Source organism: Gopherus flavomarginatus, chromosome 24 (assembly GCF_025201925.1).
Source record: "Gopherus flavomarginatus isolate rGopFla2 chromosome 24, rGopFla2.mat.asm, whole genome shotgun sequence".
NCBI lineage: Eukaryota > Metazoa > Chordata > Testudines > Testudinidae > Gopherus > Gopherus flavomarginatus.
The window spans coordinates 3064157-3323905 of NC_066640.1; the positions used below are offsets into that span (position 1 = coordinate 3064157).

General features: G+C 46.3%; 3 protein-coding genes across 13 annotated transcripts; 2 read left to right on the forward strand and 1 right to left on the reverse strand.

The window, feature by feature from the left end:
• Positions 1-12981: 12981 nt before the first annotated feature.
• On the reverse strand, positions 12982-92539 carry ELAVL1 (ELAV like RNA binding protein 1). Of its 4 annotated transcripts, none has more exons than XM_050933806.1 (7): positions 92455-92538; positions 80816-81022; positions 57204-57387; positions 37165-37268; positions 30712-30865; positions 25385-25610; positions 12982-14501 (listed from the first exon to the last, which is right to left on the reverse strand). In XM_050933806.1, exons 3-7 carry the CDS (start codon positions 57373-57375, stop codon positions 14177-14179), a joined length of 981 nt encoding a protein of 326 aa, XP_050789763.1. In that variant the 5' UTR covers positions 57376-57387; positions 80816-81022; positions 92455-92538; the 3' UTR covers positions 12982-14176. The 4 variants fall into 4 exon arrangements, with proteins under 4 accessions (XP_050789763.1, XP_050789765.1, XP_050789764.1 ...); XM_050933808.1 differs by lacking the exon at positions 80816-81022 and adding an exon at positions 90917-91048; XM_050933807.1 differs by lacking the exon at positions 80816-81022 and having other exon boundaries at positions 92455-92539.
• A 4120-nt stretch (positions 92540-96659) lies between these two features.
• ZFR2 (zinc finger RNA binding protein 2) lies at positions 96660-179361 on the forward strand. Of its 5 annotated transcripts, XM_050933704.1 has the most exons (21): positions 96710-96794; positions 103784-103904; positions 105654-106604; positions 121292-121526; positions 122271-122385; positions 134254-134472; positions 134569-134861; positions 137212-137394; positions 139761-139992; positions 140977-141137; positions 143732-143851; positions 147752-147897; positions 151701-151839; positions 160986-161176; positions 162036-162207; positions 164060-164201; positions 164770-164867; positions 172995-173090; positions 175078-175189; positions 175806-175903; positions 177611-179361. In XM_050933704.1, exons 3-21 carry the CDS (start codon positions 106471-106473, stop codon positions 177785-177787), a joined length of 3063 nt encoding a protein of 1020 aa, XP_050789661.1. In that variant the 5' UTR covers positions 96710-96794; positions 103784-103904; positions 105654-106470; the 3' UTR covers positions 177788-179361. The 5 variants fall into 5 exon arrangements, with proteins under 5 accessions (XP_050789662.1, XP_050789661.1, XP_050789664.1 ...); XM_050933705.1 differs by lacking the exons at positions 103784-103904; positions 105654-106604 and having other exon boundaries at positions 96660-96794; XM_050933707.1 differs by lacking the exons at positions 175806-175903; positions 177611-179361 and having other exon boundaries at positions 172995-173141; positions 175078-175158.
• Positions 179362-181921: 2560 nt separating this feature from the next.
• MATK (megakaryocyte-associated tyrosine kinase) lies at positions 181922-218104 on the forward strand. 4 transcript variants are annotated; one of them, XM_050933776.1, is made up of 13 exons: positions 181922-182205; positions 190083-190169; positions 203561-203639; positions 204551-204664; positions 207247-207466; positions 209652-209745; positions 210041-210106; positions 210586-210685; positions 214730-214814; positions 215295-215368; positions 215870-216065; positions 216799-216885; positions 217266-218104. In XM_050933776.1, exons 1-13 carry the CDS (start codon positions 182163-182165, stop codon positions 217446-217448), a joined length of 1428 nt encoding a protein of 475 aa, XP_050789733.1. In that variant the 5' UTR covers positions 181922-182162; the 3' UTR covers positions 217449-218104. The 4 variants fall into 4 exon arrangements, with proteins under 4 accessions (XP_050789733.1, XP_050789736.1, XP_050789734.1 ...); XM_050933779.1 differs by lacking the exon at positions 181922-182205 and adding an exon at positions 182293-182298; XM_050933777.1 differs by lacking the exon at positions 181922-182205 and adding an exon at positions 205264-205379 and having other exon boundaries at positions 189998-190169.
• Positions 218105-259749: the final 41645 nt, after the last annotated feature.

Here is a 259749-nt window from a genome sequence, read left to right on the forward strand (position 1 = left end):
CAGGATCAAAAGGCACTTGCTATGAGAAGCTTTGTGTCTGGCTGGCTCCAACAAGGAATTAGGTGCAAAGTTATGGTAGGGCTATGGTAGTGACAGTTGCTGGGGCACAACTGACCAGTAAGGTGAGGGTGTCTCACGCTAGCCTTTATTACCTCAGAGAGCCAAAAATAATCTGGGGTAGGGTATTTCTGCCTTGCCCATAAGGGGAGCACAAGACCCAAGGGTGAGAATCCCTGGTATCTTGAACCGAAGCTACTTAATTGCTTTCCAACGATAGAAATTGCAATAGAATCACATGAATCTTCACCTTCCCCATTAAGTGAGGGATACATGGTGGCACAGGTCCTTCACTCAAAAAAGAACTAACAGCTGGAGCTCTACCGCCTGCCACTCCCACTGAGCAGAGAGGACATGCATCAAACTGCTGCTCTTAATACTTTATAGCAAGGGTCTCAAAATCTTGGCCCACGGGTCATCTGCAGCCCAAGAACCTCCCCACTGTGGCCAAGAGAGGAGAGACGCATGCAGCCACGCTGCCAGCCATTTCTGCTGCTGGCACTGCTCCCCTGCAGCTTCCATTGGCTGAGGGAGATGGACAGAGATACCATCACTAGCCACCCGACAGAGTCAGCCATGGCGGCAGCAGCATCAGTTGCCAGGCAGAGTCAGTCAGTCAGTCAGAGGCAGCGTCACTTTTTACCACAATGAATATAAACAAGTCAAAATACCGGAAACAACTCTGATGCAAACCTTGCTGCAATCCTGAAGGTTTCAACTGCTCAGTCACAAAGCCAAACGTCAACAAACTGACAGAACTGAAGGGTTGCCATGTGTCTGGCAAACACTCTGGCAGGCGAAGAATTGTTTAAACTTGTATGACAGCTTTATTACTTCTAACAAATTCAAAAATAAACAAATACAACAAACGTTTTCTTTTCTGAACACCATCTTCAGTTACATTATTGGCCCGCTGGGAGGATTTGAGGACTGGCACTGGCCCTACGGTAAACTGAGTTTGAGACCCCTGCTCTATAGCTATGGGAATTGTTGATGAGTCATGCATTGTGGAAGAACTGCTCCATTAATCTATTACATCATATACTTTAAAAGAACAAGAACTACAGACAAGCAGTTTTCTTCTCCCAAACATCCTGGCAGCTGCCAGAATGAGGATGCTGCTGAACCCATTTCACCAAATGGCCCATAATGGGTTGCAAGACTGTTGCAGCCCTTTTAGAAGGTGGAATTCTGATGCAAATATCTATTAATTCCAAACTACACCAGCTTTAGTAACAATCCGATGAACTGGAGAAAAACTGGCTTTTCCCTGGCATCCCCTCTTTGTCCTTCTCAGTTTGGGGCCTAAGAAGAATCACCACCATTCTCTTCCTTGCCTAACACCCCCAACCCGATAACTTCTGATCCAAAGCAGGAGTTGGGAGATCAGATGCTCAAGCAGGCATTAGAGCTAGTTACATCAAATCCACCATCACAGATGACGACACTGGTAACTGTCAGGACTGGTGCAACAGATAGTGAGGGTGCTGAAGTCCAAATCAAAGGCTCCTACATCAAAGAAGACAGCAGCCCAATAGCACTCAAGGCTACAACCTGCCCAGATGACAAATTGGTGCTCTGAGGCATTGAGGGGGTGCAAAGAGCGATGACAAAATTGAAGACATGCTGACGAGATCAGATCAGACAATATCTCCTGCTGTTGCCTTTGAGAAGCCCCATATTGAGGTAACATCAAATGTCATTCAAAGCAGGGTAATTGGAGGACTCAATAGGGGCATACAGAAGTGCTGAAGACAGCATTAGCCATGAATAAAGAGATGACTGATGCCATAATTGAAGTCCATTTTCTTAAGCCACCTGCGTGGCAGGTGGAGGCACTGAGGGTCAACATGACTCAGGGACACCAATGCATGGGGTCACAAAAGGTACCATGACAGCAGTTGTCATGAATACAAACCCTCAGTGTCTTGGCTAAAATCTTAACTCTACCTGGTGGGGACTTGAAACTCCTGAGGCTCATTTGGGCCAGCCATAAATCAACCTTAGTTAAGCTAATGCAGGCAGTCAGGATGCTCATTCTAGGATTCTTCGAGCACATGGTACACCCCAGTCAGTTATGTTCTGTGCCATGGCAGAGGAGGTCAGTCAGGGTCACCATTTCATTACCTTCATGGTACTTCTGGAAGTTGTTGGGTTGTCTTCCTTGATCCATTCCTGCGGTAAGAAAGGATTAAAAAATTAAGACCATCTATGCAGCACTGGTAAAAATAGAAAGGGTGAAAGATAGGGAGAAGATGCCCAAAAGAGGCAAAAATAATTACGTTGAAGGTTTCCTCGGGGACTTGGCAGCAACAGCATTTTCCTTTATGGAGCAAGGACATGGATGGGAAAGAGAAGCCCCAAGAAAGTAATGATACTTTCCAGTGAGTCCCTTTAATACAAACTCACAGAAAGGGTATTTTTCTGAACCAATTAGTAGCTATTTTAGAGAAAATGGGAGGAGAGGAGGGAATTTAAATATTTTTTTTTTATCCCACTGCCAATTCTCATTTGACATGCTTACCTTGCTCATAAACCAATGTGCTATGGTGTGAGAAAGACTGACTATAATAGCTGAAGCTACAGAAATAAAATAGTATTTAAGGATATACAAAATATCTTCAGTGGCCTAGTCTGAGCCTCCTGAGAGATACAGAACAGAACAAAAAGTCTGAGAGAAAAAGAGTGCTGGGGCGAGAAGGGAACACAAGCTTTCCAATTCAGGGTGGCTGCAGACCAAAACTCTCTCTGACATTAGCTAGCGTAGCCCAAACAGGCTCTTCTAATTTATAGCAGCTTTACCCAGGCTGACCTGCAGCTCACAATCTCTGCAGTAGTGAGTGTTACAAACACACACTTTCTTTCTGTGGCTCCTGGCATGGCCCTTACGCCAGGGCCTGGGAAGGGGGGCAGCCTTGGGCTTCTCTTATTTGCCCTATACTGTTCCTCTGCCAAGAGAATTCTCTCCCGGATTCCTGCAGCCCCTTCATGGTCTTTATATGATGCTCAAAGAGGATTCAGATGCTGTAACAGGGTCCACAACCGATTCCAATATGTTTTAAGGAGGATCAATTGCAATCAACGAAGCTAAAAAAAATTAAACATTAACAGATAGCTACATAAATAGCTACAGATCGAGGAATGCCCCAAATCCTATTTTTTATTAGTCAAGAACATTTTCTATAAATTCTAGTTTAGGGCAAAGAAGCACATTATCTTTAATAAAGTGCTCCAGCTAGAGCTCCTGTAGAAATCCAAAATCTCTCAGATTTTTTATTTTTGCCTGCATAGTATATTGTTCTGACTTTACCATTTTAATTGAAACAATCTAATTTTAACTCAAACGTGTCAAGTTTAGTTTGAAGAATTTTTATTGTAAAGAAAATCTTCTTTAATGAGCTGTTAGCAGAGGTGTGTGGTGAAGAAAGGGAATCAGATTTCTGTTATTCTAATTTAACAGCTTCTAAACCAGGCACAGGAAAAGGGTAATTGTAGTGGTAAGTGAAGAGAAAGAAAATATCTACTCCTCACATTATTAACTCACTTGTATTTATGGTAAGAAAATGTGAAAAAGTTATCCTACAACATAACACTTGTTCCCTTTCTGCCTGATTTTGGAAGCAAAATAATAAAAATAGATGTGTTTACAAGGAAAAAGAGGTACTTCCTTGAAGTCAAGAAATTGAAGAGGGGAGAAAAATCTCTCTTAAAATAGAAGAAATTTCTTCTAAGACAGACCTTACTGCATGGGATTCCAAGTGAATACTCGGGGGGGGGGGGGGGGAAGATACCAGAACACTTGAGAAAACAAAAACATTTACCGCCCTTAAAACAAAGAAAATACTTATATATCTATACACACACACACACACAGGGTGACAAGAGCAACCAGGTAGGCAGCACTAGATGGAAACAGTCCTCAGCTGGTTTCTGAAGTAGCACTGGGTAGGAAATTAGTGGAGCTTCTATTGCTGTTCTTAGGGTCCTCTGGGCTAGAATCTAATGGAATGTGACCCCAGCTGATTCTCTGCAGCAGCTAGGATGGCACAGCCTTTGAAGAACTTAGAAAGGAGAAGCATGGCAAGTCTCTCCCTCTTCTGGAGAAACTTCGTTTTGGAGTTAGCCTCTTCATCTAGCCTAGAAGTTGTCTCTTCTTTGAGTCCAGCAGTAAGCAGGCATTTGTGTGAGGAGGGGTATGTTGGGTTTAACTGTTTTGTGTTCGCAACTAAAGAGCAAGTAAGGTAAGTCATCAGCTCTCTGTCCTCCATGAGATTTTCCATAAAAAAGGGCAGAAAACTCATCAGTTAGAATCAACCTGAGGAAGTGGAGTTTACTGCAACACACTGAACTAAGCTTTTAAAATGAAGTGAGGAGGTAAAGAGAAGCAGCTTACTTTGGGTTCTGAACAGATAAGAGCTCAGGGAAGATCTAAACTCCATTTAAATATACTAAGCCCAATAAATGGGATTTAGATGTGTTTTCAGTGTTGTCTTTTTGTACAACTCAAGTTGTACTCAGTATTGTGTTACTCTTTGGTTGTCAGTAATAAAAGCTTTCGCAAGCATAGTGTGAAAAAGCTAATTTCAGCATGATCTACAGTTTGCCACACTAATCTAATCACCAAGATAGGTAGGAACAACTCTGAAATCCATCTTCCAAATAGGTCCAAATTATCAAAAGCAACATGCCTGATTCTTTGTGTCCCAACACACTGCATATTCATTAGTACAAAGTAAGTATAAAACAGTAAGATTCTGATGCAGCAACGTTTTACACCCACTTTGCACTGAGATAAATGACTACACAAGATGCAGGCCAATGGAGATTCAGAGCCTAGGTCAAATGCACAGGTCTCAGAAGAAAACATTATGTCTCAGAAAATCAAAGAGAATGATTTCTCTGGCTGAAAAGCAATGCAAACATAAGATGTATGCCAAACCTCATCAGATGCTGATTTCAAAGGGCAAGGCTTTTCTGGCAGGGAAGTTAAAAAAAAAAAAAAAAAAAAAAAAGACAGTTCCAGATGAACACATAGTATGTTCAGAGAAAAAATGAAAGCAGGGTGATGTGACTCAACTGGACAGAACATACACACTGTTCTACTCAGTGAACCAAAACTTTCATGGCCTCTCTTTCCAAAGGGGTCACTTTATACAGTCTTCCTTGAGTGTGTAAAACCTAGATGTTACCACTGCCTCAAAGAAAAGGCAACATTTAGAAGTGAGGCAGGGAAAGGGATTAACCGAAGTTCACTTCACCTTCCAATCTGATTTGAAGATTGGGTGGAAGGTTCTCATTTTCAGGTAGAAAGCTCCTTTTCAAATTGTCAAACTCAGATTTGCAATTCAGACTATGATCTGGTTAAAAAAAAATTTCAGCCAAGGTAACTGCCATCATTTGGTGGGGAAAAAACAACATTTTACCTGAAGAGAAAAAATAACCAGGTGTCTTATTTTAATTCCCTCTCTGTTGATAACATCACAAGTACGCAAAATCTATATTGTAGTAACCCTGATTATCTCATTTCATGAATGAACATAATTCAGATGCTTCTGAAAAATGTCACTATTCCAATAAGTTAATGTACCGTGTACAGCAACAATCCAATTCCTGTGGAGAAAACAGATAAGTATTTGAACAATTCAGCAAAAATTACATAAAAGCCTTAATTGTGATTTTATATTTGAAAATACATTAGATTTTCATTCCAGTTCACTTACTAACATTATGAAGAAGTTATGAACAAGGGTTTAATAAAATTAGTAATGAACATGTAGTAAGAAAAATCCCAAAAAACCTTGGTACAGATTATGATTTACTTTGTATTTTTAAAAATTCTGAAAATGGAGTAAAACATTTTTGTGTTTTTGTTTTTATTAATTTTGAGAATACCATTTAGAAAACAGAATGCTGGTAACTTCACCCACAGGGTTCTATAAAATTGATTCTTCTCTCTTAGGTCCTTTAAAGATTTAATGTTCTTGAATATCAAAACTCAGTTGTTTAAAAAACATTGCTAAGAACTTCCAAAAATATGAATGAAAATGCAAACAGAAGTTGGACTTTGTACATTTCTGCAACTACTACTAAAATAAATTAATTACATAAACGCTCTCAAAATAACAAAATGGGATTCAACTTCATTTTAGACATTTGGAAAGCAGTGTCATACTTTATTTTAAATAAACCCATGTAAAAACAAAGTTAAAATGAAAAATGGTACCTGAAAAATAAATTATTTGATATAAAACAAATCAATAACTTAAAAACATACTAATATACAAAATGATTAACGATATACTGTACAGTATGGGAAACAATTGATAAAGCCTTCTGTCCCACAAAACAGATTACTTTATAAACAAAAGGTTACATAAGTTAAGGGAAATGAAATCAGTAAATAGACTAGAAGTACAATATTATTCAAACTTACTCGTCAAATAAAGGTTTATCCCAACTTATGATGCTTCAAATGTCTCAAGTCATTTTCTTCTTAATGACCAAGTGAAAAAGTTTAGCTATATCACTGAAAGGTTGTTTAAAAATGTTTAAAAATAGAGAACAACAACTAATATGAAAATGAAGTTTCTAAAATGTGAACACAGTAGCAATATTTCAAGATTTCAGGTGGCTGTTCCACTATTACTGAATTTCCATCATCATGAACAAAAGAATTTAGTGTTGAAAATTCCACTCAACAGAAAAATATTTCTAGTTAAAATTGTCCTTGTAAATTGTTTACCAAGTGTGATATACATCAAAGAATTGCAGCAAGATTAAACAAAGCAACAACAAGGTTTAAAGGCAAAGCCACTCACTGGATGCTTTGTGTTCTGTTTTAGAGATCATAAAAGCTTTAACATCAATTGTGTTTTTATCATGCACAGGGAAAAATATACACCTAACTTTTTATTAAATATATTTTACTACATATGAATGATACAAAAAAGCATACAGAAAAAATAATGCTGTACCTGATTAGAACTAAGGTAAGAAATTTAGACAGAAGTTGAACTTCAATTTTTAATTCTACCGGTTATACCTTGGACACACTAAGCTGTGCATTACACATGTATCTCAACTTAAAAATGGAAGTGGGGTGATTGTGTTTTCTTTGAAATCCATGTATTTTCATAATGTAGCGGAAACCTAGTAGCATATACTACAGATCACAATGCTTAGCCTTTTGATCAATATATTCCTCTACCGATCCTACGGTGCTGGGATCTCCCAGTATTAACAGGAAGTGCAGACATAATGTTAAGGAACCTGCCTTCAGCACAGCAGAAGACTCTTCTGCCAACAAACAGAGACTAAAGAAAATGTGGTACACACTAAGTGACAAATTTGGTCCTTGACTAAATTAATGCAACTCCACTGACTTAAAAAGATGTGTGCCTGTTCATAGTAGGCATGAATTTGGTCCCTTCTCCCTAAAACTAATTGTTTGGAGCCCCCTCAAAAAACTGAAATGGTGTAATAAGGTGCTTGCTCCACAATGATACAAACTTCCCATTTTGGAAGTCAAAATTCGGTAACCTTATATCAGAGGTAGTATTATGACAGAAAGCCCTATGTGGAGGGTGTTCTGTGTTTTACTTTTGAGGATTATGAAAAACCATGACATCACCAATATTTCATTAAAAAGTTGTGCATTTTTTTAAAAAAAGTTTCCACAAACTATATAACATTTTACAGGTAATTATTAGAAGTCCTGATTCCAATAAGTAAATTTTTGTTAGAACTAATCGAGTACATTTGGGGACATCCTTATAAAATTAATTAGAAGTACATATTATGTAATTATAAACTGTACATATTTAACTTTAATCACTCCAGTTTAGCATATACTGAAGCTGAGACCCTTTTCTGAAATTTTTGAAGAACCGCCATTTTATTGCCTAACCAGAACAACATAAAATTATGTAACTGCTTATAAGGAGGCTGGGAAATATCCATGTTTGAAATTTAGCATTCACAAAGATTGAGTTTCATTTTTAGGAAAAAGTGACTGATATTTTAGTTGAGGCTTAATTCAATTGCTGAAAGCTGTCTCGATAGTAATAGCTACAGTATCTTTTCCCCAAACTTTGAATTGCTTTGTAAAAGTAACATTGCTACAACTTTGCATGCTCCTATAAAAACAATGTTAAAAACACCTGACTTACAAACCGTTAGGAGTAAAGGTATTCAAACCCATTTGGTCACTTGCAATGAAGTAAATGACCATATACTGACCATCTACAAGTAACTGCAGTGAGAAATTCATAATCTATTCCAAGGACTTGAATACCTCAATACTATCAGTGTGTTTTCTGATACTATCATGATGCAGATGCACTGGAAAAAAACAAAAACAACCCAGGGGAAAGAAAAAAGTTTAGACACACATCACTGAGGGGATATTGCCCTGGAGAGTGATGCCTCCTCTTCTTTCCCTTCCATTCCCAGCATGATCTTGAAATCATTCACAGTTCCAAACCAAAGAACTGAAGAGGAGTGGTTGCCAAAGGCTCAGGGCAGGAGGCAGCAGGACTGTTTTGGCTCAGTTCCACCCCTCATTCCACCTCATAGCAGAGTGGGGGCACAGGATCCTAAATGAACCAAATATCTTATGATGTAACAGCTTCAAGGATAAAGATACCCCCCCTGCTCACTTTAGCGCATGGGAACAGTTTACAAATAGGAGAATGGAGGGGATCAATGTATTTGGAACAGACTAAAAACACTAAGAAAAGTTGCTTTACTTCATCTCAGTTCATAGCTTTCATGATTCTCGGTATTATTTTGTTGCTGCCAACTCATGTGAAAGTTGTATTTATCTTTGCATCTTGTACAAAAGCACATAGCAGCACTATAATTTTATGTGGGTTTTTTTTTTTTTTTTTTTTTTTTTGCTTTTAAAAGTGAAATTCCCCCTGTGCTAATGACCAACACAAGCCTATACTGAAGGCTAAAGTGGCACTCAAGCCTTGTTGTTAACCCTTCTTCTACACAAGGGTGAATTCCATCCACAATGGGATCTTGTGAAGCAAACATAAAATGGATTGTTGGAGGGTTTAAGAAATATTACTTATATTATATTAATATAAGTAAGATGGACTGGAAAAAGCCAGTTTCTGAATACTTTTTCAATTCATTTGAATTCTTTTGAAAACATTGAATTTTACCAGATTAAAATATTTAATCTAATACTTTAAAAAAAATATGTCTTAACAACAGCTAAAGCCCAGAACATTTTAATGGAGTTTTAGAAGTCATTCCATGGTAATAACTAGGATAGTTTTGCCTTACCTATAAAACTGTCTCATCTTAAGAGTGAAACTCCACCAGTCATGCAAGAACTGCCAGTTAGCCATGCCTATATCAAATTCTGTCTGCACAGGACTGCTTCTAATGTGGTTAGTATCCAAACTCTGGTCCTATAAGAGCCTGCTTGGAGCAACAGCCCCAGGAAATGCTTGGAAAGATGAACAAAAACAAAGAACAGGTAAACAGAAGGAATGATGCCAGATTGGCAAAGGTTCCCATCCAACCGAAATTCCAGGATGAATGACAGAGTGGCATGAAGAGAAGTGTACACATCTATGGGAAAGCATTAATGTAAACAGTAAGACCAGTCATCCAATTCTGAGGGTAGTTTTTCCATGCCCTCTGTACAATTTCTATCAGCTGAGTACCCAAAGTTCTCAAGGATCATCCGTGTCACAGCATCCAAACAGTCAAAAGGGTGTTACTGGAGCAAAGACAAACAACTATATGCTTGATCAATAGGAAAATGAATCCAACTTCCAAAACCCGGGAACCTCTGTGTTTGGGGACGGGTGGAGGTAGCTGAATATTGTTAAATGAAGCAGGCAGACGGACATAAAAAACGTCTGTCATAGCACTGATTTCTTCTACTGATGTTCTCACTTGCCAGTCCCTTTGAGTATGCAGGTTGCCCTGAACATAGGTGGATATGAATTAAAAATGGGCTCATTTTTGGAGATAATATAAACTGCAAAGATTCTGTTTTCGCATTCAATCAGAATGGCTGGTGAGTAGACATAATGAAGAAAACCCTGTGCCCTCCAGACCCATTGTCCTTCATTGCATGATGTTTAGATTCTTCGGACCAGAACCCTTGATACAGTCTGTGACCCAAGTGCACATTCCATCCTTCGAAACCTTGTAATTCTGGTGATAGAATTATCCTGGAAACAGATAACTCTAATAGCAAATTGTCCTTCAATAGGGATTTCTTATGCAACATTGCCGGAGTGATGTCTGGACCTGGAGAGAACGTAAATTAAGGAGCCCAGGGAGTCTTTCCAACTATCTCAGACAGAACAAAGGCCAGAAGAATTCTTATATGTAGTGCTGCTCATTGCAGTGTGCCTGCTATAGGGATTGATCAGGATAAATTGGTTCACCAGGTATGACTGACAGTTTCCTTTATCTTACTTGCCTTCTGTGTCTGATGAGAAATGTACCATGCTGCTGGTGTGAAAATAGGCCCCTACATTAACAAGGTTTTGAGAAGCAATAGGGAAGTTCTTGAAGCCAGAATCATGGAAAACAGACAAAAGCAAATGGAAGCACAGATGTGCCATCTGAAAGGTATCTGCATTAGTTGGACATCCAAATAATAAAATCTGTGGATGCCCTCTGTCTTGGGGATGGGTATGATGATGGTTATGATTTCTGTACACTCCCTGAGGTCTAAGAGACCAAAAAGTACAACTACAATGCTGGAAGTGGTGATGGTCCAAGTAGAAATGGAAATGTGTGGTATGCTGGATGACTAGGCACACCAAGACAGGCACAATTCTAAACCACCAGGCAGAAGAAATCATTGGATTTCTCTTATTAGAATTGAGAGTGTAAAGACTGCAGGATTCAGGATGGAAACAGAGGGATTGAAAGAAAGCAGGTCTGGTATGGGTCAGAACTACCCATCTAGTTAGTTATCAATAAGTAATGTGAACACATTCCCAAATTTCTCTCCACCTGGGGAGTCAGATTGAAGTTGTTAGGGACAGTGACAAAAAAGGACTTTGAGCACACACTCTGGCCAGATATAAAGTGGCCCCTAGACCTGAAAGGGAGATTTGTAGCTTTCTGTCTAGCATTATCCCCTGAGGAATTAAATGAATGTACCTTCTCCTGATTTTCTCCTGCCTAGCTGAATGGTAGTTTGCTCAGGTGACTGGCCTCATTGACAGATTAAGGTTTCCCCCAAAATTGCTAAAGGAAACTTGGATCAGATGGGTTCTAGAAACAGAATCTGCATCCCCAAGTGTGAAACCAGGATGTTGTGTCTCACTCTTACAGAGCAGAGGTGTATCGGGAAGAAAAAAATCAGTAATGTTGCACGAAGCAGCCAACAAAGGAGAGCAATATCAAAGTCTTCGAGGATATCGCAAAGTTGTCATTACTCTGCTTGAAGAGCAAGGTTTGGCAAGCTCACAACAGTGAAGTTTTTGATGTGGCTGCATGGGCCAGAGCAACTTTAAGGGTTTAATACCACAAAGGCATTGCCTCATTTTAAAGATTGGTCTGTGCAATTATCTACCATGCCCTTTACAGCAGTAGCCCTACTCCCACTAAAATGTTTCTTAATGAGCCATGAGATGGAGGGAACTACAAGGAAGGTTCTTGGATCTCTAAAGATGCACTCTCGTGGGCTGGTAAAAGAGTTGATGGGACACTGTAAGAGGACTTTATTTAAATAATAATAACCCTAGATCTAACATGGAGATATGGGTAAAGCAACCCTGATATAGCTGCTGAACCCCCCAAAACTAGTATCTAGCCACAGAATACAGGAAAAGAACGACTCATTGGAAGGAAACATGAGAGATGGAGAGGAAGCACTGGAAATGACAGCCTGTCCAACTAGGAGCTCATAAAAGGGCCCACTGTCTACCTTTTACCTGGTGGCAGCTGCTGGTTTTGGAGGACATTATGCTACAACTGCCTGATGCTGACTGCGCTTCTCAAAGGCTTGGGGCATGGAGTAAACGGGAATGGCAAAAAAGGGAAAGGCAGCATACATTAGGCAGCAGAAAGCACTTTAATATACTGCACTGGAGCTAAGGCAGCTCACTCAACATTGCTGGAGATCTTGGAAAAGAGCTCTGCTCTCGCTGGGCTCTTCTGGAGCCAGCAGAGAGAAGCTGTGTACAACCACAAATGATCCAATCATCAGAGCGGTAAATGACTGGCTGCTGACAGCAAAAAGTGCATACTGAAGATTAAAGGAGAGGCCAACATCTGACTGAAGAATGAGTACAGAACCAAACAATGAAGCACAGGAAAGGAGAGCACAAAATTCCAGCGGCAGCACAGGACTGGAGGTCCTGATCCTGAAAAAAGAGAAATCATAGTTGTGATGCAAGATAGGATCTTAAAGAGCCAATGTTTGGGCACCATACAAACAAAAACAATTCTGCATGGGACTGTCTCCAGAATCTGAAGTGACTACTCATTAGTTCTTGGGGATTGGCACAGGTTCACTCAAAAGATAATTGCTGACAAGTTGTCCCAATTTCTGCATTTCCTCTGAACTCTGGTGATAGAACACAGATAAAATTCTTGCAATAGTTTGTCAGGTGAAGTCCCTGCTCATTCACACTAGCTATGTACCTACATACCTTACACAGCACATTTTTGATAAAAGAAATATTGTTCAGTCTGTCTACAAAGCAACAAATGTGTGTTTAACTCAGTGTCTGGCACATACTTCCTATGCGACAGATTTATTATAATGCTTTTGTTTTCACACAAATATTTTCCCCTACTGATCTGTCAAAAGGACAGATTAATGGATTTTAATTTTAATGAAGACCTATAGTACTTTAAAGCAATATTCTTTTAATATTGGACACTTTGTGCAATACTTGGCAAAAAAAATAATATAAAATAAAAAACAAAACAAAATTCGAGCAAAACAAAATCAAATTTAATGGTCTTAAATGCAAAAGTAAAAACAAACAAACAAAAAACACAAAAAAGCAAAAGAAAATTAACAGAAACAGAACAACTCAAAGTTTCAAGGCAGTCTGCAGAAAACTTGGGGGATTAATCTTTCAATCTACAATCAGTTTTTTTCTTAATATCTAACTTGCAAGTACTTTTCTGCTGAGTGTTCAATAAGTAAAGCTAGTTGTCAAAACAAAATCCTATTAAAATAGAAAAATCTAGCACTCGTTAGAAGGGATGCGAGAAATACAATGCTCAAATGTTTATAACTGTTTTTACAAAATGGAACTATCCTTAGGAATTCAAACTATAATGATCTTTGAAACTGAATAATTATCTTGCTGCATTACAATGTACCTGTAAGTAGTGCATCATGCATTAAATATTTGGACAGAAGAGATTCAGTTAGATGAAGTAGAAACATACATTCACACTGTTTTTGGAGTTTAGTTTTGACTCTGAAATCTTCTGAGTTTCTCTGAAACTCTTTGGTCCATTCCTATGAAAAACTGGGCTTAAAATTTTTTGTAAAACCTTTTAATTTGACAACTTGGCCATTGTTCAGTGTGCAACTTACCTCATCAATGGTGTTAAAAGTTACACTGGCATGCTACTACTTACAAGACCTTCATGTTATGAAGTCTAATCCTCAACTAGATGTAGCAATGAAAATTACTTTAAAAAGCAATGTACTGCCAACATAAGTATTTCAAATTTTGTACCAGGCTATTGGGGACTGAGGGGAGGACCATACTAACAGCATCCGCTTGATAGTTTAAAATAAAAAAGAGTTCCAGTTTTTGCAGACAACATTCAATAGAACAAATGTTAGTCTCATAAGTGAAAGCATGCTTCAATTTTACCACCATCCAGAGGGTCTAGTTAATGCAATCTACTTAAGATTTTACTTTTTTTTTTTTTAATATATATTTTTAAATGAAATAACTTAAGGAACTTAAAATTGGTCTAACATTGTGGGATTTCAAACATTTGAACATGTCAGTTGCATCCCAGAGTATAAAAACCTTTTTCACTTCTCATTTAGACTAAGACAAACACTTGTGAAAATTGGCGCAAAATGAGTTTTACACTAACAAAAATGTTTTAACTTCTGTCACTCAATTATCTATTCCATACAAAAAGCACGAGCAAGTTATTTGTGGGACTTGTTGGTTTTGAAGGAAACCTGTAAGATTTTGTCCCCCAGGCGGTAGCCATTAAGACTTGCTATGGCCATTGCAGCTTCTTCATAGTTTGTCATGGTCACAAAACCAAAACCTTTGCACTTGTTGGTGTTGAAATCTCGAATAACTTTCACATTGGTAACCGCACCAAAGGGGCCAAACATCTGCCAGAGGATTCCCTCATCAGCATCTTGACCAAGGTTGTAGATGAAGATACACCAGCCAGAAGATGCGTTTCCTGGAACATTTACACCAGAAAGCCCACTCATGTGATCTACACCCATAGGAGAGAACCTAGCAAATAAAAAGCATAATATTTCATGTAAAAGTTCAATACAATCAAGCAAATTAACTTGAAAGGGAAGCAACTGAATATTTTCTATATAAGCATCAAAACTTATAATCAGAGTAAAATGTTTCACCTCCCCCATTTATCATAGGACAATCAAACTGGCAGCTGATAGAGAGAATGTGTCTACATTAATGGGTAACTATGCAAGAACAGACAGACAATGAAAGAGTTGCCTGGTGATGGGACAACCCTCAAACAGGATATACAAGGTTATACACTATTAGGGATGACTTAGGGCAGCAATATGACACTACTCAGTGCTTAAAGCTAGGCCAAGAATCCCTCCCACACGCCCCAACCAGCCTTAAATCAACTGATCTGTGTCTACAAAGGGCTTGTGCCCAATCCCCTCCTGGAGTTAATCCTGCCCTTACTGCAGTGTCTCGGGGTCTCACCGGTCACAGGGTTTTCTGTGGCAGCAGATACAGCTTGATCCCTTCTCCACTATAAAGCAACAGCGAAACACTCCTGCTCACAACTGGCTGCTACACTGAACACAGGCAGATACCTCATAGTCCCTATCACAGTAGGAAGGGAACTACTAGACTTTCCCTAGCAAGTGCATATTAGTTGGAATAACCCACGATTCCTAGTACACTGTTAATATGTCACTTCCAGTGCATTCTGATTTAATTTTGATAATGCATATGCATAACTGATGTTTAATTCCAGTAACTATCATTTATAATTTATTAAATAGCCACTTCTGTTTTTAAATATGATTCTAAAGTTTCTTCTGCCAAATATAGATTATCCATGAATGTAATGGAAAAATAGTACTACTTTTTAATGTAAATCCAATGGGGTTGAGTCTACTTTCATTTACACCCATTTTACACTAGTAAAACCCCAGTGACTTCACTAGGGTGGACTCCTGATTTACAAACATATGAGAAGAGAACCAGACTCAATATGCCTATCTTTCTCATCCCCAATACACATTTCTCCCCTTCCTCCTTTCCTCCAGAATCCTGTCTTGACTCCTCCTGCACAATGACCCAGAGGCATCTCACGATTTCTGAACCTTTGCTCTTTTCTGTTTTGCTTTTTTCTTATTTTTTTCTTCTTTCCTTCCCCAACCAACATCCCACACCCTTAGCTATTTCATCCCCCACTTCTATTCTGCTGACCTAGGAAATTAAATCAATAAAATTATTTTAATGAAGCATTAGGGTTGCACAGTTAAGCACTCAAAGATCAACGAGTGTCAAAGTTAAGGCCAAAGGTACAATTTTAACTGTGATCCCATGCACTTATATGTTTAACAATCTAAATCTGTGGCTCCATGTGACTCCAGAAATACTGCGTAGTATTAGCCTATAGCTGAGAAAGTTGTTAGCCGACTAAAAGCAGGCTGAAGTATATGCAAGGCTGCTGTACGTAGCCCACACATTAAGTGCCCAAAACAAAATTTTCTGATATACAAAAATTGCACTTCTTGTACAATTCTTTACTGAGCAGACCCAAGTGATCTGATGACTAACATCTTATGCCCTATCAAGCAGTTCTCACTTTAAAACATAAAATAGTATTTTTGTTTTCTTGTGTTTTTGTGTGTGTTACGCTTTTGGTTCTTCTAACGAAAACCTTGAGCTTTCATTTGTTTATCCAAATCTTGCTGGGAAGGAGAGTCCTATTTTCCTGTATATCATTCTTTGAAGATATACAATCTTGGGTTCCTGCAGTCAATGCTTTATTGCACCCCTTGCTGTCAAATCTAGGTCCCTCCAACCCTCACCAAGCCTTCTAACCGTTGGCTATGGTCATGGCAACAAGTGAAAATACTCTAAAGAGAAGAAAAACCAACTTCCTGTGGTGAACAGGGTGGATAGGCTAATGGGTATATATGTAATAATACCCATCAACAGATTCCTCACTCTTGAAACTAAAAAGCTACAGGAATGTTACTAAAGAAAGCTACAAAGAGAACTGCAACAAGCATTTTCTGTACACAAACACTGACAACAGGTTTAAAATTAAGAAAAAGGAGAAGGAGATAAGATACACCCCAAGCCACAAGAGATTATAAACAGACACATTGCGCGCAAAAAAAAAAAAAAAAAAAAAAAGTCTATGCAGCGTTGTTGTAGCCATGTTGGTCCCACAATATTAGAGAAACAGCGTAGGTGAGGTAATATCTTTTACTGGACCAACTTCTGCTGGTGAGAGAGACGCTTTCGAGCTTACAGAGTGACCTGCTAAGTTCACAGCTTTAATATCTTGTGGCCATGACTTCCACCACTGTACAAACAAGTATTTCTTTTTATCAACATTACATTTGCTGGCTTTTAAATTTTCCTAGTTACTCTCTTGTTCTAGTATTATGAGGCAGAATAAAGTCTAATTTCTAAACTAGAGTCCTTATCTTCTCAACACCAACATCCTTTCATACTTGTAAACATTTTACTTGTCCTTCCCTAGATCCTTTTATTCTAGTTGCATCTTTTTGGGGATGAGCTGACCAGAACTGGATATAGCATTCAAATAACTATGATAAAGGAAGAGAGAGTGATTTTGAAACCATTGCATCATCATTTAACAACTAGTTTGTTTTGACCACATCTGCACACTGAGCAGAGGTTATTATTGAGCTATCTCCAATGATGTCCAGATCTTTTCTCCTGAGTGGTCACAATTAGATTCTAGCTATGGGCAGGAACAGTCCATCCTTTACCATATGGGTGTTGACAACACCTTCATGTTGCAGGCTTTCAAGCCTGAAACAGGGAACGATGGGTCAGAGAGCAGTACCAAGCATTCAGTAACAATGTGCTATGGCTTTGCCTAGACCAGCAGTTCTCAAACTATGGGGTGGGCCTCCCAAGGGAGGCACGAGCAGTGTGCTTTTTCTGATTTTTGTAGAGCTCTCGCGGTCGGCCCCAAGGTGGCTGGGGTTTGTGCAGAAGAGCTGTACACTCCTGGGAGGTGGGGATAAATGGGATAACAAGGGGCTAAATGGGCTCTCCTTTCCCCCACTCCCCCTCAATCTCTCACCAGGAGGTAGCCCAGGCTATGGCTCTCTCTTCCTTCCTCCAATCCCTCACCTGGAGGTGGTGGGGTTACGACTGTCGGCCTGGGGTGGCAGCAGCAGCAGCGCAGAAATAAGAGTGGCAACGGGGCACTAAGTCTGCTGTGAAAAGTAATATTGACGAATACCACTTTTCACGTTGCTGCCCTTACTTCTGTGCTGACGCTGGCATGGCGCTGCCTTCAGATCTGGGCGTCCGGCCAGCAGCCATTGCTCTCCGCTCCACCTTCAGAGCTGGGTGGCGGTATTTGTACTTGTGGGGGAGGGGAGGTGCGTAAACAACTACAAAGAAAGGGGGGGAGGGGAGCTGATCAAATAAGTTTGAGAACCATTGGCCTAGACAGACCAAGTTCTGTCGAAGTGAAGCTCTTCTCTGTGGGCTCTCCATTCCATGCAAGATGCATCCACAGTAAAACAAACAGTTACTAACCTTGCATAACTGTTCTTCTTCGAGATGTATTGCTCATGCCCATTCCAGTGTAGGTATGCGCTCACCCTAAGCACTGCTGCCAGAAAGTTTTTCCCTCAGTGGTATCCATCAGGTCAGCTCTAGTGCCCCCTCATGGCACCAGTATATAGGGCCCCTCCCTTCTTCTTGCTGGCCAACTCCAACAGAGGGGAAGGCAGGGTGATTTTGGAATGGACATGAGAAACATCTCGAAGAACAACAGTTACAGGATGTTAGTAACTTTTTTCTTCGAGTGCTTGCTCACGTCCATTCCAGTGTAGGTGACTCCCAAGCGGTTGTGCAGGTGGAGGGATCAGAGTTTGTTGGCATGCTGATTGTAACACCGCTCGGCTGAAGCCCACATCATCTCCAGCTTGCTGGGTGATGGCGTAGCGTGACACAAACGCATGGACTGACCACCACGTTGCTGTTCTACAGATAATTGGAACCTGCATCACAAACACCATAGATGATGCCCGAGTTCTTTTAGAATGCACTGTCAACTGAGGAGTTGGGACCTTCACCAGGTCGTAGCATGTGCAGATACAGAATGTGATCCATGATGACATTCTCTGGGCCGAGACTAGACGGCCTTTCATTCTGTCCATGATGACTACAAACAGCTGTGTGGACTTCCTAAAGGGTTAGTTCTTTCTATGAAAAACGCCTGCGCACATCTCCCGTCCAGTGAATGGAGTCTCTAGTCATCCCTGTTTGCATGTGGCTGAAGATCAAAAAAACAGGCTGAAAGATATCCTGGTTACTATGAAATTATGAGATAACCTTTGGCAGAAAAGATGAGTATGGCCACAATTGTACCTTGTCCTTGAAGAAGACTGTGTAGGGTGGCTCAGAGGTAACAACTCGGCTCTCTGAAACCCTACTGGAAGTAGTAATAGAGAGCAGGAAGGCCACTTTCCAAGACAGAGCAGAGAACACGTTGCCAGCGGTTCGAATGGGGGTCCTGTTAACCTTGCCAGCACCAAACTGAGGTCCCAAGGAGGTAGTGGCTGGCATACCTGTGGGTACAGCCATTCCAGTCACTTAAGGCAATGGCCACAGACTGAGTCTGAGAAGACTGACTGCTGTTCACCTGTGGGTGAAAGGCTGAGATTGCAGCTAGATGGACCTATATGGATGACACCATTAGGCCATGCTGCTTTAGGTGGAGCAGATGTTCCAGAATGAAGGGCAGTGATGAGTTGGTAGGCGAAAGACCTTTTTGTGCTAACCAGATAGAGAAATCTCTTCCACCTTGCCAGGTAAATGGCTCTATTAGATAGCTTTCTGTTCCCTAAAAGCACCTAGCAAACAGGCCCGGAGAAAGTCAGTTCCGCTGAGTTCAGACATGGAGCTTCCATGTCATGAGGAAGAGATTTGAGGTTCAGATAACATAGATGGTCATGATCTTGACAGATCAAGTCTGGAAACAGTGGCAGGCTGATTGGTGTATCCGCCAAGAGATCTAGGAGAGCGTTGAGCAAGTGTTGGTACAGCTAGGCTATCAGGATCAGACATGTCTTGTCACGTCTGACCTTTAACAGGACCCAGTGTATGAGAGGGAATGCACAGAAGAGCTGATCCAAAGGATGAGAAAGGAGCCTGCAAGCGAGCCTGGGCTGTGGCCTAGGAAGGAGCAGAACCAAAGACACTTCCTGTTGTACTTCGTCATGAACAGGTCTAACTGGGGAGTTCCCCACATCTGGAAAACAGTGCTCATGACATCTAGGAGAATTGACCACTCGTGATGGTTGGAAAAAGGATCTGCTGAGCTGATTTGCTAACTCATTCAGTGACCCTGGGACGTATGAGGCTTCGAGGTGAATCGAATAGGATGTACAGAATTCCCATAGGCGAACAGCCTCCTGGTATAAGGGAGAAGAGTGCGCTCCGTCTTGCTTGTTTATATAAAAGTGTGTGTGTGTGTGTGTGTGTGTGTGTGTGTGCGCGCTCAAAGATAATACAAAATTGCTCTATAGGTGGGGCTGGCTGCCAGGCTGAAGATGAGTACTGTAAATTGGTGGTGTTTGCAGTTACAACAAACCATAGGTACCTTCTGTATCCCCAAATAATAGCAATATGGAAAGAAGTGTTACCAAAATTCATACCCCTTGTCTCCATCCTTTTAACAGTAGGTTGGGTGAGATGCAGGAGTCTGCCATAGAGCTTTTATACGCTCCATGATGGCCCCGAGGCTGCTAAAATATTCACTAGGGTGTGGGAGGACTCAGATCTCCTCTGCCTGGATACCCAGGTTCTGGGCACCCATCCTCAGGAGCCTACTGGTGCACCCTGTAATCATCTTGGGTGAACGCCATAGCTCCACCTCATCTAGAAAGAAGGAAGCAGCAACCTGCCCTGGCCCCTGTACTTCTCCCTCTGCCCTAGATGGATCCCGAAGGGGACATCCTGTAGTTCAGCACAGGATCGGCGTCGGGGACTGATCCCCGTTCTAATGGAAACGGCAGGGAAGATCTTGACTCTCATGTATCAGAGCTACCTTCTGGACTGGGGGCCCTGGATTGGCTGGAAAGCCCAGGATTCGAGAATGGGCACTGCAGTGGCATTTGCTATTGTGCCAGCCGCCAGGCTATTGGCAGCATGCTCTGATTCATGTCAGCAGTAGGATGCCACCATTCGGAGTGGCGTCTGCTCGTGGACAAGGCATAGGACTCTGCTTCTGAATTAGAGTCCGAGGAGTCACTTCTCAGTGACCAGAAAGGAGCAGTACCAACTGGTGCTGAAGAACGGTGCCAGGAGGGAGGGAGAGAGATCAGCGCTGCGCTATTTTGACTTCAACAGCTCCTGTTTTGGTGCTGCGGTGGTTCTGGTTTCTTGTGCTACTACTGTTAATTCATGAATGGCCAAGGATGGTGGTACCAGGAGGGATAGTAAGTCACTTGCTGCCTCAAATGCCTCCGGCCTTGACAGCAGTGTCAGGGCTGTCGAACCGCCGTGGCCTCCCTTGGTGGGGAATCCAACAGAACTGGATTCAACAGTTCCCTTCCCATGGCCAGAGTCAATGGTACCACTTACCCTGCGAGCGTCTCTGAGGGGCCCAGCACAGGTCGCACTCCATCGGCATCACTACGGCCCATAGACCTTGGAGTTCAAGAACACCCCAGCCAGTCTCTCTCTGCTTTTTCCTCAGAATTAGCGATGGGAAGCGGTGCCAAGAATCCCAGGCTGGAGCTGACTTCCTTGGCACTGGTGATGTATGTTTGTGCTGGGAGTCCTGGGCCATCAGTGCGGAGTCCTTCCTTGGTGCCGGGGAGGTGGAACAGCCCTGTGCTTCCCTCAGAGACGCCAGGATAAGTCTCACTGAAGTTTAAGTGCTTGGTGCCAAGTCCCCATGACTTGGCTCCAAAGGGGAACTGAGCGCTGCCTCCATGAGGAGGAACTTAAGCCCTGTCCTTTTCTGTTCTGGGTGTGAAACTCCTGCAGATCCTGCATGTGAGTCCCTCCCAGACACTTAAGGCAGCTAGCATACAGATCACTAACTGGCATTGGTTTGTGGTATGATGCACACGGTTTGAACCCCTGGGACCAAGGCATATCCTGGTGCTCAGGGAAGGGCTAGCCCTGCCAAGTGGGGTTCGCTGACTATACCACTACTACTACTGCTAAGCAAACTAAACTTAACTCTAAAGGGTAACTATTTACAATTTTACAGAATCAATCCACTTAGCACAGGTATTAGCAGAAGTGCAGCGAGCAGAAGTTCCAGTGACCATCGTGGGCAGTAAGAAGGAACTCAAGGGGCGGTGAGGCCCTATATACTGGCACTATGAGGGTGCAACTCCAGGGGGCAACAGAGCTGACTCAACAGAGACCACTGAGGGAAAATACTTTCTGGCGGCAGCATTTGGGGCGAGCACATACCTACATTGGAATGGACACGAGCAAGCACTCAAACGACACACTTGTTTAGATGAATTTGGAAGCCCTGACCAGATTTATATTGTCCCTAGATTGGCATCAAGACAGATGCCCTCCAGGCCTATGTGGTTCCCACTGAGGTTGCAAAAACCAGTGTGTATGAATATAAATGCTGGGACTGAGGGCTGTATTAGTAACAGTTCCAGCAGATACTTGCTGGCTAAGGAAAACTCTTACACCAGGGGGAGGGATAGCTCAGTGGTTTGAGCATTAGCCAGCTAAACCCAGGGTTGTGAGTTCAATCCTTGAAGGGGCCATTTAGGGATCTGGTGCAAAAATCTGTCTCGGGATTGGTCCTGCTTTGAGCAGGGGGTTGGACTAGATGGACCTCCTGAGGTCCCTTCCAACCCTGATATTCTATGATTCACGCAGCCCGTGTTGGGACAGCAAAGATACAGTTCCAGAACTCAAGTGACAGAGAAACAGATTCTTGGATCCCTGTCATAATGTTCTTGATCAGATAATTGTCAATGAGGAAAACAAACGTGCACTCTCGTCCTTATACATTTTGGCCCCAACCAATCTCCTACTGAAGTCAATGGAAGTTCTTGTATTGAATTTAACAACACTGCATCAAGTACCATGAATGTACTGAGCACCAAAGCCAGCAAATACACCTCAGAACTAGCACAGTTATTCTCCTAGAATAACTTTTGATACAAATCCAGTAGTTGAGATGTAGTCTCTTTGTGCAAGTACATATCTGTAAGACTTTGCAACATACTCTACAGCCATGAATTTAACATGTCTACACTTAATCTGAATGAACTAAAGCTAATACTTTCTCAACTTACAACTACCGAACTTTACTCGCAGTGTTGCTGAAGAAAATACTGTAAGCAGTTGATCTTAAAAGTTTAACAGAAATGCCAGTACCAACCCCTGTGAGAGCTGCTGCTTATGAGACTGCCAGGATTAAAAATGAAGCAACAGGATGGCCAGCTAGTCAGTAATTCTGTTAGTTTCTGTTCTCTTTTGCTTTGGGTCCTTTTCCATTTTTGCTCATCTGTCTCTTTATCCTAGAATTCTGGTAATGCTGGAAAGCGCTTTGAATGAAAGAATTTGCTCTAATTAAATTGAGAATGCATGCAATACAATTGTAATCCTGTCTCTTACCAATTTTTTTTTTAAAACAGCTTATTTTGTTATTACTCTTATGATCCAAATTTTTACCTACTAAATGCAGACAATTAACACAAAAGTGGCTTGTGTCTCAGACGTCACGTGATTAGAATTTATCTCCAAGACGTTTCCTCTATAATACTACTGAATCTCCATCTAATGACATAATGAAAAACAAACATTCATGAACCCCTTTAAGCATCACTTACGAAGGCAGATGCTCTTTCTGTCATACTAGTGACATCAAAGGATGCTTATATGCGAGGTCCAGCTACTCTTTGCTATAGTCCCTTCCTGCAACCAAGCTCTTGAGGTGAGGGTGGAAAGAACAGTTACTGGCATCTACAGGCAGAGATATGTTCTATACACCTGCCTTTGACAAAGATGGAGCAGTGAAAGGAAGCGAAAATACCTCCTTTACGTCCGTTCCTAGAAGGAGATATCTTCCATTGTTGTTCAGTGTTGGCCCCAGGATATTAAAGGGACAAGGTGAGTGAGGGAATAATTTTTTAGTGGACCAACTTCTGCTTGGGAAAGAAACAAGCTTTCAAAACTCTTGTTCAGGTCCTGTGTAAGCTCAAAATTTTGTCTTTCACCAAGAGAAGTTAGTCCACTAAAGGATATTACCTCACCCCCCCCCCGGTCTCTACAGTAAGATAGAATTGTCCAGATACCATATTTGTAATGTGACCCATCTTTAGATATCTCAATTTGAGTCTTAAAAAGCCTCCAACAATAAAGAGGGTGGATTCAGCTTTGGGCTTTGTTACCTCTCTACTTCACAGCGAAGATACACTGGTCTCAAAAGATTCCTTTACATCCCTTAGCCGAAGTTAGTCCTAATTGTTTTCATCCAATCCTTCAAATAGGAGCCCCATGTTGTGATGTCAATTCAAGAGGCGGAAGCACTGAAGCTTCTGGAGCATGCGTCCACATTAGCAGCACTAAAACCACGACATGCCACAAATTATTAAGACCAGTTCCAAGTGCAGAACAGAGGAGTGCAGGAGCTTTGAGAACATGGATGACTCCAACTATTATTTGTGTCAAGACATTGCTTCATTATACCAGACTGACACAAAAACCTTAGTCTTGGACATAAGAGAAGAGGACTAAACTGAACAGCCTAAACAACACACAAATGTCGTTCAAGAAATACCTATAGTTCAACCTCTAAGTAATAGTGACCACAATTATAATTCATTCAGATTAGAAACGCTTTAGGGCAGGGACCATTTTTTTATTAATTTGTGCAGTGCCTACCACAGTGCAGTTCTGGTCCATGACTGGGGCTCAGAGTTATTTGTATTGTGGTAGCACCTAATAAAGAATATCGTTTAGTAGTTCTGAGTTCCATGTCCTTGGCGGAAGGATCACACCAAAAATCAGTACAGTAACACTACGTTTGAAATGTACCAAAAAAGAAGATCCTTAAAAAAATCTGGGAAAAAATTAAGTATCCTTCATATTGAGTTTAAGAACCTTAATCACCTCTCTCAAGCAAAGGTAATAAAATAAAATGATAAAATAGTTGCTTTTCCAGCAGTAACTAAAGAAGAGACCATTTAACATCTTCTACAATTAAGCATTTTTTAATCAGCAGGTGCAGATAACTTGCATTTAAGAGTTTTAAAGAACTTGACAACCAATGTTAATTTTTAACAAAAATGTTGTAAAACTGGAGAAACTCCAGGACTGGCAATATTTTTAAAACAGTAAACAGGATGACTCTGATAATTATAGGCCAATTAACCTGACAATGATTCCCAGCAAAATAATGGAACGACTTATTAAGGATTCTAACATTAAAGAATTAGAAGATCTAAAGTATAACTCCAATCAATATGGTTTCATGAGAAAATATGTTGTCAGACAAACATGATACAGTTCTTTGACAAGATTACAAGTCTTGTTAAAATATTGGCCTGCCAAGGTGTGACACAAGGACAACAGAAGTTGGTCCAATACCCTGGGACCGACACGGCTACAACAACACTTCATATACTTTCTCACTACGTACTACTTTGTGGAACTAGAAACTTTACTTGATTAGTTTCAACACAGTTTTCCGTATAGGTTATTACTTTAATTATACTCTACTTGAGCAATTTTTAAATACATATATACACATACACACACACCACAGAAATACACAATGCATTATTATTCATTCATACATGCTAGGACAAAGATATTTATTACTTTATGGATGAAACAGTGCAACACTTTCCCCAGTGGAACTGTGGGTGACAGAATAGGCCTTTAATGGATTATTTTTCCTAACACACCTGAATCTTTGAGCCTGGTGATGAACTGGCCCTCCAAATCGTCTAGCTGGTGAATGATACAGCTGTGATAACAGTGCCACATTTTTGTTCTGGTTAGGATTGGCTGCAAACTTCACAGTAATAGGTTCAGAGGAACCTGGGGGTTTGTGACCATTGAAACTTGTAATTGCCTCTTCTGCTTCAGACCTTTTGTCAAACCGGATAAAAGCAACTCCTCTGGACAAACCTTTTAACCAAACACAAATAAAAATACATTAAGGATAAGCTCAAAACAATTCCAAGTGAATAAATAAAAATTAAGTATTTCTAAAGTCATAGCTTTAAGTTCTATAATTTTACTAGTAGTTCTTCAAAAGGATGAAATCAAAATATTTAAAAAAAATTAGGAAATTAAACACAAATGAGCACATTTACTTCAAATATATAATGATGCTGGTGAAGCAAAACACATTTATAACACGTTAGTTCAAAGTCTAAAAAATAAAAAAACTGTATAATGTACAAGTGTTCTAGGAAACTCACTGTCAACTGACATTAAAGGAAAAATATTTCAGATCAACTAAAACTTTTTCAAAGGAGAAATGTAAAAAGTGACTATTGGGCTAAAAATTTTTTTTTGTTTTTGCTCAGCTTTGTTACTCAAAACATCTAGAGACCTAAAACTGAAACATAATTTCCAAATAGAAAATGAATGCTTGCTGATGACATACACTATTTCACAGATTCAAAGGCCAGAAGAGACCATTATGATTGTCTAGTCTGATCTGCTGAACACATGCCATAGAACCCAGTGATTCCCACATTATCTGTGGTTATGCTAGAGAATCTCTTAAAAAGACATCCTATTGTGATTTAAAGACTTCAGCTGATGCCAAATCCACCACATCCCCTCAGAAGTTTTTCCAATGGTTAATTACTCTCTCTCTCAAAAATTTGCACTTAATTTCTAATTCGATTTTGTCTAGGTTCAACTGTCAGCCACTGGATTTTGTTAGACCTTTGGTAGATAAGAGCCCTGTGTGATCAGAAATCTTCTCCTAACATATATAGTCATAAACTGTGATCAAGTCATCTCTTAACCCTCACTTTGATAGCTAAATTGAATGAGCTTCTTAAGTCTCTCACTCTAAGGCAGGTTTGCCAGACTTAGAATCATTCTACTGGCTCTTCTCTGAACCTTCCCCCTCCCCCACCCCCACTCCCCCCCTTTTTTTTTTTTTTTTTGATGTGCATAGGTATAGTAACAAGAGTCTGAAACACTTATATAGCATTTATTATATACAAACTGGAAAGTGTTTTTAAAAAGATGGGTACACACTGTCTCCATTTTACAGATGAAGGAAACAGAAGCGTAGAGTGTTTAAGTGATATAATCAAGCTCATGAAGCAAGTGAGTGGGAGAGCTGAGTGGAACCCACATGTCCTGCTTCCTAGTATAGTTATGGTTACATTATTCTACTTGATGCATTCTGAGTCTTTCTATTCAGGAGCTTTTGTCGCATTCATTGCATGATTTTAAAGTACATGGGACTGAAACTGAGCATGGCCCTTACCTTCGTCCCTGCACTAAGGAAACATTGTGTAGCTCTGGAGGTGCCTGAGTTAGGAATATGTTCTTGGGTAGCGCCAACAATGACACTAGCCTCTCCCAAGCTAGCTGGGAAGGAGCAGTGCCATGAACATGTTATGTTACTCTACGAACTTCCATTTGGGCGTTTCTCGCACCTTGATGTATCTGGTACCAGTTATTGTCAAAAACAGGAGACTTAACCAAATTAGATCTCACTAGTGGTCCATCTGGTCATGTTCTCACATGCCATCTGCACCACCCAGAAGAGATGTTCTTATGGTAGAGGAACACACACTATATTCTTGCAAAGGGTGTTACAGCAGCTGCAACTCCTAGCTTCCAGCAGGCACTATACCCCAGTCTAATGCACAGTCTCACTTTTCAATTACTCTGTGCTGTGCTCTTTAGTCCTCTCTCCTGCCCTACCTTAGTTACCATTTGAAATAGATCACCTATAATTTGCTTGCTATATAACAGCACTTGCATTTTTATTATTTTTACTACATTGTTCAATTTCCCTATTCCTTTCTCTTGTTTATCTTTATGTTGTTTGTTCGTCTAATTTATTTTGTAAATGCTTCAGTTCATGGCCCTATCTTTTAATCTCTAAAGACCATGTAAAGTTATGGCACTATATACAAGTTTGCTAAAATTAACATAGTCTATACTGTTCTATGGGACACAGGAGAAGAAACTACACAGGAAAATTAAAGAATTACATCCTAAGGGACAAGATCTTCTCATGAGACAGATTAAAAATTGGTTATGTGACAACCACAGCTGTTGCTTAAAGTGCAGAAAAAAGTTATTAATAGGACACCAAGAGCCTGTATTTAAGATCAGTGCTAAACTCCAACATTTATAACTGCTATAATTGAAAAGGCTGATCATTTCTATGAGACGCCCCTATTTTCAAATACTCAACTTTGAGAAACTTTCACATACTGGAATGAAGTTTTCTAGGACTGGTCTCTCTTTCAAAGGATGTCAGATGAAATAGTTTCACTGTCTTTGTGTACAAGGAGAACGAGTGCATGGGGGAACCTCTTCCATTATCAAAATGTGACTACTTTTGGACATATCTTCCATGGGAAGAAACTGGGAGCAGAAAGCTAGAATTTGGCAAGAGAATGGCCCTCACTGAGGAGCATCTGAGTGCTCCAATGAAAAACTACTTTGACTACTCCAAGTTATGAGGATCAGAAAATTATATTTTTGTACAATTGTTTAGCAAAGTTCTACACATGCAATTTTTACCAGTGTTTTAAAGGGAAGGAAGGCTGTGCTGCACATGGCATGGCTAATTTAGCTGTACAATGTGTACAAGATACTTCCTGCAACAGCTACACAGTTAGTGTCATTTGGGGTTCAAACAGTGCACTTGTGTAATCTTTCACGAGTTGCTATCTCCAAAATTCAACCTAGATGGAGCTACTGTAAGGTGGGTGCAAAACTGGTTGGAAAACCGTTCAGAGAGAGTAGTTATCAGTGGTTCACAGTCATGCTGGAAGGGCATAACAAGTGGGGTCCTGCAAGCACCCGTTCTGGGTCCAGTTCTCTTCAGTATTTTCATCAATGATTTAGATAACAGCATAAAGAGTACACTTATAAAGTTTGCAGACAATACCACGCTGGCAGGGGTTGCAAGTGCTTTGGGGGATAGGATTAAAAACCAAAATGATCTGGGAAAACTGGAGAAATGATATGAAGTAAATGGGATGAAATTCAATAAGGACAAATATAAAGTATTCCACTTAGGAAGGAACAATCAGTTGCATACATACAAAATGAGAAACAACTGCCTAGGAAGGAGTACTACAGAAATGGATCTGATGGTCATAGTAGATTACAAGATAAATAGGAGTCAACAGTATAACTCTGTTGCAACAACAACAAAAAAAAAGCAAACAACATTCTGGGATGTATTAGCAGAAGTGTCGTAAGCAAGACATGAGAAGTAATTCTTCTGCTCTACTTCGTGCTGATTAGGCCTCAGCTGGACTAGTGTGTTGTTAGGGAGTTCCTGGGTGCTACATTGGAACTGCTCCCCACAAAGCCAGTTAGGACTTTGGGGAGCCTCCTTTCCCTTGGAGCAGACTGTTTTTAGGGCAAGAAGCTCCCACATCTTCACCTCCTGGGTCTCTCCTTGGAGTATTCAGCATCCTCTGCCCCTCCGTGCGCTTCCCACAGCGAGCCCGCCCCAGCGGTCCTGCACCCCCACTTCGCAGTCAGACGTGACTCTCAGCCAGCCAGTAAAACAGAGGTTTATTAGATGACAGGAACACGGTCCAAAACAGAGCTTGTAGGTACAGAGAACCAGACTCCATGGCCGGGTCCATTCTGGGAGGCATGGAGCCAGACCCCCACGTCTGCACTTCACTCCTCGTTCCCAGCCAGCTCCAGACTCCAACCCCCCTCCAGCCCCTCCTCCTTTGCTCAGCTCCTTTCCCGGGCCAGGAAGTCACCTGACCTCTTTGTCTCCAACACCCTTAGTTGGCACCTTTGCAGAGGAGGGGTCCAGGCCATCAGTTGCTAGGAGACAGAGTGTCAGGCATTTATGTACACTGGACTTTTGCTCTGCAGCAATCACACACCCTTATTCCACCACCTAGATACTTAAGAACTGCATAGGGAACACTGAGGCACCAACACAGTATGCAGAGAAAACATTAAGAACATTCCCAGTTCGTTATATGTGTCTAGTTCTGGGCGCCACATTTCAGGAAAGATGTGGACAAACTGGAGAGAGTCCAGAGAAGAGCAACAAAAATGATTAAAGGTCTAGAAAACATGACCTATGAGGGAAGATTGAAAAAATTTGGTTTGTTTAGCCTGGAAAAGAGAAGGCTGAGAGGGGACATGAAACTCCAGATATACTTAAGTGCAATGAGAAATTATTATGAAGCACAATCACAGATCAATTTCAAGTTGATTAAATGTAAGGTAACGAGTTATCCTTTCACATAAAAGGATAGGCTGGCTTTTACTGCTAAATAATACTGTCTGTGAAAAGTGCTTTCTTGCTTCACCTTGTCCAGTGGCTGAGGTCGGCAGTGCAGACTCACAGAGCATGCGTGATTGGCACAACTTTTGCAAATCAGATGGCCACATCAGATGTTCTTGAGTTAAAACTGGAGTTTTCATTCTCTGCCTGCCACACCTGACAAGCCCCCTCTGCCCAACAGAGGTACAGAGGTGAAGCAACATTCCTAAGGTCAGCTACAGAACTGGGAATGAAACTCAGGGCTCTCAAATCTCAGGCCTATACCCTCTCCACTGTACCATGCTGCCTCCCCTGGAAAAAAGTAAAGAAAAGGTAACAAAATTTCCTGCTTTAGGCTGCAAGCTGATCTACAGTGATGAAGTACTGCACAATCAGATAGTTGTATTGTTCTGTGTCAAGCATCAGGCATGGACAATTGGTGGGGGCAAGATACTAAATTTGGCAGACCAATGATCTGATCTAGTATAGAAAATCTTGTGTTCTTAATTCCATTCTCAAATTACAGAGCAGGATCTACAAAATGGACTAAGTCACGTGTTTCAGAAAAGCCCCCAAAACAGGGATGTTTGCCATTCTAGTTCTATATTTCTGCGGACACAGCGATCAATACCAAACTCAACAATTTTTATATATGTTCAGAAACTATCTGGAAAATTAAAAGTTAATTTTAAGCACCAATAATCTTTGGAAGAATGAACATTTCTCTGTGTCCTCTATAGTCAAGTTTTTAATATCCAATATTATTGTGCATACCTGTAGTTTGATCCACGAGTACACGTGAGTTGATGATGCGGCCAAAACGTGAAAACATGTCTTCTACATCTTTTTGTGTCATTGTCCTTGGTAGTCCACTAATGTACAAGTTAGCATCTTTGATAACTTCAGAACTTGGCCGAGCGTACGACACCTTTAAGAGAAATGTTTTTATTGTATGTGAAATTACATGAATGATTTGCTGTGTAATTAAGACACCCACCTAAAATCTTTCCTTTGTAATACAGGCAATTTTCCTATGGTAGTTTCATAAAAGGAAAAATGATTGCCAGGATATGGAAAGTAAGCAACAAAAGTGTTTTTTGTCCTTGATTAAAAAAAGAAGATATACAATCCTCTTCACTATTTGACGCTACCGACAAGGCCCTGTCTACACTGGCAAATTTCTGTGCAGTAAAGCAGCTTTCTGCACTGTAACTCCAGAAGTGTACACAGTTAAGCCACTTAGTGCGCAGAAATTGTGTAGTTGTAGTGCTTTAAAAATAAAAATTAAAAAAAAAAAACCCACCTCAACAAAAGGTGTACAACTTTCTGTCCTGGGGCTACAGCACTGCCGTGCCAGTGTAGACACCATGGTTGATTACAGTGCTGCGAGGTGTCCCACAATGGCTGTTCTCACCTCTCTGGTCATTGGTTTGAACTCTACTGCCCTGCCCTCAGCTGACCAACCATAATCCCCACCCCATAAATTCCTTTGGAAATTTAAAAATCTTCCTCCTGTTTGCTCGGCGATGTGTGCAGTGGTCTCAGCGTATCTTTCCAAGTGGCCACGCCTGCTCCATGCACCAGGCAATCCCCCAACTAGAGCAATGCTGAGCTGTTGAACCTCATCGGCATTTGGGGAGAGGAAGCTGTTCAGTCCCAGGTGCTCCAGTCGTAGGAATCCTGATATCTATGGACAGATTTCACAATGCATGACAGAAAGGGGCCATGACCAGGACACATTGCAGTGCAGGGTCAAATTGAAGGAGCAACAGAATGCCTACCACAAGGCGCAGGAGACAAACCACAGCTCCAGTGCTGCGCTCACAAGCTGCCAGTTCTACAAAGAGCTGGACGCGATACTGAGCGGTGACCCCACTTCCACTGCAAAGACCACTGCAGATACTTCAGTGGCTCACGTGCCAGTCAAGAGTGGACTGAGCCAGGAGGAGGAAATCTTGGACAAGGAGGACCCAGAGGCAGAGGATGGCTCGGAGGTCAGAGATGCATGCAGCCAGGAACTCTTTTCTACCCTGGAGGAGGCTAGCCAGTCACAACTGTTGGAGACCGGAGAAGTGCAAACAGAAGAGGAGGCCCCTGGTAAGTGGACTTGATTTTGGGAATCGTTGAAGTGAGTTGCTGGGGGCAGGAGGGTTGCAGAAAACAGGCTTGTCTCCCACCTCATGCCTAGTTTGATCAGCGGAACAAGCTATTGATTGACTCTCTCACTTCACAGGAATCTCCCTCAGATCTTCAGGAAACTCTCATGGAGACACTGGGCAATCCGCTGCCGCAGGTTCATAGGCAGAGCTGCATTGTTTCCTGACCCATTATCGGTAACTTTTCTGCGCCACTGTGCCGTCACAGCGGGGGGGACCATTGCTGCACACAAGCGAGCCGCATAGGGGCCAGGGCCGAAGCCGCAAGCCTGGAGAAGACCCTCCCTTGATCCCCTGCTCACCCTCAGCAGCGAGATATCTTCCATAATGATAATCTCCTGTTGAAAGTGTGGGGACAAGGAATGATTATCAGGCTCTCCTACAGTGCTGGCTCCTCCCTCGCTCCCCCTCAAGAGCCACGTGTCCAGTATACTGCAGGGTCCAGGAAGAGTGATTTACCCTGAGGCTACTCATCATTTTGGGGGTCTTGTGGCTCATATGTGCTTGCCTGGGATCAGCCAGTTAGTGACAGGTGTATGAGTACTGGCTGTGTTTTAAATCACTGAATCAGTGTTCTGTGTTGCAAAACAATACTGCTTCTGTAAAATACGAAGTTTAAATGCAACAGAGATGACCTGGGGAGCACAGCCTCCCCCTCTGTTATCGGCAGCTGAACGGCTGTGCAGAATTAGAAAGCGGCCACGAAGAACTAAGGAGGACTTTGAGTGATGTTATGAGGCACTCAGCCGCTGAGAAACAGGAATTGAAGGAGTGGTGGGACAGTGAGAAGAGGGACCGAAAGGAGAACATGGCACATCAGAATGAAGCCATGGAGCAGCTCTTAAACATTATGGAGAGCCAAGTGGACACGCTCCAGGCGATACTAGCTCTGCAAACCAAGCAGCTGCATGCCTGCCCTCCCCTCCAGCTGCTTTCACAAAACTCTTTCCCATGCACTCCCCAGACACCGCCAACACACTCTTATCTATACCCGCCGCATTCCACTCCTCCTACCTCACAGGCCAGCATGGTGGACTCCCACTACCCACTTGACTCAACAATTTGGCCCTGCTGAAGTACAGTGCCTGCTGCATTGTACTCCAAAGGAGATGGCTGGATATGATCCCTGGACATACACAAATCTTTAGTCATCCCAGGACCCACCTCCTCCTGGGACCTTCCCTTCTCCCATCACTCTCCCTGCTGATGTGGTTTTTTTGTTTGAGACTCTCCCTCAGTTGTTGTCTTTTATTAAAAGAATTGTGATGGTTTGAAAGCAATCTTTATTCTATTAACTGAAGGCAAACAGAACCCTGCAAAGAAACATACAATTATGTTAAACCCTCTTATTGCATCGTGTGCACCAATCACCTCCTAGCATTACAAGCACTGCAATCCTGAGCATAGCAACAAACATTAGTGGCTTTCAGCTTCAAATTGCTGCCTCAAGCCATCCCTGATCCTCATGGCCCTGCGCTGTGCCCCTCTAATAACCCTGGTCTCTGGCTGTTCAAACTCAGCCTCCAGGAGCTGAGCCTCTGTGGCCCAGCCCTGAGTGAAGCTTTCACCCTTCCTTTCACAAATATTATGGAGCTGTGATAAACGAAAGGGGGAGAGGAGCAGTACCTCCCTTTTACGGACACCCAGCCAGTCCGTTAGCTATATAGTCTCTCTTGGTGGCTGTTCTCTGCTTGCTTTACCTGTAAAGGGCTAACAAAGTCACTCAGGTAAAAGGAAAAGGAGTGGGCACCTGACCAAAAGAGCCAATGGGAAGGTTAGAACTTTTTAAAAATGGGGAAAAAAGCTTTCCCTTTGTCTCTCGGTTGTTCTCTCTTGGTTGAAGAGACAGGGCAGCAGAAGTGCTGTGTAAAGTTTGAACCAGGTATGAAAAATTATATTCCATATCTAGGAGGATTCATTGGGACAGGGAATGTTTAGATAGACACGATCAGGTTTATTTCTTTATTTTGGCTTGTGGATTTCCTCTGTGATAAGGTCAGGTATTTTTGTTTTCTTTTGTAACATTAAGCTGGACCCTAGGGAGCCATTCCTAGTGTTTAACCCCTTTTCAGTTGCTTTATAAAGTCTAGCAATAGCCTGATTTTCCAGATGTGTTTCCTTTCTTCTTTTTTTAATAAAATGAACCTTTCTTAAAAACCTGATTGGTTTTGTGTCTTAAGTGAGTTTTTCCAGGATTTGCAAGAGGCAGATTTTCACTTGGGTGGTGGCAGCATTTACCAAGCCAAGGTCAGAGAAAAGTTGTAACCTTGGGAGTTTAATACAAGCCTGGAGTGGCAAGTATTAATTTTTAGAATCCTTGTGGGCCCACACCTTCTGTACTCCAAGTGTCGGAGTGGGGAATCAGCCATGATAGGAGCATACAGCACATGGCTATAAGCATAGGAATATTGTTATCAGCCAGGTCCAGCTTCCCACAGAGGCAGCACCAGTGGGCTTTCAAATGGCCTAAAGCACACTCAATAGACATTCTGCACTTGCTCAGCCTGTTGTTGAAGCACTCCTTGTTGCTGTCAAAATGCCCCATGTATGGCTTCATAAGCCATGGCATTCAGGGGTAAGTGGGGTCTCCCAGGATCACAAGGGGCATCTCAACTTCCCCTATGGTGATTTTCTGGTCCAGGAAGAAAGTCCATGCTTGCAGCTTCCTGAACAGGCCAGTGTTCCGAAAGATGTATGCGTGATCCACATAAGGGCCTGGAGAACCACTGAGAAATGCCCCTTGCAATTAATGTACTTGGTGGCTAGGTGGTCTGGTGCCAGAATTGGAATATGCGTGCCATCTAATCGCCCCTCCACAGTCAGGGAAGCCCATTTGTGTAAAGCCATCTACAATGTCACACACGTTGCCCACAGTCATGGTCTTTCAGAGCAGGATGCAATTAATGATCCTGCACTCTTCCATCAACACGACTCCAATGGTAGACTCTCTCACTCCAAACTCAATAGCGACCAATCAGTAGCAGTCTGGACTAGTCTGCTTCCACAGAGTCATCACCAAACACTTCTCCAGCAGGAGGGAAGCTCTCATTCTCATGTCCTTGCGCCACCAGGCTGGGGCGAGCTAAATCACAGTCCCACGAATGTGGCTTTCCTCATCCGAAATTTGTGCAACCACTGCTCTTCATCCCAGACGCACATGATGATGCGATCCCACCACTCAGTGCTTGTTTCCTAAGCCCAAAAGTGGCATTCAACTGTGGTCAGCACCTCCATGAATGCCACAGGCAGTCTCGTGTTGTAGCTGCTACATGTGGCAAGATCAATGTCGCGCTCCTCTTGCCTTTGTAGTTTAAGAAAGAACTCCACTGCTACTTGTGACTTGTTAGTCAAAGCGAGCACCATACTGGTCAACAGTTCGGGATCCATTCCTGCAGCCCGAAGAGGCAGGAAACATAGAACACAAACCGTTGAAAGATGGTGCCAAACACAGATGGAACCATAGGGATTGCTGGGATGCGAAACAATGCATCATGGGTCACTGGGACAGGACTCAGGATGCCCCGCGACCCCCTCAGCCTTCCCACAAGTCTTAGCGGCAGAAGAGAAAGAAGTGCTCTGTGGACAGCTGCCCAGAGTGCACGGCTCCCAATACTGATGCAAATGTGAACATGCTGTTGTGCGGGCAGCTGACAGTGTGAACACACAGTAGTAGTTTCCCTCCAGCGCTCTCTGAGCAACGCTATAACTGTCAGCACTGTAAATCTGCCAGCGTAGACGTGCCCCTAAGTGGCATCATTACTCTGATGACCCAATTATAGGCCCAGCATTGATGCTGCCAACTGACATACGATACACTGAGCAGACCCGACAGGAGTTTTGCTTCACGTTCCATATCTGTTATTTTGTAATAATTTCAGTGCCTACTAAGAACCAATAATAAAGCACAGAGCATACCAGTTGAAGAACATGACATCAATACAGGCTTTTAGCACCCGAGTTTGAGACAGTTAACTAGCAAAAGTACATCTTTTATGCTCTTTTCAAGCCTTCTACTACAGAAAAATATTTCAGCAGATCTGAGAGTCTACCCTTTTCAGGACAATGGTATATCTACACATTGTGCACGTCTTTCCTTTGTTTTAAGGCAGCACTTATTGAGTACCTGAGATTCACATGAGTTCAATCCAAAAGCCAGGCAGCAATCTGGAATAATCTTACCTACTGCGCACAGACACCACAGTCGTCACATATGGTGTTGGGATAGAACCCATGACCTGCCAGTAATTACGTGCACCAGGAGTATGTAAATTGGCACCTAGATACTATAGTGATGGGTGCTCTAAAAATGGAGGGAAGGAGAAAGAGAGTCTTTGAGAATAAAGCTATTACAAAAACTGAGGTGTTTGACAGCTCATTCCACTGCACGGTTCCCCTATAAACACCCTGTTCCCAGTTTCTGGTGCTCTCTTTCTTGAGTGCACAGCATTCACTCAAGAACAGCAAATGACAAAACTAAATATTTATCTGAGCACAGAATCTAAAAAGTCTCAGACTTGTAAGAACTTCTTCCAATGTAAGTTACCAATATGATTGACAAAGATATATTTGCAAAACAAATGGGAGTTATTTGAGCTGCCTACTTGGGGTGGCGATTGTGCTTTACAGTGGTATCACCAAGGAGACAGATACTTTGGGAACTCAAGAGAAAAAAAATGCTGAATACTCAGCAATCCACACTTAATTCAGTAGCAGCTGCTGGGTGACCAGCATTTATGAAAATCAGTCCAAAAGCTCTCAAAGCAGTTTTAAGACAGTAATGAAACAACAAAATACTAATTAGAAGTTTTCAGAACAATTTATCTCACCAACTAAGCTTTTCAAACATTTTCTTACATCAACAGAAGCACCGCTTTAAGTTATGCAAGATATTAAACCAATATTCATTCTTGAGCTTTTAATCTTGCAAGGCATATAGAAGTCTAAAAGGAATTGGGGAAACAACTTACTAGGAGAATGCATTAAAGTTTTAGAAGACAGAGTTCCAGTTAACTGTTCTTTATGTATAAATTACACTTTTACAATATTAAGCTTTAAAATCCATGCTTGTTACCTTGATTGTTTTTGACTGAAGTCTCAGGCCATTCAGTGTGTTTATTGCTCTTTCAGCATCTTTAGCACTCACATAGTTCACAAAGCCATAGCCTAAGCTGTGTCCTGCATGAAACAACATTTTTTTTACATTAATCCTGATGAATAAAAAGGTGTCACTGTTGCAATGAAGTGAAATACATGTAATAAGTAAAAAAGTATTCAGTCTTTAGATGACAAAACTTCACCTAAAATATACAAAAAACTTAAGAGCTATTCCAACAATCCTGGGTTAAGTTACTCAGGCCTGTCACATTATGTGGGGTGTCTGATGTAATGCTCACCCATTTGCCACTTCAGACACTTGTGTCCCCTTGAGGCTAGTGCATCTCAGATGGCAAATAGGGAGCCTCAACCAGGGCTTTGGAGCTGTGCTCCGGCTCCACTCCAGCTCCAGGCAAAAACCTGCAGCTCCACTACTCTGGAGCTGCTCCAGGCTCCAGCTCCGGGCTCTGCTCCAAAGCCCTGGCCTCAACAATACATTCAAGTCTGAAACAATGACTCAGGTACTCTGTGTCATCTGCAATCACAATCAGCAACTATTTTGTCACCTGGGACAGATCCTGACATGTAACATTTTCTATTTCACTTGTTATCTTCTTCTCCCTACCTTCAATGGGGTGTTTCAAAATCTGTGAGAACAGTTAAACTTCATGCAAAAACAAATGAACCAAGTGCTAAACTAAGTTTATAAATACACAAAGCTTGAAAAAAAAAAAAAGAGTGGCAAGTGAGGTTTGGCAAATGACCATGCACCAGAAAAGGCACAAGATTATCAGTTTCCCTGCTGCTGCAGCAACTGAATCCTCCATTCCTGGAGGCAAGAGTAGAGAAAGAGGGCTATCTTTCACACCACTCTTATTATTTCGTTAATTTTTTCATGCTCTATATACAAGGATGGAGAAAACCTTAGGTCCAAGTTGGTTCATGCCTTGTCTTTTAAAACAAAAAAAGCCCTACTCCTCTGCAGGTATATTACTGGATGTTCATGTCCATTCTTTTCTTAAATTATTCTTTACTCGCTCTTAAGTGTCTGAGAATAAAAACTCAATCTTTAAATCATCTCAGACAGGAGCAAGCTCCCTACCTCTTAGGCCTGTAGGTAAATAAGGCAGTATGCCAAGAACAGTACAGTTACTTACTCTGAAGAAATGAATTCTCAGATAAACATTCTTCAATTTCCCTACATGTCAGCCCCTGCTGAAGTACCAAGTACTAAGCTCACGTTAGGGTGCAACTACTTCCACCAGATATATAACACATTTTAATCTTTTTAAATAATTTGACCTCAATACAGTGACACTCCCCCACTCCCTTCTCAGACTCCCTCTCCTTGCTTCCCAGTCAGAGCCATGGGCTGTGATTAAAGAAAGCTAGGGAAAGATTGTATTATTTTATCTGACAGTCTAGTAGCTCTGCTTTGGTGGAAATGGTTTGGTTTGAGGTCACTAGGGGAGAAGACATGGCTGAGAAAATTGCCCCAGAGGACCTTCTTCTGAATCAGTCATTTCTGGCATGTGGGCTGGTTCCAAAGCAGCCATCACCAGATAAAGAGGGAGCTCTGTAGTGTCCCAGGGCGAGATTCCCTGCAGGACCCATGTATTATAGCAAAATTAAATCCTCTAGTATTTCAAAGTTGAATACACCAAAATGCCAGCTTTCCAGTACCTTCTCTGGACCATTTACAGATAATAGCAGTGGACTCAAACATCGATCCTCTCAAAAGTACCAGTACATCCACACAAGGATGCATGAGATGAACTAACAGCAATATCAAAGAACAGAAGGAATCTCGAGGGGTATAATGATTCAGTGATTATGAAGACTCTTGGGAATAACTATGTATGATACAGGGTTAAATTTAATAAGTAACTACAGCACCCTTTGACATTCTTAATGAAGTTGTACACAATCGACCAGCAAAATGACAATACACACTAGATAAAAGATGCAACAGCCCAACAGTCTCTAAAGCCAAAGAGTACTACTGTAAATTTCACACCTCAATCACAAAGGATCAAATGCTTCTGACTTCTACCAATCTGCTATAGCTCCCAAATGAAATGGGCCTCTCATCAACTCTCCCCACATAGGACTAAACACAGTGTGCTATTCTCTCCATTAATATAGCGGGCATATCCTATTTTTTGTTGAGGATGAGCCCTCAGTGAACTTGAATGCTTCCAGATGGTTTTGAAGGAGAATATGTTATTTATGACAGACAACTCTCTTGATGGCTTGGTACCACTCTATAACAATCTTTTCCTCTTAACTATGGATAATGGTGGCCCCCCAGGTGCCTGCTTCATCCTTGGAGGATACAAAGAATTACAGCTGACCTGTGACAGATGAAGCAGAGATGACAGATGTTTTTAAATCCATATGGTGTGACTATACAGATGGCAAAAAAAAAATCTTGACTTCTACTATAGCATGTGTAAAGTCCTGATCAATGGATTTGGTCTGACTGCAGATAGACTGGCTAATGTAGACTGCCTTCATCTGATTGCTGACGAGACTCTCTCCAATTTGGAGGAAATGTCTCGTTACTTTACAGAAAAAAGTCAGAGGTAGACTGAATTCTCTGTATCTGAGATGATGGGGAAGGGCCTGGAAAGAGATAAATACTAGATTCTCTCTATGGTTGAGTTTTGGTCTGCATCATGCATTGGTAGAACTTCATGCCACAACCTGTTATTTGGGTCCCCGTCCTTCCTGACTGGTACAGACCACTGGAGAGATGGGAGAGGCACTGGATCCTTCACAACTGGAGCATGGTAACACCTCCTTTGAAGAGCAGAGTGTTTAATGCTCTATAGGAAGCATATTTTCAGCTTCTGTTCAGAAACCCACCTCGAAGCAGACTAATCAACTAGTACCTAATCTCTTACCCTTAGCAGAGATTATGGAAAAGGTTACAGTAAAACTAATTTCTCAGTATCTGGAATTTCCTCTGCCTTTTTCATCAGGGTTCCACCCTAGGTACAGAGATTGCCAATCAACACCACAAGTGCAATCTTCTCCTGGAAAAGGATAAAATTCCATAATCCTTGTTATCAACTCTCCCTTCAGCACCACAGATCACGAAGTGTTATGGAAAGCCAACAGGGCTGCTCTTTAGCGGCTGTGTTACTTTTTCTGGCAAGATCCTGAGGGTTCTTTCATGTGAAGTACCACAAAGTTCTATGATGTCACTCAATGAGCATGCTAAATGAGTGGCAAAGTAATATGGCCCTAAATATTTCAATATATTGATGATAGATTTACTGCCATTCCCTACAGCTCAGAGAGTGAAGTTGAGCATCTTCCCTAGCTCTGGACAAGATTGGCTATGGATGAGAGTGAGCTGGATGAAACATATTACAGATAAAAATTGAATGATGTAGTGGGTTAAGGGAAGAAACTGGAGAGGGTGGCTTATGTCGGATCCTCTGAAGGTGTCTGGCCAAAATCAACAGTAAAATTTAAAAATTACAGGTCTGGTTAAATTTCCAGCTGCTGCTAGATGCTCAAACAAGAGCAGTGACAAAGACAGCCTTTTCCTGCCTCTGGCAATGGGGTTGCATCCTTTCCTCTCAGATGAAGACTTTTCCACTATAATCCATGCCTTTGTCACCTTTAGATTGAACTCAATGTGCTCTATACATAGGTTAGATCTTAAATCCATTCACAAGCTGAAGCTAGTGCAGAATGTTGCAACTCGTTTGTTAAAATGGAGTATCTTGCTGTAAGTACATGATGGCAGTGCTCCAGGACCTATCCCTTGGCTCCCAGTTGTTGATTTTGAGTTTTAATGCTATAAACAGGTTGAGATCACCCAACATAAAACACACTTCTTTCCTTGTGCAATCCTGCAGTAGTTGTCATCAGAAGAGGCATATGAACTACAGCGCCCTGGGTACAGAAGAGGGAGCTGGTCACAGATCACCTGCTCTGAAGGTTTCTGACATTGTAATTCACTCCCATCTCCTAGTTCTAGATAGTCCAACTTAACTAACTTTCAGGGCATGCTGGAAAGTATATTTTGAGCAGGCATTTGGAGAGCGCTGAAGTGATTAGCGAAAGTGTTTATTTAGGGGCCAGGAGACGGATAGGGGACAAATTATTTAATTTATCCTACGTTTGCAGGTTGGTGACAGTATGTATGATATTGGGGGGAGAGAATGACTAGAGGAGAACATACTGCTGTATTGATTTTGTAATAGTTTTCATAGTCTATATTTAGTTGATGGAAAGGATAGCAAGACTCTGGATAGACCAGCTTGTGTGTATATTTAAATCCAAACACATTAAATTAAATAAAAAGCAAAAGCAAACACACCCTTTCTTCAGCTGAATCTTAGCCAAGCACAGCACACACAAAAGTTATTTTAGATAAAGTATTACGCTCACAATCAACAAAGAATCTCTTTGTTGTTGTTGTTGTATTCTAACTGCTTCTCTTGAGGCATATGGTATTCCTATGTTTCTGAACATCAATTTTAATTTTAATGAACAAACTCCCCAAAAATGACCTTGTTTGGACAGGCGTGAAAAGCCTGAACACTTGGCCTTTTCAGTCTTTATTGCATTTACAAACAGCAGCACTGAAGTGCTTTATTCAGAGACTTTTTCAGAAATCAAGATCTTCAACTGGCCCAGTCTCCCAGTACCTTCAGGTCAGGCATTAGGGTTCTCAGCTTTTCTAGAAAGCTGTTTCATACAATTAACTTAATAGAAACAATAGCTTCTGGACAAACAGGAACTAAAATAAGTAATTTACATCAGTTCTGCAGTGAACTTGGTAAAGAAGTGTTCAAATATATGGAGTGGGAAAAGGATGTGGCTAGTTAGCCCAGGGGAACGGAATTTGACTTAGGAATAGAATCAGCAATCTTGATTTGCAGCACAATAAAATTAAATTTTAAGTTTTTAAATGTACTTTAAGACTAGCGTGGTTAAAAAAAACTATAAAAGTTGGGTGGGTACAGGTTTTGAAGAAATTGCAGTCGAAGAGGTGAGAAATGTGTTACACTTAGAAAACATGTCCAATTTTTAGACTACAGGCAATTCATAACCACCAAATAGTTCCATACGTTTACATATTTGGTTGAGCAAAGCAAGGCCTTACACTCAATTCAATGGCATTTCTCTGTCTGTAATGTGATAACTTTTGAAAACTGCACTGGCTCAATTCCAAAATGTGAGGGAATGTTCCAGGTATCAATTTGCCAAAATTGGTAAGATTCTGCACAAGTCAGAGAAGCCTGATATCCACTGATCTAATTCTTATGATTACACAGGCTCTGGATACAAGGGTGAGGTCAATGCCCTGAGGGGTTAAGGTGAGATATTGGGACTCGAGAACTTCTCTCTGCAGCACCAAATGGGCATTCTGTGGACCTAATTTAAGTGAAAATTAGGCTTGCTGGAAGCCTCTCACACATTCACCCACTGGGCCCCTCACATCCACTCCAGCCAGGTCTGCTCCCAGCTGGGAAACTCACCCTGGGGCAAGAACTGGCCCGCAAGAGGTCAAGGGATCCAGCTTCACCTACATAAACACTGAAGTATGTAACCCTCTAGATATTACCAAATGATTCTTTAGGGCTTCCTAGTATGAAATGAAAAAGTGAACAATGAATCTTAAATTAGTAGCCACTGGACTACTGGCAACTTCTCAATGGAGAAGGAAATTTTTTTGAAAATTAGACAAATGTTAATAAGTATGGGTGTTAAATTATTAAAAAACAGTCACAATTAAAAGCAATTTTAGTCACAATGTTAAATAACAGAATACCAATTTAAATTTGTTATAAATATTTTGGATGTTTTTCTACATTTTAAATATATTGATTTCAATTACAACAGAATACAAAGTGTACAGTGCTCACTTAATATTTCTGATCTTTTTAGTTTACAGATATTGGTAAACAAAAGAAATATTTTAAATTCACCTCATTCAAGTGCTGTAGTGCAATCTGTATTGTGAAATTGTAACCTACAAATGTAGAATTATTTTGTACATAACTGCACTCAAAAATATATTATATATATATATACAAAAAAATAACTTTAGAGGCTACAAGTCCACGCAGTCCTACTTCTTGTTCAGCTTAATCATTAACACAAACAAGTTTGTTTACATTTATGGGAGATAACACTGCCCACTTCTTATTTACGATGTCACCTGAAAGTGAGAACATGCATTCACATGGCACTGTTGTATCAGCACTGCAAGGAATTTAACTGCCAAATATACTAAATATTCGTATGCTTCCATGTTGATGATGGGTTCTGCTTGATAATGATTCAAAACAGTGATTAAATAGCAACTATTTTTTAAAATTTAGATACTGTAATTTGTTTTGCATTAATCCCTTGCATGAACTGTGGTTAATTTGACAGCCCTAAAATTAAGTTTTGCTGTAACTGAAGGGTTAACTCATCAAGTACATACCTATACAAAAATATACACAAAGGAAAAACACACTTAAATATTTAGTTAGAATATGCAGAGAGACTTAATCCTTATGGGAAAGTGGAGAAAGGAGGATCCAGCCTCATGGTCCCAAATTCACCTACCCTTCTTGCCAAAGTGATAGCCACAAGGAAGGCAATTTTCATGGAAAGGAGGGACAGAGTAGGAAGTTAGAGGCTCAAAAAGCTGTTTCATCAGTGCCGATAAACCTAGGTTAAGGTCCCACTGGGAGGGGGCGATAGGTTGCATGGTGAGAAGGTTCTAATGAGGCCTTCCAAAACCTAGCAATCAACAGGTGTGTAAATACGGCGTGTCCTTCCACAGGGCGGTGAAAAGTGCTAAACTGCTGCTAGGTGGGCCCTGAGAGAGTGGAGGGAGAGACCTGGTGACTCCAAGCACAGGAGGTAATCCAAAAAACCTTCACCTCTTCTAGGAAAAAAGTCCTTTCTGTTGGGCCCAGGTGGAGAAGCAGTTCCACTTGGCCCAGAAGGAATGCCTTGTGGACTCCTTCCTGCTACTCAAGAGGTTGTCCTGCACTTCTGATGAACACACCCATTCTAGAGAAGATGCCCATCTAAATATCACACTGTGAGGTGAAGTGTCTGCTGATCAGGATGTCTGATCTTCCTATTATGTTGCATTAGCAGTTCAGGGAAAGTGGGGAATGGGAAGTGGAGGGAAGCTGACATGCAGAGAAGGTTGGGAAACCAGAACTGTCTGGGTCACAGTGGGGCAATCAGGATAACCATTGCTCTCTCCTGCCTGATCTCATGGAGTACTCGTGGCAGCAGTGGTGGTGGGGAAGATGTAGTTGATCTGGTCCAACCAGCAGAGAATGAGTGTGTTTCAAGTGGAAACCAACACTGCTCTAGGAGAGGTATGTGCCTTGGGGGAGACAAAGAGGTCCCTTGTCGGAGGCCCCCCATTTGTTGAAGATGTCACTTACTATGGTATCATGGAATTTCCACTTGTGATCAGTCATGAACTGTCAGCTGAGAGAGTCTGCAATCACGTTCTCAGTCCCTGAAGGATAGGTTGCAGATAAAAGGATCTCGTGGACGATGCACCAATATCACCACAAATAGAGCAGTTAACTTCATGCCCCCTTGTTTGTTGATGTAGTAAACAGTGGTGGTGTTGTCCAGAATGATAAGAACATGATGGGAGCAAATGGATAGGAGAAATGCTTGGCATGCCTTCCTTACAACTCTGAGTTCTAGAATGCTGACGTGCATCCTGAATTCCTGAGGGGTCAATATTCCCTATGTTATGTGACCTCCCCACTTATGAAGGATGTGTTGGTGCCAATCATCTTGTCCGGAGAGGATGGGAGAAAGGGGACCCTCACACAGACCTGTTGGGGATCTGTCCACCACTGGAGGGAAGAGTGTACTTCAGTAGGAACTATCAGTATCAGATCCATGGCATGGCACACGGGTGAGTAAACTCTCTAGAGCCACATCTAGAAGCAGCAACAATGGAGGCGAGCCAAGACAGTGATGTATGTGCCCAAGGCCATATGGCCAAAGAGAGATAGGCAAGTCCTGACTGGGACAGAAGGACTGTTGACTACTCGGGCTAGGAGTTCCTGCAGAGAATGGAATATGTTCCTTGGTAGGTATGCTCGTGCAATGATTAAGTTGATGGAGGCCCCTATAAATTCTAGGGACCATGTGGGGTCCAAAGTTGATTTTTCAGCACTGATGCTGACCCCAAGGGATGAAACGAGTCCAAGTAACATGGAGGTGGAAATCTGGACTTCATCTGTGGACCATGCTGCTAAGAGCCAGTCATTGAGATAGGTGTTATGGGGTCCTTGTATTCCGCTGAGATAGGCCCTTATGATGAAGAAAGCTTTGGTGAAAACCCTGGGAGCAGTGCGAGTCCAAATGGCAGGACCCTGTACTGAAAGCGCTGAAGGCTCACCATAAACATCAGGAACCTTTGGTGGGGCGGATGAATGTTTATATGAAAATAAGCATCCTGAATATTGAAAGCCATAAGCACATGCCTTCTTCGAATGATGGGATGACAGCTGCTAAAGGTGACCATATGAAATTGCGTTTTGCAGATAAAGCAATTGAGATGATAGAGATACAGGATTCGGCTCCACCCATCCTTCTTTTGGGGTATCAGGAAGTAAACTGAATAGAAAAGTCCAGAGGAACCCACTCCATTGCCTCTCTTTGTGGTCAGGAGGCCACCTCCAAGGCAAGGATGCTGTCATGAGTGGTCCTTCAGGAGGGATCAGGGAAGGGACTGTGAATGACGCAGCATAAAGAACATGATCATATAGCCCTAGTGGATGACTTTTAGCACCCACCTGTACAGTAACTCCTCACTTAAAGTCGTCCTGGTTAACACTGTTTCATTGTTACCTTGCTGAACAACTAGAGAACATGTTCGTTTAAAGTTGTGCAATGTTCGCTTATAACCTTGATTGGCAGCTGCCTGCTTTGTCCACTGCTTGCAGAAAGAGCAGCTGTTGGTGCTAGCTGGTGGGGGCTTGGAATCAGGGTGGACCAGCAGTTCCCCTAAGTTTCTTGTGCGGCAGCCACCCAGCAGGCTAATCAATTGAAAGCAGTTCAGCTGTATCTCCTCCCACTGCCATGTGCTGCTCCTGCCCTCTGCCTTGGAGCTGCTCCCAGGAGCCTCCTGCTTGCTTGGGGGGGGGAGGGGGAGAGGATGAGGGGGATAATGTCAGGGTGTCCTCCCTCTCCCCTGCTCCTGCCCTTGCTTACCCCATCTCCATAGAGCCAGGGCAGGGGGGAGAAGAGAGACAGGAGGACACACAACAGGGCTCAGGACAGAGGGAGCTTGCTGGGAGCAGCTGCTGTCTCAATTTGCTGATCTACTTAAAAAGGCAATGGACTTAGAGTGCGGTCAGTGTACTTAAAGGGGCAATGAACATCTCTCTCTCAGTGTGTATGTGTGTGCGTGTGTGTCTCTGTCTGCCATGCTATCTCCCCTCCCTCTATCTGTGCTGCCTTGTAGAATGTGAGGCTACATTAACAACGTGTTAATACTTGAGGGCTCAGCCGAGTGCTAGTTCATCATTTAGTAGTAAGGCAGTCCCTGGGAAATATCCCACCCTCTGACTCCACCACCTCAACTAAGCTTCACAGTCATCATTGCTGTGTACAGTATTAAATTGTTTAAAAGTGTGTGTGTGGGGGGGGAATAGATAGTCTTGTCTGGTGAAAAAAAATTCCCTGGAACCTTACCCCCGCCCCTACCCTTACATTAATTCTTATGGGGAAATTGGATTTGCTTAACATTGTTTTCGCTTAAAGTCAGATTTTTCAGAAACATAACTACAATGTTAAGTGAGGAGTTACTGTACGTTGTTATTGCGCTCCAAGTTTGCAAAGAGTGCTAGATGACACCCAGATGGGGTGGTGTGGTTGTATGGCAGCAGGCAAGGTGGCTAACAGTTCTCTAGAGTTCCTCAGAAATACCTTTTCTGTACGAGCTGCATCTGGGAGGAGGAAGACTGTGAAGGTGGATCCTGGAGGATGAGATTTTTGAATCTTCTGATGCTTCCTTGGTGTTTCCTAAGGCTGTTGATGGAAAAACTGGGAGGTTCTGTAATGCTGTGCGAGCTGCAGCAGTAGAAATTAAGTTTCAGCACGTGTAAATACTCAAAATGGAATGTAGTTCTCAAAATCTTGAGGGTGCGGAGGGAATCAGGTCTTTGATGGTATTTTGTACCTGCTTGGGTAAACCAGACAAATGGAGCCACCACTACCTCCTCATGATTATGTGCCCATGGCCATTTAGTTCGATGAGGTATCTGCTGCATGTACCTCTAACTGGATTGAGGTCCTAGCTACCAGCTTCCTCTCCACAATTATTGCCTGGAATCGGGTCTGATCCTGTTGTGGCAGTTTCTCGGCAAAATCCTTCAATTTTCTGTAATTCAGGAAATCATATGTGGCCTGATCATTTGAAATCCTGTATTGAAGGCTGGCTGAAAAGAAAACTTCGCAGACTGAAAGGTCCAGTTGCTTGCCCTTCCTGTTGGATGGGGTGAAGCACGGATGCTGTTACCCAGCCCATTCTGTCACTGCATGTACCACAAGTTAATTGGGAGGTGGATGTGAGAACAGAAACTCAGACCCCTTGACTGGTACATAGTATCTTTTTCTGCCCCCCTTTCGGGTAGGCGTATACCAAACTGTGTGAGCTGGCTCAAGGATGACATCGTTGATTGATATTGAGGCCAAGCAGAGTCGCTCTGAGAGAAGTATATCCAGCAGCTTATGCTGAGTGTCTTGGATCTTCTCCAGGGGAATGTGAAGTTCTCCAGCCACTCCACTTAGGAGATCCTGGAATTGCTAGTAGTCATCAGAAGATGGGCAGGACGTTAAAACCACTGCCACATCAGGAGAGGATGATGGGAATTTCTCCTGTTCCAGCAGTACCGTCTGAAACGCTCATCTTCCATTACAGGTTCCAAACGTTAACTCGAATGCACCTCAGATGGTGAAATATGTGAAGCCTTCCTGACAAAATGGACAGGTTCTGAGAGAAGGTATTGGGGCCAGGATCCCCAATAGGGCCAGAAGGATGGATCCAGAGGGTGCCAAGGAAGGCCCTTTGGTGCGAGGAAGCCAGTGGCTCCATAGCAGCTGGAATGGAGAATACTGTCATAATATAGAAGCCCTCAGTGCATACTCATAGTGGCAGAAAGGGATAGATGGTCCCTAACCCTCATCCAAGTTCTTTGAAGATGAAAACTCGGAGACCAGTTCCATCAGCAGTACCATCAGAGCTGGCAGAAGCATGTGCACTGCTGGAGTGAGGGGAGAGGAGTGCCTCAGATGTGGCATGTCTGATGCCAGATATAATGTCTCCCTGGAAGTAGAGGGCTCCAGAAAGCATGGGGACCTTGGTACTCCCAGAACAAAACACTTACTAGGGTTCTGGTACTTTTCCCAACCTCCCTGGATTCAAGACTGTTTCCTCAGTCCCCCAAACCAAAATGGGAGCGGTGGTCTTCCTTGAAGCTTATGGCTCTCTGGCTCTGAGCGATGCTAATGTTGGCTTGTGTATGCCGGTCCACACTCAGTACTGGTGGATCTGTGGATTTATGCAGCTTCTTTTCATGTTTGTGCACTTTAGGTTGCACTCCGTCCCCATGACTAGAACTCACAGAGGGAGTCTCTCCCTTCTTAGGTTTAGAAGAAGACATACTGCCATGCTTATGTGCACGTCTCCTTGTCTCCTAACTAGGTCCCGGCACGTGGTCCACAATGGTGGTACTGCTGGTGCCGGCCTCTAACTTCATAGTTGAAGGCACACTGCTGGTAGCCTCAGGTTGACATACAGGGGGTTGCCTGGCCAGGGTCAAAGTGAGGTTTCATGGCAACTTCCATGAGGTACTTCTGGAGGTGGAAAGTCTGGGTATGGCTTGGGAAGAACTGGCAGATACTGCAACAGGATGAAATGTGGGCTTCTTCTAAGCAATATATGCAGTGTTGATGTTCATAGCTGACCAAGAAGGAATGCAGGCAGGAGGCGCAGATTTTAAAGCCTGGGGTTCTCTGTATATGCCAGTAGCCGCACATGGGTGGTGGTGGTGGGTGTTCACTGGGAACAAAACATCCCAAAAAGGAACCCCGATCCTCCTAACAAACTACTAAAACTACTATAAAATCTACAGAAATGGTAAAAACTGTAAAACTATGCACATTTTTTTTTAAAACAATAAAGTGCATCACACGCAAGAGGACACTAATAGTTTCAACCTGGACCATGTGGCAATCAGAAGGAACCAGAGATGTGATTGGTCCAGTCCGCCCTTTATCACCTCAGACAAAACCATGAGGCAAGCCATGGGTGCATATGCGGATCAATGAACACTATTACCTGAAAAAAATCTCCAAATCCAAAAACACATGGTGCACATGTATAAGCCCTCACGGGAATACAGTAGGGACCAATCACTTGAAGAAAAACTGTCTTTTCAGTTTAAAGCAGAAAAAAAGTCCTTGGTGACAAGGAGGTTCACCAGTGACTATTTTTGTATAAGATTTCTCTAAACAATAAACAAAATGATTTTTTGTAATTGTTACTATTATACTTGTGGTGCTTGTGTGGTAGAGAGATTTGTAAAATTGCTAAACTACTTTCTAAACAAACAGTTATTTTAAGGGGGAAATCATTTAAATTTGCATAATAAAGGCTGCCCCTTCTTCCTTAATTTTGCCCCAATGACATGACATTATTTTCTTGTCCCACAGAACCTGGGCCTCAAATCAATGCCTAGAATACATACTAAGGCTATATCTACACTACAGCTTATAATCGGTATAACTTATATCACACAGGGGTGTGAATAAACCACCACCAAGCAACATAAGTTACATGGACATAAGTGCTCGTGTGCATAGTGTACATTGGTGGAAGAGCTTGTCCTGCAGTCACAGCTGCTGCCGTTCACTGAGGCAGTTTTATTGAGAGAGCATCTTCACCAGACACGCTGCAGCGGTATCATCCAGCTGTGCCGCTGCAGCGCTGAATGTGCAGCTATGCCCCCAATGAGGCAGTTATCTGAAGCCCTCACCACACCCCTGCCTCACTCAAAGGTATGTAACAAATAAAGCAGAGAACTACAGGAAGAGAAAGGATGGGCTTGTGGTTTAGGAAGCGCATTGGGGCTGCTTCAGAAAGTGGGCAAAAGTAAGATCATCCTGGACAGACATTGCCTTTGTCTTCCTCCTCAGTGGATATTTACATAGCTTTTGAGGAATCAGCAGCCCATCACACTCTAAACAGTCATATTTCTTTTCAGCACTATCCCTTTGCCCCCAATTAAGTGATAGGCTGAAGCATTGTTAAGGGGGGCTGGGATAGCCTATGAACCTTGGGTAACCATTGACATGAATTATATCAAGACAAGGGTGTTACATATCCACAAAACAGCAGCACAAAACAGGCTTGAGGTACAGTTTTCTGCATCAAGCCAGGAGAAATTTCCATGGTTCCCAACCTTCCAACCAAGCCAGCCACCAAGACCTCCAAGTGTGATGTGACAATCAAACAGAACTTGGAAGTTCAATCTCCTTTGAGGAGTTAATCAACCATCTAAGCAATGCAAAGGCTCCCAGGACAAAACCCTCAGCCCTGACACACTGCACAGAAGTCAGATGATTGCTTTGAAGCAAGCACAGAAGCATAACCACTCCAACAGAACACAGAAATTCAAGGGGAGTGCTCCATCTAGTTCAGTATCCTAGCTCTAAAACTGACGCAGCTGGCATTGGCCACAAGATACCCAAAAAACCTGAACAGATATGGGGACAACCTGCTCCCAGGGAAGTTTCCTCCTAAACCCCAGAAGTTAGAGGTTAGATTATGCCCTAAAGTAGTGGCTTTAGATACTAGTTACTAAAACTTTGGAAGGTAACTCTGGATGTAGCCCTCTAGGAAAGCAGTTCCTTCTCTACTTAGGCACAAGTAGCTTAAAAGCCATTAACCTCTGGGAAAACACGGCAATTTTGAATGAGATAATCGCAAATGTAATGGGAAAGATAGAGAAATAGTTAATAACATTGCTTAAACACTAATTTCTTCAACAGTTAGAAAAAAATAATAATTGGAGATATACCTATTTCCTAGAACTGGAGTCCAGCCCCTTGCCTTCACAAGCAGGACCAAGTACTGATTTTTGCCCCAGATCCCTAAGTGGCCCCCTCAAGGACTGAACTCACAACTCTGGGTTTAGCAGGCCAATGCTCAAACCACTGAGCTATCCCTCCCCCCAATATGAGGATAACTGGCAATGATATTTAACTATATGGAAAATGTAACTAAAGACAGCCATTTGTTAGCAAAAAGGGTTCAAAAAAAAGACACTAAACAAAGATTTATAGAATTTTATTTAAGGGACAAAGATGCATTGCTCAGCAAAATAAAGAGAGAGAGTTAGCAGATGCCTCAGTACAAGTGACCATGATCTTATTTGCTGTGTGAAAACAGAATACAGTCCCAGCCAGTAACAGATTCATGGCATTCTAAAAGGGCCATTTCTCAAAGCTAAAAATAATTATATGAAATACTGAGTAGGAGCATAATGCTTCAGTTAGAGGGGCATCTTGGCTGAGAGAATATGAAAGGAACAATAAAATATAAGTCAGCATGTAGCAATCAGCAAACGGAAAAAAGGGAAATGGATTGCAATTAATATAAACTAGAAGTTAAGAATTGCAGTTGACTCGTAAAATAAGTTAAAAGTACCAATGGAGTAATAATGGCTAACAGGTTAAAGGACAATAAGGAAGAATATTCTTAATGAATCATGAAGCAAAAGAAATCCTACCAGTTATACAGATCTTTACTAGACTGAGATGGTAAAATAGTCAACGATGCACAGAAGGTAAAAGCATTTGGTTAATGTTTATTCTGCATGAGGAACAAAGCTAGATAATGTATCCACCTCATAACGGCATCATTCCAGCAGTAACCAAGGAGGGTGTTAAGCAGCTTCTACTAAAGTTAAAAGCTTTCAATCAACAGATCTGGAAATGTTGCACTCAAGAGTCTGCAGGCCACTGGTGTTAGTTAAATAAAGCTTGGAAAATAAATTCCAGAGACCAAGAAGAAAGGCAATGTTCTGACAATATTTAAAGAATAAAACAGGATGAGTAGCTAATTACAAGTTAGTTTGTTTGGCCTCAATGTCAGGCAAAAATAATGGAACAGATGATGTGGGACTATCAATAAAGAGAAGATGGAAATATAATTAAATGACTATCAACATAGCTTAATGGAAAATAGGTGTTGTCAAGCAAACTTGATTTTTTTTAACAACATTTCAAATGTGGTTGATCAAGGTAACTTGATAGAATATACTGTGATATCTGTAAGGCATATGACGTATTACCTCAGATTAATAAGTCTCTATTATATTAAATCAGTGGTTCTCAGACTTTTGTCCTGGTGACCTCTTTCACACAGCAAGCCTCTGAGTGCAACCCCCCCCCCCCTTATCAATTAAAAACCACTTTTTAAATACATTTAACACCATTATAAATGCTGGAGGCAAAGTGGGCTTTGGGCTGGAGGCTGACAGCTCGCAACCCTTCATGTAATAACCTCACAACCCCGAGGGGTCTTGACCCTCAGTTTGAGAATCGCTCCATGATACTTGTTAGATAAATTAAAATAGGCTAACATCTCAAAATGCAATCATTAATAGAGAATGATCAAATAGTGGGGGTACTTCTAGAGCAGTGATTCTCAAAGTTAATTGATCGGGCCACCCCTTCTTTGTATCTGTAGTAGTTTACTACCCTCACCCCAAGTACATATACTGCAACCCTGTTCTGAAAGCAGAGCAGAGAACAGCAGCTGCTGGCCAGGTGCCCAGCTCTGAAGGTAGCGCCACGCCAGCACCAGCACAGACGTAAGGGTGGCAATGTGAAAAGTCACATTCGTCAATATCACTTTTCACAACAGACTTAGCACCTCACTGTCATGCTTATTTCTGCACTGCTCCTGCTAACCTAGGGCTGACAGCCAGGGTCCTGTCACTTCTTAGTGAGAGACTGGTGCAATGGGAGATGGGGGGAGCCCGGGCTGTTGGAGGGAGGAGACCCTGAGCCCAGGTGGCAGGGCTCCAGCTGTCAGCCCGGGATGGCAGGGATCCAGCTGTCCCTTTATCCCCACCTCCCAAATGTGCATGGCACTTCTGCACGAGCCCCAGCGACCGAGATTGACAGCCAGAGCTCTCAAAAAATATAAATAAATCTCACACACACACACCCCTTGCGCCTCCCTTGACACGTTCCTGCTCCTCCCTTGGGAGGCCTGCCCCATAGCTTAAGAACCACTGTTCTAGAGGGTTCCTGCCTCATCTTTCTCAGCCTTATGTCATTTAACATATTTTTTTTTAATATCAATGACCTGGAATATAAAAAGTCTTTGCAGACAAAGTTTGAGGATGACTGAAAAATTGTAGTAGTAAACAACTCACACAGAGTAGTCTACATTGCTTGGTAAATTATGTAGAATAAGTTGAAACCATGAATTTCAATATAGCCAAATGCAAGTTCATAGATTTAGGAACAAAAATATAGGCCAGTATTTACAGGATGAGTAACTATTCTTGAAAACAATGACTGCGAAGTACTTAGGGTCATTGTAGTAGGCCACCTGAAGACAAGAAGGATGTTATGGCAAAAAAGGCTAATGAGATCCTTGGATGTATACACAGGGATCTAGTTAAGCATAGGGAGACAGAATCACTTGCATATACAGCACTAGGAGACCGCTAATGGAACACCGCATCCAGTTCTGATACCCATACTTCAAAAAGAGACGGAAAAAATTGGAGAGAGAGTTCAGAAAAGAGCTATGAAAGTGATTCAAGGAATGGAATATATGTTGTACAATGAGAAACTTAAGAAGTTCAATGTAGCTAAGCAAAAAAAGTTAAAGGTCTTGATCATAGTCTACAGGCACCTACTGAGGTAGAAAGTACCTGATACTAGGGGACTAATCAAGCAGAGACTGCGTAACAAGATCCAATGCCTGTAAATTAAATTTAGAAAAATTCAAACAGGAAATAAGACAAATTCTTAAAAGAAAGAGTAATTACCAATAAGGGATGAGGTAAATTCATTATCACTTGAAGTCTAGATAGAGAGGTTGCATATCTAACTCAATCACAAATTACTGGGCCTGAAAGTGTTCATTTATATAGTAGGGACAAATAATTTCCTTCAATACAGGAATTACCATATGAATTCTTCAGCCTGTGTTATGCAGGCCAGACCATGCTCACAGTTGTCTTTTCTGGCCCTAAAAATATAAATATATTATAATATATATAAACCTAGGTATGTAATAACTCTTTCTAGTTTGCTCGTGTCCAGCGCAGAACATTTATTCTAAGTGTGATCTTATATTACCAGAGACACAATGATGCACTGGAATACAGTTAACAGCAACAACAGTGGTCAGACGGATTAATTCAAGAGGTAAGATTAGAATAACTAAAAGCAGCGAAGAGTCCTGTGGCACCTTATAGACTAACAGACATTTTGGAGCATGAGCTTTCATGGGTGAATACCCACTTCGTCGGATGCTCATGCTTCAAAACGTCTGTCAGTCTATAAGGTGCCACAGGACTCTTTGCTGTTTTTACAAATCCAGACTAACAGCTACCCCTCCGATACTAGAATAACTAAATCTCTCACAATTCAAGTAGCAACTAAGAAGAGAGTCATACTTGAGACAATTTCCAAAAACAATATTTGAAGGATTAAGACATCAAAGATGGACAGGAATTGCCAAGAGATGAAAAATCCACTCATTAACAATAAGTAGTTTTCCCTCGTAAGAAGGTCTAGGTCATCATTTCTGCAGAAAACAAGACTAAATAAAAATCATCATCATAAGGAGCAAAGATCATCTTCCAAATGCTAACCGATGACTAATGTCTTCTCAAATCTGCGTACAGCTCCAACGTCTGTGCTGCTGCTCACAGATTCCACCCTATAGCCGCTTGGGAAAGTGATGAAATAGTCAAGTATTGGAGCTATTCATAGCAAAGGACGATCCAAAAACACAAGCCAGATGAGGCGATAAAACACCAAAAACTCCACACCAGACCCTCCAGAATGGGATGCAGTGGTAGTGGAAAGGGAAGGAGGAGGGGAAAAAGTCTCTTCCCTCCAAAAAGCCAAAAGAGTAAGAGTGGGCAAGAGAAAGGAAAATGGAAAGCTCTTCAGATTTAGCTTGGATGCTCAGGAGACAGAAGCTGATGTGGAAGACCAAGCCCAAGCCCATCAGCTGGATCCACAGGCAAATCTAGAGATGAATTCCTCCTCCCCAGGAGATGAATGAGGTGCGTGGCTGGGCTTGCTATTCAGTTACAGGCCTCACTGTTGGCTCTCCACTCTCCATCTTTCATATCAGCCTTTGGTTAATAAGTGTTTTAGTCTAACACAAAGATTATCTAGCTAGGAGTAATTAAGGAATGGAACAATTATGACGACCAGGAAAAAAACATTCCTGTCAGTTAATGTATAAGGTTGCAAAGTAGATTCCCCAAGAATGTGGTGGAATGTCTCTAGTCCCAGTTATAGTGCTTAAGATATTTTAAACTATTCTGAACAAAATAATGGACAATGTGCTGTAGAATTCAGTTCTGCACTGACTGGGAAATGGACTGGATGGCTTACTATCACAGGTCTTCTCCATCCCTACATTGTCAAGCTTCTGTGTAAACCCCTCATGAACTAGTTCTGCTCATACTACCCACATATCCACATGCCATATAATGTAGTTTCAGCTAAAGAAGGACTCTGAAAAGTTCTGGAAAAAATGAGAACAGGGATCAGAAGTCATACCAGTCAATGTTGTAACTAAAGTTGCAAAGCCATTTCCGCTGAAGTAACCTGTTCTCACATGCATGCTTTCTAAAATATTCACCTTCTGCATAAAATTTTACATGCTTCGTCTCTAGCAAAACTGACATTCTGTACAAATATTAATTTTTATTTATGAAGATAACTTAGCCACTGAATTTTGAAGCTTCAGACTTGGTATACATATAGCCCTTAAAGAACAATATAGGCTTTGCTAATTTTGAAGAAGCAAGTAGGAATCTTTGAAATGCAGGATTCACGAAGTGCTGTACAAAATTCCACTAGGTTGTTAACTGCATGCTTAGACATGAGTGTTGGCAAACACGTATCCACAGTCAGTTAGCTGCACAGCTACTTAGTTATAGGAATTTACAACCTCATCTACGGAAGCAGGAAACTGTAAACTCAAAAGATTCTGAACAAGGATGAGCAGAACTTGTAAATATAGGAAACTGCTTAGCATGTCAAAAATTACAGTGCCTTTATACTCTAACCACCTCATTTCCACACCAAGAAGCTGATAAAAGCTCTGCTAGTGAACCTTGTTAGCTAATAAACTAAACAGGTGCATCAAGAAAGTTATGGCTCTGATTTCATTTGCTGAATTTCAAAGAACCATCAAGTCTAAGCAGCTCTGTGTTTATTACTTTTCCCTGAGTCCCATCCTGCCTTCTTCCTTAAAGAGCTTGGGAAGTTAAAATGGAATTAGCATTAGAGCAATGTTAAGGTCACAAAATAAAGCACTCAAATAAGAAAATTCCTTAAAGTAAGGTTATCCTGCAACAATACATAAGGCACGTTGAACATGTAGTATTTTCCTGTTTTGAAGACTCTGAATGTTTGCACAGTCTATGTCTCACCTTATTCAGTAAGGTCAAGAATTTATGGGTTGAAGAGACCTGTTCACACCAGGGTCTGATTTAAATTAGTGAGTTGCACCTCCTAATCCAAGAGATGAATTTAGCTTCTTCATTTATGAAATACCTTGACTTTATAATACTTTATTTCTTAATCTTAACATTGCATTAAATCTAGTTGCGTTCATTCCTGTTCGCTGCAGACAATATACACAGATATCCAAAATATCTACCTGAATTGCATTTAGTCAAGGGTTTGAGCAAGCAGTCTACCACAAAGCAAAAACTCTTACAGACTAGATTATACCTGCAACTTTGTCCCGAATAAGTTTAGCAGATTCAACTTCGCCAATACTGCTAAACAGACTTCGTAACTCATCCTGTGTCATGTTTTGAGGGAGGTAGTTCACGATTAAATTTGTTCTACCAATATCATCCCTGCAATCTTCAGCCATGTGATCTTCATAACCATTAGACATTCTATAAAATATCTGCAAAGAGAAAAATCACAAATGAGGTCTACAACTTCATTTTAAAATTAATTGAACTTTCTCTGCCTGTATTCAATTGAAAGCTTTTTACTTTAGGAAGATGAAAACAAGTAGCTATTTCAAAACTATATATTATCTTAATTTCCTAAAGGAAAAGTCCAGTGTTTTTCAAAAAAATTCCAGACTTTCATTCTCTCAAGCTAACAAACGTGAACCACTGAAAAGCCCCCCAGATGTTCATTTCAATAAACTGGAAAAAAAGAAAAGAAAAAAAAACCAAGAGTGCAAATAGATTTTAGGTACATTTCAATGTATGACAAACCACACACACAAAACTGTTAAAAGAGTTGCTATTATAATACATATGAGCAAGGAGCTAAACTCAGATTGCAGGGGCAACAGCTTCACCCAACGTAACATCAGAAATCTATGGCAGAGACTGAAATAGAAGCTAGTTCTCTTGGGTTCCAGTCCAGTGCCTTAACTACAAGTTATTTTCTTACAAACTTCTGCCTTTAAACACTGTCCAGCCTTTATACAGAATGAGGCCTGGGTGTTGTAGAACTGACAGCATGTGACCACATCAAGACTTTAATCATTCATAATACATGCAGAAAACGCAAATTAAGATTGCATAAGAATCTTAATTCTGGCATTTCCTAATTTAGGGCTTGACTTTGAAACTCAAGCATGCTTTTAACAGGGGTGGGGGTTTTTTATTACAATTTAAGTTTAGAAAAAAAAAACCAGAAGTTTCATTGGAAGTCATACTGACCTCCCTACTCAACTTAAGTCATCACCAGGACTTGAATCGAGAACTTTTTAATCCACAACAGAGATGTACGACTTGAGCTAAATGAATAACTGGTCACAGTATCACGCTGTTACCCAATATGTGGGCCAGCCACCCGAAGGGCAGTGACTTACACAACTATCTGGGAATGTTGAGAATCAGAATTGCCAGGTTCTATACCTGGCTCAGGAGGGAAATGGGGCCTAGTGTTTATAGAAAGCCCAGACAAAACACACAGGTCTGGCACATGCATTCTCAAAAACAAAGTAGCTAGATGGCTGAGACTTGGTCTGCAACATTAGAGACTAGAGTCCCTGTGGCACCTTAGGCCACGTCCAGACTAGGGTATTAAAATCGATTTTAGATACGCAACTTCAGCTACGTGAATAACGTAGCTGAAGTCGAATTTCTAAAATCGAGGTACTCACCCGTCTGGACGGCGCGGCATCGACGTCCGCGGCTCTCCGTGTCGATTCCGGAACTCCGTTCGGGTTGATGGAGTTCCGGAATCGATGTAAGCGCGCTCGGGGATCGATACATCGCGTCCAGACTAGACGCGATATATCGATCCCCGAGCAATCGATTTTAACCCGCCGATGCCGCGGGTTAGTCTGGACGTGGGCTTAGAGACTAACAAGTTTATTTGGGCATAAGCTTTCATGGGCTAAAACCCACTCTGTTGTTTCTACTGATAGAGACTAACGCAGCCATCCCTCTGAAATTAGGACTAGGTTATTTTCCCAGCTGCTTGACATTATCTTGTGCAACTCTCAGTGTGTGGGGGGAGTTGGGAATTATACTTCCCTGCCTCCTAAACTAGGAGTTACTGAGTTACAAGGCTACATACAAAGGCTGTGAAGTGCACAGAATCGGGACTAAAACTCAGAATCCCAGCTCTCAGCCTGGCACTCCTTCCCCTATGCCAAAAGGGCTGCAACAGCTCCTGCTGAGCAGAAGGATGCCTAAGCGGATGGTTATTTAAAAACAATAGGCATAAAGAATATTCTTAAGTGATGGAGGCCCCTACTGTACACAACTAGGAATTGGTGCACTGGCATGACCTTATGTCTGGCCAATTACAACATTTTCAAAATAAATCTATGTCCATGAGCACACTCATAGTTATTAAATCTTCCCTGTAGAAATTAATTCCAACTTCAACTTACCAAATCACTCCCATCACCAGTTATATAAAGCAGAACCAGTCCCTTTTGGTCACTATATATTAGTATTCTTTTTTACAGCACCCTACGCACAGATTTTGTAATAAGTTACATTAAAAAAAAGTTCCTTATTACACAAGGAACCTTTCAGCATACAAGATTAAAATTTAACCCAGAGTGCAGCACTATGTTAAACTGGAGTTCTAGATGGAAATATGTACCACCACCAATTTTCAGGAGATTTGCAAGTGTTAAAAACATTGAAATACCAAAAAATTCTGAGTTAAAAGTAAAATGTAAAAAAACCTTACACTTTGGACAGTATACAGATGCAAAATTTTCTACTCCGTAGTCTTGCCATGCACCATACAAACTTACGAAACTACTAGACCTATACACTTTTAACATTAAAAATGTTTAAATTCATGTTACGCTTGTCACCATGGAATCCGAGTACCTTGATTCAATATACTTATATATAAATAAAGGTATGCAAACATCCACCCCTCAACTGATATGCACTTCACACTAGATTTTTCTACTACCATCCTTCCTTCCCAGTGTAACACCCTCATGACAGCCACTGAAAGTGCTGAAGCTATTTTAACCTTTTAGCCACAGTGCTCTTATTCCTTTTAACTTCAGAAATACTAAACTCCATACACTCTCCTGGTCTGACTACCAGTAGGCTTTGCATTCTTCAGGATGAAGAGAAAGGTATACCATGATCCAATGGCTAGAAGTTGAAGCTGGACAAATTCAGACTGCAAAATAAAGTGCACATTTAACAGTGAGAGCAATTAAACACTGGAATAATTTATGAAAGATCATGGTGGATTCTCAATAGTGATCATTTTTATATCAAACTTAGATGTTCATCTACAAGATCTCTTCTAGGAATTATTTTGAGGACGTTCTATAGCCTCTGTTATACAGGTCAGACTAGATACAATGGTGCCTTCTGGCCTTGGAACCCACTGAAAAGTTCCACAACAAGCCTATGTTTCACTTACCCTTGTAGTTCAGATTCAAATCTGTGTTACCAAAACACTGAAGGTCAATTCTCAGGGTGAATGAAAATTTTCACTAACTTTGAAAAAAGTTCATGTGTTATGGTTTAAAAACCACACAACAGTGAGATCACATTTTGTCTAAAATTTCTACAAGACACAAGGTGGGCGGAAGCAGTATCCTTCACTGGACCAACTTCTGTTGGAGAGAGAGACAAGCTTTCGAGCTTACACAGAGTTCTTCCTTAGTCTGAGAAACGTACATAATGTCACAGCTAAATATGAGACGCAACAGATTGTTTAGCATAAGAAGTTACATGTATTTCAAAGGAATAAAATGCAACAAAAATGATTAGGGGTATGTAACAGCTGCCCTACGAAGAGAGATTAATAAGGCTGGCACTTTTCAGCTTGGAAAAGAGATGACTAAGGAGAAATATGATTGAGGTCTATAAAATCATGAGTGGTGTGGAGAAAGTATATAAGCAAGTGTTATTTATTCCTTCTCATAACACAAGAACTAGAGATCACCAAACAAAATTAATAGGCAACAGGTTTAAAACATAAAAAAAGGAAGTATTTTTTCACATAACGCAGTCAACCTGTGAAAATCCTTGCCATAGGATGTTGTGAAGACCAAGACTATAACAGGGTTCAAAAAAGAACTAGGTAAATTCATGGAGGATAGGTCCAATGGCTATTAGCCAATGGCTGTTTGCCAGAAGCTGGGAATGGGAGACAGGGGGATGAGATGATTACCTGTTCCGTTCATTCCCTCTGGCGCACCTGGCACTGGCCACTGTCGGAAGACAAGATATTGGGCTAGATGGACCTTCGGTCTGACCCAGTATGGTTATTCTTATGTTTGTATGATCATTCAAGGTGAAGTGGCCTGTGAACACCCCTCTAGTCACAGGAGGGAAAGGAAGGGTGGCGAGGGGAAAGAAGGCAGGTAGGGAAGGGTTGTCAGCAGGTTACAGATTGTTGTAATAAGCCATAAAACCAGTGTCTCTATTCAGCCTGTGATTTTTGGTATCTAGAAGAGTTATGAATTCAATTAATTCTTTCATAATGAGGACACCACTCATATTACCACGTCCACATTGACACGCATAAGGAGGAAAAAAAAATTTGACTGGACACCACAGAGCAGATGAAACCATACCTTTGATCATTACATTGATTGCATCATGAGAGAAATTGACTGTGAAATCCTTAAAAAAACATCTCTCCACCTTTGAGAGGGCAGCAATACAGTCCCTGAAGTCTAATCTGGTGATCAGATTATCTAACCACACAGCAATCAAACAATCTGACAAATGAAATGTCATCATAGTCCCCAATGACAGTGACTACATTAATTAAGTCAACGAGCTCTCTGAAACCCCCATACTATAAAGAACCCAAAGCAGAGTCCATGCTGCAATTCACCCAGGAATTTAAGGACATCAAATCTTTCCTGAACAACTTCAAGGAAACTCATCCTCCCAAGAACCCACCCCAGGGACCCTCTACATGCTTCCCAAGATACATAAACAAGGGAATCCAGGCAGACCATCATATCTGGCCACAGCACTCTTACCGAAGGAAAATCAGGACTCAGAAACCATCCTCAAACCACTCATCACAAAAAGGGCCAGCTTTCTCCGGGACACAACTGGCTTCCTCCACAATCTCCACAACATTAACTACTTCCCTTAGAACACCATCCCTGCCATCAGGATGTCACTTTTCTATACACTAACACACCTCACAATGACAGCATACCTGCCTGCCCCAAATATTTCCAAGACAATGGACAACACACAGCTATCCACCCCAAACACAATCGCCAAACTCATCTATTTCATCCTCATCAATAACACTTTTACATTCAACAATAAACACTTTGTCCAAAGCATGGGAACAGTTCTGGGTACTAGGATGACTCCACAATATGCCAACCTCTTCATGGCCAACCTTTAAGAATAATTTCTGGACAAATGCATCACAAAACCAACGATATACCTGATGCACATCAACATTTTCGTCCTCTGGACAGACAGTGAACTCCCTCATAGATTTTTCACCAAAAGTTCAACCACCAATCTCTCCCTGGGACACTCCCAAATGATCATCAACTTTCTGGACACCACAATCAGCTTCAACAATGGAATCCTACAGAAAACTATGTACTAGAAACTCACGGATCACCACACCTACCTTCATAGATCCAGTAACTACCCAAACACACCAAGAAATCTGTTCTCTACAGCAAGGCACTCCGATACCCCAGATTATGCTCAGAGGATGAAGTCCTGGATGTGACAGGTTCGGTCGCAGAGATCCCCTTGCAACTGTCACCTGACGTAATTACCTCTGAGCCCATTTTCCCTGCTAGCTTGCGACTCCAGAACCCTGCCTTGTTAAGCCAGACACGTCAGCCTGCTGCAACACAGACTCAGGTCTGAACCACACCTCAAGCTGCAGACTTTAACTGAAAACCACTCAGCAGGTTACCTCTCTTCAGCACCCAGATCCCAATGGGATCCAAACCCCAAATAAATCCATTTTACTCTGTATAATGCTTACACAGGGTAAACTCATGAACTGTCCACCCTCTGTAGCACTGATATTAATCACTTACTCTGGGTTTGTTAATACATAAAAGTGATTTCATCAAGTATAAAAAGTAGGATTTAAGTGGTTTCAAGTAATAATAGACAGAACAAAGTAAGTTACCAAGCAAAATAAAACAAAAACATGCAAGTCTAAGCCTAATACATTTAAGAAACTGAATACAGGTAAATCTCATCTTCAGAGATGTTCCAATAAGCTTCTTTCACAGACTCGATTCCTCCTTAGTCTGGGCCCAATCCTTTCCTTGTTAGCTCCAGCTCAGCTGGTAACTAGGGGATTTTTCATGACTGGCAGCCACCTTTGTTCTGTTTCACCCCCTTTTATATCTTTGGCACAAAGCGGGAATCCTTTGTCTCTCTCTGGGTTCCCATTCTTCCTTCTAAATGGAAAAGCACCCGGTTTAAGATAGATTCCAGTATAATGTGACATGTGAACATGTCCTGTGAGACTTCATTACCCACTGGCTGACACATAGTATACAGGAAGGCTTACAAGTAAATAGAGCCATTTACAACCAATCGTCCTAGCTAACGGGAGCCATCAAGATTCCAAACCACCATTAATGGCCCACACTTTGCACAGTTACAGTAGGACTTCAGAGTAACATTTCATATTTCTTGCTTCAGATAAAAGAATGATACATTCATACAAATAGGATGAACACACTCAGTAGATTATAAGTTTTGTAATACCTTACAAGAAACCTCTTGTATAAAGCATATCCCAGTTACATTATATTTACACTCATAAGGATATTTCCATAAACATATGGAGTGCAACGTCACACTGGATACATATCTTAACAGACAAAGGACACTCCACCAGGGAGTAGATTGAATCATGGAACAGGCCACCCAAATAACCCAAGAGAATCTGCTTCAATATGGAAATAAAACCCACTCCAACTGCATACCCCTAGTTGTCACCTACCACCCCATACTGAAACCCATATGGGGTAACAAACAACTACAACCTATACTTAATGGGGACCCCAACCTAAACAAAACAAAAATAAAAACCTGTCCTGAACTCCCTCTTCTCACCTTCAAACAAACCTCAAACCTCTCGAAGCTCCTCATCATCAGAAGGAAGCTCCCCATAGACAAGGATACACCAACTCAAAGGAGCACCAGACTCTGCCAGAACACTACATGCAACCTGCAGACATATCTTCAGTGCTACAATCAACATTGATATATATCAACATTGTTACAATGATTAACAAATCTGTAAGGTGCTCAGGCATCGGAATAACAGGTACAGTATATCTATGTTGATTTAGTAAGTTATAGGGACACAACAAAATTTTAGAGAGGAATTCAAATGATTAAATTTAAATAGGAAAAATTAGCACTGTTTGATATTAATGATCAAGTGTCCATCACCAAAGCACCGAGAGAACTTTCATCCATCAGTAGCAAAAGCCAATAAGGAAAAACCTTCTCAACCCTTTTGACAGGAAAACGCTTTGTAGTAAGTGGCAAAACTCTTTGTTAAAAACAGAGTTACAGTTGTCTGGTGATGCCTCATGCCCTTGCAGAATGTTGAGTTTAGAAAAACTCAAACTTCTGAAAACCAAGAAGTACAGAAAAAAGCCCACACTCATTTTAGTTTTCCCCCTGAAGCTGACAATAATAGCTACTGGGAATTATCTAGATGCACTCCAAATGCATTCACTGTGCCAGGTGTAGCTGCACTGAATAGGGCGGGGGGACAGTAAGTTGGAGCAGCTTGAAAGAGCTGTGATTGTGATATGAGATCTGAGGAAGTGCATGAGTACCTTGAGGTGCCAGTCTGCATAATGTCAATATAGGATTGTGTATGTTGTGTCAATAGCAGGTCACCCTTACCATGAGTACTGTCAGTAGTGAGGTGGGATATGAGAACCAGCTGTGAATTTATTGATGGACTGGGGAAAGTATAGGTTTAGGCTCTCTCTTATGTACAAATGCAAAGAGACGATGAAAGGATATGATGTGGTTGTTAAATTTTACAAGTGTCGTATTCCGTTGGGAAAGTAGGCTCGGTGTTTGAGCATACAGCAAGCACAGGTAGCTACTATCATTACAGTGAAAAGGCAGCATAGGAGTGTGCATGTTGTAGGTGTATTGGGGCATCACCCAAAGAGGACAGAATTCAGGTTGTGTGGGCATTTACCTTAACTCTGTTTCCTGGCTTTCAGAGCTTTGAGTTTTACAATCTTAACTCTGCATTAATAAAGGCTTTTCCCATTTAATTTCCTAGTATTATTAAACAGAAAAAAAGTTTGTTGGTAGGAACTAGTGTTCATTTTTAGACAGCTGAAGTTCTCACCTAGGTTTGCAGTCAATATGCTACTGTGAGTAATAATCAAAAGACCTAGCTTTTATATAGTACTTTTCATTACTACATCTCAAACATCTTTACATCATTATTCCCATTTTACAGATGGGGAAACTGAGGCACAGAGATAAAGTGACTTGCCCAAGGTCACCAAGCAGGCCAGTGGCAGAGCTAGAAATAGTCCCAGTCCAGGACCCTTTCCTCTATGCCACATGGTTACTATGTGATTCCTTGGTTCTCCTCCCCGTTTTTGTACATATTGTTGCAGTGGAATGAAGACAATGGTCCATGCTTTGAAACATTTGCAATGTGTAGCTGCTAACAGGGCTGGGGAGAGAAATGTCATCCATGGTCTATGTCCCAAAACCTTAGATGACTGTTACAGTAACTTTCAGCATGTGCGAGAAGGCTGGTGTGTCTGTCCTTCAGCCCCTGCCTCACCACTCCCCACAGTATGTACCCCCCCCCAATATGTAGCCCCCCTCATGCCAACACTTTCAGCTCCCCATCCCCATCACATTAAGTCAGTAGTTGACACTAAAATCCATGAATATGTAAGAAGTTGCTTCTTACTGTCTCCTGCCCGAAGCGGCTGCATACACATATAGGCAGCAGCATAGTGGAAGGCTTCATGTTACCTTGGTTATGTAGTCTAAGCTGCATTCCTCACTTCCACTTCTTACCTTCAGCTGAGACTCCTGCTCCTGCTGCAGCAAGGCTTCCTCAGCAATACTGCAGATCCACCCAGTCTGCCCCTCCTCCAAAAAGGGCCTCTCTCGCACACTCTAGCCAGCTTCTCTGCCCCCCACATTACCTCCAGCCTGGGTAGCATCATCACACCTCCCACCCCAGATCCTAGTAACATGGAAGGGCACAGAAAGAAGCTCAGACACCCCAAGAGGAGCAAGGTCCTCCAGATCCTAGAATACACAGCAGGCAGGAAGAGGGACTCAGTCCCCTAAAGAAATGTAGAGCTCCAAATCCCAGCATACATACAAAAGGGCTCTCAGCCCTGTGACCCTAAGCACCCTGTATTCACCCCCTACATGATACTGCAATGATATCTGTACAAACTATGCCTTGTGAGGTATCATTTGAAAACTAATAACATTGGTAATTAATAGAATTAAAAATGTATGTATTGACACTATGAGTAACTATGAATAGTCAATTACATGATGCTTTGAAGTCTGTATTTGGACAAAGTAGAACAGGTCCACCATCAAAGCTCATAAACTAAAATTTCATACAACGACTTGTTTATACTGCTCTATATTCTATCCACAGAAATTTATGTACAATATTTATATTCCAATTGATTTATTTTATAATTGTATGGTAAAAATGAGAAAGTAAGCAATTTTTCAGTAATAGTGTGCTGTGACACTTCTGTATTTTTTTAGAACTGATTTTGTAAGCAAGTAGTTTTTAAGTTAGCTGAAATGGGGTACGCAAGATAAATCAGACTCCTGAAAAGGTACAGTAGTCTGAAAAAGGTTGAGAGCCAGCAGTTCCCAAACTGGGGGTCGGTCACATTTTGCTCCGAACAGAGCAATCTTGTGGTCACAACTTGGCCTCACACACACACGGTCATACACTGCAGATGACGAGGTTTTGTAGTGGAAAATGGCATCATCCATGCTGTCTGGGATCCTGGGAGAAAATAATTAAAATGGGGTTGTGCTGGCAAAGAGTTTGGGAACCCCTAAAATTTGGGAAATTTTAAAAACTTACAATCCTGTTAACGTCTTTGTGCATGTTCAACGCAATCTATGAGGAGCGAGACCGAGGCAGGCAACAAACCTCACAGGGGAAGAAAAATCTTTTCCAAACAACATTTTAATTCGATTTTCCCTAGAGGCCTGGTGGGTGCCGTGCACTCTGTTGTGGCAACCTTTGAGCAGTAGCAGCTCTGGTATGATAATCTGAGCCTTGGTTTTATCTCTATCCATGAGCAAAAAAGTTGCCAGAATCTCTCAACGTTTTTTCAAGTGTGGGGGGATGGAGAAGGAGTTGGAGGAGGAAAGACGGATATCTCTCAGGTCAAATAGCCCCAAACTGGCTCACTAACAGAATCCCCACTGCCATGAGGCACATCAACTTCAAGGCAATCTGAGTAACCATGTAGATTTTAAAGCATTCAGAAGAGCTAAGCCTTAAACAGAAAGTTGGTCTTAACCTTAACAGTTTGGCCCTAGAAAATGTTGAATGCCAGAAGACTGGAAAAGGGAAACCTTCAGAGCATAAGTTGTTATACACTGAATTCTACATAATGTGTATTGTTATACATATCTGTTTGTACTGGAGTAATTGCCTGTAAGGAACACCACATAGAAATTGGAGAACTGGTGCCCTCATTGCGCTATAACCATAAAGGAAGACTTGATCCCTTCCTTTAAGAGTTTACAGCTAGATTAAGACAAGAAACGAGTAAAAGTAACAAACAATAGGAGGAAAAGGGAGAAACAATAAGATTATGGAGTCATAAGGGTTAATATACACAATTGGATTCTACAAGCTTTTTGCTAAGTTGCTATTTTCTTTCACAATATTTTTTTTGAAGAATTTAATTGCATATGAATATCAGATACTAATATTTTCACTTTTAAGTTATTACACAAAATTGTTTTGTATTCCACAGTTAAACACACCTAAGATATTTACATAAATTGATGCTGGGGAGTTAAGTTTGTATGGAAACAAACAAGTTGTTTCAAATTATTGAACTTTTTATAACTTGAAAAGAAACGTATTTGTTGAAAGCTATGTTTTGGGGGCTATAGTTAAACTTTTAATTGGCTGTTTAACATTACGTTTCATGTGACTGTATTTTTTAGACAATAAATGAATTTTTTCAACATTACCCTGATGGACTGTTTCCATATTTCACTGCTGAGTGGAGTGGAGAGGCAGGAAGCAGAATGGCTGGAAGATGCTGCAGCTCACTTCTCCTGAGGAGCGGTGTACATGTGCAGGTGAGGGGATAAATGGACAGACTGAAGACATTTAAGAGATAAATTAGAAAGCAGGGAACTGAATAAAATGAGAGAGAAAAATAGATGAAGAGGTAAAGAATAATAAGGAAAGATAGATAGAAGTACTAGTGGGCAGAGGTAAAGTACCTCTGGTGGTAAATAAAACCGTGCAGGAAGAAATACACCATGTAATGAAATGTGGAATGAAGCCAAGAAGTTATAAAGCAGAAGAAATACAGTATGCTACACTTGATAAAATGTATTATTAGAAAGCTAATCAACAAGCTATGACTAAAAACCATGCACAAATAGTACACCATCAACTACATTTCTTAAAACACTGAACACAAATAAATATTTTTCACTTTTGTAGTAGGCTTGTGTGTATGCATGTCACAGTCTTTAGATCAATGATATTCAGACTGAGGCTTGCAAGTGGCTCTTTAATGTGTCTCCTGTGGCTCTTTGAAGCATGTGATATCAAAACACTGATTTAATTATTAACCGTTCCAAGTTATTAACCAATCAGGATGCTTTTACTATGTTATTAACTAATTGTAGTTGATAAAAATTATAATATTTGGGTAGTCATTTTGTTGTATTTTATATATATATATATATATATATATATATATATATATATATATATATATATATATATACACACATACATACACATACACACATATATATATATATATATACACATACACATACACATACACATATATATATATACATATACACATACATACACACACACACACCAAAAAAAACTGAACATTTCCCCTCTCATACTGTTTAAATATATAGTACTATAGTCAACAAAACAATGAATTCATACTGCTGTGGCTCTTTGCATAATGTTGATCACTAATTTGGCTCTTAAATCACAGGATCTAAAGCAGTAATACTCAGATCTCTATTCCCCACATCCCAGAAACCCAGTCTCATTCAGTGCACAGAATGGACAAAACTCAAAAGCTCAAAATTCAAAATTTCTTTATCATCTTTTCAGTTGGTCTCACAGATTCTTTACTACAGACAAACCAAACTCTGCTCTGAATACAGAGCTTACTTTCTTCACAGGCTTCTCAGTGACATTCATCAGTGTAGACATGAATTTGTCTTTACAAAAAGTAAAGTTTTATTAGGATTTATGAATTTTAACATTTAAAAATAAATTTCCAAGCTATGTGATAAGTGCAAGAGATAAGAGTTTAACAGATTTAGATAATCCTTATGATAAAACTGGGCTTAACTTCTCATTTAAACAATGGTACAAAGAGCTGGAGTAGGAGGAATCTTTCATTTACAAGCTCATTTTCTTAAAGCAGGACACTGAGTAATAACTCAATGAGAGAGTGACTTTTAAAAAAAAACAAAAACACCATTTTGTTTCAGAGTCCAGCTAGGCATAACAAGTTATGAATGTCCATCACCTGCAAGATCTACAAATTCAGAGCCATCTGCTGATACCACCAGTAGCGCTGCAACTAAAACACACATCCAAAAGTAAATTACTTGTATCAAAAAGAGAGACTACTTCATCCAGTAAAACCACAGATGAGTTCATAATCAGAACCAGTAAATTCCAGCCAGACTCCATAAAGAAAAAGATTGCTCGGTTCATTTATGCAACAAGTTCTCCCTTTTATCTCGTTGAGAACAAACACTTCACAGGCATGGTTCAATCATTACAACCAGGCTATAAACTACCCAGCAAAGCAAACGTGAGAAGGAAATTGAAGAGTGTGCAAAAAACATTAACAGAAAGTTCATTAATATGAGTCTTGATGGGTGGAGCAACGTACACAATGATCCAGAAATGTGACTGTGACAACAGAATATGGGGTTGTCTATCTTATAGAAACTATTTATATATCAAGAATGCCTAAACAACATAATACTTAAAAGTAGCAGCAGTAAAAGCTATAATAGACTGAACAAAAACTCAAAGTGTCAAGTGAGTAGCTTTATCACAGACAATGCTCCAAATGTAGCAAAGATGAGAAGAAACCTAGAAGACAATTAAATGAACCTGAAACTTCTAACATATGGGTGCAATTATCATTTGATACATCTTTTAGCCAAAGACTTAAGTACAACCCCAGGAATAAAAGAAAATGTTGAAATTGCAAAATACTTCTGTAATAACCACTTCACTTCAGCTTCACTGAAGGGAGAAAAAGGATCCAACTAATTTGTCCCCAAAGGTGTATAATGGATTTTAGTGGTTGACTGTTTTGAGCTATATTAAGAACTGGTCTATTCTGATGACAATTTATGAAGAAAATTGTGACAAAATAGATGGAACTACCACAGCCAAAGTAGTCAGTATCAGGCTAAAGAGACATGCAGAAGATAGCTGAATATACTGAAACCTATTTCCATAGTCTGGAACAAACTGCAGACAGATTGCTGCTCTATTGCTGATGCTATCAAAATTTGGAAAGAACATCCAGAGACACTGAAGAAGCAAATACTCAACAACAAAGTTCAATTACATGCAGTAAAGAAGCAAGCAGATCAAGCACTTATTCCCCCTCATTTTCTTGCCAATATTCTCAACCCAAACAGTAGATAACTAAGTGATGGATAAGAAGATGCTGCTGCTATGGACATCTAATCACCACCCATCAACCATAATAAATTTCAGCGCTAGAGGTGAACCATTCAAGCAGTACATGTTTGCTGATAATGTCTGAAAGAACACACCACTGAACTGGTGGAAGTTGTTAGCTAAGTGTAATGGGGAATACTCTCCACACCAGCCTGAAAGAGTTGAATTAGGCCAGGTGGGCCCAATCAGCCAACTAAGCTGCAAACTGATACAGGCTGAGTGGGGGGCACTAATTAGAAGGATGCTCACCTGTGAGGGAACAGGTGGGGCTTCTATAAGGCCAGGAGGCTGGCAACAGAGGGGAGCAAGGAAGAAGCTTGCAGCATCTCTCCCTGAGGTAAGAGCGATGAAAGGGGAGATAGGAACCCGTGAGGAAGGGTTTGTCTAGTAGGCCTTTACAGAGGAATCTGGCTAGGAAGATCTGATGAAGGAGAAGCTTAAAGAAGCATGATAGGAGGTAGTCCAGAGAAGAGAACAGTATGGTTGGTGAAGTCACAGACCTGAACAGCTCACTATACGGCCTTGGACTGGAACCCAGGGTAGAGGGTGAGCCTGCAGAGTAGTATTGCTTGGAGCAGTGAACAAAATGAATGCTTGAGTAACTGCTTGACTGACAGGGCAGTGGGCATAAGGACTGCCTGACACTAGCTGTGCAAAGGAACTTGGAAGGACCCCCATTCCCATCTACCCTCCAAGGGGGAAAAAATCAGAAAGGCCAAGTCACAAAGCAACCATACTGCAACTCTGAGTGGGAGAAGGAGCACCTGCAACAGTGGAAGAAAGAGGGTGCTGAACTGGGCAGAACTAGCCTCCTTCTGGCTATTTCAGAGACACCACCTAGCATTGTGCAGAGCACCTCATGACACTAAGGACCTGGAGCCAGAGTTCATTGAAATGCTAAACCAACTTTTCACAGGAGCATCTTCTGCAGGGACAGAGAGAATAATTTTCTTCAGTTGAGCTAATACATTCAAAGTTGAGAAATCAATTTGGAGTTGAAAAAGCCAGAAAACTTCTCTTCTAGTCTCTGAATAAAAATTAGGAGGGAAGAGAGGAGATAATCATTTTAAAAATGTGAAGGACAGCCTAAGTAATCTAGAAGTCTGTCTCACTTTCAAGAGAGACTTATGTTCCAGTCACTTTCACTTTGGCATACTTGAAAATTTTTCTAAACTGACCTGAAATATCAGGTTAATTCACTGACTACAGTTAATCAATCTGATCCTTGAGTAAGTCATTCAGTTGCAAATGTGAACAGATTAAATGTTTTAACAATTATATGCTGCTGTTTTTAATTACTATCCTAATGCAGCTTGATATAAACTATGACCAAAAAGTGGTGACTGATAGCTTTAGATTCAATTTCTAAATAAATTAAAAATGTACAAGAATCTGAAAATATTAAGCTATAAAATTTGTTAAATATAGAGGTACAGTAACGCCTCACTTAGTCATCCTGGTTAACGTTATTTCATTGTTACACTGCTGATCAATTAGAGAATGCTCATTTAAAGTTGCATAATGCTCCCTTAAAACTTTGTTTGGCAGCTGCCTGCTTTGTTCACTGCTTGCAGGAAGAGCAGCCCATTGCAGCTAGCTGGTGGGGGCTTGGAACCAGGGTGGACCTCCCCCCAACAGCTCCCTTAAGTTCCCTGTGCAGCAACCACCAAGCAGGCTATCAATTGCCAGCAGTTCAGCTGTCCCTCCCCTCACAGCCATGTGCTTCTCCTACCCTTTGCCTTGGAGCTGCTTCCAGGAGCCTCCTGCTTGGTGTGTGGGGGGTCACTTGCAGATTTAAACTAGTGTAAATGGTGGATTCCCTGTAACTTGAAGTCTTTAAATCATGATTTGAGGACTTCAGTAACTCAACCAGAGGTTAGGGGTCTATTACAGTAATGGGTGGGTGAGGTTCTGGGGCCTGCAATGTGCAGGAAGTCCGACTAGATGATCATGATGGTTCTTTCTGACCTTAAAGTCTATGAACATAGATTCCATCACTTACCCCACTCAAGATTATTCACCCATTTGACCTGGAATACAGGTACAGGAGAGAGAACTGGCCACCTCTCCAACCTGGGAGGGTGGAAAGAAGAACATTTTTGCCTCAGTACTTCAAGTAATGGGATGAAAAAAAATATAGATGAAGGAAACCCTTCACCTTGATTTGGTAAGAGGAGAAAAATCTACAACCCTTCTCACCAGTTAAAATGAGGGAGAGAAGAAAGAATGTTGCAGGAGGCCATTGTTCCAAAAGAGAAGAGGGGTTTGTGTGCGCGTGCATAGGCATAGCAAGTATTTCTAAGAGAAGACAGTGAAACTGAGTGGAAGTGACATCAGGGTAGAAAAACTAGAGAAGTGGGTGGCGGAATGCATGGAGTAGTGCAGAAGGGAGAAGAGGAGACACTGAATGGTCAAAGGGAACATAGTGCAAGCCTAGCTGTTAAACTTTTTTATTTTGATTCTCAGAAGTAGTAGGAAAGTAGACAGCTGGTCCTCTACAAGCTGTTCCACACAACCTCCTGCAGAAAATAAAAGCTGTTCCTCAAAACGTTTCAGCCAGTTCCTTTGCGCAGGATGCAAAACTTTATAAAGAAATGCCAATACAAGATCATCAAAAGTATGACAGGGATGGAAGAAAATAAGAATAAGACACCTTAAAAAAGGTGCTTCCAAAATCTACATAGAAGGCAAGTAAAAATCCTGGAGGGAATCTTGTAAGAGGTGCTCTTTAGAGAAGCAGAATTAAAGGCTTGTAGTTCTCCCATCTCTAAAAATATTATCCATGAGTAACAAACTGCAATTTGTAGGATGTCCCAAAAGGAGCACAAGGGGAAAAAAGTGTACCAAAAGAGAGAGCTGAAGTTCTTTTTTAACAATGAAAGCATTGTTTGAGACTCCATAGCTAGGGATGAGTCAAGTTTTACACTTCAATAGGATTAAATTCCCGGTTCACAGTTTAAAGAATTGTTTCCGAATATGACATCATTAATCTTCAGAGGACAAGTGAACTTTGTCATCTTCTGCCTAAAGTTTCTCCAGAACAAACAGGTTTTTTTCTTTGTTGTTTTAAATTCAACACTTGTTCCCTTTCATTATTTCTGGCCTGGAAGTATGTATACATAAATATTGAAAAAATTAAATTAAAGCATTTAATTATTACTGTTCCTATTATGTGCTGAGGCAAAGAAACGGGGCATCTCCACTTGACCTCATTCATTCTGGTAAGAGCTTGGAGTAGCTCATTGAAGACGATGGATTTAGACCAGTAAGACCAGAATCCGGCTTGATACTCAAACTTCCACTCATAACAGTTTCAACTCAGTTATCATAAACATGAGCAAAGCTTCACTGAATTGCAGAGATACAAAAAATTGCCATGTTTTCATTAATAGAAAGGCAGTTGTCAAAATTCCTACTTAGACAAATATTCTAAAGGTCATTATTCTTTTGAGGATTTTACTCCTTAAGTTTGCTTCCATGAAGGAAGCACATTTTTGGCATCCAGTTTTGATATTATATTTTAAATGGGTACATAAAGCATTCATACCAGTCAGTTATGTCAAAAGAATGTTTAATCAATCTTTTAAAATTGAGCAGTACACCTACATACGTAGTTCCCCATCTTTTAGGCACGAACTGGCAGATTCTAGGGCTATACTTGAATAAGAGCCACTGAATTTTGCTCTTCCATTAGATCACTGGCTTGCTCTTCTACTATGACACCTGAAAGGCATGAATTTGTATTTGTTAAATATGCTGTTTAAAAAGGAACTACTTTGAGTAAGTCTGCTTACCAGAATTTACATAATGGCTAAGCAGGTGGCAAGCTAGGAACAGTGTGCAAGTAAAATCTATTTCTTATGGGTACTGGGGGGGCACCAGCTAAAAGAGGTCATGTGACCCTCCACATGATTCCTCCCAGCCCATGGCCCCCATGCTCCCATGTTACTGGGGAGAAGAAGGGGGGAAAGGGGTGGCTCTGTCCTCCTCCTGCTGCGCCAAAGACTTTGGAACGGCAGCAGGAAAAGGAGCAGAACATGGGGCCGCTGGGCAGCCCCACGCCAGCAGCAACTCTGGCACAGCCCTACTGTCCCCAGCCCCTCCCTCTGCCCTTCCACATCAGAGTGCAGGGCTGGGAGCAGTATAGCCACTTGTGTCAGCCAAGAGTGTGGAAAAAAAACAACCATGCCTGACAGACAAAAGTTTTACTGAGGAAAAAAAGGGAAAGTATGGACAGTGCTTTGTGAGCAGGAGATGCTCTCCTGCCAACAAAGGTACCACCCATCATTGTTGGTGATTGTATTTTGTCAGCAGGAGAACTCTCCTGCCGCAAACAGCAGCTATACTGAGTGCCTTACAGTGGCTAAGCTTCAACAGCACAGCTGTGTCGCTGCAAGCTGTGGAGTGTAGACACCGCCTTACATTGGTTAATAACTGAAGTGTTTTAATATCACGTGCTGCAAAGAGCTGCAGGAGACACATTAAAGAGCCACATGTGGCTCATGAGCCTCAGCCTGAGTATCACTGTTCTAGAGCATAGAGAATGAAACAGGAATCCCTCCTGGAGGCAAAAAATCCAAGAAATAATGTTTTTAATGTGTGGCCAGAGCATCTTTTTAGTCGCTTTGCAAGATCAGTGACGTAAACATCTGAGACAGACCATGACTGCAGCCTTGCCTTGAATTGTGGACGTCACGCCACAACCATTTCATTTCCAAAGAGACAGGAATACAAAAAACATTCCAACATCCACTCAGTCAAGATCTTCTTGGGAACAGCACTGGATAACAGACTAAAACCCTTCGAGAATTTAAAAGGAGAACCAAAGTACAAGAGGACACCACCAGGATGGCCACGGGAACTCTGACAGAGAGAAACTCAGCTAAGTTTTTAAGACCACTTTAGCCTTGAAAAAAAAATCTGGTATATGGTGGATCAGTTGTTGGGCCTAAGGTTCACTATCACCAAGAAAATGACCTCTATAAGAAACTTAACCTCTTGGGAACGGAGAGGTTCAAAAAGTTTCATCAGTTTTCTCATGTACACATTAAAATCTCAAAGGGTCACGCTCCGTGTTAACCCAATGGCTGCAGACACATTGATGTAAAATTTTGACATTCATAATTCATGACAGGCAAATAGCCACAAAAAGCTATCTAGATGAAATTGGTCATCAGGCTCAAACAGAAGGTAACCAAGTAGAGGTACCAACTTGGATCTGACTGCATCATACAATCCCTTACCATCAAAAAGTACATTCTTCTGGTAGATTTCTTCCAAGGTGACAGGACACAAGCCACATGATTAGAGATACCATGTCTGTCTCTCTACCCTGTCAACAGCTAAGCTGTCAGTGAGAAGGATCCCATAACGAGATAAAGCAAGGGTATCAGAGATCAGTGGTTCTCCATAGGGGGTCCAGGGCCACCTGGGGGACTGTAAACAACTTTCAGGGCATCCACCAAGCAGGGTTAGTATTACACTCACTGGGGCCCAGGGCAGAAAGCTGAAGGCCCACTGCCTGGAGCTGAAGCCCAGGGTCCTGAGCCCCTCCACCTCGGGCTGAAGCTAAAGCATGAGCAATGTAGCTTTGCAGGGACTCTTGTGGCATGGGGTCCCAGGTAACTGCCCTGCTTGCTACCCCTTAATGCCAGCCCTGGCTTTTACATGCAGAAAACCAGTTATTGTGGCACAGGTGGGCCACGGAGTTTTTAATAGCATGTTGGAGGAGGCGTGAGTTTCCAGATCCACCCTCCCTCCCTGCCCCGCCAAAAAAAAAAAGGTTGAGAATCCCTTGTCCTAGATATGAGACCAGACTCTGGCAAAGCCAAATCTCATCAGGCTATCTACAAAAAATATGACAAAAGGAGTTAGGTAGAGTCCTCCAGCTTTGCATATTCACACACTTGTGAAATACATGTCTCCAACCTCATTTCCTTTCAACTACACTTGTTTATGGACACAGGAACCGCAGTGTCTGGTTCTGATTCAAACACCTACATTCTGCTTCTTCCAGTAAGATGGAGCATATTTACTGTTCGCCAGGGAGGATTAAATTTCCTCCAGAATTTTTCCTGTTAATGAGCTCAACAGCACTCATGTTTGGGGGAGTTAACTGCAGTCTGTCCCTGTTTCCTAAAAATCTAATTTTGTAGTCTTATCAAACAGTGCTCAGGATTCTTGAACAGAGGTGACCAGTTCTCTTGAAAGGGGAAGCCTGCCTCAGGCAACAGTGTTCAGCCAGGCTACTAGTGATAGTAGGCAGACTAAGGCTTGGTCTACACTACGCATTTAAACCGAGTTTAGCAGTGTTAAACCGAATTAACCTTGCACCCACAGATATAAAGGGCTTCGTTGTATCGATATAAAGGGCTCTTTAAACCGATTTCTGTACTACTCCCCAATGAGGGGAATGGCGCTGAAATTGGTATTGCCATGTCGGATTAGAGTTAGTGTGGCTGCAATTTGACAGTATTGGCCTCCGGGCGGTATCCCACAGTGCACCATTGTGACCGCTCTGGAAAGCGATCTGAACTCGGATGCACTGGCCAGGTAGACAGGAAAAGCCTTGCGCAACTTTTGAATTTCATTTCCCGTTTGCCCAGCGTAAGGCTCTGATCAGCATGGGTTGTGATGCAGTCCCAAATCCAAAAAGAGCTCCAGCATGGACCGTACAGGAGATACTGGATCTGATCGCTGTATGGGGAGACAAATCTGTTCTATCAGAGCTCCGTTACAGAAGACGAAATGACAAAGCATTTGAAAAAATCTCCAAGCTATGACAGAGGCCACAGCAGGGACTCTCAGTGCTGCATGACAAGCATAACGGAAAGCCAAAGAATCAAATGGACACTCATGGAGGGACGGAGGGGGTACTGCGGACTCCAGCTATCCCACAGTCCCCGCAGTCTCCGAAAAGCATTTGCATTCTTGGCTGAGCTCCCAATGCCTGAAGGGTCAAAAACATCTTCCCGGGTGTTTCAGGGTGTATGTCAACAATTTACACCCTTCTCCCGCCCCCCCGAAAGGGGAAAAAATCGTTTCTTGCCTTTTTTCAATGTCACCGTATACCTACTGCATGCTGCTGGTAGATGGGATGCTGCAGCGTTGAACACCACCATCCCCTTCCCGGTGGCAGATGGTGCAAAATTACTGGTAGCCATCATCATCATCATCAGCCCGTGAGTGCTCCTGGCTGGCCTCGGTGAGGTCAGCCAGGGGCGCCTGGGTAAAAATGGGAATGACTCCCCGTCATTCCTGACAGACTGTACAAAAGGCTTAGTAACTGTCCCCATCGCAGCAGCTGGAGGCTGAGGTCCATCAGCCCCCCCTCCCCTTTCATGTCTAAAGAAGATTCTGTACTCCCTGGACTATCATAGCAGCGGGAGGCTGCCTCTCCCTCATTTTCATCTCACTAAAAAGTCAGTGTTTCTTATTCCTGCATTCTTTATTACTTCATCACACAAATGGGGGGACATTGCCACGGTAGCCCAGGACGGTTGGGGGAGGAGGGAAGCAACGGGTGAGGCTGTTGCAGGGGCACCCTCTAGAATGGCATGCAGCTCATCATTTCTGGGGGATCTCTGGGGCTCTGACCCGGAGCAGCTGAGAGCTCTGGTTCTCTAGTACACTTGCCCCATATTGTAGGCAGGACTGACTATTTTAGACAAAACATAAAGAAGGGAATGACCCGGGGAGTCATTCCCATTTTTGTCCATGTGCCCCCGGCCGACCTCAGCGAGGCCAGCCGGGAGCACCCATGACAGCAGCAGACGATACAAAAGGATTGATAACCGTCATCGCCAATTTCCAATTGCAAATGGTGCAAAATGACTGATAACCATCATCTCATCGCCAATTTACAATGGCAGACGGTGCAATAGGGATGGTAACCATCTCTACTACCTTGCAAAGGCAAATGAATGCTGCTGTGTAGCACTGCAGTACCGTGTCTGTCAGCAGCATCCAGTACACATACTGTGACAGTGACAAAAGGCAAAACAGGCTCCATGGTTGCCATGCTATGGCGTCTGCCAGGGCAATCCAGGAGAAAAAGGGCACGAAATGATTGTCTGCCATTGCTTTCACGGAGGAAGGACTGAGTGACATTTACCCAGAATCACCTGCGACACTTTTTTTGCCCCATCATACATTGGGATCTCAACTCAGAATTCCAATAGGCTGGGGAGACTGCAGGAACTATGGGATAGCTACAGGATAGCTACCCACAGTGCAACACTCCGGAAATGGACGCTAGCCTCGGTACATGGGCACACCGCCAAATTAATGTGTTTAGTGTGGCCGCGTGTACTCGACTTTATACAATCTGTTTTTAAAAACCGGTTTCTGTTAAATTGGAATAATCCCATAGTGTAGAAATACCCTAAGTACTTTAGAAAAATCCTTTTTCTTCTCTGCCTGCAGAAAAGGGTATTAGGATCCTTTGGCTTCTGCTGTTGAGTCAGAGTACCCAGTGCAGGGGATACTGGGCTTCTTCCTTTTGAAACCAGCCATCAACATGAACAATTTCCAAGGGAAGCCTTTTCTTTTCCTTCCTTATATGAATGTTCGCCAAATCCTTGGTGCTAGGATGGTGAGTGCAAACCCAATAACTGCAACTTCTAGGATGTTTGAGTCATGCAGCACTTCTTTGCCTGCAGGCAAGCAGACATTCATTCATGAGGCAGCAACTCTTGCCACTATATCAACTGCATCAAAAGTAGACTGGGTCTGCATCCTCATGAACTAGCTTCATAAACTCCTGGTATTCTCCCCTTGGAGAAAAGAGGCTCAGTGAGGGTTGAGGTCCTCTTACCAAGCTCTACCTGGTCTCTGGTCATGAAGACTTATTAGACAATGGCACACAGGTTTACTGGTCTGACAAATCACTTTGGAATACATCTAAGAGCCACCATTTAGGATTCTGAGGCACAATACAGTGAACAAAAAAGTTATTTTAATGGCCACCTCCATTACCAAGAGCTTGGGGCAAGGGAGGAGGGGAAATCAAGAGACTTAGCCAGTGGCACTCTCATGGAGGATGGACTTTGTACAGCTACCTCATCTTGAAGGTAGTTGAAGGATTCACCACATTCTCTCCAGCTAGTCTAAAATAAGGTACCTCACATTTGCAGGGCTGAGAGACTGCAGAATCTTGGAGAGATTACAAATCACAATTTGGCTGATTTAGACAGCTACTGTAAGAACTGGAAGTAGGTAGGGTTCTTGCCTGAAGAGTCACAGTCTTGTACAGGCAGAGTCCTCTGGCTCATCACTATCCAAAATACAGTTCCCATCACTCTGATAGTCAGTTTACCTTCACTCGAACACCTGGATTTGTTTAGACAACAGAGGGCAGAAGGACCCTGTAGTACTCCAAGTGCTCTGCTGAGCACCTACACTAGTTGTCCAGAGCACTCAATGCAACTGTGCCAACATCAAGGCCAGAGTTTCCTTTCCTTAGCTTTGGTGCAAAAAGCACTCTGACTGCACTCAGATCTGACATCAGGTAACAGAGGGCAATGCTTAAAACTGGTACTGGCTTCATCGCAGCTTCACAGAACACCCAGAAGTGTTTGGCCAAGATTGAGGAGCACAGAATGGTCCCCCAAATGCAGAAGGGGCCATCCAAAAAGCTTAAAACAGGAGCTGCCTAGAATACAGGCTTTCAACTGAAACATGTTGAGAAGCTGTTGACTCTTTGCACCTTCACCTCTTATGCAAAGCTTCATCTTAACCAGCAAAGTGAAGCTCAGTATCATATATGACATATAACAAAGCCATCTGAGCAATGAATATTGGTGGGGGAAAGGGACTCCTACATTGATACAGGTGGCGCTGGCACCAAGTTCTGATGGGTGAGCTATTATGGCCAACTCGAGTTTCAGCTCCAAGGGTCTACCCTTTCAAGTACACTGGCTGACCTCAGGAGTCTTCCTGGGCTGCCGAAAGGAAAGCTTCAGTCCTCTGCAAAGAGCTCCTCCTGTTTCTTCAGTGTCATGGTGATACTTGCTGACATGTCACCCATTCAAATCACAGAGGTGAACACAACCAACTTGGCCATCTGTACTGGACACTGTTCTACCACACAAGTTTTGAACCTACTGAGCAGTCTTCCTTGGAAGCCACACCTGAAATAAAACAAAAGAGACACTACTGCAAGAAGGGAAGTGCCAGACCAATGAACAACCACCAGAGAGAGACCAATACTGAGGTGCCTAGACTCCAACAATAGTGTGCCAAGAACAACGTTACAACTAAGCATGGCTAAAGAAATAAAAACCTCACTCTGGAGTAACTGTGAAGGTCTAAACACTAAGGCACTGGAGTGCTGACAAATTAGGAAAAGCACTCACAGCAAACCCCACGCATATAAAAACAGGTCGAAGTGACACAGAGGTGGTCCCGTGGAAAAAATAATGTAATCATAATTAAATATTTTATCAAAACATACTCACATGGAGACAGAATTAAAGTTACAACCATAATTCTGGCATTTACTAACAATTCAGTGCTTGACTTTGTAAGTTTAGTGTTCCTTGAACAGTTTACTTTTAATATGAATTCCCATTTAATTAATTAACACTGCAGCTGTAACAGCTGTTCTACCAAGCTGCAGTTATGTCCACTAGGCAGTCTCCAACATACATGAGATTTTGTTTTTCTGCATTTTATTCTTCATCTTATTCCAAATGAAAAACCCTGTCTACCACCTTTGCATGTTGGAAGTATCTGGATATGCCAGACTGATTGACTTCAGCTAAAAGCTCATTTTTCCTTTCACAAATTATTCAAAGCCTACAGAAGTTCTCCCTGCTATTTTTAAAAACTACTGTAAGAAGTTTGTAGTACAGTTTAAACAGGGATACCACCTTAGCTAAGTAAAACAACCACAGTTGCTTCTGTAGCCTATCTCATCACCCGAAAAGAGACAGAACTCACACCAGGCCCAAATTAAAGACATTTAATGGTCACTATAATCCCATCTCCACTGCTCCCAACCCTGATAGTACTTTCCAGGGAGGCGATGTGCACAGTTTCCACCAGTTTGATTTTTCCTTCATCCCATCTCTTCCCCCGGTGCCCTGGCCTGAATTCCCCCTCATGCACATCCTCTGGCATGGATTCCTCTCCTTCTCTCTTCCCCTACCCTCCAGAACCTAGATACACTCAACTCTTCCCACTCCTTTTCCCAAATGTCCACTCAAACTACAGATCAATGGACAAAGAGAAAGCAGAAGACATATACACCTCTACCCTGATAATGTCACACGATGTAACACAAATTTGGATATAACGCGGTAAAGCAGCGCTCGGGGGGGAGGGGAGGCTGCATGCTCCAGCGGATCACAGCAAGTTCAATATAATGCGGTTCATTTTTTGGCTCCCGCGGACAGCGTTATATCGGGGTAGAGGTGTATATTTTAACTATCATCTTTGATACAATGCATCTCACAATCTTACTCATAATTTATTTAACTGGCCTGAAAATCATCACACACACACAGAAAGCTGACTGAAGAAATGGAAACAAAAAACATCCTACTAAGTGGCAAAACTCTGAATTGGGGAGGTGAGATCACTGATATAGGACAACAGGATTTAACATTAGACTCTATAAATATTAGAAACATAGGAAGAAAATAAACATGGCTTGGAAAAATGCAAATAAATCTAAAATACAATCAATAGGGAGGAGAAACCTGGAAGTCAGCAATGTTGATCAAGACCTACGGGTAAGTGGACAGCAAATCGGACATTAGAACTCACCTAATGTATCATTAATTCTCAAAACCATTTATAATGTAAGATTATAAGCAAAGAATCTTTAGCCTTTGTATCGACTCATCCATTAGAAAGCAAGGAAATATCCAATTAAGGGGTCATTCCTTAACATCCCACCCTCATTCACACTTCACAACTCAGTATCATGCACCTCTAACTCGTACACACAACACTACAAATTCACTGGACCTCAAAACCTGAACTCCAACTTCAGCAACGTGATATATGCTTGTAGACATCTCTTTACTAAATTATTCTATTGTGTTACGTGCACATCAGGGAAACATGAGGTTGGAATCAAGCTGGTGCATTCCATGCAAGTGTTATTAACAGAGATAACTTGGTGTGGATATTGTGTTAGAGATGCATGGTACTTTGTGATTTATAGGAAAACTCAGAGCAGGTAAACATGAATCACGGGTGTTAAGGGTGGATCAGTAGGGGTTACATTTAATAAGTTTAGACTGCTTAAGTTTTTTTGGGTGGTAATCTCCCTGGGTTTTATGAAGTGTGAGTGTTTGAGGGGGAGTATCAAGAAAAGGGAAAAGCAATGGGGGAGGGGAAAATGTGCACATCCCCTATAGACACCATGCAGTAGTTTCCCTCCCTTCTCCCACTGTTTTTCCCCATACTAAGTAGGGGCAGGGTTCTCTCCTGGATTACTGTCCCACATAGGAGCTCTTCTCTTTCATTATTTTTGTACCACATAATGCTCATTCTGCCCCCTGGTTCCTGGCACTATTAGTCTCCTTACCCTGCATTCTAAGGAAAAGAAAATGTGAGAGCATCAGAATAAAGATAGTGGACTTCAACAAAGCAGACTTTACCAAACTGAGAGTACTGGTAACTAACCTCAAGAGAGTTGGCATTTTTTTAACAGACATTATTAAGAGCACAAGAGAAAACCATCCCACTACACTGGAAAGATAGGAAGTATAGTAAGAGACCACCCTGGCTTAATCACAAGCTCTTCAATTATCTAAAACTCAAAAAAGAGTCTTACAAAAAGTCGAAACTAGGTCAAATTACAAAGGATGAATATATATAAAAAAAAAACAAGGAGTACATAGGGACAAAATTAGAAAGGCCAAGGCACAAGATGAGATTAAACTAGCTAGAAACATAGAAGAGTAAGAAGAAAACATTTTACAAATACACTGAAAGCAAGAGAAAGATCAAGGACAGGGTAGGCCCATTAGTCAATGAAAGGGGGAAAAAAACAAATAGAAAATATGGAAGCGGCAGAAGTGCTAAATGACTTTTTTGCTTCAGTTTTCACCAAAAAGACTCAACATCTATCATAGTGAATGCCAGTGAAAATGAGGTGGGATCAGAAGCTAAAATAAGGAAAGAACAAGTTTAAAAAAGTCTTCAAGTCACCAGGGCCTGATGAAATACATCCTAGAATACTCAAGGAGATATCTGAGCTATTAACGATTATCTTCAAAAAGTCACAGAAGATGGGTGAGATTCCAGAGGACTGTAAAAGACAAATATAGTGTCAATCTATAAAAAGGGAAATAAGGACAACCTGGGGAAATACAGACCTGTCATCTTAACTTCAGTACCTAGAAATATAATGGAGCAAATAATTAAGCAATCAATTTGCAGACATCTAGAAAATAAGAAGTTGGTAAGTAACAGTCAACACGGATTTGTCAAGAATAAATTGCGTTAAACCAACCTAATAGCTTTCTTGGACAGGGTAACAAGCCTCATGGATGGGGGAAAAGAGGTAGATGTGGTATACCTTGACTTTAGTAAGGCTTTTGATACGGTCTCACATTACCTTCTCATAAATAAACCAGGAAAATACGACCAGATGGAGGTGCTACAAGGTGGGTGCACAACTGGCTGGAAAACCGTCCCCAGAGATTAATAATCAGCAGTTCACAGAGAAGCTGGAAAGGCAAATTGATTGGGGTCCCGCAGGGATCAGTTGTGGGTCCGGTTCTGTTCAATATCTTCATCAGTGATTTAGATAATGGCATAGAGAGTACACTTATAAAGTCTGTGGATGATACCAAGCTGGAATAGGTTTCAAGTGCTTTGGAGGATAGGATTAAAATTCAAACTGATCTGGACAAACTACAGAAATGATCTGAAGTAAAGAGGGTGAAATTCAGTATGGACAAATGCAAAGTACTCCATTTAGGAAGAAACAATCATTTGCACACATACAAAATGGAAAATGACTGCCTAGGAAGCAGTACTAGGGAAAGGGATCTGGAGGTCATAATGGATCAAAAGCTAAATATGAGTCAACAGTGTAACACTGTTGCAAAAAAAGTATTTCATTCTGGTATGTATTAGCAGGAGTGTTGTAAGCAAGACACAAGCAGTAATTCTTCCACTCTACTCCGCACTGATTAGGCCTCAACTGGAGTAGTGTGTCCAGTTCTGGGCGCCACATTTCAGGAAAGATGCGGACAATTTGGAGAAAGTCCAGAGAAGAGCAACAAAAATGATTAAAGGTCTAGAAAACATGACCTGTGACAGAAGATTGAAAAAATTGGGATTGTTTAGTCTGGAGAAGAGAAGACTGAGGGGACATGATAACAGTTTTCAAGTACAGGAAAGGTTGTTACAAGGAGGAGGGAGACAAATTGTTCTTGTTAAACTCTGAGAACAGGACAAGAATCAATGGACTTAAATTGCAGCAAGGGCAGTTTAAGTTGGACATTCGGAAAAACTTCCTGTCAGGGTAGTTAGGCTCTGGAATAAATTGCCTAGAAAGGTTGTGGAATCGCCGTCGTAGATTTTTAAGAGCAGATTGGACAAACACCAGTCAGGGATGGTCTAGATAATGCTTAGCCCTACCATGAAAGCAGGCCCCTGGACTAGATGACCTTTCAAAGTCCCTTCCAGTCCTACTGTTTTATTAATAAAATATACAAGTATGTAAGGACAAATTCAGAAAGGTTAAGGCAAAAAAGGAAGTTACACCTAGCAAGGTACATAAAAGGCCATAAGAAGGGGTTTTTAAAAATACATTAGGAACAAGAGAGAGGAAGGAAAGTGTAGGTTCTCTACTTAACAGGAAAGGAGAGCTAATAATAGAAGACAACAAGAAGGCTGAAGTGTTTAATTATTTTGCTTCAGTCTTCACTAAAAAGGCAAATTGCGATGAGATATTTAACAAAATTAAGAGTAACAAGGGGGAAGAAACACAAGCCAGAACAGGGATAGAACAGGTTTTGGAGGACAGGGTCAAAATTCAAAATGATCTGGACAAGTTGGAGAAATGGTCTGAGGTAAACAGGATGAAGTTCAATAAAGATAAATGCAAAGTGCTCCACTTAGGAAGGAACAATCAGTTTCACACATACAGAATGGGAGGAGACTGTCTAGGAAGGAGTATGGCAGAAAGAGATCTAGGGGTCATAGTGGACCACAAGCTTAATATGAGTCAACAGTGTGATACTGTTGCAAAAAAAGCAAACGTGATTCTGGGATGCATTAACAGGTGTGTTGTAAACAAGACACGAGAAGTCATTCTTCCGCTTTACTCTGCGCTGGTTAGGCCCCAACTGGAGTATTGTGTCCAGTTCTGGGCACCGCATTTCAAGAAAGATGTGGAGAAATTGGAGAGGGTCCAGAGAAGAGCAACAAGAATGATTAAAGGTCTTGAGAACATGACCTATGAAGGAAGGCTGAAGGAATTGGGTTTGTTTAGTTTGGAAAAGAGAAGACTGAGAGGGGACATGATAGCAGTTTTCAGGTATCTAAAAGGGTGTCATCAGGAGGAGGGAGAAAACTTGTTCACCTTAGCCTCCAATGATAGAACAAGAAGCAATGGGCTTAAACTGCAGCAAGGGAGATTTAGGTTGGACATTAGGAAAAAGTTCCTAACTGTCAGGGTAGTTAAACACTGGAATAGATTGCCTAGGGAAGTTGTGGAATCTCCATCTCTGGAGATATTTAAGAGTAGGTTAGATAAATGTCTATCAGGGATGGTCTAGACAGTATTTGGTCCTGCCATGAGGGCAGGGGACTGGACTCGATGACCTCTCGAGGTCCCTTCCAGTCCTAGAGTCTATGAGTCTATGAGTCTATGAGGTTAAAGAATATTTAGGTAAGTTATGTATGCAGGTCAGCAGGGTTGGATGAAATGTACCCTAGGATACTTGAACTATCTGAAACAACCTTGGAACAATTACAATTTATCTTTAAGAACTCACGGAGGACAGGGAGGTCCCAGAGGACTGAAGAAGAGTAAATGTAGTACCTATCTTTAAAAAGAGGGGCGAAGGAAGAGGACCTGGGGAATTATAGATCAGTCAGCCTAGCTTGGATACCTGAAAAGACTCTGGGACAAAATATTAAACAATCAATCTGTAAGCACCTAGAGGATAACAGGGTTGTAAGTAAAAGACAACATGGATTTTGTCAAGAATACAAAAAGCCAAACCAACCTAATTTCTTTTTCTAACAGTATTACTGCCCTGGTTGTTGGTAGGGGGTGGGAAGGGAAGGGAAGATGTAGACATGATATATCTGGATTTTAGAAAGGCTTCTAACAGTCCCACATGACATTCTCATAAGCAAACTAGGGAAACGTGGTCTAGAAGAAGCTCTATAAAGGTGGGTGCAAAACTGGTTGAAGGATCATACCCAAAAAGCAGTTATCAATGATTTGTTGACAGACTGGGATGGCATATCTAGTGGGTTACACAGAAGTCTGACCTGGGTCCCGTAGTATTCAGTAATTACTTGCATAACAGAGAGGAGAGTATGCTTATATATAATCTGTGGGTGACACCAAGCTGGAAGAGGTTGCTAGACCTTTGGAGGACAGAATTAGAATTCAACACAACCTTGAATTGAGAATTGGTCAGAAATCAACAAGGTGAATTTCAGTATAGACAAGTACTACACTTAGGAAGAAAAGAAAAATTCACAACTATAAAATGGGGAAATAACTGCGTAGGCAGTAGTACTTCTGAAAAGTATCTGGGGTTATAGTGAATCACAAACTGCATGAGTCAACAAGCTGCAAAAAAAAAAAAAAAAGGTGAGTATCATTCTGGAGTGTATTAACAAGTGTTGTAAGACACGGGAGGCAACTGTCCCACTTACTCAGCACTGAGTCCAGTTTTGGGCACCACACATTAGGAAAAATGTGGATAAATTGGAGACAGTCCAGAGGAGAGCAATGAAAATGATATAAGGTATATAGAACACCTGACTTCTGAAGAGGGGTTTTAAAAAATGGACATGTTTAGTCTTGAAAAAGTGGTGACCTGATAGTCTTCGAATATGTTAAAGGCAGTTATAAAGAGGACAATGATCAATTGTTTTCCATGTCCACAGAAGTATTGGGCTTGACCTACAGAAAGAGATTTAGGCTAGATACTAGGAAAAGCAAAGCAAAGTTACATGTTTCAGCCCTGTCTCTTGGAGTTCAGGCTTCAGATTAGGCTCAAGTATCACACTGAAATGTAAATACAATATTTATATTCCAATTAATTTTATTTTATCAATGTCGCAAAAATGAGAAAGTACGCAATTTTTTCAGTAATAGTGTGCTGGGACACTTCTGCATTTTTATGTCTGACTTTGGAAGCAAGCTGTTGGAGTACACATGACAAGTCAAGACTCCTGAAAGTGGTACAGTAGTCTGGAAAGGTTAAGAATCACTGTGTCAGACCAATGATCAATCTAACCCAGTGTCCTCTCTTCTGACAGTGGCCAATGCCAGTTGCTTCAGAAAGAATGAACAGAATAGGGCAATTATTGAGTGATCCATCATGACATCCACTCCCAACTTCTGGAAGTCAGAGGCTAGGGTAACCCAGAGGATAGGCTTGCATCTCTGACCATCTTGGGTAATAGCCATCCAGGAACTTATCTAATTCTTTTTTAAACTTACAAACATCCTTCACAACATCCCCTACACTGGATGACTGTGCACTGCATGAAGTAGCACTTCCTGAGGTTTGTTCTAAACCCGCTACTTATTAATTTCACTGGGTGAGCCCTGGTTCTTGTGTTATGTGAAGGAGTAAACATCACTTCCTTATAAACTTTCTCCGCACCATTCATGGTTTTATAGTCCTCTAACACAGGGGTGGCCAACCTGTGCCTGAGAAGAAGTCAGAATTTACCAATGTACATTGCCAAAAAGCCACAGTAATACATCAGCAGACCCACACATGAGCTCCCCCACTCTCAGCGTCTCCCACCCAACAGTGCCTCCCCCTCCCGATCAGCTGTTTTATGGCACGCAGGAGGCTCTGGGGTGCGAGGGAGGAGAAGCGAGGGCACTGCAGGCTCAGGGGAGGGGGCAGGAAGGGGTAGAGTGGAGGCAAAGCACATTGGAAAGCTGGCACCTATAGCTCCAGCTCCAGAGTCGGTGTCTATACAAGGAGCCACATATTAACTTCTGAAGAGCCGCATATGACTCTGGATCCACAGGCTGGCCACCCCTGCTCTGGCTATCCCCCCTTAGTCATCTGTTTTCCAAGATGAAAAGTCCCAATCTTTTTAACCTCTCCTCATATGGAAGCTGTTCCATCTCCCAAATCATTTTTGCTGCCCTTCTCTGTACCTTTTCCAGTTCGGATATATTTTTTTTGAACCAAGGTAACCAGAACTGCACAGAGTATTCAAAGGGTGAGTGTACCATGGATTTATATAGTGGCATTATGATTTTTCCATCTTATTATCTATCCCTTTCCTAATGGTTCATAAAAGCAGCAAAGAGTCCTGTGGCACCTTATAGACTAACAGACGTATTGGAGCATGAGCTTTCGTGGGTGAATAACCACTTCGTCGGATGCATCCAAAGCTCATGCTCCAATATGTCTGTAAGTCTATAAGGTGCCACAGGACTCTTTGCTGCTTTTACAGATCCAGACTAATGGTGCTGAAGTTAGGCTTATCAGCCTGTAATTGCCAGGATCACTTCTGGAATCTTTTTTAAAAACTGGTATCACATTAGCTATCCTCCAGTCACAAGCTTATGCTCAAATAAATTTGTTAGTCTCTAAGGTGCCACAAGAACTCCTGGGTTTTTTTCAGCATAGTTAGTAAGTTACAAACAATAAGTTTAAAAATAGTTATATATCACCAACATTTGATACGCAAGAACTCGTATGGGTTTGAACGTATGAGGTCAGCAGCCTGGGTTTTCTAGGTACCAAGGTCATGTAGCTGCAAAGATCAAAAAAAACTGGAGACACTCTGATGTATTTCTGAAAAAGAGGATTTTAAAATTTATATTGTGTCCAGGAGCACATACTAATGTTCCTAAGACTCGCTAAAATTAAAGAGAGCCTCAGAGTGTTCTGTATTTTCAGGGCTTGTTTATACTTGGAATTTTACCAAAATAGCTATTCTGGAATAGTTGTTTCAGTATAACCCCCCGTGTGGACACTTATTCCAAAGTAAGACTGCTCACACAGGGCTTGTACCAATGTAACTATTCCGGAGTAATTATTCCAGAATAGCTACTTCCACAAACTCGCAGGGCTTCAGATAGTAAGGGCCCATGAAAATTAGATGTCTGATATAACCTTAACCATGATGCCACTAACACTTTTCCATAATACATCTCTGCCCTGAAATTCTTATAATCAACATAGGTATCAAAGAAAAGGGGGGAAAAATCACTTCAGGAAACTGAGGGTGAAGGTTCCTGGGACTGCTTAGAGAGGTGCATTTTAAAGGAATGAGGTTGGACTTCTGGCAGATGTAGACAAGATGTTGCAGCTATAGAAGGTAAAAGTGATACAAGGCACAAAACTAGGAATGGGGAAAGGAGACAAAGGTTTGAAGAAGGCAAAAGGATGAGGAAGCAGAGAGTGAATAAAGAGAAGAGACAGAGAAGGTGGGGGTTAAAGGCAATGTAGAGCCTTCTATGAGGATTATGCTCCTTTTATGAATTCAGAGACAGGAAGCCAAGGAAGGATCACAGTAACATTAAGTCACAGGAAAGAAAGATGACTTTGGCAGCAGCATTTCAAACAGACTGGAAGGAGAAGAAACAAGAGAAAGAGAGGCCAGACAAGAGATTACAGTAATAAAGGCAAGAAGTGACCAGGATATGAACAAGCGTTTCAGCAGTCAATACAGGACAAATTTTGAAGAAAGAAGCAACAGGTGTTAGCAAAAAGACAATATGGGGCAGAGTAGAATAAAAGGTCATAGCAAGATTACAGGCTGAGACACAAGAAAGAGTAGTTATTAATGAAGACAGAAAAGAGAAATTAGGAGAAAAGATGAGAAGGTCTACTTACCAGTAACTAGTTTTGAGTAGATTGTCAGTACACATCCTCATTACTGGAATGCAGGATGCATAGGCCAGCACTGCCATCACAGAAGTTGAGATAGTGGCTGGACACCCAAGATGTCAGCATCAGCTAAGTATGCTAGAATGGATGGGGGTACGGAAGTGTCATGAGTAGATAGGGATGTAGGGATGATAATTAATTTATAAAAGTGACGATGAGGTCAGAAAGAGGAAAGTATACAGTAGAAGCAAAAACAGAGAACTGAAGGACAATGGCAGACAGAAAGAGGTGAGTATGAAAAACTGTTTAAAGGAAACTAAATGTTCAGCAACTCTAACTAATTGTATGACACCCCATCTATTCAATACATCATCCAAGTGCAAGATAAGAAAAAGAAAAATATCACAACAATCAAAAGGATTAAGTCATCAACCACATCAAAGGCAGCAAAAATGAATAAGAGAACACTTTATGACAAAGCCCCTTCCTCCTTATGCTCCACAATATCAGCATATCCAAGACCCCATGACCCAAAACATTCCCCCATCTGTTTCTACCAGGGCACAAAACGCACCCTCCCACACATACACTCCCCCCAAACACCATACACATGCTCCGCTCCACACATACACTTCATCATCAATCACCCTGTATCAGAAGCAAATACAACTCATGCTCTCCCCATGGGCCAGATCCACATACACACTCTCTCCACGCACACATTCTTCCTATCACCCAGCTCACTACACATACAGATGGTCAATACATTCGGCTTTACTTGAAAAATCTCTCACCAGAGCAACCTCACTGACGGTAACACGAGTGGAGCACTAATACAGCCAAGGTTCTCAGTGTCTCTGGCATTTAACATGATGTGGAGTAATCTTATTCAGAGCAGGTCTAACTTACAGTGCTAATGTGAGTGCACATGGGATCCCTGTTCACACAGGGATATTTCGTGGTATTCACCCATAAAAGCTCATGCTCCAATACGTCTGTTAGTCTATAAGGTGCCACAGGTCTCTTTGCTGCTTTTACAGAGCAAGATTAACACGGCTACCCCTCTGATACTGTCCACACTAGTACTCCCACCCACCGCGACCACGAGTCAGTGGAGTTGCTCTAGTCTTACCAATAGTGGGAAATTTAAAGAGAAAAAAAAAAACACGATGTAGACAAGCCCACAGCCTCCCCCCCTGGCCTGCATCCTGCACACACAATACCACTGCAACCAGCTCCACTTCTCCCCTCCACAGGCCCCAGCTCTGGTCTGATGTGCCCCCGCAGGCCCAGGGTCTCCCCCACACCCCCAGGGTCTGCCCCTCCCCCACACACACAGGCCCGGGGTCTCCCACCACCACCAGGGTTTCCCCCTCCAACAGGCCTAGGTCTGCCCCTCCCCCCACACATAGGCCCCAGGTCTCCCTCACAGGCCCAGGCCACAGCCTCGCTCTGGCGCCCAGCGTAGCCCGCCCTCCCACCGCCAGGAGGCAAGTCCGGCCTGGCCCCAGCCTACCCGCACACCTCGCCCGGCCTGGCCTCACCTGGCGGCGGCTCCGGCAGGGCCTGGGCAGCGGGAGGGTAACAGCTCCGCAGCGCGCACAACAAGCCGCTTGCTGCGCCGCCTGCACACGCCCCCCGCTCCGCCCTCCGACCCCCATTGGTTACTTTGCGCACGTGGCCGGCGCCCTATTGGAACAACGCTCAGTCCGTCAATCGGACCCCCGGGGCGGGCTCTCCCGGCGGGCGGGAGCGGTGGCCGGGAAGGGGGGAGGCTTGAGTGGGAGCGCCGGGCCTGGAGCGAGGAGAGCGGGGATGGGGGGAGCCAGCTGGGCTGCCTTCCCAATGGCCCGCGGGCCGCTTTTCGTGGCGCTTGCTGTGTCTCGGGAGGAAGGACCCATCCCCTGTCCAGACCAGAACTCGCCCCCTGTTTGGATGCTCCATTTAGCCCAAAGCTGCTTCCACCACTTGGGGAGCACATGGAGCAGCGAGCCTCGGCAGGGTCCAGCCCGCCTGGCTGGAGCGGGGCTGGGAGAGCAGAGAATTGTTCAGTGGGGTTTTTAGAGAGCGAGACACTCAGGTCACTGGTTTGATTCGGAGGGGGAGAAAACTCTTTATCTACTTAGACATGTCTGCTTGCAAAACCGATGTCAATACAGTCACAGAAGGCAAAGATACAATTGTCAGCCTAAACATTCATTTTCCTTTGGAATCTTCAGGTTAAAGAAATGAGGAAATGAAGGAATGAATGAAAGGAGTAAAGAAAAGTCAGGCTACAAATATAGGAGTAAAAGGCTCGCAAGGGCAGAAGGCTTCAAAGTGACAGTTTTGGCAGTGGATACTGATGTTCATCCTTTGCTCCCAAGCATTTTTGGCCAAAGCAAAATAATGGGCATCTTAAGCACTCTTTCATAGGTTCTGGCAAGTAGGAGTCTTTCTGCCTTTCAAGCACCTATTTGGCCTGGCTCCAATTCTACTTGCAGAGATGGAACAAAACTCTTAACACTCCCTGGCTACAAATCTTCAGAGTACTAGGGTGGTAAGGGTGAAAAGCAAGAAGCTAGAATCATTGAAAAGCTCTAGCTGCATTCATTGATATCAAAAGACACGACTGAGTGAAATTAGCTCTTTGTGTGTGGGGCCAATATCAAAACACAGGACACAAAGAGAAATAGATTGTTACAGTACAAGTCAATGTTTGTGTTAAGGTGAACATGAGAGCTGCTCTACCCCAAAATAGTAGGCCAGCTATTTTAGTGCAAAAAGCATTGTGTTGTGTAAAGGAGTGACAATGATTTGAAGCAATGCACTGTGTTAATGCTTTAAAGAAAGTGTGATACTGTTTTGAGGGAATGTCTTCATTTTGTGTTGTTAAGTTCCAATGCCATATGATGACACATCTGTGCAATGCCTTCATGTTGCATTAGGATATGGCATTTTTTTAAATATAATCCTGGTTTGTCACAATGCAATTACAGACTCCTAGTCTTTAAGGCCAGAAGGGACCATCATGATCAACTAGTCTGACATGCACATCACAGAACCTCACCTCCTGAAATAGGTAATTAACCTCTAGATGAGTTATTGAAGTCCTCAAATCTTGATTTAAAGACTTAAAATGACAGAGAACCCACCACTTACTCTAGTTCAAACCTGCAAGTGACCCATGCCCCATGCTGCAGAGGAAGGCAAAAAAAAACCTGAGTCTCTGACAATCTTACCCAGGGAAAAATTCCTTCATGACCCCAGATATGGCAATCAGTTAACTTAGACCTTGAACAAGCGACAAAAAAAACAGCCATCACTCCCTCCACCCCCCGTGATCGCTGGCACTTTTGCACTGCCACTGCTTCTTCAGTGGCAATTCAGCGGCAGGTCCTTCCCTCTGAGAGGGACTGGGGGACCTGCCGCCGAATTGCCAAGGAAGAGCCAGATGTGCCAGCCCTGCATTTGGCACAACTCAAACACGTTGAATGATGTTATGTTGCTATACAATGCAACATTAATACTTTTAAATGCAATTAAATAATGATGTGAGGACATTTGAAGAAACTTGGTGACAATTCAGCAAAATCTCCTCAACTTGTGATTCTGAACACAGTACAGCGATGTTATGATGTTATATTTACATATCACTATATCTTGAGATGTTTGTTACAGAAGGATGGTGTTCTGAGAAATAACAATGACAGTTCAGCTCCATGCCATGATGTCACACAATGTAGTGATTACGTTTGAAAAACAGTGAAGCTCTGCAGTATCATGAAAAATCATGGAGCAGTTCCCAAGGAATCAATTTTGAAGCACTTGGAAGAGAGGAAGGTGATCAGAAACAGTTGACCTGGGTTCACAAAGGGCAAGTCATGCCTGACCAACCTGATTGCCTTCTATGATGAGATAATTGGCTCTGTGAATATGGGTAAAGTGGTGGACGTGACACATCTTGACTTTATCAAAGCTTTTGATACAGTCTCGCACAGTATTCTTGCCAGCAAGTTAAAGAAGTATGGGCTGGATGAATGGACTATAAGGTGAACAGAAAGCTGGCTAGATCATCAGGCTCAATGGGTAGTGATCAACGGCTTGATGTCTAGTTGCCAGACGGTAGCAACTGGGGTGCCCCAGAGGGCAGTCCTGGGACCGTTTTTGTTCATCCTAATTAATGATGTGGATGATGGAATGGATTGCACACTTAGTAAGTTTGTGGATGACACTAAGCAGCGGGGAGAGCTAGATAGACTGGAGGGTAGGGATAGGGTCCAGAGTGACCTTGACAAATTAGAGGTTTGGGCCAAAAGGAATAAGATGAGGTTCAACAAGGACAAGTGCAGACTCCTGCACTTAGGACAGAAGAATCCCATGCACTGCTAAAGGCTGAGAAACGACTATCTAAGCATCAGCTCTGCAGAAAAGGACCTGGGGATTACAGTTGATGAGAAGCTGGATTTAGTCAACAGTGTGCCCTTCTTGCCAAGAAGGCTAACGGCATATTAGGCTGGATTAGTAGGAGCATTGCCCACAGATCGAGGGAAGTGATAATTCCTCTCTATTCGGCACTGGTGAGGCCATATCTGGAGTATTTTGTCCTGTTTTAGGCCCTCCACTACAGAAAGGTTGTGGAGAAATTGGAGAGAGTCCAGCAGAAGGCAGTGAAAATTATTAGGCGGCTGAGGCACATGACTTACAAGGAGAGGCTGAGGGAACTGGGCTTGTTTAGTCTACAGAAGAGAAGAATGAGGGGGGATTTGATAGCTGCTTTCAACTACCTGAAGGGGGGTTCCAAAGAGGATGGAGCTTGGGTGTTGTCAGTGGTGGCAGATGTTGGAACAAAGAGCAATTGTCTCAAGTTGCAGTGGGGGAGGTCTACATTGGATATTAGGGAAAACTATTTCACTAGGAGGGTGGTAGAGCACTCGAATGGGTTCCCTAGGGAGGTGGTGGAATCTGCATCCTGAGAAATTTTTGAGGCCCAGCTTGACAAAACCATGGCTGGGATGATTTACTTGGGGTTGGTCCTACTTTGAGCAGGGGGTTGGACTGACGAACTCCTGAGGTCTCTTCCAAACGTAATCTTCTATGATGGTGACATTTCAATGACATGCAGCAATAATGGCTTCAAACACAGTGCAGCAGCATTTGTACATGTCATAAAGACATTTCAGCATGGGTCTGTGATGTCACACATGTAGTGATGGTAGTTGACAGAGTGGCACCATAATGCCTCTATACTGATGGTATTTGACACGGTGCAAGGGTGTTTTCTGAGGTGTTGCAATGACATTTGTGCATGCATTGTGACATCACACCATGCAGTGATGGTGACCGACACCATGCAGTGTCATTCTGAAGGGTCATGGCACTGCAAGGAAACCATGTGCTGATGGGTGCGACACGGTGTGGTGGGGCTGTGAGAGGTCCCCCTAGAAATACCCTCCCATGGCCCATCAGCACCATCCTTAAAGGGCCATGGGGTGCCCTGCTCCGCCAGACCCCCATCTGGTAGCAGCCCACAGACCCCTGGTGCACAAACTACCAGCCGGGCTCCAACGGCCTCCCAGTCCCCGCTCCTCATTCCTCCCCTCCCCCCTAACGGTCGCTCTGTACGCGCGCCACCCAGAGGCGGCGAGAACCGCTCCGCTAAAGAACGATGGGATGGCACGTGACCACTCCCGGGAGAGGGGGGGCCGAAGGGAGCGCGTGGGGGCGCGCCGTGTGGCTGGTACGCGCGCGGCGGTCACGTGTTCCCGTGCTCCCCGCCCCTCCCCCCAGCCGGTCGCCTCCTGTACCGCCGCCGCGGCCCGCTGCTTTGTGAAGACGGCAAGATGGCGGCCAGTAACTATTACGGCTTCGCGCATGGTGCTGCCGCCGCCGGGCCCCAGTACAGGTACGGGGGAGCGCCCGCCCCGGGCGCCGCGCGGGCTGGGAGGCGCCGCCCCGCCTCTCCGCTCGGGGTCGCGCCAAGGCAGCGCCTCCGCTCGGGGACTGGGAACCGGCACGGGGAAGGCTTGGGGCGCTGCCCGGTCCCCCGGCCCCCTGCCTCCACTTAGGGCGGCTAAAATGGCGGCGTGGGGAGCCGGGGGGTCTGCCCCGTTCCTCCATCACCACCCTCCTCGTCCCCCCGACCCCATGGGGGTCTGCCCCCCATCTCCATCCTCATTTCCCTGCCCCCTTCCTCCATCGCCACCCTCCTCGTCCCCCCGACCCCATGGGGGTCTGCCCCCCATCTCCATCCTCATTTCCCTGCCCCCTTCCTCCATCGCCACCCTCCTCATCCCCCCGACCTCCCTTGGGGGTCTGCCCCCCATCTCCATCCTCATTTCCCTGCCCCCTTCCTCCATCGCCACCCTCCTCATCCCCCCGACCTCCCTTGGGGGTCTGCCCCCCATCTCCATCCTCATTTCCCTGCCCCCTTCCTCCATCGCCACCCTCCTCGTCCCCCCGACCTCCCTTGGGGGTCTGCCCCCCATCTCCATCCTCATTTCCCTGCCCCCTTCCTCCATCACCACCCTCCTCATCCCCTCGCCCTCCCTTGGGGGTCTGCCCCCCATCTCCATCCTCATTTCCCTGCCCCCTTCCTCCATCACCACCCTCCTCATCCCCCCGACCCCATGGGGGTCTGCCCCCCATCTCCATCCTCATTTCCCTGCCCCGTTCCTCCATCGCCACCCTCCTCGTCCCCCCGACCCCATGGGGGTCTGCCCCCCATCTCCATCCTCATTTCCCTGCCCCCTTCCTCCTCGTCCCCCCGACCCCATGGGGGTCTGCCCCCCATCTCCATCCTCATTTCCCTGCCCCCTTCCTCCATCGCCACCCTCCTTGTCCCCCCGACCCCATGGGGGTCTGCCCCCCATCTCCATCCTCATTTCCCTGCCCCCTTCCTCCATCACCACCCTCCTCATCCCCTCGCCCTCCCTTGGGGGTCTGCCCCCCATCTCCATCCTCATTTCCCTGCCCCCTTCCTCCATCACCACCCTCCTCATCCCCCCGACCCCATGGGGGTCTGCCCCCCATCTCCGTCCTCATTTCCCTGCCCCGTTCCTCCATCGCCACTCTCCTCGTCCCCTCGCCCTCCCTTGGGGGTCTGCCCCCCATCTCCATCCTCATTTCCCTGCCCCGTTCCTCCATCGCCACCCTCCTCGTCCCCTTGCCCTCCCTTGGGGGTCTGCCCCCCATCTCCATCCTCATTTCCCTGCCCCCTTCCTCCATCACCACCCTCCTCATCCCCTTGCCCTCCCATGGGGGTCTACCCCCCATCTCCATCGCCTCCATCCTCATCCCCCAGCCCCCCATCTCCATCGCCACCCTCCTCATCCCCCTGCCCCCCCCAGGGATCTGCCCCCTTCTCTATCATCTCCTCCCTTATCCCTCTGCCCCTCCTTCCTCCATCACTACCCTCTTCATCCCCCTGCCCTCCACCCTCCTGCTCTCCCTGCCCCCCTCCAGGGGTCTACCTCCTCCTCCATCACCAGCCTCCTCATCTTGCTGCTGCCTCCTCCTCCATTGCCACCCTCCTGCTCTCCCCCCCCGAGGATCTGTCCCCCTCCTCCATCGCCAGCCTCCTCATCCCGCTGCCTCCTCTTCTCCATCGCCAGCCTCCTCATCCCCCTGTCCCCCCATTTCTCCATAGCTACCTTCCTGCTCTCCCCGCCCCCCCAGGGGTCTGCACCCCCTCCTCCATCGCCACCCTCCTTATCCCTCTGCCCCCCATTCCTCCAATGCCACCCTCCTGCTCTCCCTGCCCCTCCCACAGTTCTGGCCCCCATTTCTCCATTGCCACTCTCCTTGTCCTACTGTTTCTCCATTGCCACCCTCCTGCTCTTCCTGCCCCGCCCATGGGGGTCTGCTCCCCTTCCTCCATCGCCACCCTCCTAATCCCTCACTCTGTACACACGGGTATCTGCCCCTCACATCATGCCTCATCCTCTGCCTTACACAGATGGAGGTCTGCCCCTGGATCTGCACTCACCTGTCTCCCCTTTTCTCTGTTGTCATCTTCTGACCCCACACACAGGGGTCTGCGCCTCCTTCCTTAGTTCTTACCTTGCTCCCTCATCCCCCGCCCCATCCTTGTTCCTTACGTCACTGGGAACTGTACCCCTATCCACTATAATTACCCCGGCTGATCCACTCCCATCTATCATCTATCTCAGTGCTTTCACACACTGGAGGCTCATTCCCTAGCTCCTCTCTTCAGACACACTGTGGTGGCTCCACGCTCTCAACCCTTCCTTTGCTTCCCTTTCCATGCCTTCGAAGGATCCCACCACTGCGCACCCACCCACCGGCTTTGCCCTTTCTTCAGATCCACCTGCCTTGCTCCCTTCCCATGTCCACCACCAGTGGGGCTCTCCCATAAGAACGGCCGTACCGGGTCAGACCAAAGGTCCATCTAGCCCAGTATCTGTCTACCGACAGTGGCCAATGCCAGGTGCCCCAACAGGGAGTGAACCTAACAGGCAATGATCAAGTGATCTCTCTCCTGCCATCCATCTCCATCCTCTGACAAACAGAGGCTAGGGACACCATTCCTTACCCATCCTGGCTAATAGCCATTAATGGACTTCACCACCATGAATTTATCCAGTTCTCTTTTAAACGCTGTTATAGTCCTGGCCTTCACAACCTCCTCAGGTAAGGAGTTCCACAAGTTGACTGTGCGCTGGGTGAAGAAGAACGTCCCTGTATTTGTTTTAAACCTGCTGCCTATTAATTTCATTTGGTGACCCCTAGTTCTTGTATTATGGGAATAAGTAAATAACTTTTCCTTATCCACTTTCTCCACATCACTCATGATTTTATATACCTCTATCATATCCCCCCTTAGTCTCCTCTTTTCCAAGCTGAAGAGTCCCATATGATCAGCCTTCTCCTCTCATTAATCCCTACCACAGTATTCATCCCTCTGTTCTCACATCCAGTAGGGCTTGTCTGCTGACCGTTGTCCACTCTTCATTCTTCACATGGGGGCTCTGACTACACAGGAGTCCCCCAATTCCTTGTTATCTTCGGAGGACTCTGCCTTTTCCAGGGATTTCCTTACTAATCCATCATACTCCAAGGTGTTCAGTCTGTTGCATCCCCAGGGCTTTGCTTGCTTCGCTCCTGTATAATCTTCCCCCAAGTGCTTAGTCCTTCCGCAGGATCCCTTTATGTTAACTGATGCTTCCAAGAATCCTTTCTGTTCTCCAACCAGTCCTTAGAATGCATCCTCTCCTCATTTTTAGGGGGTGCTCTGCCTTCAGGGATTCCTCTGTTCCTTCATGTCGCAGGGTGTACCTCCTCCAGAAATCTCCATTCTCCATGTTTTTGTCCTCACTTTGTTCTGTATACTGCCTTCCCAAAATGTCTCTGCTTCCCTGTCTGTCCTCCCCAGCACCCTTCTTCCTCCAGGGCTCCTTTCCTCTTTCTCCTCCCAGGAATGCTCTGCCTCACCCCGTATCCACCTCACTTCTTTGTGCTAATTCTCTCCAAGGATCCTCCCTGCTTTCCTCTTCCAGCTTGGGCACTCAGTCTTCTCAGAGGATCCCCTTTATTTACCCCTCACTCCCACCCTCATAGGTTTCTCTGCCTCCTCAAAGGCTCCCTCTGCCCACCCACTTTTTACATTATTTCCTGGCAGCCCCCCTGGCATGCTCCAAGATTCTGCCTGTCTAATTTCCCAACGTCTCTCCTTGGGTCTTGCTGCCTCCAGTAACCCTCTGTAGCTATTCTCCCCTGAGATGCTCTGTCCAATGATGTCCTTTCCCATTTCTCCCAAGCCCCATCCCATGCTCTTGTCCAACAATTCTTCTTTCCCTCATGTTCTCTGTATCCCATGGATCCCCTTCTATCATTTCATCCCCCTCCTGGATGACTCTCCAGAGATCTATTCTGACCATCTCCCTTTCCTCGAGGTGCTTTGTCTCATGGCTGGGGTGGGGTTGCGTTGCCTCAGGGTTTCTTGTCCATAGGGTATGTTTTTGCTGCAGAGTTAACTCAAGTTACTTTTAGCCTGTCTCAGTTGAGAATTGCCACACTACTGAATGACACTCAAGCTGCTTGTCCACACTGATGCTGTGCTCACTTGTATGTGGCACTAAGGCCTCGTGAGGCATATCCCATGTTTCTTTGCATGCAGTAAGCTGAGCTGCTCCAGGAATTCTTTCCCAGTGAAGTGTGGGAGAGTTTGTCAGTTCTGTTTTTTGCACACATGGGGAACTGTGAGAAGACATTGGAGTACTAGTGGCACCCAAGTGGAGCTAGCCTGCATTCATAGTGTAGAATGGTTGTGTTAGCACAACTTGTCATCTTCCAACTCTGCCAGCCAACTCTAAAGCAGTACCCCATGAAGGTAAGGGGTTTGTGTGTGGATGATCTCAAGTTTAAGGGCAACACTTACAGTAACTTTGCAGTGAAGACAAACCTTAGTGATCTCTGCTTTTTCCAGGGATTTCCTTGTTTTCTCTTTCCAGAATTCCCCCTCCCAGTTGCTGTGCAACTACTGTTGTTTGTTTGTCCTTGCATTTTGAGAACATTTTAGGCTCTCTCTCTCTCTGCGCCAAAACAGCTCCCAACTGGAGCTGTAGAGAGGAAGCAAACCATACAGCTGGAAACGCCTCTCCATCCGAATATTTCCAAGGAGGTTTCCACTTGTCCCTTTCCCAGTCCAGCTCACCGTCAATAAATGTCTGGCTAAATATTGGTTTCTAATGCATTTTTGACAGGTGTTCATGTAGTTATTGCACTTACTGTGAGACTGAAGTGTAGTTTTTCACCAGTGCAATTAAAATCCTGTACATTTCTCTTAACTTTTTTCCAGCAGAGTTGGTGGCCACTTTCTTGGTCCTGGAATTTTAAGATATGTTCCAGAGTTGGTATAGAAGTGGGGATGGGTGGTTGTTAAACATGCAGGATTGTGAGAAACACATCAGCTTGACAGTTGCAGTACTTTGGATGCCTTCCTGAAGAGTAATATTTTGCTACTACTGCTAGCAGCACATTTTCAGTACTTGAAAATGCACGTGCCACTGGTGTTTGTAGCAGAGTGTTTGACTTTTTCATTTGTATTTGCATTCTCAATACCATTCTTGGGATGTTGCTTGCCAGTTCTAGCTTGGCTATACAAAGAGGCCTAGTTACATGCTGTTAACCTGGCATAGTCTGCTCTTTCTATAGAAACACATTTAAGGACTGCACCTATGTTTTCAGCCTGATGGGGAAAATACTGTGAATTAGCCAATTTGTCAGTGAGAAAATTCAAACTGTTTCTTGTCACTTCTCCACTGATAGAAACTAAATTATTTAAAACTTTTGAAGATACTATAATGAGCAGTAAAAAACATGAAAAGCAAACATTTGTCTGAATTAATTCACTTGTAAAAACTTGAATGTGGCTGCTTTCTCAGTATTCTGGTTTGGTTGATAAAATGTGCTACAGCTGCATGTGTGACACCAGCTTTAGTATGCAGGTCTGAACAACTTATTAGCTGCTTTAAGAGCAGTTTGAGATAGCAGCTTGTCAGTCTCGGAAGGATTGAATATTACTAAATTCTTGTGTATCACAATAACACAACCTCAATAAGTAGAATCATATAGGAAATGGATGTTATGTGACATTTAAATAATTCAGATGTTTCCATATTATATATTTCTGCTTGGTTGCTTAGTTTACATAGGTACTGGACTTCCAAGTACACCTCTACCCCGACATAACATGACGTGATATAACACAAATTTGGATATAACATGATAAATCAGTGCTCTGGGAGCGGGCTTGGCTGCGCACTCTGGTGAATCAAAGCAAGTTCGATATAACAGTTTCACCTGGAGGAGGGATAGCTCAGTGGTTTGAGCATTGGCTTGCTGAACCCAGGATTGTGAGTTCAATCCTTGAGGGGGCCGTTTAGGGATCTGGGGCAAAAATCTGTCCAGGGATTGGTCCTGCTTGGAGCAGGGGGTTGGACTAGATGACCTCCAAGAGGTCCCTTCCTTCCCTGGTATTCTATAACACTGTAAGATTTTTTGGCTCACGAGGACAGTGTTATATCGGGGTATATTAAAATGTCTGCACTCTAATACTTTGAAATAACGGGGTTTCACACTTGCAACAAACTGTGGCTCTTAACTTTCTAAAGTGAGGATACTGTAAAGATCCAAGGCTTTAGAGGTAAAGATATGACCTGTAACTATTTCTGCTAGTGTAAGTCTGTAGAAGTTCAAAGACCTGTTGAATCCAGTTTCGGAGTGAAGTGAAATGTAGGGTATGAGAAACTTTTCAGGATGCTTGGCCATCCAGTCTTATTAGGGCCTTAAAAACTGAAATGGCTATATATCTACCAACAGGCAGCCAGTGTGTACTGAGCCAACAGGTAGACTTGCTCCACTCTTATCACAACCAGTTGTTCTGTTGCAGTCCATAAATGACAGATCAGCTTCTTAGCCCTATAAATGTAGCACATTACACCAATTCTATCGTGAAGTTAAAAGGACTGTCCCACAGTTACCAGGTCAGAATGCAAGCAGAAGAGTTGCATTCTAGCAATGTTACTGAGATGGGAAATCCCACCCCCCCTCCCCCGGCCTAAGTGTGCCTGACATCTGATCTTCTGCTGTTAGTCTGTGTCAAGGCTTTAATCTAGATCCACCATCCTACTGAAGCACCTCCCTGTGTGAAAGTGGGAGGCATAGGGAAATACTTCTCTGTACACATCATCTGTTTGAATCAATCTGCATAATTTAAGTCTTGCAAGGGTTCCGTCTTGGCCAGTTTATTGTCATTCAGTCCCAAACATGTCAGATACCACCATAGTCAAGAGATAAGAGAGAGATTTAGTGGGGTATCATCAGCATAGTAATGATAACCCAAGCCCTATCTTTCAAAAATCTCTCCCAAAGGCAATATATAGACATTGAAAAGCATCGGAGTCAAAACCGACCCATGGGGAACTTCACATGCAATCCCAGTACAGGCAGACGGAAGATCACCCATCGCCACCGACTGGGAGCACTCTGTCAGGTATGACTAAAACCAGTTCAAAACGGTCCTGGTCATACCTAGCCTGGCCTTCAGGTGATGCAGTAACATAGTGTTCCACAGTAGCAAATGCTGCAGATCCCATATCATCAGTAATGAAAGGCCTCTCCTGGTGAGATCACTTACAATCTATGTTGACCAGGGCTAGCTTGGTGTGTATTTTAGGAAAAGTTATCTCTTTTTACCTAATTGCTGTGTCTGCTGCACCAAACAATAATACTACAGAAGATGGTATTTCAACTGTGATTTAAAACGTTTTAATTAAAAACTTCAAACAGGTGTGTTATCTTATCTGACTATAAGATCCTAGGGCACAATCCATTATAATTTGACTTGGATGCGGAACACGGTTTCTAGAAAAAAGTGTTCCTTATTTGGAGTTTTTAGGATATCTCAAATTACATTAGTACTCTAGTAAATGGTCACCAGGTGTCTTTCGCCTACTTTTTACAGGATATTTTAAAGGGAATTGACTGAGCAATCTTGAATAATGAAGGCACAAATAGTTTATTATAAGAGAATATTGTAGGGTGACTGTTACAATCAGATATCAGAGTAGTTGAGTAATTTGTCCTTGATAAAAGTTACTGAATATACTAGATAAATTCTTTTTAAAGAGCTGGTAAACATTTTAAAGAATTAAAAATATTACATGTAACTCAGAATCTACATCTTGACTTTGTTATAGTGCCAAGAAGTTTGTTCCAAAATGAAATGTCAAATATAAAAGAATTTTAAACCTTGTTGCAGTAACATGAGGGTGGAGAAATCATGAGGTTTTTGAGACTTTACTTTTGATGATGATGCTTCTGAGTTAAGTGTATTGATTTTTCTTCTCTTTTTCTTTAATCTAAGAAGCCTGTTTTGAAGTCTCTTCACAAACAGTGGCTCTTGGTATTTGTTCTCTAGATTCTTGCTTCTCTTTGAACTCTAGATCATTCATGGATTAGTGCATTTTGGGGCTAATTCTTGTCATCAAAGTATAGAAACAAAATTAAGATTGAGTATTAGAATGTCTCCAAATTAACATATTTGATTTGTTTTTATTTTTTGTTGGTTTCTGATGGTCCAAATATCTCATCATAGGATAAAGTTAGGATAGTGCAGAGTCGCATCTGAACCTGAAAAAGTTGATTTGAAGCCATAGATTATTCAGTGACTCTCTAATGTTGATGTTTTAAAAACAGATTACTTATCCATTGGTTTTGATGTTAAAAACGTGGCTTCAAACCTGCATGCATAAGTATCACAGGTGCATCTAAGAGGATTGTCACAACAGTTTTTATCTTTTGCCCTAAATTCTTGAGTGGGATTAAAAAGATGCATGATTTTGCAATAGAAAATGTGTTTTTTGAAAAAATCATTTGCTTGTGGTAAGTGAATCCTTATTTATATTTTTTTAAAATGAAAGCTTAAATTCTGCAAAAATGTATCCTGTTAAGATACCCTCAAGTTTCAGACACTGTCCTGGTGTTAATGGAGGAATAGATTTTTTTCAATGGGTGTTCATAGCTGCAGCAGAGTGAAATTAACGAGATTCTTGTCAGTTTCATAGGTGTTGATTCAAAAACCTTTCAGTAGCAGTGAAACTGTGATGATCATCCTGCTGATTGGAAAGATATTAGTAGCAGACACTTGAGCTACCCACAGGAGAAAAGGGCTCACAAAATGGGAGTCTTGTGTAAGAAATGGAGTAATGGAAACCCATGGTATATTGTTAACTCTTAGCAGCAGCGAGTAGAGGAGAGAGAACTCCATCTTCCTTCCATCAGAAACAGGATTTAGATCGAGAATTTGGAATGCCTTAAAACTTTCTCCAACTGGTCTGTGAGCTTTATGAAGGCTTCGCCACCACCATCTGCTCCGTGGAAGAAGAGATGCCTGAAATTCCTGTCCATAGCAGTGTGAAGCAAGGCTGTCCCCTCAGCCCCATCGTTTTCAACCTAGCCATGGAGCTGCTCATTTGAGCCATCTCCAGCAGTTTAGGCTGTTTTGATGTGTACAGCAATAGACTGAATATCCTGGTCTCTGCAGACGATCTGGTCCAGATCACAGACAACCCTGACAGTCTCCAACAAATGCTTAATGTCATCAGCCAGGCTGCCAACTGGATGGGACTCAGCTTCAATGCTGGGAAGTGCGCATCCTGGCATATCGATGACAGTAGAAGGGACTCAGTCCAGGCGACACCATTTCAGATCCACGGTGATCCCATGTTGTTCCTCGAGAACAGGCAAGCTTACCAACAACCTAGCACACCTTTGGGTTTCTGTGTCCAGCAGACACCTGAGGACGCCATCAAGGAGATCCTATGAGATGTGGCCAGGATCGACTTCTCCCTACTGACACTATGGCAGAAGATCAACGTCTTAAACACCTTCCTGACCTCCAGTATCTCATTTTTCCTGAGGTGATCTTCCGTGGCAAAGGTACTCCATCAAGCAGCAATGCGAGAGATCCAGCCATGAACTGGTGTATATCTTGCACAGACAGGGTGATGCCAGTATCCCTCGAATGGGTGATCCGAGCAACATTGCGGTGATCATTCATGCCTTCTGACATGCCCGGATGCCGTGGTGACGAACATCGCGGGAAGTGCTATGCAGGATGTCATCAAGAAGCGAATCACCAGGACCCTCTCCAACCAAGATGTTGCCGCCTACCTGAACGGCTCCCTGGAAGGTAAATTTGGAAGGAGGGAGAGACTTTGGCATGCTCTGGACTTGTGCCCACCATTCTATGCAAAGAGTGGAGAAGTGTATCAGCTGCCAGTGGACGTGGTGCGAAGAATGCCAGGAGCTGGGAATCCTGGTGCCACAGGTGAAGAATGCAGAGCACACAATTAATTATAAAATCGTAGATGAGGGTTGGAAGAGACCTCAGGAGGTCATCAGTCCAATCCCCTGCTCAAAGAAGGACCAACACCAGCTAAACCATCCTAGCCAGGGCTTTGTCAAGCCAGGCCTTAAAAACCTCTCAGGATGCAGATTCCACCACTTCCCTAGGGAACCCATTCCAGTGCTTCACCACCTTCCTAGTGAAAAAGTTTTTCCTAATATCCAACCTAGACCTCCCCCATTGCAACTTGAGACCATTGCTCCTTGTTCTGTCATTTGCCACTACTGAGAACAGCCTAGCTCCATCCTCTTTGGAACCCCATTCAGATAATTGAAGGCTGCTATCAAATCCCCCCTCGCTCTTCTCTTCTGCAGACTAAATAAACCCAGTTCCCTCAGTCTCTTGTCATAAGTCATGTGTCCCGGCCCCCTAGTCATTTTCATTGCTCTCCACTGAACTTTCTTCAATTTTTCCCCATCCTTTCTGTAGTGGTGGCCCAAAACTGGAAACAATTCTCCAGATGTGGCCTCACCAGTGCTGAATAGAGGGGAATAATCACTTCCCTCAATCTGCTGGCAATGCTCCTACTAATGCAACCCAGTATGCCGTTAGCCTTCTTGCCAACAAGGACACACTGCTGACTCCTATCCAGCTTCTCATTCACTGTAATCCCTAGGTTCTTTTCTGCAGAACTGCTGCTTAGCCAATCGGTCCCCAGCCTGTAGCGGTACATGGGATTCTTCCATCTTAAGTGCAGGACTCTGCACTGGTCCTTGTTGAACCCTCATCAGATTTTTTTTTGGCCCAATCTGCCTAGGTCACTCTGGACCCTGTCCCTACCCTCCAGCATATCTACCTCTCCTGCCAGCTTAGTGTTTTCCGCGGACTCAATGAGGGTGCAATCCATCCCATCATCCAGATAATGAATTAGGATATTAAATAAAAACGGTCCCAGGACCATCCCCTGGGGCACTCCTCTTGCTACCGGCTGGCAACTAGACATCGAGCCGTTGATCACTACCCATTGAGCCCGACGATTTAGCCAGCTTTCTATTCACCTTATAGTCCATTCATCCAATCCATATGTCTTTAACTTGCTGGCAAGAATACTGTGGGAGACCGTATCAAAAGCTTTGCTAAAGTCAAGATATATCACATCCACCACTTTCCCTGTATCTACAGAGCCAGTTATCGCATCATAGAAGGCAGTCAGGTTGGTCAGGCATGACTTGCCCTTGGTGAATCCATGTTGACTGTTTCTGATTAGCTTCCACTCCTCCAAGTGCATGAAAATGGATTCCCTGAGGGCCTGCTACATGATTTTTCCAGGGACTGAGGGGAGGTTGACTGATTTGTAGTTCCCTGGATTCCCCTTCCCTTTTTTAAAGATGGTCACTATATTTGCCTTTTTCCAATCGTCCAGGACCTCCCCAAGTCGCCACGAGTTTTCAAAGATAATGGCCAGTGGCTCTGCAGTCACATCAGCCAACTCCCTCAGCACCCTCGGATGCACTGCATCCAGCCCCATGGACTTGTGCATGTCCAGCTTTTCTAAATAATCCTTAACCCATTCCACCATTGAGGGCTGCTCATCACCTCCCCATATTGTGCTGCCCAGTGCAGCAGTCTGGGAGCTGACCTTGTCTGTGAAGACTGAGGCAAAAAAGCATTGAGTACTTAAGCTTTGTCCAGATCATCTGTCACTAGGTTACCTCCTCCATTCATTAAGGGTCCCACTCTTTCCCTGACTTTCTTCTTGTTCCTAACATACCTGTAGAAACCCTTCTTGTTACCCTTCACATCCCTTGCTAGCTGCAATTCCAGTTGTGCTTTGGCCTTCCTGATTATATATTACATGCTTGAGCAATATTTTTATACTCCTGCCTAGTCATCTGTCCAAGTTTCCACTTCTTGTAAGCTTCCTTTTTGTGTTTAAGCTCACCGAAGATTTCGCTGTTAAGCCAAGCTGATCGCCTGCCATATTTGCTGTTTTTCCAGAACATCAATATGGGTTGTTCCTGTGCCTTCAATAAGGCTTCTTTAAAATACAACTAGCTGTCCTCGACTCCTTTCCGCCTCCCCTCCCCATATTAGCCTCCCAGGGGATCCTGCCCATAAGTTCCCTGAGGGAGTCAAAGTCTGCTTTTCTGAAGTCCAGGGCCCGTGTTCTGCTTCTCTCCCTTCTTCCTTTTGTCAGGATCCTGAACTCGACCATCTCATGGTCACTGCTGCCCAAGTTGCCACCCACTTCTACTTCCCCTACCAATTCTTCCCTGATTGTGAGCAGCAGGTCAAGAGGAGCACGGCCCCTAGTTGGTTCCTCCAGCACTTGTACCAGGAAGTTGTCCCCAACACTCTCCAAAAACTTCCTGGATTGTCTGTGCACTGCCTGTATTGTGCTCCCAGCAGATGTCAGGGTGATTGAAGTCCCCCATGAGAACCAGGGCCTATGATCTGTAAGTTGTCTGAAGAACCCCTTGTCTACCTCATCCTCCTGATCTGTTGGTCTATAGTAGAAGCCCACCATGACATCACCATTGTTGCTCTTGCCTCTAAACTTAACCCAAAGACTGGAGCTCGGAGCAATCATACTGCTCTCTTATATATAGTGCAACTCCTCCACCTTTTCTCCCCCACCTGTCTTTCCTGAACAGTTTATATCCATCCATGAGAGTGCTCCAATCATGTGAGTTGCTCCAACAAATCTGTTAATCCAGTCACATGATTGTTCCTTGACTGTGCCAGGACTTCCAATTCTTCCTGCTGGTTTCCCAGGCTTCTTGCGTTCATCACTCTGAGAGCTAGAACCATGCTGGAGAGGACCCTGAAGGATGCCATCTGCTGCCAACATTTGAAAAACCTGAAACAGAAGCCACACCAGGGCAGGGCATTTGAGGTGACGTGCAAGTGGGACGCCAGCAACCACTTCCTGCCTGGGAGCAGCTTCACCCAGTGTGCTGGAGGTTCATCCATAGGACCTGGCTCAACAGCGTTCCGCTGAATGGAGCCATCTGCTGTGGAAATCAGGACAAGAGATGTAGGAAGTGTGGCTATGCCAATGAGACTCTACCCCACATCCTAGGTAGCTGCAAGCCCCATTTCAGAGCCTGGCAACTGCGATTTAACGCCATCTAAGATCGCCTAGTCAGAGCCATGATGGTGGATGTCACAGTGCCCTTCGTGAACAGGACCCCGGACTTCTGCGGCTCCCGAACTTGAAAGGTGGAGAAATAAGCCCCTCTGGCTGAAACCTTGAGAGCTAAGGCTTACCAGGTTCAGACACACACTGATCGTTGGAGCCTTGGGCACATGTGACCCCAGTAACGAGCGGGTGTTGCAGGAATGCGGAATTGGTCGATGCTACGCTTAGTTGATGCAGCAGCTCATGGTTTTGGATGCCATTGGGTGATCGAGAGATATCTACCCAGAACACATCACCGGACATAGGCAGTACCAGGAGAGATGAGCTGGAGTGATGATGAGAAGCAAAATCGGAAAGTAACTGAAAGAATCCATCAGAGAAGCATATCTACTAAGGCTCAATCCATCCTAAATGCTTAAATACTGAGGGACAATCTACACTCGTTCATATATTTGCTTTCCGCAACCAACTCTGTGTATACGTTTTCATGAGTGATGTACCCAAGTATTCAAATTCTAATATCCAAACTGTATCATTAAATGTATCTAAATTTGGGTTATTGCAGATATGTACCACATGTATCTTAGGAGTTTTTAAACAAACTTTGTATCTGTACGTAATCTAGCATTATACCCAGATGTACAGACACTCTTTTCTTAACCTGTATATTATGTAATTTTTTAACATTAGCTTTAATAAAAAATGTAAATCTGAACTTCAGATGTGTGACCCCCCCCCCCCTTACTAGCCAGAGGGTGACAGAAAGATATGGAATCACTAAACAGGGTTTGGAGCGACATCCTAGTAGCAATTCAGCACCCTCCCCCATCCCCCAAGCTAAGTCTAACTCATGGTATTGTATATGAATAAATTTGTAGCCCAACCAGTTGTAATCTAGTTTGAAAGTCTAAAAGCCTTTGGCCTAAAAACAGATGCTTTTAATCTATCAGTATATGGCACTCCATCATGTTGAGTTAAACACACATTAATTAACTACAAATTAAGATTTGTAGTAGCATATAAAAAACAAATGCTATGGCATCCTGATCATAAACTCTATGGGATACTGTTGGTACATGGTAGCACATAATTTCCAAAACATCCTATAGAACCTAAGTTGCTGTGTGCCGTACTTGAAACCTAATGCCTGATTAAAAATCCTCGGAGGTGCACTGTTAGAACTTCTCTAATGTAAATCAGTGAGTAATGAGGGAATCCTTACAGGCCCATGAACATATTTTCATATTTTGAAAATCAAGCCTAACCAAATGTTGCAATCTAGAAATTGAAAGCTTTTTTTCAGGTGTGTGTTTTTTGAAGGCATGCATATATATAATATATGTTTAAAGATATTCATACACCAAAGAGAGTCTGCAGAACAAAACAGATGAAGTTCACAGTGTGCTGCATCTGCTACCTGTTATTTAGAAACAGGCAACATATGCAGGCATTACTATTTGTGTAATTACTACATAACAGAAGTGCAGGGCTCACCCAGTAGGCAATAAGTTAAAAACTTGTAAAATAATATGTTAACATCAAAGTAACTTGTAGCATACTTCTGCATGCCGAATTCCTGTAGTTCAGTGGCCTAATATAAGAGTCACATCTCCAAAATATAACTTGCAGTTAACCCACTTCAGTGTACAATCGTACTATACACAGTTTTTGCATCTTAAACTGTTAAAATATGTCTAATATTGCAAACAAATGAACAAATTTGTTGTAACTGGTAGAAATCCCTAAAGAGGATTAGTATTGGATTCAAAACCACAAATAGTGGGAAATTAAATCCTACAAGAACACTGGCATCAAACAAAGGGCAGAACTAAGGTTGTCTGAGTGTGACCTTGGTGACTCACTGAATAGGGCTGATATGCTAAAGAAATGGACAGTGTATTAGAGAAGCTGATACATATAGGTATAGTGCTCTATATCCTATTTCTTGGGCTTTCGTGTGTGTGTGTGTGTGTGGGTTGTATTGTTATCCCTTAGCACACTTAAGTGGTTTTCACTAATAGTTCTTTCTGGTTTACAACTGGAGAGATGATATAATCCTCAGTTCAGATCTTGACTTGAACCCTGAGAATTCTCTCATGAGAAGCATGAATGATGACAGTTTTACAATGTCTAATTCAGTAAAAATATATTATCACATGCACATTGGTGATTTGCCAAAAGAGATCATTACAATGTGAAGTTAAATAAACAAGGACCTAATGTTTGTTAATAAAGAATAGGCAAGGCTCAGTATTGTAAACCCCAAACATTCAAAAATCAAAGTGAGTCTCTCCCCCCCCCCCCCCCAAATTGTGAGTTTAAAAAATGTACTTGGTGATCTTTTTATTTGCCTTTTGGTTTTTGAGCCTTTAGGGTTCAGGTTTTCAAGCTTTTCACTGCAAGAATGAGGGCTAGATTTTTGTTTATAATGATAGCTAATATTCATATGTCTTCACATGATTCCAGGAGCTGGAGTTTTAAGCAAAATACCATGATACAATAAAATTGCAAGAACGGGCAATACCGCTTGGTGGTGACGATATATGAAACGGAAAGAACTTAGCTTGCTTTTCACATTCTGTTTTGAGTTTGCAGTTAGAAAAATTCATTGTACTTGCAAACTGTAAATATTTTATATAAAAATCATTGCGACAACAAATATGATGGAACCTTATGGTGTGTTTTTCATTCTGTCTTCAGAATATCTGTTTCTTGAAAACCAAAGAAGGCAAGAATTAGAAACTAGAAACAATAAAGATGTTAGTTGATGTAGGGTTAGGATACAGTGAAAAGAGGGAGTTGGGCATGGGATTTTATTTTAATTTTATTTCTCTTCCTTCCCCTCATTTTGTTGTCTTTAGTTAGGCCCTGTGCTCAAAATGTCAGTGAGGCTCAGGTGAGGCAGCATCTGTCCATTCAGAACAGGTCTGGGCCCTCAAATATTATGGCTCATGCCCTGAAGACCTATCTTTTTGCATATATGTGAATTAGCTTGGAAAAAGGATAGATACTGTAAGATAACAAACTATTTTTAAAAAAATGAATGCAGGGAGTAACTTTGAGACAAAGGGAAAATGATAATTTCTTCAAATTGCCACTTTCTGCTAGCAATTTTAGAAACTGTATTAATCATGTTTCCTTCACAACCTTGGGATAGTTGCTTGGAGAATAAATTTACAAGGGCTGTGATTTAATATAATACGGTCAAGGCTTCATTAGAAGGCATTAAACTAATCTGAATGTTGATTGCAGGTTATCTTTCTCACTTTACATTAACTTATTTAGACGGGAGAATATTTGAGTTGGCACAGCTCTAGTAAAGGTTGTTAACATCACTGAAAAAAATAATAAAAGATGAGGCAGAGAAACTGTTTCCATGTTTGAATTCTGATTACCTATCCAGTGGTCTACCAGACTTTGTTTGTGCAGAGCCCAGACCTTGCCTCTGCTGCTATCGCATAGGAAATATACACTCCACTGTGTGTGTTGGAAGGAAGAACTTTGTCAAAGCACACTATGGAAACTAGCAAAATATAGTTTTGCCACTCACTCTGATCTGGCAAGGACCAAAATGTATTGTGTTTGAAACAAGTATAATGGTGGTTATGATTCTTCATATCTTTTAAACTTTGATACAAAATCCAAGCCCCTTTATCAGTAATACAATATATAAAAACTTAAAAGCTATTAACATTCTGATTTGTAATGTTAAAGCTACATTTTAAAATGCACTTCAATCAGGAATGCAAAAGATAAAAAGGCACCATGAATTTAAAAATAACACTTCTGAAATTATTTTATCTACTATTGTGATTTGACATAAGAATGGCCATACTGGGTCAGAACAAAGGTCCATCTAGACCAGTATCCTGTCTTCCGACAGTAGCCAATGCCAGGTGCCCCAGAGGGAATGAACGGAACAGGTAATCATCAAGTGATCCATTGCCTGTCACCCATTCCCAGCTTCTGGCAAACAGAGGCTAAGGACAGCATCCCTGCCCATCCTGGCTAATAGCCATTGATGGATCTATCCTCCATTAATTTACCTTGTTCTTTTTGAGCCTTGTTATAATCTTGGCCTTCACAGCATCCTCTGGCAAAGAGTTCAGCAGGTTGACTCTCCATTTACTTCCTTTTGTTTGTTTTAAACTGCTGCCTGTTAATTTAATTTGGTGACCCCAAGTTCTTTCGTTATGAGAAGGAGTAAATAACACTTCCTTATTTACTTTCTCCACACCAGTCATGATTTTATAGACCTCAGTCATATCCCCCCTTAGTCTTATTAATCTCTCCTCATACGGAAGCTGTTCCTGATAATGTTTGTTGCCCTTTTCTGAACCTTTTCCAATTTCAGTATATCTATTTTTGAGATGGGGCGACCACATCTGCACTCAGTATTCAAGATGTGTATTCATACCGAAGTATACTGAAATATTTTTTGTTCTTGTGCATTTGACAGTGTTGTGTATTGTCAGTTTCCTCTGTTCAGTTTTTTTGAGTAACCTTGGGAAGAGAGAGAGATTTTTAAATTAGAGAAATGAATGAACATCCACAAACTGGTTGGAGGTATTTTGCAGTTGGGGTAGTACATGAAACTATTTGTAACTTTTTAAAATTGACTGGATTTCCAGTTGTCTGTGATTCACAAAGAAACCCTCTGCTTTACCCTTGGATACGTCCTTGTAACTCTCACAAAAATTGTTAGATTTTAGGTGTGCTTATAGGAGAGTGCCAGCTGAATACTAGGGCATAGATTCATATTTTCACAAGTCTTTGTATTTAATTTTCTTGGCTTTTAACAAGAATGAAAACACTAATCTCAGACTTCACTAAGTACTTGTGCAGTTGAATAATTAGAAACTCATGCAATTTTGGAATTCCAAATGGGAAAGGTAGTAGAAAACCACATGGATGTAATTAACATTGCTGTATTTTAAAATCCTGTAGCTCCGAATTTTAATGGAAACTTCATACTGTTCATGGACAAAATCTATTTTTTCCTCACTTATTCTACAGTTATTTTATTTTATTTTTTAAATTGTCCTGGAAATCAGCCCTCAGTGAAGAGAGCACTGAGTTGTTTACAGCAGGAAAAAGATTTTCTTAGTTCAAAAATGGAAGAAAGCGTTTTAATCAAACTTCGTTAATAAGCAAGCAATTTATGTTTCAGCCACAAGCTATTTTTCAAGAAGTTGAACATTAAGAAACCAAGAGGTGAGTTTCTATTGGAACCTTGTACAAACCTGGTGCCCATGGTTAATTTTTGATGCTGCCCAGAACGGGTCCAAACAGAGCTGTCCTGTCCATGGGACTGACAGGGGCAATTGTCCTGGGCCCTGCGCTTTGGGGGGCCCCACGCTTCAGCAGGACAGGGGGTCCAGGGCGGCCTGGCACTGGCAGCAGTGAGTGGCCCCAGCTCAGCCTGCTCCACTCCGCCCTGACAGCTCCCCATGTCACTCAGGAGAGAGGGTGGAAGCCAGAAAGAGGTGGGGAAGGTGTGGGCTGGGGGCGGGTCACTTGCTGCTGATGGTGCCAGGACCCCCTGACCCCAGAGGAGTACCTGGGGACTTAGTGGGGGGTCTGGCGCTGGCAGAAGTAAGCAATCTGGTCCCAGCCCACCCCTGCTCTGCCCCCTCCCCGCCCCTATTCCATCCCTTCCCCCAAGTTCCACCCTGTCTCTTTCCAGCTTTGCCCCCTCCCCCAAGCGATGTTGGGAGCCCATGGGGCAGAGCAGGGAGGGCTGGAGCTGGTTCGCTCGCTGCTGCCAGCACTAGACCACCTTGGACCCAGCATCCCCCTGTAACGTGGGGCCTCCCCAAAGCACGGTAAACCCAAACATTGGTGGAGCTGGGCCCGCGTTCCTAAATATTGGTGGAGCATGGGACCCACGAGTCCATATAACTCGCTGCCTATGACCTTAACTTACACTAATACGTACTACTACATAACATAAAATCTGTGCATGACTAGAAAAAAAAATAATTTTATACGGATTCATTAAACTACCAGTCAACACTCCAGCCACAGATCTACTCTCTGAGCATAGGAATATTGACTGTTTGAAGACCCTACAGTAACAAACAACAAAAGGAGAAAGAAAGTGTGCTGTTCTTGAAAAATGTTCCTGTGGCAGTGCTAGATTAGATTAATTTCTGTCCCCTCTGTCAGCTGAGTTTTTCTGCCTTGTGCAAGGCCAGTAGTCTGCCAGTTGGCTCAGTTCTGTTGGAAGTGGAGGGAGGTAGACTCTTCCTTTTACATTGAAAGAATGTTCTATCAGTAGCTGAGAAATGTAGAAGAATGCCTAAAGTATAGTTTTGTATTTAATTGTCCTTCTGAAATAAGCAAGAGGGGAAAAAATCTCTTTTCTTTCAGAAGAAAGCCCATCAGTGGCAAGCTGCTAATCATGATATTAAGTGGTTATACATAATTTAGGTTCACCAGGCTGACCTGTAGTACAGAAAAAATAGAACTGAAGAGGAATACTGTTCCAGTTAATATTGAAGTGAATTCAGTGAATCTATCTCTTCCCAATTGTTTATCTTAAAATCTGTCCTATGTTGTCTGTCCACTTTTTGCTTGTGTATTAAGCTGTTTTTTTCTGAAATTGTTTTTGTTTTAAAGGGGTGGAGGTTTGATTGCTGCAAATGGCTAAATTGTAGAATTAATCTCATAAAGTACAGCTTCTGATATGAGTTTCTCATATCCCTGGTGAAGAGTTAGTTGAGAATTCCCCTTTGCTGCTTTAGATCACATTCTTGTCCACCTGCTCTGGTCATTTTAAAATTACCTACGGGTGGTGTAATAGTTTGGAGCTGTATAGTAGTGCCTTTGATTTGAGGATTCAGAATGGCCTTTTAAGCAATGAATTAAGCTTTACAACACTCTCTTGTAAAATAGGTAAGAAATACTAACTTCAGTTTGTAGATTGAGGGGAAGGGAATCAGATATGAAGTGATATGAAGAGTTGTGTGTCAGTGTCTGAGCTATGATTTAGAACCTAGATCTGCTACTCCAGTTCTGTGCATTGACTGCTTGATATTCAGGAAGTAGAATACATATAAATATATTCTTGGTGAAATAGTTTGAGACTTAGTTACTGATCTGTGGCATTGAATTGGAAATCAGTCTTTCACCTGTGCAATTTCTGCATCCACAAAAACAAAACAAAAAATACCCCACCCCTTAATAGCTGAAGACCTGTTCTAATCTCAGTGACCTTCAAGGTCCCTTCCAGTTCTATGAGATAGGTATATTTCCATAATAATAATAATAATCATCCAAGAGGGATATTTCCCCTCTGCAGTTTGTATCCTTTTGGGAGAAAAATTCAGTGTACTTAATACAGTCTTTCATAGAGCAAACCTCTTTCATGCAAAGAGGTTTACAAAACCTGTATCCCAGGTTACGATAGCTAGGCTCCGAAGTTCCTGCTTCAGAGTCCACTGTGACACAACCTTTATACATAAAAGCAGTCCCACTGACTTCAGTGGGACTGAATATAGTTATAGAATTATATCTTTGAACTTAATATCCCAGAATGCCAAAAGAAGTCCCTCTGGTGGTAGTTCATTGTAAGAAAATCCCTATTTATAATGTGTAAACTTTCCTGGCAAAGAGCTTATGTTTTTTTAAAAAGGGGGCCCAATACTTGCAAACACCCACACCTCCTTCCTACTTGTGTTAATTGTAAATGGATAATTAAGCTTACTATAAAACTTTCCTAATTTTTATTGCAGTTGAATATGGCATGTTGTCGTGTTATTTAGTGCAACCAGTCATACCAGCTTCATTTCCTTGTTTAATGTTGGTTAAAACATTTTAAAATATACATATAACCAAGTGACCATTTAGCATTTTGACAAATAATCATAGGTTGTACATGATACTTTCCCATGCAGGAGACTGATATTAAGGAAAAACAGCAATCCCTGTTGATGTTGTCCTGTCAAGGAAGGTCAGAGAGTGAGTTTGAGATCCCTTTTTCCACCAAAGTTTCTGGTAGAACCCCTTGTCCAGCCTTTCTCCCTTTTTCTTCTCTCCCTGATCAGTCCCCAGTTCACTAGTCTCTCATTCTCTCACTTCCAGAAAGGACATACTCAGTATATGAGGAAGAATTTCTTCCTCTGCTCTAGGACTGGTGATAAAAATTCCTTGAGTTTTTCATCACAGTTGACCAGTCTAGTGATAGGAACAAAGGTCTTAATATGCTTGCATGTATATTGTCATAAATCAGTTATAGTGTTGCTGGTTGTAGAAGTCCATTTTGAGTTCTTGATGTCTGTCAATAACTTGCATTTATACAGTGTGAACTTTTCGTCTGGAAGGATTCCAAAGCACTTTACCAAATGATTATACAGTCCATTTCCAGAAAAAAGTGCACCAACATCTTGGTTTGTGTGCCTGGATGTGGCAACACTGCCTGAAGAAAACAGTGTTTAACTGAAATTGCGAGGAGAATTTTGCTAAGTAGAGTACAATGAGCTGAGTTGAAATTGGGATAGGATAACTGTGTATTTTAAGGGACTAATTTGTGGAGTAGCTTATGCAAAAATTCTTCTAGGAGCTGGCAGGATTCAAAATCCTAGGTAATCCACATATTAGCATAACAATGTTCATATTGTTGGACTTACGGTATTGCTGCCACTTTCATAACTGGTGCAGATATATTGTTGCTTAAGGAGAAAAATTCTTGGAACTGGGAATACAACTTTTATTTGGTTACGGTTCTGTTCTAATTTTATATAATTTACATTGCCTTTTGAGTTCTTGCATTGAAGATGGTTTTAAAATAACCGTTTTAGTGTTCAAGTTGTTTCTAGCTCATCTCTTCACAGTTTATTGGTGAGTGGAAGGAATCTACTTGTTTGTATAGTGATGGATGTTACTACTGTGGAGTAAATACGAATCCTGCTTTGCAACGCCCTGATCCATTCATGCTTTTGCTCCCAAAAAAAAAAAATATTGAAATCTCGGGTATTTACACTATAATAGATAGCATTCTCCTTCACTGTTGACTTTCAGGATGCTAGAACCTGTTTTTCTTCATGGTCTTCCTCCTAGTCATACCTAGTTTCATCAGAAATGTCCTGCCCTAATGTTTGCGATTAGTCAACATACTCTTTGGGAGACCCTACTTCTTTGATGTGCTAGCGTCGAAAATGAGATTGCCCCACATCATTGCTCCAATGAATTTTACACTACTACTAATAGAAGCTGCAAATAAACCTGTCTCTGCTTATTTGTCTTTACCAAGGGGCTATACAGCAAAGAAATACATACTTCCAAAAACTATATTATGTAGCGCTCTCCTATTTTAATAAACATTTTAAACTTCATCACAAAGATTTTACAATGACCAATCTTGGTTGCATATTGATGACCTTTCCTTGTTTGTACTGGAACAATTCATTTACATTAGCTGTTTGAATTTTGGGAGGATGGCTTTTAATCATAGTTTTAATTGTATTTTAATTTGCTCTCATTTTGTTGAAAAGCACCCCTTATTTATGTGTGTATCTAAGGATGCTTGATAAATCACCAACCATTGAGAAGGTGTTTGATCACAGGCATGCTTTATCTTGGTTTCCGTTTACATTATCTTTCTTTCACATACCCAAACAAATATAAAAGTTTAAAAAATTAACTATCACCAGTGATACAATTTTTGTCGTAATTGGAACTTTTAATGAAGAAGGATTAAAGTAGCCGCAAAATACATAATCTTATTTCTCACACTATAGAACACTTTCAAATGTACCAAACAGACAGTCGTACAGTATGCACAGTTTGGAGTGTGTATGGGGGAGAAGAGGGCCATCCAGGCTATTTATTTAAAATAAAACGGTAATATTGAATTCTAAATTAAGTGTGAAGAATATTCTGAATACACATATGTAGCTCCCATTAGTTTTAGTTTTAATGGATAAGTGTGATCTTGAGGCATTATAGTACCCAGACTTCCTTGGACTGAAGTGCAGTGTGAGGAAAGATGGGCCAATGGCTGAAGTGCTAGCCTGTGCTATGGAATAACCAGTTTCAGTTCTTTCACCTCAGACAGTCTATGTGACCCTGGGCAAATCACTTGGTCTTCCGGTGCCTCAATTCCCTATTTGTAAAATGGGTGTAATAGAACTTCCATCCCTTTAAGGGTGTTGTGAGGATAAAAGCACGTTAAAGATTGTGAGGCCATGAAAGTATGTAAGATAGCATATTCGCATATTGCCTCTATTGTATTTCTCTTGAGCATCTTTCTGTGGCAGAAGCTTGGAGTGGCTGCTCCAGAAAGAGCCATGTCTAGTCTAGCTCACTTTTGTCAGAGAGAGAAATGTGGTGATGTTGCAAATGGAGAATCCTTCTCCAAAAACAGAAAGCGAGTGTCATGGGAAAAAAGGGTTGCCTGAATATGCGGTTTATCAATGACTAGATTAGGAACAAGTAGCACTGCTTTAAATTAGGTGGGGAAATTTTAAATAAATTACACTTGGAATTGAGTGCTTCAAAGAATTGCTGGTTCTGTTATTGTCTGTCTTAATGGACACTAAACTTAAATTACTGAGGTCTCCTGGTTTAAATGCTGTTGGCTGCACTGTCTTCGTCTTTAGAGATTGGTTAGCATTATCTGTTCTAAATCTGTATGATGTTGTGGTGGTAACATTTTCATGAGAGCATGTATATTTCAACAATTGTATAGCAGGATATAAAATGACAGTATTTAATATGTGCAGAAAAGTGAGATTCATTGGAGAAATAATCAACGATGAAAGGTGAACTGAAGGAATCCAAATCCTGTCATCCTTGGGCCAGATGATTGGCTGGTTTACATTAATTAAGGATATGGCCTTTTGTTCTTAGCCTTACACTTGGATGAAGTTCTGTGTACACCCTAAGTGTGTTAGAGGCAAGACATTTTTTTCCCCATGTTATTTACCCTTGTACTCTAGTATGACGGTTGTGGTATGGATATGTAATTGGCCACAGAGCAAGATATATGTTGAATTGGAGGACTTGGAAGAAAGGATTCAAAATAGCTTGTTCCCGGATCAAACCATGGGAATTACTATTCTAAAATCAGGGAAGTTAGAACTCTCCACTTTACCCCAATAAAGCTGCTAGTTGATAAATGATGGTGTCAGATTGTACACAAATATATTGTTAGTACCCTGCCTCTTTGCAGCCTTCCTTTCTTTATCTGAATTCTAGTTTTGATCATAGTATTGATTGAGTTTCAACATTGACTTTTTATTTTAGTATTAATCAAAGGATACTTACATATATGTGTACTATCTTGACTGATGAGATGAGAATGTGTCAGATTTTGTGTATGAAACTTATGCCCAGTTTAAAAACCTTGAGATGCTGTAGACTTTAAATTGTTTGTCTTGTTTTTCAGCACTCAACCTGCTACAGCTTATTCCCACCCAACCACTGTGGCAAGCTACACTGTCCAGCAAGCTCCTGGGGTGGTGCATACTGTGACGCCATCTTATGCTCCCACAGTGCAGGCTGCCAGGCCGCTTGCAACTGCTGCCTATGGAGCATACCAATCACATTCAGGACAGGACTATGGTTATGGAACTCGGCAGCAGGAACCTACCCCCCAGCCTACCACAACACCAAACTACCAGGTATCAATCCACTAAACCTGTTGGTGAAGCTTTAATTGTTAACTTATCTGAGCAGCATTTGTCCACGTTAATTGCATCGTATAAAATTTTTGCCTGGGAAGCAGAAGAAGGCTGGTAATGTATGTGATTTTGGTTGTTTTTACTCCATATGTTTCCAATCTATAATTGAAAACGGGACAAGGACTATGATTTAGGATACATTTGTACAGGCTCAATGGATTTCAATCCTTAACTGGGGTTTCCAGGCACCAAGATAATACAGATATTAATTATAAAATGAATATATTGGTATTAAGGGATTTATTTCTGATAAATCCTTCAAGATGTTGGACTTGTGGACTCTAGTATATTTGATACCTTTTTGACTATACATAAAAGCACTACATTTATATATGTATCAGCAAACGCTGAGGATCAAACCAAGTTGCTAGAGAGCCAAAGCAGGTACAAATCTAAGAACAAACATAGCTTTAATTTCCTAAAGTCTAAGGACTATCAACTTTGAAACAAGAGCTGGAGAATGAAATCTGGGAGGCTTTTTGATTTTTTTTTCTATTATAAACTAACTTGTTCTCCCCAGTTGACATGAACGAATGCATAAAAAAATGTAGCAATTAATTGAACTCTACCAAAATGGCTCTCAATTTGCTAAAGAGTGCTTAATTTATCTATTAATTTTTGTAGCACTGGGCTGTATGTTCATAATTTGGCTTCTTTTTTGTTCTGTTGGAATTTCATATACAGGATGGTTACAGTTATGGACGATCTACATTAGCAAGCAGCTATGAGAGCAAACAGTACTACCCGCCAGTTGCTACTCAGCCTCAACACACTGCCACAGACTCTTACTACCAGTCAAGTGAGTGCTACAGGAACCCAGTGTTCACAACTTTAGTGTGTTATTTCAAAGTATGTACAGTACTGGGAGGTTCAAAATGTTAAAGGTTTATTGGCAGCAGGGTATCAGTTGCAGGTAAAGTGTCAAAAGTAGCTTAATTAGACTATTTAGCAACTTTGGAAAATTCCTTAAATCTTCTCTTAAGGGTGTGACATTTTCATTTTTTCCAGTTAATTAAATGTCATAACTTGAACACAAACGTTACTTCATACTAATGTATTTAAAAAAAAAAGATTTGTAAGAATCTGAATGCACAAATATTTTCATATATATAAGAAAAAGAGAGCTGTCTACATATGACATGAACTGATAAGAGTATAAATACAAATCACAGTGGTGACTTGAAACCAAGCTGGAAATACTGGTTCTTATAGAGGATTGGATTTGATAAGTATGTGAAAAATAAGCTATAATATTAAACTTTGGAAGATCATTCCTTTTATGGGTTAAATACATCTACTCAAATTTCAGGTGAAAAATAATTTACTCAGAGCCCATGAGTAGTTTGAAAAAATCAAGCCCATTCCTCAAGCCTCTGAGTGTATTTACATATGGAAATATAATTAAATATAAAAAATATACATCATGCCCTATTTGTAGAGAAAATTATAGTAGAAAATGTAGGGATAGTGTCACGTTTTTGTTGAGGACGCAAAAAGCACAAAACTGACTCCCATGCATCTTTGCTTGCACAGACTTTGCTATGAACATAATGTCCATACTGGGTCAGACCAATGGTCGGTCTATCCCAGTATCCTGTCGTCTGACAGTGGGCAATGCCAGGTGCTTCAGAGGGAATGAACAGGCCAGGTAATCATCAAGTGATCCATCCCCTGTCGCCTATTCCCAGCATGTGGCAAACAGAGGCTAGGGACGCTTCAGAGCATGGTTTTGATCCCTGCCCATCCTGACTGATGGACTTATCCTCCATGAATTTGTCTAGTTCTTTTTTGAACCCTTGTATAGTCTTGGCCTTCACAACATCATCTGGCAAAGAGTTCCACAGGTTGACTGTGTGTTGGGTGAAGAAATACTTCATTTTATTTGTTTTAAACCTGCTGCCTATTAATTTCATTTGGTGACCCCTTGTTCTTGTGCTGTGAGAAGGAGTAAATAACACTTCCTTATTTACTTTCTCCACATTGGTCATGATTTTATAGACCTCAATCATATCCCCCCCTTAGTCATCTCTTTTCCAAGCTGAAAAGTCCCAGTCTCATTAATCTCTCCTCGTATGGAAGCTAGTCCATACCCCTAATCACTTTTGTTGCCCCTTTCCAATTCCAATTTATATTTTTTGAGATGGGGCAACCACATCTGTACATACTATTCAAGATGTAGGTGTACCATGGATTTATATAGAGGTAATATAAGATATTATCTCTTATCTGTCCCTTTCTGAGTGGTTTCTAACATTGTTAGCTATTTTGACTGCTGCTGCACATTGAGTGGATATTTTCAGAGAACTATCCACAGTGACTCCAAGATCTTTCTTGCATGGTAATAGCTAATTTAGACCCCATCATTTTATATGTATAGTTGGGATTATGTTTTCCAATGTACATTACTTTGCATTTATCAACATTGAATTTCATCTGCCATTTTGTTGCCCTGTCACCCAGTTTTGTGAGATCCTTCTGTAACTCTTTGCAATCAGCTGTGGACTTACCTATTTTGAATAGCTTTGTATCATCTGCAGATTTTGCCATCTTACTCTTTACTACTTTTTCCAGGTCATTTATGAATATATTGAACAGTACTGGTCCCAGTACAAACCCCTGAAGGACACCACTTCTACCTCTCCCTATTCTGAAAACTGACCTTTTATTCCTACCCTTTCTTTTCCTATCAGTTAAGCAGTTACTGATCCATGCGAGAACATTCCATCTTATCCCATGACAATTTACTTCGTTTAAGAACCTTTGGTGAGGGACCTTGTCAAAGGCTTTCTGAAAATCTAAGTACACCATATCCATTGGATCAGCCTTGTCCACATGTTTGTTTGACCCCCTCAGAGAATTCTGTGGATTGGTGAGATGATTTCCGTTTACAAAAGCCATGTTGACTCTTCCCCAACAAACTGTGTTCATCTATGTGTCCGATAATTCTGTTCTTTACTATAGTTTCAACCAATTTGCCTGGTACTGAAGTTAGTCTTACTGGTCTATAATTGACAGGGTTGCCTGTAGAACCTTTTTGAAAAATTGGCATCACATTAGTTGTCCTCCAGTCATCTTACTCCTGGGCGAATTCTGTGCCACTGCATGTGCACAGAATTTGTCCCCCGCAGATTTTTTTGCTTCCTTGTAGAAAAATGACTTTGATGGGGAAGCAAAGGGAAGCAACAAGAGCGGTCATGAGACCCTCCCCAGCAGTATGTTTTGGGTGCCCAGGGCAGCCAGCAAAGAGGTAAATCACTGTGGGGCAGGTGGCGGGACTGGGGAAGACCCAGCTGGTGGCTCCTACCCTGTGCTGGGCTCAGCTGCTAGTCAGCTGGACTGGGGAGGACGGGACTTCCTCTTCTCCTGCATGGCATCCGAGGCCGGATCAGACTCACCCCCAGATTTATCCCCTGTCTGTAGGAATCTCTGCAAACTTTCCCTCCCACGCTTCCTGCATCCATCGCGCATCATCTGCAGGGGGAAGGATCACTGTACAGGGCACTGCTCCCCCATCTGCGCAACCCCCATGCATCCAGACCCCCTCACGCACAGACTCTCTTGCCAAGCCTCAAAACCCTCTCCCCCGCACCTGGACGACTCTGACGAGCCACGCACACCTAGATCTCCACCCTACCAAGCTCCAACTAGCTGCACCTGAATCCCCACCCCATTGAGCCACATTCCCCCAGCACCTCCCCCCCCCCGCTGAGCCCCTCACACCAAGACCCCTCTGCTGAGCTCTATCCCTCCCAGACCACCCCCTCTCCCGCTGAGTCCCAATCACCTTCACCTGGACCCCCTTGCAAAGTCGCATTACCATTGTGCCCAGAACCCCCCCAACAGGCCCCTGTGCATCCAGATCCCTCACTGAGCCACCTGCAACCAGATTGCGTCACACACAGTCCTCTCAACCAACACTTGTATCCCCCTGTGCTAAGCCTCCCCATACTTGGATCCTGCCTTGCTGAGCCTTCCCACCCATGCCTGGTACATCTGGCATGGAGGTGCAGGGCCCTGGGGTGTTTCTGGGGCCGGCCCAGTCCTTGCACTGTGTCAGAGTTGGGTGCAGCCTCACCACTGAATCTGTGTCCCAAGGGGGGAGCTGCACAGTGAATCTCCCACCCCGTGCAGCCAGTGGCCTGTGCTCCCCAGTGACACGCTGGAGCCTCCACGTTTATTTGACAAATTAAATTTGCAGAATTTTAAAATATTGTGCGCAGAATTTGTTTTTTGGGAGCAGAATTTTTAATTTTTTGGCATGGAATGCCCTCAGGAGTAGTCATCTGGTACAGAAGCTGATTTAAATAATAAGTTACATACCATTTCCACCTTAATTGAATTGGTCTCGTTAGTACTGACACCCCCCTTCCCCCATCCCACACTTGGTAAGGCATCTCCCATCTTTTCATATATGTAGTGCTTACTTTATTTTTCACTCCATGCATCTGATGAAGTAAATCAGCTGTTTGCGCGGGAAGCCTGGGAGGACTGAGAAGGAAGCAGTGGCTTCCCTCAGGTGAACTAGGGCAGGGGGGCGAGGATGCGAGGAGGGCTCCAGGCGCCACACGGCTCCGGCCCGGGCCCGGATCCCGACCCCGGCCAGCCGGGCGGCATGGCTCCGGCCTAGGCCCCGACGCCGGCCAGCCGGGCGGCATGGCTCCGGCTCCTCCCGAGCGACCCCCAGCCGAACGGCCCCAGCCCGGCCCCCACCTCCAGGCAATGCATTAAGGGGGCAGGGGGCAAGGAGGGGGTGTTGGATAGAGGGTAGGGGGGTTGAGGGATGGATTAGGGTCGGGGCGGTCAGAGGGCAGGGATCGGGGGATTGAATGGGGGCATGGGTCCCGGGGGGGGTAGTCAGGAAGGAGCAGGGGTTGGATGGGGTGGCGGGGGGGCAGTCAGGGGCAGGGATTCCAGCAGCAGTCAGGGGACAGAGAGGAGGAGTGGTTGGATGGGGCAGAGGTACGGGGGGGGGGGCATTCAGGGGACAGGGAAGGGGGGTGGATGGGACAGGGGTCCCGGGGGGGGAGGCGGCTGTCAAGGAACGTGGGGGGTTGATGAAGCAGGAGTGCTGGGGGGGTATGACCCCCTCGTGGAGTGAGGAGGCGGGAACCGGTTGTTAATATTTTGGCAGCTCATCACTGGTTTTAGCCCATGAAAGTTTATGCCCAAATACATTTGTTAGTCTCCAAGGTGCCACAAGGACACCTCATTGTTTTTGCTGATACAGACTAACACTGCTACCACTCTGAAACATACCACAGTTAGTAGTTCTGCAATTTCACATTTGAGTTTCTTCAGAACTCTTGAGTGAATACTATCTGATCCTGGTAACTTACTAGGAATTAGGATTCACTTAAAAACCTGTGAATTCTAAATGTTTGTTTCGTTTTTGTGACTGTATAAGTTCCCTCTAGTGGCCAAAATAATAGCTTTAAATTCCCATGGATAACTGAAGTCTCTTTAGCCCACTGGAATAAATCTGCATGATTCTGCTCATTTTTTGTTAATATCGTTCAAAAGTATTGAGTTCATCTCATGTTGAGAGCATATTTAATATTAAAAATTTGTTTTCTTGCTGCTTTTCCCTTCAGGATCAAATTGAGTCACTATATTTTCAGCACTAGATTATCTTTCTAATTCAGAATTTTTTCATATTTAAGTAAGCTAGTTAAACAATTCTATTTAAAAAGCAAATCAAACACACCGTAATAAGCATTTTGTCATGAAGTTTTGCTCAAGGGTACTTTTTGGCTAGAGGCTTTTCAAGGTTTTTACAAATCCATAAAACACTTAAGGTTTTGGAACCAATTGCTATAGGTAAATGGACATAAGAAACTATTCACATTAAGTCCTGAAGTCCTTTCTCAGAAAAAATTTCTGTTGAAGTTGATGAGAATTTTGTCTCATTATTCTGGAATCCTTAAGGCCCCAAAGTGGAGTGAAAATGAATACATGTAGGATGATGGTTAAATCCGGTATTTTAAGAACATAGGATTAGCCATAATGTATGAGAACGTTTGTCCCTCAAGTCTGGTATTCTGCTTGTAGCAATGACTATTTGAAGCTTTAGAAGAAGGCAAAAAAATTATAAAACATCCAACCAATTGCTTATATTCATGGTCATGAAGGGAGGATTTATTCTTGGCCTTTGCAGTGATCCTTGAAGGATGAAATTTGATTGTCCACATCTTAGCGTATGTAACTAAAAATTATTATTGGTTATAAATTTTTCCATATCCTGTTTAAATCCAGCTGCAATATTCAGTTCTCTGGCTTCTTGGAGTAATGAATTTTACAGGTTAACTACATGAAGAAGTGATTCTCATATGTGGGTCCATCGGTCAATCCAGAAGACTCACTGCTGGGTAGGTCTCTCCCACTCGTCCACAGAGGCAGCTGGCTCAACTTTTTGGTGGCAAGAGGAGATTGTGATTACCAAATGCAATTGAGCTGCCACTGTACTCAGTGCTAGCTGTATTCTGAAACACTTTGCTCTTCTTACCTTCTTGGCTGGCTCTTCCAGATTTACTCTCTTTGCTGGGAAGCCATCCTCATCTCTTGAACACTTCTGTCTCCTGCATTCTGTTTTTCCTTCGCTTTGCCAAAGTGGTGGTTGGGCCTCCGATGTGGTACTTCAGAGGAGCTTCTTGGCTGAGCTGGCCCTGCTTCTGCGCCAAAGAAACATTTTGGCTGTAGCAATTTCTCTTTATTGCTTGTTTTTCTCCTCTACTTTGCTTCAGGGAAGATTCCTAGCAATGGTCTTCCTCTACCTTTGCATCAGCACCACTGGGCAAGTCCTACATTTTGTGATTTCTTTTCCCTCAACTTCATGGTTAGGAGAAGAGCAGATCCGGTAGCAAAAATGCAATCTAGTAGAATTCAGCCATTTCCAGCTTCCTGGGAGTGAGTGTGTGGGGCTCTGATGACAAGGACCTCTCCAAATGACACAGCAAACTATTTGTTAAAAGTATTACTGCCAAAAGGAGTAAATATGCTAGCAAGTCAACTCAGCAGTGTCTGGCCATCTACTTCCATCCTTTTGCCATCCTAGTACACTAAAGTTTTTCCTTCAAGGCCACATTTTAATTCCATCAAAAACAACTTGTTACGACCAGGACTTGATGGCATAGGAATAATTTTTTTTAAATTGTTTTTTCATTCTGGAGGGAAAAAAAGTCAGCATCCAATTATTTGAAAGCTATAATCTCTCCTGAACCTATAGGGAGGAGTTAGATTTTCCATACCTCTTTTCTGGTCGTTAGGGACCATTCTCAATTCAGAAAGAAGCAGTCACCAAATGTTGTTGTGTTCCCCATTCTTGGGTTAAGAGTTAAATGAAGATGAAAAGATGAGAGCTCTTAATCCCTTTCATCCAAAAAGGAATAGCCATCTTTCCTCTTCACCACCATTGCCAAAGAGGAAAGATGGAATTGAAGGCAAACTCCAGAAAATCTTAGTAGTTTAGAATTGCTTCTTTTTTAAGCAAACGTGAACTCCTTGACTTGGATGCCAGATGACTCTTGACCAGGATGATTTAGACAACTTCTAAAGTGCAATTCTACTCTGAAATTGAGTGTCTGTGTTATGTACACTCTGTTGGATTCCACGTTTGTGTCGTTGATTATCATATTTTCTCAGTTTACAAAGGAAAAAATACTGTGTGATTGACCGTCAGCTCTGCAAACTCAGCCTGGGCTCTTGGCATGTCTAGATGGGATATTTTTTCCCTTTGTGCATCATTGACAGTAATATGTATATATTAGGCCATATTCTGCTCTCAGACATGTGCAACTTTATTAGCCTATGTGAAATTTGCAGGAAGGGCTGTTACATAATACTGTTTCTAAACTGCATAAATTTGATATGGAGACACAATAAACGTGGAACTGCATGGTGAAATTTTTAGCCATTTTTCAGAATAGAACTGCATTTAAGAAGACAACTTGCACTGTGCAGGTAATGCTGGCCAAGCATTCTTGTGTCTCAAAAATGCACTCTAGATGAGGAAATCAAAGGATAATGCAGTATTCACTAGTGTCTTCAGAAAATCTTGATTCAGGACTTCACCTGCCAAGAGGTGCCTCAGCAAGACTTATCTTAAACTCTACAAGCTCTGGGGAGACACATTATCAGATTACAGCTTCTTGGCCCTGGCACATAATTTTAGAAAGAGACTCCATCCATACTGCTGGTATTAAGGCTTCTAAATTTAAAAAAAAAAAAGCAAAAAGCTAAAGTGAAGAGTAAGAGTTGCCTCGAGCTTCAATGACTTATTGTTCAAGAATTCTCTGTCATGGATAAAAGGCTACCTTCGCTTTGAGAGATCTGTCCAAAATAACCAAGAGCTTTTGTTAAGTTATGATGCTTGCTGTGACAGGTTTTTTTCTGACAGATCACTTCTCTGCAATGCTATAGCGAGAAGAAATTTGTAGGTTAGAATGCTGGCCATGGATTTGACTGCTAGCTCAAATCTCACCCAGCTTCATTTGATCTTTATTTGGAGGTTCCTGAGAAAAAGCTTTAACAACTCTTCAGAATTGAGCGGTCTCTTCATAACAGCAAGATCATTGGGAGTCATTTTTTAAAATACTGATGTCAATCCTGATATCAACCTCTCTATTTTTTAGCGCCTGGTCTCAAGTCCTGGTCTTGAAGCCAGGTCCAGTAGGTTCTTGGAAAGCAGCCTTGGCCATCACATCAAATCCAGCTCATCCAATTAACAGGGAATTCACAGACTTGGGTGGGCCAGCTTCCAGGGTTCTGCTTCCTGACTGGCCACATGATCTTGACTCTGGTTGGTGACTATATATATGAACTTTCTGCTTCCTTTCTGCCCTTTTTGGAGCATCAAGCCATTGCCCATTAGTTGCTACTTGGACCCTGTTTGATTCTGTCTTGTTGCCCCCGTCTCATCCTGTGTTGTTGCCTTGTCTGACTCCACCTGCTACTACACTGTACATTACCCTTGGATTGGCTCTCCTGGATATTGGACCTCTTGCATGAACTTTGACCACTGACCTGGATGGACATTACAGTATTTATAACCAGCTCTTAATTTTCTTCATGCCTTCAGACATGGGAAATACATATGCAGTTCCTCAATGAGGATGTTCTGGGATCCTTTCAGGAACAGGGCTTCTCACGGTCTCTAATCTATGCCAGCTCATGGCCTTTCACTGTTTTGGAGGATTCCTAAAGATGTTTTGGTGGCTAGGTTGATACAGCTCAAGACAAATAGGGACTAGAGGTGATAAGTGAAGGATATCTGATAGAGTTTCAGCAAATTCCTCCTTTTTTTCTCCTTTTCTTCACTGCAAATTGAACTAAAAAATTAGCAGTGCAACAATGCATTCAGAACTTAGAAAACTAAAAGCAGTAGCTCCAGTTCTTCTCCAAGAACAACGTTCAGGAAACTGTTCCAGAGTTGTGATGTCAAAACAAACTAGAGGCTTTTGCTGGATCTCTCTCTCTCCTCTGAATTAGGAAAACAAGACTCTGAATGGAACTTTTTTAAATCCAGAAACAAGATGCCAGTTGTGGCCTATCTCCATTTTCCCATCCAAAGAATTTTCTCAAATCTCATGGTATTTGTAATGTCCAAATTATGAAATACAGATTTATCATTAACTTGACAATCTCTCAATAAACAAAACAGTTCAAAATGCAGAAAGGCTTGTATTGAACTTGGTGAGTCTTACAACTTCTATGGCAGTATGGTTTTACTATCTATCCCAAAAACTCATGGAATTCTCTCACAGAAGAAGGTATCTCTTGTCCTTCAGCACTGTTGTCTTACCCATGGACAAATTTCAGTATAGCTTTATGACAGATTATGAAAAATGATGGTACAGACCATAACTGACTGGAATCTTAGTCCCTTTGTAGAAACTGCTTAACGGGAAATTATTTACCTCTGACCTCTGTAAGCGCTCCTCTGGCAGAACTGGAACTTCCAGCTACATAACTGGATCATGTGTTGACACTCCCATGAAAATGGTTGTTCTGGTGCTGGGAATGTTCCTGGCAGGCAAACCTCATTCAAAGCCACACCAGCTCAAGATGATGAAAATGCCTGTCAAGTTGGGATGGCCAAGAGAGATGTGAACCCTTGTACTGCAAATGTTCAAAAAGAGAGACTACCCTAAACATAACTGTCTCAAACTCAAAGCAGTTTCAGTTACTTGAAAATAATGCCTAGTTCTAGTAGAGTGATGATGATAATAGGGAGAGCCATGGGTATATGCACCAACAGGGAGGTACCAAAAGTTGTTAAGTTTCATTGTTTGTGTCCTTTATTATCACAGCTAGCAATCAAAACAACTTCCATCAAAAAAGTTAAACCATCAAGCCATCTGGCTAACCCATCGATTGTCCCTAGAGTTCTGGGAGATGGACCAGACCATATTCTGAAATTTGTATCAGCCTGGGATGCTCCACACTTGGATCTGTGTGTCTCAGACAGATGAGACCACTAAGATCTTCTCAAAGCACCAGAGAGGCTCTTGCCACATGGACACCACCTTCATCTCATGGAGTGGCCAACTCCTGTATACCTCCTAACCAAAGGTGCTAGGAAAAGTCAAAGCAATAATGGTTCTTAAAGTCATTTTTGGCCCTGAAGGTTTTGGTTTCTTTACTGGATGCAGAGAACCACCCCAGCTTTCCAACCTCTCTCCTCTGTCCAGATCTTTTGAGTCTGGAATGTTTAGAATCTGAGATTAGTTATCTAGGAAGAACTTTACCTTCTGCTCTTATCAAGGTATATTGAACATATTTTCTCATTTAGTGTAGACTGTGCACTATAGATGTAACACCGCTGTCCTGTGTGGGTTATTGGAAGCAGGGATCAAACCTGGACATCTGGGTCTTGTTGTGCGAGACTTTACTGCTTGAGCTAAAAAGATTCTGCTAATGTCCAATGCTGTAGTAGGGTTATCCACCTCTATGTAACCTAGCCACCACTAGAGGGGGACAGAGCACCATGCCAAATGTGTGTGGGTTAAACAGACAGCCTCTGGCACCTTCCAGTTCAGCAATATTAGAGTTCCTTATGGCCAGATTCAAGTAAGGCTTAAGCCCTATTTTCCTGTCCATTCCACTTTTAGCACTAAACTTCCTTCCTGAAGACAGACATCTAACAGTAATGCTCCCCATTGTTACGTGACATATTCCTGAATGTCATATATTTTACATCTGGATTTTAATCTTAGTTCTACAAGCTACAACAGAGCCATCTCTAAACCCTTATCCAAATGGTGTTTTTATATACAATTCCTCAAAACAGCTTTATTTATGTATCCTGTCTCAGCAGATCAAATTTCACTGTTTGGGAGCATTATTTGTCTGAGCAGTATCTGCATATTTTTCCAAACAAAATGGTCTTCAGACCTGCTACAAATGTTGTGCCCATAGGTAATTTGTCTTTCTAGCTCAGGGACTACCGGCCTTTCATTCATTTTTTTTGTCCCAGACAAATTCATGCTGCGGTTGAAATTGCTGCATATCTTACATGTTTGGAGCACTCTAAAATATTACTTGGGTAGAGCCAAATCATAGAGGTCAGATGCATTGTTTGTCATATAAGGCACCTACAGGATAGGCAAGAAAACCTCAAAGGCTACAATTTCCATATGGATCAGACTGGCAATGAAGCAAGGTACCTCACGCCTAGTAAAGATTCTTTCAAAGGATTCTTGATGCACACGATAAGGCTGAGCTCCTCTTCCTGGACAGATAGCAATGGTGCTTTGAAGCAGGAAACTTGCAAGGCAACTACATGGTCTGTGTGTTTTTCCGACCAACACTGCAAAGTTTCACGTCCGTGGATACAGCCATAGGGTTCAACAAGTTGCGTTTGATATTTTAAGAGCTTAATACAAGAATTCTAGTGCATGTGGTGTTCCCTGCCTTCCTTTTGGCCATTATCTTGTTTCTGGCAACATTCATTACCTTACTGCGTGCTAGATCCCAGCAGTGAGTCTTCTGGATAGCTGGATTGTCCTTATGAATGAGAGAAGAAGAATTTTGGTTTCTCATAGTGGGGACATCCACCAATCCAGAGGAACCCTTCCTAGGTCTAGTTTTTAAAGTATGAATTCTTTTTATAATCCTCTACTGTTTTAAGAAGAGCGTGTGTCTTATTTGGTGCATTAAAAATATCTCTTTCCAGTTTTAACCAATTTGTATGAAAGCTTGAGAATAGATCTTCAGGGGTGTCTCCTGTCCTGCAACTGGTTATTGGAGTCTCCCTTTTACACCTGAAATCAGAGCCAGCTATCTCCAGGGATGAGTGGGTGGAACCTACCCAGCTGTTAGTTCCACTCCTGAGAAAACAAATTTACAGGTAAGAAAAAAAAAAAATCTCCCCTCATTTATTGTAGTTTTTAAAATTGCCTGCTATTAATCTGAGTGACCTCATGCTTTTTTATTATGAAAGAATGGAAAAGGGAAGGACTGATCGATTATTCATCTGTATCTTTCACTTCTTTCCAGGCTAATATGTTTTGCAGTCTCTCATCATACAAATTGTACCCAATTGCTAAACATCTCCAGAGTCTTGTTTAGCAAATATCTATTATTAGTAAAGAGAGATGACTGTAATAGTTTAGAAGCACATGTATCTGTCTTCAGTTTTGCAAGAGGATGAGCTTGTGTGTTTGCTTTCTAGGCTCCAAAGGTGGCTACAGTCAATCTAGTGGTATTTATAGTCAGAGCCAGCCACAGAGACAGGTGACTACAATTAAGCCAGTTCAAACAGTGAGCGCCACATCTTCAAGCTACAATGCCTACCCAACAGTAACAACTGTTCAGCAGAATGCATCTGCCTCCTCCATCACCTCATACACCCCCTCCTCTTCATACAACTCCACTTCTGCATCATACTCTGGTAAGGAAGTAGCTGTCATGGAGGTGTTGCACTGTAATTCTCTTTGTTTAGACTATAACCCTCATAAAATTGCTCCCTTTTCTTTCTGCCTGCTAGGGTCAAATTACTCCAGTTATGATGCCACAGCATACACAGCACCTAGCACTTACTATCAACCGCCTCAGCAGCCCCAGGCCCAGCATCAGCAGCCAGCACCCCTCCCACAGCAGCCGAAATCTACGAGCTCTTCTTCATGGAGCAGCACAGGGAACAGCACCACCACCAACTCTAGCAACAGCTTCAACAAAAAACCACCTTTTCAAAGCAAACAGCTGAAACCCAAAGGGCCCCCTAAACAGCCTCAGCTTCACTACTGTGATATCTGCAAGATCAGCTGTGCTGGTCCACAGGTTAGCAATCCCCTTTACCCATGTGTCCACTCTATATAACCTGCACTTCCTCCCCAGTCATATAGTTCAGCAGATGATGTCCTATTGATCTGCAGTATGTCCTCTTCAGTGACTTAATGGAAACATCTCAGAAAATGGATGTAACCAATCCCCCCACTATGTTGTGGTTCAGAAGCTTTATCTAGGTGTCTGGTTGTTTGCTCGGTGTACTGTGAGTTTGGAGGCAAGCGCTGTAGGCTCACTAAGCACTAGACTGTACAGACTCTACTTTTCTGTGGATTTTCATTAACCCTCACATTGTAAGTAGTTAATCAGGATTATTTTGCTACAACTGCCAGAAATAAACAGTAAAAATATCCTAGGCCCAACTACTATTGACAGTTCCAATAAAGATCAAAACAGTCCTTAAACCCTGTCCCTTGGGCTGCCTGGCCGCCTTTCCACAGCCATTTCCCAGGCTGCTGCTGCCTCCTGCCTGCTGCACCTCTGCTCATAGGCAGCTGGCCTAGTCTCCCTGACCTTAGTTTGTACTTTTTCAGTTTGGCATTATGGAGCTTTCTAGTGGCTGAATGCTGGACTGGATAACATATTGCCCTCTGTTGGTTAGCTTCTTTCCCCACAGCTCAGTCAAGGTGTGAGGAAAGATAATTAATAATGAGCCAGCAGGTTCTCTAAGACTTAACCCTATATAGTGGAAAGTAAATTTGGCAAAAGCTATTGACCAAGAAAGTGTTTCAAGTTTTTATAAACACAGATTTTATTAGACATGTGTTTGTTAGATATTCCTGTGTAAATGCCTGACTTTTTTTAAAGCCATAACTTCCCTCTGCACTGTTTGTTGTTCTCACTCATTGTGTCTTGTCTCAAATTTAGATTTAGCTACTTGAGGTAGGGACCTTATTTTTGTGTGTTTACTGTCAGACACCTAGTTCATTCTTGGGATGCTATTTAAAAAAAAAAAAAAGAATAATAGGCTTGAATATAAATCTGAAGTGGTGTTTGTCTGCCTTTGTTCTTGGAGTCCTCTGCTTAGCTAGAGCATGTAGCATTTAACTGAAGAAGCAGCCAGGGTCATTTGGGAGAGAAATTGTCTCTTATAAGCTGTCCTACAAGGTTTCAACAAGAGCAATCCTAAGAAATACCATATAGACTTCTGTGGTGGTGTCCTTCTCTTATGGTGACAGTAAAATGTAGCATATCAACAGTCAGATTGTCCAGCTCTGAAAGCGTGGGAGTTTCTTACACAGCTCAGAGACGCTGCAGTGTAATAGTAATATTCTGTCCACTGCTTCTAACTGAATAAAACTGAAGCTAATTATTAAATATTTCTATCATAGCATTGCCTAAATCAGGATTGGGCCCCAATGTTTTAGGTGCTGTATAAATACAAAGGAAGTTGTCCCTGCTCCAAAATGCTTAGTCTAAAAGCATCTTAAATCCAGTAAAAGGAGCTGCCATTTTAACATAATTATATTATTTATAATTATTATTATCATCATCAATAATTGCATTTCTCATGGCTTGATTACATCTTGCCATTGGGATGAATGATAAAATCTGAGCTGTTTAGAGTTTTGTATAGGAAGCTAATTCTTTTAGATTGGCTAATATAGTATTTAGTACTGCTTTAAAGCTAGCATTGCAAAATTCTGTTTGTCCATTCACCTGGGTCAAACTATAATTCTTTTTTTAGTGGGTAAGTAAAATATTGGGGTTCCACTTCCCTACCTCCCATTATCATGATGATGATAAAGGGCAGGTGAGTAGATTTGTTCCTGGCCTGGTAACATTTCATGACCATCTTGTAGGAATGCCATTGTTAAACTCATAATTATATATATTAGTTATTTTTATAATAATTATGATAAGCTCTGTTGTCTCTTAATTCTCTGTCTGCTTCCTACCAAGACCAATCAAATATCAATAGAATAATTCCCTTTTTGAGAGACCAGTTTACCCATTGTATAGTGATAATGAAATGTGCCAGACACTTCTAAAAACTGGTATTAAAAATACTTCAACCATTCTTCCTATTGTCCTGTAAATATTGCGGTTATCTAAGCCTAAATGGATTTTGTAGTTGGACATTGTCTTCTGGACGAAGTAAAGCACTATATATATAAAGAATCTGTTTGCTTCACCTGCCTGGGAATGCCTCTAGATATTGCCGCTGTGAGTGGTATTAATGAATGGGACACTCCACAAAAAGCCTTTGAGTTGCACGCATTTGTACCCTTAAAACTAGACAGATTATGGCCTGTCTTGGCAGATGAATTGTTCCAAGGAAATGCTGGGATTATATCAATGTTCCATATTGCTGCTTAGAATGTATTTCCCTGTTTTACTGCAGACTTACCGGGAACACTTGGAAGGACAAAAGCACAAAAAGAAGGAGGCAGCTCAGAAGACAGGTAACCTGGCAAACTGTGGCCCTCGTGGGGTGCAGACTCAGCTTCGATGCGAGCTCTGTGATGTCTCCTGCACAGGAGCAGATGCATATGCAGCACATATCCGGGGAGCGAAGCATCAGAAGGTATGAGAGCTCAGCGGGACCATGGACATTTCATGCAGATATATAGAGTGAAATATCTGATTACAGAGGATGTTGGTTTTCTAAAAATGTTCACAGTAGCTCACGGATATCCAGGGAACATTTCTGATAAAGTTGAAGTAGAAATATATCCAACACTTCAAGATTTGATTGCAGTAGATGACTGCTTGATCACAAAAGACTACAGCACCAGGTTGCTTCAACACTAAGAAGTCTACTTGGTACAGTAATACCAGAAACTCAGCTATCATAGAACCAGGGGACTGGAAGGGACCTTGCAAGATCATCTAGTCCAGTCCCCTGCACTCATGACAGGACTAAGTATTATCTAGACTATCGCTGACAGGTGTTTGGAGATTTCACAACCTTCCTTGGCAATTTTTTCCAGTGCTTAACCACCCTGATAGGAAGTTTTTCCTAATGTCCAACCTAAACAGGGGGTTGAACTAGATGACCTCCTGAGGTCTCTTCCAACCCTAATCTTTTATCCTTCTAAACCACCCTTGCTGCATGCAGTTTAAGCTGATTGCTTCTTGTCCCATCCTGAGAGGTTAAGGAGAATAATTTTTCGCCCTCTTCCTTGTAACAACCTTTTCTGTACTTGAAAACTGTTATCATGTCCCCTCTGTCTTCTCTTCCACAGACTGAAGAAACCCAGTTTTTTCAATCTTCTGTCACAGGTCATGTTTTCTAGACCTTTAATCATTTAAGTTGCTCTTCTCTGAACTTTCTCCAATTTGTCCACATCTTTCATGAAATGTGGTGGCTAGAACTGGACACACTACTCTAGTTGAGGCCTAATCAGCGTGGGGTAGAGTGGAAAAATTACTTTTCATTGTCTTGCTTACAACGCTCCTGCTAATATATCTCAAAATGATGTTTGCTTTTTTTTGCAACAGTGTTCCATGTTGACTCCTAGTTAGCTTGTGGTCTATTGTGACAACCAGATCTGTTTCTGCAGTACTCCTTCCTAGACAGTCATTTCCCATTTTTGTATGTGTGCAACTGATTGTTCCTTCCTAAGTGGAGCACTTTGCATTTGTCCTTATTGAATTTCATCATCTTTTCTTAGACCATTTCTCCAGTTTGTCCAGATCATTTTGAATTTTAATCTTATCCTAAAATGCATTTGCAACCCCTTCCAGATTTGTATTGTCCGCAAACTTTATAAGTGTACTCTCTATGCTATTATCTAAATCATTGATGAAGATATTGAACAGAACCGGACCAGAACTGATCCCTGCAGGATCCCACTTGATATGCTCTTCCAGCTTGCCTGAGAACCACTGATAACTACTCTCTGGGAACGGTTATCCAACCAGTTATGCACCCACCTTATCGTAGCTCTACATAGGTCGTTTTTCCCTAGTTTGTTTGAGAGAAACTTGTGCGAGACCGTATCAAAAGCCTTACTAAAATCAAGATATACCGCATCCATGTTGATTGTTTTTTATCACCTTATTTTCTAGGTGTTCGGAAATTGATTGCTTAATTATTTGCTCCATTATCTTTCCTGGGTATTGAAGTTAAACTGACTGGTCCATAATTCCCTGTGTTGTCCTTAAGAACATAAGAACGGCCACATTGGTTCAGACCAAAGGTCCATCTAGCCCAGTATCCTGTCTTCTGGCAGTGACTAATGCCAGTTGCCCCAGAGGGAATGAACAGAACAAATGATCAAGTGGTCCATTCCCTGTCGCTCATTTCCAGCGTTTGGCAAACAGAGGCTAGAGACACCATCCTCTCTTTCTTCTTTCTCTCCGCTCCCTAAGAATGGTGACAGGCTTTTGGGCGTAACTCACGCTTAATGCAATTTGTTTTTCCTCTCAGTGAAATGATCTCTTTTGACAATATGTTTTCTCGTTCTAATTCTGCTGGGAAGAGGGGGCGAGATTGTTTTTCATTCTTTGAAAGTTTCTTGTTAAAGTCTCTACGTTGAGACATTTCCCAACAACAGTTCTCCCTGATCAATTGCAAGTTGTATAATCTGTTCAGAAAAGACCTGGCAGTTGAGGCACTAATGTCTGTTATGCTCTGCCATTCTATAGGAGTGCATGCCACCTGGTGGGAAAATAGTTTTTAAATATTTTGCTACAGAGTACTGCTCTAGCTTTCAGAACCTCCTACAAAATTGTGGATCTGTTATAAATATATTACAATGGAGCAATTCATCTAAAGTGTGTTTTGAAGTATCACTTTGTTTTATTATATATTTTTATTGGGCGTGGAGATTACCCCGGTCTTTCTGTAAATTTATACACTTTACCAGGAAAAGTTTGATAGTATTGCTGTTAACTTCGGTCCCCTTTTACTCCTGCCTTTTCGTATGACCACTCCATGTATTTCAGGTTGTTAAATTGCACACTAAATTGGGGAAGCCCATCCCTTCAGTAGAGCCTGTAGTAGTGAACTCTGGTCCAGGTCCTACCATCGCTGCAGCAAGTAAGCCAGCTGCCCATGCCCCTACAGCTGCATCTGTTACACCAACAAAACCAGCAGTTGTAGCAACTAACAGTGCAAGCAACATAAGCAAGCCAGTGCCAGTGAAGAAACCTGTTGCATCCAAGATAACATTTTCAGGTATGTCTCCTTAAAATCCATTTTTAACTGTCTTGTTTTTGATGTATTGTCTAAAATCCATCAACTCATATAGGAATGACAATTTGTTTAAAATGTATGATTCTTCCAAATGTTTGCAGGTGGGGCCTTTTCATCTTCCCATCATTGTCCAGGAAAACCGACTAAGGAAAAGTAATTGTACATCAAGCTCCTTAAATGACTCTGAAAAAGGTTTTTTATTTTTCAACTCCTTGACTTCTAAAATCTAAAACTGCTTTCATCTTCTCCCTCTGCCTCCAAAAGTGTTCCAGAACCAGAACAGAGATTTGTGTGTTTCTGTACAAATCTGATGGCTTCTATATTTGCTTAATTTTTAATTTTGAACCCTGCTGTGAGGAAATAGAGGGAGGGCTTCTGTCTGAAAGTTGCATTGCCTGGCTGTAGTATTTTAGCAGAATATCAAACACTGGCAATTATATGTTGAAATCTGTAGAAATACTTTTTAATCTTGACATTAAACTGATTTTTTTATCTCACCATTGAGACTTTGCCTCTTTAAATTTTTATATATTTAACTTAACCTTTAAGAACTTCCTTATCTTTATAGTAGTCTAGTCTACTCGTTCATAGTAGATGTTTGTTTTAAACTTAACTATACATCATAAGAGAGTGAAGACTTGTAGTCTGAATGGAAAGCTGATAAGAAAAACTTCCACCTAACTATCAATGTCTAACTTTTCATTATTACTATAGATGTGGTTTTTCTTGGTGTCATAGAAATTGTATAGTGGAGCCATAAATCTTATCCAGCTGTATTTTTGGCAGTGGCCATAATGACAAAAAACCCCTACCGGACTAGCCAAGGGATATTGTCATTTAGCATTATAAACAGAAATTAACAATGACATGATGAATTTGTAATACAGGTGCTGATAACGAGGATAAGGATACTTTCACAGATTGTAAGAAACCAGCTCGGTTATTAATCCAGCTCTCTCTATTCAGGGACTAATAAACTTCAGGCAACGAGCATCAAATTGGAGGAAGTGAAGGTGATGCAATCAAAATCAGAGCTACAAAATGAACAGTCCATGCATGATGGCTCTGGGGATGGCCCAGGGGGTTTACTTGACGTACAACCCGTGGGACATGACTATGTGGAAGAGGTAATGCTTGATCACTTTTTTTCACAAATCACTCACAGTTACAGCTGTATAATGTCAGGTTTTGAAGTTCAAATATACTTAAAGCATGTACAAGGGCCCTACCAAATTCATGGCCATGAAAAATGCGTCACAGACCATGACATCTGGTCTCCTCCTCCTTCACCCCCCTCCCCCCCCAAGTGCAATCTGGTCTTCTGTGCTTTTGCCCTATACCAGCAGTTCTCAAAGTTTAGTGACCCAAGGACCCCCATTTTGATTCAAAATTTTTCGCGGACCCCCAAGCCTGCTGCTCAACCCCAGGCTCCCGCCTCCACTCCGCCCTTTCCTCCAAGGTCTCACTTCTGTCCCACCTTTTCCCACCCCCACTCCACCCCTGCCTCATCTCTTGCCCGCTTCTTTCCACCCCTCCCCCAAATATGCCCATCCATGCTCCTTCCCCCCTCCCACCCCCACCCCCGTGCTGCCTGCAAACCAGGAAACAACCATTCTGTGGCATGCAGGAGGTGCTGGGAGTGGGAGGAGTTGATCATCGGGGCCCGCGCACCCCCTGGAGTGCCCATGCGGACCCCAGTTTGAGAAATGCTGCCCTACTACTAGATTTCACAGGGGAGACCTACGTTTTTAAATTGGGGTCCTGACCCAAAAGGGAGTTGCAGGGGGATCACACGGTTATTTTATCAGATGGGTAGCCATGTTAGTCTGGATCTGTAAAAAGCAACGAGTCCCATGCATCTGACGAAGTGGGTATTCACCGACGAAAGCTTATGCTCCAGTACATCTGTTAGTCTTTAAGGTGTCACAGGACTCACTGTTGCTTTTTAAGCTTATTTTAGGGGGGTTGCAGTGTTGCCACCTTCACTTATATGCTGACTCCAGAGCTGGGCAGCCGGAGAGCAGTGGCTGCAGACCAGGAGCCAGCCCTGAATGCAGAGTTGCCACCAACAGCAGCGCAGAAGTAAGGATGGCATGGTATGGTATTGTCACCCTTACTTCTACGCTCCCGCCTTCAGAACTGGATGATCAGACAGTGCCGGCTGAGGGCTCAGCTCTGCAGTGGTAAGAGTAGCAGTACCGCAACTCCCTTCTACAGTAGCCTTGTGACCACCCCATACACACACCTACTCCCCTCCCCCCTCAGAAAAAAAAAACACACAAAACCAAAACACCTCCTTTTGGGGTCAGGACTCCCTACAATTACGACACTGAAATTTCAGATTTGAATAGCTGATATCATGAAATTTATGATTTTTAAAACCCTATGACTGTGAAATTGACCAAAATGGGTCATGAATTTGTTAGGTCCATATTTGCGTATTTTCAACACTGAGCAGTCTGAGAAAAATCATCTAGCTCAGTGGTTGGCAGCCTTTGGCACGCGACCCATCAGGATAATCTGCTGGTGGGCCGTGAGGCATTTTGTTTATGTTGACCATCCACAGGCACGCCCCCCGCATCTCCCAGTGGCCATGGTTTGCTGTTCCCTGCGGCCACTGGGAGCTGCAGGGGGCTGTGCCTGTGGCCTGTTCGACATAAACAAAATGTCTCAAGGCCTGCCAGCGGATTACCCTGATGGGCAGCATGCCAGAGGATCTAGCTGCTGGCTTCCTTCTGTGCCCTCCATTTCATCTGCTGTTGAATTACTGTCACCCAATTTTCACACCTACATTTGAGCACCCAAATGCAGGATTTAGACAGCTTACTTAAGGAGCCCTTGTTTGAGAACTTTGTCTCTGCCCTGCCTATGTACAGTTCATGAGGCTGTGCCAAATATCAAAATTATTTGGTTATGTTAAACTGCTAATGTTTTAATTAGTCTTTAAAATGTTCCCTTGCTCTTGAATCCCCAGTTCTGTAGAATTAGTTTGGAAATCAAGATTAAATTTCATCTGTATCACTTCCAGCGAAATTTTGTTTACTTCAGTGTTGTCCTGTTTCCCATCCTTGGTAAGATTATAAACAAATAGGGGATGAACAGCAAACAGTTTTTAAAGTTTAAGAATCATTTATGCCTGGAGCCGTGCCACCATGAGCTGTTACATGGTTGAGAATCACGAGCTAACAAAGGTTGGGAACATCTTGGTGCTGCAAGAAGTGGTGGTGGTAGTCCTGCGTCAGTAGATGATGCTCTTTCCTTTGAGTCATTACTGCAGTAAAATCCTAACGTGGTGCTAAGGTGTATTGTGCAGCTGAAGAGCCCATATTGCAGATGAGCCATAAAACCGAGATCCTGACCATGTGTGTTCAGGAAAGTTGTCATGGTGCTTTTCATAAGTGTTAATCCTAATGTTCAGGTTACATTTCTTTATACATGTGCTTAATCTGGGCCTCCCTACATTTCTTCTACAGTTTAAATTGGAGATTGTATCTTCTCTTCCAGTCCTAAACAGCTATGCAGTGTCACTGTGAGCTATTAAATAGATGCTGTGTCTTACCCAAGAGCTGACTGAATTTTAGTAATGGATAAATGCATATACTTTTAAGTTTGTTAAGGGCCTTAGGCTCCACTGGGATGTAAGGCTCTGTTTAAATGCAAGATAATTTTGTTGTTGCCACAGACAATGAATATAAATATTAAATTACGTGTTTTATCTCAGGTACGCAATGATGAAGGGAAAATGATCCGCTTTCACTGCAAGCTCTGTGAGTGCAGTTTCAATGATCCTAATGCCAAGGATATGCACCTGAAGGGGCGTCGGCATCGGCTCCAGTACAAGGTGTGAATGGGGACGTCCTGTCATGGGGCTGAACAAAGGGACTTGGATGGTAGTGGCTTCGCTCTCGACTCATGAAATAGAAGAAGGGGAGAAATCAGTAGCTTATTTTATAAAAAGCTTTTTCTAAATACAAGAAGGATTCTATCAGCTGTAAAAGCAAATGGAATGAGTCTAGAAAAATTTCTTGCAAACATTTTTTCCACCAAGAATTGTCCACTTTCAGATTCTCAGCTCTTACTATATTTAGCATCTCTGACTGAAAACTTCAATCTTCTTTTCATAAAAATATAAAGGAAACTACCATATATGAATGTTCAGTGCAGATAACTTAATGAAGGTGGTAACTGATTTGAGTAGATTTTGTTGTAGGAAATAAATGTTTTCCAGCATCTTGTTTGCACTTGACAAATAGTAAGTCTAAGTTTCAAAACTAGTGTAAAATGAAACCAGATCTTGCATGTCTGAATGGAGATTTTCAAAACACAACTTTGACCATTTGTTTTGTATTTCATCTGTGGAAATTCTTGCTTTCTAAAAGAATAAAATAATATTGTATGAAGTCAGGTTAAATTACCAATTCAGCCTGTTCTCAGACATCCTGATGGAATATGTTAACTCTAGAAAAGACAATTCCTCATGCTTTTTTTTTCCAATTAGTAAATAATTATACAAAAATTTCTGAGAATTATGCAATAGAACTAATTCCTGATCCCTCTCCCTTCCCTGTTGCTAATAGTTTCTTGAAGAGAGTAGCCATACCATCTCTCTCCCCCAGAGCAAGTGTCTGGAATGAGTGTCTCCTCTTTCTGCCTTTAAGTGGGGCAGTAAACCAATTAGACATCCTTTTACAAGGAATATTGCAGTTCAGGCACCTGAAACAGTGTGGCCAACAGTTTGCGGCTTCCCAGCACTAATTCAAAATGGATTGGTCAATAGCAAAATTAGTTTTGCATGGCTATTTGGATATATGAAGGTGCTTAGTGATTCCCTCTTCCAGGGAGGAGAGGGAAAGATCTTGTGATCACTGGAAGCAAATTTAGTATCAGTAGTTACAGATACTTATTCAGAGACTTAACTGCTGAATTTCCATCTCAGCCATTTACTCCCATGATATTAAATGACAAGGATACTTACTCACCATGCTTGCTCATCCCAGCAGGAGCTATTGCGAATGCGCTGTTGCTCCCAACTGTTCCCTCCTCCTTTAGTGAATGGCAGTCACTTTGCAAGCTCTATATTACTGCCACGGCCACAGTCACCCATTATTCTGATTCCTTAAAACAAACCCAGGAGAATCTGGTTTCAATGGAAGGAGCAAATTTTATTCAGAAACAGCCATTTAATGTCAAAAGGAAAGTATCAAAAGCAAATGTATGTTGAGTTTGGTGATTTTTTTGTCCCATTATTAATATTATGGCATCGAGTCAGGTTTCTGCATGCTCAGTCCATTGTTGGTAGCAGCTCTGCCCAAACCCGTTGTCACAAAAGAATTAGCCTTTGGTAAGGCTGACTTCCTGACAATCGGTGCCTTCTGTCCCAAAGATGACAGTGGATTGCTATACTAAAGTTCTTGAAGTTGTAAATAAGTGGCCAGTAGATGGTGACCTTGATTGATTGGTATTTCATGAAATGGAGTCATGAAATGGAGGCACTGTAGAAGACTATCCCGCCTGTACTTAACTATCCTTCACTGTAATCCAGGGAGTGATGTTATACTACAAATTAACCATGAAACAGTGGACATGCCTAGGATGGATTTATTGTGTTTAATGATAAATCAGTTATTGGAATTATTAATGTGAAGCCAGAGTTGTTGCACAGACCACAAAGAATTGAATCCATCAAACTCCATTTGACTTTGGCAATTCAAGTGTCAGTGAATACAGTCACTGTTTATAGGCTTAAGTCATTTGATGGGTCTGAGTTCCGTATATCAGAAGGATTCATCTTCATCATTTTAACTTCTTTCTTGCATTGGTTGACCTTAACATTGCATTTAAGCACTGATTGGCAAAGCTCTGTTTTAGGAGTGTTTTTAGTGAACACAAAGCATTTTACAAGCTTTGCAAGCGCTATATGTTACAATATGTTGGGGGTGGTAAACACCACTTAAATCCAGCACAGAGGGACCTAAAAAGCATATTTTAAAATTCTTAGATTAAAACCTCCTTAGGCCATCTTCAGTTGGTCTCTTTGAATGGAGTATATTTTGTCATCCGGGCCTGTTCCAACTCCTGTTGAAGTAACATTTCTTGGAAGCAGTTTAAACTCTTTAGATCATTACCACCCCAAATTGTCCATTCCAACAAACAGAAATTGTTTGGAAGTCATGCCATTGTCAAGTCCAGAACTGGCCAATCCTTATCTTACCAACATTTTGAAGCCTACAGAGTAAAAATATTTTGTCTTTTCATTTAAAAGTAACAAGTAGATTGGTCATTTACATTGACTATTAGCAAGACTTTAAAAAGCTCTGAGATGAAAAATCGTTCTGGTTGCCTATCCACATTTTTTTTTCCTATTTTCTCATGCTTTAATCAGTCAAGGCCCTTTAGATGAGAATATGAGTTCTGTTTGCTAAGGGTTCATCTTTTCCTGCCACTTGTTCTTCGACTGAAATTACCACATTTGTTTGCACATAAGCATGCATGCATCCTATGAAGTGGGTTTTAGCCCACAAAAGCTTATGCTCAAATAAATTTGTTAATCTCTAAGGCAATGGTCTCCAAACTTTTTTGATTGTGCACCCCATCAGTAAAAAATTTTGAGCACGCACCCACTGCCGCTCCGCAGGGCCGGCTCTACCATTTTTCCTCCCCAAGCAAAAAAAAAAAAAAAAAAAAAAAGCCACTCGGACTCCCACCCGAACTGCCAAAGCAAAAAAAAAAAAAGCTGCCCGAACTGCCGAAGCGGTGCTTCTCCGGTGGCGCTCCTCCTGCCGCACACCCCGAAGGATCCTCTTGTGCACCCCACTATGGAGACCGCTGCTCTAAGGTGCCACAAGTACTCCTGTTCTTTTTGCTGATACAAACTAACACAGCTACTACTCTGAAACCTGTCACTTTCGTCCACTCTTCCAATGCCAGCGAATGCAACATCACAAACATTTGGTTGCTGTGGAAATGTTGCAAACAGCATTGATTTAAGATGAGAAAAAAACAGCAGAAAATAGAGAACTTATGTCCCATATTCAAGCAGATATTTCTAATTTCAATGAGGTCACATTAATATAAAGTCAGATTAGAAGAATTAGTCTCAGAATGTTGAAATGTACTTAATATTATCCCTGGGTTAGGTCGTTGAATATCGCTTTTGAAACATCTCAGGTTCAAAGCTTGGGTTTATGTGAAGCTGGAGACTTGATCCCAGATTTTCGAATCTGGGTATTTCCATTTTGGGCTCCCTATTTTAAGACACCTTGGGCCTGATTTCAGAGGTGCTGAGTATCCATAAACTCTAGTTTACTTCATTGGGAGTTACGGATGCTCATCTCTGAAAATCAGGCCACTTTTATTTAGGTGTTTAATTTTAAACATCTAAGTTTTTAAAAGTTGCTCTTGGGTTTTACCCTCTATCCTAAATCTGTTTTGGATAGGTCTTTTTAGCAATTGATGCTGGGAACTGGAATAGTTCAGAAAAAGGCTTCCTTGTTCTGGTGGTAGGGGTTTAAGTGTGTGGTATACCTGCCCATGGCTATTTCTCTTAATTAAGAAATGGTACAAATTATCCTTATACAACATGCCATCAAACGGTATCTAAAAACCCAAATGTAATGTCAGGTTTATTAGTAACACTTTAATTATGGGACTACAGTAGTAGACTTTTTTTAATATTGATATTCTACTAGCTTTGCAATAATGCTTTTAAGATTGTATAAAATGTGTTGCAACTTCCTTGTAGAAGAAAGTAAACCCAGATCTACCAGTTGAGATCAAGCCCAGTAACCGAGCTCGGAAAATGCACGAGGAGAAGATGAAAAAGCAGAAACAGAAGGATATGATAAAGAGACGCAGAGAGGAAGAGCAGCGTTGGCACATGGAAATGAGGCGAGTCCTCCATTGGAGATCACTTTCACAGACATGGATTTTATGGGATATTGCAGGATTCATACTTTTGTGTTGATTCACCCCGTCCATTGAGCTTTGCTAGTTCAAGGGCTCTCAAACTGTGGGTCAGGATCTTGCAGGTGGTCACAGATCTGTTCTTCTTCCCTGTCTGCGCAAATGCTTTCTTGCTCAGCCACTTGCACATTGGCTTCTTGAGATGCCAGAAAAACCTGTGTAGTGACAAAGGAACTGATGCAAAGGATTCTGGGCATATTTGAGGAAAACTGGTTGTGAAAGCCTTAATGGATGGGAGATGGACAAAGTAGTCGAATTGTTTCTAGAGGTGTAGGAAGTAAAAGGTTGAAAAGCCCTGCCATAATAGAAAAGCTTATGATCTAACAGGAGTCTACAGATGCTTTAGAGCTGTATCATCCAAGACCATTGCCTCTGCATAGGGAATGTGAAAAGCAGATGTGTTGTCTTGTTCTCGCTGGCTGATACTTTGCCCTTGCTGTAACTGAAGAGCATTTGAAGGGGAGAATGCAGGCCTGGTTTTGCAGTAGTGTTTGAAAGCAGTGTAAGTTGAAGGAATTAGACAATGTTTGTATTTTGCACACACTTCTCTAGAGCAGGGGTTCCCAAACTTTTTTTTTCCTGAGGCTCATCTGTGCAACTGAAATAGGCACAACAGCCCACTATTAACATGCAGCTGTCAGGGAGAGGGGTCCTGTGAGGCGTGCGTGGGCCCCTCCCCTCAGCAGGGACCAGAGAGGGGCCAGGCGGGTGCTACAGCCAGCTGTCGCTGGCACCCTCCACCTCAGCTGCCCGCTGAGTGCCTTGAGCGCGTTACCTGGCAGCCCTGCCCCAGTCATCCACCCAGCACCCTAGCATGCCTCACAGGCACCCAGGGCTGGCCTTAGAGAAAATGATGCCATGGGCAAACTTGTATTTTGGCACCTCTGGACCCTGCTGCCTCCCTGTGCTTTGCCCCCCATTGTTCTTTCCCCCCCCACCCCCTTTGTCCTGAGCTCCCTTTCATGTCCTTGCATCCTAGATCTGCCCCGTTCCTTACCTCTTGACCACAGCGGCTGGAAAATGGCAGCTGCTGGCTGGGCGGCCCCCAACTCCATCCAGGGCGGACCACCTGGGACTGTGTCGTGGACCAAATTTGAGCTGTGGCCCACAGTTTGAGAACCACTGTAGTAGAGCACTAAGCGGAGTGGGAAGATGGATAGCTTTTGTAATGCCTCAGAGTACATACTGTATGTGCTCCGTGCCCTCTTTTTCTCCCCACCATACCCAAGCCCTGTTAAGTATTAGGAGATAGTGAGCATATGGCACTGTCAGTGCCACACCCAGTGAAGGATGCCTCTAGATATTCCTGTGTAATGCATTCTGTGTAGAATGGGTAGAAAAGGCTCCTTAAACTTTTCTGTCTGTCATGCATTCTTGCAGAATCTTCACCTGTTAATAATTCGTTTAACTCTCACTGATATGCACTCATCTATGTTGTGAAATACAGCAACTGTTTAAACAATACACAGCAGAGCTAGGGCAGGAAATAAGATCAGCAATCTCCAATTCTGATTCTGGCTGCTTACACAGTTCAATCAAATGTGTTAATTTTCTTCTTCTTCTCCTGATGCACTCTTGCTAACCTGATCACAAATAACCATTAGAAGTTATAGCATCATAGGCTTTTCCTGATCAGCTGGTCAGAGGACAGTGACTGTTTTGAGCCAGAAGTACTTTAATACAGGCAGTGCACAGACAATCCAGGAAGTTTTTGGAGAGTGTTGGGGACAACTTCCTGGTACAAGTGCTGGAGGAACCAAGTAGGGGTTGTGCTCCTCTTGACCTGCTGCTTACAAACAGGGAAGAATTGGTAGGGGAAGTAGAAGTGGGTGGCAACCTGGGCAGCAGTGACCATGAGATAGTTGAGTTCAGGATCCTGACAAAAGGAAGAAAGGAGAGTAGCAAAATACGGACCCTAGATTTCAGAAAAGGAGACTTTGACTCCCCTGGGAAGCTAATACAGGTCTGTTGCATCTTAGGTGCATTTAACATGCGCAATTTCAGCTTTATGCAGTCGGCAAAAACAAGAAAAAAACAAAAAAAAGAGAAAATAACAATTTAAATACTGTTTCTGTAGTGCAGGCCTTTCCGCCTGCCATTACATTCAATGTAATTTTGACTATACGCAATTTTAGCTTTACACACTGACTGCGGAACATAACCCCAGTGTAAGATGAGACAGACCTGTATGAGGGGGGAAGGAGTCCAGGAGAGCTGGCTGTATTTTAAAGAAGCCTTATTGAGGGCACAGGAACAAACAATCTCAAAGTGCAGAAAGAATAGCAAATATGGCAGGCGACCAGCTTGGCTTAACAGTGAAATCTTCGGTGAGCTTAAACTCAGAAAGGAAGCTTACAAGAAGTGAAAAGTTGGACAGATGACTACGGAGGAATATAAAAATATTGATAGCACATGCAGGGGTGTAATCAGGAAGGCCAAGGCAGAACTGGAATTGCAGCTAGCAAGGGATGTGAAGGGTAACAAGAAGGGTTTCTACAGGTATGTTAGCAACGAGAAGGTCAAGGAAAGTATGGGACCCTTACTGAATGAGGGAGGCATCATAATGACAGATGATGTGGAAACAGCTGAAGTACTCAATGCTTTTTTTGCGTCAGTCTTCGCAGACAAGATCAGCTCCCAGACTGCTGCACTGGGCAGCACAGTATGGGGAGGAGATGAGCACCCCTCAGTAGTGAAAGAACTAGTTAAGGACTATTTAGAAAAGCTGGACATGCGCAAGTCCCTGGGTCCACATTTAATGCATCCAAGGGTGCTGATGGAGTTGGCTGATGTGATTGCAGAGCCATTGGCCATTATCTCTGAAAATTCATCGCAATCGGGGGAGGTCCTGGGCGATTGGAAAAAGGCAAATATAGTGCCCACATTTAAAGAAAGGAAGAAAGAGAACCTGGGGAACTACAGACCAGTCAGCCTCACTTCAGTCCCCAGCAAAATCATGGAGCAGGTTTACAGGGAATCCATTTTGAAGCACTTGGAGGAGAGGAAGGTGATCAGGAACAGTCAACATGAATTCACCAAGGGCAAGTCATGCCTGACCAACTTGATTGTCTTCTATGATGAGAGAACTGGCTCTGTGGATATGGGGAAAGCAGTGGATGTGATATATCTTGACTCTGTTCAACACTGGTGAGGCCACACCTGGAGTATTGTGTCGTTTTGGTCCCCCCACTGCAGAAGGGATGTAGACAAATTGGAGAGAGTCCAACGAAGGGCAACAAAAATGATCAGGGGGCTGGGGCACGTAACTTATGAGGAGAGGCTGAGGGACCTGGGCTTTAGTCTGCAGAAGAGAAGAGTGAAGGGAGATTTGATAGCAGCGTTCAACTACCTGAATGGGGGTTCCAAAGAGGTTGGAGCTCGGCTGTTCTCAGTGGTGGCAGATGACAGAACAAGGCTCAGTGGTCTCAAGTGGCAGTGGAGGAGGTCTAGGTTGGATATTAGGAAACACTATTTCACTAGGAGGGCGGTGAAGCACTGGAAAGGGTTCCCTAGGGAGGTGGTGGAATCCCCATCCTTAGAGGTTTTTAAGGCCTAGCTTAAAGCCTTGGCTGGGATGATTTAATTGGGGTTTGTCCTGCTTTGAGCAGGGGATTGGAGTAGATGACCACCTGAGGTCTCTTCCAACCCTAATATTCTATGATTCTAATGCAGTTCATCTTTGCTTGATGTAACTGTACCACCTTTTTTTAAAATCTCTTTCCGTTCAGGCGCTATGAAGAGGAAATGTACTGGCGGCGGGTAGAGGAAGAGCAGTTCTACTGGGAAGAGCAGCGGCGTCGGATGGCTGCAGACTGGCATCCGCCCCCACTTATGGGCAGACCTGGCATGCCAGTTCCTCCTCTCTTGGTGAGTAACTCTTGATTCAGTTCCTGGAAGGAGAAATGTGAAGAAGTCTGGCATCTTTAAACTCTGTTTCAAGGCTAGAATGTGTGTTCCATTGTGTATTCTTTCAGTATTGCAGGATTAATCTTGTGTTTCCTAAAAATCCATCTCCAAAATTTGGAATTGGCAATGGACACAGATTAACTCTTTTAATTGGTTGCAGCATTTTTGAGAAATGCATTTTTGAAATGTTGGACTGTTTGGCAGGGTAAACCTATAAACTTCAGATTCTTCTTCGAGTGCTTGCTCATATCCATTCCAATTAGGTGTGCTGGCGCCGCGTGCACGTTCGTCGGAAGATTTTCTACCCTAGCAACACCCGGTGGGTCGGCTGGGCGCCCCCTGGTGTGGCGCCGCTATGGCACCGAATATATACCTCTGCCAACCTGTCCGCTCCTCAGTTCCTTCTTGCCGGCTACTCCAACAGTGGGGAAGGAGGGCGGGTTTTGGAATGGATATGAGCAACACATCTCGAAGAACAACAGTTACAAAGGTGAGTAACCATCTTTTCTTCTTCGAGTGCTTGCTCATATCCATTCCAATTAGGTGAATCCCAAACCTTACCTAGGCGGTGGGGTCGGAGTGAGAAACTGCAGAATGCAAAACTACTAAGCCAAAACCAGGGCATAATGGGAAGCAAAGGTGTGTACTGAAGATCACGTAGCTGCTCGACATATCTCCTGAATAGGTACTTGAACTAAGAAGGCGGCCGATGAGGCCTGGGCCCTGGTAGAATGTGCAGTAATATGACCTGGCGAGGTATGAGCTAGCTCATAGCAAGTGCGGATGTACACAGTTACCCAGGACTGTTTGGCAGGGTAAACCTATAAACTTCAGATTACTAACTTGTTGTTTATACTATGCAGCCTGAAGGGTACGATTTGTCTGCTCTGTCCTTATGTTCAGCAACAAAATGCCACTTGAAAACAGTTGTTTGTGTCCTCTTAACCCCCTATACCTAAACTCATAAGCCTCTTCAGTTTTTATTACACCTAAAAAAAAAAAATAATAATAATTGGAGATATACCAATCTCCTAGAACTGGAAGGGACCTTGGAAGGTCATCGAGTCCAGTCCCCTGCCTTCACTAGCAGGACCAATTTTTTGCCCTGATCCCTAACTGGCCCCCTCAAGGATTGAACTCACAACCCTGGTTTAGCAGGCCAATGCTCAAACCACTACATTTTGTGTATCTTCTGCTCCACCCGTTTGTGCTGTGCACCAAGACACTCAGCCTTCTTTTTAAAACCTTTTATATTGGGGCAAGAGATCGCCACATGATTGTGCATGTGCGCGCACATACCCTCTTGAGATCTGCTGCGAGAATTTCATATGGCAGTGCCCTACTTGGACTTGAGTGGGTGGTGCATTACAATAGCAGAAAATACAATATGCATGTGTGAAAATTCACTTTTTAAATTAGAAAAATTACTAGTCAGCCTTGCTAAATACTTTGTAATGTAATCTGTCTGTACGTTTACACATGTCCCATTTATGTGCAGGTTACTAAAGTGATGGTTGTTGCATACAAAACCCCTATACAGTGAGCAGCATTTTCTTCTTATACTTTCCTAGTCTGTTTCAAACCATTTAACAAGCATTTTTCAGGCAGTCTGACATGGAGGTCAGATTCCTTTTTGTTTGATACTCTGAGGCAGGCTTTAGTAAATAGGGGGGTTTGTTGTAATCATAAGCATATAGCTCTAGAATGGTACTTCTCATGGAACCTTATTTATCTTAATCACTGGAAACTAGGAGGCTTATTTACAGCTCTCACTGAATCTTCTTAGACTAATCTGTCTTCCTGACTGAGCCAAACTTCTAGGTATGAGGTATGGTGTCACTCTGTGCCAAGCCACCTGATATATTTAGAAAAAGACATTTTTACAGAGTGCCACATGTGGGGATCTGATTAGTGGTTTGGTTCTATACTCACTGCTGGGATTGGGAGGTCTTTATAGCAATGTGAATTCAGCATGACTTGAGAGAGTTGGCTAGGAAAATGCATGAGATTGCTCATTAACTGCTGCAGCTGGAGAACTTGGAAAATCACTTGTTAGTATAAATTTAAGCTCCCTCTTCTAATGTCCTGGTCCTGTTGCTGTGCCATATACTAATCATCCTGCAACTGCATCCAAATGAATCTTCAAATCCCCCTACTTTTACAAATTCACTGATATAGCACTCATATTGGTTATCTTGCACAGCATTGAAACATACCCTCCTCTAGGTTGGAACATGACAACTGTTCAGTGCATAACAATGCTGTACAACACTTCAGGATAAGAAGTGAAAAATATCTTATCCTGTTGAAATTACAGAGGTAATTGAGGGAGGACGAGTGTAACTACCTAAATTGGAATTTGATCTGGCCACAGGGGACAGATGGTGCTGTGGATTTCATCACATGTGGTCAGGACATTAGCTTTTAAAGTCTGATTTATAAAACTTCACCTCCTGGAATCCAGCAACCCCTAATGCTGTGACGGAGCATTTGTGCAACACTAATTCAGAGGGAAGAACACCGCCTATTGAGCCTCACTTTCTGCAGCAGCTAAGTTTTTCCCTACTGCTCTTCTAGCCTGACCCTTTGAGACTTGACAAAATTCCAGTTCCTTGCTGGAATTTCTTTGCTTTAATTGTTTTCACATAGTCTTCTGCGTCTGTTCATGTAGTTATGAGCGTGTATAGGATGTCTACTATTGATGGCATTGCCAAGAATTTTTTTCATTCTTCTTTGAGTGCTTGCTCATGTCAAGTCCATTCTAGGTGTGGGCGCGCCCATGTGCGCGGCCTTTGGAGATTTTTGCTGTGGTGCCTCCTGGGGTGCTGCACTCATGCTGCGGTGTATCAGGCGTCGCTGGCCCTGCACTCTCACCGTTCTTTCTTACTGCCCATGGTGGTCAGTCAGAGTGCCTCTGTACCTTGCTTCGCAAGTGGCCAACAGTTCCTTTCCTGTTTTAGCCTTGTTGTAAATAGTTCTATTGTATCTTAGTAGATAAGTAGTTGTTAAGTGTTCAGTTAGTGTGGGTCCCAGCGGGGACTTTGCCCCTGGTGGGGCATGCCCGGTTCTCTGGATTTTAAGCCCTGCTCCCCGTGTAACAGGCCTATGCCTGTTAGTGACCCTCACGATGGTTGTCTACAGTGCCTCAGGGAATTCAACATGAAGGAGCATTGTCGCATGTGCAAGAACTTTCATCCTCGAACACAGAGGGAAAGCAGCATACATCTCAGGGTCCTCCCTGATGCAGGTGGCCCTGCGCCCAGTTTCAGAGCCAGCTCAGCCTGAAACAGCACCCAGCACTTCAACCTCAGTGCATAGCGCACCTCCAGCATCGGACTCCTCCTGGCACTGGGCAAGCCCGATAAAAGCCTGATGGGAAAAGGACCCTGTTTGGACCTTATGCCCACTCCAGACCTGCACAAGGGCTCTGCCTTGGGGAATTCCTCCCTTCAAAAAGACCTGCCACTGACTCTGGGGAGGGGTACAGGGTCCAAGCTGACGGTGCAGTCAACACCCGCTCAGCTCTTGGCGCCTGCCACCACAGCTGGCACCATGTTCAGTGATGGAACTGGCTAAGGCTCCCCCAAAGGGCAAGCCCGCCAGTAAGGCCTCACACAAGTTGAGCGAGCACCACTGGTCTCCAGAGCCAAGGCAGAGCCCTAGGTTGCCACATTCTTGGTCTCCGCGGCCCAGGTCTCTAACCCGTCATTACCAAGCATTGATACCATGTTCCCAGTCTCTGTCTTCACACCGGAGCTCTCCCAAGCATAGATGATCTCCCTGGTACCAGTCTGAGTCATATCATTGGTCACCAAGACCTCGAGGCCGCTCCCGACATGACGACAGTCTCCCTACTCCCAGCACCGATCGCAACGTTTCCAGCAGTGGTGGTTGGTAGCCGCCAGACCCAGGCTCCGAAGTCCCCGCCGTGGTCACAGGAGGGCAACGACTTCTCTGGATTGGAGGCACAGTTCAGCCCCTTGCCCAGGCAGCAATGGGAAGGGGCTCTGGAGGGTGCATCTACGGCATCGGGGCCGACCTGGCAGCAAGGCCAATGGCCAACCCAATGGCCTTATTGGAATGCCTGAGGGTTCCCATTATACCATTGCCCCACTCTCGCCAACTCTCAGTCACCACATCAGAGGGGTCAAAGTCTGTACCCATGGCACCGTCAGCACTCCCACTCCAAGGCCACCTTCCCTGTCAGGGAAAGATGCCAACAGGCCTCTGCCGTTGGTCCAATCATCATCCTCTTCCTCGGGTGAAGCATTGAGAGGCCCCTCCAGAGCTAGTGCACCGGGTGATTTTTAAGACGCATCAGGCGCTGCTCCCATAGTGTTGCTTCGAACTTGGGCATCAAGGCAGAGGAGATGGAGGAGCCGGCGGACACATTGTTCCATGTGCTCTTGGTGGCCACCCCAGACCAGGTCGCCCTTCAGGTACACGAAGGGCTCCTGGACATTGCCAAGTCCATCTGGCAAACCCGTCCTCTATTCCATCCACGTCTAAAAGAGTGGAGAAGTAGTACTTCGTCCCTGCAAAAGGGGTCAAGTACTTATACAATCACCCGCCACCAGGATCATTGGTCATGTCAACGGCCAACGAGAAAGATAAGCAGGGCCCAACGAGTTCCACCCCTAAAAATAAAGACACTAAGAGATTGGACTTATTTGGTTGCAAGATTTATTCTATGGCTAGCCTCCAGTTTCAGGTGGCGGACCATTAAACCCTCTTGGGCCATTACAATTTTAACTTATGAGACTCCCTTCTCAAGTTCAAAGACTCCATGCCCCAGGAGTTTGCAACTCTGATGGAGGAAGGCACCATGGTGACTTGGTGCTCCCTCGAAATGACCTGGGATGCGGCCAATTTGGCTGCCTGGGTGGTTGCCTCAGCGGTGGTTCTGAGGCGCGGGTCTGAGGCGCAGTTCCTGGCTTCAGACCACGGGCCTTTCCCAGGAGATGCAGGCCTTTATTCAGAACCTGCTATTTGATGGTGTCGGTCTGTTGTCTGACCAGACGTACACACAGCTGTACGGCCTTAAGGACACACGGGTGACTCTCCGCTCTCTGGGGATGCATTCTTCTCAGGTTTCAAGACAGCCATTCCAACCTCCACGACAGTGGCAGCCTTGTCATGGACCTACAAGAAATCAGGACACCGGATTTAGCCTCTGCCACTACTTGTCGTCCCACTCCCCTGCGCAGCCTGGCCCAGTGATGCACCAAGGGGGTCAGAAGCACTCATTTTGAGGGTGCACCTGGGAGTGACACACCAGCCATCTGTCTGGATCCTTCCTGCTCTTTTCTTGACCACCTCTCCCCTTATTGTTTGGCATGGTCCAGGGTTACATCGAATCGCCAGATCCTGGACATAATCACTTGGGGCTATACCCTACGATTCTTGGTCAACCCGCCCTCCCGCCCCTCTTCTTCCCTGTCCCACCTCTTTCCTATCCCTCTTCAGGGACCCTTCTCACGAGCATCTCCTCATTCAGGAGGTCAAGAAGCTCCTGGGCTTGAGGGCTGTGGAGGAGGTTCCAAAAGGCCAAAGTGGGCCTCAGACCCATCCTGGACGTGCATGGCTTCAAGAGGTCTCTCAAGGAGTTGAAGTTCCGCATGGTCTCCCTGGCCTCCATTATCTCTTCCCTGCATCCAGGGGACTGGTACGTGCTCTCGACTGAAAGGACGCATACTTCCGTGTCTCCATATTCCTGGGACACGGACAGTTCCTGTGCTTTATTGTGGCTGGGCAGCATTTTCTGTTCATGTTCCTACCTTTTGGCCTGTCCTCGGCCCCCAGGGTGTTAGCAAAATGCATGGTCTTACCTCAGGCGTCACCGAGGGGTGTGTGTGTGTCCAGATCTTTCCGTATCTCAACAACTATCTCATCAAGGGCAGGTACAAAGGAACCTCGATCTGATGCGTTCCACCTGCAGCGACCTGGGCCTGTTGAAGATAAACGCAGAAAAGTCCACGTTAATGCCAGCCCAATGGTTAGAGTTTATCGGAGCAGTCATCGACTCCACGCGAGCTAGGGCCTTCCTTCCCGAAGCATGTAGGGCTTAATCCCCTGAAGGCCATAGCGGGCTTAATCCCCTACATGCAATCCCACCCACTCACTACAGCCCACATGTGTCTGGAACTGCTGGGCCACATGGCCACATGCACATACGTGGTCAGCCATGCACTTCTTCATATGAGGCCTCTGCAAACGTGGCTGGCCTCAGTTTACATTCTCAGCAGGCCCCTCCTAGACTGAGTAGTCGAGGGGGAGGGATAGCTCAGTGGTTTGAGCATTGGCCTGCTAAACCCAGGGTTGTGAGTTCAATCCTTGAGGGGGCCATTTGGGGAACTAAAGTAAAAATCTGGGGATTGGTCCTTCTTTGAGCAGGGGGTTGGACTAGATGACCTCCTGAGGTCCCTTCCAACCCTAATATTCTATGATCACAGTACCAGTCCATATCCTGCTGTCGTTGGCCTGGTGGCAGGATCCAAAGTTGGTGCTTCAAGGAGTTCCCTTTGCGTCCTTGACCCCATCGCTCACCCTGATCTTGGATGCTTCCCATCTGAGATGGGAAGCCCATCTTGGCAAGCTCATAAGAAACTTAAGAACATAAGAATTGCCATATTGGGTCAGACCAAAGGTCCATCCAGCCCAGTATCCTGTCTACTGTCAGTGGCCAATGCCAGGTGTCCCAGAGGGAGTGAACCTAACATGTAATGATCAAGTGATCTCTCTCCTGCCATCCATCTCCACCGTTTGACAAACAGAGGCTAGGGACACCATTCCTTACCCTCCTGGCTAATAGCCATTAGTGGACTTAACTTCCATGAATTTATCCAGTTCTCTTTTAAACCCTGTTATAGTCCTAGCCTCCACAACCTCCTTGGGCATGGAGTTCCAGAGGTTGACTGTGCGCTGCGTGAAGAAGAGGTTTAAAACAGATAAAAGGAAGCTCAACACCCAGGGTCATTGGTTACAATCCAACCTGGCCCTCCACATCAATGTAAGGGAGCTCAGGACGGTTTGACTGGCCCATCAGGCTCTCTTGCCCCACCTGAAAGGCAGAGTGGTACAGTCCTGACAGGCAATACCTCTGCGGTATATTACATCAATTGACAGGGCAGCATCAGGTCTTCGGCCCTTTGTCAAGAAGCGCTCAACCTCTGCGACATTTGCGTGAGGAACGCCATTCACCTGGTGGCCATCCATCTGCCGGAGGCCAAAAATGTCTTGGCAGATTGCCTCAGCAGAATCCTGTTATCTTGCCATGAAGTCTCGTTCCATCTGGAGGTAGTCAGCCTGATCTTCTGCATGTGGGGGGAGTCCCCAGGTTGGACCTGTTGGCGTCCAGGCAGGAAATACCACGTGCTCTGCTTTTTGCAGGGCAGGGACAAGGGCTCCCTGTTGGATGCCTTCCTGATCTTGTGGTCTGGAGCACTGACATACGCCTTCCTGCTTGTGCCCTTGATCCACAGGACCTTCCTGAAGGTGAAGCAAGACAAGGCCAACGTCATCCCTGTGGCCTCGTCAGCACTGGTTCAGCATACTGCTGAGTCTGTTGGCAGCCACCCCCTGGCAGCGGCCTCTTCAACCAGATCTGCTGTCCCAGAACCATGGCAATCTGCTGCACCCAAACCTGGCAGCACTGCAGTGACAGCCTGGCTGCTGCGTGGGTGAGTGGAGAGGAATGATGGTGTTCCACCGGTGGCAAGCAAGTCTTGCTGGGCAGCAGGAATCCTTCCACCTGAGCTACCAATGTGACTAAGTGGAAGCAATTCGCATGTTGGGCCTCGGATCGTCACAGCTGTGTGGAGGAGGCCCCACTGCGGGACATCTGGACTATCTGCTGCACCTTACGCTCCAGAACCTGTCGCGGTCTTCGGTCAAGGTGCACCTGGTAGCCATTTTGACATTTCATTCTTCATTTCAAGGCAGGTCGGTCTTCGCCCACCCTATGATGGCACAGTTTCTGAAGGGCCTGGAGTGTCTGTACCTGCATGTCTGGGATCCAGTACCCCCTTGGGACCTCAATCTTGTGCTGTCACTGCTCATGGTCCCTTCGAGCCTCTAGCTTCCTGCTCTCTCCTGCTTCTCTCCTGGAAGATTTCCTTCCTAGATGCCATAACTTCAGCCTGTTGTGTGTTCAAAATGTGCTAACGTCTGAACCACCTTGTGTGGCCTTCTATAAGGACAAGGTTCAGCCTTTCTGCCCAAGGTTGTCTTCTGGTTCCATACTGGTCAAGACATATACTTGCTAGTCCCCAGTCCTAAGCCCCACGAGACAGATGAGGAACACAGTTTGCATACCCTGGACATCAGATGTGCTCTGGCCTTCTACATAGAACGAAGCCATTCTGTAAGTCTACGAAGCTGTTTGTGGTGATCGCAGACAGAATAAAAGGTTGCCCTGTGTCTCCCCAAAGAATATCATTGTGGATCACGGCCTGTATCTGCCACTGCTATGAGCTAAGGAATGTGCCCCTGCCGCCGATAGTGACGGCTCACTTGATTAGGGCGCAGGTGTCTTTGGCAGCCTTCCTTGCTCAAGTGCTGATCCAGGAGATCTGTCTGGCAGTGACCTGGTTCTGTCCACACATTCGCTTCACACTGTCCATTGACCCAGTAAGCTCAGAATGACACTGGCTTCAGCAGAGCTGTGCTACAAGCTGCCTGACGGTGAACTTTGAGCCCACATCTATTAATACTGCTTGTGAGTCACCTAGAATGGAATTGATATGAGCAAGCGGTTAGCTACCTTTCGTAACTGTTGTTCTTCAAGATGTGTTGCTCATGTCCATTCCATTACCTGCCCTCCTGCCCCTGTGTCAGAATGTCGGCAAAAAGGAACTGAGATGGCGCAGGGCCGGTGGCGCCTGATATACCGCGGCATGAGCGCGGCACTCTAGGGAGCACCACAGCTGGCCCATGGGATACTGTTAAGGCAAAAATCTCCTCCAGCTGCGCACATAGGTACGCGCACATCTAGCATGGAATGGACCTGAGCAACGCATCTTGAAGAACAAGAGTTATGAAAGGTAGGTAACTGATTTTAGTTCTTCTCAGCCCTCAGATGGTAGTAAAGTTTATTTTCTATCTCTCAGCCTACTAGACGTCCAGACTCTTCTGATGACCGTCACATCATGACAAAGCACTCTAGCATCTACCCAACGGAAGAGGAGCTGCAGGCCATCCAGAAGGTCGTCTCCCATTCTGAACGTGCTCTTAAGCTCGTCTCTGATTCATTGACAGACCAAGAATCTGACAGAGAAGATGATGATGATGAAGAGAGGGGGTAACAAACTTGCATAGACTCTTTCCATAGATAGTTGGTGCAGTATTGTGGCAAGATGAGGTTGACACTTTTGGAGTGCCAGGGAAGTCGTCATCCCAGAATAGCTGCACAGTGTGTCGAAGGGGATGGGTAAGGAGGCCACATCAGCAAAATGAGAGTTTTTAAAAATGGCAAAAACGAACCCTCTTCTCACTCTCATTTGTGCACCTGTATTTTGTTTGCCTAAGCATCGGTGAGGGTAGAGATCACAGAGCTTGTGATACATACAGAATAGGCTTTCTTACTTAGTGGCTTTAAATTCTGTGTTCGTTCGTGTAGCACTGGTTGAAGCTAGATTAAAAAGGGTTACAATGATATCTAATTCCTGCAGAAAATGTTCCAGCTGTCCACAGCTGTGACACCACTTGGCACTTAATAGTCACTTCAAAAGTAGTAAAACAAAAATAGTCTACCCTCTGAATAGTTAGACATGGGGTGGTAGTGAAATCTTTATGCTATTTCAATGTAATATTTTAAATAAGAGTTCTGAAGAGTTCTTGTATTTAGGTTTAAGTTAAAGGTTTCAAAATTACAATCAAAAGGCAGACGTGTTGCGAAGTAACTCATAGTGGGCCCACCACTAAAGCTGCTTCAATGAATTCGTGCTGCAGCAGAACCAAAGAATTGCGTGGAGATTTCAGTGTCTTTCTGTTTTAACAAATACAGTGCAGCAATTTACTTCAGTAGCCTTAAGGATATTGTTAATTGCCTTTTAGTTCCGCTTTTCAGATATTTTGGGGATCCCTGTGATAGATTTTAAGGCTCAGATTCAATGAGATAGCTCTGTTTGATGTTTTCCCATGACTTCTCTCCTCAACAGGACAGTAGAAACTGCACCCCGAATTCTGAAAGGTGTAATGCGAGTTGGCATTCTGGCAAAAGGGCTTCTGCTCCAAGGAGACAGGAATGTTCATCTTATCCTGCTCTCTGCCCAGAAACCTACACACACCCTCTTAACGAACATCACAGAGCAGCTGCCCAAGCAGCTTTCAGTAAGAGTGGATCCTCCTTCTTTGTTTCTGATTTCTAATGCCTGTTTCTCCTTTGCTAGTTGTCAGGAAAAAGGATACCTAGAGCATAGAATAATCCAGTACTGCCTATTGAAGATTAACAATATCCTAGGCTATGTACAAAACCAAATAGAAAATACAGTTCCTATGCTTAGCAACAGGCATTGTAACAGGGAATGTGTGCTGGGTTTTTTCTGCATTCCATCTCAAAATGGCAATTTCCATTATAGTAGTAGGTAGCATAGTGGCGTGCTGCACTTGTTTTGGATGTCTTAGTTCAGTCCTTACAGGCTCTTACATCACAAAGCTAATACAGTTTGGCATAATTTGCGTGATGGGACAATCTGCTCAGGAAAATCTCAGGACTAGAATGACAGAGTTGCATGTTAAGCTTGAGGTGCGCTGGCAGGGCTGCGAGAAAGCATGGCCAGTAAGGGCCTACTGCAGAAAAACGGTATGCTGCCTATTATATATGTTTGTAGGGTTGTCGCTGGCGTGCTGGTCCCAGGATATGACAGAGACAAGGTAGGTGATATTTTTTTTACTGGACCAACTTCTGTTAGTGAAAGGCACTAGGTTTCAAGCTACACACAGCTCTTCCTCAGGTCTGGAGAAGGTAGACCGTGTGTCTGAGCTAAATATAAGGTGAGACAAATTGTTAAGCGTAAGAGGTTCACATATGCTGTAAGAGACAGCAGTTTAAGGAATTGGGCAATTAAAGGTTAGCAGGCAGCAGAGTGTATTACAAATTACTTTAAGCCATGAAACCAGTATGTTTGTTAATATCGTGGTTTTTAGTGTCCAGCAGAGTTATGAATTTAAACTCCCGGGCATATCTCTTGAAGGTGTTACGTGGGATTTCTTTGAAGACGAGGACTGAGGTCAGACAGGGAGTGATAACTTTGTGAAAATGTTTGCCCATGGACGATGTGGTGATCTGTCGCTATCAATTTTCTCCATGGTTTCATTTGAGAGTGTAGTGATTGTCTTGTTTCACCCACATAGTTGTTGTGGCATTTGATGCACTGGATGAGGTACGTCACATGTTGTGATAAGCATATGCAGGATCCATATATCTTGAAAGTTGTATTGTGGGAGGTACTGATCATTGTATCAGTGGAGATATGTCTGCATGTTTTGCACCTGTTCTGGCAGGAACTGATGCTGCTTTGAGTTGGTGCATCTTGGTCTGATCGGAGCTTGCTTCTGATGACAAACTTGGTAAGGTTGAGGTAGTGTTTGAAAGTCAGAAGAGAGAGTTTGGGGAAGATTTCTTTCAGGATACAGATGTGTCCATGTCTCGCCTCTCAGTCCTCATCCTCAAAGGAAACCTGCATAAATACCTTCAAAAGACAAGCCTGGGAGCTTAAATTCATAACTCTACTGGACTTAACACACACACTGGTTTTATGGTGTATTACAACAATTTGTAGCACACCCTACTGCCTCCTAATCTTGAATTGCCCACTTCATTTAAAATGGTTTTATACTGCATGCGTGAACCTCTTTTGCTTAACAACCTGTCCCACCTTGTATTTAGCTCAGACACTCTGTCTACCTTCTCCAGACCGGACGAAGAGCTCTGTATAGCTCAAAAGCTTGTCCCTTCCTTCAACAGGAGTTGATCCAATAAAAGATATTACCTCACCCATTTTCTACTAATGTAATTGAAACTGATGCTACATCATTCCTAGCTTTTAAACTATAGTAGTCAATTTCTTTCTTGAACAAAAAATTCACCAAATACATTTTTTTTTAATAGTGGGGTGTAGAGATAATGCTGGCACATGAACTTGAAGATGAAACAAGTGGAGTTTTGTTTTTAACTTTCTAGACGTTAACTGAAGATGAGTATGAAGTTTCATCCGATGCTGAGGAAGCGAGTATACACATCTGTTCGTGCAAGGAACCAAAAATGCAGGTCACAATTTCAGTCACATCTCCTCTCATGAGAGAGGATGCTTCTGCTGACGAAGGTGAGTAAATCATTGACGGTTTTAAATTACTTTGTTTGAAAGGTTTGATGTACTAAATGTGTAATAATTTCAAAATGAACTAACCATGGTGACTGAGCAGATATTTTGATCTGTTGATTTGGTTACTAGTGTCAGAATACTTTCCAAGTGACAAAATCAGAAGGCTGAAATCCTCCTCAAACTCCTGTGCTGCTTTTTCCCTTTACCTTCCTGAATGGGAAGGCAGAAGATGGATGGAGTTAGCTGTGTTCAAGACTTAACTTTATAAATCTGCAGAGCTAATTGCTGTAATTTGTTAATAGAGATTTTTGTGCTGCACTCAGTGCTTTCAGAAACATATTCTCATTTGAAAAAGCCTGCTTGTTTTTTATGGAGCAGACGATCTCTAATTGCAATGCAGTCGGGCTTCAGTCTGTGGATACGATTTAGAAACTCCAGTATGCTAGTTTGATAGCTATTAGTAACAAAAAGTTATGGTTGTGTTATGGTCTTTTACAGCAACTCTTGATCGCGAAAGCTTTGTAAGTAAATGATGCAGAGAGACATTCATATATTTCTTTCCTCTTAGAAGCAACAGCAGAATCTCAGCTTGACCCCTGTGATATTTTGAGTCAACAGAAATGCCTAGAGTCACTGGCTGCCCTTCGTCATGCTAAATGGTTCCAGGTAAAGAGCTTTTCTAAGCACTGAGATGTGTTGTGCAGTTCTTCAAGTGATTGCTCAGGTGTATTCTACAGTAGGTGTACGTGCTCGCCACGTGCACCAGTGCTGGAAGTTTTTCCCTTAGCAGTAGCCATAGAGGGAGAGAACCGCTGCAACCCCTGGAGTGGCGCCTCTATATCGCACTGTGAGGGAAGCTACGCACCTCCCTCACCCCCCGTCCCCTTCCGTCTTGCCACCAGTGAAGGTAGTTGGAACTTCGTGCTCCAGCCTTGCTGCAGCTTCTCTAGTTAGCCTTAGTAGTACAGTTCTTCCAATAGTTAAATAATTTTCTCCAGTTATTCGTCTGGGTTAGGGGCATGCCCCGTGCCCTAGGCTTCAAGTTGTGCGACTCCTGTCACAGTTGTATGCCAAGAAGCGACCTGCACATTCAGTATCTCCGTTACTGGGGCGAGACCCACGTAAGTGAGCGCTGTAGGATCGTCAGATCATTCAAGCCCCGGACTAAGAAGGAAAGGGACGTTAGACTTTGCGCTCTCCTCCTAATGGAAACAGCACTGGCCCTGGGACGCTGAACGGACTCGGCGCCCAGCACCGCGTCTTCGGTACGGAATGAAGTTCCCTCCACTAGCCGGCACCACTCCCCCTCCAAGAAGCAGGGGAAGACTCAGCGGCTCTGAGACAAAAGTAGGGGTGAGGCCAGACCCAAGCTGGGCAGCCCACGATCCCCCTCGGGACCTAGGCCTCCAACTCTCTCTGAGCGGAGCAGCCCGGTCCCGTCCGTGAGCGCATCCCATGCGGTGAGGATGCGATCAACTCCGGAGGCTGCACAGGCCGCAAGTGACGTCTTAACCCTCTTGGTACCTGGGGCGCCGCCTGAGACAGGTCCCTGGTCTCGAGGGAAGCCGCCACTGGGAGCACAACAGCCCTCTCCGACGCTGCACAGTCCACGCTCCGAGGACCACTCGCCGCCTTGTTCGAGAGGTCTTTCCATGGCTCGCCCTAGCCCTCTACCCCACTCAGGCTGATTGGCTCACCACCTGCAAAGGAGCCTAGAGGCTCCTCCGTGCCCTGCGACCAGGGTCTCAGGCACTGGGATAAGTGGCACCGATGCTTCTTGCACCGCAGCTACTGGAGCTGATCCTGACGCCACCAATGTAGACGCTCTGATTCAAGTTCCCGCTCTACCAGACATTGCACGTGGGACTCCTCTCAAGATTCTCCGGCACCAAAGCGTCGTAGCTCCGGCCACCAGGGCGAGTACAGGAGCAGCACCTCAGACGGGTACCAAACCTCATCATCGAGGTCCTGGTCATGCGGACGGCACCGTCTCAGGCACCATTGCTCTTGCCACTCCTACAGTACCGTGCGCTCGACGGTGACCTCAGCATAGGCACCCAGACACCTATCTCCAAGTTATGCAGCTCAGCGAGAACAAACTGTGCTGCCCAGCCCCCAAGTCGGTAAGTGGCACGGTACACCGTGGCAGGGGCAGTGGTGTCAATGGGCACCGTGGCTGCAGATGCCTGCCCAGGCAAGTTTTTGCTTGGTGGCCGGAGGATCCCAGGGTCCTTTGGCCTCCCCTCCTCGGCAGAGGGAAAAGTCAATGGGTCTCAAGCCAATGGCACTGCACCCGGACTCTGACCTGGGCATCGACCCACCAATACCCCCCGACGCCCTAGGCACCCGTGCCGTTCCCCTCGCCAGCACCGGAGTAGGCCGTAACGGCACTGCCTCCTGTCCCACAGGAGGACTTTAAGTCTCAGGAGCTCCTTAAGCAAGTGGTGTCCAATCTCCAGCTCCGGGCTGAGGAGTTGGAGGAGCTGTCTGACTCTCTTTTTAATGTGCTCTCGTCCTCGGCACCTGGCTGGGTGGCTCTGCCACTCCACCAGGGGATAGCCAATATCTCAACTACCCTGTGGCAAATCCCAGCTTCCTTGGCCCACATCTCCAAGAAAGCGGAGAGAAAATACTTCGTGCCGGCTAAGTACCATGAGTACCTGTATTCCTACCTGGCACCTAACTCCCTGGTGGTGAAATCAGTGAACCACCGGGAACGTCACAGTCAACCTGCACCCACCCCCAAAGACAAGAGTGCCAGGAGACTGGATATGTTTGGCAGGAAGGTTTATTCAGTGAGTTTCCAGCTCAGGGTGGCCAACCATCAAGCCCTACTGAGCCGGTATGACTTCAACCTGTGGGGGTCCCTACCAAGTTTGAACCTCTCCTCCTGGAGTGGGACAAAAAGGAATTCAGGGCTCTGGTAGAGGAAGGAGCGGCAGCGGCTTCAGACGTGGCTGACATGGCAGCCTGCTCGATGGCCTCCGCCATATCCATGTGCAGGGCATCGTGGCTTCTCCTGTCCGGACTGTCTGCAGTGTCCCAGTCCTTGATGCAGGACCTTCCCTTCGACGGGAAAGCGTTGTTCGCGGACCAAACTGATGTCCGTCTGCATGGCTGAAAGACTCCCGCACCACCCTGCAAACCTTGGGCCTGTACGTCCCTCCGGCGAAGGACAAGGTTCAATATCTTCATTAATGATCTGGAGGATGGCGTGGACTGCACTCTCAGCAAGTTTGCAGATGACACGAAACTTGGAGGAGTGGTAGATACGCTGGAGGGTAGGGATAGGATACAGAGGGACCTGGACAAATTAGAGGATTGGGCCAAAAGAAACCTGATGAGGTTCAACAAGGACAAGTGCAGAGTCCTGCACTTAGGACGGAAGAATCCCATTCACTGTTACAGACTAGGGATCGAATGGCTAGGAAGCAGTTCTGCAGAAAAGGACCTAGGGCTTACGGTGGACGAGAAGCTGGATATGAGTCAACAGTGTGCTCTTGTTGTCAAGAAGGCTAACGGCATTTTGGGCTGTATAAGTAGGGGCATTGCCAGCAGATCGAGGGATGTGATCATTCCCCTCTATTCAACCTTGGTGAGGCCTCATGTGGAGTAGTGTGTCCTGTTCTGGGCCCCACACTACAAGAAAGATGTGAGCAAATTGGAAAGAGTCCAGCGGAGGGCAATAAAAATGATTAGGGGGCTGGAGCACATGACTTCTGAGGAGAGGCTGAGGGAACTAGGATTGTTTAGTCTGCAGAAGAGAAGAACGAGGGGGGATTTGATAGCTGCTTTCAACTACCCGAAAGGGGGTTCTAAAGAGGATGGATCTAGACTGTTCTCAGTGGTACCTGATGACAGAACAAGGAGTAATAGTCTCAAGTTGCAGTAGGGGAGGTTTAGGTTGGATATTAGGAAAAACTTTTTCACTCAGAGTGGTGAAGCACTGGAATGGGTTACCTAGGGAGGTGGTAGAGGTTTTTAAGGTCAGGCTTGACAAAGCCCTGGCTGGGATGATTTAATTGGGAATTGGTCCTACTTTTGAGCAGGGAGTTGGACTAGATGACCTCCTGAGGTCCCTTCCAACCCTGATATTCTATGACAAGCGCAGGACACAGGCTTCAGCTCCCCCTGCTAGAAACAGATAAGAGCCCCCGCCCATAAGACCGAGGGAACAGAGGTGTAGGTCCCAACGTCAGTCCCACTTGGCCTTACAGCCAGGCCCCTCGAAGGGCAAAAGGCAGGGAAAGAGGCGGTTTTGACTCTTTGCTGGGGGGTCACTGGGCCTGTTGCCAGGGAACCCCCCAGTTAATAAAGTTTGCATTCTGCAACCGTTTATCTGCCTTCCGTGTGGAGTGGTCCCATATAACGTCAGACCAGTGGGTCCTCAACACTATCTCCAAGAGCACATGTTGCAGTTCACCTCACCCCCCTCCCACCACCCTCCGCCCTGGGTGAGCCTCGGGGACCCGGAGCATGCCTGCCTCCTAGACCAGGAGGTGGCACGCCCCCTCCACCAGTGGGCAGTGGAAAGGGTATTGGTAGAATTCCAGGGCAAGAGTTTCTACTCCTGGTATTTCCTGATCCTGAAGGCGGAAGGGGGGGCTCAGATCCATCCTAGGCCTATGAGATCTCAACAGTTTTATGGTCCACTAGAGGTTCTGGATGGTATCCCTGGCCTCTATCATTCCCTGTCTGGATCCCGAGGGATTGGTTTGCGGCCCTAGACCTCCAGGACGCATATTTCCTTATCCATATATTCGAGCAACACAGGCGATTTCTGGTAGTAGGGGGACCATTACCAGTTCACAGTCCTCCCGTTTGGCCTTTCCACGACTCTCAGGGTTTTCACCAAATGCATGGCGGTGGTTGTAGCCTACCTCCAGAGGAGAGAGATGTAGATCTTCCCATACCTGGACGATTGGCTTCTCAAGGGCATCTCCCAGTCCCAAGTACAGGCCCAGGTGGGACTTCTCCTGTCCACCTGCGCAGATGTTGGCCTAGTGGTAAACGAAACCAAGTCTACGGTAGTTCTGGTTCAACGCATAGAATTCATAGGGGTGCTACTGGACTCGTTAGAGTCCACAGCCTCTCTCCCCCTAGACAGGTTCGAGACCCTCAAAGGTCCTATTGCCTCAGTCACTTCCTTCCCCATGATGACGGCGAGGGTGTGCCTTCAGACTGTCAGGCACATGGCGGTGTGCACCTACATGGTTCGCCACACCATGCTCAGAATGAGGCCCCTCCAACTCTGCTGGCCTCCCAGTATTCCCAGGCCGGGAACAGGCTGGACAAGGTTGTCATGATACTCTCTCAGGTAGTTGCTGCTCTTCAATGGTGGTCCCTCCCCGCACAACATGCTGCAAGGGGTCCTCTTCTGAGAAGTTTCCCCCTCATTAGACCTGGTGTCAGATGCCTCGGACCTGGGCTAGGGGGCCCATATAGGGAGCATTCAAACACAAGGTAGGTAGTCGGCCTTGGAATTATCCCTTCACATAAACATCAGGGAGCTCAGCGCAATACGGTTGGGGGGGCGTAGCTTTCAGTGGGCACTTACGCGGGAAGATGGTCAGAGTCCTCACAGACAATATGGCTGCGATGTATTACATCAACAGACAGGGAGGAACGTGCTCCTCAGCCCTATGCCTGGAAGCCCTAAGCCTGTGAGAGTTCTGTATAGCCCACGATATCTCCCTGCAAGCCTTCCACCTACCCAGCATCCGAAATGTGCTAGCCGATCACCTCAGCAGGGTTTTTTTTCCCACCAGTACGAGTGGTCACTCCACTGAGAGGTCATCCTACCACTCTTCTGGGAGTGGGGAGTTCTCCCGGTCGACCTTTTTGCAACCAACCAGAACCAATGCTGCTCCCAGTTCTGCTCCAAGGGAAGTGAGAGATCTCGGATGCTTCTCTCCTTCAGCGGTCGGGCCAACTTTTCTATGCCTTCCCACCTTTCCCCCTAATAGGCAAAGTCCCGCAAAAAGTAAAAGCAGACATGACACGGGTCATCCTCATTGCCCCGGATTGGGCCTGTCGACACTGGTATGGGACCTCCTACAACTCCTAGCGGCTCCCCCGCGGAGGCTGCCACCTCGTCCAGATCTCCTCTCCCAGGAATGTGGGATGCCTCCACCACCCCAACCTGGCCGTGCTTCACCTGACAGCGTGGTTGCTCCATGGTTAGATGAGGAGGAGGAGAGATGTTCGGAGAACGTCAAATGAGTTCTGTTGGAAAGCAGAAAGCCGTCCACACGACAGACGTACTTAGCCAAATGGTCCAGGTTCTCTAGGTGAGTGGAGAAGTGGGGAATCTCCCCATTGTCTGCTTCGCTCCAACTCATTCTCCATTACCTCTTGTCCCTTAGGACACAAGGGCTAGCGCCCACCTCTGTCAAGGTGGATTTGGCGGCCATATTGGCCTTCCACCCCCTGGTACAGGGCCACTCGGTCTTTTCCCGCCATATGACCTCCCACTTTTTAAAGGGCCTGGATCGTTCATTTCCATATGCCAGGCCCCCTCTCTCCACAATGGGATCTAAACCTAGTAGTATCCCGCTTCACAGGTCCTCCCTTTGAACCCTTGGCCACGTGTTCCTGGTCCCACCTGTCATGGAAGGTAGCATTCCTTGTTGCTATCACATCAGCTTGTCGTGTCTCGGAGCTTAGGGCCTTGACCTCGGAACCCCCATATACAGTGTTTCACAAAGATAAGGTCCAGCTTCACCCACACCCTGGTTTTCTCCCCAAGGTGGTCTCCACCTTCCATATGGATCAGGACATCTGTCCTAAGCCCCATTCCTCCAATGAAGAACGCCGCCTACACACTCTAGATGTGCATAGGGCACTGGCTTTTTACTTGAACCATATCACGCCATTCCGGAAATCCTCGCAGCTGTTCATTGTGTTGGCCAAACATATGAGAGGGCAACCAATTTCAACCTAGCGCCTTTCCTACTGGATCACGTCATGCATACACACGTGGTACAACCTGGCAGGGGTTCCCCTGCCGCCTATTGTTAAGGCGCATTCTACGAGAGCTCAGGCCTCGTCGGCCGCCTGTGGAGCTCATGTCCTTATCCAGGACACATGTAGAGCTGCCACGTGGTCCTCTGTCCACACCTTTTCTTCGCATTATGCGATCATCTCCATCAGATATAGCTTGGAGTCACCTGTGGAATACACATGAGCAGTCACTTGAAGAAGAAAGGACAGTTATCTGTTCCGTAACTGGTGTTCTTCGAGATGTGTTGCTCAGGTGTTTTCCACATCCCGCCCTTCTTTCCCTCTGTCAGAGTTATCTGGCAGGAAGGAACCGAGGGTGGGGGGAGTGTGCAGCTCCCCTTATAGTGCAATATAGAGGCGCCCCTCCAAGAGTCGCAGTGGTGCTCCCTCCGTATGGGTACTGCTAAGGGGAAAAACTTCCGGCACCGGTGCACGTGGTGAGCACGCACACCTACTGTGGAATACACCTGAGCAACACATCTCGAAGAATGCCAGTTATGGAACAGGTAACTGTCCTTTTCCCATTGATTTGCTAATCTGGTAGAAGGAGGGGGCGGGAGGGGGAAGGAGGCACAGTTTTGTGCTGCAGAGCTGACCATGTTTATTCAAAGTGTAACTGATGCTATTGGCAGCATCTTCTGTATAATTTGATACCCAAATTCTTGTGTACACATTCCAACTCATCCTCTCCACAGCACAGTAACCTAAAATAGGAATATTTCTAAATGTGTTTTGTTGGGTTTTGGTGAAAATTAATCCTGCTGAAGCAATATATTTTATCTTTATTCTGGCAGGCTAAAGAAGGCTGCATATGTCAACTTCTATCAGTAAATGGATCTGAGAGGATCTTTTTATATGTCTCCTTCACCACCTGGCTTAGAAATACCCTTTTAAACCGTAAACTATAAAGTACAACTGATGATTGTTTAAGACCCACTGACCTTCCTTTTGTTCTTTGATTGCAGAGGTGTTAATTCCCAATTAATCTTGAGTGGTTTCTTACAACATATTAATTCCGTGTGCTAAACAATCTGTTTAGCATATTAATTCCTTATGCAAAACGAACCTTGTATTTAGCTGCGACACTTGTGTACTTTTTCCAGATCTGAAGAAGAGCTCTGTGTCAGTTTGCAGGCTTGTCTCTCTCACCAGTGGAAGTTGGTCCAATAAAAGATATTATCCCACCTTGTCTCTCTAGTTGTTTAAGAAATACGTATAAAATCCACCACCATAATTAGCACTGTGCAGCAACTCCAACAGAAAATCAAGAGCTGAATAGATCCTTAGAGACAACATCCCCGTTGGTCTCTCCAGGACACTTGCAATCCATTGGCTAATGGAGAAGTGAAGCCTGCCCTGTTCTGATCTTTCTTTACCTGCTTTGTGGATAAGTAGAGGATTTGAGTATTCAGAGCTGCCAATCTAATGCCTTTTACTAGCACTGAATCCACAAATAATGTTGCTTACCCTGAGAGTGCTCAAAATGTTGAACACAACTGGTGTAGCCTTTTTTTAACTAGATAGGTTAGTTTCTTTATCCCTTTTGGTTTTGTGTTCTACCTCAGCATTTTTTTAGAATGCCAGTACCCCGTTGCATTTTTTACATGGAGTAGTACATAGTGGACACTGCTGCATGTGAAGTCAAATGGTTTAATGTTCAGATAAGGAGAATATTTTCTTCAGACTCTAAGATACTTTTAATGAGTTTTTTGTTTTGTTGCTTGTATGACTTAGGTTTTTATTGTCTTAGATATTTTCTGTTAGCAAACAGTCTCCTTTATTTCCATAAAGGCTAGAGCTAACGGTCTGCAGTCATGTGTGATTATCATCAGGGTTCTGCGAGATCTTTGCCAGCGTGTACCAACGTGGGGGGCACTTCCAGATTGGGTAAGAAGACAGAAGCATTTTCTGTGACACCCTTCCTTTGATTGCTATCATGTAAGACACTTTTAGCAACAGTGATGATTACTGGGGGCATTGAAATGAAGTAAAAGATAAGCTAACCACGCAAGTACATTGGATACATAGGGCTGAATCTTTGATGTCAGTGACAAAGCTTACTGACCTCAGTAGGTCGCAGAGTATGGTCTACGTTTACCCTTCCTTTTCTATAACAAGAAGTAATAAGAAGACTGCTGCTCAGCAATAGGGAATCCATCCTCCATAGCCTCTTCACCAAAGCAAATTGATGTAGTTATTCCAGTTCCTCTTGTGGGGGTGGAGAATGGAACCGTTTAAAAATAATTAGTGCATATCTGCAGTCATCTCAGATTTTCAGCTTCATACTTGGCTATAACAAGTATGGTGCCACAGCCCGTGTCTGCAGGCCACATAAGCAGTATGATCGCTGGAGCTCTGAGAGAGGAGGTCCCTTTCCTCAGACTGTGAACAGCCACATCAGCATGACTGTAGACACTGTATTCAGAGTCAGATGTGTTTAACATACAAACTCCTAACACAGCTGAGCTCTAAATTGACTATGCTGTATGGACACACATGTTGTGTCCATACAGTGGGTTACATGCTCCATACATACCTGGAACTCTCTTCTCTTGTAAGGCTTCCAGGAGTCCTATTCATATTAAGCATGTAAATACTCTGTAAAGAGTAGTTTGTCTACTTCAGAGAGTCTTAAACAACTGGGGAAGCTAGCTGGATTGTATTTATTGTAAACCATACAGTTCTTAGAAAACAGTCTGCCATACTAGCTACTGCATTAGTCTAACTCATGGATTGCCTCAGTATAGGAACACGTTTTATCCCTCCATTGTAACTGAACCCTGGTGTTGATCTTGTTCATCTGCCTTTGTTGCCTTTGTGCTGCTGGTTTAGGAGCAGTTGAGGGACTTGCTTTCATTATATTTGGCTGAAGAAATGAACCTAACCTTTGGAGAGAGACCCCACTGGTACTTACTTATACAATAGTCCCCACTTTCTACCGCCTCCTCTTTCTGCACATGTGCAGTTCTTGAGAGGGAAGCACATTTTGCTTTCTTCACCGTGCTATCCCTTCTCTTCCAGCTCTTACCGCAGCTGGAAGATTGTAAGTACCATGGGCCTAGAACTCTCTTACTGTGTGTATACAATGTCTAGTACAATGAGATCTTGACTGGGAACTTCCAGTGCAACTATAATACTATTGATGATTGGACAAAACTTTCTAGTATTGTAGTATTAGAATCATATAAACATAATAGGAAAGCTGGGTAAAAGGTGATGGGTTTCACTGGTAGACGCCTGTAGGTCTACAAAATAATTTAATAAACAAGTGATAATAGATTTGAACATTTTTAGAAAAGTGCCAATAAATAGGGCTATTGTCAACTAATAAATGCCCAAAAAAACTATAGAGGAGCCGGTCTGAATGTTCCCATGTAGCATACAGTGGTCAAAATCCTTTAGTCAGTCCTAATTTTCCTAAGAAAGTGACCAGACTTCTGTAAATCCTCTCGGTGCAGAATTCTATCATGTGACTTGCTAAAGAGAGTTTTAGTAGCCAGCTCTGAACTGAGCTGTGAATTCTCTTGAGCTCAGCCTGGCAAAGTTCTGTTTGTCCATTCTCTCAGCCAAATAATTTTTGTTGACAAGCAAGTAAAATGTTTTCATTTATTGTCATACCACAAGTAGAGAAGAAGAGTTTTTTGCAGGACGTTAGATATTCATGATGGTTTTACAAGGTTGCTTTAGCAGTATCTTGAGTCTAGTTTCAAAGAACTAAAAAGCAAGACACAGCCCTAAAAAAGGCATTATTTGCTGTCTGCAGAGGCTGCCAGCCTTTTGTGGAGGACACATCATTGCTTATATTTTTAAGAAACTGTATTTTAGCTTAATTTCCTCATTTAAAAAGTCAACCCTGATTTTGTCCTTCCTGCAGGCAATGGAACTTCTTGTAGAAAAGGCTTTAAGTAGTGCAACAAGTCCGCTAAGTCCTGGAGATGCCATGCGCCGAGTTCTTGAATGTGTAGCCACAGGAACACTCTTGATGGGTCAGTTCTAAACTAATATCTGTAATGTTGCGCCACAAAATCTTTGAAACAGTGGATTGGGCCATCTGTATTGTCATCCCGGAGTACACGCTAAATTTTGTGATTGTTTCCCACTGAACAGATGTTAAAGTATGACTGTTGGAATAAACTCTGTCCGCAGCATTGATTCAGGGACTCAATGGTGTTGGTAGCTCTGCTTTCAGAAGGTGGCAGATGTGTTGTATGTGCCTTTTTGATTGAAGGGAAGGTGCTGATTATTTTTTATTTTGAAGTGCTTAAAGAGATACAGATAGTTTAGGCCCAACACTTGCATGTGCATTAATATTGCTCTCATTAAAACTTTAAAGCAATATTTAAAAAATATAAAGCCCAAGTACTTCAGCATTCTATGCCAGTCCCTGAGAATGCAGAAATGAAACTGACTAGTGAGGTTTCCTTCTTCCTTGAGTGAAGTGCAGAAAAGTAACCAAACAGTGTAACTAGTGAAAAGCAATATCAGTGATACTGCAACTAACACTGTATGTTAGGAAAATGTGATTTTTTTTTTATCATCTTTTTCTTAAACCCTGATCATAGTGAGTTTTAGAGTTGTGGTTCCTTCTTCCCCTGCATTCAGATGGACCTGGGCTACAAGATCCCTGTGAGAAAGATGCAATGGATGCTCTAGAGACTATGACCAGTCAGGAACGAGAGGATATTACAGCCAGTGCACAGGTAGATAAGACAGTTATTTCTAATAGCATTGAGAAGGAAACGTCAATAGAAGCATTCTGTAAAGTGAAGCATCTGGTATACACCGGTATTTTGAGGTTCCTCTATCCTTTCCACTTAAGGTTTTGGAAACAGCTACAGCACCCATGGAAGGGACAACCTCTGGTTTGCAATTTGTATGTTTGTGACCTCAAAAGCCATGTTAACAACTCTGTGACCCTGAAAGCTGCACCTAATTTACACACTTCTTTGAAAATAAAGAAATACATCAATGTGAAGACCTCACATTGAAGAGTGAAGTTGCCTTTAAAGAGAGTTAAGTCAGTTTCAGTATTGCATTTGCCCCCAAGTCTCTCTACCCATTTTTAGTTGTATTTTCAAAACAGTTTTCTCTCCTGGGCGGCTTGGAGGGATTAAGGGGTAAATACATAAAAACAAGGGAACACCAGTGAAATGGACTAGAAAACACAGAATTGTCAAAAAGTAAATGCAATGAAAAAAATATTATTTTTCTCTAATCTTGTTAGCCATCTTTAGTGGTTAGTGTAAAGGTAACAGGTGAAGTAAAAAAAAAATCAAGTCAGTCCATGTGTTCGTAAGTTAATACTTTAAAAAATGTTCACAACCATATTTCTTTATAATGCTATTAATTTTCTTAATAAATAATGTGATAGTTCTTCTTTATATCCACTGGCATCAAAAACTGCCAGTTTAATCAGATTTTATGTGGAGAAGCAAGCTGTGTGCTGCATTTTCTGATCGCAGTATCTAAAATCTGCTCCTTCTAGCTACGTAAGCAATAATATTATCATCAGTCAAAGATTCTTAGGATGTTGGCAGGCAATGTTACGCAATTTTAAAATAAAAAAAATATCTTACTGCAAGCCAGCCACTGCATGGTAGAAATCCATTAAAAATGCTTTTAGTGTATGTAATCTTTCCTGACGTCTCCAGAGCAGTAGGCTGAAGTCAGATATTTGATTTAGAAATTCACACTGACCTGTTTCTGAGCTAAGTATTGCCTGTGTGCAGAACCCTGGTAGGCTTACCAGTTAAATATTGACCTTTCACCTTTCTGGCTTGTATTAAACTCAAGACTTTAGATTAAATATTCCTATGTGGACTCTGTATAGCATTTTCTACTTAGACCCCAGTGAATAATGAGTACCTAAAAGAGATGTCTAGGACTAAAGGATTGGGGGAGTTAGAATCACTTCTGTCAGTATATCAGGCAGGAGATCATTCCAGGATGGAGCAGTGTGGGATGTCAGAAGACTGCTGCTATTTGTACTCTGTTTCTTGTACTAAACAAATTACAGTAGTTTCTAGCGCTTCATTGGGCTTTGGAAACAGTCTTTTTAAGAGCTAGAAACTATTGTAAAGATTTGCATTGACTTCAGCAGGTTTTGGTTCAGGACAAACATTTTTAGGCCTGATTTTTCAGAGGAACTGACTAGCTCAGCTTTCGCTGATTTTAATTGAAGTTATGCGCTCTCAGCAGCTTTGCAATAAGGTCCTTTATCTTTTTGTATCTGTATTTGATGTTTAGAACACGTTGTCATTAACTTTTAAACTCCAGCCTGCAGTGTGTGACTATAAAGGCTGCTGTACGCAGAAGATACTGTAGGCTGTGTAGTATCAGCTGTGTCATGCCTACTACTGTCCTGACAATGGTACCATCCTTAATGTTTCTTCTGCTTCCTCCTCTAGCATGCTTTAAGGATGCTAGCTTTCAGGCAGATACACAAAATACTTGGAATGGACCCTTTGCCTCCTCCTAAAAATAGACTTAATGCCCGTAACAGAAAAAGGAGACGAGACACCAGTGAGACAGCTGAGGGCGAGGGCGACGGGAAGAAGGACAAAAAAGAGGAAGACGATGCCTAACCACTGTTGTAGCATTTGCTGAGATAATGTTCACATGACTTTAATTTTTTATATATAAATATGAGTTGCTGTTTAGTCTATGACATTTGGCAATTTTAGTGTTTTTCCCCTTGAAATAACGTACTGTAGATTTGTTTTAAATTGTGCTTAAATCATTACAGAAATTGCATCATTCCGTAAGAGTAAAGTTGATTATGGCAACAGTCCCTCTCCCTCTATTACGTTCCCTTCCTGTGCGCCCCCCCTGCTCCTCCCCACTCTGAAAGAAACCCTCCCCACAGCAAAATAGGTAGATTGAGGCAGGCACTTTTTTTAAGCTCTGGTATTTCTCTTAAGCTTTAAATATGTCCCATGACGTGTAAAGGAAAACACAAGTTTATTGGGTTTGTATCTTTAAAAAGTTGTATCCTTTTTCACTTTAGATGTCCAGCCTGAAATTGGAGGCAGTTTCTAGCTGGATCTGGAGTGTCTGTCTGTCTGAAATTGACAAGTTTGATTTGATTTCTTTTTTTTTTTTTGAAGGGGATCTTGCACTTTGTGCGCTCCCACTTTGGGGCAGTGAAGTGGGTGCTGCATTGTAAAGAGGTACATAAGCTGCTTGCTCAGCTTTTGGCAAACCAGCCAACTTAGAAATGACAGTTGGCAGTAGAAATGACAGAGTCTGAAATGTTTAATTCCCTTGGACTTATAGTTCTCCATTAGACACAGCACATTGTACTTAAAAACACCCCTGTAAAACATGCTGTCTAAAACAAGAGAGGGGAAAAAACTGGAACGGTTTCTGCTGTTTGGTATTGTGGTTTGCAATTTTGCATAGTTTTTCTCTTCCGGGAAAGCAAAAAATATGTTCCAGTAGAGGTGACACTATGAGTAGGGGTAAGTGCTACTCTAAACAGTCTGAAGTGGTGGTGCTAAGAATAGGGTCAGAGTGCTAACTTTCTAATACCTGTTACATGACAGTATAATCACTAACCACAGAGATTCTCTGCATACCAATGAGTGCCTTCTAAAGAGAGGTGGCCAGGACTCACACAGGGAAAAACTGCTTTTTTTTAATTTATTTTTTTTAAATCTGCACAGTTTAACATCTAGTCTATTTTTAAAGCCAGGCATTTCTCAGCAGCACCTCTCAGAAATAGAAAAAAATCAGGCTTTGATAGCTCTGCTTGTTTGGGCTACCATTCCATAAAATCTGCTGAGCAAAGGAAAGGTGTCCTAGCTGCACTGACAGAAACGGGGTGAAGGGCTTGGTCTCAGCACTTGGTATACAGCCAGCAGGCCCATCTGGGAAAGCTGATAGCCTAGCGCTGGGCAGCCAGTGGTGATTGGATCAACCTGTTTCTATGTGGAGGGTTTCTCGATTGGTTGCCCAGTGGCTTTATTTTTTTTAAAAGAACTTTTATTTTGACAATGTTGTGTTTTAGGGTCACTTGACACGGTTAATTTGGTTATTTTAAGTGTGTTTAAAGGACAGCCTGTAACGTGGCTTTAATATTTGAATGTCTTTGTAGTGCTACCTGGAAAAAAGGAGAAAAATGAAAAAAAAAAAAAAAAATAAAGGAGTTATGCTTCCATTTTCTATGTAACGTCTAGTGTTTAACCAGTGAATCCCACTAGTACAGTGGTCCCCAAACTTTTCAGGGTCGCGCCCCCCTTACCCATCAACCTTCCACGGCTCCCAGTGTGGGGGTGGGATGGACAGGGGTAAAGGGACCACATCTGGGCAAGGAGCGGGGCTGGGAACAGAGCCATGGCTGAGGGCAGGGGTGGAGACACAGCTCAGGCCATGGTGGGGGGTTGCAGCCTGCAGCTGAGCCCACAGCCACGTGCAGTTCCACTCTTGTCCGCAGTCTTGGCCTTGGGTCGGGGCCAGAGCGGTGTGGGCCAGCAGCTGGGTGTGGGGTGGAGCTGGGTGGCGCTGTCTCCCTATGGAGGCTGGCCCAGGCCCCGCCGTAGCCTCCCGGAGTGTTCCGGCCCACCCCACAATTTGGGGATCTCTGGATTAGCAAGTGATCACAAGTCAAGTAGCTGATTGGATGGATGGTGATTATCCCAAGCTCTCAGCACTCCAACTTCACACCCAGATTCTCATTTAAACCTTGTTTTTATAACTCCGTTTATACTTTGGTTTGGGCTCTCTAACATTATTCAGCATTTTTAATCTCAACAGCAAACTCTCTGATTATCTTTTTAACGAAAAATACTTGTTCTATTCACCGTTAAATACAACTCAGATGAGCTTCCCGTTAAAATACATTAAGTTGATTTTTAACTTGAACCCCTGGGGAGAAAACCAAAACCCTTTTGTATCTGTGTCTCAGACTGAAGTGAATCTCTCCCCAAGAAAAGGGCTCAGTTGGAACTGTGAACAAAGGTTTAGGTTTATATTTGTGAAAATAGATGGATTGGCTGCAGCTGATGATTTCCTTAGGACAGCAATTCTGGGCTCAGGTCCTGAGCACCACGAAATCACACCCAAGGCAGTGTGGTGAGCTGAAAGTCTCATGAGGACTAGAATGATTGCATTCCATGCCAAGGTGCTGCAGGAATGCTCTGTTGCGCTTGTAAGGCAGTTCAGGGAACAGTAGCGAACATAGAAAAGTTTCTCTCTGTGCATAGACCTTCTGTGGCCTGGTTGGGGCTCTTTGGGTTACATTTGCATTCTCCTCTTTAGGCAGTTGTGACCCATCAGCGTTGTTTTGCTGGCTGATTGGCGTATGCTATGGAAGCTGAAGGTTTCCTTTAGGAACCTCCTAGCTCAGGGCGTGGTGTTAGTGAGGAAATGATTTTGCAAATTAGTTCATGTTTATATGCTGGTTTAAGATAAGAGTGTAGGGAGAAGCTGGAGAAGAGCTTCAAATTCTAAGAACTGAGAGCAGATAGTCAGCCAGTCTGACGCATCCTCTGAGACAGTACCACACCCCAAAACTAGTGCATCCTGAGAAACTAGCCCTTTCTCATTTAGAGCTTATATATCCATTTTTAACCTATATTCTGATTCAAGGCCTTCTCAGTTTACGGAGAAAGATTACACTGGCCCTTTAAAGAGTTTGTGTGCTCTCAAATATGGTGCGGTGTTTGTCTGGATGTCCCATCTCCCTGGCACTGATGAAACCCACATTAGGTGATTGTTTCGATTGCATTAAATGAACTTCTGTTCTTTGCCTTCTATGGACAATCTTGAGAGTTGTGCCAGGTAACAGAATATTCCAGAGTGATTAATGTATAATAATGTGGGGTTTGTTTTTAAGTTATTCCTTGTGTCCCATAAATTGGCTGCTGTTCTTTCCATAGATGATGATGATCCTGTGTTCTGAAGATTCTCCCCTGCACCTGTCTTGGAAAATGGAAAAATAAAAGCTTGAAATCCTCCAACATTTCAAATAAGAATTTAATGCTGTTCTGTAAATGGATGCTGCACATAACCATTTTGTTAACAGCAAACATTGTTTGGGTATTGCGATACGTCCTTTTCTGGGTTTTCTTTTTGATCTTTTACAAATAAATATATTTAAAAGGACAGATAAGAACTTTTTGTGCCAGTTGCTAAATAAATGCATTGTTTAATCAAAGCTGTACTGCGTGCCTCAGATTTGCGGTATTGGTAGCAACTAATGTGCACTCACTCATTTGTACTACAGAATCTCTGTAACTTGACAGCAAAACCCTGATTCTGCAGTACGTTGTCTTCCATCATGTGGTGAGTTTCTGTTCCTAGGGCCAGCAGTGGGGGTTGAGGGTGTGCTGCACATTGCAACAGGTGCATAGCACCTTGCCTGGATCAGGCCCTAAAAGAGGACACGACCGTTTATCATCCAGTTTGAAATAATAATAAAAGAGCATAGGAGGTAAAAGCCATGAGTGTGGATAGAGCTATCCCAAACTTGAAAATCAAGTTGCCAGAGCCATGAAGCACAAAAAAGCATAACAGCAGCGATCCCATCACAGTTTGATGGAGTGAGCTCAGATGGCTACAAGTACGGAGCTAGCAGCTCAACCTGAAAAGCTTTATTGCCAGTTCCAGCACAGCCTCGTGACAGCGCTTTTGGCTTTGAGGGGTGATGTGAAGCCACATACGTATCTAAAGCAAGCAGCTGCCAAGCAAACTGCTCCTGAAGATGATAAACTGGCTGGCAGCCTTCCAAACATCTCTCTGTTGTCACTCGAGTATGGGGAGGTTTCTTCCATCCCATGCAAACCTCACTTTCTCACTGGAGTATAAATTCATCTGAAAAAATGTAAGACATCTACATCAGCCTTATTTCTCTTCATCGCAACAGAAGGACATTTTGATGTTTCACACCTCCAGTGCCAATGTGTGTGAGAACACTAGCATAGCACCAATGCCGTGGTGCATACCAGCATTTTAAGCCCCATGTCTCTCAGATCTGCTCTGACTGAAGAGTTGAAGTCGTGTGGTACGTAAAACGTCAGCTGCTGCCTGGAGACTTATCCATGCTAATGTTTGTGTAGCTACAAATATCACTGAAGCTGAATTGGTGGCAACAATGGTAGGACATTTTTAGTTTAAAAAACAACCCCCCACCTCCACCCTGAGTTTAGATACCTTATTTTAAGCTTCCTGTGCTTTTTTTTTTCTTCTTTGTGTCCCTCAATTTGATTTCTTTGTCCAACGTTTGGGTCTAGTTAGTTGCAAAAGAGAAATTATTACAGCTTGTGAAACAAAATGAATCTGCTTCTCTAGCAGGGATCGAGAAAATAGTTGTCACCTGCCTAACTAACCTGGCCCCATTGCTAATCAAGAACACACAGACTTGAAGTTTCCTGAGGAAGTGCCCCACATTTAAAGTCTGTAGGACTGATGTCAAGTTGTGGGCTTGGATTCCTGTCTGGTTTCAGGAGACAAGTTCTGATGTTTTGAGTACAGTGCAACGTGGGTGGGCAGAGGGTCTGTGTGGACTTGGCTGATGTTAATCAAGAGTCGGATGGCTGAGACAAGTCACCATTTTGGAACGAGAGTATCTCCTTGGTACAGAAACATTATGGGCATATAACAATAAAATCAAGCTGAGACATCCTTTGGGCATGTCCTGTTGCACTCCAACCATCATCCCATTTTCCTTCCACGGTTCCTTGAAGGGCTCTGAATCTTTGCTTCCCATTGTAGGTCTCCTTCCGTGGTGCCACTGAGAATTCCTTATCATTCGTGAATGCTCTGCTGCTGCCAATCTCCTCTTCTGCTCTAAGGGCTTGTCTGCACTACGAGTTAAGTCGACGTAAGGCAGCTTACATCGACCTACCAGTAGAGGTGTACACACTGCAATGCTCCTCCCGCCAGTTTGTCTCCTGCCACACCGACATATGAAAACCACTTCAACGAGAGGCATAGTTAGAGTAATGCAGTGTCAGTGTAAACACGGCATTGCTTATGTTGTCCTAAGTGGTCTCCAAGAGGTGTCCCACAATGCCCATTGTGACTGCTCTGGTCAGTGGTTTGAACTCTGCTGCTCTGCAGCCAGGTACACAGGCATGTGCCCCTTCCCTTTTAAAGCCCTGGCCATTTTTGAAATTGTTCTTCCAGTTTGCTCGGCATGGAGAGCTCACACACAGAACCTGCCGAGCTGACCATGCTGGTTCCCCACAGCAAACGCCCCTCCCTAGAGTACGCTGGAGGTCGTGGATCTGCTGCGTCGGTGGGGAGAGGAGGCTGTGCAGTCACAGCTCCACTCTAGCTGCAGGAACTTTGATACCTATGGGCAAATGGATTGTGGCATGGAGGAGAAGGGATACAATAGGGACATGCAGCAGTGCTGGGCAAAAATCAAGGCACTGAGGCAGGTGTCCCAGAAGGCAAGAGTGGCCAATAGTTGCTCTGGTGCAGCGCTGAACGTATGTAGTTTCTACATGGAGCTGCATGCCATCCGCGGCTGCAGCCCCGCCTCCACTGCCACATGCCCTGTGGATACTTGGGGGACTGGAGACAGTGGCCAGGGGCGTGAACCTCAAGGACAGCGTAGTGCATGAGAAAGTGGAGCTAGAGGAAGATGAGGGACAGCAACATCTGGTGGTGTGACAAATCAGGCTTTTTTTTGTTTTTTAAACTCCCAAGGAGTCTAGCCAGTCCCAACACTCCAGTTCTGACATGCCTGAGGTAGGAGAGGGAAGCTCCAGTAAGTACTTGTGCTTCAGTATTGCAGGGAGACCTGGCAATGTTCTGCTTTTTAATTGGGGTAGAAGAGAGATTGAAAAATACACTAACAGTTTATATCTGCTGCTCATTCCTCTCTGCATCGAGAGGGGCCCCTATGGAAAAAGTTAGTTTATGCACACTGGGCTATCTCGGGAATCCTCCATAGAGGTCTCTAGAAAACTTCCCTGGAGGTAATCAGCAATCCTCTGTCCAAGGTTTCTTGGGAGGGCTGCCCTGGGGTAAGAAACCTCACTGCCCCAATCAGCAATTACGTCTGCAGGCACCAGAGCAGCACACAGGCGCGCAGCGTCAGGACCCAGGCTGCACCTTCGCATCCTCAGTTACCCCAGGCGTGAGAGATCAGCGGTTATCACCCCCGCCTGTGGAAATGGTGCCACTATTCAGAACTGTAGCCTACTGAATCCCCCCTTTTTCCCATCTTGCCCCCCACACACACACACTACGGTGCAAGAAAACAATGCCTGGCTCAATACGTTACAGAAACACACGTTACTGTGGCTCATCGTCAAAATTCTTCTTTAAAGCTTCCCTCATTTGAATAGCTCCTGCTGAGCTCCTCTAACAGCCCTGGTGTCTGGCTGCTCAAAAGCAGCAGCCAGTCCATCCACCTCAGTGCTCCACCCCTGCGGAAATGTCTCCCCCTTAGCTTCACAAATATTATACAGAGCTCAGCGGCTGCTATGACCATGGGAATATTTTCCTCACAAGTCTAATCTGCCAAAGAGGCAGCACAAGCGCCCCCTTTAAGCAGCCAAAGGCAGGTTCGATAGTCATTCTGCACCTGCTGAGCCTGTTATTGAAGAGTCCTTACTGCGTTCAAGGTTGCCAGTGTCTGACTTAATGAGCCAAGGGAGCAAGGGATAGGCTGGGTCTCCCAGGATCACTACTGGCATTTCTACAGCCCTGTGGAAATTTTCTGGTCTGGAAAGAAAGTCACCATTTGCAGCTTTCTGTACAGGCCAGGGTTCCTCAAGCTGAAAGTGTCCTGCACCTTCTCTGACCAGCCTGTGTTGATGTCCATGAAATGAACCCAGTGATCCACCAGTGCTTGCAATGCCATGGGGAAGTAGCCCTTTCTGCTGATGTGCCCCTTCACAAGGTTGTCGGGTGCCAAAATGGGGATGTGTGTGCGCCATCTATCGCCCTGCTACAGTTAGGGAATCCCATTGCCACAAAACCATCCACTATTTCACGACCCTTGCCTGGAGTCACAGGCCCTCCTAGTAGCAGGTGATTCATGGCCCTGTACACTTGCATAACTGCAACCCTCACGGTGGACATCCCCACTCCAAATGGATTCGTGGCTGATCAGTAGCAGGCTAGCGTTGCCCACTTCTACGCAGTGATCACCACTTGCTTCTCCACAGTGAGGGCAACTCTCATTTTAGTGTCCTTGCACCAGAGGGCTGCGGCGAGCTCCACACACAGTTCCAGGAAGGTGGCTTTGCACATCCAAAAGTTCTGCAGTCACTGTTTGTCATCCCAGACCTGCATAACGATGTGATCCCACCACTCGGTGCTAGTTTCTCGCACCCAGGACCAATGGTCCACTGTGTGCAGCTGCTCTGTGCATGCCAAAATCAACCTTGAATTGTTTCTGTCCATGGCACACAGCAGGGCAGACACCACCGTGTCGTCATCAGATTCCCAACTCATGACATACTGCATATTGTGTTCACAACGCTCATCACAAGACTGGGGAGCAGGCAGAGCCATGCTTGCTGATAGAGAGGGCGGGCGCACAGTTTACAGGCTCTGTTGAAAAGCAGCACAAAATGTACTAGGAAGCCCCCAGAATGATGGGACAGAGAAAACTGCATCATGGGATGCTCAGCCTGCCCATAGGAGGCTTTGCAAACCCTTCCCAGAACACCCAGTGCCGGATGGTCATGAGTTGCATGTTGTGATTGCTACCCATAGTTCACTGGTCTCTCTGTTGATACAAGAGCACCTACTGTGGTCGCTCTGCTGACACAAGTTTTAATTGCAGTGGTGGATGAAAGTCAATTTAACTTTGTAGTGTAGACATGGCCTAACTGTTCTCACTTCTACCACTGACCCACACCTTCATCAGTGCATTGCAGTCTTTCTTAATACAGGCATCCACTTCTTGGGGCCTTGTGTTGACTCTATAGGTATCTACCTTTAGTGTCTGTTTAAGTTGTTTATCATCTGTGAACGTGGATTAAGCTAATTTGGAATAAGGGACTCTTATTCCAGAATAAGTGTGACCACATACGGAGTTAATCAGGCATAGCTAACCCACTTTAAATTCACAGCCTACCTTACTCCAGACTCATTTTTGTGTACAAATAAATCCTTAGGCCCAGCTTTTTAAAGATAGTTAGGCATTGTGGTGCTCACCTAACTGATTGAGGAGATTAAATTTCATTTACAAAAGGAATTTAGTCACTTAGGAGCCAAAATCTCATTGAAGTCAATGGGAGGCTTTCCACTGGCTGTAGTGGGAGATAGGTAAGGCCACAGACTAGGGCTGCACAACCCTTTCCCTGATGTGTCCTGTTCGTTGGCTCCTTTGGGCCATAACTGCATGTACCGACTGGCTTGGGCATGTCAACGTTTGCAGCTTTCTCCATTCTGTGAGGCTTGAAGAATTTTTAAAGACTCCCTCCCACAAAACATGCACTGGGGAATGCTCTGGTTCTCTTCTCCATGCCCTTGCCCACCTTTCTTGTAAATCCCCTCCTGCACAGACTTTGAAGCAGCTGTTCACCTAGCAATGAGGGCGCAAACGCTAGTGCTTAAGATGCTGGACCAGAGCTCCGGGTTCCAATCCCAGCTCCTCTACTGACTTTCTGGGCAGCATTGGGCAAGTTACTTAGTCTTTCTCTGCCTCAGTTTCCCCCTCGTAAAAGGAGGATAATAGCTTTGCCTTTCTCCCCCACCTTTTGTCTCTTGCTGCCTTAATACAATGCCCAGTGCAGTGGAGCCCTGAGCTTAATTGCAATTTCTTGATGCTATTGCAACCATAGATACGTAATAAAGTCATTAAAGTTCCCATGCAATGAATCAGCTTTGTGATTAACAGGGCTGGGGACTGGGGGGGGGGTTGAAGAGCATTGGCATGGTGGTGTCTAAGCCCTAAATACAATGGTTTAGACTGATGTGGCATTGTCCTATTAATTGTAGTGCTTTGCTTCTCCTGAGATCTGGGAAACTGCTTCCTTACCCCTTTTCTTCACTGCAACTTTCTTGTAATGAAAAGGCTGCTAAAAACCTGCCCTATTTCCAGTCATTTTCACAGCAGCATGTCTTGAGCCAGAGTGGGGAATATTCAGTTGATGCATTTCATTGCAACCCGTGCAAGGGTCTTTCTTTCTGTGGGATGCTTTCAGTGCTGCTCTATGATAGGGAAGCAGCAGGGGCGAATTGCTCAGCTGGTGTGGCCTGGTAGGGCTCTGGTGACTTCAGTGGAGCTCTGACAATATACAGGATCTGCTCCAAGGTATTGAAACAGGAGCATCAACATTCCAGTGACAATAGAAGTGGGAAGATAGTTTGGGACCTGGCCCAAAGGGGGCTGCAAGTGCTGTAGGGAGATGGATAATACATTGCCCATTTACAGCTATCTTCGGCTAAGGGTCTGTCTGAACTTTGCAATCATTAATTGTGCCTGGTGCTGTGCCTAAGAGGTGGGTCACTATTTTCACCCCATTTACAGATGGTGAGATTGAGGTACAAAGAATGGAAGTGGTCACCCAGCTAGGGGCGGTTCTAGGCACCAGCAAAGCAAGCAGCTGCTTGGGGCAGCCCATTTTCAGGGGCAGCAGCTGGTAGGGATCCAGCCTGGGAGCTGTGAACCACCAGGGGGGGCCTGGGAGCTGTAGTTCCTTGGTTAGCTCCCTGCCTATAGAGCCAGCCCTGGAGCAGGGAAAGAACTACATTTCCCAGCATTCCCTTGGCTACTACCCACAAGATGGGGGGGAGGGAGCATGGTACTTAACGCTCATGCTGTAGCTTGCTGTGAATGGAGAGATCACTACTAGAGCAGGGTGGCACTGCGAATGGGGAACGAGTGTGCCCAAGCAGTAGAAGGCTTTGGCCCTGATATCCCCTTCAGAAGACACCCCCAGACTGGATTAGGGATACTGGTGTGACCTCACCTTGCAGCCCCCAAAGAAGGAATTGGCTGGTCTAAATGGACAGTGCCCCTCTCTAGCTGAAGCCTAGCAAGGGCGGTGCGTGGATCCCACTAGAATTTAAAATGAAAAGTAAGGGAGGGAGGCTCTACTGGAGCTGGGCAGCTTTAGATACAGTACCAGTCACGTAGGAGGATTTCCACTTCTGAGCCATGGAAGCAGAAATTGACTTTTCCTTCCCAGATGTAGCTAATATTCAGAAAGGGAATCCAGCACCTGCCTTCCAGATTTGAACACCTCAAAATTCAGGAGTGCTCAAGCTCGGTTTGGGCAGCTGTTACCTCATTTCTCCCAAATCAAATATACTGATCCACTGTAACTTGCTGTAGAAAAAGTAGGATAAAATTGAGCAAGAAATGCTTCCCAGTGGTTATTAGGACTGGAATTGCTAGTTTCAACAGCCATTGCCTTTTGTTTGTTTGTTTAAAAGGAAGACAGTGATATTGCATTGGCAAATTCCCCGTAGAAAGAAAGAGTGGAACAAAAGAATAATAAAGGCACCTCAACTTTTCCTCATTTATGGAGGACAGTCTTATAATATGCATCCAGATATCCTCCAATCACACAAGCTGGAAACTGTTCCACTTTACTGCAGTTCTGGAACCATATGGGAACCAATCCTGACTGTGTTTTGTGCACATCCAAAATTCCTGCTGAATGACCTGCCCTGGGAGCGAGTTACCAGTGACCCAGGGCTGCGGCAGAAGGAGGGTGCAGGTGGGGGGGGGGGGAGCCCAAGGCTGGAGTGGAGGCAGCCAAATTTTATTTTGCTTGGGGCAGCAAAAAACCTAGAGCCAGCCCTGCACCCAGCGCTGGGGCTAGAACGGGTCACCCGGGGCTGGCGCTAGAATGGGTCACCCAGCACTGGGGCTGGGGCTAGAACGGGTCACCCAGCGCTGGGGCTGGGGCTAGAATGGGTCACCTGGGGCTGGGGCTGGGGCTAGAACAGGTCACCCAGCGCTGGGGCTAGGGCTAGAATGGGTCACCCAGCGCTGGGGCTGGGGCCAGAACAGGTCACCCAGGGCTGGGGCTGGGGCTAGAACAGGTCACCCAGCTGGGGCTGGGGCTGGGATCAAAATGGGTCACCCAGCGCTGGGGCCAGAATGGGTCACCCAGCGCCGGGGCTGGCGCTAGAATGGGTCACCCAGCGCCAGGGCTGGCACTAGAATGGGTCACCCAGCGCTGGGGCTGGGGCTAGGGCTAGAACGGGTCACCCAGCGCTGGGGCTAGGGCTAGAATGGGTCACCCAGCGCTGGGGCTGGGGCCAGAACAGGTCACCCAGGGCTGGGGCTGGGGCTAGAACAGGTCACCCAGCTGGGGCTGGGGCTGGGATCAAAATGGGTCACCCAGCGCTGGGGCCAGAATGGGTCACCCAGCGCCGGGGCTGGCGCTAGAATGGGTCACCCAGCGCCAGGGCTGGCACTAGAATGGGTCACCCAGCGCTGGGGCTGGGGCTAGAACTCAAAAATCCCGTGGTCTAACCACACTTCCCTTCCAAAACATTGAAAATCTTCCCTGCCACTCACTAATTCACACTTTGTCACCTGCTGAGCACACTGGCTGGGCAGTCTGTGTGGGCACCACTACCAGTAAGGTAGTGGGGGAGCAATAACTGACTCTCTGCTTCTATCAGCTGATTGTTAGTTTGCTTTGTGTTTCATAAGCGCCTGTGTGGTTTCCAATCAGCTAGCTATCCATGTTCCTCTCCGTGGTGGGGATGTGGACTTGGGCTGCAAGGGGGCAAAGGTCACTTCAGGGTAAAGCGTCATCCAGGAATGACTCCTCTCTGGTTCATAGGACGCAGGCACTAGGACCTCCAGGGCACTGCCTCTGCAGCCCAGACCAGAAGAGAAATCAGGAAATAAAGTTGAGGCGAGTTTCTCGGAGTGGATCTTTCGGTGAATGCTGTTGCGCGGGAGGTAGAGCTCCGCTCCGCCATTTGAACTGGGAATTTATTCTCCAGGAATCTTGGGACTCACGTCTGGGCTTGGCTGCAAGCAAACCTGCAACGACTTGGACGCCAAGGGCTTTGCATGGGTGCTGCAGGGAGGTAAGTACAAAGGTCTGGCTGAAGCAATAGCTGTGGCTGGGTAACCTGTTTCCCTTATCTCCTCCAGGAGGACAGACATGAAGACAAAAGTGCATGTAACGTTCAAGGTGCTGCACTCAGTGGGGTAAATAGCAAAGTACCAGTGTGGCTGGGTAGGTGTAAGTGAGGGGGGGAGGGGTGTGTGTCAAAGGCACGTGTGCAACACAGCCAGTTCCTGCAACCTGTCAACCCAGGTGCCAGCTCTTCTGCTGCTGTGCATGCGACTCTGGGTTCCTTTAGCTCTGCAGAAGGGGCTGCTCTTTGCACTGATGCTTAGGGCAGTACAAACTAGCCTGACTTTTCTGAATGCAGGGCCATTTCCCAATGCACTTGTGACGGTGGAAAGGGAGGGTGGGATCGTGAGGCTTGGCCCAAGAAGAGAAACCTAGAGTATGTTTCAATATCTCATGGAGCCTACCAGAGACTCTCAGTTCCACAGGCTACGGCAATCAGAACCAGCTAAAATGGGATGGAACAGTTCAGGGACTGGTGAAGGAATCCCCATTACCCCAGGTCAGACTGGGCGTGACTGTGAGCATCTGAAGAGGGTTATAATCTGGATGGTTCCTTCAAATATTTGTCCATGTGGATTCCACTTCTGGGATGTATGAGTCCCAGCTGAACAAAACATCTCAAAGAACCACACTTACTGTCAGGCCTTTCCCCCTGCTCGGGAATGGCAGGGGAACAAAATGACCAACTTTAACCCTCCCAATAAGCTGGGCATTGACTTCTGGGAATGAGCTTGATAGACCAGGCATCTGCATCATCAAAACTGCCACCGTTTGGCAGTGAACCCTTCTCTCAGCCTAGCAGTGGCTGCATCGAGCCCGGCTCACAAGATGCATTGGCTGGGTTGGGTGGCGAAAGTTGCCCTCCAATTTGTTTTTTGGTACTTTGGATTCCCAGAGCTGATCAGCAGCCAACTTTCTCCAGCACGGTGGTCAGCTGCAAACGTGTGCTCCACAAGGGGCTCTGATACGGCGGAAACAGCTGCTGCTGGGCATCCTTAGTACCTATGTCATGGAGCCTTAGGAGCAGGGAATGGAGAGGACCTGTAAGGCCAGCTACTCTACCCTCTGCCGGTGCAGGACCAAGCCCGAAGCCAGAGCTCCTCTCCTTTGGTATCTAGGAGCCAATCCAGCCAGCACTGTCAGCTCCCCGTGTGCAACGCTTCAGCACTTTCTAAATTCTGGAGCAAGAGCTGCTGTTCAGCTTCTCTGCCTGCTGCCTCTGGCTTAGCAGAGCAACATTCAGCAACCTCCTCCAGGAAAGCATCTGAACAGAAGAGGGGGAAGGGATAGTGGGATCAATAGCCGGGTCCCAACAGACTGTTTCAATAGATATGGTGAGCCTCATGGGTGGTTTGTTCCTGCCACATCTTCATTCATCACTCATGACCAGGGGTGAAAGTAACTTAAAGGACTTACTGGTACGCAGGGCAGCAGGGATCCTGGGCAAGGTGGGGGGCATCTCTGGGCCCCTGGAAGGGGTGGGGCCTCAAGTGGAAGGGGCAGGGCTGGGGCCAGTCTTCCCCAGCCAGCCCTTCAGGGCTGCCCGGCCTGCGCCGCCTGGTGCTCTGACAGTGATTTAAAGGGCCAGGGGGAAGCTGCCCCTTTTGCCCCCGTCCCCATCAGTGGCCCTGCCGGTATGGTCAGCTGTGTACTGGCAGCCACTTTCTTACCGGTATGCCGTACAGGACCATACCAGTTTACTTTCACCTCTGCTTGTGACTGTGGTAACCAGCTCCTTTCCTTGACCCTGACTCTGGTTTGATTTGATTTTAGTGGGGAGGGTTAATGAAAAAAACAATTGACTTCCTCGTTCCTGAAGGCCTGTGAATTTAAGAACATCAGAAGACCATAAGAACTGCCATATTGAGTCAGATCAATGGTCCATCTAGCCCAGTATCCTGTCTTCTGCCAGTGACTGGAGCCAGGTGCTTCAGAGGAAATGAACCGAACAGGGTCATTAACAGGTGATCCAACTGCAGCCATCCAGGCCCAGCTTCTGGCAGTCAGAAGTTCAGGGACATGGAATTGCATCTCTGACCACCTTGGCTAAGAGCCCTTGATGGACCTATCCTCCAGGAATTTATCTTTTTTGAACCTAGCTATACTTTTGGCCTCCACAACATCCTCTGACAATGAGTTCCACAGATTGACTGTGCGTTGTGTGAAGAAATACTTCCTTTTGTTTGCTTTAAACCGGCTGCCTATTAATTTCATTGGGTGACCCCTAGTTCTTGTGTTATGAGAAGGGATAAATATCACGTCCTTATCTACTTTCTCCACACCAGCCATGATTTTATAGACCTCAATCATATTCCCTCTTAGTCGTTTCTTTTCCAGGATGACTAGTCCCAGTCTTATTAATTTCTCCTCATATGGAAGCTGTTCCATCCCCCCAATCATTTTTGTTGCCCTTGTCTGTACTTTTCCAATTCTAATATATCTTTTTTTGAGATGGGGCAACCAGAACTGCACGCAGTGTTCAAGATGTGGACGTAACAATGGATTTATATAGAGGCATTATGATATTTTCTGTCTTATCTATTCCTTTTCTAATGATTGCCAACGTTGTTATCTTTTTGACTGCTGCTCCACATTGAGCAGATGTTTTCATGAGAACTATCCATGATGACTCCAAGATCTTTCTTGAGTGATAACAGCTAACTTAGACCCCGTCATGTTTTCCAATGTACATCACTTTGCATTAATCAATACAGAATTTCATCTGCCATTTTGTTGTCCATTCACCTGGTTTGGTGAGATCCCTTTGTAGCTCTTCGCAGTCAGTTTTGGACTTAACTGTCTTGAGTAATTTTGTATCATCTGCACACTTTGCCCTCTCACTGTTTACTGCTTTTTCCAGATCATTTATTAATATGTTGAACAGTACTGGGCCCAATGCAGCTCTTTGGGGGACCCAACTATCTATCTGGTCTCCCATGTTTAAGAAGGATGAATTCAAACTGGAACAGGTTCAGAGACGGGCTACTAGGATGATCCGAGGAATGGAAAACCTGCCTTATGAAAGGAAACTCAAAGAGCTTGGCTTGTTTAGCCTAGTCAAAAGAAGGCTGAGGGGGGATATGATTGCTCTTTATAAATATATCAGAGGGATTAATATTAGGGAGGGAGAGGAATTATTTAAGCTTAGTACCAGTGTAGACACAAGAACAAATGGGTATAAACTGGACACTAGGAAGTTTAGACTTGAAATTAGACGAAGGTTTCTAACCGTTAGAGGAGTGAAGTTCTGGAACAGTCTCCCAAGGGGAGTAGTGGGGGCAAAAGACATATCTGGCTTTAAGACTAAGCTTGATAAGTTTATGGAAGGGATGGTATGATGGGATAACTTAATTTTGGCAATTGATCTTTGATTATCAGCAGATAAGTATGCCCAGTGGTCTGTGATGGGATGTTGGATGGGATGAGATCTGAGTTACTGCACAGAATTCTTTCTTGAGTGCTGGCTGGTGAGTCTTGCCCACATGCTCAGGGTTTAGCTGATCACCATATTTGGAGTTGGGAAGGAATTTTCCTCTGGGGCAGATTGGCAGAGGCCCTGGAGGTTTTTCGCCTTCCTCTGCAGCATGGGGCATGGGTCACTTGCTGGTGGATTCTCTGCAGCTTGAGGTCTTCAAACCACAATTTGAAGACTTCGGTAACTCGGACATAGGTTAGGGGTTTGTTATAGAAGTGGATGGGTAGGGTTCTGTGGCCTGCTTTGTGCAGGAGGTCAGACTAGATGATCATATTGGTCCCTTCTGACCCTAAAGTCTATGAGTCTATGAGTCTATCTGTATAAACCAAACTTTATTCCTTTATTCCTACCCTTTGTTTCCAATCTTTGAACCAGTTACCAATCTATCAGAGGACCTTCCCTCTTATCCCAATATAGCTTACTTTGCTTAAGAGCATTTGGTGAGGGGCCTTGTCAAAGACTTTCTGAAAGACCAAGTACATGATATTCACTGGATCACCCTTGTCCACATGTTTATTGACCCCCTCAGGAATGCTAATAGATTGGTGAGGCATGATTTCCTTTTGCAATACCCATATTGATTCTTCCCCAACATGTTGAATTCATCTATGTGTTTGGTAATTCTGTTCTTTACTACAGTTTCAATCAATTTGCCTGGTACTGAAGTCAGGCTTACCAGCCTGTAATTGCCAGGATCGCCTCTGGAGCCTTTTTTAAAAATTGGCGCCACGTTAGCTATCCTCCAGTCATCTAATACAGAAGCTGATGTAAGTGGTAGGTGACACACCGCAGTTAGTAGTTCTGCAGTTTCATACGTGAGTTCCTTTAGATCTCTTGGGTGATACCACCTGGGCCTGGTGACTTATTACTGTTCAATTTGTATCTACCTCAGTTCTTCCACATCCCATCTAGGATCTGAGCGTGTCCTAGCACCTGGGGGAGGCACAGAGATACAGGGACAGATCCTCAGAAGTATTTAGGCACCTAACTGTGATTGAAATCAACTGGAATTAGGTACCTAAGTGCCTGTGAGGATCTGGGCATAAGTGACATGCCCAAGTCACCCAGAGTGTCTGTAGCAGAACCAGGCATTGAACCCAGATCTCCTGGGTCCCACCCTGTGCTTTAATCACACAACCATCCTTCCCTCCCAGGGAGCAGATGGTTTGGGATGGGGGCATGCTGTGGATGGGAAAAGCCCCAGGGAAGCCAGGCAGCACAGGGGGAGTGATTGGGCAGCAGCCCTGAAGTGGCATATGTCACAGACTCCAACTTTCTTGTGTCCGTGTGGGTGCTCCACCCCTGCTGCACTCTGAGGCCTGCCTCCCACTCTGTCCCTTCCACCAGGGCTCTACCCTCACCCCACCTCTTCTCCCCCTGCTCCGCCCCCACACCTGAGGCCCAACACTGCCTCTTCCTACCCCCGCTCCACCCTTCCCCCCAGGACCTCCTGCCCGCCAAACAGCTGATCAGGGGTGGCTGGTGGGTGCTGAGCACCCATGGAGTCAGTAAGCTCTGCTGTGGGTGCACGTGGCTGTGTTTAGTTCACCTTTGCCTCCCTGCACTGGATGGATTGGTCTCTGCTGACCTGTCTTTGCTTGGGTCCTGGGGTGCTTTGGAAACAGCCACTGTCTGTTACCTCATCTGCCCGCTCCTCTCTGCAGTAGTGGTGACGGGTGTTACCAGCTTGGCAGGCCCTGCTGCCTTCTGACTGAGCAGTGCGAGGCCCCTAGACCAGAGAGCCACGTGGGCTCCAGGGAAGCTGGGGCATTTGTCAAGCACAGTTGTCCATGAAGATATTAGAGACGCCTTCTCAAAGTGAAGCTCTGCTACATACCTGGGAACCGTCCGTTTCCTCTCATTCCCATCAGCCCGCCAGGCCGCAGTTCTCCTTAAGGCAGATGCTGCTGGAGGGAAGGAGGGATGGTTGATGCCACTGAGAATTGCGGGTTACCGAGCTTTTCCCCTCTCCCTCTCACTGCCTCAGCTGTGCACTAGCCAGAAGCTATTAGTAGCCACCGGCTGGCTCAGTGGCTGAGGTGAAAAGAGTTTGGGTCTATCTCAGGCCGTTCCCAGGGGCCACATCCGCAAATCCTCCCCTGCCCACGGGACTGCTGTTAGCAGCCTCAGCAGAAGGACCAAGGGAGAACTTTCTGTCTCTGCTCCATGCCCTTCTGTTCCTGGGGCTCATTCACCCATGCTGAAGTGGATGTAAAACGGGACTTGGCTGAGTGTCGACTCACACTGTCAGAGCTGCAGTGGTTAATTTGTGCCAAGGCTGAGCCCCGGCACCTCTGGGCCGGGCAGTTCACGGCCCTGGCACCTCTGGGCTGGGCAGTTCATAGTCCCGGCACCTCTGAGCCTGGCAGTTCAGAGGCCGGCACCTTTGGGCTGCCACGTCAGTTATGAATATCAAAAAATTGCTTGACACCTGGCACCTCTTTCCTTACAAATTAAACCCTGCCTGGTTGGCACTGCGGCTGCTGGTCAGTGACGGGCCTGCTCTGGACTCGGGGAAATGGTGTATTTTAACACGTTACAACGTCAGTGAAAACAAGGCAGATGATGGTTTCAGGCTGTGAGAGCTGATCAAGATACAACCTGGGCTCCCCTCTCAGATTTACCAGCTAACGTGTTTCAATTACAGCTGCCTAGTCTTCACTAGCACTTTAGCACCCAGGAGCCAACATGGGTTAAAGCTTCTCTTTCCTCCTTGCCTGAGTGTGACCCACGTGTCTTAGATCTTATTAGCTAACGTATTTGAAAACAAGGTGCTGCTTTCCCACTGCGGCTGGTCCCTCTGCCAGGGCTTGGGTAGACTGGTGGAGCAGGGAGAAACTGGCCTTCTGTCGTTCATGCTATCCCGACTCTGGGGAGGAATGGGGATTCCCTCTCCACATCCACCCACCTGGTGCTTTTCACAGGAACTTAAATGGACTAAAATTACTAAGGAACAGATGGTAGCAGCAAAGACACCCACACTGTTTCTAGGTCAAATGTTGCCTCTGAAATGAACAAATCGCCACCTGGTGCTTATTTTTAGCCTTGAAAGATCTGCAGTCGTCTCTTCCTGTTGCTTTTCATTTTATAGCAGGCAACAAGGAACTGTTAGTAGGATCTGGTGCAATAAAGATTCCGATCTTTGAGATTACAAAGAAAACCCACTCTGTTCTGCCATTTGCGATGCCCAGAAATGACTGTGACTCACCCCCCAAAAGAGGAAGAGGATGGGCTGCTACCACCTCATCTGCAGGAACATTTCTTTAAACAAACTAAAAAAGACCTCCGGCTTGCTCAGCTGATGAAATGCTGCTATTTTTATCTCCTACCCCCCTGCAGCTCAGATGTGGGGAGGGTCACTGCAGGAGACCCAGAGCCTGGCCTCCTGGAAATGAAAAAGGGTTGGTGCCAGTGTAGGGAAATCAGGACCTCATTGCTGTGTCCTGCGCATAATTGCTGCTGCAGCTGCTGCACCCCCTTCCAGATGTGCAGTGTTGCGTGGGGTTTGTACACACCCAGGGACGTTTTATAGGTGACCTGCAAAGGGGAGAAGAAACTAGGACTGTGTTCCCCACCCTGCCTTTTTTGCTTCTTTATAGAGCAGATCTGAAGGGTGGCGGGGAGGCGGGGAGGATATGCCCTTTAAGGACTTGCTTTTAGTATAGCAATATAAGAACTGTCTCCCCTGTATGTGCTGGAGGTCTCTCTGGAGAGCTCCAAGAGGAAATGGAGCACATTCTCAGTCCATCATTAGAACGGAGGTGGGAGCACTGAACCTCAGGCATTCGGGTTCGATCAGTGCCAACAGAAACAACACGTGAGAACAAAAATCCCTTCCCCCCTCAGTCCGTCAGGACACTTTGCTTCTTTGGAGTCTGTCAGTTGTCCAGTCATCCATCGAGTCTTCTAGAAAAAAAAGGGCTCTGAATTTCTAACTCGAAAAGCTTTCGGCCCTTCTTTACGGGGCAGACAGAGATAATCAGGGCACAACCCCTGTGTTCCCAGCACCCATGACTAACTCAAGTCTCACAATATTTAGTGTTATTCTTAAAGACCCAGATCCTGGAGTTGTGAATATATGGGAATCTTGGCTTTCTTTTTTCAAAAAAAGTAAGTTCCCAGCTCTTATGACTGTGGAGAAAAGCTTGAAAACATGAAGCGAGTGTGAGTGAAAGGCTCAGAAACCAGAAGGTGAAGGGCAAGAACTTCCAATGTATTATTTTTTTAAATTTCATGATTCTGGATATTTCTCTGCTTTGGTGGGGGGCTGGGCCCATTGCAGTCCTGTCCTGCTGCTGCAGATGGACCACTGCCAGGGTGGGTTTGGCAGTGCTCTCCAGAGCCGTGAGTGTTGGAGTTAACAGCCCATTGAAATGCATGAGACAGTTCTTCCCTCTCGGAGTGATGGTCTCAGGCTCTCAGCAGCCATCACTGCATCATGGCCTGAGTGTAAATTTTTAAAATCTTTTCTTCACTGCTCTGAGGGCTCAAAACTTACTTGTTTAAAGCTGACATTCTGATGTAATCACATGACTCCAGGAACTGGAGCCATATGTGCTGGCCTAGTGCCTTAATCCAGTCCTGTTTATGGTAGAATAAATCTTAAATAACTCCATGAAAGTCAAGGGAGTTACTCTGGGTTTACAAACAGGATATTTCTGTAGACAGAACCAGTGGCTGAAAGATGAAGCTTGACAAATTCAGGTTTGAAATAAGGTGCAAACTTTTAACAGTGAGGCTGATTTACCATTGGAACAACTTGCCAGGGTATGTGGTGGAGTCTTAAAATCACAACTGGCTGTGTTTTTCTAAAAGATACACTCTAGCTCAACTACAAGATAAGGGCTGGATACTGGTCTGTGTTATACAGGAGGTCAAGTGATAATAATGGTCACTTCTAGATTTCCCAAGCTGAAAGGAGCAGCCTGTGGGGCCAGGCTGACCTTAGACGAAGGAGAAGGAGGGTGTCAGCACCGCCCACGCTGACTTCCCCACTCTGCCCTGGTTCAGAGAAACGGCTGTTATCAAGTCCTGACTCCTTTTCTCTGTAGTGTAGTTCTGTGACGGGGTGATGTCTCTTGCCCAGTGGCGGTTTCCTCTTCTTTGAGCAGCAGGATCTTAGCTCATCTTGCAGCTACACGTTGAGCCTGGATGATCCCATTTAAAAAGAAATGACCTGCCAAAACCAGTGTCTGGGTGGGGTGTGAGTGTTCAGGCAAATGGTGCAACCAGCTGCCTATGACATGGGCCCAGCAAGGGCAGTTGGTTACAGCAACTTGTGATAGTTCTGCCTGACCCACTCTCAGATGCAGGGCTCCTCACTGGCCCAGTCAGCCAGGAGTCCGGCTTGCATCCAAGCACAAATCCAAGGGGCTTTTCTCTCTCTTGTGAGAGAGGCTCCAGTGTTACCCCGCAACCTCAGAACCAGGAGAGGCCATCCACCAAAGCACAAGAACAAGACCAGCAAACCCCAGTTTAGGTCCCCAGCACTCAAGTCCACCTTCCTGAAGCTTCCAGTGTTTAAGCTCTGCCTCCACTTGACCTCCCCAGCTGTTTTTCTCTGTTTTAAGGCTGCTCTGGTTGGCCCCACACTATTTCCTTTAATCAGCCTCATCTGGCCTGCCGGGGTTAAATTAGGGCAATTATTGCCTTTCTCTGCTGCTCTCTTGGTCATTACGGTAACTCCACACAGCAGCAGACCAGGTGATGTTCCAGCCTTCCCTGCTGGCACTGCCAATTGCCCCCAGTGGTGCCTGCCTGTGCTGCCACCAGATGACGAGCTAGAAATTGGTCCATAGTGTTTAGCTGCATTGAAATGACTGGGAGAGCTTTGGAAAGGGACCGAGGGAAACTGTTCAATAGAGACTCAACTGCCAAATTAGTTCCCGGATGTATTCTTTACATTTCTGCAGCGTCCAGATGCCCCAGCCAAGATCAATGTGGCATTGTTAGACGTCACGTATTTGCTTATTAAGAGACAGTTCCTGCCCCCCTGAAGTTACAGTCTAAATAGACAATTATCTCCATTGCATAGATGAGAAATCAGGAGGTAAGTGACTTTCCCAAGGTCAAAAAGGGAGTCTGTGGCAGAGCCAGGATTTGACCCCACAGCTCCTGAGTCCTACTTAGTACCCTAGTCACAAGGCCAACTTGCCTTTTAAAAAGGGAAAGCTGCTGTGGAGGAAATATGAGACTCGAGCACTGGACTCATGGCACGGCTGTACTCTCTAAGGCAGGATTTAACTGTGGCCGACAGTGGAGAAAGGCCAGTGGCCACAGTCCAGTGCACTGTGGCACTCTCTCTCCTGCTAACTGGAGAATGTGACAGTGTCATTTACCCCTGCCCCTTACCCCTGCCACAAGAACCAGGGGTCCCCCAGTGAAATGTATAGGCAGCAGGTTAAAAACAGTCCTAGGGAAGTTCTGTTTTATGCAATGCACTGTGAACCTGGAGAACTCATCACCAGGGGATGTTGTGAAGGCCAAAGGTGTAACTCAGTTTAAAAAAGAATTAGAAAGCTTCTGGAGATAAGTCCATCAATGGCTATTAGCCAAACTGGTCAGGACCGCAATCCCATGCTCTGGATGTCCATAGCCTCTGACTGCCAGAAGCTGGGACTGGATGATGGGATGGATCACTTGAAATTGTCTGTTCTGTTCATTCCCCCAGAAGCACCTGGCACTGGCTGCTGTCAGAGCCAAGGTATGGGGTTAGCTGGCCCATTGGTCTGGCCCACCATTGCCGGTCTTATGACATCCTGGAACTGGGAGTCAGGAGTCCCGGGTTCTCTTCCCATCTCTGTTCCTGCCTGGCCACAGGACACTGCCGGTGCAGAGTGAGGTGAGCATGTTGGGCCCTTCTGTAAGGAGAAGACAGGGCCCAGTCGGAGTGGTCAGCAGTCTGAGCACGGCTTCTCCTGAGATCTGTCTCAGCTCAGCCAGTGACAGCGCCTGCTACATTAGACAAGTCCACAGCTGTGCCTCAGTTTTCCCATCTGCAAAATGGGGACAATACTTATCCCCCTAAATCAGATGGCAGAGTCTACCGTAATCCCCTTGCTGGTTCTCAGGTGCATTCCCAGTGGGGGAGTTTGTATCTGTCTGGCGTCAATCACACAGATTCTTGACAAGCAATCTGTACCGATGCCCCTGATTCTATGGCCATCACCTTGGGAGCTGGGTTGCCAGCTTTGCAGCATTCCGTGGGTTCAGATCTGCTCTCTTTAGACTTCACTTGTTGGCAGCCAGGCAGCCTAAGTGCTCATGCCCCTGGCTCTGGAGTGAGGCAACCAGAGAAGGTGTAATTTGCAGCTTCAGGGGTGTGAAGCAGAAAGTTGCTTGTGAAACCACATTTTCCGCTCTGGGGCCTCCCACCTCTCAGAGTCCTAGAGCCCGGGCTCCAGGCCGAGCCCAAAGCAGTGAAACAGCCCCTCAGCCCAAACCCTGCAAGCCTGACTTGTCTGGCAGGTCCAGCTGCAGGTGTCTAGTTGGTCTGTAGACATACCCACAGGTCCCTCTGTGACTGCACGGCTGACAGCTTGCAATGAAGCCCTGAGTGCCTGGCTGCAGCCAGTTACAGAAGGAAAAGGTTTCTTGAAAGAAAAAAAAAATCAACTGCTCGTTCTGGGAAGTGGGTTTCTAGGGAAAAGTTCATTGGCATGGTCTGGGCTGGGAAAGGGACGTGTGAGAGATGTGCAAGGAGCTCCACACCCTCCTCCCATGCACAGAACTGACCCGCCCAGAAACGAGAAAAGGGAAAGAGTGCGAGAGCTCAGCTGGGGGCAGGGCCCAGCAGCTCTGGGGCCACTTCTGTTTTTCTTCCTAAGATCCTAAACGTTCATGTGACACCCACATACACCCACACACAGGGCTGGACTGTTGGTGGGTTTTCTTTGTCTCCTTCCTCTGAAGCCTCAGGGATGGCCAGGGCTGGGCTGGGTCACCGGATGGGGATGGCCAGGGCTGGGCCGGGTCACTGGATGGGGCGGGGCAGGGCTGGACCGGGTCACTGGATGGGGAGGGGCAGGGCTCTGAGGTGGCACTTGATGGGGAGGGGCAGGGCTCTAAGGTGGCACTGGAAGGGGGAGGGGCAGGGCTGTGCCAGGTCACTGGATTGAGAGGGCCAGGGCTGGGCTGGGTCACTGGATGGGGAGGGGCAGGGCTCTGAGGTGGCACTGGATGGGGAGGGGCAGGGCTGGGCCAGGTCACTGGATTGAGAGGGGCAGGGCTGGGCTGGGTCACTGGATGGGGAGGGGCAGGGCTGGGCTGGGTCACTGGATGGGGAGGGGCAGGGCTCTGAGGTGGCACTGGAAGGGGGAGGGGCAGGGCTGGGCCAGGTCACTGGATGGGGAGGGGCAGGGCTCTGAGGTGGCACTGGAAGGGGGAGGGGCAGGGCTGTGCCAGGTCACTGGATTGAGAGGGGCAGGGCTGGGCTGGGTCACTGGATGGGGAGGGGCAGGACTCTGAGGTGGCACTGGATGGGGAGAGGCAGGGCTCTGAGGTGGCACTGGAAGGGGGAGGGGCAGGGCTGGGCCAGGTCACTGGATGGGGAGGGGCAGGGCTGTGCCAGGTCACTGGATTGAGAGGGGCAGGCTGGGCTGGGTCACTGGATGGGGAGGGGCAGGGCTCTGAGGTGGGACTGGATGTTCTCTCTAGCTAGGTGCTTGGCTGGCTGGCCCTTGCTCCCATGCCCAGGGACTAACTCATCACCCAGTGTGGGTCAGGAAGGGATTTTGCCCCATACCAGGCTGGTGGTGACCTGGGGTTGGGAGGGCGGTTCGCCTGCCTCTGCAGCGTGGGGGTGCAGGTCACTTGCCAGGTTCTCTGGGTCTCTCTCACTTACTCATTTCCCTGCCATTGCAGGGCCTCGGGCACTGGGGCCCCTTGGCGCCTCCTTGCTGTGTCTGTGGCACAGGCCGGTCTAGTTTCCTGTGGGCTGTAATACCTTGGTCTCATTTCGGTTGTTGGGTCAGTGTGTGGGGCTGGATTGGGGGGGAGGGGAGCTTTGAGCTCCAGGAAGTCAGGCTGGATGGCCTGGGGGTCCCTTCTGCCTTTAAACTCTAGGACCTAGTGGTTAGAGCAGGGCAGGGGAGTCCTGGCTCTAGGAAAGCATGTGATCTAGTGGGGACAGCAGAGGGACCAGGGGGTCAGGACTTCTGGGTCCTAGTCTTGGTTCTGCCACTGACTTGCTGGGTGGCCTTGGGCAAGACACCTCGGGGGTGGGGCGCCGGGGCTTCTCCCAAGTGCTCCCATCTGGCCTCAGGGAGAAGCCGCCCAGTGCCCTCAGTGGGAGCAGAGACGGGCCAGAGCCGAGCGCCTGAGAATCCCACCTTTCTATTGTTTCCATCTGCAAAGCCAGGATGCTGCCGTCTTGGGGAGGTGCAAGAGGGGTTGGGGGTAATGAAGGGATGATTGGTATGTGTTTGGAGGCTGTCAAGTGGGAAGGAGCTGTAAGGGGCCACGTCTTGGTGTAAAAGGACCTTGTGTGATGGTGGCTGGACAGTTCACCAGGCTCGTGTTAGGCTATGTGATCATTAGTCACAAAGATCAGCATCATGCTACACCTTACCCAGGTGCTGAGAGGGGAAAATGCCTTTCTGATAATAACAGTGACATGTAATCCCCCATTTCTACACCTCGAAGAATCTCAAAGCTCTTCACAACTGCACAACACGTAGTGGGAATCAGTTCACCCCAGACTAAAGGCAGCTGCTTCTGGGGTGGAGCGAAGCAGCTGTCCTAATGTTTGCTTGACAGTTTCTCTTTGAACAAGAAAACTCCAACAGAGTGGAGGCAGGGTTGGCCCCTGCAGTCCTTCCGTCTCTGCAGCCCAGAGACCAATGGCCGTCTCTGTCTCCTCCCAGGTGATTGCTGCATTTCCTCAGAGACAGGATTCCCCAGAGCTGCTGTGGATGCGCTGATGAGCCAGGCAGCATGTCAACAGTAAGTGGTGCAGGCTGCTCCAGCCCTCGCAGGGCCCCTGGCAGCACAAAATCCCAGGAGCATGGCTGACTTTCACTTTCCTGGAGGGCTGGATTTTCAGACCTGGGTGCCTGTAATGTGCACGAGCCCATGCACATGGGCAGCATGTGGGCACCACAGCCTGGGGAACACAGCCACACGGGGGGCAGATTGTGCAGGCACCACTGGTCAAGAAGGGGTCACTGAATGTGACATCCCAAGGTGAAATCCCGCTAACTCCCTCCCCCCACGCACTTGAAGGTCTCCCCTCCTCTCCTTCACCCACTCACCACCCTTTGGCTGGGCTGTGCCCTGGGACCATCTCCAAATGCATGGGTGGCCTAGCCCCTCCACTCCTCCTTTATGGAACCCCCGGTGCCAGGGTCTGACCCATTCCCTCGAGCTCCAAGGCATAAACCAGCCGCTATCTGCCTGGGGCCAGCAAGGAAGAGCCTTCCATCATGGGCAGATAATTGTCCTGTTGTCCCTTAATGGCGCTACGCGCCCCTTCTCCTGCAGCAGCTGGCACTGGGGGAGATGATCCCATCTGGCATGACACTGCTTGTCTTCCTAGCTAACCTACAGCGCCTGCACGCCCCTCTACCATTGCCTAGTTGGCATCTGTTTGCCTGGCAATACCTGGCATTGTGTCATACCCGCTCGACCCTTTGATCAGCTGTGGGGCACCCCATACCCCTTGCAGCTCGGGTGGAGAGTGCCCCAAAGTCACAGCGTGGAAGTGCCCATCTTGCCCTTGCAGTCCTGCAGGGGGTTCAGCCAGTCCCTAGAGCATGCCCCTTACACCCACCTGGAGGGGCGGCAGTCTCGTGTCTAGCTGCCGGGGGAGCAGGGCTTGTTGCCAGCTGCCCTCATGCCACCCCCTGTTGCCACAGAAATGCTGGTTGCCGGGGACGCAGTGCATCACCAAGCACGACCACACCAAGCCCAAAGCCCGCGAGCTCGCCTTCCGCAAGGGCGACATCGTCACCATCGTCGAGGTCTGCGAGGTGAGCCGGGCGGCGCAGGGCATGGGACATGAGCCCAGAGGGCCAGGCCGGCTGGCTCCAGCCTGTTGCACGAGCACTGGCGGAGGGGCTGCTCCCAAGGGCAAACCACCGTTAAGGGGACCTGCAGAAAGGGCAGCGGCTGCTTGCCCAAGTTCTCCTGGCAATGGGGCAAAAGCCCCCCGCCTCCCTCTAGGGGGCTTTGTTGGGCAGGGACCCCCTTTCCTTAGCCGTGTGTGTGCAGCGCCTGGCCCAGCCACACAGGCCCCAAGGAGCTGCTGTAACACTGCTCCATGAAGCATGGGTATAGAGCCGGCAGGGTCAGACTCTGATTTAGCCTAGGACAGCAGGATCCCACCTGGCACCACCCCACCGTCCATCCTCGCCCCCCCCAAGCTCGCCCCTCCCCCACATCACTCCCTTCCCAACTCCCCCACCCCCGTCACAGCAGCAATGAGAACCTGCCAGTGGAGGGAGTCGGGGGGTGAGGATTGCTGAGGGTGGGCTAGTGGAATTGTCTCCAGATGCCCCTTCCCGTGGGGAGTAAGACCCCTCCCCCCAAAGTGCCAGTGGCATCAAGATCCCACCACATTCCCCTGCAGCAGAAAGGCTGGTACCAAGCAAAACACAACGACACCGGCGAGGAGGGGCTACTCTCGGCCAGCTCGGTGCGGGAGCGTGAAGCCATCCGCGTCGACCCCAAGCTCAGCCTGATGCCGTGAGTACAGCCGAGCCCCCTGGCAGCCCCACCACTGAGGCATAGGGTGCGCTCACATTATGAAGGAGACCGATTTCCTTCCCACTTTTGGCTGGGGTCAGTGGATTCTACTGGTGCTGGCACCCACAGCCACCCAGAGCACCTGGGAGTTAACACCATGCCTAGGCCGCAGGCCTTGCCATGGCTCAGGACACATCTAGTAAGGGGGGAAGACAGGGTCATTTTACAGCTCTACTGGCTGATGTAGGAGTAACTCAAATCTCAGGCTTCAGGCCACGTGCTGGTCACTGTAGGGGTCAGGAAGGGGATATTCCCCACTCTATAGTCAGCTGCGTGGGGTTGGCCAGGTGCATTGTGGGTGCTTTTTGCCCTTCTCCCAAAGCATCAAGGATTGGCCCTAGCCACAGGCTGGATGTCTGGCTACGTGGGCCTCCCCTGGAGTGCCCCCCCCCCACCAGACTGGAGTGAGCAGGGGGTCAGCCCTGCTCTGGCTGGGAGAGGGGCCAGCTGGGTAGTGACCTTCTCCTGGGGCTATTGGTCTCTAGCGTGGCACTCAGAGGGGGTGGGTAGGTGGGCGGTTGGCTGGATGTAGTGCAGGAGCAGCTCATCCTCCGCCCCTTCCCCGCACTCCCCGGGACGGGAGGGAGCTCTGGAGGGGTGGGGGGCGGTCTCCGCTGTACTGCTTATGTGTGGAGCTGGGCCTGGTTCCCTAGTGCGTGTAGTGTGTTTCCTCTCAGGTGCCCTCAGGAGGAGTGGTAGATACGCTGGAGGGTAGGGATAGGCTACAGAGGGACCTAGACAAATTAGAGGATTGGGCCAAAAGAAACCTGATGAGGTTCAACAAGGACAAGTGCAGAGTCCTGCACTTAGGACAGAAGAATCCCATTCACTCTTACAGACTAGGGTCTGAGTGGCTAGCAGGGCTGGCTCCAGGCCCCAGCACGCCAAGCGCGTGCTTGGGGCGGCATGCCGCAGGGGGCACTCTGCCGGTTGCCAGGAGAGCAGCAGGTGGCTTCGGTGAACCTCCCACAGGCGTCCCTGCGGAGGGTCCGCTGGTCCTGCAGCTCCGGTGGAGCATCCGCAGGCACGCCTGCGGGAGGTCCACCGGAGCCTCGGGACCAGCGAGCGGCAGAGCACCCCTCATGGCGTGCCGCTGTGCTTGGGGTGGCGAAAATGGCTAGAGCCAGCCTTGGTGGCTAGGAAGTAGTTCTGCAGAAAAGGACCTAGGGGTTACAGTGAACGAGAAGCTGGATATGAGTCAACAGTGTGCCCTTGTTGCCAAGAAGGGTAAAGGCATTTTGGGCTGTATAAGTAGGGGCATTGCCAGCAGATCAAGGGACGTGATCGTTCCCCTCTATTCGACATTGGTGAGGCCTCATCTGGAGTACTGTGTCCTGTTTGGGGCCCCACACTACAAGAAGAATGTGGACAAACTGGAAAGAGTCCAGCAGAGGGCAACAAAAATGATTAGGGGCTGGAGCACATGACTTCTGAGGAGAGGCTGAGGGAACTGGGATTGTGTAGTCTGCAGAAGAGAAGAATGAGGATGGATCTAGACTGTTCTCAGTGGTAGCGGGTGACAGAAGAAGGAGTAATGGTCTCAAGTTGCAGTGAGGGAGGTCTAGGTTGGATATTAGGAAAAACTTTTTCACTAGGAGGGTGGTGAAACACTGGAATGGGTTACCTAGGGAGGTAGTGGAATCTCCTTCCTTAGAGGTTTTTAGGGTCAGGCTTGACAAAGCCTTGGCTAGGAAGATTCAGTTGGGAATTGGTCCGGCTCTGAGCAAGGGGTTGAACTAGATACCTCCTGAGGTCCCTTCCAACTCTGATATTCTATGATTCTATGATTCTTCTCCTTGTCCCCCAGCTGGTTCCATGGGAAGATCTCTGGTGTGGAGGCCGTGCAGGCGCTCCAGCCCCCTGAGGACGGGCTCTTCCTGGTGCGGGAGTCCATCCGGCACCCTGGGGACTACGTGCTGTGCGTCAGCTTCGGCAAGGAGGTCATCCACTACCGCGTCATCTACCAGGAGAACCGGCTGAGCATTGATGCCTCCGTCTGCTTCTACAACCTCATTGACATGATCGAGGTCAGTGGGACGCCTGCCCAGGGTCCCAGCCCCCCGTGGCAACTCGCGCAGGCATAGCTCCCTGGAGCCACTGGGCAAAGAAACTAGCCAGAGAAAAAGCATCAGGCCCAAGAGCACCCGGGCTCAGCTCCAGGGCTGCATAAGAATCTAGACAAGCAGATGCTCCATCCCGGGGAGTGCGGGGAGGGGGCGGCGGGCAAGCTACTCCTTCACTGCATCCAGCCACTCGCCCACCTTCCCCCCCCCCCGAGACCAACAGCCCCTGGAGAAGGTCATTGCTCAGCTGCCCCCGCCCAATCTTCTCAGTGCTCTGTTCCCAACCTGTGTGACTGCTGTCAGCCAAAACCGCACGATCTAAATATAGAGCTGCTGCTGAAACCCAGCGGAAGGAAGTGGAGTTTGCTATTTCTTAGCAGTCATCCTCAGGCCTTCTGCATCACCTCCCAGCCCAGGGCTGCTGTGACGAACTGGGAATGTTCTTGATGTTTCCTCTGAATACTGTGTTGGTGCCTCAGTGTCCCCTATGCAGTTCTTAAGTATCTAGGTGGTGGGATAAGGGCATGTGATTGCTGAAGAGCAAAGGGCCAGTGCACCTAAATGCCTGGCACTCTGTCTCCTAGCAACTGATGGCCTGGGCCCTCCTCTGCAAAGTTGCCAGCTGAAGGTGTTGGAGACAAAGAGATCAGGTGACCTCCTGGCCCGGGAAAGGAGCTGAGCAGAGAGGAGGGGCTAGGGGGGGTTGTTAGTCTGGAGCTGGCTGGGGACAAGGAGTGAAGTGCAGACGGGGGGGGGTCTGGCTCACTGCCCCCCAGAATGGACCCGGCCGAGAGGTCCAGTTCGCTGTACCTACAAGCTCTGTGTTAGACCCTGTTCCTGTCATCGAATAAACCTCTGTTTTACTGGCTGGCTGAGAGTCACGTCTGACTGCAAAGTGGGGGTGCAGGACCCTGTGGCTTTCCCAGGACCCCGCTGGGGTGGGCTCGCTGTGGGAAGCGCACGGAGGGGCAGAGGATGCTGAATGCTCCAAGGAGAGACCCAGGAGGTGAAGCCGTGTGAGCTTCTTGCCCTGAACAAGTCTGCTCCAAGGGAGAGGAGGCTCCCCAAAGTCCTGACTGGCTTGGTGGGGAGCAGTTCCAGAGCATCGCCCGGGGACTCCGTAACAGCTGCTGACACCCGAATCTGGGGAAAGGACCCTGCCGGACGAAGCAGGGATGTATTTTTATCCCTACCTAACAGGCAGAGAAACTGAGACGGGGAAAAGCAGCAAAGAGTTCTGTGGCACCTGCCTCCGACGAAGTGGGTATTCACCCCCAAAAGCTCATGCTCCAGTACATCTGTTAGTCTATAAGGTGCCCCAGGACTCTTAGTCTGGATCTGTAAAAGCAGCAAACACGGCTACCCCTCTGACACTTGAGACAGGGAGGTGGCCTACTCCTGGTTGCACAGTGAATCAGCCACAGAGCTGGAACTGGCCTTCAGGAGTCCTATGTGCCAATCCTGAGCCCTCCCAGGAGCCTGGGAGATGGACCTCGAGGGGGGGGGGGGCGGCGTTGGCGTTCTATTTTGCCTATGCCGAGTCCCACCAGGTGGCAGATCTCCATTGACAGATGGACACAATCACTGACTTGCCCAAGAGCACTAGTGGCTGAGCCAGGAATCAAACCCAGGTCTCCTGCAGCCTTGGCCAAGGCCCTGTTGGCCAGGCTTGGCCAGTTTTCCTGCTCTGGGTTAGAGGGCTTGGTAGGGCCTTGGTCTGGGAGGGTGGCAGCGCATTCCCAGTGGGGGCGGGGCTAGGAGAGGAGCTGTCCTGGCTGTTACAGTGCCCCCTACTGGTCACTTTGTGATGAGTTCGTTCCAGCTCCCTTTGACCGTCACTGGGGTCTGCGGTGTGTGCACACGCACACACAGAGTCTCAGCAACGCCTCCTGCAGGGAATGGGAGAGAGCAGCTCAGACACCCTCTCCCCCCACTCCGGCACAGTAGGCCACTCCAGCTCCATTGCAGAGTGGAGAGGGTGGCACAATCCTAGGGTGGTGTGGGACCCTCTGGGCTGCCAGTCCTGCTCTCTCTGGCAGGTCTCAGCACCTGCTTCCAGGTAGGGCTGGCATAACGCTGGGCTGTAGGGTGCAGCAGGCTTACTGGGCAGCAGCTGTGAGCCTGAGTAACTCTGTCTGTCTGTCTGCAGCACTATATGAAGGACCAGGGAGCCATCTGCACCAAGCTGGTAAAACCCAAACCAAAGCCTGGGCTGAAGTCTGCTGAGGAGGAGCTGGCCAAGGGTATGAGGGATCTGTCTGCAAACTGCAGGGGTGGGGGGTGAAGGGGGATGGGGACACCAGGGCAAGTGGCTGGGACTTTGGGGGGAAGGTAAATCCCCAGGGTCCAATGTTCTCGAGCAACAGAGCTGGGAGCTCTGGCCAAGGAAGCCCATTGCCAGGGCTGAGCTTGGTGGAGCTTATAGGGTGTGAAACTCGCACTCAGCTCACGGAGGGTCCTCGATCGGTGTCCAGGCCCAACACAGAGGGAAGACCCAGCCCTGCCCCTTGTAACTAGCCAGTCTCCTCTCACCTGCAGCTGGCTGGTTACTGAAACTGCAGCATCTCACACTGGGAGACAAGATTGGGGAAGGAGAATTCGGAGGTGAGCGCTCGGGGCAGTCCAGGGAAGGGGTGGATCCTGAGGTGGCATGAGGCCTTGCCCACCCAGTGCATGGATTGGGCTCTGGGGAGCAGGCTGGGTGGGCAGCCCTGGAGGCTGAGTCCCTCTGTACAGCCGGGCAGCGCTGGGCACACCCCCTTGCTCCCATCAGCAAGCCCTGTGGGAGCCATGGGGGGCTAAGCTGGGAGGGTCTCGTGGCTGGGATGGACTGGGGGGATAGTTATCACGGGGACGTGCATACCAGGCCCCTAGGAGCCACGCCATGACGGACCCCCCAGGCTCACTCCCAGGCTGGACTCGCCCTTGGAGTCACCCCTCCCCCGCTTTCCCTTCACCTCCTCCAGATGTGGATGGGCTACTCAGCTGTGCCCTCCCTGCCCCAGACCCTGCTTCCATTTCCGCCTCGCCAGGCTGGGGCCGCCATCTTAGCGCCTGACCACCCTCTCTCCCCACCCCCGCAGCCGTCCTGCAGGGAGAGTACATGGGGCAGAAAGTGGCCGTGAAGAACGTCAAGTGCGACGTCACCGCCCAGGCCTTTCTCGCTGAGACCGCTGCCATGACGTAAGAGCTAAGAGGCTGGGCGGGCGCTCCCTTCCCTGCCCCCCGGTGCTCTGCAGGATTCCCCAGCGAGCAGGGAGCAGGGGCATGGGCAGCCTGCGGGGGATGACCGAGCATGCAGGGATCCTACTGGGGGCTGTGTGCGGGAGATGGAGAGCAGGCCGACAGGACAGACTTGTGCTGGTAAAGCTGCATTGCTCGGGGTGTGATCTCTGAGCCCCAGGGCTAAGCCGCTGTACCAGGAGAGCTCCTCTAATGGGGTGGGCAGGGGCTGGAATAAGTGACGCTGACGAAAGCGTGGTTTGGCCAGCGTGACTGGCATCCGCACTAGGCGCACTTTGCTGGTCTAGCACCATGGCTCTCAACCTTTCCAGCTACTGTACCCCTTTCTGGAGCCCGAGGCCCGAGCCCCGTCTCCCAGGGCTGAAGCATGTAACTTAGTTTTGTGGGGCCCCCTGTGATGTGAGGCCCCAGGCAACTGCCCTGTTGGCCACACCCTAACACTGGCCCTGCACTTTCAACCCCCATAAAGCTGTCCTGTGACCCGCTGGGGGTCCTGATGCCCAGGTTGAGAAACACCGATCTAGATGAGCGGCAAAGAGTCCTGTGGCACCTTGTAGACTAACAGACGTATTGGAGCATGAGCTTTCGTGGTGAATACCCACTTCGTCGGATGCATCCATAGCTCATGCTCCAATACATCTGTTAGTCTATAAGGGGCCACAGAACTCTGCCACTTTTACAGATCAGACTAACACGGCTACCCCTCTGACACTGATCTAGATGAGTGAACACACCCCCCTGGAAGACCTCTGCGTACCCCCAGGGGTACATGTACCCCTGGCTGAGAACCCCTGGACTAGCAAGGGAGTAGCCTGGTGAAGAGCTGGCATCCCTCTGTGAGACCGGGAGCTGTGTGTGTTTGTGAGAGAGACTGTGTGTTTTCATAATGAAACTCAGTAATAACTACTGATAATTTACAGTGACTGTGATTTCAATATTAATCATTTATTATTCTGACTCCTTCTTAGCATTATATTGTGGTGGCCTCCATCCAGCCAGAGCCCCCCAGTGGGGGCACTGGACAAACACGTAGTGAGGGACAGCCCGTGCCCCGAAGAGAAACCTTGCTAGAGAAATTCAGGCTGGCAATAAGGCGTGCCCTTTGAACAGCGGGCTTAGCGAAGCACTGGAATAACTTGCCAAGGATGTGGCAGACTCTCCATCTCCTGCAGTCTTTAAATCTAGACTGGATGTGTCTTTCCAGCTCAGCCACAAGTTATGGGCTGGATGCAGGACTGACTGGGCGAGGCTCTCAGGCCTGTGCTCTAATCAGAGCGGCCCCTTCTGGCTGTAAGGTCTGTGACTGTAGGATGGGGTTCCCAGGTGTCCGGTTTGCGACTGGAACGCCTGGCTGAAAAGGGACCCTGACGGCTCCGGTCGGCACCACCGACTGGGCTGTTAAAAGTCTGGTCAGCAGCGCAGCAGGGACCAAGGGCTAAGGCAGGCTTCCTACCTGCCCTGGCTCCACACTGCTCTTGGAAGCAGCCACCAGGCCCCTGCAGTCCCTAGGTGCTGGGGTAGCCAGGGAGGCTCCATTGCCCCACCTTGAGTATTGGCTCCACAGCTCTTATTGGCTGGAAAGGCAGAGCGCACTGCGCAGCGCCGCCTGACCGCCCATACGCCTAAAGGCTGCAGGGACCTGGCAGCTGCTTCCTTGGAGCTATGGTAAGCGTCTCCGGGACCCCGCACCACCACCCCCGCACCTCAACTCCCTGGCCCAGCATGGAGCCACTTCCTGCACCCCAAACCCCTCATTCCCACTCCCAGCTGGAGCCCTCACTCCCACACACCCCAACCCCCTGGCCCAGCCCAGAGCCCCCTCCTGCACCCAAACCTCTCATCTCTGGCCCCCTCACCCCTTCCTGCAACCCAATCCCCTGCCCCAGCCTGGTGAAAGTGAGTGAGGGTGGGGAAGAGCGAGTGATGGAGGGAGGGGGGATGAAGCAAGTGGGGGTGGGCCCCCAGAGTAGGGGCGTGGCATGGGCAGGGCCTCAGAGAAGGGCCGGACAGGGGGTACAGTTTTGTGGGATTAGAAAGTTGGGAACCCTACTGTGGGAAGAGCTCTGAGTGTAAGAGCCAAGCCCTAGCAGGGGGAGCTGCGGTGGGCACTGCCAACAGGTCTCCATGTGGGGGGTAATAGAACGAAGAGGGTCTTTCCCTACAGATTAGCTGGTGGGAGCAGCAGTTACATGTGGCCCCTGCGGAGCAGAGGGGGAAGTGGTGGCTTTGCAGGTTTTCCCCATGTGAGAGGGAGGGACCAGGGTGCTTGCTGGGGAGCCAGGCATCCCCCTCCCATTGCTGGCAGAGCAGACAGGTGAGCTTGTGGGTGGGGTAAATTGTGGAAGGCTCTGATAGCTAGGACAAGGGGTTCAGCTACCCCCAGTGCCAGGCAGCTTAGCCCAGGTGGGGGCCCCCCACAAGCATTAGCAGCCCCCAAGCTTTACATGGGTGGCCACCCCTGCAAGGGGCACAGCTTAGCAGAATGTCTGGGCCCTGTACGAACCCAGAGCTGGCCCGGTGTTGAGTGACCGTGTCCAGCGGTTAGTCTGACGGATACTCACCCCACAAAGAACAAGGCTGTAGTCAGGGCCCTGGGAGCCCCAGGATTGCAGCCTGCCTGCTAGGGAGCACGCTGCAGAATTAGGCTCCAGCAGCTCAGCTTTTGTTTTGCGTGTGTAACACTGACAGACCCCAGTTGTCAGCAGGCAGGATTGAACCCAGGACCTCGGGAGCTTAGTGCATGAGTCTGTACCCCAGGAGCTAAGAGCCAACTGGCTGCCAGCTAAGCCTGTAGAGGCGACTCATTTTCTCTCTCTCTCTCAGTGGTTTCGGTGCCATTAGATGGGACAGAACCCCACACCCAGGAAGTGTGTGGGTTACATGTGTTCCCTGTGTCCCCTCCCTCGCAGGACAGGGGCTGGGTGTATGTGTGTGTGTGGGGGGGGTTCCCTGTGTCCATCTCCCTCGCAGGACAGGGGCTTGGTGTGTGTGTGTGTGTGTGGGGGGGTTCCCTGTGTCCCTCTCCCTCGCAGGACAGGAGCTGGGTGTGTGTGTGTGTGTGTGGGGTTCCCTGTGTCCCTCTCCCTCGCAGGACAGGGGCTGGGTGTGTGTGTGTGTGTGTGGGGGGTTCCCTGTGTCCCTCTCCCTCGCAGGACAGGGGCTGGGTGTGTCTGTGTGTGTGTGTGGGGGTTCCCTGTGTCCATCTCCCTCGCAGGACAGGGGCTTGGTGTGTGTGTGTGTGGGGGGGGTTCCCTGTGTCCATCTCCCTCGCAGGACAGGGGCTTGGTGTGTGTGTGTGTGGGGGGGTTCCCTGTGTCCATCTCCCTCGCAGGACAGGGGCTGGGTGTATGTCTGTGATTGTGATTGCATGTGTGTGTGTGTGTGTGTGTGTGTGTATGTATTCCCCATGGCCCCTCCCTCGCAGCCTAGTTCCCTGTGTCCCCTCCCTCGCAGGACAGGGGCTGGGTGTGTGTTTGTGTATTCCCCATGCCCCCCTCCCTTGCAGGCCAGGGCTGTGTGTGTGTGTAGGGGGGTTCCTTGTGTCCCCCTCCCTCAAAGCCAGGGGCTATCTCCGTGTGCGTGCCACATATAGTTAGAGTCTTCCCCTCGGCAGGAGCGGCGCCAGGGTTTCTGTCGCCATAGGCAGAATTCGGGGGGCAGCATTTTGTGTGCTCCCCACGGGGCGCACGGGAGCTTCCAGTTCCACTCCCATCGCGCCGCCGAAGAAGGACCCTCCACCGAAACGCCGCAGGCGACAGTAGCAGTCATTGAGCTGCTCAATTGCCTGTTTTCCATGGCACGTCGGCTGAAGGTCCTTCTTTGGCAGCGCAATGGGAGCGGAACCGTGTGGAGCATACAAAATGCCGCCCCCCAAATCCTGGCGCCCTAGGAGACCGCCAAGGGTCGCCTAATGGAAGCGCCAGCCCTGCCCCCTGGCCCAGCACCGGACTGACGTTTCCTTGACGTGGCCATTCCCTCCTCCAGGAAGGTCCGTCACAAAAACCTGGTGCGGCTGCTGGGCGTGATCCTGCACAACGGCCTCTATATCGTCATGGAGTACATGAGCAAGGTGAGAGCATCGTGGGCCCAGCCTGCCCTGCTGCATCAGAGCAAACCAGGGTCCCCAACCGGCCCTTTGCACCAGTGATGCCTCTCCAGCACCTCTGTTCCCCGGGCACGCAGGGGCTGGAGCCTGGCCTGGAGAGCAGTTCATGGCTAGGCGGCAGGGTCAGATCCGGCCTGGGTCAGCAGTGACTGGAAACCCTTCCTCTCTGGGAAGATGGTGGGTCCCAGGGCAGTTTGCAGGGAATAGGCCCCGTTGCAAACCCAACCCCTGCAGAGAGGCCAGGGACCGACTGGGCCGTGGAGACCATTCTTCCAGCTCATCCTGCATGGGGGGCAGTAAGATCAGGCAGGAGGCATGGGTGGGGGGCAGCGCTAGCCCAGCTGGCGGGCCAGAGGGCTCCTGTCACCGGGGCTGGCCGTGCAGAACCTTTCGCTAATGCAAGAGGTGACAGGTTCTCATAAGTGTTTCTCTCTCCTCCGGCAGGGGAACCTGGTTAACTTCCTGCGGACACGGGGCAGATCGGTCCTCCAGCCCGAGCAGCTCATCCAGTTCGCCCTGTGAGTCCTGCACCTTTCCCCCACTGTGGCCTGGATGCTCCAAGCAGGGGATAATTCTGTCCTTGCAGTCAGGACAAGCCTTGTCTAAAGTTACCCTCATCACAGGTGGCCCCTTTCCATGCCCTCTGTCCCCTCAAGAATCTAAAGCGCTTCACATTTCTCCTGGGAGGCAGGCCCCAGCCATTGTCCTCATTTCCCAAAGGGAAAATGATTTGCCCAGGGCCACACAGTGAGTCAGTGGTGGAGCGGGGAATCCTGAGTCCCAGTCCCCTGCCCTGCACAGGTCGGAGGCTGGGGTTAGGTTATGCTCTTATTCGAGCTGCAAAGGGATGGCACGCCCCAGGCAGGCTGCAGCCAAGAGTTGTCCTCTTTAGTGAGGGGCTAAGTCATGTCTGTGGTTCAAGGGTAGAGGTTGGGTGTGAAGATGGGCACTGAATACAGCTGATCCCTTCTCCCTCCATGCACCCGCTGCCCTTGGTTTTGGCTGCCCATGGTGTGCAGGGACATCTCCCAGGGGATGGACTACCTGGAGTCCAAGAAGCTGGTGCACAGGGACCTTGCTGCCCGCAACATCCTGATCTCAGAGGAGAATGTGGCCAAAGTGAGTGACTTCGGCTTGGCCAAGGTGGACCCAAAAGGCGTAGATGCCACCAAGCTGCCAGTCAAGTGGACGGCTCCAGAGGCCCTGAAAAACAATGTGAGTGAGGGGGAGGGGACTGGCAGGGCCACCTGGCCCAGCCCTGCCTTCTGCAGGGCTCCCGCCCTTCACATCATCTTGGTGACCCCAAGTGAGCTTTGTCACAGGCCGTGATGCCCACATTTGACACTGGTACAGCAACATGCTTGGGTGGTGCCCGTGCAGCCACACGTCTCCCAGCCCAGCCGTACGTTTCCCTGTGCCTGAGCATCCCCCGTGCTGCCTCGCCTGCTTCATCTCAGTGCATTCTGGGAGAATCCGGGCAGCTGTCCTGTCATGCATCAGCAGGGGGCGAAGTGCCCAGGCACACGTGCGCAGAGTGGCACCAGCGTGGCAATGCATCCTGGGATTGCTAGTGCACCGAGAACAGGGAGCAAGGCAGAGCCGCCAAACCGGTTACATGGAGACACCCAGGAGCCAGCCTGGGCCTCTGGCAAAGCGACACCCGCTGGGCTGCCATGTGTGCAGGCACAGTCGTGTGTGGAGCCAGCTGTGTCACATCTGGTTACAGACCCAGATCCAGTTACACGAGAGACAGGGCCAAGGAGATTCTCTCCAAAGGGCCCATCCCCCAATTCGTGGCCCTGCCACTCTCCTGGAGCACTCAGAAATGGGGCGAGGCCGTTCACCGGGTGGGATACAGGCTCTTGCCCCCATCCCTGGCCTGTGTCACCAGCCCTGCGTGGCTTTGTGGCTGCTTGCTGCGGCATCACCTTCCTCACATTCCCTGCAGAAATTCTCAACCAAGTCGGACGTCTGGAGCTATGGGATCCTCCTGTGGGAACTGTTCTCCTACGGCCGGGCGCCCTACTCCAAGATGGTGAGTGCTGGCTGGCTCCTGACATCCCTGGGCTAAGGCCTAGATGGCACAAGGATCCAGTTAAACCTGATTTCTTGGGTCTTGCTAATGCCAAATGCCTGGGCGTGGGGGAAGCATGAGAGCGCCAGTGCCATGGAGAGCCACTGTTCTATGGGGTATGGAGGTGCCGTGTGGAGCAGGGGTGCAGCAGGAGTGGCTGTGTCAGAGGGGGAGATGGGGGCTCGAGGGTGGGTGAGAGCATGCAGACAGAGGTGGGCAGGATTTAGCACTGCCCCGGGTGGTGATGGGATGGATCATGGCATTACTCTGCAGAAAGGCCCTGGCTGGATGCAGAAAGGGAGCCAGGGAGCTCACAGCAGGTCTCTCTCTCTCTGCCCAAGACTCTGAAGGAAGTGACGGAGAAGGTGGAGAAGGGGTACCGGATGGAGGCCCCTGAGGATTGCCCGCCCTCCCTCTACACCCTGATGAAGAGCTGCTGGGAGACAGAGCCGGGGAAGCGGCCTTCCTTCAGGAAACTCACCGAGAAACTGCAGAAGGAGCTGAAGCACATAGGGGACAGTTAGCCCTGGTGGCTCCTGCTCCCAGGGCCGCAACAGCCCCGACTCCCTGCGCCTGCACGAGGCTGAGAGACTGGTTCCAAGGGGCCCATAATTACCCTGGCAGCCCTAGCATGTCCCTACCATGAGCACAGCTCTCCGAGAGCGCGTACAGGCTGGGAACAGACTGTCATCGTGTGCCTCATGGGTACATGTACGCCGGGGGTGTGCTCAGTTCTGAACCGTGCCTGGCAGGTTTCTGATTCGTTCAGGATGAGTCTGGTCACATGGCCCTGTGGATTGCAATCTGGTGGCCATATGCCCCCACCCCCGTCCACTAGCCACAAACTACAGCTCAGGGATGGCTGGGAGGAGTGTCCCATTGCACTGAGCCAGCAGCGCCCTCCTGTGGCGGGTGCTCAAGCATGAGAGCCATTGACACTCCTGCAATCAGCGCAAATGGCCGAAATGTTCAGCGTAGCCAGGGCGTCTCCAGGGCCCAGGGGTTGGGCTGGGGCTGGGGCGGGAGAATGGTGGGTGGAGAGGAAGTGCTGCTCTCTAGCTCTTGGAACCTGGACTCGGTTCTCCGGAGGCTCCTGCTGATGTTTATTTCCACGTGTTTGCCTCATGTTTTAGTGACTGAAAATGTGTCAGCAGCACAAAATGAACAGAGTCCCACTGTCCTCTGCCTGGCCCGTGAGTTATTCATCAGGACCAGCTGACATTCGGCAAAATTCAGCCAAAGTAGCTCATCAGCTTCATGGCTAAAGGCATCGTTGTAACAGGGGATGCCCGATTGGGTGTCAGGCCCGGCCTTTGCCTCAGTTTCCCTTTGTGGAGGTCTCCAGCCAGACTCTTGTAAGTCAAGTAAGCCTTCCCCTGCTTGCCAGTGTCTCAGCCCCTGCTGCCTGGTGTTCCCTCCAGCCTGTTCCTCTTTAGGTTTCTGCCCCTTGCTGCCAGCAGCTCCAGCTTGGCATGGCTCGCCCTCACCCAGCTGCCAGTTGGCCTGTAGGTGTCACCTGATCCCAGACCTGGCACCTGGGCGGTGGCCAAGTAGTTGCAGGTGGGGCGAAGGCCAGCCCATGCTGCGACAGTCATTTGGATTAGCCAGCAAGGAAAGTGGCTTCTTTCTTCGAGACACTGCTGACGCACCCCCCTCTACACACAGTGTAGTAAGATGAGGCCCTGAAACAAACTCTTGTGTCAGAGGCCCAGTCTGAGGCCTGAAGCCTGAACCAAAGTACTTCCAGGTATTTCTAAGCAAAAGCTGGGCTGTGAGCCAGGCAGTGGGCACATATCCACACCTAATGTACATACACAGCAGCACACAACCAGCCACACCGATACACCCTCATACATAGAATCATAAAATCTCAGGGTTGGAAGGGACCTCAGGAGGTATCTAGTCCAACCCCCTGCTTAAAGGAGGACCAACCCCAACTAAATCATCCCAGCCGGGGCTTTGTCAAGCCTGACCTTAAAAACCTCTAAGGAAGGAGATTTCGCCCCCTCCCTAGGGAACCCATTCCAGTGCTTCACCACCCTCCTAGTGAAATAGTGTTTCCTAATATCCAACCTAGACCTCCCCCACTGCAACTTGAGACCATTACTCCTTGTTCTGTCATCTGCCACCACTGAGAACAGCCAAGCTCCATCCTCTTTGGAACCCCCCTTCAGGTAGTTGAAAGCAGCTATCAAATCCCCCCCTCACTCTTCTCTTCTGTAGACTAAACAATCCCAGTTCCTTCAGCCTCTCCTCGTAAGCCATGTGCTCCAGCCCCCTAATCATTTTCATTGCCCCCTGCTGGACTCTCTCCAATTTGTCCACATCCCTTCTGTAATGGGGGGGACCAGAACTGGACACAGTGCTCCAGGTGTGGCCTCCTCACTCCCTTGATCTGCTGGCAGTGCTCCTACTAATGCAGCCCAGTATGTATGCAAACAGACAGGAACAGGCACATACACCAATATATGCACGCACCACATATCTGTGTGGACACTTGCAAAGATGGACCTTTGGTCTGACCCAGTATGGCCATTCTTATGTTTGTAAACATTCATGGTATGTACATATACATGCTCACACATGCATGTCCTACACACGTGTGCCCAGGCAAACACTCTCACATGTGTGTGCACACACTGAAACCAGGGCCATGTTCACAGTGCACCTTGTCCCCTGAGCCATGTGAGCTGGGGAAGACAGAAGTCCCAGGGAGGAGCCCCCACCCATACCGGAGCAACCCTAGAAGCTGGTTCTGCAGCAGGGAGCCTCCCGCACACAGGGTATGACCAGGCATCAGGTGGCTTTGCCCCTGTGCTTGCTAGCTCTGACCCCTCTCGCCCACTCTCACTTCCCCCCCACCCCTGCATGCTCTCTTGCCTACCTTCCCTCCCTCCTCTCCCCTGCCCTGATCACCCCCCCCATCCCAATGGCCTTCTGTGGCCCTGCTCCTCCCCCGGTCTCCCCAGTTAGCCAATTCCACCGCCCCCAGCACTACGCCCCACCCAAAGGATTAAACTAACACACCCTGGCCCCAAGTGAGGTTTGCACCCTCATGCTGCTCATCTGTTTCACCATTCCTGGGCGGCAGCGGGGCTAGGGCCGCTAGACACGCTCCATGGCAAGGCCCAGCTATTACTCTGCCTGCCGCTTGGCGCAATGGGCCCAGCCTCTGCTGGCCAGTGGGTGCTGCTGTAATACAAATAATAATAATTACACACACACCTGCTGACTCTAGTGTGCACTCACACAGACACCTGCTGATATTAGTGCACTCACACACACCTGCTGACACTAGTGTGCACTCTCTCTCACACACACATACCTGCTGATATTAGTGCACTCACACACCCCTGCTAATACTAGCATGGACACACCTGCTGACACTAGTGTGCATGCACATACACACCTGCTGACAATAGTGTGCAGTCTCACACACACCTGCTGACACTAGTGTGCAGTCTCACACACACCTGCTGATATTAGTGCACTCACACACCTGCTGACATGAGCATGGACACACCTGCTGACACTAGTGTGCAGTCTCTCACACACCTGCTGACACTAGGTGCACTCACATACATCTGCTGACACTAGTGCACATGCTAATGCACACACCTGCTGACACTAGTGTGCACTCACATACACCTGCTGACACAAGTGCACATGCTAATGCAAACACCTGCTGACACTAGTGTACACTCACACACACTTGCTGACACTAGCATGGACACACCTGCTGACACTAGTGTGCATGCTAATACACACACCTGTTGACACTAGCGTGTCCTCACACACACCTGCTGACACTAGTGTGCATGCTAACACACACACCTGTTGACACTGGTGTCCATTCATACACCCCTGCTGATACTAGCATATGCACACACACTCATGCGTGCACACACACCTGCTGATACTCATGTGCACACACACACACACACCCCTGCTCTCACTCTTTCTGACACTAGCATCTACTAGCACAGGCTCAGTCTATGGCTAGTTAAACTTCCCATGGCTGGAAACTTCACTTATGATATGACCCTCTCAGGATGGGATTTTCCCTCACGGGGCCCCAAACCCTCTCCAAAATGTTTCCACCTCTGTACCTGAAGTCCGGGGGGGGGGGGGATAGTGCCACAAAGCACCCCCATGGCAGGTGGGAGTAGGGTGTGTGCTCAGGGCTTCCTGCCCCTCCCAGCACAAACCCTCCCCCCCGCACCTGATGATGCTTAGCTCATTCCTGAGCCCTGCAGGGCCTGGTACTGAGCCCCCCGGGTGCCAGCTGGAGTGCAGGGTGCTTAGCACTGAAAATGCAGCTATCTCTGCCCATCCCCCACCCCTGGCATTTAGAGCTGAGTTGAGAGTTGGGAAATATTTTGGTGGGGGAAATTGTGAATCCCCCTCCCCTTCATTAAATCAGGATTTTGAGACCCATGTCCCAGCGGCACTGACTGCAGGGCACTGCACTGGGGAGTTCATGGTGCACTGTCCCGGCTGCTCCTGAGCCACAGCAGAGAGGAGTCTGTTGCAACTCGTGCTTTTAGCTCTGCTGGGTCCAGTTCACACCCACTCGAGTCACACCCACTCGAGTGACCGGTGCTCGCTGGTATGTGCAGCGTTCACAGCCGCTCCCGTGCGGCACACGTCTTGTGCGCACGCTCTGCGCAGGAGAAAACAGCTCCAGTGGGTACAGCCAGCAAACAGGACAATGCATCTGCCTGGATGCAGCAAAATCTCCCCACGGTGGAACGTGGTGGAAATCCATCCATGTGTGGCACTTCCTGGCCTCAGTCACCACAGTATCTGAACCCCTTGCAGCCTTTGAGGGGTTCACCTCCTGCCCCCCTTGATGTGCTGTGATCCTTGTACCAAAGGGGAACTGAGGCACAGAGAAACGGGGAGCAAGGTTTAGACATGAAAGAGATGCAGGTGCGTAAGTCCCGGATGTAGGCACCACTGGTCCAGGAAACCAGGCTCCGCGGCTGCTGAGCCCTGCAGGCGGCTGGATCCCTTTCTCCCCTCCCGCCCAGGTACCAGAGAGATCCATGCATGGGGGAAGACAGGTGGTGATGCACCTGTTTTACCTGCAGGGCCTGAAGCATTGTTCATACATCGGGGCCATCACGCTGCACACAAACCAAGCCTCGAAGGAGGAGGAACTGCCTTCAGCCCTGTAGTTCAGTACTCACCTGGGGGGTGGGAGCTGCCTTTCGCACTTGCCTGCAGGGGGGGCTGCCTTTAGCCTGGTAGTTAGGTACTCACCCCGGGGGGAGGGAGGGAGCTGCCTTTAGCCTGTGGTTAAGTACTCTCTGTGACGTTCCCCCTGGTGTTATCTGGACCAGTGATCTGCTAGGTCACTCCACCCCTTGACTCTGGGAGCCAGCCTCACCCTGCACTGCTCTGAGCACCCCGCTCCTGGGCTGGTCACGCACAGCCTCTGGCATGGAACTGCTCCTTGGACTGTGCAACCAAATGACACTAGCCAATATCTCCAGTCCCAGACACAACCCAGGAACCTCCGTCTTGCAGTGTCCAGTTATGCCCGCTGGACGCTGCAAGCTTATGAGTTCTTCAGTTTAACAAAGAAATTGATATGTACCAGGCTTGTTATCCCAAGGGGAGCCTCTGTCACACTGCAAACCAAACGCACTGCTTCAGACAGAATAAACAAACAGATTTATTAACTATAAAGGTAGTTTTAAGAGATTATAAATCAAAGCATACGTCAGATTTGGTCAAATAAAACAAAAGCAAAACGCATTCTAACCCGATCTTATCACTTTCGATGTCCTTACAAACTTAGATTCTTCTCCCCACAGGCTGGCTGGCTGCTCTTCAGCCAGGCTCTCCCCTTTGATCAGCATTTCAGTCGCTTGGTGGTGGTGGTGTCCATAGATGTAGGTGGAAGAGAGGGAGAGAGAGTGAGCATGGCAAACATCTCTCCTTTTTAACATGTACTTTCTTGCCTCCTGGCTTTGGGCCCCCGCCCCTTGAGACTCAGGTCAGCCTTACCTCCTCGCAGTCCCAAACTGCCCAAAGGAAGGAGCATGACTCCCTTGAGGGTCTAGCACAGGGGTGGGCAACCTGCGCCGGAGAAGGAGCCAGAGTTTACCAATGTACATTGCCAAAGAGCCACAGTAACACATCAGCAGCCCCCCAGCTCCCACCCAGCACCCCCCAGCTGCTGGCAGCCCCACCACTCAGCGCCTACTTCCCCCTCCCACAGCAATCAGCTGTTTCATGTGCTCAGGAGGCTATGTGGGGGGGGGAGCGAGGGCATGGCAGGCTCAGGGAAAGGGGCAGGGGTCTTGGGGGAGGGGTGGAACTTGGGGCGAGCAGGGGAGTTGAGCAGTGAGCACCCCCCAGCACCTGTAGCTCCAGCCCCAGAGTCGGTGCCTAGACAAGGAGCCGCATATTAACCTCTGAAGAGTTGCATGGGGCTCCGGAGCCACCCTTGGTCTAACTGATTTTTCTGTTGCTGCCTAAGCCAGCGTCCATTGTTCCTTGTAAAGCTAGCCTGGGTTTGTCCCATCCACGCCCTGAGGAGGTGTGAACTGCCCCTCTGCTCTTGGAGATTCTTTTTCTGGGCTTGCTTTAAGCCATGAGGACACATTTTCAGCCTCATAACTATATACATGAAATTATAACCTATAACATTACTGTAACAACAATGCTCAGTTTATTATGAGCCTTCTAAAGACACCCAACATGACAAACTTTGCATACCACACAATCATTTTATACAGATGAACAAGGGGGTATAGGGTATTCCCCCGAAGTACAGAGCATCACACTCACCCAGGGGTGGGAGCTGCCATTAGCCTGTGGTTAGGTACTCGCCGGGGGGTGGGGGTGGGAACTGCTGTTAGCCCGTGGTTAGGTCCTCACCTGAGAGGTGGGGGGTGGGAGCTGCCATTAGCCCATGGTTAGGTACTCGCCCGGGGGTAAGAGCTGCTGTTAGCCCGTGGTTAGGTACTTGCCCGGTGGGGGGGAGCTGCTGTTAGCCTGTGGTTAGGTACTCACCCGGGGCGGCGCTCCAGTTAGCTCATGGTCAGGTACTCGCCCGGCGGTGGGAGCTGCCATTAGCCCGGTGGTTAAGTACTCGCCTGGGGGAGGCTGCCATTAGCCTGTGGTAAGGTACTCGCCTGGGTGGGGGAGGTACCGTTAGCCTGTGGTTAGGTACTAGCCAGGGGGGTGGGGGGTGGGAGCTGCCATTAGCCCATGGTTAGGTACTCACCCAGGGGTGGAAGCTGCCGTTAGCCCATGGTTAGGTACTGACCCGGTGGTGGGAGCTGCCATTAACCCATGGTTAGGTACTCGCCCGGGTGTGGGAGCTGCTGTTAGCCCGTGGTTAGGTACTCGCCCGGGGGTGGGAGCTGCCGTTAGCCCGTGGTTAGGTACTTGCCCGAGAGTGGGAGCTGCTGTTAGCCCAGTAGTTAGTTACTCCTCAGTATCAGCCAGGGCGGCTCAATCAAGGGGTTCCCTACCTGGCATGCTGGGTTCTGTGGGTTGCAGGCTAAGGCAGCTTCCTCTCCCTCTCCATGGCACAGGGTACCTGGCTGAGGGGGGATGAATCCCAGTGGCTTTTGAGGCCCCAGGAGAAAAGTGTTGGGATGCTTGGTGGCACAGCACAAAGTGCCTTTGTAAATCTAGCTCTGACTGCCATATCAGTGCCTAACACCAAAACACAGACCCCCAGAAGCCTCTGTCTGCCCCATTCCCCATGGCACCTACATGTCTGCCAGGGACATGTGCACAGCTACCTGACACCTGGTGCCTAGGACCCAACCCCATTCCCCAGTGTCCCTGTGGTTAGCTCACTCCCCTAGGTTATGAGGAGACAGGTGCAAATCCCTGCTCTGCCTGAGAGCCGATGGGACTTAAACCCAGGTCTGTCATCATCCAGGTGCTGCAGGGTACACTGGATGGGAGGGGAGCACTCTGTCTCTGCTGCTGAAGCTGCCTCACCCTGTAAGATAATTAAATAGTCCTGGAGCAGCTGGCTCTCCCACCCCCAGGGTGCCCCAGCATGCCCGCTGAGTGTTTACGTATGTAAGCAGAGTCAGGATGAGCTCTATCCTGATATCTGGTGGTGAATTATGGCGAGTGTGGAAAAGAATTTCAGGGGCTGATCTTGTTTGCATAGGCACACCCACCCCGCCTAGCACAAGTCCATGGCCGCCAGAGATGGTCACTTTGACAGCTGTGGGATCCTCAATTTCTCTGTTTTTGGGGCAGGAAGAATAAAGTATTGTTATGTTGATTATGTGAATGGAGGACTATGAAACTGTTTTATGACAGAGGGTCTCACCATCAACTATATAGCACTTGCTAGACAAGGGACATGGGTTCAAAAACCTAATGGGTGGGGGTATGGGATTCAGATGGTATAGTGTTTTTTTTTTTTTTTTTTTTTTTTTTTTTTTTTTGGGGTGTGGAATATTAATTGTATGTTCTTCATGGTTGAAGAGCAGAGCTAATTTTCATTCTATTAGGAGCCTATCTAGAGGCTGCTGTGTTAAATTTGCTTTAGGGTATTGGGGCTCCCCTATTACAGGCTGAAATCCTTAAAAACGCTAAACTTACTGAGCTGAGTGCTGTGTTAACTAGTAAGGGAACCTCAAGATCTATTGCTAAGCGGCTGGCAGAGCAGAGCAGTTTGCAGCATGGCTGGAGCAGCCCACAGAACAGTGAGCAGAGCAGAGTGGAGCTGAGCAGTTTGTGGGGCAGTTGGAGTGGCCCACAGAACAGCGAGCGAGCGGAGCAGAGTGGAGCGGTTTGCGGGGACGGCTGGAGAGGCTCACAGGTCAGCTGGAGGAGCGGTGCAGCTGGTGGAGTGGAGCCGATTGTGGTGAAGGCTGCAGCAGAACTCCACGGAGAGGCAGGGCAGTTGGCCCCAACCCACGTAAGGTGCCCCTTAACACCCTGTGTGCCCACCCCCCCATTTCCACCCAGGCTTGGGGGGTAAAACTCTGCAGATAAACTTTTGAACTCTGGGGCAGCACTGACTAGGGACAGATACTTTTGGGTTGTTGGACTTTGGGGTGATTGGACTTAAGACCTTATGGGGAAAAGGACACTGCCAAACTTACTTGGTGGGTCTTTTGCTCATGGTTTATTTTATGAATCCTGTTTGTGGTGTTTCCCCAATATGATGGCACATTGTTTCCCTCCTTTCTTAAGAGGATTTTGCTACTCTCAGACTCTGTGCTTGCGAGTGGGGAAGTATTGCCTCCTAGAGGCGCCCAGGGGGGTGGTATGTAATTGTCACAGGTCACGGGGTGGGGGCTCGAGCCGGTTTTGCATTGGGTTATTGAAACGGAACCCCTGGATACTGAATCCGGCCCTTGTTGCTGTCAACTCAAAGGGGCAGAAGGGTTACATGTATTTCATACAAAACCAGAACAGTTTCAGCTGGTGAGATGCAGCCCAACGATTAGGGCACTCGCGAGGTGGGAGACCAGGGTGTGGTCCCTTCCGCTATCAGGCCCTGGGGGATTTGAACGTTGGTCTTCCCACCCAGGGGTGTGCTCTGATCACAGGGATGGGCATGGCAGCAGCACCTCCTCCTTTTGCCAGTAAGGCCTGAGCTGGTTTTGGTGCCTAACGCCAGGCGAGGGGTCACAGCTGAGAGCTGCTGGCAGAGACAGGCACCTCCCAGCAGCCCAAACAGCTCCCGGCTCCCTTTGAGTGGCAGGGTGATGGGCACCCCCATCTCCTCAGCATTTCCTCCTGACTGGTTTAGTGAGTTCTGCGCTTACCTTCTTCAGACGCCTGATGCTCCCTGGCCTTGTGCAGGGTGCCTGGGCACCTAACTCAGGGCTGAGGAGGCACCTAACCATCAGGCGTTGCAGCCCTGAGCCAAGTCCCCTTCCTGGCCAGAGCCCTAGTGACACACAGCAAGTCTAGCATGGAGCAAGACTTGAACCCAGGTCTTTGGGCTGGGGCGTGACCCCGGGCCTAGCCTCACTCTGTTTATAGGGTGATTTGCTTCTTTGGCAATGCCAACGACTCTCTGTCCTCTCCACCCCAGCAGGGCTGGAGCAGGCAGGGTTTCTGCCTGGCAGAGGCCCAGCTGTGGAGCTTAGACCCAGACCTGAAGGCCGGTACTGCTTGGGGCTTTGGCATAGGCCCCTTCCTGAGTAACAGCCCAAAATCCCCCCAGGCACTCTAGCTGCACTAGGGCTGCTCCCCAGCACACCTGGACCCACCCTCGATGATGTCTGGAGCTGGATGCTGAGAGCTGTGACCTCAGCTTTAGCTTGAGGGAAAGGTGGGAGTGTGAAGAGGGCATGGGCCGGTCCCTTTCCCCAACTCTCCTAGGAACAGCGGCTGTTTTCTAAACAAACCCCCCTCACGCAGGCGGCAGGGAGCCAAGGGGGCATCTCAGCTCCATGAAGATTAAAACTCAGCCTCCACTTCCCCCAGCCCTCTTCCCTCCAGAGCAGACAACCCCCAGGCCCAGGGCCTGTGTGTGCCTGTCTCCCTCCATCCCTGGCCTCAGAGAGAGACCGAGCAAAACTCACACAGCTGCTCAGCGGCCTAGGATGGAACTTTTCTGATTCCATCAAGGAAATTAGTTCAAAAGCGTCTCTAAGCCTCTGGGTTCAAATTAGACAGATCTCTGACTCGGGGGAGGGCCAGCCCAGCCCAAGGTTCAGGGTAACGGGCTTGGCTGCATAGCAAAATCAGAGGGGAGGGTCTGTGTGTTGGGGGGCAAAGAGATTTAACCCTGAAATACCCCCTCTCTACCAATACGCTGCATGGAGTGTCTGTATTTCCCTGCCCTGGCTCAGAGCATGGCCCTGCCCTACACAGGGATTAGACTTTTAATCAATGTCTGTGTGGGAAATCGCTCACATGGAGATAAAGGGCAAGGCACCTCCTTGGGGCACCTCCACGATCACCCAGACTGCCCAGCTGCAGAAGGCAGGGGGAGGATGTACACAGCCCCCCTGCCTCACAATCTCATTGCCTTGGTGGCGTCCGGATTAACCGTGTGGGTGTGTGTGCGTGCGCACACACATACATGTGTGCATGTGCACATGTGCATGTGTGTGTATGTGGGCGCGCATGCGCATGTGTGTATGTACGTATGTGCGCGCTCGTATGTGTGCATGTGTTTGCATGCGTGTGTATGTGTGTGTGTGCGTGTGTGGGGGGTGTGTGCATGTGCCAGGGACAGGTGGCTCCACTTCAATCCCCTTCTTGTCGCCATTCCAGCCTTTCGAACCTTTGGCTGAGTTTTGCTGCCTAATCCTCTTGTGTCTCGCGCCACGCTGTATTCCAGCACCTCGCTAACCCCGAGGGCTCGGCTCGGCTGCAGACATGGCAGCTGGGACAGCTCCAACCATCAGCCTGTCCAACTGGGGTGGGGGATCCCAGCTAGGGTGACCAGATGTCCTGATTTTATAGGGACTGTCCTGATTTTGGGGGCTTTTTCTTATATAGGCACCTATTACCCCCCCACCCCATTCCAATTTTTTACACTTGCTGTCTGGTCACCCTAATCCCAGCTGCTTCTAGATGTGCGGCAGGCTGGAGGTTGAAGGACAGCACAGTAGGGCTGCGGCCAGGGCCAGGCAGGCCAACACCTTTGCAGGACCTGATGCAGGACCAGGAGATACAGCCATGTGGGGAGCAGAGGGGGTGAAGGGCAGCCCAAGGGAAGGCCACTCCTCTTCTCCTGAGACGGTTCTCACAGGGCCCTAGTGTGGGGCTGACAGCCCTGCAGCCCCCCAGTCTGTCTGTCCGGGAGGTAGCTGTCTGTCCATCTGCATTTGTAATGCAGCCATCACTATGGTTTCTGGACATCAGGTGCGGCCAGAGAGCAGCAATGGAAGCGCCTCTCCCTGGATTGCAGCCAACATGTCCCTGACAGCCTTTGGGCCCAGCCCCTCTGCTGACCTGGCCTAGAGCCTGGTTTGCATAACTCTCCCGCCCCCGGTCCCAGCTGGCCAGGCCTGTGCAGTTGCATGGCTCCTTGCAGGTACCGCAGCATGATCCCACCGACCTCCAGAGGGCTGCACGGGGCGAAGGAGGGGACCTGTGACGTGCCATGGCACAGCCAGTGCCAGCAGGGCCTCAGCCTCCATCCTGAGCCCCCCCCTGGAGTCCCGTCACTCTCCTTCCCAGCTCAGCTCCTCTAAACACCTGGGTCTGTCAAACCCACCCTCCAGCCACATACCCCCTCATGCTGCTGCCCATCTCTGAGCCCCGGCCACCCATCTGTCTCTCTGTGCGGTTGAGGTGCCCCAAGCCATGTGGGATGGCCCAGGTGCTATGTCGCGGGGAGGCCTCTGAGGCTGGGGGACTGGTTCTCTCCATGGTGGGTCTGTTTCCGAGGCAGCTGGGCTAGCAGGGAACCGCGCAGGCCTCTGCCCCACACAGCCACTTGCTTTCCACCCTGGCGGTTGCAGATCCCCTCTAATGCCTTAATCCTGCTGTTATCCCTGCCAGCCCCTACAACGATATTCCTTGACCTTGACACCCTGGCCCTCTCCAGGAAGGGGGGCCCAGTAGCTTGTGGCACCAGGGTTTTGAAACCCAAGGGCTGCCTGGGCTCCGCTCCACCAGGGCCTCCCTTCTGTAGGCCACTGGGAGGCGAGGATCTGGGGGGCTAGCAGCTCTGCCCAGCGGGATGGCCCACATGGAGTTTGAGGGATGCCAGCAGTGGGCACAGAGTGAGTCCCCAGAGAGGCCACATCCATCAGCGTCTGGGTGTGACCGATACCCCAATCCAGGTGTCAACTGGGCTGTCAGAATCCCCCAGGGGAGCCCTGTGCTGGGATCACTCTCCGCTTTCTGGGGCGGGTGTCCTGACCATGTCAGAAACACCGGGCTTCTGTGGCCGAAGCCCCACACCAGGAGCTCCCGCGAGTGAAGGGGCGTGAATGGGCGAGGGGAGGAGTGAGGGAGAAGGAGAGAGTGATAGAGGACGAGGAGGAGGACAGAGACAGTGATAGATGGAAAGGGAGAGGAGGAAAGCTAGTGGGCACACGAGCAGGGAGAGGGCTCTGCAGAGACAGCAGCTGCAGAAGGAAGCACTGTTCCTTCTGGTGCTTGTTCCCAGGCCCCAGGCAGGACACCCAATGCTTGTGGCCCTGCTAACTGGGTACAAATATGGAGCCTTTAATAGCTGGGCTAGGATTTGTCAGTAGCCAATGAATGGGATGTTTTCAGTTAGTACAGAGGGTCTCAGAGTGGGCATTTGGTGGCATCTAGTTCTTTGCTTTGCTATAGATTGTTAAGCAGCTGCCATCTTTCCCTCCAGAGGGGGCTGCATTCCAGTGGTGGCTAAAGCAATTCCGATATTATACTCTAAGTGCTAAGCTCACCTTGCCCTTGATGATGGCACTGCAGCTGCAATTCTCTGCTATCTGTGTGCTGCAGTACATGCTGCCACGAGGCTTGGTCAGTGGGTGCTAAATTTTCAAAAGCAGCCATTGATCTGGGGCCCCCAACCTGAGCCCCAGAGGGGGGCAAGTGGGGCAATTTGCCCCTGTCCCCGCAGGCGCCCCCATAAGAGTTTTTTGGGGCCCCTGGAACAGGGTCCTTTACTCACTTTGGGGGCCTCAGAAAACTCTCGCAGAGCCCAGGCCTCTGCAGCTTCTTCTGCTCCGGGTCTTCGGTGGCAATTCGGCGGCGGGGGGGTCCTTCCGCTCCGAGGCCTGCCGCCAAAGTGCCCCAAAGTCCTGTGGCAGGGGGTCCTTCTGCCCTGGGACCCACCTCATAGGTGCTAGGTCTTCGGTGGCAATTCGGTGGCGGGGGGGGGGGCCCTCCGCCGAAGACTCCAGGCCCCCTGAATCCTCTGGGTGGCCCTGTGGGACATAGGGCCTTGTAGCATTGTGTCTTCTTGATGGCAGGCAGGAGTTTGCACAGTGATTTACAAACAAAGTACCTGCTGCTTCTACAGGCGCTGCTGTTGGGAAGGCAATTTGCGTTCTCCATCTGCAGAAGGCCATGTCTCAATGCAGGGTGGGTGCAAGGATGTTTCGTGCCCTAGGCAAAACTTCCACCTTGCGCCCCCACTCCTCCCTGAGCCCTGTGGCAGCTCTCCGCCCCAACCCCCCCGCCCTGAGGTGCCCCCCTGCAGCGGCTCCCTTCCTCCGCCCTGTGCCCCCACCACGGCAGCTCCCCCCGGCCCGGGGAGCCGTGTGCCAGCTCCCCGCCCCAGCTCACTCCTGCTCCGCCTCCTCCCCGAGCACGCCATCGCCACTCCACTTCTCCCGCCTCCCAGGCTTGCGGCACCAATCAGCCGTTTGACGCCGCAAGCCTGGGAGGGAGAGAAGCAGAGGGGGGCGGCGTGCTCAGGGGAGGATGCGGAGCAAAGGTTAGCTGGGGTGGGGAGTTCCCCTGCGTGCCGCCCCCACCCCCTTACTTGCTGCAGGAGGTTCTCCCTGTGCTCCCCTGCCCCAGCTCACTCCGCCTAAATGCCGATGAGAACCAGGGCGGCTGAACATCCGGCTGCCGCAGTTGCAGCCCAAGGACCCGAAATGCCGCCCCCCCCAAATGCTAGCACCCTAGGTCACCTAATGGGTTGCACCAGCCCTGTATCAATGACTGAGCCCAGCAGGGGCTGGGACACCGAGGCTCTGCCCCACTCAGAATCCAGTGCTCGATGCGTACGTCTGCCTGGAAGTGAGTGTGTCGGGGTGTGGGAGTGTGTGTGTGAGATGAAGGATTCTGACTGTGTGGCGGGGGCTGTCTCAGGGTGTGGTTGGTTGGTGTGTGATGTGAATGAGTTTGTGTGAGTGCAGATTGCGGCTACTAGAGGATGAAACTGTTTCTCCAGCAGGGTCCGGTCAATATTTTCCCAAGTGACCCTTGCAGCTGGTGCCTCGGTAGCTGAGGACCCAGCCTGAGACACCCTGGGACTGCCAGTGCTGAGCTCCCACAGCCCCAGCTGGGCCTGTCAGAGAGTTTCTAGTGCCGTGCGTCTCACTCCTCTTGCAGGATGGCAGAAAGGGCAGCTGTGTGGGGGCACCTGAGGGGCAGGGACCAGCTGCCACAGGTCAGTGTTACTCCGCCCTTGGCTCCCTGATTTTAAGGCACTGTCCCATATTTCATTTATTTGTCCCTTAAGGTGTCCCTGATGTTAAGCCATATTGAAGTGTATTCCTGCTGCTGACAGGTACCATGTCAATGTTACATTGCGGCTTGGGAGAACTGTTGCAGAGGGCAGTAGAAGTGTACGCTGGAGAGAAAAACACACAACATGCTCTGGGAACTGGTGCTTCCCTAAAATGTCCCTTAAATTAAGGGGTGGGCTCTTGTTTTCCACATGGGTTCCTCTTATTTGCATCCAGCAAAGGGTGTGGCCCAAGGGTCCAGGGACTGAGCTGTGCGGTGGCTGCAGCAGTCACCACATGCATTTCAGGGAAAATGCTTGGGTCTCTCAGATCCAGAGGCACAGGCCCTACTGGTCCTCACTGCTTGCTGTAATAGCCTTAGGCATCCTCTGGTCTCTGGGGCGGAGGTGTGACAGCAGACTGAGATTCACTCCTGTGGCAGGCAGCAGTCCCCTCCCCCCTACACACACACAGAGCAGGGCTCATCCCCTCCGGCAGGGGGCATCAGGCACACACATACACACACGCACACGCTAGCTGGAGACATGAGAACCCCAAGCAGCAACCTCTGGTGTAGCTGGAATCAAAGGAGTTAGGTGCCTGTCTATAATGTGGCATCATCCCAAGTGGGGTCAGTGCAGCTTTGGATCTAGAATGGTTATTGTCCAAAACTCGCCCATCTTCCCTCCCTGCAATACCGAGAGGTTTCCCCCCTGTGTTGGCTGTTTCCAGGGTTTCTCCCAGCCAGCCCTTTCTCCTCTTTCTCTGGCCTCCACCTGGCTCAGAGCCTCACCATCTTTTATGGGGTATTAGTGAGACCCACCTGCTCTGGCAGCCAGGGTGAGTCAGTGGAATAGCTCTGTGTCCACATGCAGGGTTCTCAAAGCTGACACTGTCACCATAGCCAGGCAGAAGCTGCCACCTCTGCAGTTGCCCTCTGTTTTCCTGTGTCCCATTTGTCACTTTCTTGGCTGTGGCGCTTGGCAGTGGCCCTGAGGCTACGGGCAGGGCAAAGGGATTGTCGCCTGTTGCACACACACACACCTTGCCTACTTGCAGAGGGAGCAGGATGGTGCCCTGCTCCAAATGGTTGGAGATCTCCCCAGGGAGCTGGCGGCAGCAGTGAAGGCAAGGAGGAGGCGGGAGATGGGGGTTGAGGAAGCTGCAGGAGGTGGATTTTGAAGCCTGAGGAGCCGAGTGCAGGGCACTGCCCGTGTGGTGAAGGAGAAGCACTTGCTGGTGTATGGCTCAGCTTGCCTCCTGCTAAATGAATCCAAACAGACAGCCCACTTGCTTGGCCTGCGTGGCCCATGGGTGAGGTGGGAGCAGCCTATGCCAGCCAAGGCGGGTTCAGATGGCTTCTGGGATGGAAACATTCAGAATCTTGATATTTTAGACATTCGGATCCCACCATGCTGGGCGACAGCTAAGACATGGACTAGACTAACCCCAGGCTGCCTCCTCTCCTCCCTCGCCACAGACACAATACTGTTCAGCTGCCACAGCCCCGCCTGCTCCTCCCTCACTGTGCGTGAGGCTGCGTTCAAATGATCTGGTGTCTAGGGACTGGCTGAAATCTGGGCTCTGGCAGCAGATTATCCCAGGAAAGGCTGGGGCTTTCCCACTGCCCGGGGGGTGAGGCTGCACCTCCTGGCACTGCTGGGGCTGTCCCACTGCCCTGGGGGTGAGGCTGCACATCCTGGCACTGCTGGGGCTCTCCCACTGCCTGGGGGGTGAGGCTGCATGTCCTGGCACTGCTGGGGCTCTCCCACTGCCCGGGGGATGAGGCTGCACGTCCTGGCACTGCTGGGGCTCTCCCACGGCCCGGGGGGTGAGGCTGCACGTCCTGGCACTGCTGGGGCTCCCCATGGCCCGGGGGGTGAGGCTGCACGTCCTGGCACTGCTGGGGCTCTCCCACGGCCCAGGAGGTGAGGCTGCACGTCCTGGCACTGCTGGGGCTTTCCCACTGCCCGGGGGGTGAGGCTGCACGTCGTGGCACTGCTGGGGCTCTCCCAAGGCCCGGGGGGTGAGGCTGCACGTCCTGGCACTGCTGGGGCTCCCCACGGCCCGGGGGGTGAGGCTGCACGTCCTGGCACTGCTGGGGCTCCCCACAGCCCAGGGGGTGAGGCTGCACGTCCTGGCACTGCTGGGGCTCTCCCACGGCCCAGGAGGTGAGGCTGCACGTCCTGGCACTGCTGGGGCTCCCCACGGCCCGGGGGGTGAGGCTGCACGTCCTGGCACTGCTGGGGCTCTCCCACGGCCCAGGAGGTGAGGCTGCACGTCCTGGCACTGCTGGGGCTCTCCCACGGCCCGGTGGGTGAGGCTGCACGTCCTGGCACTGCTGGGGCTTTCCCACTGCCCGGGGGGTGAGGCTGCACGTCCTGGCACTGCTGGGGCTTTCCCACGGCCAGGGGGGTGAGGTTGCACGTCCTGGCACTGCTGGCGTGTCACTAGAGCGCTGGGGTCGGCGTGGCTCAGCCCGAGCTCTCTGCCATCCTGGATACGTTGGGGTTGGCTCTGTCCCATACGCAGGATTTCAGCCTGTTCTGGATGCCCCGTGGCTGCGGACCGAGGGGGCCCTTCGAAAGCTGGGCCAGGAATTCCTGCCATGACACTTATGCCCCTTTCTCTGGTCCCAAATTGACACTGAGAGTGAAGGGGTCTGTGTGCGCCCCCTGCTGGAGAGAGGGAGGTTGCAGGATTCTGAACAGCAATATGTGAAATCCTTGTTTGGCACCAAACAGCCTGTGAAGGTGCTGGCGGGGGGAGAGGATGCATCTTTCACCGAGCCCGGACAGGGACTGAGGGGTCTAAGCACTGAGGTAGCTTTTGAATTCTCCTCTCTCTGTCTCCAGAGAGTACCTGGCTATCTAGCTACCTACCCCGCTAGCTATTGCTCCATCGCTACTCAGGCCCCAGGCTATCTGGTCAGACCTCACCGGCCTTGGTACAGCGAGATTTTGAAAGCACACAGAATGCAGGACCCAAGGGACATTTGTATCCAATCCATAATCAAAGGCTCACAGGCCCTGGAACTAGGGGAAATCGGGGTATTTTATTTTTGCAAAACCCATGTGCCTCTTTTTATTTTTCTCATGTGAAAATATGCATAAAGTGTCACTTTCACTCCTAGCCGGAGGCAGTGTGGTGCAGTGGGTAGGGCCTGGTGTGGGATCAGGACTCCTGGGCTCTGCACCTGATTCTGCAGGTGACCTTGAGTAAGTCTCTTCTGTTTCTCCTCCCACCTGCTGTCTATTTAGCTTGTCAGGTCTTGGGAGCAGGGAGGTGTCTGATTCTGTGTTTGTACAGCCCTCAGGACTGAGGGACCCACATCTTGGTGGAGGCTGTGACACTGTCTCAGGGCACTCAGAATTATGGGTCACCTCTTTACCCCTCTGCCTTAGCAAAGGGGTTTGCTAGGAAGTTGAAGTGTGTACCACTTCCTTGACACTCAGTCAGGTGCCACCCAACCGATCTCCTCCAAAGGTCTGCCAGCCTTTACTTCGCTTTGCAGGTAGCCAGCTCCCGAGCCCCCAGCTGAGTGTGTTCCCCTGGATGTGCCCAGAAATGCCCAAGTCCGCGATCTCCGGAGACACAGTGCACACACCTGTTTGATTGAGTCAGTGACTCACATTACAGACTATACTGAGAATGACATACAATAACACAAGGAGAAGTTTGTTAACAAAGATGAGATTTAAGTGATACTGAGTAAGGAGAGAGAAAACAGCGGAGAGACTAAACATAACTTTAGCAGGCTAAACTCTTTGTCTAAGATTAGCTTCTTACCTAAAGCAACCTCTGTGTCACCGTCCCCCAGGGCCAGGATCCAGCTTTCACACTGGCCCTTTTGCTTCCTCAGTGCTGGATACCAAAAATGCCTGTTTGCCTCCTTCTTACAGTCCAGTAAAGTTCAAATTGCAGCCTGCTGTTTGCTCTCGGAGCGCTGGTTGCTTGTTGTTCTTCTCAGCCTCTTGTTACTTTGCTTTTCCTGTTATCTTCAGATGCAAATAAACTCCCAGTGTGTTTGCCTTACCCTGCTTACCTTGCATCAGAGCTCTAGGCTGCCCAGTCAACCAACGCTCCTTTGTCCGGGGAAAACAGATTTGTAATACACACGTACGACGTCTTGCACAGCACCTGTTCATGCACCTCGCAATGCTTATGATGACCAGTAGAATCTGAGCTTTTATTTGAGACCTTACACACAGTGCCTGTGCTTCCATTTAAGCGACCTAGGCGGTTGCCTAGGACACCAGGATTTGGGGGGGCGGCATTTTGCCACCCTCGGCAGCAATTCGGCGGCGGGGGGGGCGGTCCTTCTGCGCTCCGGGTCTTTGGCGGCAATTCTGCGGCGGGTCCTTCACTCCCTCCGGGACCCGCCGCTGAAGTGCCCCGAAGACCGGAGTGCGGAAGGACCCCATGCCGCAGAATTGCCACCGACTGGGAGTGCTGGAAGGACCGCTGCCTAGGCAGGGCCGGCTTCAGGCCCCAGCGTGGAGGGCACTCTGCCGCTTGCCGGGAGGCCCACCGAAGCAGAGGGACCGGCGAGTGGCAGAGCGCCCCCCGCGGCGTGCTGCCGTGCTTGGGGCGGTGAAATGGCTAGAGCCGGCCCTGTGCCTAGAGCACCAAAAACCCTGGCGCTGCTCCTGCTTACACAACATACCATGGCAGCCATGTGTCAGGTGTAGTAGTTTGTCAGGCCTGAGAGGTGTTGCTGTTACATGACAACGAGTCCTTTGCCAACTGCCAACTAGGGTCACAGAGGCCTAGCAGCTCCCATAATCTAACTAATAAGAACTGAAGCTGACTGCCACGGGCCTGTCTTATCACTGCACCTTTTCAGGCAGTACAGGGCTTACTGGGAGGCTGGGTTTGGTTCTCCAAAATTGACACTACCGCCCAGACCGGTTGAGCTCAGGTAAATGGGTATGGAGAGGCCCGTCACTAGGGATGGGGCAGTGCTGGGGAGGAGGTATAGGAATGACTATGGGTTTATGGACACTCAGGTTCAGAACCTCAGCTGGTGTAGAAGAGCATGCACCAATTTCCACCAGCTGAGGATTTGGCCCTAGTCTGTGTCGGGTGTAAATGGGCATGTTTTCATTCACTAAAATCCAGATCCTAACTGTTGGTAGCCAGAACACAGCTCACGGTACCTTCTCCCCAGAGCTGACGTGTCAGGGCTAAAACCCAACCCAAGTACATTACATTCAGCCTTCAGTCCCCGCTGAAGCTTCGCACGGATCCAGGATCCTACTTCCCCTCCTGACCTCAACTATTTGTGCAGCACCGCTGTGCACTCTGGTGCCTTCTACCCCAGAGGTGGCTGTATTTCCTCTGTGGCTGATCTATCCAGATGCCTGCAAGGTGAGGAGCATGTCCTGAAATGGCTGGGAATGAGCATGGCTGCCATACAGGATTGGGACCACTCTTTGTAAACGACTTCAGACTCAAAGGCCCCAATATGTTATTTTTATTGTTCCCTTTTATTAAAAGTAAACTTGTCGCTGCTGAAAGGGAAACCCTATTCATTCCCTCCTCTACCCATTCGAACTCCTCTCACCAGCTACGTGGTTAAAATGCTCCTGTCTTTGGAAGGTAAAAAAAAATCAAGATTCTATTTGCTCTATTTTTCAACTCTAAGGTTACTTCCTTGAGGACATTCTCTTATTACATATATTCCACAGGTACCATAGGCTTAAATAGTGCAGAGCAGACAAATAGCCATGGAAGGTTGAAGGCTGCTAAGATCACTAATACCTGCCTATTTTAGTGAGGTCTAATCTGCCTGAATCTCCTGTCTCCAGAGCACTAAGCTAGCCGAACTCTGGCAAAATACACGGCAGTATTCTCTAGTAATGGCCCCAGACGTTGCTGTGGGGCTTGGGGCCATGGCTGGAGAATATTGGGTTATAGGTTTATAAAGGAAATCAAGCCCTTTGATTGCAGCCCCTGCACTGGGCTGCGTGTGGCTGTGCATTATCCTGCCTGAATGTTAAGCCATGTGCTCCGTAAGAGCTGGAGTTTCAAAGGAAGCTGTTCGGGCCAAGGACTCTGCCTCCTTTTGAGTTTGCAAATTACCTACGGCATCGCGGGTGCTCCTGGAACCACAGTGATGAGCTTTTCTTGGCAAACGTGCAGTGTCTGTGCTTCACAGGGTGAAGTGACTTAACCAAGGCCCACAGGCAGACAGTGGCAGAGCTGAGGTGAGACTCGTACCCGAGTCCTGAACCCCATTTCCCAAAACTAACCCTAGGCTGCTCTCCCTCCCTTTGGGTACTGCACTCTTGGCATGTTTAATCTCAGTAACTAACCAAGAGCCTTTTTTTCTGCAGGGACATTTTCTTGCCCTGTTCCAGTAGCTGCCAGCTTGGCTCCTGGTGTTCCTCAGTACTTTTGGTAGCCATTAGAGAAATTTGGCAGCCCAAGTACTTAGGGATGTGATCTAGCAGCTAAAGACAGAAATGGGAGTTGAGGAGTTTTGGTTCTCTTCCTAACCATGTCAGAGAGTTGCTGAGTGGCCTTAGTCAAGTCACATCCCTGCTCTGTGCTCATTTTCCCCTGCTGTAAAATGAGGCTCATGATCCTTCTCACAAACATCTTGGATACGACAGTGAAGGGGCCTTGTCAGCACCTAGAAGGACAGACTATAATGAGAATATATAGTCCAGGTACAACAGATCACAGTAATGGAATGAGGAGACACTTGGTTCAGGTAGGGCACAGAGGTCCCTCTTGGGATATCTGAAGCACTCAATTCCCATTAGCTTCAGTGGGTGCTGAGCACCTTGCAGGATCTCACACAGACCAGCCACAACTAAAATGCAGCCACCTCTGGGGTGGAACGCACTAGCTGTTTAGCAGCACACAGCACTTCAGGTAAGTTACAGAGACCTCTCTCAGGATAGCTGCTGCCCCCACAGGAATAACACCCACTCAGCCCCAAGCACGCAGCACACTTGCCATGCCAGGCCTGTCCCACGCTGCTGGCTGCCACTCTGGGTCAGCCGAGTCGGCCGGGATGGGCTGGGCTGGGCTGGGCTGGGCTGCTCTTTGTGTCTTCCCAGGGTTCTTTCCTCTCTAGAGTGATTCGGGCAGCAGCACTGCAACTGCTGGCAGGCAGCACTGGGTAGTCGTAGGGGAGGCGCTGGGAGCCCAGCACCTGCTGCTGTGTGCCTGCCTAAGCAGAGGAGCCCAGGGCGCCCCAGGGGTGCATCACTCCAGTCCTTTTGGGGATGAAGGAAAGATGCTGAGCCCAGATTCATATAGCAGGGTGACACCTGGGACCTGGGATGGGCCTAGCAGGGGTGAGCACAGCATTGTGGGAGTGTCCACCTGGGGCAGCTGGCCCAGAGCTTGCTGGAGCTGGTGGTAAGGAGCGATCAGCCAAGGCTTCCCTGAAAGGCCACAACCTCCTTCCTGTTCCTGAGGGCAATGGAGCTGTCTGGGACTAAGGGCTGGGGTGAAGGTGCCTTGCGAGCCTGGCCAGCTCCAGACAGCTCCTGCGACATGGCCTTGGGGGTTACCTGGGCTGCTCCCAGGGCAAAATAGCCCAGGCATGGGGGAGCGGGAAAACTTGGAGAACATCCCCCAGCCCCCGCCTTGTCAGTGAACTATTCCAAAGGGCCAGAATGACACACTCCTGGCTGATTTGGCGGGACAGGAAGGGAAGAACTATTGAAACAGCGACTGATCGGAGATCTCGCCTTGTATTAAAATGGAACAAATGCCCGTGTGTGTGACCCAGGGGGCCGAGGAGCCAGTTCGCCCGCCTACCCCCACTTGTGTGAATGCTACAGGCCCTGCACATTGCTTGCAGCCCATCTCTCACCCAGTGCTGCCCTATGCTCCCTGCCAGCCAGGCCGTGGGTTTCAGTGTGTGTCAGGCTCAGGCACAGGGAATATGCACCACCAGATTTGAAAGCCTACAAATCTGAGGCAGCTTTTTTGCAGTCACACCATGGTCCTGTTTTTATGGAGGAGCTGCAACATTTCCAGTGGAGGAAAAAAATGGAGCAGCTTGAGTGAAGCTGGGCCAATTCCTCCCACCCCTTCCAAGGAAAGGGCCCTGCTTCTGGGGCAGAAAATAGCAACATGTTGGAAATTTGAGTCTCTGAAATTTCGTGTGGGTGAACGTCAGTATTTGCACTGAAACGGCTGCTGCAAACCGCTGGCCTTTGAGGCCAGTGCTCCAAACATGATGAAACTGGCGCTAGAGCATTGTAACACCCTTCATCGTACGCATTAGCTTTGCACGTGCTGGGGGTGGTCTTGCAGTCCTTGCACAGTCAGGGCTCTCCATTGAGGTGTGCGTGGGTTTTGCTTGTGGCACGCCAGCTGCTCATCGACACTGGCATAGAGACTGGCAGGTTGCACCCCTCCTGGCCTTTCCAGAGGGAGATCAACACCAGCACCAGAGTAACTCGTTTAGAGATGAATCGGTTTTCCCATCTGTAAAGTAGAGCTAATGATATTGACCACGGACAGCTGGGGGCTGCCTATGGCTGACATCATGCGTGGGGGGCAGGGCTTAATGCTGCAGGTTTGTTTCGGTGTCTTGAAAATCACCCTCAAAATGTTACATAATTGATGGGCAGCCCCCTAGGGATAAAATCGGGGGATTATTATTATTGTTACTGACTCAATAATAATGACTAATGTAATTCATATATTGCCATGATTATTAATGAATGTAATTATTAATGATTAACCTTTCCCAGGCCTGTTTTGTCTGAAGATCTCAAAGCTCATCACTAACGCTCGGCAGCCCGCCCACCTGGAGGAAAGCACATTTGCAATTCCCATGTGTGTGGCCCTTAGGGTGCACAGACGTCCCGATAAAATCAAGACTGTCCTGATTTTGAGGAGTTTGTCCCACATCCTGACCAGAGTATGGTCGGGAGCCATTTGTCCCAATATTTTGTTTCCTGGTCTTTGGCGACAATTCGGCAGAAAGCCCTTCAGTCTCGGATGGTCTTCGGCGGTATTTTGGCGGCAGGTGCTTCTGTCTTTGGCAGCAAGGTTTATTACCAGCCGCCAAAGACCATCCGCGACTGAAGGGCTCTCCGTCGAATGACCCCCGAACTCCCGGACGCGTTAGTGTAAAAAAAAAAAACCCCTCCTCCCGCGGCAGTCCCGATATTTTCCCCTTAACATCTGGTCACCCTAGTGGCGCTCCAGTGGGTTTGGACCCAGGGACTGGCTGGCAGCAGGGCAGGGGAGGGGGCAATACTCCATTAATGGTCAGCAGCACCGGCAGCAGCACCAGCCACCCTGCCTCTCCTCCAGGCATATTGGTACCTGCCACGTTGAGTGAAGGCCGTAATGTGCAACTGCTTCTGGAGAAGCCATTCAGTGCTGATGTGGGTGTTCAGCACTGAGGAGGGGAAGGGGGAAGGGGCTGGCATGGCCGAGAGGGCACTCTCCCTCTGTATAACCATGGCACCGATACTGTGCCACGATCCCTAATCGCAGTCTGGGCTGTCTGCCCATTGCCTGGCCCAGGAGCTCAGGGGGACTTTCTGGGCAGAGTGACACCAGCTTGTGATCAGCCAATGGTGGTGAGCCAGGCGGCCGGGGATGAGGATTGTGATATTAACCCAGATTAGAACCGGGGCTTTGGAAAGTTTGGGAACGGCTGCCCTAACCCCCATCTCCCATCCCCACTCTATCCCGGCCAGCTCCTTGTTCATGGCCAAACCTGAGGGGACTTCCTAGTGATCTCCATGCACCACATGGTGCAGAGGCCCTGGGGTTTGCTCTGAAGTAGGCTGGTGCATGAGGTGTGGCCATGCACGCTAAGGGGAGGACCCGTGGAGCACTCTGCTCAGAGGCTGCCCAGGTGTCAGTGGCTCCCTCCATCCCTGAGACTGCGAGAGTCAGGTCAGCTCCTCAAATGGGTCTTGTGGCTCCAATCTCAGGCGGCTGAGCACAGAGGGGAGTTCAGGGAGGGGAGGGGAGGGCAAGAAGATATGCTCCCCACACCCGCCTCTGCCCCCCTGGCTGGGGAAATGCTGCCATGGCTGCTGGGCATCCACAACATGGGGCCCTGGGCTCACTCCCACCCCCGAGGCCCTGCACCGAAAAGGGGAGCAGGCCCTCTGGCTTGCTGGCCTCTCATTGCCCTGGAACATGGGGAGAGGCGCTGGGGCCCGGGTGTAGGAGTTCATGCCCAAATCGGCTCAGCCCCCCGGAAACATAGAACACAGGGAGAGGAAGTATCCAGTTCAGCAGTGCCCAGCACCGTCCCTCTGTGGTCAGGGGGTGTGGGCTATGGGACGCCCTCAGCACCTGGTGTTCTCATCACAAATAGCTACCTCCTCCCCTCTCCCCCAGCCCCCATCCTGCCCCCACCCTCCAGCAAGCCTGGGAGGGGCCTGCATAGCCAGGGACAAGTTTGCAGGCTCCCACTCTTAAGCACAGTTGCGAGTGGGTGTGTGATTCCGGTCAGAACCGTCCTCCAGGTCTCCCTGGCTAATCGCCCCGCTCCCTCCTACCATGTCGCCACCTGGCCCGCCTCTCCAGGAGTCTTTTGGGTCACTCCTGCCTGGCTCCCCCACCTGCCCCAGTCCTCTTAATGAACTAAAAAAGTGATAAATCCCTCTCAGAGCTGACCACGTGAGTGCCCCCACATCTCCCGGCCTTCCCCTACCCCGGCAGCCCCCCACCTCCGCCCCCCGTCCCCTCCCCGGTAAGCTGACGCAGCGTCTCTAAGCGTTAGCAGCTTTAGCTTCTAATAGGATTAGCGAGGTTTAAAACTGTCATTTGAGTGAACTAAACCTCTTGATACCCTGCATTGCACCTTCTTAACCAATTTGCCTTCAATTAGGGTAATTGGGAAACTAGCAAAGAAGTATAGCATTAATATTTTAAAGTGATGAAGTGATTATGGGCCTCAGACTAGGAAGCAAATCAATTTGCTATCTGCGCCTAAAAGGCAATTATAATCATTTGTCAGATACATCCCCTCCCTCCCGGCCACGCTCACCAACACCTTAAGGAGGTTAGATGGTAAGGCTCTGAGCACGCAGCCATTGTCAGGAAAAGGCAAATCCCTAACACAGAGCGGCAGGGGGCAGCTGGACGGGCCTCCCGGATTCGCAGCTGCCGTCGTGCCATGGCACCTAAAATTAGATCGGCGTGCCTGGCGAGCATGGTTAACTCGGGTGACCCCCTGCCGGGTCTGAGGCAGGCTTGGTCTCCCTAAATGTGCTGCGGATGCGACGGTGGGCTTCAGAGGCCGCTTCAGAGCTGGGTTTATCACAGTCACACGCTCAGCTGCTCAAGCTGCATTCTCATACCTGTGCACGCTGGTGCACAACGCTCGCATACATGCCAACACACACACTCATACGTATGCAGCATGCCCTCTGATGTGCACACTCACGCACCTGCTCCTGCTCAATGGAATTCACACCCCGGCATGCCCACACCTGTGCCAGTGCTCACACTTCACTCTAGTGAGGCACTTAAACATCTTTCAGGGGCTGGGCCTAAGTGACTGGCCCAAGTAAATGAATGGCAGAGCTGGGGATTGAGACCAGGTTTCCTGACTCATAGGCCCCTGCTCAGAGCACTAGACCACGTTCCCAGCATTCTCACCAGCTCACCTATTAAAGCAGGTCCGAATCTTGGGGTGGGAGTGGGCAGGGCTGTTTCCACAGAAAATTTTGACTTTTCAGGTTTTGATCGAAAAGCTTTTGGGATTTGGATGAAAGTTTGGGGGTTTCAATACAAAAGTGGCTTTTTCCGCAGACACTTGCCAGGACAAGTTTTGTTTAGTTTTCTGCAAAAAATTGTCTTTGGTTGAAAACCCCATTTTTAATTGAAAATGGCTTAATTGGAAAATTGTCAAGGCACCCTCACCAGGACAAATGGACAATCACCCATCAGAATGATTTCATGTCTGTCATGGAAGGCAATGCTTTAAGTAACAGACTTAAATTTCCTGCAGAGACCCAACCTTACATTCCGCATGCATACAGACCCATTCAGCCTGCCTCATAATGCAAGAACAAAGGACGTTCAAGGACATCGAAAGGTAGCAAAATCCAGCCTGAAAACAGGAAATAATTTTTTCACACAATGTACAGTAGGCCTGTGGAACTCACTGCCACAAAAGCTCACAGAAGCCAGGAGCTTGGTAAGGTTCAGAAAAGGGATTAGACATTTCTCCGGTGAATGAGCACAACCAGAGTCATAACAGTATATAGCAAAAAAGTAAATAAGAGCTTTGTAGAGGCTAGAAACCCACCTGCTTCAGGGCATAAACTAACCTCTAACTACGGGGTTCAGGAGGGAACTGTCTCTGGGGTAGGTTGACCAGATAGCAAGTGTCAAAAATCAAGACAGGAGGTGGGAGGTAATAGGTGCTTATGTGAGAATAAGACCCCCAAATTGGGACTGTCCCTATAAAATTGGGACACCTGGTCACCCTACCCTGGGGACAGGCTACCTCCATCACTGCAGGGCACTTGCATCTTCCTCTGAAGCAGATGGTGCGGGCCACCATCCGAGACATTCCTATGTTCCTAAAGTTCTCCTTGGTAAGTCAAGGGGAGCTTTGCCTGTGATTCATAGATTCTAAGCCAGCAGAGACCACCATGATTATCTAGCCTGACCTCCTGGATCACCCTGGCCAGACAACATCCCAGAAAGAATTTCTGTTTAAACTAGACTACAACTTTTAGGAGAACAGCCAACCTTGATTTAGAAATGGCCAATGACGGAGAATCTACCGCAGTCCTTGGTAAGTTGTGCCAATGGTTAATTACCCTGATTGTTAAAATACATACGCCTGATTTCCAGTCTGGATTTGTAATGGTTTTGGCTACACACAAAGTTGTACAGCTTTCACTAGGCTGGTGTAGCTACAGTGTTATAGACCCCTAATGGAGAACAGCGATACTAGTATAAATATGCTTACACCATGATGTACAGCTATTCACATCTGGGAAGGGGAATAAAATATACAAGGATAAGGCACCTTTATAACAATACAACTGCCTCCACACCAGAGGCTGTGCCAGTACAACTATATCAGTAAACAATCACACCTCTACCCGGAACAGTTATACCACGGGGGGTAGGGCAGGCCAAAGCAATGACTGCGGAATCAGGTTCCAAACCATTTCCAGCTGGGCTTAAGAAGGGGCGTCAAAGACAGTTTCCCATTCCTCTTATAATTCAGGTCCAAATCACCCCAGGGTTCGGGATGGCTTGGATTGGGATAGTATTTGTGTTCATCTCTCTCTCTCTCTCTCTCTCTCTCTAAATCACTAAATAACACCATCTAGTTCATAGTAACCATTGTCGTGATGCTGAAAATCTATTGGGCCAGACTCTGTTCTCATTTACACTGGTGTCAATCTGGAGTAATTCTACTGATGTCCATGGCGTTAGTCCAGATTTACACTGATGTAACTGAGATCAGGATTGTCTATTAAATATAACTGAAGTGTACTGAAAAAGCCTGACCGTCAACTGGCCAAGAAATATAGCTTGTGTTGTAAAAATAATGTTTTGTACACCTTTAGTGTCCGTCAGCTACACAGGTCAGTAGCAATGACCAACCTCTGAGACAGGTACACGGAGACATGCAATGGTGAAGTGACTTGCCCAAGGTCACACAATAAGAGCCAACGAAAGAATGCCGGAGTCCTGACATCCATCCCCAGCAACGTGATCCCACATGGCCGTCAAATACAACTGATCGGCAGAGTTCCTCCTGGAATCATTATTTCAGTGGTGCCAGGGGGGTTTGCTGTAATCAAGTCACACATAATTAAGTGTTCAGGCACCCTGAGCTTTGGAAAGACGTCTTTTATATTATTGACATTGAAGTACATAACTAAATGCTCGCTGGAGAGATGTGCTCAGGAAAGCTACAGTTAAAGCCATGCTCAGATTTCCATTATCCTCATCTGCTGTCACATGCCCCAGCATTCTGCAGAAAAATCTCCATTAGGGCTGAAAGTTCCCATGGTTGCGATCACACTCCTCCCCCGCAATCTCCTCCATTGCCTTTGGCCTTAGGGAAACAAGCACCCCACAGATGAAATCCAAAAAAAATCTTATGGGAGCATTATGAATTTTAATGCACAAAAGTCAGGAAAAAGTTACAGTAATAACAACATATTACGCTAATATTAATTACATTATTATCACTAATATAAACTCAACCCAGCTGCATAGAATATTATTCAAGCAACCATGGAAAGTCCAATGCAGAGCTGAAGATATTACCTATGTGCTTGTGTGGGTGATGGGCCTCTACTGTAATACAACTAATAAATTACGCACACAAAAAGTACATGAAAAGAACATCATTCAGGGTGCAAAGTCAAGCACTCATAAGTCAGGAAATGCCTGAATTCAGGCTACTCAAGTGATGTTAATTTGACACCCTTATAATTATGCCTCCTGTCACAACATCCATATCCTCTGCCTTCAGGAAACCCAAGTTAATTCACATGTTGCCCATGGTTCATAATCTTGGGTTTTGACATCATCAGTTATAGTTTGCATGAAAAATATGGCCGAGCCACTTATGTAAGAGACACTTTAGCTGCTGCGGAGAGTCTACCATCCACACCTGACAACTCTGACCTCGTAAGGATCAATCAGCTTAAAGTGGCTAATGTCTACAAGCCGCCTCATCTGTTATGGCCTGTTCCTGCTCTACCATCACATCAGCATTTTGCCATCTATGCCAGAGACTTCAGTAGCCACATCCCACCTGGGCCTGCATGGAATCTGATCAAAGTGGGGTAAATTTTGCAACTAGGCCTCCCTGGGTTATCTACACCTTCTTCCTGACCCTAGCCAACCTGCAGCTTTTCATTCTGCCCACTGAAACCAAGGCTACTCCCCTGACCTCAGCTGGGTCACTTCTGCTGGATATTTCCCCCTACGAGCCACCTGCAGGGGCCTTGGAAATTTTTCTCATACCCAGAGTCACCCTCTTCTCATCCAAATAGGGGTTACAGTATGCATAGTGACCACTAGTTCAAGGCTACATTGAAACTACAGAAACGCAGACTGGGACAATTAGGGTAAACTCATAGACCAATATACAGTCTATATCCAACGTAATGTCTTAATAGGTCAAGCATATTCCAGGCTTACCAAAGCAATTTCTAAGGCTGTGTGCAAGTCCATCCTATGTGGCTGCCAAAAAATCTATATGCCATATCTGGATGAAGAATGTGCAGGCCTTAAACAGTACAAAAATCCATTAATCCAGAAATAACCAACTATCTCCTAGACAGCCTGAAAAGCATGATAGGAAAAAGCAATCTTAGAAATGGACGTACAAAACCCACCACATACACAGCAACAGAAGGTCTCTCCAAACAGCGTCTCCACACACCTGACCAACACTGCTAAAGCAGACAAAGATAAAATTATCAATCAAAAAAAAGTGGCATCAAAAATACAAGCAATCTCCACAGCTCACCCAAGATGAAAACTTTCAATCATTAGCCTAGAGAAGAATTAGAAAATACACTGAACTCAGTGAAAACAAGGAAAGCCTATGGCTTTGACAATGTATCACCAGAAGTACTACAACATTGTAGGAAGAGAAGCCAGCATTGGTTGTCCATCTTCATGACTCGCATCACAGTGGAGAACATGCTACCCAAGTCATGGTGGAAAGCTAAGGTGATAGCTTTATCTTGGTAGTCCATCGATCCGATGATAACAAAGTCAAGCACTCATAAGTCAGGAAATGCCTGAGTTGAAGCTACAAACTCCTGGAGCAGATGATACTATGACACCCAGGACAGAACAACTTTTGAGTGATAATCAGGCAGGTTTCCCACCAAACTGAAGCACATGTGACCAAGTGTTAGACCAAGTGATAGACTCGGAATGGATTTCAAGAGAAGAAGAAAATGGGAGTTGTCTTTTTTGATCTTACAGTAGCCTGACACCATCTGGCTCTTTGGTCTGCAATATAGGAGGTCAAGAGTTCTTCCTAGATGGGTTGTCATGGCAACTGAGCTGATGCTTTGAGGTAGACATTTTCAGGTGGCTCTGGGCTACAAAGCCAGCCCCTGGATATTCCAGAAGAACAGATTCCCACAAGGTGCATTGCCATCACCAACTTTATTTAATGTTTTCACCAGTGACCCACTGAACACCAGCTCCAGGTGGTTTAGGTACACTGACGATATTTGCTTGGCCTTACGGGAATGTGACTTCCAAACGATTGAAGAGACCCTGAACCGTCCTGTGGCTGCCACAGGTGACTATTGTAAGAAATGGAAATCAAGTATCTCAAAGACAGTATCAACATGCTTCCACTCTCTGTTTAACACCTTTTTGGAATGGTCAGCAGCTGGTCCATGATTCAAAGCCAGTGTAGGCCCTCCTAGATTGCACCCTCACATCCAAATATCATGGCACTAAAGTAGCTCAAAAGATCAAGAGCCGCAGCTGTCTCCTGCAAAATCTGGTAGGGTCCATCTGAGGAGCCTAATGTAAACACTGTGTAGTTTGAGACTCGCCTTCTACTACTTGTCTGGTGAATACTGTGCACCTGTCTAGTTAAACTCTGCCCACATTGGATGACTAGACACATGGCTTCCTCATACTGTAAGAGTTATCATGAGCACACTGAAGCCACCAAACCTTGCCTGGTTCCCAGACCTAGTCAATATTCTTCCACTTAACATCTGGTGTCGGAATGCTGTCAACAAATTGATCAGCACGGTACAGCAAATGTCACAATGCTACTGTTCAGGGATATGTGGGCTGTACCTCACCACGGACTGCAGAGCATAAATCCCACCTGGACAGTGCTGCACCCTCACCATCCAGTTGATAACATCATCAGCTTGCTGTGGTGAACAGAATAGGGGAGAGCCTCTGCCATTATCGGGACTTGGGTTCCCACGCTGCCTCTGGAGCCATCTTCATAGGTTCAGGTGTGATGTGCTTCACTGCGCCAAGACCAGTTGTTCCTGGGGCCCCCTGGACAGCTCACTGTGCAGCCATGCTGCTGTGGAGAATGCTGCACACATGCTGGATGGAGGCTGTTGTTTTCATGCTGGGCTCACTGAGGACTTCTCAAACTGAACACTGCTAATTCAGAGGCCATTGATTGGCTCAAGACCATTCAGCTGGTTTTGGGGATAGGGCTTAAACCTTGCCTTGCTTGTGTGGCCCACATGCAATCTAATCTAGCTAGCTAGCTAGCTAGCTAGTTATCTAGTCATGTCTTTAATGGCATGATCCCATCCTGTGTTTTCCACAGAACCCCACTGTATTCAGTGCAGGGGATGGACAGTGCTCCCTGAAGAATGGATATCTGTTCAATATTTCTTTTTTTCCTCATTATTTAATGTTGGCCCCACACTCTATTTATTGCACACAATGAAACCTTGTTCTGAAGACAAAGTGATTAATTTCTCCTGGATGTTACTATGGTGCCGATCACTGTCTTTTCTGACTACTTTACAGACGTGAATGAATTTATCTCCACTACCCCCCTAGCCGATGAGTGGGTATTATCTCAGTTTTATACTTGGGCAACTCAGGCAAAGAGACATTAGAAAAGTCAAAAGTGTCTACTAATTTTGGGTGCCCACCTTGAGACATCCAGGACCTGGTTTTTCTAACTACTTAACATTATACAGCTCGTTATATGTTCAAAGCAGAGCTCCCATTGACTTCAGGTGCAGCCGTGAGTGCTCAACACTTCTGAAAATCAGACCCTAGGGTCTCATGTCAGACACCCACAAAATGAGGTGCTCACAACTGGTGACCATGGGTGAATATTGTCATGTAAGTGACTTGCCCAGCATCACACATGGAATCCTGGGTTCTATTCCAGGTCTGGAGGGGAGTGTGTGCTGCTTTGGGGATCACCCAGCCCAGTAAAGAAGTCTCTCACCTCCTGCCTTGTAAATTTGGGTGCCTTCATGCCATGCTGCTGGGGCTCATCTCTGGTTCGTTGCCCCCGAAGGCATGAAACCTGCTCCCCAGTTATCAGCTCACTTTGGCCCACACACTCCACACAGTTTGCACAACAGGGACTTGGGGTGGGGTGAAAATGAACAAAAGGTTTATCTACTAGAAAAACCACAGATTCCAAGATGAACTAGTAAGGGGAAGCAGACACAGACATGTGACACAAAAAATAAACAGGTGCAGCCTCAGGCTTTACACTTATACACTAGATAAAAATCCTTGTTCCAATATAAGTTACTTTGCCTTTGATAACTTTCCCAGTGCATTGGTGCTTGAATAGGGATGCTGGGGGTGTGGCAGCACCCTCTGGCTTGAAGTGGTTCCATCATATAGAGAGTTTACATTTTGGTTCAATGGCTCTCAGCACCCCCACTCTACAAACTAGTCCAGCATCCCTGTCCCAGTGTGCCCTCTACTGCAGAGGGGATCCAGTGTTCAGGGGCAGCAGCCTACCCAGGTGCAGGCCCTGGGTTCCTGGATAAAATCCCTCAGGCACGAGACTATTACTGGTCTGGATGAGTCCCAACACGTCGCAGAGTGTTCTCTAGTAGTCAGAGACCCTTCTGCCCTTGTTCCTCCCCAGCCTGACCTCTTCTGCCCTTTTCCCTTAGGAGGAGCCTGCTCCTATCTCTCCCCCAACTTCTGCATTTAAATCAGGTTGTTCTCTCCTCCTCCTGCCTGGGCACCAGCAGGAAGTCACTGGGCGGACAGGAGACCCTGTCTCCCAGCTCTCAGTTCCTGTGCCTAGCAGCACAGCAGCCAGGAGGAGTAATTGCAGGGAAAGTCTGGCTCAGCCCCTGAAGCCCTGGGATGGAGCATGCTCAGTGCAGATGGAATCCACAGAGCGTTTAGCTGCCAAACCAATAAATCGCTTCTGAGCATGTGCAAAGTGCAATTTTCTGAGGCTTATAAATTGGCCAAATATGTGTGGATTTTCACAGGAGCAGCAAAAGGTGCAACCCTGTCCCTAGGGTTACTGCTCTGCCAAATTTAAGTCCCTGCTCGAAAACATGGAGGTGCTAGATCTTCTTCATGAAACAGATATGAGAATCTAACAATGGTGAAACAAGGCATTTTCCCTGTGATCTCCTTCTCAGAAACAGCTGACCTATTTTAGTTGAAACTTACTAAATAAATAAATAATTCTGGTAGTGACAAAAACCCAGCACAGAAGATTTCAGCCCAATCAGTTGAAGTTTGACAAAGTTATAAGCAAGTGAAAATATAATGAAAAGCGTTGGACCCCCTGAGGTATAAGCATTGCTCTGTCTATAATAATAATAGTTAATAATAATGCCAGTACAGTCTGCAGTTGAAGAGCTGGCACCGTGGAGCTGCACGATTGTTGGGTCTTAGAGACTCCTGATCAAATCTGCTCAGCCTACCAGTAAAAAAACACATTTTCAATCCCACACACAGAGCCTGGAATTCATAAGCCAAGCTGGGTTCACTACCTGGACATCACCAGCAACTAAGGCCCTAATTCTGTGACTCCACTTAGTGTTGTAAAACTCACTGAGAGCCAGAATCAGGAGTGGAGATGTGTTCTAGCTCATTCTCGGTAGCCATGTCAATTCCATGGGGCCAGCAGGAGTGTCAGAGCGTGGTCTCCTTGCAGGCACTTCTTCATGGCTTCAGGTCAGCCCTGCAGGCAGCCCCTTGCCTCAGTTTCCTCTCTTGGTTCTTCAATAAACTCAGAAAAGAGGCTTTTACAAGTCTAATCACAACAGCCCTCCCAGAGAGACCTTTGGGTGAGAGCAAACTTCAGACAGGAGATGAATCACTTAGTTAAGCTTAGTCTGTAGAAAGCGTTCTATGAATTTGCTTTATATGTAACCCTTGTCTGCAATGCTCTTGCTCACTATTACTCGAATCTCTGCTCGTTGATAATAAACGTCGTCGTGTTTTCGCTATAAGTGCAGCTCAGAGCTGTGGTGTTAAGCAAGGTGCTGGCCCTGAGCTGGATCTTAAAGCCGGCCTGCTAATCTTGTCAGTGGTCAGTGGATAAGGGGCTGGACACTGCAGGGAATGCTGGGAGCACTCAGGGCTCGGTGTGTGCCTGTCACTACCTTACAGAGAGAGCCAGGCCTGCGGGGGCCTGGAGGGCAGGTGGGTTCAGGGAGCTGAGTCCCAGCAGGCCCAGACAAGACTACTTCATACTAAGGGCAGGTGGTGGTGAGATGCCTCACAGCACGGGGAGCGTCCCAGTGTGGTTCCCTGTTGAAGCTGTCCCACTGTTGAGAGATACTTAAAGAGTGATTGGAGCAGGGGGACTGGACCTGGAGCTCCCACAGCCCGGGTGGGCGCTCTGACCACCCAGCTATCGAGTCTCTCTCGCTCTGAGGCAGCTGGGAGTAGCTTCCTAATTAGGTCCCCTGAAGAGTCTCTCTCCTCAGGAGCTTCCTCTGTTCTTAAGCGCCTGACTCCGGCCAGGTTCACACTGCAGCCGGACAGCTACGGTGCTGCAGCTGGGCTGGGTTGCACTGTGGTGTGAACGCTTCCTACATCGACAAAAAAGGGTTTTCCATCATCCACCTCTCCAAGAGGCAGCAGTGGCGACGTCTATGGAAGAAGTCCTCCATCAGCCTAGCCGCGTCTACACCGCAAGTCAGATCAATCTAACTATGGTGTTCGGGGTGTGATGTTTTCACTGCCCTCAGTGACGGAGCTGGGGGTCAATCTAATTTTTAAGTGCAGACCAGGCCTCACTTTTCATAACCTGTTATTAGACACAAGTGTCCGTTACCTAATTAACTGCTGCCCAGTTTCTCAGACAATTAACTATCCTCCAGTGCAGCTGGGTTGGCTCATTCTCCTTAGCAGGACCTGTTACAACCTGCTAAGCTGGGCACCTGACCCCCTCGGGGGCCAGCCCCCATGACAAGTACTCTCTTCATGTCAGCAGTCCCGACAATCCATCTCCCCGCACCAGGTTAGCTGCTGGCTGGTGAGCTTCCACATGGCGATGGCCGAGTGCTTCTCCAAGCTGAGGGGAGCTCCCACATAGGTGTGAGGCTGCTGCAGCTCCGGCATGAGCTCTGCACAGATCTTTAGGAAAGTGGCCTTGGTTATCCTGAAGTTCTGCAGCCATTGCTGGCCGACCCAGGACTGCAGCACTATCCTGCCCCACCAGCCAGCATTAGCCGGCCAGGCTCAGAAGCAGTGGTCCACTGACGGAAGCTGCTCCAGGAAAATATCCTGCAGAATTAACTGCTCAGTGTCAACCTCCTCCTCCTCCTTCCCTAGACATATTGTCATGGCATCACCAGGACTGTCTCCCTACCCACCAAAGCCATCCGGCTGCATGATTGTCAATACATATGCAACAGCCTGCTTGTATTAATGCCCAGCAGGATCACGGCCCTCAGTAGGGTTTCCTGACTGCAGCTTGAAAATGGCTCAGCTGAATCATGAGATGCCAGGAGAGGATTCATGGCAGTTTGTTTAGTTTGACCCCAAGTGCAAGAAATGCCAGTGGGCTCTGGTAGGCAACCCACAGTATCCAGGGAGAAAAATCTCAGACTGCATCGGGCCTAGTGGTGGAACATTGCACCATGGAATATCTGCCCACAATGCTGTGCAGTTAGTCTGGAAAAACACAGAGTTGTCTGGATGCGCTGATTCACAAGGGATGTGGCCCAGCATAACCAAAGTGGTGTGGACACACTCCTTCACCAGTTACTCTGCTTTAGTTCTACTGGAAAAACACATACTAGAAAGCCCTCCCCCTGTGGACAAGGCCACAGGCTATTCCCCAGAAGGACTCTGGAGAGATGCTAGTGTATGACAGCCATGGCTAGGGAAAGTGCTGGGGCAGCAGAGTATGAGAACACAGCAAGCTCCTCCTCAGGGCTGGTGGGTGACATGGAGACACCCACTCCTCCTGCCAGGGAAAAGAAGCTAGACATGGGTGGAGGTAGCATCTGCCCAGTGAAGGACAGTCCCATTGCACAGCAGTTCCACAGCTGTCAGTGGGCACCGAATGGCCACACATTAGTGAACTGCACAGGTTCTACCACCTGTTCTCTTAGCAAATCACCAACGAGCATCTCTCCTTTGATTAACTCTTGACTGCAGCTCACTTGTGAGCAACACGATGGGAGGATTCAAATTTCAAGTCAGTTTGGTTGGCTGCATAGCTCATACCAGATCTTAGCTGAGTGTTTGCCCCTAGTAAGCAAATCAGTCTGAACAATCTGTAATCTCCTTACACCCCTGTGAGGCAGGGCCGTACTGTTATCTCCATTTCACAGATGTGGAGCTTGAGGCACAGAGCTCACACAGGGTAGCGGAGTGGGGATTTGAACCCTGGTCATGCCCCTAACCGCATCAGAGTCCTTCCTCCCTGCCCTGTTTCTGTTCTCTCATTGGATGAGTATGGCTCATAGGGCCAGTTTTCCCAAGCAGATGATTGTGATTTCGAAAAGCATCCCCAACATGTTGTGGAATGATATTTCTGGAGGGATACAGGAGTGGTGTCTGTGACTTGGGGCAGATGGGGTGAGGGGTTTGTGTGTGCATAAGGGGTAGGAACGGGGGAGATAGCTGTGCACTGGGATGTGTGTGTGATTGGGTGTGCACCCAGGGGGTTGGGCATGGGTCAGTGTGAGCATGGGGACAGTATATGTTCACAGGGGGATGGGATTTGTGTGTGTGTTTGCATGGGGGATGTGGGTGGGGGTGGTATGTGTGCATGGGGGAATGGGCATGGTGATGCTCATGTGCTTTGGAAGATGAGTGTGGGGATGGTACATGTGAACTGGGGGATGGGCATAGGGCTGGAATGTGTGTGTATTGGAGGGTGGTTTTGGGGACAGTAGTATGCATTGGGGTATGGGGGTGGCGATTGTACAGTGCATTGCAGCATGGTTTGGGGGACGAGATGTGTGCATCAGGGGATGGGCATGGCACTGTTATGTGTGCACTGGGAGTGGCATGTATGACAGCATGTGAGCATTAGTAAGAGGTTCTATAAGGCCGCCAGGGACACAAGAAAGTTGTAACTTCCCTCCCTCTGTGATGTGCTGAAGCAACATTGCTCTGGCTGTGTGCTCTCCCTCTCCATTTCTTCCCTCAGCCCCGGGGACCAACCACCCACGTGAATAGCGCTTGGAGCAAAGCCAACGGTGCAGAGGCTAAAACGCTGGGGGGGGGGGAGTGGGTGACATTTCAGCCACCCAGAGAGTGTCTCTGGGCTCCCAGGACCCCATTCCTCCTGACCAGCACCCCAGGATGCAGGGGACCTGCTCTGGGGAGGGAGGGCTCCAGGAGTTTGGGTGCAGGGAGTTGCTGGCATTCTTGTGCTGTCAGTGGGGGATCTTCACCTCCCCCCAGAGCCAGTCATGTTTTGTGGGGCAGGGATATGAATGAAATAGCCTGTGTGTTCCCACCATCATAGAGGGCAGCTCTCATGAGTGCTATCCTGTAACAACAGGCAGCTCCTGCCCCCCCCCCGAGTTTACCCTCCCCATAGACCTGGGAAGGGCTATTACTCCCATGTTACAGGAGAGGAACTGAGGCCCTGGCGAAATTAGTCATTTTACCCAAGGAGTCCACAAAAAAGGCAGGATATGAACCTACCACTCCTGACTCCAAAGCCTCTAGCTACAGAGCCAGCCAGCCTTTCCCCCTGCAGTTGGGCTGGTAAAGTGTCCTGGCAGCCGTGGGAGCCTGGCGCATGGCCTTGTGCCCACCAAGGAGCAGGTGGGCGAGGGGTCACACCTTCCCCACAGGGCCATGCTTGAGGCCTGAGTCAGTGAACTTCCCTCCGCCAAAACTCTGGGCTGCTAAAAAGGCCAAAGCAAATTGTTTCTCTTTCTCCCCGTGCAGCCCCTTCTGCCTTTCTTCTCCTCACTCTGTGTTTCTAATTCTTTTCCTCTTCAGTAATGAGGGGATTACAAGGAAAACTCCAGCAGGACGCCTTTGTACCGGAGACAATCTGAGTGGGGAAGGCAGTTCCCGTCTTTGTCCATCATCAGAGTTCTCCCCCTCCTCTGAACTGGAGGGACATTTAGAGCAATTACTTGTCCAGAAAGTAACTGTCAATCATTCTTAAAGGGGAAGGCCTCCAATTAATGACCTCGCCTTAATCCTTTGGACTCATTTCCAATCTGCAGGGCCTGGTGACATCTGCAAGACTAAATAAAGATTCTCTCAAGCCTTAGTGAGATGGTTCTGTGACAAATAAGGAGACTAGAGGGAACTTTGGCTGCCAAGCTGCAAGATTGGTGAGGTTGAGCCGCTTGTTTGCTTTCCAGGAGGGACCTCCCAAGTTAAATACTCCTGGAAAATCCAAGCGGGGCCCAGCAGGTAATTTTGTTTTCTTCTATTCAGCAGGGAGAGGTAGGGGAGAGATGCTGAAAAAGAACTGTGCTCTCTGGAATGAAGCGCAGGTGCTGCGGTGGTCACTGGGGGAGAGAGAAGTGCTAATGTCATACACGGGGGGCTGGGGAGGGAGGGGGCTGAGGGGCAAATGGGGTATAAAATGGGTTCTGAAAATCAGCCGAAAAGTAGCACTGAAAACTTGATGCTTGCGAGTGTAGCCCAGTTCTCCTCTCCCTCCCACCAGAGTAACTCCATCATTGACTTCCACTGGCTCCCTCCTGCTTTATTCCTAAGGATCAGAGGGCAGAATCTGGCCCACTCTCTCCCCCACTTCATTCACCTGCTACTAGACACAGGTCATCCAAATAAGAAGCCAGACCTCTGGATATTTTGGCTTCCTTGGCTCTCCCCTTAAGAAAAAATTGAAAAGCAAATGGGTACAAACAAGTATTCTGAGTTTATCAGCAAAGCTGGAAACAGCTTGTCAGTTGTCTGTCTTTTCTTTTCTTTTGTTACATTTTTCTTCTTTTTTTTTTTACATTTCCTCTTTTTTTCTTCCTTTTGCTTTTCTTTCTTTGCATTTCCGTTAAACTTCAGAAGTTTTTGGGGGGAAATCCCCAGAAATCCCAAACAAGCTGCAAAGAGACAATACAACTGTTTTATTCACTGGTTCTCTCTGACCTTTTTCTCAGCATGAAAAAAATGCTCTTAACTGTTTCACAGTTTTTTGTTTTTTTTTAAATGATGGGTAGCTGCTAACCCCACTCCTATGCAAAATTGTAGAGGAACCAAAGCGTGCTCAGGAATAAATCAAAACAGAGGCAAATCCCCAAGAGATTTTGTGTTTTTGCAGTTTCCTTCATTACGGTCTTAAAGCTTAAGCACTTAAAACCAAAAATTGCTGCTGTGATCATGGCATTCGTAATGAAATATCAGGATCCACCAAAGACCGAGACGGGAAATCAAAATCAGCTCTTTTAGTTGAATGAATCCAATTAAGGTTCCTTAAAAATTCTAGAAGGGATTCTTGAAACACGCACCCTGAATTTATTTGGAGATTTCTTTTTCTTTATTGGAATTGATTTGCTAATGGGAATGAGACCAGCAGATGGAATGTTTAGCAGGGGAGATGGTTGCATTATGACTCCAATGGGCGTTCTGCCTGAGCCAATACCACAGGCGCAGTTTGACTTCTTTATTTGCGGGGGTCAGCTCCAGTCAGGCTAATGGGGCTGTGCGTCGGGGGGCAAATTCTGCACCTTCCTGAGGCTTGCCATTTCAGGGGGGAGGGGGCATGGCAAAGACTGCAGGATCTGTGCCCTCTGCCATCTCTGGCCATTTACATAACCAATCGAGTTTCTGAGGTTGTGGGACCTTTTTGTTTCTGCTAGGTAGAGTGATCTTTCTAACAAGGGTGGCGCCAATGAAAATGAAAGGGGGAAAATGTGAGATAGGGCCTCAGGAGGGCATGGGGGCCAATAAGGAGAGGATAGGGTGGCACAGGGGACTCTCTGAATGTCAAAACGAAAACAGAGGTGGAAATGAAAACACTGGCCCAATTCTAACAGAAACAGGATTTAAAAACACAATGAGAAAGGGGTTATTTCAAACGGAGGGTCAGATCCAGGTGGCCCCACAGAGAGATGGGTATAAGGACAGATAGACAAATAGATAAATTGGATTTTTGTTCTTCCTTTTTAGATATTATTAAATGTTATTGTTTAGTTTGTTTCTTATTATTCATCCCCACTCTGATTTACTCCCTTATGTATCCTTCTGTCCTCTTGTTTTGCTTCATTATTTATGTATCTGATTCTGTTATTCTTTTAATGCTTATTTTATTCCTGCTCCCACTCACTGGGATTATTTATTCTCATTCTTTCCATGGGTTATGTCTCACTGGCTTTGCTCTTTGCTTCTTGTGTGTGCAGCTAAAGCAGAGGTGCTGGGATTGTAGGGGAAATCAGAGAGCAATGCACTGCCCGACCCCTGCCCCGTCCCAGCTGTGCCGTGGGATCCCACTCCCCGGTGCCTGCCCATTGCCCCAGCTCATGTTCTTCTAGGATCCTGCATCACAGGCACTTTGCCTCTTTATTTGTTGATTTTTTTACATCCATACTTTTGCTCGTCCTAGAAGCAGGCAGGCGCTAACCCCAGCCAGGGAGCGGGCGGCCCTAGAGCAGCCTGGTCCCCGGAGCCGAGAGCTGCAGCTCAGACCCTAGAGGTTCGAGGCTGGAGGCCAGGTGCTGGGGCGTTCCCAGCCGAACAGGCCACCTTGGGCTTGGTGTAAAGGGAACAGGGAAACTGTCACCCAGGCAACCAGCTCTTCCCCCCCCACACACACACACTGCACAAACACATACACAACACAGCACACAAACAAGCCCTCCTCTATACACACAGACCACACAAACGCCACACAAACACCGCACCGCTTGAACACATACACTCACCACAAACTAGTACATGGTCACACAACCAATGAGCCCTACACACATACACCCAGACACACCCAGGCCCCTCCAGCCCTCCTCCGCAGACACCCCCACCCAGAGACATGCCGCCCCACAGACAAGCACAGCTCCCTTCCCCCTCCCAACACGGACACCCACCCACCCCGCCCCTCAGACACACATGCACAAACACACAGAGAAGTCTCTGCTATGGATGGATCTAGTGGAAGGGAGACTGAAGCCAAATCCAGACTCCAAGGCCAACACCCTCCCCCCATCGCTGTGTGGGTTCATGGGCACCAGTGGGCCTCACAAGGTACAGAGGTGGAGAGCATCTGTGCTCAGGGCTGCCTGCTCCCTCTTGGGACATTCACACCCCCTGAGACAAGGGGCTAACCCGGAGCCTGTTCTGACAGGGGGTCGAGTTCAGGGGTGCTGGAACAATTCATACAGTGGGAGTGCTGAGAGCCACTCAACCAAACTGTAAACCCTGTATCTGATGGAAACCGCTTCGAGCCAGGGGGTGTGGCAGCCCCCCCAGCACCCTAGTTCCAGCACCTAGGGCCCAATTCACTTGTCCAGACCCCAAGCAGGAGGACAGAGTGTCTCCAGGCTGCTCAGGGAAAGACCAGGCCCAGTGGAGAGCTGGGAGCAGCCCCTCTCCAAAGCAGAGGTGGATGTAGGGACAGGGTGTGAACAGGGAGGGGCTCAGAGACACCGCAGGAGGATGGTAGGTCTGGCTTCTCCAGCCCATGCAGTTGCCTGGTGTCCTGGAGGGAAGGACCCTGGTCACCTGGTCTGGGGAATGTTCCTGTCCTGGGAGCCTAGTGCTGCTGCATCCTAGGGCCAGAGGGGCGGGTGATGGCAGTGGACTGTGGTTCTGACGCAGAATCCAAGGGACCAGAATGTTCCTCACCCTCCTTCTCTCTCTTCTTTCCTTGCAGATGATAAGAGCTGCACAATTGAGAAGAGGGTGAAAGAGAGACAGAGAGAGA

Bases quoted from the DNA above. Each gene is read 5' to 3' on its own strand.
- MATK (XM_050933776.1), top strand. From the start codon at position 182,163: ATGTCTCTCAGATCTGCTCTGACTGAAGAGTTGAAGTCGTGTG. The intron at 214,815-215,294 runs GTGAGAGCATCG...CTCCTCCGGCAG, and splicing joins TCATGGAGTACATGAGCAAG to GGGAACCTGGTTAACTTCCT. The intron at 216,066-216,798 runs GTGAGTGAGGGG...CATTCCCTGCAG, and splicing joins CAGAGGCCCTGAAAAACAAT to AAATTCTCAACCAAGTCGGA.
- ZFR2 (XM_050933704.1), top strand. From the start codon at position 106,471: ATGCCTTCTGACATGCCCGGATGCCGTGGTGACGAACATCGCGGGAAG. The intron at 147,898-151,700 runs GCGAGTCCTCCA...CTTTCCGTTCAG, and splicing joins CGTTGGCACATGGAAATGAG to GCGCTATGAAGAGGAAATGT. The intron at 164,868-172,994 runs GTAAAGAGCTTT...ATTTCCATAAAG, and splicing joins GTCATGCTAAATGGTTCCAG to GCTAGAGCTAACGGTCTGCA.
- ELAVL1 (XM_050933807.1), bottom strand. From the start codon at position 57,375: ATGTCTAATGGTTATGAAGATCACATGGCTGAAGATTGCAGGGATGAT. The intron at 25,611-30,711 runs GTATGCACAATA...TTTGGTTAAAAG, and splicing joins ACTCGTGGATCAAACTACAG to GTTTGTCCAGAGGAGTTGCT. The intron at 14,502-25,384 runs GTGTGTTAGGAA...TTTATTTGCTAG, and splicing joins CACCAGGCTCAAAGATTCAG to GTTCTCTCCTATGGGTGTAG.